This window comes from Vidua macroura (genome assembly GCF_024509145.1).
Source record: "Vidua macroura isolate BioBank_ID:100142 chromosome W unlocalized genomic scaffold, ASM2450914v1 whyW_random_scaffold_38, whole genome shotgun sequence".
Lineage (NCBI taxonomy): Eukaryota > Metazoa > Chordata > Aves > Passeriformes > Viduidae > Vidua > Vidua macroura.
This window is the reverse complement of record NW_026530535.1, coordinates 5,377,346-5,665,703: the sequence shown is the minus strand read 5'-3', so window position 1 is coordinate 5,665,703 and position 288,358 is coordinate 5,377,346. Positions and strand designations below refer to the sequence as shown.

General features: G+C 44.9%; 1 protein-coding gene across 1 annotated transcript; it reads left to right on the top strand.

Annotated features, from left to right (window-relative positions):
- Positions 1–52,570: 52,570 nt before the first annotated feature.
- On the top strand, positions 52,571–282,220 carry LOC128822735 (kinesin-like protein KIF2A). Its single transcript, XM_054004546.1, is given in 19 exon segments — positions 52,571–52,634; positions 99,874–99,968; positions 102,454–102,570; positions 111,476–111,530; positions 139,762–139,827; positions 140,456–140,556; positions 148,911–149,006; positions 154,116–154,170; positions 157,230–157,364; positions 157,367–157,382; positions 166,054–166,144; positions 166,285–166,348; positions 166,760–166,851; positions 167,144–167,286; positions 167,962–168,166; positions 182,868–182,978; positions 260,829–260,896; positions 262,361–262,472; positions 282,131–282,220. Coding segments are annotated over 19 exon segments (1,776 nt in total).
- Positions 282,221–288,358: the final 6,138 nt, after the last annotated feature.

Genomic DNA, 288,358 nt, shown 5'->3' with positions numbered 1-288,358 from the left:
CCTTGGAAAGTGACACTGGGAGACAATGAACTGAGACTAAAACTTGCTCGGGCAAAATGAGTATATTGCGGCCGTGGGTAGCTTGTAATTTCATTTACAGAATTGTTTTGTGTATAATTATAATTGGAGTCTCGGAATTAGAGAGTACCTCTATCCAAACCGATGCTTAATGGCCTTGGTCCCAGGCTTTTAATCAGTATACTGGATCCATGGGAGAACCTTCTGAGATAAAAGATTTAAACCTATCCACTGTAGTAATCCAAGGGAATCAGGTGTATGAGGAGCAAGAGTGGCAGGAATGGGAACTGTGGACACTTCAAGAGATCAGAGGAGAAGAAATTAGGGTAGGATGCTGGGTGATCAATGGGACCACTCATGAGAGACCAAATCAAATTAGTGTCTCAGCCTCTCCTGTATACAGGCACTGGGAGGTTTGTGATAGCCCAAGTAAATCAGATTGTTGGTGTAATTTCACAGTAATTCAGCCTGTAGAAGTGATTTGTCTGTGGGCTCATGATGAAGTCGGACTCTCATTTAAATTTAAAATAGATGTTATACTTGTTACAATGACAAAACCACATACAACTCACACCAGTACTCAAGCAGTTCAGACCCAAACCAAACTTAAACCTAAAGTATATGAAATAGACCCATATGTAGTGAGGAATATAGGTCAACAACAACTGTTGTTTAATCCAGAGTAGTCTCTCAAACCTGTTGAATTGCTAATGCAAATTAACATCTCAGAGATCCAGCCAACCTGCTCCTCTTTCTTAAGGACATCCTTTGAGGGCTGGACAACATGGTTACAAAGACAAGTACACCTCAGGAGCAGAATAAGAAGGGATCTAACTGAGATATTAGGGACAGTATTGGGAGTTTTAGATGGAATTGGTTCAGAAATACTGATGAACAAGCTGGCTACTGCAGCAGGTGGTCTAGCAAAATTGAAACAGTCCTTACAGTCATCTCTATTGGCATTAGGAACTAGCAAGTGGCAGATTTCAAAAGTACTGCCAAAGTAGGAGAAGGCCAGGGACCAAGACCACAAGTTAATAGTAGACGCACCTAGTACAGTTCAAGATAATGTGTCTTTAGCTTTCAGCTGTATACAAGCACGGTTATGGATGCAGGCAGCAGCAGCTTTGATCATACGGGAAGGGGATGAAGGTGATTGTCTGGGATAATGCGATTGATTTTGAAAGGAAGTTTCAATCCTGGTGGACTATGGTAAATTTTACCTATGATCCTGCTTCTAATGTGGCCACTGCCTTTGTGCTTACTATACGTAATGCCACTGTTTATGTGATCCACCCCATCATCGCACTAGGATTAAATAATGAAAAAACAGTGCTCTATCCCTCAGAACATAGAGTGTGGGCATGAAAGGTGAATGAAAAGTGGCAAACAGTAAACTTAGAATCTTGTGCTACTAGGAAACAACTAGGATTCATTTGTGAAAGCAATACTATTAATGCTCAAGATGTGTGTCTTGACACTGAACAAAGTATTTGTCACTTTGAGATTCATCCAGTCACTGATCAGAAAACTGTGCTTGTATATACTGGTAAAGGTTGTGTATGCTTGAGGACTGCTTCTGCTGTTGTAGAAATCAATAACAGCGATTTTATTTTGCCTGATAGAAATCATTCTAATTTTTGTATTTGTAATTTTGTTAAGATTATTGAGTGTGATTTTTCGTATTTAGCTCCAGTGACATCCCACCAACTGATTAAAACCAATTACACAATGTATCATAAACTATCATCTCCAATTAATTGAATACCAAGACCTATTAAAGATCTTGAAGAAAATCCAAAAAAGCAGAGAGAAAACCCTAATTACTGTCCACCATGATGCAAAAGAAATAACCAGAATTCTGCAAAGAATAAAACAGAATGCAGATCATCACTGGTGGGATGTAATCTTTGGATGGTCACCAACTGCAAATGGGATCTTTAATACGTTGTGTCACCCCATTGTAGTTTTATTGATATTAGTTGGGGTAAGTTTAGGGTTATCTTTTATATTGCTAATTTGGAATTGGAAAATACTACTGTCATGGTTTGACCCTGGCGCAATGCCAGTGCCCCCATGAAAATGCACCTTCCCCAACTGAATGCTGTGAGATGTGATCGGGAGCAGAGCAGAGCAGGCCCGAGCTTAAAAACAAAGGGGAAAACTTTATTATCCTACAACTACAATAAAAGCACCACATAGAATTCAGGATGAAAACCCTTCAAAACATTCCTCCTCCCCCCACCCAATTTCCAGCAAAACACAGTGAGACAAAACCCTGGATTCTTGATCATGTTACTACCCTTCATATAATCAATTCTTAGTTCATCAAGGGAGAGAGGAGTCTCTCCTGTGCCATAGGCCCCCAGGAAACACAACTGCAACCCTTCTGTGTTTCCATGTCACACATGGCAACCACCCGAAGAAAATCTGCCAGTGTGACACCCTCGTTTCCATGTCACAGTGCTCTCACCACCGTGCATGGATAGACTGCTCATAGTGCTCCTTTAAGGATGCTTTGCCAAGAACCAAAAGAAACAACAGTTCAGTTTCTCATTTTGGGACCACAGTCCCCCCCATTTTTCCTCCCCTGGGGCTGAGGGTCTCAAGAACAGAGATCTTCTTCCTGAAGACAGAGGGCATCACCACACCCTCCTCAGCTTTTCTCTGTTCACTCTGGCACTTGCAGTCGCTGAAGCAGGTTACTGCCACTTCCGCCCTCTCTTGGCTCCAACCATTGCATCCCCCTAAAAATGCAGTCTCTGTTGCAGGAGAAATTGGTTCAGTCTATGGCTATACAAGAAAAGTCCAGCCAAAAGCTACTCCATCATCTCCTCCCAACTAGGATTCTTTTCCCCGTCTTCTTCTAACATCTCAGGTCCCAGACTGTCTCTTTTCTCTTCCAAATCGAGGAGGAGTAATATTTCACAAAGCTTTCATTTCCCAGGAAAGGGTTATAAGTCTCGGACTCCCCGGACGGCTGAAATCTCAGCCCAGAACTCCAACTCCCACGGCTGGGCACCTTCCCCCCCCTTCTCCTTCTCCTCTGCCGGCATACTGCTGGCACATGATATCAAATTTCCAGGTGCTTTCAGGCTCTCCGTCTCTTTCCCTCTGGGCAGGGGGGAAGTAGGCATCTCAGTTTCTCTCCACCCTTCCGTCCGCAGGAGCCGGCCCGGTTCCAGTCCCTTCACACCCTGGCCTACCTCTCCCAGGCCGCATGGCTTCCCCTCCCCCACCCAGCCTGTGGCTGGGCAGGGGAGAGTCTGCACTCTCCAATGACCAGAACGAAAGAGAAGGTTCCCCTGGGAGTTCTTGCTTTTAACCCCCTGTGTTCTCAGAGGCATGTCCATGCCTTCAGTGGTCACTCCAAGTGCCAATATCCAAACCTGACCACTGATTGGTTTGACCCCATTTCCTGAGAAAATTCACTTCCATGTCAAACCATGACAACTACAGCGAGTATCTGTGTTAACCTCCTTATCAAATGTACATCGTAAAGCATTAAGGGGCACTTATTATTGTAGATATTTGCATTAAGTAAAAGAATTTACTTATTTTCTAGGAAAGGGGGGAATGAGAGAGAGTGGAAATTTAACAGGGTAGAAATCCATTTGGATTTAGGTGAAATGTGCCACTTTGAATTATTAGTAGCTTGCTAGCATAGGTAAAATATGCTGTTTAGTCTGGTAGCTCTGCTACACTCGTAAAAACTGCCTCAGGCGAGGAAAAAGAATGTGAATTTCCAAGCTGAAGAGATAAGAGAGGCCCCTTGAACTTTGAAACGAAGAAAAAAAAACTAAAGCTGAGTCTGCAAGAGACGGACAAAGTGACCAGAGAGTTCTCTGTACAAGGACTGTTCTCTGTACAAAAACTAATTGCAAGTTGTAGTGCTAAACCAGTAAAATGAATATGTGTGAACCTATTGTGAAACTCTATACATATGTACTAGTAAGGGAGAATAAAAAAAGATCGGGAGTTCTCAGGGGTGCGCATGTTCTTTAAAGAGAATGATCCCCACATGCATCCAGCACTGTAATAAACATACCGGCTTTACAACTTTTACAACTTGTGGAGTTAGTTTTTTTCCACAAATCAAACCCTCTCTGAATCCTGTTCCCCCTTAGACAGGGACTAAACTTTTTTGATGAAAATGTGTCTTGAAGAGCTGGTTTTGACCTTGGTTCCCAAGGAGAACCAAGATAGGCTAAGGGCATGTCTTGGTTTGAAAAGTCAGGTGTCTGCTAAGGAAGGCAGGAGCCTCCCTTGAAATGGAAAATGTAAACCTCCTCCCTCCGAATTACTATAATTTTGAAATTAAGGGGACTCTTAGGCAAAGATATGGGAGCAGGAATAACAGTTCTTTATTAGGGAAGAAAATAAAAATAAAATAAACATTGCAGTAATACAAAACAACACTGACATAGAATACAACCAGACACCCTGTTGATCAGGGTGTTGGTAGCAGTCTGATTAAATGGTGGCTGCAGTCCTCCTGGAGTGACAAATGTGGTTCCGTTGAAGCAATGATCCTGTAGAAGGGTGTAGTTTTCCTCTGAAGGTCCGGTGGTGGTGTAGATGGGCCTGGTCTTCCTCTGGGAATCCAGTGGAAAAGAAAGCTGCTCCTCTGGGAATCCAGTGGGAAAAGGCTGCCTGTGGTGTTCTAAATCTCAGATTATATCCAGGTAGGAATGCTTGGCTCCTCCCCCTGGGCAGAGCTTCTCACAATGGGATGATGTCATTTTATCAGTCATGCAGTGACACTCAATGGCCCATTAACAGAATATATTTCCCAGAGAGAGGGGGTTTTGGTTGTGGAAGAGATAAAGAAAACTGCCCCACCTCTAACAGATGGCAATAGAATACACATCCCCAGCCACATCTTGCATTTTCAACCTAAGACAGGGCGTTGTACCCCCAGCTTGGAGCTCTGGAATGTGTTTTGTCTTTCTGCCTATCAGGGCAGGGAAAAGTACTGGGGCTAGCTAGGAACTATAGATTTATACAAAACAGTCTACAGAGCTATGAATATATATGTGTAAAGAATATAGAGAATATATAAAAGAAAAAAGCAAAAATCAATTCAGCATCAGTGGTACCACAGAAAGAAATAGATTTGTTGGTTTACCCCAAAATACAATCAGAGACCGAAAGTTAATTAAGTTCCTTAAGGCTGATGTTAAAGAAAGCAGGTGGGATGCCACCCCATGGGGACAAGTTTTAGTCCCACCCCTGCTTCTTCGAGAAAGAGCACAGTGAGAGCATGAAGGTACCCATCAGGGAACAGAAAATCTTTTAAAACATCTGAGGAAGGTAGCAATAGGGAGAGAAATGACTGCTATTATACAATCTATAACAAGCAAGTGTGAAATCTGTTGTAGAAACAATCCTGAAATGAGCAAAAGAATTGTGTTAGGAATAACAAAGGCAGGGGATCTCCATGAAGATTACTGGCAAATAGATTTTTCTGAGTTACCAGGCAAAGAGGCATACAGGTATGTATTGGTATTCGTTGACACCTTCAGTGGATGGCTTGAGGCTTACCCCTGTCATAACAACACAGCAAAGGAGGTGGTGAAAGTTTTGTTCAATCATATAATTCCAAGGTTTGGGGTTCCTTTGGGGATGTCATCAGATAGGGGACCACACTGTTTCAACAGTGGTCAGGGAAGTTAGCAAGTTTATGGGAATTACTTGGGACCTGCACAAACCATACAGGCCCCAAACAAGTGGCAAAGTGTCACAGCATATGTCACAGCACATGCTTCAGTTGAGATGGCCACGATATACAGAGTACCACTATACAATTTTAGAAGGCTTTAAGCATTTGCCCATACAGAGTAACACCATACCACTTCAGAAGGCTTCAGGTGTCTGCCTAAAAATGCGGGTGTTGGAGTAGTGGTTGCTGCTGCCTAAAATCTGTCCCCCACAAGCCTCTCCTGTAGAAAAGCAAGTTGAGATAAACTTCAGGCAATGCAGTCAGACCCTCACTCAACATTCACCACAGCTGGCTCAGCAATAGAGGCAAGAAAGGCTCTTTTTGCAGGGTTTTATTGCAGTGAAGGATATCACATGTGGCTGAAGGGAACCCAGCGAGGTAAAAAAGAGGCTGACCACGTGGAGGAGACAGCTTAAGAAGGGGAAAGGGTGGGGGCAGAGCTAAGGGCTGGGCAGAGGGGTTTGGTCTCCAGGGAAAGGGGGGTGGCCACCAGGGATACCAATCCAGTGAGGGGACAGGGAAAGTTACACAGGGGAAGTTGCGGCACAGAAGTCCAAATGGGAGACTGTTTTTCTCCCCAGTGTGATAAATTGAGGCGAATAATTTGATTCAGCCTTTTTAAGGTCAATTAGAATTTTATTAATTACAGCAAGCAGTAGCAAGCAAAACAGCGCTGGGTGGGTAGGGGTCTCCAAGCCGCCCCTCCTGCAGTGTCCCACACTGCAGTGCCCCACACCCCACCCCCTTATTCAGTCTCTTTTATAGTTTCTTGGAGGTTTCTTCATTCGTGTCTCTTGCGATAGCGGTGGGCGTAGCTTGAGCATCCCTCTGCATCGTGTCTGCATTGTGTCGAGGCAGGTGATCGTTGGTTTCACAATCGGTTCCGGACAGTGATGGGCGTACCCGGAGCACTCCTACGTTGTCTAGTCCGGTGGCCGTTGCCTGGTGGTCGCTGATTTCATAATCAGCTCCGGCCATCCCCCAACATCCTTAGCCTGTGTCTGCAAGAGAAGCTAAGAAAAGCTCCCTATATGGTGATTAATTATACTTGTGATCTTGCGTTTTGCAATATGTCTATAGCCTTGCAATATGCCTGTAGCCTTGCGGTTTGTAGCAGTTGCTTCTTTATTGTCCTTTTTTAGCAAAACCCACAAGTTGCTGTTTCCCAACTTCACAGATGCTTCCCCTATCTCCTAACAAGCAAGCTAGTCCCTTATACTTTAATTTTATATTTCCTCCTTTAATATTCCAATTCTTTTGATGAACAAACAAGTTACCACAGTTTATCACAATCCCCCATTTTCTCTTTTACCATTTTGTTCATCTAATCACTTTGCTGCTTCGTAGGCTAGAAGTAAAGTGTCTTCTATTTCAGGACAGTTCTCTTTCAGCAGGATTCCATGAGTTCTAAAGAGTGAAGTCAGAGTAGCCATGCGTTGCAGCATCCTCCAATTCCATATGAGCGTTAAAATGGACATTATTAAACTTATAGCGACTAAAATTAGTAAAACTATAATGGGGTGACTTAAAGTGTTCATGATCCCAGTTGCAGTTGGTGACCATCTGTCATGGTTGGACACTGGCGCAATGCCAGCGTCCCCATGAAAATGCACCTTTTCTAAATAAATGCTGTGAGATGTTATCAGGAACAGAGCAGAGCAGGCCCAAGCTTAATAACAAAGAAAAAAAACTTTATTAAACTACTACTAATACAGAAAACACATAAACTAAATCCAGGATGAAGACCTTTTAAACCACCCCTCCTCCTCCCAATTCCAAAAACACCCAGCCATGAAACATCACCCGGGATTCTTGATCAAATTACCACCCTTCAGGTAATCTATACTCAAACTATCAAGGGAGAGAGAAGTCTCTCTTGTACCACAGACCCCCAGGAAACACAGCTGCCCCCCTGTGTTTCCCTGTCACACATGGCAACCGCCCGGAAAAAATCTGCCAGTGTGACACTCTCCATTCCATGTCACAGTGCTCTCACCACCGTGCATGGACAGACTGCTCATAGGGCTCCTTTAAGGATGCTTTGCCACAGACCCAAAGATACAACAGTTCAGTTTCTCATCCTGGGACTACAGTCCCCCCCATTTTCCCCTGGGGCCAAGGGGTCCAAAAACAGGACTCATCTTCTTCCCGAAGACAGAGGGTATCACCATTCCCTCTTCAGCTCTCTTCGTTTCTCGCCATTCTTGTGCTGTTCGAAGCTGAAACAGGTCTCCCTGGGTCACCACTGCATCCCCCTAAAATGCAGTCTCCATTGCAGGAGATTTTGGTTCAGTCCATGGCTAACAAGAAAAGTCCAGCCAAAGCTACTTCATCATCTCTTCCCACCTAAATATTTCTTCTTCTAACATCTCAGTTCCCGGACTATCTCTCTTCCACTACAAATCAAGGAGGAGTAATACTTTTAAAAAGCCCTCATTTCCTGGAAAGGGTTAAAAGTTCAGACTCCCTGGACGGCTGATATCTCAGTCCAGCGTTCCGCCTCCCACGCTGGGCATTCCCCCCCCTTCTCCTTCTCCTCTGCCGGCAGATTTCCAGGTGCCGCCAGGCTCTCTGTCTCTTTCCCTCTTGGCGGGGGGGGGGGGGGGGGTGCAAAGGCATCTCCACTTCTCTCCACCCTTCCGTCCACAGAAGCTGGCTTGGCTCCAGACCCCCACCCCTCGGCCTACCCGGACAAGGCCGCGTGGCTTCCCCTCCCCCACCCAGCCCAAGGCCGGGCAGGGGAGGTCTGCACTCTCTGACGACCGGAACCAAAAGAGAGAGTTCTCCTGGGAGTTCTTGCTTTTAACCCCCTGTGTTCTCAGAGGCGTGTCCATACTTTCAGTGGTCACTCCAGGTGCCAATATCCAAACCTGACCACTGATTGGTTTGACCCAACTTCCTGGAAAAAATTCACTTCCATGTCAAACCACGACACCATCCGAATAGTGCATCCCACCAGTTATGGCTTGCATCCTTTTTTACTCTTTGCAGGACTCTGTTTATTTCAGTTATGTCATGATGGACAGTTACGAGAGTTTTCTGCCCATTCTTGTGAATTTCTTCTATAATTTTGATTAGATCTTGGTGTTTCATTAATTGTTTAACCAGGGTTAAATTCATTCCAATGGGTGTGGGTGGTAATTTGTTGTATGTTGTGTAGTTTGATTTTATTAATTGGTGGGATACAACTGGTGCTGAGTAGTTAAAGTCGCACCCAGTAACTTCGATAAAGTTGCACATACAGAAATTGGAATGATTTCTAGTAAATAAGGAGACCTTGTTCTTATCAATTTCTATAACATCACACACAGTCCTTAAAGGCTTGGGACCACGGCCATTCAGCATGGTCCTGACTAGAAACACCACTAGGACAGAGCAATAGAAAACTAATAATTTGCCAATAAGGGTGGAGTCCTAGCCTTGTTTTTGTTTCGTATTATCCTGTTTTCCCCTTTTGGGCTTGCTGCTCCCTTGGTGTTTCGGAGGCACTTAAACTGGTCCTTTGAGGGATCCTAGTACTCGGCTGGCAATAGTTGGAGCATTTCAGCATTGTTCCACTTAGAGGGGGCTTGGCCTTTTCCTCTCTGCCTCGCTCGCCGACTCGGGTGCTTCGAGCCGCGAGGTAAACCATCTTCTCAGCAGCAGCGGTACTCGCCTGAGCGTCCCCTTTTCCGCTCCTGCCTAGCCTTGTACTGTTCCCAGTTCTTATCTTTGACCAGAGGTGGGTTGCAAGGAATCCCCTTCAGTTCCTTTCGACAACACCCTTTTATTATCTGAGCAGCAAATGGAGTGGGCTCGTTAGTATGAAAACAAAAAATACTCAGGGTATACTCCCTTGGTAAATATTTCCCATCACTCAGATCCAAAACTGACCCACCGATTTTCCAATTCTCCTATCCTTAGCACAGTTTCAGTTAGTTTTCGCTGAGTTTTATAGCACTCAGTACAAACCCCAATTGGTGGTCTTCCCCTCTGGCAATGGACCCACCACCGTTCTTGGCAAATTTTACATATAAAGCACACAAAAGGATAACAATCTCCACAACCTTCCTTATTACAAATCACTATATAGTCTTTAGCTAGTTTGTAATTGTATCCCTTTTGCTTCCCCTTATGGTTGATTTGGATAATGTCCACAGAGTTCATTAGTTTTTCTTAAGAGTCACTTTCAAGTTCCCAGGCTGGCTAGTCACTCTCCACTGGCTATTTGTGGCAACCGGGCCTTTCACTCGGCTGGCGTGAGTCCACCCCTTTTCGGCCGTCCTGACTGCCGTTTCTCTGATACTTGATCCCCTGGTTTTATCTTATGGATTGTGATATCCAGAGGTGGTCTCTGTGCCAACACTCCTTTCTTCCTCAATTCCTGCCTTCTGCTCATAATTTGGGTGATGTAGAATTTAATATGAGAATCTTTTAGGCAGGGGTGATCTGTGGGGGCTTCCATATCATAAGCCATTCCAAATAGCATTTCAAATGGGGAGATTCCCACATTAGTTCGGGGTTGAGTTCGAATGTTCAATAAGGCAAGAGGTAGGCACTTAACCCATGACATTTTTGTTTCCAGCATTAACTTTGTGAGTTGTTTTTTTATTTCTCCATTCATCCTTTCCACCCTCCCCGAGCTCTGTGGATGCCATGGGGTATGATATTTCCATTGAGTCCCCAAAGCTGTCAGGACATCTTTTGCAATTTTAGAGGTGAAATGGGGTCCCCGGTCCGAGTCTAAACACTCAATTAATCCATACCGGGGGCTAATTTGCTCTAATAATACTTTTGCCACAGTGTTCAAAGTAGCTCGGGCCGTAGGATAAGCTTCCACGTAATGGGTTAAGTGGTCTACCAGTACCAATAGATATTTATACCTCCCCACTTTTGGTAATTCTGTAAAATCTATTTGTATATGTGAAAAGGGTCGTTGTGCCAGTTCCCTTCCGCCCATTGGTCTTTCTCTTAATTGTTGCTTATTTATTCTTTGACAGGTTAAACATTGTTGGGTTACCTGTTTTGCAAGATTATAGACCCCTATGCACATATATTTAATTGCAAATTGGTCAACCAGGGCTTGAGTTCCCCAGTGGGTTTTCCTATGGATTGCTTGCAGGACCCTCATTGCCATTCCTTTTGGGAGTACCTCTCGCCCATCCAGTAGTATCCACTTGCCTCCCTCTTTTTCCTTCACCCCCATTTGGTTTAGTTTTTGTTTTTCCTGTACCGTGAAGGCTGACACATGGTTAATGGGTCCATGGAACCGGCAATGTTTCTCTTGGGGGGTCTTCACAGGCGCACTGTATCTAATCAATTCCGTATGCATCCCAACAAGCCCAACATGGTTCTTCCTCTAAGTCAGCTCCACAAGTGGAGCAATCTTCCCTTTGTGGTTTTAAACTCATTAGAGCTGCCTTTTTCGCCTCCTGGTCAGCTAAGTTATTTCCCCGTACTGAGTTTCCCATCCCCACTTGATGTCCTTTTACATGAACAATAGCTATACTTTCCGGACCTCTCAAGGCCTGGAGCACTTTCCGAATTAATTCCCCATGTATCAACCCCTTTCCCTGTGAATTGATAAGTCCCCTTTCTTCCCAAATTTTACCAAATGTATGAACCATCCCATAAGCATATTTTGAGTCAGTATAAATGGTCCCAACCTTTCCTTTTAGTAGTTCTAAAGCTCTGAGTACTGCATACAATTCACATGCTTGTGCTGACCAGCTGGGACTAAGAGGACCAGATTCTATTTTCTTAAGAATCTTCCCATCCACAATAGCATACCCAGATTTCCTTTTCCCTTCAAGGACCCGAGAGGACCCATCTACATAATATTGATATCCTTCTTCTAATTCCTCCTCTTAGAGATCTGGCCTTATTTTTGTTTGTTCCTCTATTTGCAAAAGACAATCATGAGTTAGTCCCACAACTGGATCCCCATATAGAAACTGAGCTGGATTTTGTAAGTTTGTGGTTTCAATACTTAACCTAGGAGAAGAAATTAGGATGCCTTCATACTTTAGGAGTCTGGCATCTGTTATCCATTTATCCGCTTTTTGTTGTAGTACTCCACGGATGTTATGAGGAGATAGAGCCTTCAGTTCACTCCCAAAAGTTATTTTTCCTGCTTCTTCTACCAAAAGGGCCGCAGCCACTATCGATTGCAGACAGGTAGGCCACCCTCGACTAACAGGGTCGAGAAGCTTTGAAAGATATGCCACTGTTTTCTTTCCTCCAGCCCATTCCTGGGCTAACACCCCGTATGCCACCCCTTCATTGACATTAATGAATAAAAAGAATGGTCTTTTTAGATCCGGGAGGCTGAGAACAGGGGCATTGACCAATTCAGTTATTTTTAATGCTTTTAACCGGGTCTCCTCCTCGGAGCTCCATTTTAATAGCCCGTCTGTTGTTAATTTTTCATACAGAAATTTAACTTTCCCACTAAAATTTTCAATCCATTGTCTGCAATACCCCAAAAGTCCCAGTAACTGTCGAACCTGCCTTTTAGTTTTTGGAGCTTCCAGGGAAAGTATTCCTTGGACTCTATCAGTATCCAATTTCTTAGTCCCCTGAGTCAGCCAGTGTCCGAGGTACTTAACTTCCTCTTCCACGAATTGTAATTTCGACTTTGAAACTTTGAGTCCCTTAAGGCTTAAATAATTTAGGAGTTTTATAGTTTCTTCCCTTACTCTTTCTTCTTCTTTTCCTGCAATTAATAAATCATCTACGTATTGTAGAAGCACAGTCCCCTCCCCCTGTGAATATTCTGCCAATATTTGTTCCAGAGCTTGCCCAAACAAATTTGGGGATTCGGTAAACCCCTGGGGAAGGACTGTCCACCTCAATTATTGTTTTCTATGTGTATCCGGGTCTTCCCATTTGAAAGCAAAATAATCTCTAGAGGTTTCCTTAAGGGGACAGGCCCAAAAAGCATCTTTAAGATCTATTACACTATACCACTGGTTTTCTGGGCCAAGTTGGCTTAAAATAGTATGTGGATTGGCTACGACCGGGAATCTTTCAACTGTTCTTTTATTGATTTCCCGCAAATCATGCACCAATCTGTAACTGCCATTCGGTTTCTTTACCGGCAGGATGGGGGTACTGAAAGGGGACATGCAGGGTTCTAAAAGTCCCTTTTCCAAAAGTCTCCTTATTTCTGTTTTTAGTCCTTCCCTCCCCTCCTTGGGTATGGGATATTGCTGAATCCTGACAGGGACTTCTGGGTTCCTGATAGTTACCTCAAAGGGTTCAATATTTAATTTCCCCACACTGTCGGGGGTATACCAAACTTCTGGGTTAATCTTTTTTTTTCTTCATCTTCAGCCCGGAGAGGATATAGTTTTACTGTTAGTTCTCCCTTTTTTGCCTCTATCCCTATCCCCAACTCGACCATCAAATCTCTCCCTAATAGATTATAATCTGCTTCTGGAACTAGTAAAAATGACCCAATTCCTAATTTAGAATCACTTTCTAAGAGTACATCCTTAATTACAGGTACTCCAAAGGGTTCCCCTTTGGCCCCAATAACCTGTACTATTTCAGGTGAAACCTTACACCCTTGGGGAAGGGTCTGAATGGTCGATCTTTCCGCTCCTGAGTCCACAAGGAACTCATATTCTTGTTGCTGGGGACCTATTTTTAGTTTTACCAGGGGCTCTGCTGTTTTCTTGGTCCCCAGCACATAGAGCCCCTGACCCCCCCTAATCTTCTTTGAACTGTTCCTCATCAGCAATCCTCTGCCGACACTCTCTCCTCATGTGTCCCTTCTTCCCACAATAGAAACAGACAATGCTCTCTCCACCTCTCGACTTCCCTTCAAACCGACTTCGCTGGGCGTCCGTCTGACCTCTGGACTGACCTCCAGTTCTTCTTTGGGGATTCCGTTGTCCCTCCCTTACTGCTGCCAACATGATTTTAGACTACTTTTTAAAACTCTCATCTTCTCTCCTAACATACACCTTTTGAGCCTCTCGCAACAACTCATCCAATCCTCTCGCTTGCCATCCTTCTAATTTCTCCAACTTCTTCCGAATGTCTACCCAAGAATTGACTACAAAACGCACCTTCAAAAGTGTCTCACCCTCTGGGGTATTTTAGCGGGGGTGGAGGTACTGGAGGAGGTGGTGGTGTATAGGGAGGAGGGATAACTGAGGGTATTTCCTCGTCCTGCATGCTTTTCTTTTTCCTTTTACTATTGAGAGCAAATAGCTTTGTTCTTGTCTCTCCCACTATCCAAAGAGCTGCATATTCGCTCTCCTCTTGTTTAAAGGGCTCTTTGGAGTTAACATATATATATTTAGAGCTTGACAGATCCAATCCTCAGACGACCCCAATACGTGCCAATATAGTTGGTCTCCCCTTATTTGCTTACCTCCCCAAATTTCCATACAATAATGAATCATTTTAACCTTATCTTTTCCTTTTCTAGAAGGAAAGGCATCCCAATACTTTACCATTAAGCCTAGCGGACTTTCCTCTGGGGATCTGAGGAAGTTTTACCGAGATTCTCCCACCCATGGGTTCAGCAGATTTACTTTTTCTCTGACCCATCTTCTAGAGTGCCTTCCCACACTCAACACAAACAATATGACAGTCGCTTCCCCCAATTTGTGGCCCACTCCGTCACCGGATATGGGAAACGCACTACTATGGGGTCCACACTCACTTGGGGAATCTGAGCTGCCAGTTCCCCTCTCACACACACGTTCGCATTCGCTACACTCCAGGACTCCCACCCCTGACCGAGCGGACCAGACTACTTACGTCTTTCTGGCGCCTCCGTTTCTCGACCGGGGCTTCGCCCTGTGTGTCTTCTGACTCACCTCACTCACCCCTAAACGACTCTTAATGACCCCGTTTCCGGGGTCGAGGCTTTGTCCCTTTCACACGCATTCCGGAGCCCGCTTGTACGGGGCCCACCGAGCACACACACTTATACCAAACTAGTAAGCCGAATCTTGGGGAAGTTTCTCCGGGGATCCCCTGCCCCAGGAACTTTGACGCAGTCCACCTCCACGTCTGGGTTAGGCCCGCTTGCTCTCCTCCTAACCCAGGAGCCTCCCCACCGAGGGTAACTCAACGCCGAGGGGGTGCAGCTCTCCCCCTCCTACGTCACTCAACCCTGGAAAAAAGAGGCCCACCACCCACCGGGGGCTACTTACGCTTCCTGCGTGTTCACTCTTCCGCGGTTCTTCGTGCACAAAGATTAACGGGGGTAACTTTGCTTACTACTGAGTTTTAGGTTCGTCGGTAAAGGCCCAAGGAGGAAGCCCCCCCCCTAGGGCCACTGCAAAAAGGCGGTGGGGCACCTCACCCTAGTGGGGCCTCCCTCCCGGGTTTCCTTTATCCGAGTCATGGCACCAAATTGTGATAAATTGAGGCGAATAATTTGATTCAGCCTTTTTAAGGTCAATTAGAATTTTATTAATTACAGCAAGCAGTAGCAAGCAAAACAGCGCTGGGTGGGTAGGGGTCTCCAAGCCGCCCCTCCTGCAGTGTCCCACACTGCAGTGCCCCATGCCCCACCCCCCTTATTCAGTCTCTTTTATAGTTTCTTGGAGGTTTCTTCATTCGTGTCTCTTGCGATAGCGGTGGGCGTAGCTTGAGCATCCCTCTGCATCGTGTCTGCATTGTGTCGAGGCAGGTGATCGTTGGTTTCACAATCGGTTCCGGACAGTGATGGGCATAGCCGGAGCACTCCTACGTTGTCTAGTCCGGTGGCCGTTGCCTGGTGGTCGCTGATTTCATAATCAGCTCCGGCCATCCCCCAACATCCTTAGCCTGTGTCTGCAAGAGAAGCTAAGAAAAGCTCCCTATATGGTGATTAATTATACTTGTGATCTTGCGTTTTGCAATATGTCTATAGCCTTGCAATATGCCTGTAGCCTTGCGGTTTGTAGCAGTTGCTTCTTTATTGTCCTTTTTTAGCAAAACCCCCAAGTTGCTGTTTCCCAACTTCACAGATGCTTCCCCTATCTCCTAACAAGCAAGCTAGTCCCTTATACTTTAATTTTATATTTCCTCCTTTAATATTCCAATTCTTTTGATGAACAAACAAGTTACCACAGTTTATCACACCAGGAGGACTGACTCTATGGTGAGTAGTTGCTGCTGTTGCCAGGGCCGAGGACTTAGGAATTGACTGAGGTGGGAGAGTTCATAGGATGCTACATCTGCCCATGCAGAGTAACACCATACCACTCCAGAAGGCTTCAGGTGTCTGCCCATATAGAGTAACACCATACCACTTTAGAAGGCTGCAAGCATCTGCCCTTCTTGTTCTTTAGCCCAACCTTTTATACCCTCATTGTTCATGCATTGCACCTGTGTGCCTTCTGTTCCCTTTCATGATTGGCCAGTACACCTCGGCACTCCATGTCTCATTGCTTTCAATACTGTTCACCTGCTTTTCACAGTTGTAGCCCATTAGGGATGAGGCTCGGCAGCAGCCCCATTCCCAATTACCACAAACTGTGTACCTACAGCAAAGTTGAACATATGAACGAAACCCTTAAAGCCCAGATTAGTAAGATCTGTCAAGAAACATCCATGACATGGGTTCAGGCCTTGCCTATAGCCTTACTGAGAATTTGCATACAACCAAAGCAGAGAGACAACATAAGTCCCTATGAAATATTATATGGCAGGCCGTATCAGATTCCACATATCCTGGGAGAAATTCATATGAAGGGTAGAAATGGTTTACAGAAGTACTTAATGACTTTAAGTTTCACTTTGCAGAAGCTCCAGAGATTCATTGTGTTATCCAGGCTGATAGGACTGGATGCACCTGCTCATCCTTTCCAGCCTGGAGGCTGGATCTATGTTAAATGGTGGGACAGTGATCCCTTGCAAGCTAAGTAGAAAGGACCATTCCAAGTTTTGCTGACCATCCTCACTACAGTCAAGGTTGCTGGCAAGGGACCATGGATCCATTACTCCAGAGTTAAGAAGGCTTCTGCTCCTGAAACCATTAGGAAAACAGAGACTGATGAGACTGATGCAAATCGGGATGATATGGTTTAAACTGTTCTTTTCAAGTCTGTTATCCGCACAATTGGTAACCATGACTCAGGGTTGGCCCCAAGATTTGCATGCAACTTTAGTCCAAAATGTATCTGAAGCTCTTAATAAGAACAACTGCTGGATTTGTACTCAATTGCCACCTATCTTCTCTCGCCAGCCATTCAGGCGCAGGGCGTGGCCTCCTCCAGCCATTGGAGGTGCCATTAAAAGAAAGCTCTAGGGGGCATGGTGACCCGGTGACCTGGAGCAGACAAACAGGGGTGTGGTGTGGAATGCCCCTGTTCCTAAGAGACAGGAATTTGATCTTACCCTTCTTGTGTTGCTAATAACTCTTCCCTTGACCCAAACCCTACCTCCACCCCTGCAATACCCTATAAAAACCCCACGACCCTGCCTTTGCCCTGTCTTTTCATCTACATCCTGCCCTTCCTCCCTGGGGATAACAAATGGATTCTCGAGCTTTCTGAAACAAGGACCCGTCTTGTTTGTTCCCATGCCCAGCGCCAGCAGCTGTACCCTCCCTGGACACGATGAACCCAGTTGCAATGCACTGCAACATAGTGGCACATCTTTGAGGGTGTGACACAGCAGTTTGCGCGTCAGTTCACGCAGGCAGAGAAAGCAGGCAGGGTTGCAGTCATCCTTCTGCTAGTGGGGTTTTTATTTTGTGTTAGGGTTTGATTGATTGGTTCGTTGGTTGGTTTACGGTTTTTTCAGCAATGGTCTCCAAATGATAAAAAAGCTATAGCTAGTAAAAGTGTACCAACCCAAACAGAACCCCCTCAAGAAGGATGTGTCTGTCTAGACCCCTTCCTGTATGGAGTGTTTGAGACTGTCAATGGTACCAGGGGACAGTGCAAAAGATGCCATGTGGTGTGAACAGGTGAATGATCACCTCTGCCTGGTGGCTGAGCTTAAGGACAAGGTAGAAAGACTAAGGAGTATTAGGGAAAGTGAAAGGGAAATAAACTGCTGGAGTTTCACTCTTCCATCCCTGAGAGAAGCCCACCAGGAGTCAGAGAACTCCCATGCCTTCTACCATCAGGAAAAAGGAGACCTAGTAGATGAAGGAGAGTGGAAATGGGTCCCTACTAGGGGAGTTAATAAATATTCCTCCCAATCCCCATCACCTAGCCAGATGCTACTTCAAAATAGGTATGAGGCCCTGGATCCAGAGGGTCAGCCAGACGACACTGAAGAAAATAATCTGCCTGGAGAGCCTTCCAATTGCACTTTGTATTTCAGATGAATCACTACCTCTAGCATTAAAAAGAAAAGAGTCATAGTAGGTGACTCCCTTCTGAGAGGAACAGAGGGTCCCATATGTCGACTGGACCCATCCCACAGGGAAGTCTGCTGCCTCCCTGGGGCACAGGTACGGGATATTACCAGGAGATTTCCTAGGCTGATTCAGCCCTCTGATTATTATCCACTGCTGATACTCCAGGCTGGCAGTGATGAGACTGAAAAGAAGAGCACCAGGGCAATTAAAAGGGACTTCAGGGATCTGGGTCAAGTGGTTGATAGGGCAGGAGCACAGGTGGTGCTCTGCTCAGTCCCTTTGGTGGCAGGGACAAATGATAAAAGGAACAGGAGAACCTGCATTATCAGCAAGTGGCTTAAGGGTTGGTGCCATAGGCAGAATTTTGTGTTCTTTGATCATGGAGCAACTTTTACGGCACCTAGACTGCTGGAGCCAGAAGGGCTCCATCTGTCTATTAAGGGCAAAAGGATTCTAGCCCATGAGTTGGCAGAACTCATTGCGAGGGCTTTAAACTAGGTTCAAAGGGGGAAAAGGATGCAACTAGGCTCTCCAGAAACAAGCCCAAAGGTAGTAAGCCAGAGCCAGGGGTGAAATCAGCAGCCCAGTTGAAGTGTATGTACACTAATGCATGCAGCATGGGTAACAAACAAGAGGAGCTGGAAGCCATGGTACAGCAAGAAAGCTATGATGTAGTCGCCATTACGGAAATGTGGTGGGATGACTTGCATAATTGGAGCACTGCAATGGATGGCTACAAGCTGTTCAGAAGAGACAGGAGAGGGAGAAGAGGTGGAGGGGTGGCTCTTTTTATTAGGGAGGCTCTCAATGCCATGGAATTTGAAACTAATGATGATAAAGTTGAGTGCCTATGGGTAAGAATCAGAGGGAAGGCCAACAAGGCCGACATCCTGGTGGGAGTCTGTTATAGACCACCCAAACAGGATGAAGAGGTGGATAACTTATTCTACAAGCAGCTGGAGGGTGTTTCAAGATCACCAGCCCTTGTTCTTGTAGATGACTTTAACCTGACAGATATCTGCTGCGAACTCAATACAGCAGAGAAGAGGCATTCTAGGAGGTTCTTAGAGTGTATGAAGGACAACTTCTTGTCACAGCTGGTGAGCGAGCCTACCAGGGGAGAGACTACACTAGACCTGCTGTTTGCAAACAGAGACAGGCTGGTGGGCGATGTGGTGGTTGGAGGCCGTCTGGGGCACAGTGATCATGAAATTATAGAGTTTTCAATATTTGGTGAAACAAGGAGGGGCATCAATAAAACTTCCACACTGGACTTCCGGATGGCAGACTTTGGCCTATTCAAGAGACTTCCTTGGGAAGCAGCCGTTAAAAACAAAGGAGTCCAGGAAGGGTGGGCGTGCTTCAAAACAGATCTTGAAGGCACAGGAACAGACTGTCACTATGTGCCAAAAGATGAGCCGATGAGGAAAATGATCAGCCTGGATGGGCAAGGAGTTTTTGAAGGAACTTAGGAATAAAAAGAGGATCTATCACCTTTGGAAGGAGGGACAGGTAACTCAGGAAATGCTTAAGGGAGTTGCTAGGAAAAAATTGAAGAGGCAAAAGCCCAGTTATAATTCAATCTGGCCACTTCTGTAAAGGACAATAAAAATATTCTTATAAATACATTAATGGCAAAAGGAAGGGCAAGGGCAACCTCCATTCTCTATTAGATGCAGGAGGGAATTTAGTAACTAAAACTGAGGAAAAGGCAGAGGTACTTAACACCTTCTTTGCCTCAATTTTCAACAGAAAGACAGGTTGTACTCAGGAAAACTGTCCTACTGGGTTGGTAGATGGTGTCAGGGAGCAGAATGGTCCTCCTATTATTCAGGGGGAAGCAGTCAGAGACCTGCTGAGCCACTTAGATGCTCACAGATCTATGGGACCAGATGAGATCCATCCTAGGGTGATGAGGGAGCTGGCAGATGAGCTTGAAAAGCCGCTCTCCATAATTTACTATCAGTCCTGGCTCACCAGGGAGGTCCCAGATGACTGGAAGCTGGCCAATGTGACACCCATCCACAAGAAGGGCAGGAAGGAGGATCTGGGAAACTACAGGTCAGTCAGCCTGACCTCAGTGCTAGGCAAGATTATGGAACAGATCATCTTGAGTGCCATCCCACGGCAACTACAGGATGGCCGGGGGATCAGACCCAGCCAGCATGAGTTTAGGAGGGGCAGGTCATGCCTGACAAACCTGATCTCCTTTTATGACCAGGTGACCCATCTGGTGGATGTGGGAAAGGTTGTGGATGTTGTCTACTTGAACTTCAGCAAGGCCTTTGACACTATCTCCCACAGCATACTTCTGGAAAAGCTGCAGCCCACAGCTTGGACAGGTGCAGTCTTTGCTGGGTTAAGAACTAGCTGAATGGCCAGGCCCAGAGAGTGGTGGTGAACGGTGCTACATCCAGTTGGCAGCCAGTCACTAGTGGTGTCCCCCAGGAATCGGTGCTGGGGCCAGTCCTGTTTAATATCTTCATTGATGATGTGTGTTGCAGCCTGAATAGCTGCTAGTAAAGTCCAGGGTAAAGAAGCAAAAAGGGCCTTTGCATGATATCCACAGATGTTTAATTCAGCCGCCCGGTAAGATGTTCAGGTCCAAGGCACACACATGTTGAGGGTCCAGGTTTCTCTCTCCCGAGGGGCCAGGGGTGACGCTGGTCTTGGGGCAGTACAAAGATAAGGGCCAATCAGGAAATAGGGAGGGAGTGGCTCAGGGACATAGAAACAGTACAAGGTGCGGCGTCGCACTCTTTCTCCTGGGTCCGAAGCAGTTCCGGTGCCCTTCGGCACCGCGCCCGCCCGGACTTCCGGGTCCGCCGCTTCTCTCCCGCGTGCCGCTGACGCTGGCACGCCGGTCGGGGTCTGCCGGGTTCAGTCGCCTGCGCGAGGGTCCAAGGCAAAGAGGGAAGGAATGTCCAAATCACCCACAAAGGAAGGCAGGAATGCTTTATTGTTGCTGAGAGCTGCGGTGGGGACCCTCCTGCCCGGATCTCCGGGACCCATGGGAAGATGAGGACAGGGTGAGGGGAACAGGACGGGGGCTGCCTTCCTCAGGCAGCGGGGCGGAGATGGCAGAGCTCTCCCCAGTGGGGGTGGGCAGGGTCGATGACTCAGCAGGGAGGACATGCAAAGGACTGGAGGGAACGCCCACTCGAGGGGGAACAATGTGTGAGGAAGTAATCTGACCTCCCAAGGGGGTGGCGCCCACGCCCACAGGGAGGCAGGTGTGGGTTGGGTTAAAGGTGGGGACACCGGGAACAAAGGACAGAAAGGGGTTGTGGGAAGAAGAAAGCCTGCCATGTGTCTGCCCTCCATCTTGGGAAGACAAAGGGATCGAGCACGTGGCCTCGGCCTCCTCAGGGAGACAATGGAAGGGGTTTAAAGAAACAAAGCAGTGTGGAGCAGCTCTAGAACCGGGATTTTCAGCAGGGAAAAAGGGATTGGAAAAGGAGTTTAGGGTCAGTTCCTCAGCGAAATGGCTAGTTTTGCTAAGGCAGGGGTGCCAGGGGAGCTTGGGGAAGCCAGGAGCACGGCCCACGCTTGTGGGGCTGCCCTGCACCTTAAAACAGCGGAGTACCCCCCCACCCCGCCCACCCGGGTTAGGGGAAGAAGGGGTAGGAAAGGAAGATGGGGAAACACGTTCAGGGGAAACAACATTTTTGTACTATGGCTCTTTCCCCTCCCTGCTCGCTTCTCGTGCGGATTCAGCTTTCCCCACTTCTGAAATCCGCATATAGAGGGTGGCAAAGGAATCTTTCACGGAGGGATCCCTGCGTTCGATCCCCTCCGCCAATTTCGCTCCCACCCGCTCCTAGAACTCTTTTTTGCAAGCGTCCCCCATGGTTACGCGTAGGAAGGAAAAGTACAGCCACCTTACAAACTGTTTAACCGAACTTTTGGGGTAAGGGCCCCTCACCAATAGAGTTCCCTTAAGTAGGGTATAAAATTCCTTCTGGTCGGCAGATAGCACGGTCCCCATGCTACTTCTACCAACCACCTCACCCCTGGTGCAGAAAAAGAGGAAAAAACCCAAAAAACCGCGAAAGACCCTGGCGGCCGCCGCTTCACGCTGCGTGCTGCGTGTCCGTACCCTCGGAAGCGCGGCAAAGCCCACCCAAGTGAAGGAGAGTATAGCCCGGGTACCCTCCCGTCGCCAAGTATTCACCAAACTGGGATCTCTGCAAACAAAAAGCTGGCACCAGGGTCCTCGGTCCCGGGAAGCTTCTTTCTTTGGCTCTTCATGGCCGTGAAGAGTTTCACTTCCCTTCCCACACAGGGGGCACTGCGTGCCTCCCTGTGGGTGGCGGAGAGTTCACTGACCTACTTTGGGGAGACTCCGCTCCCGTTTTCAGTCCAACATGAAGCACTGCTCTGGCACGGCTCTGTGGCTGCGCGGTGGCGCTCCGTGCAGGCCGCACATGCTCGGCTCGGCGGCAGCGATCGCTGATCAGCGGCGCAGCCCCGCACTGGCAGTGACAGCTCGCCGTGCGGCTCCCGGTGCTTCGCGCTGAGTCTCCACCTGCGCAGGGCGACTCCGCTGGCTCAGGCCCCACTGTGCGGCGTTGAACTCTTTCTCCCGGGTCCAGAGCAGCTCCGGCGCCCTCTGGCGCCACCCCCGCCCGGATTTTCGGGTCCACCGCTTCTCTCCTGCATGCCACTGGCACCAGCATGCTGGTCAGGGTCTGCTGGGTTCAGTCGCCCACACGAGAGTCCGAGGTAAAGAGGGAAGGAATGTCCAGATCACCCACAAAGGAAGGCAGGAATGGTTTATTGTTGCTGAGAGCTGCAGTGGGGGGTAGCGACCTGCGCTTCCCACTCCATGTGGGGGAAATGGCACCGGGACCCGTGAGGGAGCGGGATGATATAGGGGATGTGATAGGGAGGGCAGACGCCGCCTCCCCAATCCGTGCGGGTGCCGCGGTGATGACGTAGGACAGCGACCAACCAGCATACCGCAGGGGCAGACACCGAACCTCGGGCTAAGTGGGATCCTGGGGATGGGGCAGCGGACAGGGGGTTCCCGGGGCCGGATGGGGGAGTGGTCACAGGAGAAGCAGCGGGGGGAAATCCAACAGCAGTCAGCATGGGGCCAGAAACCGTGGCGGGGGGGGAAGACACGGGGGAAGCATGGGGGTACACAGGACTCGGCTAGCTATCACAAATAAGAACCCCTAAAACCCAATCCCAGGATGCAACAGCAAGGAGTCAGTGGGGTCTTAACAGCTTTTTGAGGGAAGGTTCTTTTATCTCCCTAATCTAGGGGATGCCCCCCAGGGTCTCCACAATGTGAATGAGAGTACTGAGTCCATCATCAGTAAATTTGCAGATGACACCATGCTGGGAGCATGTGTCAGTCTGCTGGAGGGTAGGAGGGTTTTGCAAAGGGACCTGGACAGGCTGGATAGATGGGCTGAGTCCAACAACATGAAATTTAACAAGTCCAAGTCCTGCACTTTGGCCACAATAACCCCCTGCAAAGTTATAGGCTGGGGATGGTGTGGCTGGACAGAGCCCAGGCAGAAGGGGACCTGGAGGGTACCAATCAACAGTTGACTGAACATGAGCCAGCAGTGTGCCCTGGTGGACAAGAAGGCCAATGATATCCTGGCCTGTATCAGGAATAGTGTGGCCAGCAGGACCAGGGAAGTCATTCTTCCCCTCTACTCGGCACTGGTGAGGCCATACCTTGAGTACTGTGTCCAGTTCTGGGCCCCTTAGTTTAGGAAGGACATTGAGATGCTTGAACGTGCCCAGAGGAGGGCAGCAAGGCTAGTGAAGGGCTTGGAACACAAGCCCTATGAAGAACAGCTGAGTGAGCTGGAGTTGTTTAGCCTGGAAAAAAAGAAGGGGAGACCTTATCACTCTCTACACTACCTGAAAGGTGGTTGTAGTGAGGTGGGGGTCGGTTTCTTCTCCCAGGCAATTACTGACAGAATGAGAAGAGACAGTGTTAAGCTGCACCAGGGGAAGTTTAGGTCAGACGTCAGAAAAAAATTCTTCACTGAAAGAGTGATAGGATGCTGGAATTGCCTGCCCAGGGAGGTGGTGTAGTCACCGTCCCTGGACGTGTTTAAAAAAAGACTGGACGTGGCACTCAGTGCCATGGTTTAGTTGCTGAGGAGGTGTTAGGTCATAGGTTGGACTTGATCTCAAAGGTCTTTTCCAACCTAGTTCATTCTGTGTGATTCTGTGATTCTATAGATGGGAGTAGTACCTAGCCACTTATTGGTGTTTTAATGAAAGCAAACCATTCCAAAAGGTAGGAACGAATCAATAAGACCCTCCTGCCTCCTATACCCCTTAGCTGCCTAATAGCTCACGGGAATTATACAGGTCCCTGTGCAATTGTAAATGCCACAGGAAAGGCCATTCTTCTTTCATATTGCCATAAGACCAAATTAATGGAAAGAATGAGCCCAAGAACTGGGAGGAAGATGGAATTGACATCATGGAGACTCATTCTACCACACAGGACAGGATGGTATTGGGTATGTGACAATAAGGCCTTCAAAATCCTGCCCGTAGATAGGCCTGTGCCCTTGGGGCTGTAATTCCAAACAGAACAATATTTGATCATATTGAAAATCTAAATGGGAGGATGAAAAGATCTATTAATCCCCTCCTTGAATGTTCCGCACTTTTCCATAGTGTAATCAGAGCTCCCATTCCCTCTTTGGGAATAGCCAAGCTGGAGGGGGCAGGCTTAAACATCTCAGCCGTTTTCGAACATATTGAATGGCAGACCACAGATGCAAATTTGGCCTTACAGAAAGAAGTCCATGGTCTGTCTCGTATGGTTTTCCAGAATTGAATGGCTCTCAATTTCCTCCTGGCCGCACAAGGAGGTGTATGTGTTATCATTAACACCACTTCTTGTTCTTATGTGGACCAGAGTGGAAGAATTATGAAGGATTTGGCTGAAATTTGGAAATAGACTCAAATTTTATGTAATATATGATTTAGAATAAATTCATGCTCAGGACTAAAAAATACAGCAACCTTTTTAATGGAACCAAGTGACGGGAAAGGGCACTATACACAGGATGAATTCCTGTCTCAAAAGATGGTTATTCTGAAAGATTATTCTATCTAGAAGATATGCCTTGAATGATAAGATGAATATTCATTACCAGAACAAGATATTTGAGGGGATTACTGTCTAACATGATTTCAGCAATCAGAGTATTCCGGGAAAACCTCTGTTTAGAAACACCAGAAGAAAAGAACATGCATGAATATGTGAAAAAGGACAAAAGGAAACAGGAGGACCCCCCCAGAATCCCGCTAAGCCTGGAAACAGTATAAAAAAGACCCTGTGAAATCAGTACCTTGTGAACTGCTAGGGTACGGTGCTGCATTAGTCTGGACCCAGTTCACCCAGCACCGATCGCCTGGCTCGGCGCTGATTTGGTTGTGACTTTTCCAATTTTACTTTAATTTAATAAATACCTTTACTTATTAAATTGACTGATTCATTTATAACATTTACATGAAGTAGCTCTCATAGTCATAACAGTCTTAGTTTAAGGTGTTCTTTCTGAGATCTACTTCATGTAAATGTTATAAATGAATCAGTTAATTGACTTTTGCCTTTTTAAAAAATATATTTTCTATATTATTTACACATATATTTGTAGCTCTGCAGCCTAAAATAGTATTCATAGCTAGCATTTTACCTACTCTATTAGACAGAAAGAGAAAATAAATTCCCTAGTGGCTCCAAGCCGGGATTCCAAGGTTAGATTCTCTGGAAAACCAAGGTTGAAACTAGCTCTCCAAGACACATTTTCATAAACAAAGTTTAGTTCCTATCTAAAGGGGGTGAATTCAAAGACGGTTGAACTGGGGGGGAATTACCTCACCTCTTATGTCTCTAATTGGGGATTTTTGTCAGATACGCTAATTTTCTAAACATAAAAAAAATTGTATACGTGCTATGCTACATGTGCATCTTTGGCGTTGTCTTGGTTTGAAAGACAGGTGTGTCAGAGACTGAAATAGTTTATGCCTCAAACATTGATATAAAAGAGTTTTCCCCATTGTAACAAAAACTGCATAAAGAAGCTATGTTGTAGGTAAAAATGATCAAGCCAAATTAATAATTAATAAAATAGATTTTTTTATTTTGTGACCGAGATTCGGTCTTAGCCACAATCAAAAGGACAGAGCCACAATCAAAAGGACAGTGCCGAGCCTGGGATTGGCGCTGGATGAACACTGATCCGACCTCTACCGCATAGGATCCCCTCTGTTCACAAATGCTGTCTCTGTCCAGTCAGTTTTTATACAGTTTTTTCTGCCTGAGGCAGAGGTTCTCTTATTCTTCTATTTGCTTCACATATTCATTGGGTCTCCTTTTCTCTGTGCTGAGCTGGACAAAACTGTTTCTGGAAAGCAATGAATGCTGATGTTGAGTTACCGGAACCTGGTACTGATATTGAGATACATGTTCCTGACAACTCTGACTATCTTGATCATAGATATCTCCCATGTATTCATCACTGGGTGTCTCCTGGATGGTCCAGGAAGGGGCCCATCTCCGCACAGAACCACGCTTTTTCGTTTGTAAATGAGGTCTTTCTGCTTGCTGCGGTCTGTGGTTTCGCAACCTTTCCCCGGCTGCGGCTTGTGGTTTAAAACTTTAAGAATTTTTCGTACAAGCACCATTTATTACATATATATATTTTACATAAGCACGAATTATTCTATAACATATATTACAATCCCACCCCTTCTATATAAACACATTAATTTGTGCTTATTTTTTTACAATTTTCTAACTAATTGTGAGCTTTTTGCCAAATCTGCACAGCTATTCTAGTTTCTAGATCCGATTTGTTTGGTGTTTTTAGGAGGAGAAGGGGACTCCCTTAGTCCTCTTCGGACTCTTCACTTTCATTCCATTCTCCTTGTGGTCCTCCCTGGTATATTCTATAAACAATCCCATCTTCCCTTATCCGTTCCTCAAACTTAGCCAGGGCTTCTGTTGCCTTACTGCTTACTTCTCCTTCTCCTTGTTTCATTACTTTAGACATTTTAGGGAGTTGACTCAATCCCTCAGGAGCACATTCCAGGTCTATAGGCATAGCTGCTACCTGCATACCCTGTACCACTGAATGTATTAACGTAATAAAACATGGTATTAGGCAGGGTAGAAATATAACCCCGGCTACTGAGCATAATATGAAAAACACTACCTTCTTCCACCAAGCTCCGTCAAACAATTGATTCCACCAAGATGCCTGGAGGATGGAATTCCATTTCTGGACCAGGACATGCGCTATCTTCTTAATCTCTGCCGCAAGGCCTTTGATGGTCTCCCCGTAATCATCAATTTCTATACAACACTCAGATTCATTAAACTTCCCGCAGTCTCCCCCCTCTTCAGCTAACAAGTAATCTAAAGCTATCCAATTTTGGTACACAAAGGCTCGCATTTGGGAGTGTTGTCTGGATAGTAGCTCAAGGCCGTCCGAAGTGTGATTTGATACGATCTCTACTAAAGCCTGGAAACTTATTAATCTGTTTAATAGATAGATTGGGATCCTATATCCCCAACTCCTGTCTTGGGCCCATGTGGCAGGGCCATAATATTCTATTATCCTCTCTGCAGGCCATTCTTTGCCCCATGTCTGGCTGCCGCCTGCAATAGGGAGTTTTTTCTTTATTTCTCTCTTTGTTCTATCTAGAGTTTCGTACAGGGGTGCTCCTAATAGACTACTTTCAGACCTGGGTAATGTAAAGAAAAGGGGCCGGATCATTCCTAAAGTGCACGATCCCTTCCACTTTCGGGGTAACTCGCTATATGCTTTTTTCCCACATATCCAATATATCCCATTAGGGGCCTTCCGTCTAATTTTTGTGTTCTCTGGTTCATTCCAGTAACCCTTCAGATTTTCCAGGGATTGGTAAGGGTTAGCTCCAGAGCCTTTGTTCCAACAAAGTTCAATTTTGTCACTCCATTCACAGTTTGTTCCCTTCTCGTGGCTCCAATACCCAGCAGGAGGTTCTGGTTGCCAGATCTTGCTTTTGTTACCTGAGTTTACTGCTAGGGTGGATATGCACGGGGTATATCCCACTATCTCAGTATATTCCTTTCCTTCTCTACTAATACAGATTGTTCCAATTATCCTTTGATCTAAAACCCATCCCTCAGGTCTCTGTATGGTTTTTGAAATTTGAGCATTGTCCCACTTTAGAAGTTGCTCTGGAGTTAAACTCTCACCTTTCCAAGGCCATTTTTCAGCTGACTTAAGCCCCCTGCAAATCCAACAATTTTACAATTCCAATTCAGTTGTTATTTCCTGTATCAGGTCTATCAATAAATTTCTATCTGGAGCAGGCAATTCCCAATCACTGTACTGTTTTTCCAGTTGGTCATATTGTTCACTCAAGGTCTTTAACCTCTTCTGTTTCATCCTCTTTTTTCTCATTCTCTTTTTAATAATTCTTGGGCCACAAATATTGATTTCATTTTCCCCCCGATCCACACTGTGCAGTTACACTGATTGTACGTAGGAAAAGGTACCTGTTCCGTGTTCCTCTTATACCTTTTATGGGTAGGTATCTCTGACTGCCCGTCCTTAGATTTCACTCTTTGGATATAACATACTGTTTTTCCATATCAAGGGCCATTTAAGGTACAGTACCCGCTTCTCTTACGACTGCTACAATCTTTTGGGGCTGGGTATGCTAAAGTTTCTCTCTCCTTGTCCCTCCAGAACAGTCTGTAAGCATCACCTGCACTCATTATCAGGACTCTGTTTCTCAGTGCTGGGCATATTTTCTAGGTGCAGACCAGTTGTCCTGCACAGGACTAGGCTCAGGCCCATCAGGATTCCCCATAGGTGTATTCCTCTGCCTTTGCTTATGCCCACTGGGTTGCCACCAGCGGAGAGGTAAACCATCTTCTCGGCAGCATACCCGGACCAAGCCGCATACCACCTTTTAAAAATGCCCCACCTAGATAGTTTGACTGCATCGACGCTGCAAGGTACTTTATTTACCCTCTGGCACTCAACTGTTAGGATTTGCGCTTTTGAGTCCAATTTTCCCCCTATCCCTTTTTTTAAACAAGTGATATCACTCTGGGGAGTCTAATTCTATTATGCCCAAAGCAGTAGCAAGCTCTAAGATACAGCTAGTCAGATACTGTTCTTCTTCCAGACACCTTGTACACAAGCCCTTAGGTCTATATCCCCTTTCACAATGCGCGACCCAGATCTCATGACAATATTCGCACTTGAAATGGACAAATGGATAGCATTCACAACCAGTTACAGTACAACTTATCTGGTTGCTCTCGGTCATTTAGTTGGCTGGCGCAATTTTATCTTTAGGTCTCCAGGGGTTGAGGTAACTTTCCACTCAGGTGTCTCTTCCTGGTGCTCGATCCTCTTCACCCAAGATGCGTGTGTCTAGCCTTTTTCCGCTGTCCGAATTGCTGTGTCTGTGGTTAAAAGGACAAGAAAAGGACCTTTCCAGTGAGGGGTGAGGGGACTTTCCTCCAGGCTTTTATAAGCATTTTATTTTCAGGTTGTATTTTATGTATAGCGAACCCTAAAGGGGTGCTCTGTGTTACTATCCCCTGCTTTCGCAATTCCTGTAGGTTTTTATTTATTGCTCTTAGATAGGGTTGTATTTGTCCATCTTCTATCTTAGGATGTCCTACTGGCATTCCATGTTCATCGGGCATTCTGTACAACATCCCAAAAGGTGATAGCCCTGTCTCAGAGTGAGACATGGTCCTGATATTTAGTAAAGCTAAGGGGAGACATTTCAGCCAGGACATCTTAGTTTCCAGCATCAGTTTTGATAATTGAGCTTTTAACGTCTGATTCATTCTCTCAACCTGTCCTGAGCTTTGAGGATGCCATGGGGTATGGTATTCCCATCGGATCCCTAAGGCCTCTGCTAGTTGTTTAATGATTTTTGAGGTGAAGTGTGTCCCTTGGTCCGAATCTGTGTAATTTACTATCCCATATCAGGGTACAATCTCCTCTAGTAGGATTTTTGACACTGTCTGGGCTGTAGCCCTAGTGCTTGGAAAGGCCTCTACCCAATGGGTTAGTTTATCAACGATTACCAATAAAAATTTATACCTCCCTACCTTGGGTAGTTCAATAAAATCCACCTGGATCCTTTCAAAAGGACGGTATGCTATTGGATGACTTCCCAATACTGCCTGTCGTGCCCTGGCCCAATTAACCTTCTGGCAGATCATGCATCCTTGCACCTCCTGCTTGCCTAATTCATAAATCCCCTTACATCCGAAGAACCTCAGGAACTGTTCTGCCAGGGCCTGGGCTCCCCAGTGAGTCTGCTGATGTAATCTCCTCAAAATTTTCTGAGTATAGTCCTTGGATAGTAGTTCCCTCCCATCTAGCAATTTCCACTTACTTTCTTCTAGCTTCACCCCTATTTTTCCGTATCCTTCAATTTCCTTCTGAGAAGGACGCGGGGGATACTGCCGGGTCTCTCTCCTCGACTTCTGGAGTACTTACCTTCAATAAAGCTGCACTTTTAGTCTCCTTGTCTGCCAAATTATTTCCTCTAATTCAAAACCGCATTCCTGCTTGGTGTCCTTTCACGCGTACAATCAAAATCGCCTCTGGCTCCCTGATAGCTTTCAAGATTTGTCTTATCATTTCCCCATGAACCAACCCTCATCCTTGAGTATTAATTATCCCTCTCTCTTCCCAAATTTTTCTGAAGGTGTGGACTACTCCAAATGCATATTTTGAATCTGTAAAAATTGTTCCTTTCTTTCCTTTTAATCTTCTTAAGGCCTTTAACACCGCATACAATTCACATGCCTGAGCTGACCAACTAGCACTCAGAGGTCCTGACTCTACTACTTCTCCCATCCTGCCATCTACAATTGCATATCCCGACTTCCTTTTTCCCTCTACAACTCTCGCTGACCCATCCACAAACCATTTCTCTCCTTCTAATTCCTCTTCCTCCAAATCCAGCCTTATTTTTGTCTGCAGTTCCACCACCTTGGCACAATCATGAGTAGGCTCCCCTGAGGTGTTCCCAAACAGGAATTGAGCTGGATTTTGTGCAGTAGTTGTTCATAATTCTAAATCAGGTGAGTGGATCAATATGGCCTCATACTTCAAGAGTCTAGCATCTGTGAGCCATTTGTCTTTCTGTTGTAATATGCTTCTTACACTATGAGGACTATAAACTACCAATGGGGCCCTAAAAGTTACTTTCTTGGCTTCTTCTACTAACAGTGCTACTGCCACAATTGCTTGTAAGCAAGTGGACCACCCCCTGCTCACGGGGTCCAAAAGCTTTGATACATATCCCACTGGTTTCTTAGCTCCTGCCCAGTCCTGTGTTAATACTCCATGGGCAGTATGACTACTGACATCCACAAATAACTGAAATGGTTTCTTCACATTGGGAAGGCTCAATACTGGAGTTGCCATAAGCGCTTCCTTTAACTCTTTGAATCCCTCCTCATCCTGTTCTGTCCACTTTAGCCTGTCAGTAGTGAGTTTCTCATACAGGAACTTAACCTTTTCACTATACCCCTCAATCCACTGCCTGCAATATTCTAGAAGTCCCAGAAGCTGTCTAATCTCTCTTTTCGTCCGTGGGGAGGGTAAAGCAACAATTCCTGCTATTCTTTCAGGGTCTAATTTCTTCTTCCCTTTTGTTAGCCAATGTCCTAGATATTTAACCTCAGGCTCAGTAAACTGCAGTTTTGACTTTGAGACCTTTAATCCTTTATCCCCTAAGAAATTTAGCAACGCTATGGTACTCGCTCTTACATCTTCCTCTCTTGGGCCAGCTATCAATAGGTCATCCACATATTGTAACAATTTAGTCCCTTCTCTTGGCACGAATTGACTTAATAATTGTTCAAGAGCCTGACCAAACAGATTTGGTGAATCTACAAACCCCTGAGGCAAAGATGTCCACCTAAATTGCTGCTTTCTGTTTGTGTCTGGGTCCTCCCATTGGAAAGCAAAATAGTCCCGGCTATCTTTAGCTAAGGGACAAGTCCAAAAAGCATCTTTCAAGTCTATCACACTATACCAGATATCTTCAGGAGAGATATTATTCAACAAGGTATAAGGATTCGAGACTGTAGGAAATAGCATTTTAGTCCTCCTATTCACAGCTCTCAGGTCTTGTACTAACCTATAACTACCATCAGTCTTTTGTACTGCCAAGATAGGAGTGTTATGCCTTGACATGCAAGGTTCCAAAGCCCCTTTTTTTATTAGTTCCTCTATCACAGGTTTCAATCCTCTCCTACCTTCCATAGGAATGGGATATTGTTTGATCCTAATAAGATCTTCTGGTCTCTCAATTTCAATATGGATTGGTTCCATCTCTATCCTTCCAGCTTCCCCTTTAGTATACCAGAGCTTAGTATCAATTTTATCCTCGTCCTCTGTAGTCAGTCTATATAGACTTACCTTAAGCTGGGATTCCTGCACGATTAGACTTACTTCCAGAGCTACCATTAAGTCTCTTCCTAGCAGATTATAATCTGCTTCCTCAACCAGTAGTATATTCCCTAAGCAAAACTTAGTTTCTGATTCTATTTCTACATTTTTAATAACAGGTACTTTGAAGGGTTCTCCCTTTGCTCCAATTACCATCATAGCATCCTTGCTTTTTGTGCATCCCCGTGGCAACCGCTGAACGGTACTCCGTTCAGCTCCTGAATCTACTAAGAATACCAGTTCTTGCTTTTGGGGTCCTATTTTTAGCTTTATCAAAGGCTCTCTGGATGTTCTGGACCCTAAATTAAAAAGTCCCTGACACCTCTAATCTTCCGGGAAGATTTTCTCATCTTTCATCCTCTTTTTGCACTCCCTCTTAAAATGCCCTTTCTTTTTGCAATAAAAGCACTCCGGGATATTTTTGTGACTGTTTGAATACTTCTTCTGAGAGGGGTTCTGTCTCCTCTGAGATTGGTAGTTCTGTGTTGATTTTGCAGGGTTTTGGGCCAGTTCCTGTTTCTGGGCTTCCCTAACCACTGCTACCAACACCTTTGCTTGTGATTTCTGCTTCTCTTCATCCCTCCTCATATAAACCCTCTGTGCTTTGCTAAGTAAGTCCTGCAATCCTTTCTCCTGCCAATTTTTGATTTTCTCAAGCTTCCTCCATATATCTTCCCATGATTTTGCTACAAATTGCATTTTTAACAGGATCCCCCCGATTGTGGAATCGAGATCCGTTCCTGAATACATTTGGAGACTTCTCAGCCTTTCTAGCCACTCAGAGGGTGTTTCATCGTTCCCCTGGCATTCCCCTAATACCTTGCTAATGTTCTGTCCCTTTGGTACCGCCTTCCACACGCCTTGTATTACCATATTCCTCAGTTCTATCATTTTCTGTCTGCCTTCCTCTGTCTGGGCGTTCCACATCAGTCTCTGGTCGGGCCATCTCTCTTCACCTCGCCCTCCCTGGGGATTTCTACGTTCCCAATCTCATATCGCGGCTTGCCTTATCATTTCTCATTCCTCACTGTTGAACAATGACCTCAGTATAGCAGTAATATCATTGTACGAGTAAATGCTAGTCCCCAGGAATTCATCCAATCTATCTGCTACTCCTAACGGATCGTCCAGCAGCCTTCCCATTTCTTTCTTAAAGGCTCTTACGTCCCCGGTATTAATCGGTATGTTTACAGTTGGCACTTCTCTTAAGGGGAGGAGATTATGCTTATCTTCCTCGCTCCCACTATCATCATGATTTATCTTTCTTGTTTTGTGCCGTGTCCTGCTAGCTGGGGGAGAACCGGTTTCCTTGGTGGGAAGGGTTTGTCCTCTGTTTTCTGCTACCTGTGGTGGGGGTGGTGGCTGGGAATACCCCAAAGCTTGCCCTGGTAAGAGCGGGACATCTGGAGGCTGTATGAGAAGTGGGGGTGTCTGTGCTTGTATGGTTCAGTGCAGAGGACCTGTGGGTGCCGACAAAGGGGCCGGAGCTTGCACAGGTCGAGATGGGGGGCTAGATACGGGGGCGGGAAGTTATCTAAAGGTTCCCATGCTTTGCTCTGGGTCACAGTAACCTTGTAAATTCTGATAGGGAATAACCCTGTACTAGCGTATTCCCATAATCTGGCATAGTCCCTTTCCTCTTCATCCCGCAAATTCTTACCATACATGTGGTCATGTAAAGCTTGGCAAGTCCATCTTTCGAAGGTGCCAAACACAGGCCAAACTAGATGTTTTCTGATTTCCGTGCCTCCCCATATCTCTACGTGTCATGATTGGACACTGGCGCAATGCCAGCGTCCCCATGAAAATGCACCTTTTCTAAATAAATGCTGTGAGATGTTATCAGGAACAGAGCAGAGCAGGCCCAAGCTTAATAACAAAGGAAAAAAAACTTTATTAAACTACTACTAATACAGAAAACACATAAACTAAATCCAGGATGAAGACCTTTTAAACCACCCCTCCTCCTCCCAATTCCAAAAACACCCAGCCATGAAACATCACCCGGGATTCTTGATCAAATTACCACCCTTCAGGTAATCTATACTTAAACTATCAAGGGAGAGAGAAGACTCTCTTGCACCACAGACCCCCCAGGAAACACAGCTGCCCCCCTGTGTTTCCCTGTCACACATGGCCACCGCCCGGAAAAAAAAATCTGCCAGTGTGACACTCTCCATTCCATGTCACAGTGTTCTCACAACCGTGCATGGACAGACTGCTCATAGGGCTCCTTTAAGGATGCTTTGCCACGGACCCAAAAATACAACAGTTCAGTTTCTCATCCTGGGACTACAGTCCCCCCCATTTTCCCCTGGGGCCAAGGGGTCCAAACAGGACTCATCTTCTTCCCGAAGACAGAGGGTATCACCATTCCCTCTTCAGCTTTCTTCGCTTCTCGCCATTCTTGTGCTGTTCGAAGCTGAAACAGGTCTCCCTGGGTCACCACTGCATCCCCCTAAAATGCAGTCTCTATTGCAGGAGATTTTGGTTCAGTCTATGGCTAACAAGAAAAGTCCAGCCAAAAGCTACTTCATCATCTCCTCCCACTTAAATATTTCTTCTTCTAACATCTCAAGTCCCGGACTATCTCTCTTCCACTACAAATCAAGGAGGAGTAATACTTTTAAAAAGCCCTCATTTCCTGGAAAGGGTTAAACGTTCAGACTCCTTGGACGGCTGATATCTCGGTCCGGTGTTCCACCGCCTCCCACGCTGGCCATCCCCCCCCCCCCCCCCCCGCCTTCTCCTTCTCCTCTGCCGGCAAATTTCCAGGTGCCGCCAGGCTCTCTGTCTCTTTCCCTCTTGGGGGGGGGGGGGGGGGGCAAAGGCATCTCCACTTCTCTCCACCCTTCCGTCCACAGGAGCTGGCTGGGTTCCAGACCCTCAGCCCCTCGGCCTACCTGGACAAGGCCGTGTGGCTTCCCCTCCCCCACCCAGCCCGTAGCTGGGCAGGGGAGCGTCTGCACTCTCTGACGACCGGAACCAAAAGAGAGAGTTCTCCTGGGAGTTCTTGCTTTTAACCCCCTGTGTTCTCAGAGGCGTGTCCATACTTTCAGTGGTCACTCCAGGTGCCAATATCCAAACCTGACCACTGATTGGTTTGACCCAACTTCCTGGAAAAAATTCACTTCCATGTCAAACCACGACACTACGCAATAATGAATCATTTCTTCTTAGATTTTCTTCTCCTTTTGGGACAATCCTCCCAATGTTCTAACATCCACCCCAACGGGCTGTCTCTCGGAATCTCGGGTAAACCGTTTTCTCGTTCCTTCATGGATTTCTCCTGAATTTTTCCCTGAGCTTTGCTTTTTCTCTGTCCCATCTTTCTTAAAAATGTAAAAAACTACTTCACTAGCATCTCCTTACCGTAACTCTGCGCTGAGTTCCACAAAGAATCCTTAAGAAAATTTTAACCAGTACCATACTTTTGCCTGATCTTTGTTCTGTATTACCAATCTACTAGCCCCACAGCGAACCGATCTGTGGGTTTTTTTGCTAGCAATGAGCTCTCTATTACCTCTCCTTTTCTTCCCTTCCTGGACTTACCAAGTCCTGGATCAAAAAGGTTTACCAGTTCCCAAACACCAGAGAATGTACCCTCCCTTTTTGATCCTCCCCGTGACCGACCCCTGAACTCCCCCAGTTTCAGTCTTGACGCGTGAAAATGAGTTTTACCATGTTGCGTTCGCTTCCCCCTTGACCAACCACTTTCCTCACTGGAGAGTGGAACTGCAATCTTGGGGTCCACACTTGCTCCGTGATAATATCACGTCTCACACACACGCTTGATCACACCTCACTCAACCACGCGATACTCACAGTCCTTTTTCCCGTGTGGGTTCTTTGTGCAAGTAGAATTTTATGAGTGAAGATAAAAAAAATGTGCCATGGCTCCGGAGACCCTTCCTCTGGGTCTGCCCGATTTGCCTGAGAGCTCTGGGCCCGTTTTTATCCCTTCTTTGATTGTGGGTCTGGCTTTTAGTTCAAGATCCGATTGCTTCCACGGGGTTTCCCAATCCCGTCAGGCCACTGAAATCAGCGGGGCGCTGCCTGAACGGTGGAGGAGGCCCCTGGACCTCTACATCAGATCACATCGGGGTCACCAAGACTGTTGTAGGTAAAAATGATCAAGCCGAATTAATAATTAATAAAATAGATTTTTTTTTATTTCGCGACCGAAATTTGGTCTTAGCCACAATCAAAAGGACAGTGCCGAGCCCGGGATCAGTACTGGGTGAACACTGATCCGACTTCTACCGCATCGGATCCCCTCTGTTCATGAATGCTGTTTCGGGTCGCCTTTTCTCTGTGCTGAGCTGGACAAAGCTGTTTCTGGGAAGCGATGAATGCTGATGTTGAGTTACGGGAACCTGGTATTGAGATGCGTGTTCCTGACGACTCTGACTATCTTGATCGTAGATATCTCCCATGTAGTCATTGCTGGGTGTCTCCTGGATGGTCCAGGAAAGGGCCCATCTCCGCACAGAGCCATGCTTTTTCATTTGTAAATGACATCTTTCTGCTTGCTGCCATCTGTGATTTTGCAACCTTTCCCCAGCTGCGGCTTTTGGTTTAAAACTTTAAGAATTTTTCGTACAAGCACCATTTATTACATATATATATTTTACATAAGCACGCATTATTCCATAACATATATTACAGCTACAACCAGAGAAGATGCCTCACTGGAACTTTGGACTGCAAATTAAGCCACCTAGATAACGCTATTGTTCAATCATCCCAGCCTAGGGAAAAACAAACAAGGCTGAGGGAGAGGAATGCATCCACAAGAAAGCCAAATGCAACAGAGATTCTTCCCTGGCTAAATTTGGGTTGGGGGAGACCACAGCCCACAGAAGCCAGGTTTACACACACTCTCTCTCGAAACGAGGTGGGCGGGAGGAGGTTTTGGGTGTAACCTCTGGTCAGAGGCAGTGAACACCCATCCTCCCCTACACAAACTGGCCCAGCTGTGGCATCTTGTTGGGGGTTGGATTTTCTTTTCTGTTGTTCCTTATCACTTGTGGAATTTCTTCACATTGAGTTGCTGACAGGAGCTGATTGCTGGGTGCTTGGGACAAGTGGGGAACTCTGGTTTTTTTGGGAGTTTTCCCTTGGGGAGGGGGCGGAGATGCCAGAGGATTTGGACTGGGGGAAGGGGCAGGGAGCAGCTGCTGGCCCTCTCTCAGTTTCGGAGAAGGACGGTCAGAGACACTGCTCTTGGGGAGGGGAGTTCCACTGCTGCTGCTGGACCTTGCCCACGGATGCTTCTTCTGCTGTGGAGTGAGCCTCTGCTCGTGAGAACAGCCACTGAACTGGGACCTTGTTGACACCTACCTCACTAAAGGAGAGACCTGCCACCATCTGCTCGGGTGCCTGGGATCCTGAGCTCAGCTCTCCCTGACCTGCTGGGAGCCCCTCACCCCTTGCCTGCTGAGACATCCTGCCCAGCTTGCTGCTTTCCGAGAGTACTGCTAGGGGCACCAGAACCGGCTGCCCCAGGGGTTTGTGAAGCAAAGCCTCTCTTCCACCCCTTCCCGTCTTCGGACAAAAGCCGCCATTGCCACGTGCTCCACGAGCCCGCGCCGGAGCGCCCCCTGCAGCCACGTGGGGATCACCGCACCTGCCCTGCCCACTGCAAGCCTGCCAGCGCCCCTGCCGGCTGTGACTGTAACTACACCAAAGCGGAAAGTGCCGCAGCCAAAAGGCTGTTACTGGGCTCCTGGTTCTGTTTGTTGTTAATGCCATAGTTTTTGTTGTTTATTATACACACTAGTAAAGAACTGTTATTCCTATTCCCATATCTTTGCCTGAGAGCCCCTTAATTTCACGATTCTAATAATTCAGAGGAAGGGGGTTTACATTCTCCATTCCACAGGAGGTTTTTTCTGCCTTCCCTAGCAGACACCTGTCTTGTAAACCAAGACACACTTCCAACCCCACAGACCACATCCATGGGACATTCATGTGAGAGGAAGCTGAAGGGTGTCGCTGTTGAGACTGAAACGCAGATGAAAAATCAAAACCCCACAATTCCTATAAAGATTTGTAGGGACAGTATGTTTATTACAGCGCTGGATGCATGTGGGGATCGTTCCCCTTCAAAGGACATGCATGCTTCTGAGAACTCCTGATCCCTTTTTATTCTTCTTCACTAGTTTACATCTGCATAGAATTTCACAATAGGTTCATGCATATTCATTCTGCTGATTTTGCGTTACACTTACAGCTAGTTACACTTGTAGCCAGTTTTTTTACCAGAAAGTACAGAAAGAACTCCTGGGTCACTCTGCCCTGTCTGCTTCAAGGTTCGAGGAGCTTCTCTTATCTCTTCAGCTTGGAAATTCACATTCTTTCTCCTCAGCTGGGGCAGTTTTACTAGTGCTGCAGAGCTACCAGACTAAACAGCATATTTTACCTATGCTAGCAAACTCAAAGCGGCACATTTCACCTAAATCCAAATGGATTTCTACAGTGTTAAATTTTCACTCTGTTTCAAGATAGTCACAACATGCAGAACACCATGCATTTCAGAAGGTGTCTGTTCATTTTAACTACATGCTGTCTTTTATACCTTTTCAGAAAGTTTATACTTATTCATTGGCCGCAACAAATCAACACAGTGCTCATTGGCACAGAGCGGTCTACACTACTGTTTTCAGCTAACGTCCAACTGCAGGCCCCCCTCGTTTATCTTTTCTTCTTCTCGGTTTCCATGTCAACGACCTTGATAGGATTCCTTTCAGGGGTAAACGCGACTCTTATTAACTTCTCCAACCAACTCTCTCTGGCTCACAGACAAGCTGTCAGCCCCTTCCACAATTGCCCCTTTTTGTATTTAAGCCACAAACACAGATGCTAAGGATTTTTGCACAGCCCTTTGCAAAAATCCGAGCCGATGGGGGAAACACAAAGGAATGATTACAGCCACCAGCAAAATTAAGAGTCCACCTTCTAACAATGCCTCAAGCCATTCAGCAATATCCCAACTTACAAGGAAACCACTCAACCATTCCCATCCTTCATTCACCTGCAAATGACCAACTCCCTCCTTCAACTCTAAAATGCTCTCATGAACTGACCCATTGTGATCTGACAAACCCATACAACACATGCCCTCAAAATCCTAACATCCATGACCATACAGCAACAGTAAAGACTATACCAACAAGGCACATAGAAAATGGATTTTCGGGTATTATTACAGGCCCCACAGTCCCTTAATGACACATTCATGGCAGAATGATACCTTCACTTTTAGTTAAATAAATTTTCCACTACACATAGCTACATTTTTGTGGCTAAAAGACCAAGTCATCTGTCCAGTCACCAATTAGAACTGAGTAGCATCCACTTAACTTTAGAACTGGCTGCTGCTATCATAATGGGCAGCTAACTTAGTTGTTTAAGGTGTGGAGTTTTAGCTACTAATTCAACATCCTTATGTAAAAGCAACACCTCTCCCCTAGGTACATTGAGTTCCTCTATTTTGGACCAAAAGTCCTATGTAAAGGGAGATGATACAAGACACATTGCTCAGTGCTGCCAACCTCTCTGTAGAGGAATGTGAAGAACTAAACTAAAGGTAACATCCACCAATTTAAATTTGGGTTTTCAGTGCAAGTCAATATTCCCATTTGCTTTGCCCTGAATTATCATCTTCACAACATATTCTTTGAGGGTCCATGCTTCAATCCACTTGGTCACCAGTATCACCCCACACATTCTGCTTCAGTTGTGAGACCATTCATCCTGTTCCTTCTAGTGTACTCCAAGTAAGGGTTAAGGCAGTGAGCAGAAACCCAATGAGGGCCATTCTCTGTCAAAACATAAGCATATCCCCTTCCCCAAGTTATTAATTCCACTGGACCAGCCCACACTCCAATAAGTAAATCCTTATCCCCTACCTTAATGTTTCTGTGAAAGTTCGGTTGTTTAGAATTCAAAGAAGAAAAATTATAAAATAAGGGAGATAATTGCGAATCAGGTAAAGGATGTAAAAAGTTTAACACATAAACAGCTTTATCTAATCTCACTTGAGGTGGTTCCTGTTGCATTTCCCCTTTTTGTTTTTGAACCTGACGCTTCAAAACACCATGAGCACGCTCAATAATTGCTTGACCTGTTGGGGTATGGGGAATACCAGTAGAATGTTCAATACCCCAGGCATGGAAAAACGTTTGCAGTTATTGTGAAACATATGCCAGGACATTATCTGTTTTTATATGTGATGAAACATCTAAAACAGAAAAAGCATAGCAAAAATGACGAATAGCATCCTGAGCTGTTTCACCTGCAAATGCTGATGCAACCATGGCATGAGAGAAGGTATCAATTGTAACATGAACATACTTTAAACAGCCAAATTCAGGCATTTTTTAAGATCAGTTTGCCATTCTTGCAAAGGGAGCAAACCTCTAGGGTTAGTACCATAATATTGTGAAGTATGAGTCATATGACAATCAGGACAAGAAGAAATAATTGATTTTGCTTCACTGTATGATAACTTAAATTGTTGCTGAAGCACCTGAGCACCTTGATGAAAGAGTTGATGAGACAAAACAGCTTACTGAAGCACGTTTGGTACAGTTTTGACTGCAGTAGCAGCCACAAGGGAATCCACATAGGCATTACTTTCAACAAAAGATCCAGGTAGAGATGTATGACTACGAATATGCATAATAAAATAGGAATGCTTCCAATTACAAATAACAGTCCATAATTTCAGCAACATGACAAATAATGGTTTCTCCTTTATATTATATAACACAGCTTGATCTAAATGTTTAACTAAATTAGCAACATAAACAGAATCAGTAACTATATTTACAGGATTAGGAAATAAAGGCCAAAAGTACAGCACAAAGTTCAACCAGCTGAGAAGACACTTGTTGAATCATCACTTCATATTCCCAATGATCATCCCTTTTCTGGGCCAAAGCTGCTTTTCCAATTTTCCCTGATCCATCTGTAAAAACTGTTGCACCTTCCAGTGGAACAGGAGAACAAATTTGTTTCCCTTGAAAAGGAATATCCCTAGTCAAAGTCAAAATAGGATGAGAAGGTAAATTATATGTTATCTGCCCTGTAAAATAAGATAGAGCAGATTGCAATTAATGATTATTTTGAAAACACCATTCAAAATACCATTGCTGTACAGGTATCAAAATAGTTACAGGATCATGGCCCGAGATTTCATGGCAACATCTACGACCCTTGATAATGATATCTGCAAAAAGCTCATAAAGTCCTGGAGCTGTTTTTCGGGATCTGAAAGATAAAAATATCCATTCTAAAGTATGCAATTTATCTTCCCAGTCATCATTCCATTGAGACAATATTCCACATGGTATTTCATGATCTTTTAAAATAAATAGTTGCACACCAACAGAAGTATCTATCCTGTTAACAAATTTGCATGTCAAAGCTAATTCAACTTCTTCCATGACCTTTTTTGCTGCAATAGTCAAATGTCTCTCATCAGTAGAGGAAGTAATCCCTGACAATAATTCAAACAAAGGTTGCATTTGATGATTAGTTATCCCCAAGTATGACCTGATCCAACCTATTGCACCAACCAATTTCTGTACATCAGTAACAGTTTTAACCTCAGTGTATAATTTTACAGGTTGGCGCACAATCTGAGTATTGGTTATTATCAACCCCAAATATTTCCAAGGCATTTGTTTCTGTACTTTCTCTGGGGCAATAACTAAACCAAAAGTTTTCAAATTTGTTACAGCATATTGTTCAAGATCTGACAATTGTTGTTTATTATCAGAAGCCAACAAGATATCATCCATGTAATGATAGCAACAGCAATTACTAAATTGCTCTTGCACCTTAGATAAGGCCTGTGCCACAAACTGTTGCATCCTGGGGTTCGGGTTTAGATTAGGGCTTTTAATTTATGTTAGATAGCCAAGTTCTGTAATCCCGCGCACCCCCCGTGTTTCCCCTCCCTGCGGTTGTTTGCTCCTAGCTGCGTGCTATTGGAGCTTATCCCAATCATTCCGGCAGACACTCCCCATCCTTGCCAGAGAGATCCCCGCCAATCTCCCTGATGCCACATCCCCACTAGCCCTGGGACCCAGGAACCGCCCCAGCGCCGTCTTGGTTGGTCGCTGTTGCTGGCGTCACCGCCACGGCAGCCGCCCCTATTGGACGGGAGGCCGTGGATCCTCTCGCCCCGCCCCTACATAAAATCCTACCCCGCCGGCACCCAAGCGCCATTTTCTCCCATGCGAGTGCCGGGAGCGGTTGCGTCTTTCCATCGACCAATAAACCGTTCCAGCCCAGCACGGAGTAAATGGACAAATTCCTTACTTCTTTGCTGGATCCCTAGCGCATGGTAACAGCGGCTGGCCAGCCCACGCGCCCGGGACACGGTAGCCGTGTCCGGGAACCAATGGCAGAAAACCCCGGCAGTACGTGGAAGCTACGCCACAGCCAGGCTCCCAAGAGCTGCGTGCAGCCAGGGAGAACAAAAGCAAACACCGCAACAAACCATTGACAAATAGTGGGAGAATTTCTCATTCCTTGAAGAAGAACTTTCCATTGATATCTTTTGTTAGGTTCAGCATGATTTAAAGAGGGCACAGTAAAAGCAAATTTTTCCTTATCTTGTTCCGCCAAGGGAATGGCAAAAAACCAATCTTTTAAATCAATGATAATTATTTCCCATCCCTGTGGAATCATTGTGGGTGTTGGAAGACCTGGTTGTAAAGCTCCCATTGTGGCTATTACAGCATTTATCTGCCGTAGATCATGCAAAAGTCTCCATTTTCCTGATTTCTTTTTTATCACAAAAACAGGGGTATTCCATGGGCTAAATGACTCCTCAATATGTCCAGCTTACAGCTGTTCTGCTACTAATGCTTGCAGGGCAGTAAGCTTTTCAATAGGAAGGGGCCACTGGTCAATCCAGACAGATTTATCTGTCAACCATATCAGGGTTACAACTGGATGCTTAAGGCCCTGCATCACAGTGGCCCCTATTAAAAATCCATAGTAATTTTAACACCCCATTGGGATAAACAATCTCATCCCCATAAATTATATGAGGCATTGGCAACATAAGGCCTGATGTTAGCTTGTTTGCCATCAGCATTTTTTACATTAATCACAATGGCAGACAGACCACCTGTAGTCGAGCCACCCAGTCCAATGAGTCCAAAACCTGCTTGAGTGAGAGGCCACGATTGAGGCCAAAAAAGTTGTGAAATTATAGTTACAACTGCTCCTGTATCAATCAAACCTTTTGTTGATATGGTCTCTGGATGATGTCCCTTGGCTGTAATGATGCATTCCTTTTCTGGGCGTTGATCTGTCACTTTTTGAGTCCAAAATACTTGAGGTGTTCCTGTAGGATCCAAAACCTCCTGTGCCAAGACTTCTGTTCACTGCATTTGGAACACAACTCACAAAGGGAACAAATTGAGCAATGCAAGTTCCTTTCTGAATAATAATAGGGGGTTCACTAACTGATACCATAGCATGAATTTGTCCCAAAGAATCAGCATCAATAATCCCTAAATGTACATTAATACCTTGAATAGTACTACTAGATCTCCCCACTAAAAAGTCACTCAGTCCCCGTCCTATGGAACCATAGGCATTGAGAGGCACTTTACATATTTATCTTGTTAACATAATTACTGTGTCAGCTGTGGGTATATCAATCCTTGCGGAGCCACTTGTGGACCCTGAGTATTGTTCACAAATGGATAGCTTTGCAGTGCCGGGGGACCTTGTGGTTCTCCTTGGGGTATTTGTGTCCCCACATGCCCCTTCGCATTCTTCTTCCCGTTTCCCTACAATTGCTGTCCATTTGCATGATATTTTGATCTGCATTGCTTAGTATAATGTCCAAATTTCCCACAATGGTTGCAATTCACTTTATTAGCTGGATTTATCTTAGATTTTACTTTTTGTTAATAATTTTCTGAGCATTGTGCCTTTAAATGCCCTTGTTGTTCACAATTAAAGCATTTTGGTGGAGGCTTTAGGATGACTGCCAGAGCAGCCATTTTGTGTTCGACTGTCCCGACCTTGGAGGAAGCAGTTACAATGTCAGCTAATGAGGGATCCCCAGGCAAGGTTTCAATAATTTTTCTACAATCTTCATTTGCATTATCTTTTGCTAATTGCTTGCATAAAATTTGCCATAAATTTTCATCATCCACTTGTTTCTCAATAGCTGCAGCAACCTTTTCCACAAATTGCAAAAAAGATTCCTTTATCCCTTGCTGTATAGTAACATATCTTTGTTTTGGAGCTGACATTTCCATTGTTTTTATTAAGGCACTCATACGTAGTTGTTGAGCCTATGCCAAAATTAGAGGGTCCCACCTTGCCTGTAAATCCAGGTTAGAAAAAGGTCCATTGCCTAACAAGGCGTCAACTCCTACAGTGTGACGAGGGTCCTGCTGCATTAATTGCATGTTATTTAAAGCTGTTTGTTCGGCTAATTGTCTCCAGGTATTTTGAAATACACTATATTGTACCGGCTGAAACAAAATTGTGGCAAGATGCATGATATCATAGGTAGCAAGCACATCAGCATTAATAACACAAATTAATTGCATTACTTCTGGAGAATTAATACCACATTTAGCCACCTTTGTTTGGAGGTCTTGCACGACCTTCCATGCAAAAACTTGATGACTATCACTTTTTCCTGAATTAGGAACCGCTTTGAAAACAGGAAAAGCCATGGGCTCATTACAAGCAATATTCACATTGACACTCTGCATTTCTGACATTTTTGGTGGACCTATTTTTTTAATAAATCCAAATCCCCCACTTCAACTGCCTTCTTTTTAACGTGGTCCCAAAATTGTAAAGGGTGTCAGGCAGTTACAGTCACTTGACAGGGGGGTAAAGTCCAGGGAGCAGCAGGCTTAGATCTGTTACGAGGTTTGCAACAGACAGATTCATGCACCGGTTCAAGTTTCCTTGTCACTGGCATCTCCTCATTCTCACTATAACTATCAGGTAAGGGAGGATACGGCGTTGATGGTATCATTTGTTCGTGCAGTTTGGAGAGGAGTGGAAGGGCAGACGGCTCAGTTTGCTGATCTTTTAAAGTAATTTCAGCTAACTGCCGTGCAGGAGTAGCATATTTCTACTTAGCACTTAATTCAACTAACTGCTGCGCAGAGGAGGGATACACAGACTTAACATTGATTTTTTGCTCCAACTGTCCTCCCACTCCCTGCTCTCTCCTGTCCTGCTCCATTCTTCACTCTTTTAAGGTCTCCTAAAGCAGTGTCCAGGTGGTAGTCAGCTCAGCAGCCATCCTGTCCCCCTTCAATACCACATCCCACAGTCTCTCCCCAACTTTTTTCCATGCTCTCACACTGAATGCCGTATGAAAATCAGTTTCAAAATCTTGCAACCTGGCCCACAATAGCATACTACGAAGAGCATAATCAGTAGTCTCAATATCTTTTCAACAAAGCCTTCCAAGTAGATAAAACAGTCTGTTCTTCACTGGATAGGTTATTCCCCATAATGTCCCCAGCGGCTCACCTGTATCCCAAGTGTCAAAATCAGTCTAGTCCGGACTGGCAGCATCTCCCCACTGCTCTCAAAAGCTACGCTGGGCCCCATCTCTGGCTGTGCCTCACCCCACAGCCCAATTGCATTCACGTTCAGTATCATCGGATGTCGCTGTTGAGACAGTCACAACACACAGAAGAACACCATGCATTTCAGAAGGCTTCTATCTGTTTATTTTAACAGCATACTGTCTTTAATACCATTTCAGAAAGTTTATATTAATTAATTAGCCGCAACAAATCAACACAGTGCTCATTGGCACAGAGCAGTCTACACTACTGTTTTCAGCTAACGTCCAACTGCAAGGCCCCTCTCATTTATCTTTTCTTCTTCTTGGTTTCCATGTCAACGACCTTGATAGAATTCCTTTCAGGGGTAAACGTGACTTATCAACTTCTTCTCCAACCAACTCTCTCTGACTCACAGACCAGCTGTCAGCCCCTTCCAGAGAGGGGGTGTCATAATCCATCAAAGACCCCCTATTGCTATTGTAAAAAGAAGGGGATTGCAAGAAGGGGGGAAGCTACCATCCACATGGTCAGCAGAGACTGCAGAATTGTATGCCTTAATAAGAGCCTGTGAATTGTGTCAAGGAAAAGTGGTAAATATATTTACAGACTCAAAGTGTGCATATGGGGTGGTACATGCATTTGGAAAACTGTGAGAGGAAAAAGGTTTGTTAACCTGCAGAGGAAAACATTGTCTCATGAAAACTTAAATACTCACCTCTTGGAGGTGGTGAATTGTTGCAGACAGGTAGAAAAATTATAAAAGAAAGGCCTCATAAAATCAGGCCTGCTCTGTTAAATCTATGGCTGGCCTGTCATTTCTTCTAAGTGCAACTAGTACTTTGCAAGTTCCCATATGAAAACAATCTTGGTATGAACAGTTTGTTAACATAACCTATTCTTGGATGAAAAATATGTGCACCTGCATAAACATTAGATCTGTTCCATGAGAACCTACAAAAGAAAAATGTAAACAACCTGAACCTTAGCATGTACACACAAATCACCTTCTGACCAATAAATGAAGTAGTAAGAAAACTACCAGCCTATAGATGTTGCACATGAGGTCTATGAAAACTGTATAAAATAAGTTATGTGAATAAAGATTCAGCTTTTTCCTGCATGAAGGAAATTGAGTCTCACCTGATTTATTCCGACAGTGAATTTAGCAAAAGAAGTGGCAATAATACACATTGGGGGACACCAGGCAGGGTACTCAGAGGAGACAATAGGTAATTGACTGGCAGATGAAGAGGCTCGGAAAGCAGCACTTTTGCCAGAAGTCTCTAAGATCTGCACTTTGCTTCCAGTGGCTCAGTGGCTGCCAGAGAAACCATCTTTTCCACCAGAGGAGTTGGAGATTGTTAAGAACAGTGGGGCAGAGGAAAGAGGGGATAACTGGTTTACAAAGAATGGGAAACAGTGGATACCAAAAGCTTTGGCCCTACAAATATTAAAACAACTCCATGAAGGGAGTCATTGGGGCTCTTGACGATTGGCAGAGTCCTTCCTCAAGATGCATGCTGCTTTGGGTCTTTTTGTTTTAGCAAAACAAGCTGTTGAGGGGTGCCTGGTTTGTGCTAATGTTAATAGCTGGACTACAAAAGAGATTACAAGGCGGGGGCGGGGGCAACCTTGGGCTGTAGATCCTTTGCAATGATGCCAGGTGGATTTTACTGAAATGCCCTGAGCGGGAAGGCTTAAATACCTTCTGGTAATAGTATGTCAGCTAACAGGGTGGCCAGAAGCATTCCTGACTATCAAAGCAGTGGCCCTTGAAGGGGGAATAACACACTTTGACTTTATGTTGTGGAAGGCTGAATAAATTGTTTTTATTAAGCTCAATTATATTACATCAATACTATACTATATTAGAACTATATCATACTAAAAAGATACTAAAGAAAAACCTGTTACTGTCTCCAGACAGTCAGGACACAGTTTTGACCTAATTGTCTAATCAATTCAAACAACCGTTACCGGTGTCTAATTAACAAATCACGCTTCAGTAAACAATCTCCATAACACATTCTACATGTGCTAAACAACAGGAGCAGTGAATAGAGATAAGAATTGTTTTCTTCTTTCTCTGAGCTTTCTCACTGCCTCTCACAGCTTCTCAGGAAAAATCCTGAGAGAGAGAATCATGTCTCTCTCTGTTCAGAGAATGTGAATACCACACCTGACCACTTCAGCAACTACTGAATCAGTTATTAAAGTATTTTTAGAACAAATAATTCCAAGATACAGGATTATGGAAGTAATGGACTCAGATAGAGGAACTCATTTTACAGGAAAGATCCTTCAAGGGGTTATGGCTGCTTTAGGAATACAATGGGACCTCCATACCCCCTGCCACCCCCAGAGCTCAGGCCGAGTAGAAAGAATGAATGGGGAAATAAAGAAACACCTTTTGATGCTGGTGATAGAAACTAAGATGCCATGGATATGGCTTTTGACATTAGCTTTGGCAAGAATAAGAGTCAAACCTAGAGGAGATATTCAATTATCTCCCTTTGAATTGATGTTTGGGATACTCACCTGTCACAGCACAGCTGGACTGCAGCTGGGAAAATAAATTTGGCCATAAATACGAAACCCAGTTTGGCTAGCCTAGTTTGATAAACAAGTCTCTGGATGAACAATGATACGATAGATTTGAACTCAAACAGAGACATCAGCCAACCCTGTTCCACCATGGATGCAAACACATCACTGCCCAGAGATCTGGGTGGTACAGGGATCCCAACCAATCAGCTATCCAGACCTGGGAAATTCAAACCCCCTATAAAAAGAAGTTCTGAACAATAAAACAGGCTGTTTGTTGGGGACCCTCGGTGAATTCATGTCATCTCTGTCTCCAACCAATGACCCACGTAACACTCACCCAGTTAATTCTAAACCTAGTGGGAAGTGGAGATGAGTGATGTGTATTTAAACCAGTATGTGGCCAGAATACCGTCTCTCGTGAAGTCTCTTTGACAGGAAGCTCAGCTGGCACAGACCCTGCCTTTGGACTTTGCTGTTAATAACATTCAGCCAGGAGATTGGGTCCTAATTAAGGAGTGGAAAGAAGCACCACTGGTGGCGAAGTGGCATGGACCATACCAGGTGCTACTGACCACAGAAACAGCCATCAAGACAGCTGAACATGGGTGGACCCATCATACCTGGGTCAAGGTCTCTAAAGCCCCAGAGATTTGGACTTTTCAGCTGGAAGAAAAATATGGGAAACCTCTAACTGCTAACTCTCTGCAGAGGTGGACCAGATCAGTAGCCCCAGATATTAGTGGGCTAATACGAACTGTCATTATCTACTTTATGCTGTTTCTCTGTATTTACTTGCCACACTTGGTGCAGGGACCAGACGTGGAAAAGTTGGGGAGGGGGAGTTCAAATGTTAATTTTTAAACCATTGTTGCATCCTGGATTTGGGTTCAGATTAGGGGTTCTGATCTTTGTTAAGTTTGCCGGTTCTGTGTACCCTCGTGCATCCCCCGGGTTTCCCCTCCCCCGCAGTAACTAGCTCCAGGCTGCCTGCCATTGGAGTTCCTCCCTGTCACTCTTGTAACCACTCCCTGCCAACTCTTGAGAATTCCGTGCTCATCACCCCATTCCCACAATCCCACTGGCCCCGAAGCCCCGTGTCCGCCCCCATCGTGTTCCCATCGGTCACTGTGGCACACGTCACTACCACGGCGTCTGTATTCATTGGGCAGGGATGGTTCCTGTTCTCCCTGTCCCACCCCTATATCATCCCGCTCCCCCCCAGCCTCAGGGCCGGATTCGTCCAAGCGAGGTTGGGAGTGGGCTGCGGCTTCTCCATCGCGGTTCTCGCAGCCAATAAAGCATCCAGCTGCCATGCGGATGGATTTGGATGAATTCCTGCCTCTTCGTTTCTTCCCTCGCGCCGACAGTAACACGCGGCCAGCCCACCCCGAAGCACAGCCGCAGAAGTGCCCGGAAGTAGCAGCAAGCACCGACCCCAGCGAGAAGCTGAGGCGCCCAAGCCGGGCGCTCGGGAGCCAACCGGGGCCGGGAAAAGTAACGCATAGCTGCTAACCATTCTGGGTGCTTAAAAAAATGTAATGATAACTATGGTTTGTAAAGATGAATTGAGAAATAAGAAGAGGAGGGGTTGATAGGAAAGATGTGTGCTAGTGTCTTTACAAACAATTCGATAGGTGAGGGTATGGGTGTTAACATCTTTGAAATGGGTCTTAATGTCTCTACCAACTTCAAGCCCCAGGTTTGTTACAGAACCCAGACAGTTTGACTTCTGAATTAGGCAAATGGGTTGGTACAAGCCTGAGTTTCTGAACTTTGGAGGAAAATGACAGGTTCAAGGGGGGAATATGCAGTAAGCGGTTCAGGAAGGCTGTACCTTCCTAGTACCTCAGCCAATGGGGAAAGGAAGAGAGCAACATGCAGCCAGGAGTTTAGGATAAAAGGAGGCTGTGTCCTCTGAGACCTCAAGAAAGACCCCAGGTGGTATGCTTTAGTGAACTTTCTCCCTTTATTCAAATAAAGGTGTAGGACTTCTCTGTCTCCTTTGTGGACACTTGTGACATTCACATTCTCTGGACAGAGAGACATAATTCTGTCTCTCAGGAGAAGCACAGAGAGAAGAAGAGAAAACAATCTTTATCTCTGCTCCTTTGTTTTCCCCATGTGGAATGTGGTATGGAGATTGTTTACCTGAAATGATTGCTTAATTGGATTCTGGTGAAGGTTGTTTGGGTTCAATGACCAATCGGATCCAGCTGTGTCTCGGACTCAGCAGAGAGTCACGAGTTTGTTACTTAGATAGGTAAGTAAGTATGTAGAATAGTATAGTATCTCTTTAAATAGTATCTTAATGTAATATAGTATAGTTTTAATAAAGCTATCCTTCAGCCTTCTGATCTGGAGCCAGACATCATAATTTCTTCCCTGAGCTGGGGATTGCCGCATTTTTACTATAGACACTGGCTTTTCACAGTGTGGATTTTCTGCACACAAGCAATTACTACAGAAAATTAAATGATCAAACAGTAGTTACAAACGTAATGCTGCTCAAAGTGACTAGGAAACTGTACAGGAAATGCAATTCTAAACCTGTTAGGGCTTCATTATGTTAGGTTCCTAACCCTCAAAAGAGAAACCCAAGGGAGAGTATTTAACAAAATGGCTTGCCTAAGGTACAGTAATCATTATAGGGAAACAAGGAAGATGAAATGAGTTTTGGGGTTTTAAAAAGTTGTATAAAAGCAATCATGAGGTGAAGATGGATGGATGCTGTTGACAGTGTGGACTTATTTGGACTGATGCTGGCAGTTTGGGGAGCAAGTGGAAAGCATGCTTCTAAGCTGCTTTACTTGGCACACAGGAGCCTTATGAGGTGACATTAGGCAGATAAAGATATTACATTAAAACTTGAAGGCAGCTGTGAAAAACACGTTCACTCTCCTGTGAAAATTTAAAAAGTTTAATAAAGGACAATAGGAGACAAAGACCATAGAGCAAAGTTTATAACAGCTGGGTGCATCTTGGCACTCAGCCAAGAGCACACCTCTTTGGGGATACCCCTTAAATACCTTTTCCATTACATCAGCCTGTTGCATATTCATAGACCCTTATGCATAGTAAACTTTTCCCCCAAACTAGTTTACACATTCCAAGAATTGTTTAGCATGGCTCCGCCTTGGGTCCGCCATTTTAGAGTATGCATATTACTTGGTTGTGGTTTTTAGTCCATTCTTATCACCTCCAGTTTTTGGGCCTTGGTCCACACTGTCTTCAGACGGTGAGTGCTGATAGTTGGCATATCTGTAGCAGGTATCCTCATCCTATGTTCATTGGATGTTATCCCATCCAAGCAGGCATTTTAACACAAGCATACTCATTTCACTACTATGTCTAAGCTTAATTAACAACAGAAATAAAAACTATATCTTTATAACAAAGTTACTTTAACATCACACATATAGAATCCATTTTAATATTTGCGAAAAGCCAATATTATAATATGTATCTATAACAGCAGCACAGTCACCATCTTGTGCCAAATAGGTGCACGTGTGTGTTTTTAAGTCAGGGACAGGGCCAAGAGGAGAGGCTCGCACAGGCGGCTCGCAGCTGGGACGAACATCTGGTCCAGGCTAAAGCGAGCAGGGAGGCAGCCCCTAGGGAGTAGGGGCGCCCATCTTGTGCCAGCCCCGCCCAGGTGCTGTGAAGGGCGGAGAGCAAACCGGGGCAGAGCTTCTACCCCCACCTTCTCCGTGAGCCGGGCCTGTCGTGATGCCGCGGCGAGCTGCACAGGCGCTGCAAGTACCAGTGTTTGTTATATCTGGCCGGCACCTTTACTCTTTCTCTCCGCCCCCTGCTTTCCGCCTGCCTGCCCTCTCGAAGCCGCCGCTGTCGCTGCTGTGCGCGCCCTCACTGCCCCCTGTGCGCTGTCCGGCAGCGCCTCCAATATCCCCGGCTGCCCCATGAAGCGATGGCAGCGGCCAACTTCAGCAAGGTTCATATAGGGATCTACGTGGAGATCAAGCGCAGCGACGGTCAGTGGGGCAGGGGCGGCGGGATGGGGCAGGGGCGGCGGGAAGGGAGCCAGTTTGAGGAAGTGGCCGAGTGCCGTTGCCCCGGTGCGTGGCACGGGGGAGGGTGCCCGCGGGGCCCATTGTGTGTGCGGGGCTGGGAAGTGGCTGGGCCTGGTGCGTGCTGAGGTTGTCAAGGGAGCGCTCGCGCTTGGTGGTGGAGGGCGGTTGCGTGGGGCGTGAGCGGTGGCGGCGGCTACCACTGGGTATGGGGAGGCTGCAGCAGGCCGGAGAGGCGATGGGGGGGGGGGGGGGGGGGGGCGCGGCTGTGGGTTCAGGTGTGATAAACTGTGGTAACTTGTTTGTTCATCAAAAGAATTAGAATATTAAAGGGGGAAATATAAAATTAAAGTATAAGGGACCAGCTTGCTTGTTAAGAGATAGGGGAAGCATCTGTGAAGTTGGGAAACAGGAAGCAACTGCTACAAACCGCAAGGCTATAGACATATTGCAAAACGCAAGACCACAAGTATGATTAATCATCATATAGGGAGCTTTTCTTAGCTTCTTTTGCAGACACAGGCTAAGGATGTTGGGGGATGGCTGGAGCTGATTGTGAAATCAGCGACCACCGGGCGGCGGCCACCGGAGTGGACGGCGTGGGAGTGCTCCGGGTACGCCCATCACTGTCCGGAACCGATTGTGAAACCAACGATCACCTGCCTCGACACAATGCGGACACGATGCATTGGGATGCTCAAGCTACGCCCACCGCTATCGCAAGAGACGCCAATGAAGAAACCTCCAAGAAACTATAAAAGAGACTGAATAAGGGGAGTGAGGTGTGGGGCACTGCAGTGTGGGACACTGCAGGAGGGGCAGTTAGGAGACCCCTACCCACCCAGCGCTGTTTTGCTTGCTACTGCTTGCTGTAATTAATAAAATTCTAATTGACCTTAAAAAGGCTGAATCAAATTATTCGCCTCAATTTATCACACAGGGGCTGAAATGGGGAGGAGAAGAGGGATGCAAGAGGGATGAAGCCGGGATGGAAGGGGCTCATGTGGTAGGAGAAAACGGGACAAGTTTGGGGTGAGCTATAAGATGTGCGGGGTCGTTGTGGATGGGGTTGAGGTGATATGGGGGAAAGAGGGGGGTGGGTGGGAGGAAAGCATGGGGAGGTTTTGGCGGGTGTTATAAATTGAGGCGAATAATTTGTTCAGCCTTTCGAGAGTCAATCAGAAATTTATTGATTACAGCAAGCAATGGCAAGCAAACAGCCCTGGGTGCAGCCGGGGAGTCAGTGCTCCGCTAACTGCTCACACCGTTTCCCCCTTCCCACAGTCTTTTTATACTCTTTTTCTTCCGTGTCCGCGGTATCTCTGGGTGTACTCTGCGCTTGCGCCCTCTGTTGCTAGGGGGTCTTGTTCTATTCTCTGGTGGTCATTTGAGGAAGGCTCCTCTCTTCTTCCTCGGTGAAAGTCCACGGCCCTGTAATGGTCTTTTCCATATAAGGTTATATGTTATATGCACCTAAGTTCTAGTTACACAATCAGCTTAAGTAATCAACATACTAGCTAGTTTCTGTCTGGCAGTTTTCTGTTATCTACACAAGGCTTCTCCTTTGGTTTTCTGTTATCTACACAAGGCTTCTCCTTTCTGTCTTGATGAACAAAGAGTCTTTTCTAACTTATCACAGTGGGTAGGTGGGAGGGGATGAGGTGATGGAAGGAGGAAAAGCTTTCAATGCAAAGTAACGACTTCTTGTTTGCTTTGGCGTTTGAGTGGTGTTCTGAAAAAATGACAGCAGTATGCTCTGACAGAAATGCCTTTAGATGCTTTCATCATTTGACAAAAAAAGCTTGGTATTATTGTTCCAGTTGTTCCTTATGATTAAAATACACAAAAAGTATTTTCTATTTATGCCCATGGGTTGTGTTTTCTCTGTTGGGGATCCAGTTTCTCATCTTGTGCAGTATCTCTTGATGGGAGGATGTATATTGCTGACTAAAAATACACATGAATAAAGGAAGCATGTGTGTTAGGTTTAGGGTACTAATTCATCATATTCGTCCGGAATGAGAACTGAAATAGGAAGTTCACTGAATCAATGACAAGTCATTTGTGACTTCAAGTCTTCACTTTGAGTGGGACTATGTAATCTGTTGTAGAGCTTGTCAGCAAAGAAAGCCGACTTGTTCTTTGCACTCCAGACTGCAATGCACAGAGGGGAAGGAATGCCTCTGTGAGATCTATGACACCTACTAAATAGGGGTGGGGTTCTGCTTGGATTTTCTTTTCTTTTCTTTTCTTTTCTTTTCTTTTCTTTTCTTTTCTTTTCTTTTCTTTTCTTTTCTTTTCTTTTCTTTTCTTTTCTTTTCTTTTCTTTTCTTTTCTTTTCTTTTCTTTTCTTTTCTTTTCTTTTCTTTTCTTTTCTTTTCTTTTCTTTTCTTTCTCCTGGATTCAGGAGCTTCCTAAAGAATAAGCAGATGTTTTTAAGGGAAGAAAGACCTGGAGGTCAAAGGCACTGAAGTTAGCATGGTCATAAGACAGGAAACGAGCATCCAACAAGCTTTATGCAGCTTGTCTACTCATGTCCCATACTGCAGTGCAGCCTTAGAATAAAATAATAGTCGGTGTTACCTGGACACTATATAAAACCTAAGCCCTTAATTTGTGCTTAATGGCTTGTATGTCATGTGAAAGATCTGATTGGTCTGGCAGTTATTTACGTAACTCCTGCAGATCTCTGTCTGAGGTTTCAGAAAACCTCACTGTAGCAACTTGTAAAACTTTTTCTGAGGCTTGTGTAAATGTTGCTGCTTGTTTTGTATACCTTTGGAAAATAAGGCATGAGAAAGCTTTGCTTCTTTCCCCTCCTTCCCCCCAGGTTCTGCTGTCCATAATGTCAGAAGTGAGGACAGTAACTCTTGAATCCTTATTTTCAGTATTGTTAATGGTTTATATATTTTGCTGTATCACTTACATATGTGATGCAGCACATTAAATATATTACACATCGATAATATAGTAGGGAGATGCCTTCACAGCAGTTGCTCAAACTATAGAATTTTGAGCATTTGTATTAATTTGGCCCTTGTGAGCAACCAGACTGCAGTGCCATACCAGAGTTAGTGAGTCCTGGTTATTATGAGGTTTGCTTGTTTTTCATTGGGACTGGAGGAAGAGATGCTCCATTATGACTCCAGCTACTCCTGTTCTGTCATTCTCTTTCCAGTAAACTGTAGGAGGAACTGTCCTAGGTATGTGGAAGAGGGAGCATTTTAAGAAATATATCAAAGGACAGACAGCACTAGATTGCATTTAGGTTGCATTGCCTTTCAGAACATAGGTTTCTGACCTGAACTGTGGTTGCACAGGCAATCGAGATTGATCTATCTGCTTCTGACAGGGGGAGGGTCTTGTTGCCTGTCAGATGTGTTGTTTCTACAAACTCTCCCATCCAGTGTGGCCAGTTGTCATGGTTTAACTCCAGCCAGCCACCAAGCCCCATGCAGCCACTCGCTCACTCTCCCCCCAGTAGGATCAGGGAGAGAATTGTAAGGGTAAAAGTGAGAGAACTCATGGGTTGAGATAAAGACAGTTTAATAGGAAAAGCAAAAGCCACACACACAAGCAAACCAAGGAATTATTTCACCACTTCCCATGAGCAGGCAGGTGTTCAGCCATCTCCAGGAAAGCAGGAATACATCACATGTAATGGTTATTTGGGAAGACAAATGCCATAAGTTCAAATATCTCCCTCCTCCTCCTTCTTTCCCTCATTGTATATACTGAGCATGATGTCATATGGTCTGGAGTATCCCTTTGGTCAGTTGGGGTCAGCTGTCTCAGCTGTCTCCTCTCAACCTCCCATGCACCCCCCAGCCCCTTCCCCAGCATGGCAGTACAAAAAGCAGCTAAGATCCTGGCTCTGTATAAGCCCTGCTCAGGAATAAAAAAAAACATTTATATTATCAACCCTGTGTTCAGCACAAGTCCAAAACATAGCCCCATACCAGCCACTGGGAAGAAAACCAACTCTACCCCAGCCAAAAGCAACAGAACAGTGTTTTTTCCCTCTGATTTAATACATTAATACATTTACTTGATGATTCGATTCACTAAACACAGTAGAAAACTTTTGAATGCATTAGTTTTCTACAGGATTACTGAGCTCAAATGACTTAGAGGGATCTGTGACCTCAATACTATCAGTGTGTAGGAAATGCATGGACAAGGTAAAGGTTAAAAGTATGATCTTGTTCAGTAACTGTGAGCTACCTGAGTCTTCTCTACCCAAAACTACATTCTAGGTAGAATCAGGGCTGTGTATTGTGCCAACTACCCTAGGATGAAAGCATGATTAAAACCATTTTAAAAACTTTTGGAGAAAATGGTGTGTTGGTCTGGGCTTTTTTTCACATTGCCTTATCTGTATGAAGTCCTTTTTTAAAGCAAAAATTGTTTTGAGATGTAAGTATAATAATTTTAAATTTTCTTATTTACCTGTTTATTTGCTGAATCCATGTGGTGGGTTCAGTGCTGGCCAAACACCAGTGCACCTACTAGAATATACTTACTCATTTCCTGCTGTGAGATAGGATTAGGAGGAAGGTACAGCAGGCTCAAAACTTTAAAAGGATATAAAGGAAACTTTATTAACAGTAAATAAAAGAAAGAATAATAAGAATCAGAATAAAACCTTTAGAACATTTCTCCTCCCCCCTACAACCTTTTCTTCCCACTAAAAATGTACAGAAACAATTCAGTCAGTTTACCACCTCTAAAATAGTGTTTCTTCAGTTCACTTAGGGAGAGGAGCTTCCCTTGCCATGCCATGGAGACTTCTTCACAAGAAACAGTTCTTTCGGGGCTTTTAATGTCCACGAATAGCAGCTTCCTGGGAATCTGCAATAGTGGAGTCCCTCCCATCTTTCACAGCTTTCCTACAGCTGTGTTTTATGGGCCATGTCAACTTATGGGGTACTATTTTAAGGATGAGCTGTTCAAGAGCAAAGGTTCTCTTTATCTATTTCTGAAATCATCTTCATCTCTGGGAACACAGATCTTCTTCTTTCCCTGGGGGCAAAGGGTCTTCATCACTCTTCTCTCTTTCTGTTCAAACATCTCATGGGATCACAGCTACTTCAACATCTGCTTGCTTTAGCATAGGTGGCTTTGCTCATATCTGTCGCTATTGCATAAGAAATGACACAGACTCATCAGAAGGCTGATTGGCATAACGCACACCATATATTTGGAACTGCTCCATTTTATAAGCTGTTCGGATCCAGGTAAATTTGATTGGTCATTCAGTTAATACATTTCACCTGATTAGCTAATTAACAAGATGCCCTTCTTATAAACAATCTTTGAGAAAAACAAGAAAACAGAGAGTAGGAAAACAACACCTGCAGGTTGTTTATAATAATAAGCTATCATTGTTTATCTTCAATTCCCTAAAGTTTCTCAGGCTGATTCTGGGAAAATTTATCTAGTTTTCTCGCTCTCTGACCAGGCTGTCACATCCACAATATCTACAATTTGAGCACTTTATCCCCCCATACTTTCAATGAATTACAGGGAAAAAGAGTCTGATGTATCAATTATATCTTCTCCATAGCCTTACATGAGAATTTTCAGCCCAGAACTTGAAGCATCTCCTCACCCCTCCCATCTAGGACTTGACTTCTTACTGACCTTCATGTCTCATGTTGTTCTCTATGTGTCTTCACTCTGTCCTTTTCTCTCACCCGAGGGAGGATTGAAGGTCTGCAAGTCTTATCTGTGCACTGAAAGAGTTAATATCTCACCTGGGGCCTGCAGATGATTACATGATCCCTGCTGGGCAGTGGCCGGAGCACTCACGGTGATGGATTTTCAGGCCACACTGGGGGCTGTGTCAGAATCTTAGGGGGCCCGGGCCAGAATGGTGGCAGCCGCTCTGGCTGCATGGCTGTTTTCTGGCCCCTGCTGAGTTCAATTCCAGCCATGGGGCTGCTTTCTGCATGGGCTGCAGAGCCACGACCGCGCTGGGGGGAGGGCCAGGATTTTAGCAGCCAGGCTTGACTCTGCAGCTGATGGACTCCCCTCCCCCTGCCTGGCAGCTGTTGGGGGCCTGGCCCTGTGGCAGGGCCCACCCGCCCCGGCCAAGATGGGAGCTGGGCCGGCCTTGTTACCTGTTCCTCAACCGGAAGGAAAAGAGAGCTTCCCAGTTTTTTTTCATCTTTAGCATGTGTATTCATAGAGGCGTGTCCAGCTTTCTCAGTGGTTTAACAGACTGTCAATTCTCAAAACTAATTACTGATTGGTTTTTTGTCAGACACAGAGGAAACTGCTAGCAGCTTCTCTTAGAGAGTCACTTCCATGTGCCTCCAATGCAAAACCAGCACAGTGATGACAAAGACCTATATGACTACCTGGAGAAATATCTCACTTTTTTCCCTCATAATTTCAGTCTTTTGCTGAAATAGGATACATTTCTTATGCACCGCAGCCCTTTAGTAGGCTGATTAGTATTTTTCCTGTATTTTTTAGTCAAATTGTGTTTCGTCCATTTCTTCTTCAGGCTGTTTCTCTTTTCTCTGTCTTTGCAGATCTGAAATATTACCTAGGACAGATAAATTAATTATATGTTTTCTCATTTGAAAAGCGGGGGAAAATACATTTCTGGTCTCACTCTGTCAGAATTAATGTAACAGGCATGAGGAAAAGGGATGTTCATGTATGTTCTGGTTTGAAAACAAAACCAGTGAGAGACTTCAAGTCAGAAATACAATTTATTAGGAAAAGTGAAAAAGAAAACAAAATACATGCAATAATACAAAAGAAAAACCACTGACAGAGTCAGAATACAACCTGACACCCTTTTTGGTCGGGGTGTTGGTAGCTGTCCAAATTGAAATGGCTGCAGTCCTCCTGGAAATCCAGTGGGAAAGCTTAAGTCTGGTGTCCCAAAAACCCAGATTATATCCAGTTAGGAATGCTTGGCTCCTCTCTCTGGGTGGAGCATCTCACAATGGGATGTTATAGTTCTTATCAGTCATGCAGTGACATTCAGTAGGCCATTATCAGCAGATGTCTCCTCGGAAGGAGAATTGGTTGTGAAAGGGATAAGGAAAACTGCCCACTTAACAGAAGACAACTGCCATACAGATGGCAAATGGAATACATCAGGCAAGATGTATTCAATCTGGGACAATGTAATTGGAAGAGTGATTAAAGATTTGACAGAACTTCCAGGAATGAAAGAATGGTGAATTTTTAGGTATTAACCTTCAAATAGTGTAAAAAAGAAAGATCATGAGCTTGTGCCCATTGTTTTTCATAATACAAGAACAGGAGAGCTGTCAGTGTTTGAAAGAGAAAACTTAAAACTGATACAGGAGAACAAACTAGGTACAGTTAGCACATGGAGCTTGTTACCAGAGGAGATGGAAGCTAGAAGCATAGCAGAATTTTAAGACGGATGTTGATGTGGATGGTAGGAATATCCAATTTTACACTAAAAAATAAAAAATAAACCCACCAGCAACTGTAAAAGGTGGTTTCTGTTTTCCCTGAGTCTGTAGTTTAAATAACCTCTAACTGATGGGAGGTAGAAAGAAATCTTGCATGTAGCTGAGTTTTTTGTAATTGTCTACTTAAGAATTTTCTTCACTTGTCTCTTAAGCAGCTGGAATTGATCACCGTCAAAGATGATCTAGTCCAAAAACCTACTGGCAGCTCCCTTCTTCTTAGACTTGCCCAAACATCATTGCAACTGTTTCAGCTTTAAACACGAACAAGACTAAATTTTTGTAATGTAATACCATTCAGGTTTGCGTAGTCACCCTATTTTACAAGCTCTCGAGGATAGATTTAAATGGTAATGTGCTTTTACTCTTTCCTTTTGTGATATACATCTATTCCTTCCTTGTTATTAAAATGTTTTGTTTTGGGTTTTTTTGTTACCACATTTAAATAATTTCACTCAATTACCTAATCCTTAAGTAAGCCTGTGTTGGTTTTGCATGGCCTGGTTTTTGGTAGCAGGAGGGCCATGGAGGTGGCTTCTATAAGAAGCTGCTAGAAGCTTCCACCATGTCCGGCAGAGCCAATCCCTGATGGCTCTGAAGATGGATATGCCACTGGCCAAGTCTGGGCCAATTAGAGATGATGATAATGCCTATGTGAAAACATACTTAAGAAGAAAATCAAAACAGAGTGGGGGTGCAGGTTTTTTTCCTAGCCACAGAAGAGGAGGAGGTAAGAACATGTGAGGGAAACAACATGGAGACACCAAAGTCAGTGAAGAAGGAGGGGGAGGAGGTACTCCAGGCACCAGAACCAAGATTCCCCTGCAGGCCGTGGTGAAGACCATGGTGAAGCAGGTTGTCCCCCTGCAGCCCATGGGGATCCACAGGGGATGCAGAGATCCACCCACAGCCCGTGGGGGAGGTGCCCATGCCAGAGCGGAGAGGCTGTGGTCTGGTGGAAGACAGTAGAAAGAGGGGACCCCTGATTCCAGGTTGGAGCAGCCTGTCCTTGGAGAGCTGCACCCTGTGTAATAGTGACCCACATCACAGCAGTTTTGGGAGGACTGTTTGCCCATGGGAGGGACTCACGTTGCAGCAGTTTTCGGAGGACTGCTGCTTGTGAGAGTGGACCCACATTGGAGAAGTTCATGGAGAACTGTCTCCCATGAGAAGGGACCCCACAGTGTAGCAGGGGAAAGACTCCTCTCCCTGAGCAGCAAAAGATCATCTTGGGTGACGAACTGACCAAACCCCCACACCCTGTCTCCTGTGCTGTTGGTGGGAAAGAGGGAAGGGTTGGGGGAAGAAAGGGTGTTTTTAAGGGCTTATTTTACTTCTTATTACCCTCCTCTGATTTTGTTAGTAATAAATTCACTTTGTACTTCTAAGTTCAGCCTGTTTTGCCCTTGGAGTGTTTTCCCAGTCCTTATCTCAACTCATGAACCCTTCGTTTAATTTTTTTTTCTCTCCTCTGCCCAGCTGTAGCAGGGGAGGGTGACTGAGCAGCTTTTCGTGGGTGCCTGGAATTTTGCCAGTGTCAAACCACAACAAAGACATATGGACACAATGTGTCTGTTCTTCCATAGTGGCCAGATCACATGCAGGGTTTCAAATTTACTTTTGCTGGTTGATCTAATGGACCCAACATTTAGGCCTACTTATCCAGTGTAGGTTCTCATATTGTTACATCCAGAGTTTCTGGGGATTGTTGGAAGAGGATTTGTTAAATTTTCTGTGTCCTTTTTCAAATAACTTTTTAAGTGTTTGGCTTTTGTTGCACAGTAAGTATATTTCCACTGTAACTCCCAGATTCTCAGGTATTTATGTAGGCCTTCTGTATTTTGTATAAATAGCTTTTGACAAGAGTTGAAGTCGTGATCTTCAGAGAATCTCATGTTTATTCCATAAGTGTGTTTAACACAGCATTACATACTGGCAATAATGTCTGTAGCTGTATATGGCTACTAGGACTACACAGTTTGTATTGTGTGTTTTTCCCTTTAGGGGAATCTATCCTTTATTTCTGTTCAGTGGATGAAATTATTGCTCTTTCCACCCACTCTCTATAATGGCCCGTTGCCTGTGTTTATTGTCCCAAAACAGGTTCTTTCACCTGGTGTGCAAGAGGCCAATCAACACACAAAGTCAAAGTATTTGATTTATTTACAGTTCTGAGCAGAAAGGGGTGCTGGGTGGCAAATCCACAAAGCCAGCACAGCAACTACCAAAACTTTTCACTATTTATACATTTAGCAAACAAAGGCATTAATGTTCATTGGCTACAAGTTACATAGTTCTCTTATTAATTAGTATTCTATCTTCTACTGGTTAATGGTTTTCTCACTTCCCATACTATTTAGTCTTCATGCTCAGTCTTTCTCTTCTTTTGAGCTGGTGGGTTTCTTGGTTTGGTGGTCCATGAGTCGGTGGTTGTGATCTGCCCCTACCAGAATTACCTTTTACCCAGTTGGAGCTGATTTCAGCACAGCTGCTGAGTTGACTTTATTAGTTTCTTCCTTATCTTGGGGGTTCTGCAGATGTCCCTGTGGCCCATAAATTCTGCATTCTTTGTACCCACTATCATAGTACATCCTTCTTCCCATGCTTTGTTAACCTCCCCCTGGAAGCTGCAATCATTGAAGCATGTCAAGCCCTAAACTTTAACAAGGAAATTCTACAGACAAGTAATTTGTCTTCCTAACACCTGGACATCAGGCTCACTTTTACTCATGTTTTCTTCTTATGGTTTTATGAGCTGAAGACTTTGCCGTGCTGCTGCTTGGCAGCATGGCAGCAAGCATGGCTTCCCATCTTGCTGAGGTGAGAAAAGGCATTAAATTGTTGGGAAGAGGTCATGCATAACAGAAGAGTAATGTTATTGCAAAAGTATCTATTTGCTCCAGAAGAGAAATTAGCCTTTTGAGTTCTTTTAATGCATCCACTTACTGTAGGACAATGTAGAGAAATGAGTGAACAGTATGAAGTATTTAGCATGTAAGCTCCTTTGCTCCTTTCCTGGAGCACAAAATCTGTAGCATTTTTTGTTGGCTTGACTTGTGGAATGTGCCATTGTGATTTTTTTTTTTTTTTTTGGTGCTTGAGAAATAAGTAACAGAATGGAGTACATTCACTTCATTATGGTGTTCTTGTTTAAGTTATTCTGTTGCAAACATTATAGAGTTTGATATTTTTTTAAAAACTTTTTTCCCATCTTATTTCTTATTGGGTCGTCTTGTCTTCCTCACCATACTGTATGGCTGGACTCTTGGGATCAGAAGGAGAATGCTGTGTTCAGCCCCTTGTGAACACTAAAATATGATATTCACTATAAATATCCACAGTATGTTTAGTCATAGAGGAAAAGAAATCAATTAGTTTTGCTAAATTAAAGGTTTATGTTAACTTTTCAGAATTGAGTTAAATTCCTAATGTAATACAAAAAGTAAGATACAGAAGTCCACAGTAAGGACTCCCAAGCAGTCTTAATTGTGTAGTGAGAATGTGTAGTTGTCCTGGTGTGCAGTTGGGCGGTTCTGGTTTCTGCATGATGAGCACTCGCATGTGAATCATTCTCCTCTCTTTTACACTCTGTTAATATTGTTGTTGTTACTGTTGTTACTGTTCGTTGTCTTATTGATGTTTCCAGTAAATTGTTCTTCTCTCAGCCTGTGCTCTTTACCTTTTGTACCTCCAATTCTCCTCTCCATTCTACCACAAGGGAAGAGGGGGGATTGAGCAAGTGGTGCATGGTCTGGGGTGTTTGATTTGAAACACTAAATGGGGGAATACCATTCCTAAACCATGACAGTAGTAAACAAAATACATGGTCAAGCATGATGGTGTTTATAATTTAAAGAGTTTTTAAGAAAACATTGACTGTTAATAATCAATTTCTCATAATGCCTCTGTAGCATAGTTAGAGGTATTTGTAAGCCTAGATGCACTCAGTGTGTATTTTTAAATGTAAGGTAGGTTTTTTGGAGCTGGAATAAATTTTCTGTTATTTCTGTTCATCTCTTTCAAAAACATGAACAAGCTTTTAGGTATATTAGCAATTCTTTTTGTTTGCTTGAAAGCTTATCTATGTTTTCCAGTTTTGCCACTTGTGTCTTTTCAGAAGTTAATGTTTCCTTGTATTTATTTTTATTTTTTGAGGAGGGAATAGTTGCAGTTTCTTCTAATATAATTTTGAAAATTTGCTTGCAGTTGTATATTCCAAACCCCTTAAGTTTTATTGTGACTTGATATTTGGGGTTTTATTTAAATTGTTCTCAATACTGAACTGAACATAGACATTAAAACAAATGTTCCTGGCTACAGTATTTGGACCAGTTTTTCCTGGGTTTTAGTAGAGATTTAGATACTTACTTAAGACTGTTAGACACTCATCACAATTAAGTTAGCTACAGTTAATTTTGACTATTGGTGTGATTCCACAGTTGTTTGCAATTAACTTAGGGCCACTTTTGTCTGTCTACTGCATCAGTGTTAGTTTTTAGTTAAATTTAGGGAACTAAACCTGTGATAATTCAGATGTAGATTGCCTTAAACTGATGTTAGTTATAGCTGTGAACCTGTTTATATTGTATACATACGGGCACATGCACTGTTTCTTCTTTTTTTGTCCTTATTCCTCTCCTTAAAATGTTCACAGCTGTTATAATGCTATTTGAGCACTATTTATTATTTTTCACTTGAAGAATTAAAAAGCTTTCTTGGTTTAAGAAAATTTTAAGAGGTGAACACTCTGAGTTACCTCCCCTTATAGCTTTAACCAATCTTTTTCCACTGATAAGGAGAAACGAATATGAGTAGATATAAGTGGGGGGAAAATAACAGTTTACTAAAAAAATGAAATAGCAACAGGCAAAAAATAAGAACAATAATCATTAGTTACTAAGTTGCTGAAATCTTGTGGACTCCCTGGCAGCAAAGAGAAATTCAAAATGGTGGAGTGACCTCTTCCCCAAGATGGCACACTCCGCAGGTGACTGCACAGTCCAGGAGACAAAAGGGAGATGGTGAACAAACCCTGCTTGACTCAATCTTTCCCCGGAACAAGAATAGAGGGAAGGTAGGAGCTTACAAAGCAGTTCTAGTGGCAGATGGGAATTGTTGACGTGTGTGAGGTCAGTGCTGTTGTTCTGTGCTGCTTCCTGCCACCCACTGGACTCTGCCAGTGTTCGTGCTGCTGTCTTGGGTCTCTGTTCTGATTGGGGGTGGAAGAAGCAAAAGATGGACTCTCAAGCACTGACAAGCAGTGGCCCGACCCTGGGCTGTGTCTGGCTTCATGCTGCCAAAGGTGTTGCAAATGTCACTCTAAAACAGTTTTTGATTGTGAAATGCAGTTTCTCAAGTTGATACTGTTGTGAGTCCAGAAACCTGTCCAAAACAACCCCCTCCTTTGGAGGCCAGAGAGAAACAAAATGAAACAACCACAAAGGGGAGCCTCTGCCTTGAGCAAGAGCTACAAAGCAAGAGAGAGCGTTGCTTGGGCAACTCTGACTTGTAAAAGCCTGGGGAACCCCCTGGCCCCTGCCCTGCCATTCTGTTTTCCAGATGCAGGGTCTTAAAGAGACTGTAACAATTCTGAGCACAGATAGATATGGAATACAATAACCTATTGGGTTATCCAGGACAAAAGCCTATAGCCTACTATAGTGTTCCAAATAGAGAGACAGGTGTTTGACATGATGTTCCTACAACTTTGACCTCTGTAAAGAGACACTTTGAATTCTATAATAAATGCTTAGCTATAAGACAGTACTGTGACTGATACCCTGGAAATGCATTTTCTGCATATCCCCAGAAAGTATCATGATAAACAAAGTTGTGGCTTAGAACATCCATAAGCCATTGATTTACTAGATAACTGTGAAGTACACCTGCTATGTTAAATGCTTTTTCCAAGTGGAACCACCGTTAGAGGCAGATTACAGGCCTAGATCTCCTTGTCTCGTGACACTCTTCTCTCTGCCTTGTAATTGCTCCTGGGAAACAAAGTAGCCATGAGTAGTGATAAATAACAGAGAATAAAAATTTTCAGTTCCGTTGAAGTTGCTAGATAGAGCTTAAAGACTAACTAACAAAAAAGGATAAAAGAATGTATACAGGATGATAATGTAGCTAGACCCAGTAAATAAGCAGATAAGGAAATAGTGGGGGTTTTGGCAAGTTATGTAACAAGAGGCAAAAGTGCATGCCCAAAGAAAAAGTTCAAGGAAAGTTCACCTGTAATGTTGAAGCATTCAGTGAGTATGGCCACCAAAGACCCCTTTAGATGACCCTCTGGGACCATAAAAAAACTTCCAGTAGGAGGCGGGTGCATGCAAATTAGTTCTAGAAAAAGTGATGTTTATGTATTAGCTAGGAAGTATGTAGTAATGAATATATATGATCATGATGGAATAAATACCCTGTTTTAAAGTCTCACGACACATTCAATTAGAGGAGAGATCCTCCGGGTGTGTCCAGTGCTGCAATAAAGAATGTCTTCTTTCTAATACTTCAAAATGTGTTTGAAAGTTTATTCTCTGGCCAATTTCAGTATCAGTAGCTCTCTGTGAGGGTGTTATGAAGATGACATTGCTATTTTTCTATTGAAAAGTGTTATGCAGAGTTAATTTTGCAGTCTTAGAATTTGGTCATTGCAAAGTATTTAAAACTAAATTTTATATCTGTTAGACAAAAGGCAATAAAGCTGTGTGAAAACCTACATTAAAATTAGCTTTCCCTGGAAAAGGGAATAATTTAATCAGTCTTATACTTTTGGTGGTTTTTTTTTTTTGGGGGAAAGACATTGAGGTTCTGGAGAATATCAAGAGAAGGGTAACAAAGCTGGTGAAGGGTCTAGAGAACAAGTTTTATGAGGAGCATCTGAAGGAGCTGGGGTTGTTCAACCTGGAGGAAAGGAGGCTTGGGGGGGAACCTTATTGCTCTCTACAACTCCCTGACAGGAGGTTGTATTGAGGTGGGGATTAGACTCTTCTCTCAGGTAACAAGTGACAGGACCAGAGGAAATGGCCTCAAATTGCACCAGGGGAGGTTTAGATTGGACTTTAGGAAGAATTTCTTCACTGAAAGGCTTGTAAAGCATTGGAAAAGACTGCTCAGGCAAGTAGTAGAGTCACTTGTGGAAATAGTTTAGTGGTGAAGATGGCAGTGCTAGGTTAATGGTTGGACTCAGTGATCCTAGAGGTCTTTTCCAACCTTAACAATTCTATGATTCTATTATTCCTTCTGCAATTACAACTATGTAAAACATAATTGCTGAATCTCAAGCAGTAACAAAGTGAGTTCAAGTAACAATAAGTCTTTGACTTTGGTTGCATTTTTATCGGTGGGTGGTCATGCTTTTCACATAGAGGAATGTTATTTGCTTTCACATTATCGGTAGTCCCATTGAAGCTTTGTCAAGTGCAAGTTTGAGTTTCTCATGGCTCCCATCAGACACTGAAAGTTCTTTAATCCTAGGTACTGGAAGTGTGAGTATTTTCAGTCTCATCTGTTAGTTACAGGATAGTATGTTAAGAGTTGCCTTCATTAGATGAACACACTGAATATGTATGTGAGTAGAGTGAGACAGAATATGAGCTTTGTTTAAAGCTTTCTCTTTAGAAGCAAAGTATGTAGAATAGTTGTTCCCTTGCAGAGTTTGGATCTAGAATTTTTGTTGCACAATGTTGCACATCTTGCAATCACTAAAATGTGCTACTTTCCCCTTGTGGCTGAACTGCATAAGGAGTTTGAGGTTGTCCTGGTTTAGGGCAAATTTGGGAGAAAACCTCCAAAAAGAGCCTTCCCCAGAAAGCAAACCCACACGGCCCCTCCCCCCAATCGATTTGGGAAGAATTTCCTCAGAGACAAGTGGAAAAAACTGTTTATTTAACAGGTAAAGCACTCCCCAGCACAAAAAATGAACAATACCAGATGACAAAACTCATTTGCTGCTCTGAAGAGATGACAAATTCAGAAAGTCTCTCCTGTGGGTGGTTGCTCTGTTATCAGTCCCTCCGGCGCTGGGAAAAGGCTGCTGCCCAGAGTAAGCCCCAGTAGGCTACAAAGTGCGAGCAAGCCTGTGTTCCAGCAGACTGTGGAGGAGTGAGTGCAGGCTGATAACAAAACTCTGTGCTTCTTCTTCTTCTTCCCGCCTTCGCTCTCAGAGCCCATCTTGAAGGCACAGAATATAATATCCAGCATAAACAGAACACACGATTGGGGATATGAGCATCATAACGTCACCCTAGGACAGGTGTATTCCCAGCTGATCTATGTGTGCTAGAGTTGCAGGCATACATAATGATAATCTCATACTCTAGGATGAAGGCAGTGAAAATGAATTAAGGTTGAAAAGCACATTTACACTTAGATTTTGGAAACTGCATGCACCATCTAAGAAGGATGTGAAGGTCCTTGAATGCATCCAGAGGAGGGCAGGAAAGCTGATGAAAGGGCTGGAAGGCATGTCCTATGAGGAGTGGCTGAGGACACTGAGTTTGTCTAGTTTGGAGAAAAGGAGGCTGAAAGGTGAACTCATGGCTCTCTATGGCTTCCTGAGGAGAAGAAGTAGAAAGGGAGGCGCTGAACTCTTTTCCCTGGGAATCCAGCAACAGGATGCATGGGAATGGTTCACAGCTGTGCCAGGGGAAGTTCAGACTGGACCTGAGGCAGCATTTCTTTACCAAGAGGGTGGTCAAACACTGAAACAGACTTCCTAGAGAGAGTGGTTGATGCCCCAAGCCTGTTGATGTTTAAGAGGCATTTAGACAATACCCTTAATAACGTGCTTTAACTTTTGGTCAGGCAGTTGGACTAGATGATTGTTGTAGGTCCCTTCCAACTGAAATAGTATTTTTTTATTCTAATACTCCAGGTTTCTGATTCAAATTTGGGTTATGTTTGCATGTTCTTCTATACTACATTTATGACTTGAACTTCCCAGGTCATCTTGACATTTTAATAGGATAGGAATTCAGGTAGTGATGAATGAGGTAAATATAAATCAGAACCTTGATGATTTTTATGTTGCAATAAGCTTTCATCAAACCATAGACAAAAACTCTGGTGGTAATTGATGGCTGTAATGGTCACAGTGACCAGGAAGTAGTTGAGTTTCAAATTGTTTTGATGCCTTGAGAGGCTACCTAGAACAGAGGCTAGACAGAGTTAAAGTAGGTATTTATTAAAAAGGCCTTCAAAGGATACACCTTGGGCAGTACAGGAGCCCAGACATGGCTACATCCAAGATGGACAACTGATCATGAGTTTTCACACACTTTTATAAGTTTTGGTCTATGGGCTACCCCAGACCAAGTCCCACAGGGTGACCCTCAGTTGGCTGGTCAACGGGTGCCTGGATAGTGTAATTAAAATCCCCACCAGGAAGACAGAAGGACTCTTGAGCTGCTGGAATCTGAGCGGGTTTATTGAGGATTGATTGAAGGAGTAGGGAGGCAGAAATAGGAGCAGGGAGACAACCACACTCAGGGAAAGCAGACTCCGAGAGCCCCGGGGAAGGAGGGGTCAGAGTATATAACTGGGGAGGGAAGGAGTGCCTAGGGTACAAATGATCCAATGGGAAGAGGGTGTAAGGGAGGAACAGGGATGGGGTAACATAAACTGGGCCAACGAGGGAAAAGGGAAGGAGTGATTTACAGAGGGAACCATTAGGAGCAACGAGAACGGGGAACTTTCCAGAACTTGGGGAGATGACAACCACAAACTGACAGGTGATGGGCATGTGCTCATTTGCATTGGGGGGCAGAGGACTCTGGGGAAATGTCTTATCCTAAATGACTGTAGTTTCCCATGGCATTCCCACACTGTCTTCCCCATGGGCACATCCCACATTGGTCCATTTACATATTGGCGTTAATTGCCCAATTACGGCTTCAGGTTATGAAGTCCCATCTTCCCAGATTGATCTCTTCAATTCACTGTTGTTTACACTTTTTGGGCCGGAAGCTGCAATGGTGTCCTTGGTTCTCAGGCTGGAAAAGGATTGTTTTGTCTAGCTAAACTGTGAAGAGAACTTGCTAACACTTTATATGAAGTTCAGAGTTATATACTAATGCAGTACAGAATCTGGAAAATATGAAAGCTAAAATTTAAGGCATCAGTTTGCCATAGGAGATAAAATGCCAACAAAACTTTGTCCCTGGATATGGGAAGAGCAGACTTCAGGCTGCTGAAGAAGCTAGTTGACTCAGTGAATGACGGAAAGGCTGTGGATGTTGTCTACCTGGACTTTGGTAAAGGCTTTGACACTGTTTCCCACAGCATTCTCCTGGAGAAACTGGCTGTTTATGACTTGGATGGTGTACTCTTCTCTGAGTAAAAAACTGTCTGGATGGCTGGGCCCAGAGAGTGGTGGTGAATGGAGTTAAATCCAGCTGGTGGCTGGTCACCAGTGGTGTTCCCCAGAGCTCAGTATTGGGGCCAGTCCTGTTCAATATCTTTATTGATGATCTGGATGAGGGGATCAAGGGCACCCTCAGCAAGTTTGCAGATGACACCAAGTTGGTGTTCCTCTGCTGGAAGGTAGAAAGGCTCTGCAGAGGGATCTGGACAGGCTGGATGATGGGCTGAGGACAATTGTATGAGGTTCAACAAAGTCAAGTGTTGGGTCCTGCACTTCTGTCACAACCACCTCCTGCAGCACTGCAGGCTGCGGGCAGAGTGGCTGGAAAGTGGCCCAGTGAAAAAAGGCCATGGGGATGCTGGTTGACAGTGGCTGAACATGAGCCAGCGTGTGCCCAGGTGGCCATGAAGGCCAATGGCATCCTGTCTTGTATCAGAAATAGTGTGGCCAGCAGGATCAGGGAAGTGATTGTCCCTCTGTACTTGGCACTGGTGAGGCTGCACCTCAAGTGCCGTGTCCAGTTCTGGGCCCTTCACTTCAGGAAAGACATTGAGGGGCTGGAGCATGTCCAGAGAAGGGCAACAGAGATAGGGAAAGGCCTGGAGCACAAGTCTGATGAGGAGGGAGGCTGAGGGAGCTGGGGATGTTCGGTCTGGAGAAAAGGAGGCTTGGGGGGACCTCTTCAGTCTCTACAACTATCTGAAAGGAGACTGTGGTGAGGTGGGGGTCCTTCTCCAAAACACCAAGTGATAGGACCAGAGGAAACAGCCTCAAGTTGTGCTAAGGGGTCAATGAATGATGGTCATTCTTTAAAAGCCATCTCTTAAACATGCAGGAGCAGGAAATTCCAAAGTGTCTAAAGTCAGGCAGGCGGGGCAGAAGGCTGTCTTGGCTGAGCACGCATCTTCTCCTAGAACTTAGGTGGATAAGGGAAGTGTATTGGAAGCAGGGACAGGTGACACATGAGGACTACAGAGATGCTGTTCACCATGGTGTGGACAAAGCCTGAATAGAGTTCAAGCTGGTCAGCACTGTGAGGGACAACAAAAATGAAAGGAAGATCAGAGATAGCATTGGCCTGTTATTTGATGAGATCAGTCACCTCACAAATGGGGATATAGACAAAGCAGAGACATTTAATGCCTCTGTCTTTAATATTGTTGTTGGGCCCTGGGAACCCCAGAGCCCTGTGTTGGAAAACCATACTGGGGGGATGATAAACTCCCAGCCAGCTCTGAACTTGTGTGGGATCTGCTGCTCCATCTAGATCTCTAGAAGTCTATTGGGCCCAATGGGACTCATCCCAGGGTACTGAAAGAGCTGGTCAATATTATCATGGGACCTATCTCCATTATTTTTCAACAGTCCTAGGAGTCTGGAGAGGTCCCAGTCAACTGGAAGCTGGCAAATGTTGCTGCAACTTTCAAGAAAGATAAGAAGGATGACCTTGATAATTACAGGCCTGTCAGTCTCACCTCAGTGCCTGGTAAAATTGTGGAGAGAGTTATTCTGGTGTTAGTGTTCAGGAACGCATAATCACGGAATATGATTATATGCAGGTGCTTTTATTTGAAGAGCTCTGGGAATCAGGGGTTCAATTCAGACCCAAATCTGACTCTGACATAGTTTTGGGCTGAACATGTTTTATATTCTATCGTTATATAACTACATATTAATTATTAAACTTATATTGGTCTATTGGATACATTGATCTCATCCAAGCATGGATTTCTCGTGATCTCCCTCAAACCCCCTGAACATAGTTCTCATGATTCTTGTTACGATTAAACAATAATTATATCTACTTACTAAGCAAGCATTACATCTAACAATCATATCATTTATCATATAATGATTACACACAGGTGCAGTTTCACATGATCTAGCAAAGACAAGGCCTACATTTTCCCAGGGTCTACTCTTAACATTTTCCCAGGGCCTACCAAGCTCAACTCCCCAAATTTCCCATGATTTTAGAAACCTTTTACTATCACTGGAAGTTATTGAAAAACACTTGAGAGACAATGCAGCCAGCACAGGTTCACGAGGGGAGAGTCTGTTTAGCCAACTTAATTTCCTTTTATGACAAGGTCACCCATCTAGTGGACCAAGGGAAACTAGTAGATGTGGTATTTTTGCAATTTTAGCAAAGCTTTTGATATTGTCTCTTATGGTATCCTTCTGCACAAAATGTCCAGCACACAGCTAGACATGTCCATAATACACTGTCTGAACAATTGGCTGACAAGTTGGACATGAAGGCTTATAGTAAATGGGGTTACATCAGGCTAGTGGCCAGTCACCAGTGGGGTTCCCACAGGCTCAATTTTAGGGCCAGTGCTCTTTAATGTTTTTGTAAATGGTTTGGATGCAGGAGTTAAATGTACAGTACGTTTGCTGATGATACTAAACTAAGAGGTGTTGTGGATTCCTGTCTTGGTTTGAAAGACATGTCTGCTAAGAAAGGCAGGAGCCTCCCTTGGAATAGAAAATATGGCCCCCTTCCCTTTGAATTGTTATAATTTTGAAATTAAGAGGCTTTCAGGCAAAGATAAGGGAAAAGGAATAGCAGTTTTTTACTAGAATGTGTAACAAGGCAAGCAAACAACAGTGACAGTGACAACAAACAGAACCAGAAACCCAGTAACAGCCTTCACGGTTGCAGGCACTTTCCCCCTTTGGTGGAGTTATGGTCACAGCTGGCAGGAGCGCTGGCAGGCTCCTGGTGGGCAGGGCAGGTGCGATGAATACCCTGCCGCTGCAGGGAGCACTCCGGTGTGAGTTCGGGGACCTCACAGTTCTGGCAGCTTGACAGAGACAGGAAGGGATGGAAAAACGGCTTGCTTTTACAAGGCCCCTCAGGGGCAGCCGATCCCAGTGCCCCAGCAGGACTCTCAGAAGCAGCAAGCTGGAGTGGAAGGACCTCCTGGCAGGCAGAAGGTGAAAAACTACAGTGTAGCACAAACCCGGAGCAATGACGGAGGTACGGTAGGGGTTGGGCAGTAGCAGTCTGGCTCCCGAATGCAGTAAAAGGCTCTTCAGGATGTTCTCACCAGCACTGGTTGGTCCTTCGGATCCGGGCTGCGCGGAGAGTGGGGGCAGCCCCTCGGCAGGAAACAAGGGCGGTCTCGGGTCCTGGCGGGGCACGCACTGGCTCTGAGCTACACGACGGCAGAGCAGCAAAAGAAGCCCAGCTGGCAAGCTCAGTCACGGTGCTGAAGCAAAAAACAAAACAAAACAAAAAGAAGCAGGCAAAACCCACAGAAACAGCAGGATCCCTGGTCAGAGATACCGGCCGCGTGTGTCCAGTCAAACTGCCCACCAGAAGAAACGACACTGCCTCTCGCTCTGCCCCCAACTCCCCTCGGAAACCCGGGCTCAGTTCCCATTCATCAGGACAGCTCTGGAGCCAGGGAGGATACGGGGTGGGGCGGGGACAGCCGCCACCCCTGGGCACAAAACAAAACAAATCAAAGACCCTAAAAATGGGATGGGATAATAAACTATCCCTGAGATAACTCCCTTGAGGTTAGAGAGGCCTTATAGAGAGATCTAGATAGACTAGAGAACTGGGCAATCACCAACCATATGGAAGTTAACAAGAGCAAGATTCTGCACCTGGGACAGGGTAATCCCGGTTATACATACAAATTGAGGGATGAGAAGCAGGAGACCAGCTCTGTGGAAAGATCTGGCCATTTCGGATGATGGCAAGTTGAATATGACTCAACAGTGTGCCTTGGCATCCAGGAGGGCCAACTGTGTCCTGGGGTGCATATGGCACAGAATTGCCATATAATTGTGATTATCCCATACTTCTCCGCACTGGTGCAGCCTCACCTTGAGTACTGTTTACTGTTATGGGCACCACTATACAAGAAGGACATCAAACTGTCAGAGTGTGTCCAGAGGAGGGCGACCAAGATGGTGAAAGGTCTCAAGGGCAAGACTTAAGAGGAGCAGCTGAAGTCACTTGGTTTGTTCAGGTTGGAAAGAGAATGATGAGCAGGGGACCTTGTCGCAGTCTGAAACTTCCTCAAGAGCAGTGGAGGGGAAGGTGTTGATCTCCCTCTGGTGACCAACAATAGGATATGAGGAAATGGAATTAAACTGCATAGGGGGAATTTCAGATTGGATATTAGGAAAAAGTTCTTCACTGAGAGAGTGGTTGATCACTAAAACAGACTCCCCAGAGAAGTGGTCATGGCACCAAACCTGTCAGAATTCAAGGAGCATCTGGATGATGCTCTTGGTCACATGGTTTAGTTTTAGGTAGTCCTGCAAGGAAGAAGGAGTTGGACTTGCTGATCCTTATGGGTCCCTTCCAGCTTGAGATATTCTATGATTTGAAGTAAAATAGTGCTCAAAGTTTACTTATTGATTTGAGCTTGAGCTTTTAGAACCTTATTAAGGGAAAAATACAGGCTTTAAACTTGCATGAAACTAAAGGCTTCTGACTTTTAACCAAGAGCAACAGTTTGCAGCTCTGTAATAAAGTAAGTAATGGTTAATATTATTACTAAATGTAATACTGAAAAGTAAGAGGAATTTAAAAAACCAAACAAAACAACAAATAAAAAAGCATCCCTCTTTGACAGCTTAAGTCATAAAAGGCAAATGGTACCAGTTCAAAACATCTTTAAAAGTGGCGGGTAGAATTTTTCTATGTGATGCAAAAGGTATTGGTTCTAGGCAGATCCTGTCAGCTTCAGAAAAAGCAGAGTTAATGATGAGAAGGAGGTAGGAGGTATCTTCCATTTATTCAAGCAGTGAACAAAATGAGAAAGGGGGAAGGGAGGGAGAAGACTGGCTAAGTCATTTCAGTCTTTCAGCAGAGAGTATTCACTACACTATTTCAATCTACCACACTCTTAAATCCTGTTGTAGAACAACTAAAAATATTTTGTAGTGGGTTAACCTTGGCTGGATGCCAAACACCCGCCATAGCCGGTCTATCACTCCTCTCTGCAGTTGGATAGGGGAGAGAAAATATAACAAAGGGTTCATGGATTGAGATAAGGACTTGGAGACATCACTCACCAAATACCATCATGGGCAAAACAGGCTTGAATTGGAGATATTAATTGAATTTATTGCTAACAAAATCAGAGCAGGACAATGAGAAGTAAAATAAATCCTTAAAAACACCTTCCCCCCACTCCTCTCTCCTTCCCAGCTCTACCTCCTACCCCAGCAGCACAGGGAGACAGGGAATGGGGGTTATGGTCAGTTCAGCACATGTTGTTTCTCTAACTGCTCAGGGAGAGGAGTCCTTTCTCTGCTCCACTGTGGGGTCCCTCTCACAGGAGACAGTTCTCTGCAAACTTCTCCAACGTGAGTCCATCCCATGGGCAACAGACCTCCCCAAACTGCTGCAGCATGGGTTGCTCTTCCACAGGGTGCTGTCCTTCAAGGACAGGCTGCTCCATCCAGCATGGCGCCTCTCTCCATGGGCCTTCCACGGATTCACAGCCTCCTCTCAGGCATCCCCCTGCTCCATAGTGGGTCTCCTCCATGGGCTGCAGGTGGATCTTTGCATCCCCATGGACCTCCATGGGCTGCAGGGGCACAGCTGCTTCACCATGGTCTTCACCATGGGCTGCATAGGAATCTCAGCTCCAGTGCCTGGAGCAGCTCCTCCCCCTCCTTCTCCACCGACCTTGGTGTCTGCAGAGTTGTTCCTCTCACATATTCTTACTCTGCTCTTCTCTTTCTGAAATTACAATTGCACAATATTTTTTTTTCTTTCTTCTTAAATATGTTATCAAGGAGATGTTACCACCATTTCTAATTGGCCCAGCCTTGACCAGTGGCACATCCATCTTTGGAGCCACCAGGGAATGGCTCTGTTGGACATGGAGGAAGCTTCTGGCAGCTTCTCACAGAAGCCACCCCTGTAGCCCTCCTGCTACCAAAGCTTGGCCATGCAAACCAAATACACAACCACTAAACCCCAATGCTGTTTGAAAAAGATACTTGGCTGGATCTCCCTTTGCTCATAATACCATAACTATATTGAAATTTGTACTGAACACAGAGGACTTTGAGCTGTAAAAATATATAACAAAGGATTCTGGAGAGGAAATTTCAGAAACAGTTTTAAAAGATTTTTAAAAAGCTGCCAGCAAAATTGTTTTAAAAGAGTCCAAGGAATTGCTGACTAAATGTACAAGAATAAGCCAAATTATGTTCAGTTTTATGGAATTTAAAAAATACATATAAGAAGACATAGAACCATTTCTATAATTTCTTTACAAGCTGTCAACTCATAGGAAAGATGTGAATGTCATTACCAGTGATTGAATGAAAACCTTCACTTATATAGTAGTACGAAAAGAAAAATGTGTTAAGATGACAGAAAATACTATCATGGCATGTCTTGTTCTTATTTGAATAAATTTGCAGCTCTAACTGCTAATCTTCCTTAAAACTCAAAGCGGCAGGGATTCATATAGGCGATAAAAGGGACCTGTGGGTATTGGAAAACCTCACAGGAATGTTTGAAATGGGTGATCCTTTTATGACCAGGTGACCCACCTGGTGGATGCAGGAAAGACTGTGGAAGTTGTCTATTTGGACTTCAGCAAGGCATTTGACACTGTCTTCCACAGTAAACTCCTGGAAAAGCTGGCAGCCCATGGCTTGGACAGGTGCACTCTTTGCTGGGTTGAGAACTGGCTGGATGGCTGGGCCCAGAGAGTGGTGGTGAACAGTGCGGCATCCAGCTGGTGGCTAGTCACCAGTGGTGTCCCTCAGGGATGAGTGCTGGGGCCAGTTCTGTTTAATATTTTTATTGATTTCATGGATGAGAGTATTGAGTCTTTCATTAGTAGATTTGCGGACGACACTAAGGTGGTAGCATGTGTCGATCTGTTGGAAGGTAGGAGGGCTCTGCAAAGAGACCTGGAACAGTTGGATATATGGGCAGAGTCCAGAAAGATTAAGTTTAATAAGTCCAAGTGCCGAATCCTACATTTTAGCCACAATAACCCCCTCCAAATCTCTAGACTGGGGATGGTGTGGCTGGACAGTACCCAGTCAGAAAGGGACCTGGGGGTACTGGTCAACAGCCAAACATGAGCGAGCAGTGTGCCCTGGTGGCCAAGAAGGCCAATGGCATCCTGGCCTGTATCAGGAATAGTGTGGCCAGCAGGACCAGGGAGGTCATTCTTCCCCTGTACTTGGCACTAGTGAGGCCACACCTTGAGTACTGTGTCCAGTTCTGGGCCCATCACTTTAGGAAGGATGTTGAGATGCTTGAGTGTGTCCAGAGGAGGGCAATGAGGTTGGTGAGGGGCTTGGAACACAAGCCCTATGAGAAACGACTGAGGGAGCTGGGGTTGTTTAGCCTGGAGAAAAGGAGACTCAGAGGTGACCTTATCACTCTCTGCAACTTCCTGAAAGGTGGCTGTAGTCAGGTGGGTGTTGGTCTCTTTATCCAGGCAGCAACTGACAGAATGAGAGGACACAGTCTTAAGCTGTGCCAAGGGAAATATAGGTTAGATATTAGGAAACAGTTTTTTACAGAAAGAATAATAAAATACTGGAATCATCTGCCCTGGGAGGTGGTGGAGTCACCATCCCTGGATGTGTTTAAAAAAAGACTGGACATGGCACTCAGTGCCATGGTTTAATCGAGGTGTTAGGGCATGGGTTGAACTCAATGATCTTGAAGGTCTCTTCCAACCTAGTGATTGTGTGATATTTTGTTTGGTCTTTCTTTATACTTTGGAAGAGAGGATGTCTTATGAATATATGACAAAATTAAGATTACTTTATGAAAAGTGAGTGAAAACTTTTGGGTTTCTCTCTATAAGACTTTTACTGAAGAGTGTGAAATTTCTTACAAAACTCATGAAGTGTTTCTGCCTTTTTGGAGGTTCCTCCCTCTCCTTAAAGTATGTTCACCACTTCCATAAAAAGTACCTCAGTGGATCAGGCCAATGATGCATCTTGCCCACCTGCAGTAGGAGAGGCTATCTAGGAAAAGCAGGTCAGCTTTGTTGCTGTTTGCAGTCTCATGCCTTTGGTTTCCCCCAGTATTCACAATTCTATTTAGGATATTAGAAGTACAACTCTTCCTACTCCTAATAAATATCTATTACCCATTTATGGATCTATTGTCTGTTGTAGTGGTTTTGGATTGCCAATTGGCGATTTCCCAGCCAATGCACCAATGAGTGTGGTGGGTTCAGTGCTGGCTAATCACCAGTGTACTTATTAGAATGTATTTACTCTTTTTTTTTTGTGATATCAGATTATGAGAAAGGCAAAGCAGGCTCAAACATTTAAAAGGGTATAAAGAAAACTTTATTAATAGTAATTAAAAGAAAGAGTAATAAGAATTAGAACAAAACTTTCAGGACACTTATCCTCCCCCTACAACTTTTTCTTTCCCACTGATAATGTAATGAAACAAAATCTAAAATTTTAGACAGTTTACCACCTCTAAAATAGTTTTTCTTTAGTTCACTTATGGAGAGAAGTTCTTCTTCTTAATATTATGGAGATTTCTCCACAAGAAAACAGTTCTCTTGTGGCTCTTTCCATGAATAACAGCCGCCCAGGGAAATCTGTAATCGTGGAATTGCTTCCATTTTCCACAAGCTTTTCCCACAGCTTTGTTTATGGGCTGTGTTAACTTATGGGGTACTATTTTAAAGATGAGCTGTTCAAAGGTAAAGGTTCTCATTATCTCTGAAATCATCTTCTTCCTGGGGGCACGGGATCTTTATCATTCTTCTCTCCTTCTCTGTTCAAACTTCTCATAGAATTACAGTTACTTTAATATCTGCTTACTTTAGTATGGAGGCCTTTGTTCAATATCTACAATTTGAACCCTTTCATCTCCCCATACCTTCATGTCTTATAGGGAAAAAGAGTTCTCCATATCTTTACAAGAGGATTTCAGCCTAAAACTAAAGGTATCTCCTCATCCCTCTCATCTGGGACTTGATTTCTTCTTCACTGACTTCAGTGTTTTCATGTTGCTCCTCTACACTGCATGCATTTTATTCCTTTCTCTCAGTCGAGGGAGGATTGAAGCACTGGAAGAGTTAATATCTCGCCTGGGGCCTGCAGATAGTCACCTGACCCCGCCCGGGTTCAGTCTTTGTGGCTGGAGCTGGGGGGGGGGGGGGGGGGGGAGGCGATGGCTTCTCCCCTCCCCTGCCCGGTGGTTGAGGGAGAATCTCAGTGGTGGTAGAATCTGGGCCGAGCTGAGCCAGCCCAGCCCAGGGCTGCTCCTGGGGGCTGGCATGCCCAGCTCGGCCCCGCTTACTAGTAGTAAGATGTTAGAAATCACAGCCATGGCCCGACTCAGGCTCTGCCTTGCAGCACCCCCCCTCTACCTGCCCGGCAGCCACTGGGGGGGGGGGGGGGGTCGGCCTGGTGGGCACCCCAGGAAGGTGGCCCAGGCCCATGGCAGGGACCACCCGACCAGGACCTGGCCCCTATTACCTCTTTGCCAACTGGAAAAGAAAGAAGTTCCCGGGTTTCTTTTAACATCTGTTTTTCACAGAGGTGTGTACAGCTTTCCAGTGGCTGGTAGCTTCGCATTACTTCCGTGAATTCCTCCCATGCAAAACCACCACATCTGTGAATTTATTGAATGCCTTTCTGACTGTTGGAAAATAAGGGAAGATTGGTGAGGAGGACAGTAAACACACTTAAGTTACTTGCAGCTGGGGTGTAGAAAAACACATATATCATACAAGCTATCATCTAGCCTTGTGTGTTTGACAAGTAGAACACCTGTGTTTAGATAATATATAGGCTTATGATAGACTTAGAAGCACCCCACTGGACATGCTTGAGATTCCTGCCTTGCTGTGGGAAAGATGAAAGCATAGTAGGAAGTTACACCTGCGTGAATGTTGTAGTTTGACCCCAGCTGACACTCACTCCCCGACCTCAAGAGAATCAGGAAAAAAGTAAAACTCATGGAGCTGAGATAAGAACAGTTTAATAACTGAAACAAAGTAAAATATAATAATGTTAGTAGTAGTAATTATAATAATAATAATGTAAATGAGAGAGAAAGAGGAATAATCATATGTCTTGGTTTGAAAAAGAAAGGTGTCTGCTAAGGAAGGCAGGAGCCTCGCCTGCAATGGGAAATGTAAACCCCCTCCCTCCAAATTGATATAATTTTGGAATTAAGGGGACTCTCAGGCGAAGTTATGGGAGCAGGAATAACAGTTCTTTATTAGGGAAGAAAATAAAAATAAAATAAACAGTGCAGTAATACAAAACAACACTGACAGAGTCAGAATGCGACCTGACACCCTGTTGGTCTGGGTGTTGGTAGCAGTCCGATTAAATGGTGGCTGCAGTCCTTCTGGAGTGACAGATGTAGTTCTATTGTAGCAGTGATCCTGTGTAGTCTTCCTCTGAAGATCCAGTGGTGGTGTAGATGGGCCTGGTCTTCCTCTGGGAATCCAGTGGAAAAGGCTGCTGCTCCTCTGGGAATCCAGTGGAAAAGGCTGTCCTGGTGTCCCAAAATCTCAGATTATATCCAGGACGGAATGCTTGGCTTCTCCCCCTGGGTGGAGCATCTCATAATGGGATGATGTAATTTGTATCAGTCATGCAGCGACACTCAATGGCCCATTAACAGCAGATGTCTACCCCGAGGGAGGATTGGTTTGTGGAAGAGATAAAGAAAACTGCCCAATTAACAGAAGATAACTGCCACACCTCTAAAAGATGGCAAATAGAATACACACATTACCTTGCAGTCTTGGACATTATCCACCCCTTATTCTATTTCCATCTCCATCACAATGAAGCCTTACACACAGTTCTCACTTAAGGCTAGTTTTCCCTGTGGTACATAATGGGATTCTCCATCTTTCTGCATTACCCACCAAGTGTAACCAGGTCCTTTAGCAAAAACAATCCCACAGATGGGTTTGTCTTTGCCTGAGGCAGGATTAATCAAAACAGTCTTTCCTAAAATACCTTTGATATGTACCACAGGGACTTCATCTCCATCCACTGTGTGCAAGGGTTCAGACTGGGCAGGACCAGCTCGATTGATGGACCCTCAGGTGTTGACCATCCAGGTGGCTTTTGCTAAGTTCATTTCCCAATGTCTAAAGGTTCCCCCGCCAAGTGCCTTCAGGGTAGTCGTAAGTAGTTCATTGCACCGTTCAACTTTCCCGGCAGCTGGTGCATTACAAGCAATATGATATATCCATTCAATACCATGTTCTTTGGCCCAGGTGTTTATAAGGATGTTCTTGAAATAGGTCCCTGTCCTAGACTGAGCACCAAGATGTTTCCTATTACCATCCGAGTAGCAGTTGCATCTGGACAGTTTTCCTTATCTCCTGTTAATAGGCCCATCAATGTCTTGCCACATGACTCAGAGATAACACTCTCCAGGAGCCAGTTCTGTTTAACAGGTGATTAAGGATACACATTGTGACTCAAAATAACATCAGCCCATTGTGAGATGCTCTGCCCAGGGGGAGAAGCTAGGCATTCCCACCTGGATAAATCCAGGAATTTCTAGACAGGAAGGCAGCCTTTCCACAGGTTTCCGAGAAGACACAGCAACCACCTCTGCCACTCCAAGAGGACTGCAGCCACTCCAATTTGGACTGCTACCAGCACACTGGCCAAAGCAGGTGTCAGGTTGTATTCTGACTTTGTCAGTGGTCTTCCTTTTGTATCATTGCATGTATTTTTGTCTTTTTTTTTTTTTTCCTTTTCCCAATAAATTGTATTTCTGACTTGGAGTCTCTCACTGGTTTTGCTTTCAAACCAGAACATATTTTTGGCGCCCAACGTAGGGCAAGAAGGTACTGAGAGAAGTCAGAATTACAATTTTGTATTGTAGAGGGTACCTATTCATTATGATGCTTAACATGCTTTTTTGGGTCTTATACCTAGCTCTCTATATTTTCCCGAACATGGGGAATTATCTGGCAGTTGTAATGCTCATGTGTAAACCAGGGTATGGTATGAGAATTGCTTTATTGATCTATTATGTCTATTGCATTATAACCTCCAAGGCACTGAACGTGATCTGGAATATGTTCTCAGTTCTGTTTGCTTGTCCTAATCTAGGCTGCTACATCTGGGGCCTTGGCAACCACACCCAGCCCCTGGAGGGAGGGGTAAAGATTGATTTTTTTCAACCTTTCAGGCTTGACACAGCAGTTTTTGAAAATGTTAAGTTCCCTCTGGATGCCAAGGACAGCATAATGTTGTTGTTAGTTCTGCTTTGTCTTCTCTGCACAGTCTGCAACATGCTTAGAAACAAAACACTACATAGTGTGATGCAGCAAAACATACATAGTATGGTGCAGCGTCTTCTTGAGGAAGAAGAAACAAGGAGCAAAGCAGCAGTGTCCGTGTCCGTACAAAATGCCACAACAGCATCCATGTCGATGCAGATTGTCACAGAGGAGGAAGGAAGCAAAAGCAAAACAACAGTGTCCGTGTCTACGCAGACTGTCACGGAGGAGGAAACCAAAAGCAAAGCAAGGGTGTCTATGTCTACACAGACCGACACAGAGGAGGAAGGAACCGAAAGCGCCATCAGCATCTCCACACAAACCATCACCAAACCAGAGCAGCCTGAACCAATAGTAGTTGCCCCCGTTCAGAAGAAGAAATCAAGGAGCAAATCAGTCCGCATAGTGACTGATGAGGACGCTGCAGGACCTTCGCACCCAGCGGAAGAGACAGAACCAGAGATCATCACTCGCTCTCTATCCCTAGGTGAGCTGCATGACCTGCAGAGGGAATTCACCCGCCAGACAAACGAGTCCATCCTGACCTGGCTGCTCCGCCTCTGGGATGCTGCAGCCAATGACACCATTCTGGATGGAAGCGAGGCCAGGCAACTGGGATCACTGTCCCGGGATGTGGTCATTGACCAGGGGATCGGGAGAACCCAAGAAACTCTCAGCCTCTGGCGGCGACTGCTTGCAAGTGTGAGGGACAGATACCTTTGTAAAGAAGACCTCCAGGTGCACCAAGGAAAATGGAACACCATGGAACAAGGTATCCGATGCCTGAGGGAATTGGCTGTGTTGGAAATAATTTTTTCAGAAGACGAGAGATTTCCTAAGAGTCCAGACGGTGTCCAGTGCACATCGCAAATGTGGTTGAGATTTGCACGGCTTGGACCAGAGATGTACTCCCGTTACCTGGCAACACTGCAGTGGAGGGAAGGCGAGGACAGGGTGAGCGTCTTAGCCAATAAATTAAGAATTTACAAGGATACTGTCACCGCCCCATTTCATACCCATGTCTCGTCTGTGGAAACAAGGTTGGCTGAGCAAGTCCGGGACTTGATTGAAGAGAGTCATCAGAAACTAAAAAAGGAACTTAAGGAAGAAGTCTACCATATTTCACCAGAACCAACAAGAGTCTCTGCCATTAGGAGCCAGCGTTCCCAAGCCAAGGAGAAAGGGTACACTCCACGAGGAAACCTCTGGTTTTTTCTTCAGGAGCATGGAGAAGACATGAAGAAGTGGGATGGAAAACCCACCTCTTCCTTAGCAGCCCGAGTACGTGAACTAAAAAGAACACCTAACACAAAAAGCTCATCTAGAGTCAATGCTGCTCCAGTCTCTCACACACAGAATTCCAGACAATATAGGAATGATGATATAACTGATCCTCTTGAAGGAACCTCAAGAACCTATTTACAGGAAGAGAGCAACGTGTACCATGACCAAGAATAGAGGGGCCCTGCCTCTAGCCAGGTAGAGGACAGGGACAATCGGATCTATTGGACTGTGTGGATTCGATGGCCTGGCACATCTGAACCACAAAAATATACAGCTTTGGTTGACACCAGTGCCCAATGTACCTTGATGCCATCAAGATATGTAGGAGCAGAATCCATTTCTATCTCTGGGGTAACAGGAGGATCCCAGCAGCTTACTGTATTGGAGGCTGAAGTGAGTTTAACTGGGAATGGGTGGCAGAAACACCCCATCGTGACTGGCCCAGAGGCCCCATGCATCCTTGGCATAGACTATCTCAGAAATTGATATTTCAAAGACCCAAAAGGGCATCATTGGGCTTTCAGAATAGCTGCTGTAGAGGCAGAAGACATCAGAAAGCTGAATACTTTACCCAGTCTCTCAGATGACCCCTCTGCTGTGGGACTGCTGAAAGTTGAAGAACAACATGTACCAATTGCCACAGCAACAGTACACCGTTGGCAGTATCGTACCAGCAGAGACTCTGTGATCCCCATCCATGAGATGATTTGTAAACTCGAGAGCCAAGGGGTGGTCAGCAAGGCCCATTCACCTTTCAACAGCCCTATATGGCCAGTGCGCAAGTCCAGTGGGGAATGGAGACTGACAGTGGATTACCGTGGCCTGAATGAGGTCACACCACCACTGAGCGCTGCCGTGCCAGACATGTTGGAGCTTCAGTACGAGCTGGAGTCCAAGGCAGCAAAGTGGTATGCGACCATCAATATTGCGAACGCCTTCTTCTCCATTCCTTTGGCAGCAGAATGCAGACCTCAGTTTGCCTTCACCTGGAAGGGAGTGCAGTACACCTGGAACCGACTGCCCCAGGGGTGGAAGCACAGTCCCACCATCTGCCATGGACTGATCCAGGCTGCACTGGAAAAGAATGAAGCTCCCGAACATCTACAGTATATTGATGACATCATTGTGTGGAGGAGCACAGCAGGGGAAGTCTTCGAAAAAGGAGAAAAAATTATCCAGATTCTGCTGAAAGCTGGTTTTGCCATTAAGCGAAGCAAGGTTAAGGGACCAGCTCAAGAAATTCAGTTTCTAGGAGTCAAGTGGCAAGATGGACATCCTCAGATCCTGAAAGAAGTAATCGACAAGATCACCGCTATGTCTCCACCTACCAACAAGAAGGAGACACAAGCTTTCCTAGGTGCCATAGGCTTTTGGAGGATGCACATTGCCGAGTATAGCCAGATTGTGAGCCCTCTCTACCTGCTCACCCGCAAGAAGAATGATTTCCAAGGGGGCCCTGAACAGCAACAAGCCTTCACCCAGATCAAGCAGGAAATCCCTCATGCGGTAGCCCTTGGCCCAGTCAGGACAGGACCAGAGGTAAAGAACGTGCTCTACTCTGCAGCCGGGAACCATGGTCTGTCCTGGAGCCTTTGGCAGAAGGTGCCTGGGGAGACTCGGGGTCGACCACTGGGATTCTGGAGCCGGAGCTACAAAGGCTCTGAAGCAAACTACACTCCCACAGAGAAGGAAATCTTGGCTGCCTATGAAGGAGTTCAAGCTGCCTCAGAAGTAATTGGCACTGAAACGCAGCTGCTTCTGGCACCCCAGCTACCAGTGCTGGGTTGGATGTTTAAAGGAAAGGTTCCTTCCACACATCATTCCACAGACACCACATGGAGTAAATAGATTGCCCTCATCACTCAGCGCGCCCGTATTGGAAATCCGAATCGCCCTGGAATTCTGGAAATTATAACAAACTGGCCTGAGGAGGAGACTTTTGGATTGTCTTCTGAAGAAGAGGAGCAAGTGGCACGTGCCGAGGAGGCCCCACCATATAATGAGCTACCGGAAACTGAAAGACAATATGCCCTTTTTACGGATGGTTCCTGCCGAATCATAGGCACTATTCAGAAATGGAAAGCTGCAGTGTGGAGCCCCACACGACAAGTGGCACAAGCTACTGAGGGACAAGGTGGATCGAGTCAGCTTGCAGACCTTAAAGCTGTCCAGCTGGCTTTGGATATTGCTGAACAAGAGAAGTGGCCGAGGCTCTATCTCTACACCGACTCATGGATGGTAGCTAATGCTCTGTGGGGATGGCTGAGTCACTGGAAAAAGGCCAACTGGCAGCGCAGAGGGAAACCCATCTGGGCCGCCGAGATATGGCAGGACATTGCCACCCGAGTAGAGAAGCTGACCGTGAATATTCGACACGTGGATGCACACATACCCAAGAGTCGGGCTACTGAAGAGCATCACAACAATGAACAGGTAGACCGAGCTGCCAAGGTGAAAATATCACAAGTAGACCTAGATTGGCAGCATAAGGGAGAATTATTCCTAGCTCGTTGGGTCCATGATGCTTCTGGTCATCAGGGGAGAGATGCAACATACCGATGGGCCCGTGACCGAGGGGTGGACCTTACTATGGACAACATCTCACAGGTCATGCACGACTGCGAGACCTGCGCCGCAATCAAACAGGTCAAGCGGATGAAGACTCTGTGGTATGGTGGGCGATGGCTGAAATACAGGAATGGGGAAGCCTGGCAAATTGACTATATCATGCTTCCCCAAACGTGCCAAGGCAAGAGCTATGTACTGACCATGGTGGAAGCAACCACAGGATGGTTGGAAACCTACCCTGTGCCTCATGCCACTGCCCGGAACACCATCTTAGGCCTAGAAAAGCAGGTCTTGTGGAGACACGGCACCCCTGAAAGAATTGAGTCGGACAATGGGACCCATTTCAAGAACAGCCTTATCAACACCTGGGCCAGAGAACATGGCATTGAGTGGATATATCATATCCCCTATCATGCACCAGCTGCCGGGAAAGTTGAACGATGCAATGGACTGCTTAAGACCACCCTGAAGGCATTCGGTGGGGGAAACTTCAGGAATTGGGAATTGAACTTGGCAAAAGATACCTGGATGGTCAACACCCGAGGGTCCATCAATCGAGCTGGTGCTGCCCAATCTGAACCCTTGCACACAGTGGATGGAGATAAAGTCCCTGTGGTACATATGAAAGGTATTTTAAGAAAGACTGTTTGGATTAATCCCACCCCAGGCAAAGACAAAGCCATCGGTGGGATTGTTTTTTGCTCAAGGACCTGATTATGCTTGGTGGGTAATGCAGAAGGATGGGGAAACCCGTTGTGTACCACAAGGAAACTTAGTCTTAAGTGAGGACTATGTGTAAGGTTTCATCATGATGCAGATGGAAATAGGAAAAGGGGTGGATAATGTCCAAGACTGAGCACCAAGATGTTTCCTATTACCATCCGAGTAGCAGTTGCATCTGGACAGTTTTCCTTATCTCCTGTTAATAGGCCCATCAATGTCTTGCCACATGACTCAGAGATAACACTCTCCAGGAGCCAGTTCTGTTTAACAGGTGATTAAGGATACACATTGTGACTCAAAATAACATCAGCCCATTGTGAGATGCTCTGCCCAGGGGGAGAAGCTAGGCATTCCCACCTGGATAAATCCAGGAATTTCTAGACAGGAAGGCAGCCTTTCCACAGGTTTCCGAGAAGACACAGCAACCACCTCTGCCACTCCAAGAGGACTGCAGCCACTCCAATTTGGACTGCTACCAGCACACTGGCCAAAGCAGGTGTCAGGTTGTATTCTGACTTTGTCAGTGGTCTTCCTTTTGTATGATTGCATGTATTTTTGTCTTTTTTTTTTTCCTTTTCCCAATAAATTGTATTTCTGACTTGGAGTCTCTCACTGGTTTTGCTTTCAAACCAGAACAGTCCCATTGTCCGACTCAATTCTCTCAGGGGTGCCATGTCTCCACAGGACTTGCTTTTCCAGGCCCAAGATGGTGTTCTGGGCAGTAGCATGAGGCACAGGGTAGGTCTCCAACCATCCAGTGGTGGCTTCCACCATGGTCAGCACATAGTGCTTGCCTTGGTGTGTCTGGGGCAGTGTGATGTAGTCAATCTGCCAAGCCTCCCCATACTTATATTTGGACCACTGCCCACCATACCATAGGAGATTCACCCTCTTGGCCTTGCTTGATCGCAGCACATGTCTCACAGTCATGGATAACCTGTGAAATACTGTCCATGGTTAAATCCACCCCTCAGTCTTGTGCCTAATTATAGGTGGCATCTCTGCCCTGATGACCTGAGGCATCATGGGCCCATCGACCTAGGAACAACTCCCCCTTATGTTGCCAATCTATCTTTGACACCTCTATCTTTTCTGCTTGATCTACCTGCTTGTTGTTTCAGTGTTCCTCATTAGCCCAGCCCTTAGGGACATGGGCATCTACATAATGGACTTGCACAGGTAGCTTTTCCACCCGAATAGCAATGTCTTTCTATTCATCAGCAGCCCAGATTGGCTTTCCTCTATGCTGCCAGTTGGTCTTTTTCCACCTTTCCAGCCCGTCCTAGATCATTGGCTACCATCCATGAATCAGTATAAAGGTAGAGCTTTGGCCACTTCTCTCTTTCAGCAATGTCCAGGGCTAGCTGAACAGCCTTGAGTTCAGCAAGTTGACTTGATCCACCTTCTCCTTCAGTAGCTTGTGCAACCTGTCGTGTGGGGCTCCATACAGCTGCTTTCCACTTCCGGTTCATCCCTACAATGTGACAGGAACCGTCAGTGAAAAGAGTGTAGCTTGTTTCCTCTGCTGGTAGTTGGTTATATGGTGGAGCTTCTTCAGCACGTGTCACTTGCTCTTGTTCCTCTTCATCAGTGAGACCAAAGTTTTCACCTTCCATCCAGTTCGTAATTATCTCCAAAATCCCAGGGCAATTCAGGTTTCCAATATGGGCGTGCTGCGTGATGAGAGCAATCCATTTTCTCCATGTGGCGTCGGTGGCATGGTGGGTAGTGGGTAGTGGGAACCTTTCCTTTGAACATCTACCCCAGCACCGGTAGTCGGGGTGTCAGGAGGAGTTGTGCTTCCATGCCAATCACCTCCGAGGTGGCTTGAACTCCTTCATAGGTGGCCAAGAATTCCTTCTCCGTGGGAGTGTAGTTGGCTTCGGACCCTCTGTAACTTCGGCTCCAGAATCCCAATGGTCAGCTTCAAGTCTCAGCAGGCACCTTCTGCCAAAGGCTCCAGGACAAGCCATTGTTCCCGGCTGCAGAGTAGAGCACATTCTTCACCTCTGGTCCCGTCCTGATTGGGCCAAGCACTACTGCATGAGCAACCTCCTGCTTGATCTGGGTGAAGGTTTGTTGCTGTTCAGGGCCCCAGTGGAAATCGTTCTTTTGGTGGGTGAGCAGGTAGAGAGGGCTCACAATCTGGCTATACTCGGGAATGTGCATTCTCCAAAAGCCTATGGCACCTAGGAAAGCTTGAGTTTCCTTCTTGTTGGTGGGTGGAGACATTGCTGTGATCTTGTTGATGACCTCAGTGGGAATCTGGCGCCATCCATCTTGCCACTTTACTCCCAGTAATTGGATCTCTCAGGCAGGTCCCTTGATTTTGTTCTTGATGGCGAAGCTGGCTTCTAGCAGAATCTGGATGATCCTCTCTCCTTTCTCAAATACTTCCATTGCTGTGTTCCCTCACACAATGATGTCATCGATATACTGCAGGTGTTCTGGAGCTTCAACCTTTTCCAGTGCAGCCTGGATCAGTCCATGGCAGATGGTGGGACTGTGTTTCCACCCCTGGGGCAGTCGGTTCCAGGTGTACTGCACGCCCCTCCAGGTGAAAGCAAACTGAGACTTGCATTCTATTGCCAGAAGAATAGAGAAAAACGCGTTAGCAATGTCAGTAGTGGCATGCCACTTTTCTGCCTTGGACTCCAGCTCATACTGGAGTTCCAGCATATCCGGCACAGCAGAGCTCAGAGAGCTCAGCGGTGGAGTCACTTCATTCAAACCACGATAGTCCACAGTCAATCTCCATTCTCTGTCAGACTTGCGCAAAGGCCAGATGGGACTGTGGAAGGGTGAGTGGGTTTTGCTGACCATCCCTTGGCTCTCCAGTTCACGGATCATTTTGTGGATAGGGATCACGGCATCCCAATTCTTTTGATACTGCCGGCGGTGCACTGTCGAGGTGGCAATTGGCACTCGTTGCTCTTCCACCTTCATGTGTCCTACTGCAGATGGGTTCTCTGATAGTCCAGGCAATGTGTTCAACTGCTTAATGTTCTCTGCCTCTACAGCAGCTATGCCTAAAGCCCATCTGAGTCCCTTTGGGTCTTTGTAATAGCCATTCCGGAGGAAGTCTATGCCTAGAATACATGGGGCCTCTGGGACGGTCACAACAGGATGTTTCTTCCACTCCTTCTCAGTCAGGCTCTCCTCGGCTTCTAATAGGGTCAGTTGCTGCCATCCCCTCGTCGCCCTGGCAATTGAAACAGGTTCTGCCCCCACATGTCCCGATGGTATCAGGGTACACTGCACACCAGTATCAACTAAGGCGTCATATTTTTGTGTCTCTGATGTGCCAGGCCATTGGATCCACGCCGTCCAGAAGATCCGGTTTTCCCATGCCTCTCCCTGGCTAGAGGCAGGGCCCCTCTCACCCTGGTTATTATTTCTTTCCTGGGCATATGTGCTTACCACAGGCATACATACTAGAGGTTCCTTCAAGGGGATCTGACAGATTATACGCGGCAGCTTGGTCATGGGAGGTTGAGGCTACCTTCACCTTACTGGAACTCCCTCGGTTAGTGTTTCCCTCCTTGAGTTGACACACCCATGCTGCCAGGACAGAAGCAGGTTTCCCATCCCACCTTCCCATGTCTTCCCCATGGTCACGCAGAAAGAACCATAGGTCAGCCCGTGGGGTGTACCCTCTCTCTCTAGCTGGGGGACATTGGGCTCTGACTTTGGGGCCTGTGACTTGCACTGGTGTGATACGGGAACTGTTCTTCCTCACCTCTTCCCTCACCACCTCCCTCATCTCCTCTTTGATTTCCTTGACCACGGGAGAGTCATGAGCCTACATCGGGCCATTGATCATACTCTCCTAATTTCTAAGCTTGTTGGCAAGAGAACCCCCTGCCTCTTGGTTGGTATCTGCATCAATTGTTGCAATGAAGGTGGTGTATTGAGATGGCCCTAGATTTGCCAGACTCCACAACATTTGCCCTGTGCACCTGACCTTGTCGGGGTCATTATCATGCTGTCCATTCCTTCCTTAAGGGTCTTCCTGCGCATTCTATGGTGGTGGTTCTGCATTCTCTCCCTGTGGACAAACCTCTCTGACACTCAATAAAAGCCGGTCCCAGAGGGAAAGGGACCCTGGCTCCCTTACAAAAATCTGATTCATACCTGAGTCCTGTATCAAGGGTCCCAAATTCCTTGCCTCACCACCATCCAGTTACACATCTGTACCTATAAGGTCCCAGACCCAAAGTAACCAGGTTGTATATGCTTCACATCACCGTCGTACAATGTCTTTGTGCAGATTACGGAGACTTTTGTACGTCAGGGACTTGGTGATGATTGCAACCGTTGGCTCCCCTGTGGGTTGTGAGGGCCCTCCATTCTTATCCTTGTCTGGGTGCTCTGATTTCATCTTAGACCTCCTTGTTTCTACAGGGGCAACTGCTGCTGGCTGTGACTGCCTTTGCGGTTCAGCTGGAACCTGGACGGTTGTAACATCTGTGGGTTCCACTGCTGCACCATCAGATTCTCCGTCTTTGAGGCAGGGGGAGGGCTTCTCACCAGCTGGGGAAACACACTCCTTCAGCATCTGGCCCATCTCACGTATCTCCTTCACCAGAACCCCCACCAAATCTGGGTGGTTCATTTCTGAGGTGGGCTGTGGGGCGGGGTCAGGCTCTCAGGCATCAGCATCCCTAGTCTCTGGGGTAGGTGTCAGGGGGTGGTTATCCAAGTTAATCTTCCCTTATTTCTGAATGCTAAATAAAACAGGCCTATCAGCAACACCACCATTGTATGATATCATTAGCATTTAGAGTGGATCTGAACCCTTCAAAAACTGGTGGGGCAGACCCAAAGAGATGGTTAAAGGGTTGGGAGAAAATTTCCCCTGATGTCATTCCCTCACAGTAGGTACCATTATTAAAGTAACCCCAAAAACATAGTTAGTGTGTGATAGTTCTGAATCCATGTGCCTCCTTTCCAGAGGAAGTTAAAGTTCCATGAATTCCTCACCTTATTCACCATAGAACAAATTGGATAACAGCCACAGTAGTCTTAGTTATAGGACCCATGTTTAGATAAGGGCCTGCAAATGGGAGAAATACAAACACGATCACGTGCCACCAAAACAAGGGTAAGCTGACCATGGTGTCACTTAACGAGGTTTCTATATCAGCACACAAAAATTAGATTACTCAAGAACTGTTATTCCTTTTTTGTTTCTATGACCGCGAGCCTCACGTTGGGCGCCAAAATCTGTCTTGGTTTGAAAAAGACAGATGTCTGCTAAGGAAGGCAGGAGCCTCGCCTGCAATGGGAAATGTAAACCCCCTCCCTCCAAATTGATATAATTTTAAAATTAAGGGGATCTCAGGCAAAGTTATGGGAGCAGGAATAACAGTTCTTTATTAGGGAAGAAAATAAAAATAAAATAAACAGTGCAGTAATACAAAACAACACTGACAGAGTCAGAATGCGGCCTGACAACCTGTGGGTCTGGGTGTTGGTAGCAATCCAATTAAATGGTGGCTGCAGTCCTTCTGGAGTGACAGATGTAGTTCTGTTCTAGCAGTGATCCTGTAGAAGGGTGTAGTCTTCCTCTGAAGATCCAGTGGTGGTGTAGATGGGCCTGGTCTTCCTCTGGGAATCCAGTGGAAAAGGCTGCTGCTCCTCTGGGAATCCAGTGGAAAAGGCTGTCCTGGTGTCCCAAAATCTCAGATTATATCCAGGACGGAATGCTTGGCTTCTCCCCCTGGGTGGAGCATCTCATAATGGGATGATGTAATTTGTATCAGTCATGCAGCGACACTCAATGGCCCATTAACAGCAGATGTCTACCCCGCGGGAGGATTGGTTTGTGGAAGAGATAAAGAAAACTGCCCAATTAACAGAAGATAACTGCCACACCTCTAAAAGATGGCAAATAGAATACACACATTACCTTGCAATCTAGGATATTATAGCATCACAGAATGGCCTGTGTTAGAAGGGACCATAAAGGTCATCTAGTTCCAACCTCCCAACCATAGGCAAGGATGGCACCCACTAGATCCGGTGACGGAGCCTTCCCCGGATGGGGGTGACTCCGGATGGTGGTAAAGTCTCTCCTCCAACCCGTGCCTTCAAAGAAAGACTCAGTAGTCTTCAGTCGTCCGGTCTCAAGGCAGTTTATTGCATGTTATCTCAAGGCACACAGACTCCCTGACATTGTCCCTGACTCTGTCTGTCCCCGTCTCTGGCTGTCCCCGTCTCCCCTCCCCGAGGGGCTGGTGCCATCTTTTATATCACACATTACGTATTAGGTGTTTATAGTTTTTCCCCAATGCCTACTACCTATGTTGAACAGTGACTTTCTACTCTAAACCAATCTGTGAGTGCCAACATCACCAAGAACATGGAGAATAGGAAGAAGAAAGAAGGAGGACAGGGCACGCCCAAATCCCTCCATCTTAGAACCTCTGACCCCCATGTACAAACCTCAGACCCCCCTGTACAAGGCCTAAAATCCCCCTGTACAGCACTCAATTTCTTACCTTTCACTTTGTGACTACTTCTATTATAATATCTAAACTTTTGTGATTTCTTGTTCTTCCTGCAAGGTTGGTAAATTGTTCCATGGGTCAAGCTCAAGACCACAGGGGTCCCTGGCCGCCTGCCAGGGTCTCAGAGGCTTCTGCCCTGGGCCCAGAACATCCAAGAGTGTCTGAGGGACACCTTGGGTTCCGACAATCCGGTGGCTCAGAGCCCCATCAAACCTGGCTGTTATAAATAGAGGCGAATAATTTGTTCAGCCTTTCAAGAGTCAATCAGAAATTTATTGATTACAGCAAGCGATGGCAAGCAAACAGCGCTGGGTGCAGCCGGGGAGTCCCCGCTCCGCAAAACGGCCCACACACTGGTTTCCCCCTTCCCACAGTCTTTTTATACTTTTTTTTTCCGGGGCCGCGGTATCTCTGGGTGTACTCTGCGCTTGCGCCCTCTGTTGCTAGGGGGTCGTCTTCTACTCTCTGTTGGTCGCCCGAGGGAAGCTCCTCTCTTCTTCCCCGGCGAAAGTCCACGGCCCTGCAATGGTCTTTTCTATATGCACCTAAGTTCTAATTACACAACCAGCTTAAGTAATCAACATACTAACTAGTTTCTGTCTGGCGGTTTTCTGTTATCTACACAAGGCTTCTCCTTTGATTCTCTGTTATCTACACAAGGCTTCTTCTTTCTGTCTTGATGAACAAAGAGTCTTTTCTAACTTATCACACTGGCCTTTAACACTTGCAGGGATGGGGCGTTCAGAGCTTCTCTGGGCAACTTGTGCCAGTGCCTCACTACCCTTCTCCTTAACATTTAATCTAAATCTCTCCTCTTTTAGTGTAAAACAATTCTCCCTTGTCCTATTGTTATGAACAGTTTCCAGGTGTTCCCCAGAGACGCAGGCAGGGCTTTCCTAGTTCCCATGGCAACACTAAAAGAAAACTACTAACTCTAGCTAAGTACCGATATTGAAATGCTAATTAGCTAATTGCTCTGTTTGTTTTCTCTAAACTACCTGGCCTCCCACCCCTCCACGCTGCCATTCTGGGACTAACATGCAAATAAAAACCCCTTAGGATCATGGGAGTATTTTTAGGAGATAAAAATGAATATAAATCAAAAACTGAACACAATAGAGGAGTCTAGACAAATGCCCTAGCTGAGGAAGAGGGAAACACATCCCCTGACTGGCTTTTAACTGTCACCATCACCTAAGAAAGAACAGATTATATTAGGCTCTGAGAAGCAGGGAGATAGAGACAGAGAGCCCTGGTGCTGCCACCACGGAAGGAGCGGGGACAGCTGTTGTTCTGGACTTCAGCAACAGACTCTGCACACCACGCCTCCTCATCCTCGGGCCACCGGTGTGCCACAAGGAAAGGAGAAAGGACAGCTGCTGCTTGGGACTCCAGTGACCGACTCTGCACGCCTCCTTCCTTTTGGCTGCCTGGGAAAGCTACGACCGCGGGGGCGAGCTCTGCGTCGAGCCCCCTGCCCAGCTGATATTTTTAATAAAGAGCTGAACATTAATAAAGGCATTAGCCCTGTTCATTTCACTATCACTTTGTGCTTGTGTAAAAAGTCGCTCTCCCTCTTCTTTTATAAGCCTTCCTTAAGTGTTGCTTTGTGCAGCATTAAAAACGTGCATTCAGAGGAGGGCAACGAGGCTGGTGAGGGGCTTGGAACACAAGCCCTATGAGGAACGACTGAGGGAGCTGCAGTTGTTTAGCCTGGAGAAAAGGAGACTCAGAGGTGACCTTATCACTCTCTGCAACTTCCTGAAAGGTGGCTGTAGTCAGGTGGGCGTTGGTCTCTTTCTCCAGGCAGCAACTGACAGAATGAGAGGACACAGTCTTAAGCTGTGCCAAGGGAAATTTAGGTTGGATATTTGGAAAAAGTTTTTTACAGAATGAGTAATAAAGTACTGGAATCGCCTGCCCGGGGAGGTGGTGGAGTCACCATCCCTGGATGTGTTTAAAAAAAGACTGGACATGGCACTCAGTGCCATGGTTTAATCGAGGTGTTAGGGCATGGGTTGAACTCGATGATCTTGAAGGTGTCTTCCAACCTAGTGATTCTGTGATTCTGTGAGGTAGGGCCAGGAGAAAGGCAAACCTGGCTCAAAATTTGAAAAGGGTATAAAGAAAAGTTTATTAACAGTAACTAAAAAAAGAGTAATAAGAATTAGAAGAAAACCTTCAGGACACTTCTCCTCCCCCCACAACCTTTTCTTTCCCAATGACAATGTAAAGAAACAAAACCTAAAATTTCAGTCAGTTTACCACCTCTAGAACAGTCTTTCTTCAGTTCACTTAGGGAGAGTAGTCCTTCTTGTTAATGTTATGGAGACTTCTCCACAAGAAAACAGTTCTCTTGTGGCTCCCTCCAGGAATAACAGACACCTGGGTAAATCTGCAATTGTGAAATCCCTCCCATTTTCCACAAGTTCTTTCCACAGCTGTGTTTATGGGCCATGTCAACTTTGGGGGTACTGTTTTAAAGATGAGCTGTTCAAAGGCACAGGTTCTCATTATCTATTTCTTAAATCATCTTCTTCCTGGGGGCACAGGATCTTTATCATTTTTCTCTCCTTCTCTGTTCAAACTTATCATAGGATCACAGCTACTTTAACATCTGCTTACTTTGGCATGGAGGCCTTTGCTTGATACCTACAATTTGAACACTTTCATCTCCCCATACCTTCATACATTATAGTGAAAAAGAGTCCTTCTCCACTTCTTTACAAGAGGATTTCAGCCTAAAACTAAAGGTATCACCTCACCCCTCTCATCTAGGACTTGATTTCTTCTTCACTGACTTCAGTGTTTTCATGTTGCTCCTCTACGTTGCATGCATTTTATTCCTTTCTCTCACTCGAGGGAGGATTGAAGCACTGGAAGAGTTAATATCTCGCCTGGGGCCAGCAGATGGTCACCTGACTCCATCTGGGCTTAGTAGCTTGCTACGGGAACTGTGGCTGGAGGGGGAAGATGGCTTCTCCTCTCCCCTACCCGGTGGTTGCAGGCGAATCTTAACATTGGTAGAATCTTGGCCGAGCTGAGCCAGCCCAGGGCTGCTCCTGGGGGCCGGTGGGCCCAGCTCGGCCCCGCTTAGTAGCAGGAAGTTATTAGAAATCGCAGCCATTTCCCGGCCCAGCATCAGCTCCACCGCCTCCCCTCCCCTGCCTGGCAGCCAATGCGGGGGTGGGTGCCCTGAGAAGGGGGCCTGGCCCTGCAGCAGGGGCCACCCTCTTGCCTCTTTGCCAACTGGAAAAGAAAGAGAAAGTTCCCTGTGTTTTTCACAGAGGCGTGTACTGCTTTCCAGTGGCTGGAAGATTTGCATCACTTCCACGAATGCCTCCCATGCAAAACCACCACACTGATAAAACCAGTCAAAGAGTCGTTTTGAATACTGAGACTTTGTCAAACCACTAGAAAGCTGAACACACCTCTGTAAACACAGATGTTAAAAACGAAAAATCCCGGGAATTTTCTCTTTCTCTTCGGGCCTGAGAGCAGGTAACAAGGCAAGCCTGGGCCCCCTGTCTTGGCTGGGCTGGGCCAGGTGGGCTCTGCTACGGGGCCGGGTGCCATTGGCTGCCGGGCAGGAGGAGGGGAGGCCGCAGGGCTGAGGCCAGGCCAGGCCGCGACTGTGGCTGCTAACATCTTGCCCCTACTAAGCCCTGCCCCACCGCCAGCCCAGACTAAGCCAGGGCTCGCCAGGCCCCTGGGAGCAGCCCTGGGCTGGGCCGGCTCGGCCAAGATTCTGCCGCCATTGAGGTTCGGCCGCAACCACCAAGCAGGGGGAGGAGCTGCCATTGGTCCCCGGCATGCTTCTGCTGTGTTCTAGCCTGGCTACTGAGATAGTTGCCTCCCCTCACCAGCGCGGCTGCCAAAGAAATCCTCTACTGTAAACAGCTCTGCCACTGCCCGACAGAAATCACATGACCTCTCACCAGGCCTGGGTGAGATATTAACTCTTGCAGTGCACAGATAAGACCTACAGGCATCAATCCTCCCTCGGGTGAGAGAAAAGGACAGAGTGAGAACATGTAGAGGAACAACATGAAGACACCAAGGTCTATGAAGAATGAGTCAAGTCCCAGATGGGAGGGATGAGGACATGCCTTGATCTTGGGGCTGAAATACTCTTGTAAAGCCATGGAGAAGATATAATTGATACATCAGACTCTTTTTCCCTGTAACCCATTGAAAAGTATGGGGGATGACACGTTCAAATTGTAGATATGAGCAAAGGCATCTATGCTAAAGCAAGCAGATGTTGAAGTAGCTGTAATCTCATGAGAAGCTTGAACAGAGACAGAGAGAAGAGTGATGAAGACCATCTGCCCCAGGAAAAGAAGAAGAAAACCTCTGTTCTCAGGGATGATCTCAGATATAGATAACAAGAACCCTTGCTCTTGAACAGCTCATCCTTAAAATAATACCCCATAAGTTGACATGGCCCATAAACACAGCTGTGGGAAAACCTGTGAAAAATGGGAGACTTCACGATTGCAGATTTTCCAGGCAGCTGCTATTCATGGAAATTAAAATCCACAAGAGAACTGTTTCTTGTGGAGAAGTCTCCATAAATTGACAAGAGGGACTCCTCTCCCTAAGTGAACTGAAGAAAGACTATTCTAGAAGTGATAAACTGACTGAATTTTTTCTGTACATTCTGAGTGGGAAAGAAAAGGTTGTAGGGGGGAGGAGAAGTGTTGTAAATGTTTTATTCTGATTCTTATTATTCTTTCTTTTAGTTACTGTTAATAAAGCTTTCTTTATACCCTTTTAAAGTTTTGAACCTGCTTTGCCTTCCTCCTAATCCTATCTCACGACAGGAAATGAGTAAGTATATTCTAGTGGGTGCACTGGCATGTTGCTAGCGCTAGACCCACCACATTTTCATGAATTGTTGGAGACCAAGAATGAACAAAGTTAGCAAAGGCTTTCTACTTATTCTATGAGACTTTTCTTGTCTGCTACAGTTTCTGTTTTTACTGTATCACCTGTGTTTCCCTCCCAAATGAGATGGAATAAGGGGTTGCTTGATTTTCTATGACTCATTAATGGAGGATGTTAGAGGAGCAGTCACATTGGACTCACGTTCTTTAGAAACTCCAGTACTTGGTACTCTTAGGGCAAAACACAGATGTGAAATCAATGTGACATGCACCTTTGTGTCAGTGGGGTGTTAGAAGAGCAGTCACATTGGTCTCATGTTCTTTAGAAACTCCAGTACTTGGTACTCTTAGGGAAAAAACACAGATGTGAAATCAATGTGACATAGACCTTTGTGTCAGTGCATGGCTGCTCTGCTCTTCCAATTGCTTCTTGCTAACTTGTATAGGAAATAAGATAAAGTATGATGAATGGCATTTAAAAAATGCAATACACTATGTATTTGAGAAGGAAAATCCTTATTCCTACTGAAACTTTACTGGTTCTTTTGTACTTTTTGGGGGCTTTCTGGCTTTGGATATTTCACTGAAGAAGTCAGCAATGGCACCTTAACTTCAGCTTAACAGTCTGTGTTAATAATTGTTTTTAAAATGATGATTTGTATTAAATCGCAAGCAATTTAATTTTAGTTGATTTACCAGCTGATTGAATACCCACAAGAAGTGGATATCAGAATACAGTTTCAGGGAACTTTCCTCCTATGTCAGGATGTTTAATTTTATATCAGCCTAGAAGGGAGACAAACAAGCCTTTGTGAAATGCACCTCAGGAAACATTCCCATCCAAGGGAGACTCAGAAAAGAGTCCAAGTGGTGTGGCTTTCACATGGTATTTTATTTACTTGCCACTTAGTTTTTTGTTCATTACGTTTTTCAGTTGTACACTGACTGTCGCATTAGAGCCTCTGGCTAGATCTAGCCCCTGACTAGATCAAATCTGAGCCATTTTACAGTGTGACCAGGAATCGTTTTTTATTTATCACTTTTTTCTTTATTTTAACCCCCTTTTATTTCTGCTTCTATCTGCATTTCTCAGAGCAGGGATTAAAATAACTTGTTGAAAATTTTCCCATCTGTTAATTCATCTTTTGTGTTTCCTTTCTAGGCCGAATTCACCAAGCTATGGTAACATCTCTAAATGAAAATAATGAAAGCGTAACTGTTGAATGGATTGAAAATGGAGATACTAAAGGCAAAGAGGTAAACCTAATTATTTTGGAACTTTTCTCTTTAAAAAATGTGTCATCTGCATGAATTATGCTTTGGAATTTGCACTGGAAATGGAGAAAAGATAAATCTTAATTTACATAACTGTTGCCTTTTTCAACCTAGAAATGAAACTCAAGATAATTTTAATATAGGAGGTAATATGAAAGTGTATCTTTATTTGGAGGCCTCCAGGGGCATTTATGGGGAATGTCCACAAAAGCCCATCCATACAAGGGGTGCATACAGTTTTATAGGTTTTGTAAATTAGCATAATTGACAAAAAAGCACCAATTAGGAGCACAAGTGGTGAGGCAATTCCCCCCTGGGTCAAGCCCCTTTTAAGTCTTCCCTCCCTCAGTACTAGCTGTACTTTGTTTATCGTGAAGAGTTGTTCTCAACCTTGGTAGCCAGGAAGAACCAAGATAGAATAGGGGCCTTGTACCCCTCGGGGCTTGGAGCTCTGGAATTTGTTTTCTTACTGCCTATGGAAAGGGCATGGAAAATTACTGGGAAAATGAGTCACTAATACAATAGGTTACAAATATACATGTAAAGAATACAGAGAATATATAAGGGGAAAAAAGGCAAAGACCAAAATGGCATCAGATGATTCCTTGTTTATAGACTGTTTTGAATGGGAGTTTTTAGGCAAATGCTGGTTTCTTTTGTATTAAATTTTACTTCCTGAGCTCTTTGTTATAGCTTTTATATAGTGCTTTTCATCTTTTGATTTTGAAACAGATTGCAAAGGCTGAACTTGTTACCCTTTTTGCAAGTAGAAAGATCAAATTTTCAAGAGGGACAATGACTTGCAATTCAGACAGGAAGCCAGTGGGAACTGGATTAAAAGTCTTTTTCTGTTTGTATTATTGAGGGATTAAACTTCTAGTCTGTTTGTTTGTTTTAGGCAATAATTTTCCAGCCCTGCTTTCTTTAAGAAACTGTGTCTGTCTCAGTTATGCTTTGCTGTCCCCTCTTCCTGTAAATTTTGGGCCATGTTAGCCAGTTTCAGCTGAGATTTGGAGAAGCAGCTCAGAAATAATTGCATTTCACCAGTTTTGTCAAAACATGGGAAAAAGGAAAAAAAAAGAGGTTGTGAGAATGTCCTGGTGATCTCATCAGCTGAACTCATCCTGCTAGACACAGAATCCATAGAGTAGTGAGGTCTTTGAAAGGTCCAGCCAGAGGAAGTAGCAGTCTATAAAGACCAAAGCTATTTAAGATTTTTAGGAAACCAAGTTTCAGTAGATCTGAAGCCAGTTATTTTTAAGTTCCCGTCTTATCCCCCTTTTGCAGCTTTTTGAATGAGGAACACTTACAAGGAAAAAAATAGCATCGTAAATTTGATGTGGTTTCAACTCTGCTTATTATTTCTTGGGTGGCTGTAGTTCATCTGTTTCTTTTGCACTGTCTGGGAAATTTCAAATAATTGAGATCTCTTTATGTTACAAAATGTCTTTCACATTCTGCAGGAACTGACAAATTACCACATTAATACTAGCAACTTCTGTTTTAATTTAATCACTTTACAGAATTATCAATACTTATTGATATCGCATCCCACTCCTAAGAGGAAGGGAACACCCAAGATTCATAGATGTCCGTGGTTGAAAATGGCAAAAGCTAGAAGGGTCTGAAAAAGCTTACAAAGTTTTATTATCAAATCATACACTTGGCGTGGAAATTGGTATAAGTTTTGCCCTTATTTTCTAGTAGTAAGAGAAATAGAAGAAAAGAAGGAATAGAGAGAAAGATCAGGTAGGAGAGGAAAGGACATCACCAGTCCTGGTTCGAGTGTTGATCCAGCTGATGGGGTGTTCAAGGTCCTGGAGGTACCACCCAGGCTTTGTGGGGGTATCTTTTTATAGATAAGTTTTCCCCACCTTGTGATTAGGTTTCTTGCTCTCCATGTCAATGAAGTAGCATGCACAGTCTGCTCTTCTAAGCCTTTCTGGAAATGGGTTGGGGGACTATGAGGATCTTTGGTGGTCTTGATCCTCCTCTATTGGATTGGCCTTCTGTCCACAGTTCATGCCCATTTCTTGATCCCACTTCTGCGCTTGCACTGTCCTTTATATTGTGAAGTCACCGTGAACCAGAACAGGGAAGTGGGCCACAGAAAGGTGCTGCCCTACCTTTGTATGCCCTTCCTCTCTAGACACACCCTGTTCTAACTTGCCCACTTGCACAGCTATCAGTGTTTGAGACATAGCAGTGCATTGACTCCTTCTTGTCCAGGCTTTGACAATTGGTTATTTTTACTCTCTTTTCTGAAGGGTGTTTTTTCAACTTACATGAAGACCAAAGCTTATACTGTTTTTAGTGAAAATAAATTAAGATCATTCAGGTTATAGAATTAACAAATTGTAGGGTAAAAGCACTAAATATATTTATTGTTTATTCTCAAAAATATCAGAATAGAGAGGGTAAATATTGTTCTAAGAATCATAAATGTATTTTATATTCTTTTACACAGATTGACTTGGAGAGCATATTTTCATTTAACCCAGATCTTGCATCTGATGAAGATATTGAACCTAGTCCAGAGACACCACCACCTACTTCAGCAGCTAAAGTAAACAAAATCATGAAGGTTGGTAATACCTATGCTGCATGTTCATATTAAACTTTCAGTACTCCTATACATGTTGTTATGCTTGAATTTTTAAATCTAACTTTTGTGTCTGTGGAGCTACTTGATAACTATGTTCCTTTCTTTTTCCTATGCTGAATAGGGGTTTCTAAGAATTTTATAGGAACAGGTTTGGCAGAAAGGGAGTTGGGGACTAATATTTATGTAACTAAATATATCTCAAGGAAAAATATAGAAAATGTTTTGGAAGTTGTTTTGAAACAGTATACATAGTTCAAACAGTCTTCACCCTGGGTTCCTATCAGAAGGATTTGGCAGCAGTCACTTATTTGTATTGCTGATGTCATGTTATTTTTATTCACTGGAAAGAAGCAGAGGTAGGGCTGCATAAGAATTCCCTTTTTGTTCCCTCTGATCATGGGGTGGGAATCCTACATGAACACAGGTAAAAGATGAAAGGCGCTCTTCTCCTCAGGACTAAATCCTGTTTATTATCGGGAGCCACTTCAGATCCAGGCAACACCTCAGGGAGTAACAGAGGCCGAGGTGTTTGATGGCGTCCGAGAGAGAGAAAGAGAGAGATCCAATGGGATACAGGTGAGGAGGAGAAGGGGAGGGGAGAACAGGTCAGGGAGAGCCCATCACACCTGAGGCTTGGCGGGGGGGAGGGGAAAGGCATGTGGAATAGACCAATGTGACATAGTGCAATATAAAAACTACTCAGTGCAAATTCCCAATCACTCAGTGCAAAACAACAACCAAATAACTATTTAGTGCATCACAACATCTCCCCCTTTTCTGTTAAATAAAATTAAAAGTGTTGGCTTATTCTGATACAGATTATGAATCTGTCCACCACTCATGATTTGCGGGCCTGTCAGTTTGCTTTAGGCCCACAAACTCTGTGCGGTTGACTTCTGAGGTAGTGGAGATTAAACCGTGGATAGCTTTGAAAAGTATGTGACGTAGGATTCTGAATGCTAATGTGATTAGAAAAAGAACAACAAAAAACAACAGAATTGTCTTAACTATTGAAGCCCACCACCCTGAGAGTCCCCAGTCCTTGAACAGTCCACTGAACTAGTCCTCAGATTCCTGCTTGACTTGTCCAATTAGGCTTTTTACTTCTCGGAGAGTTGCGTGGACGTTGGGTGCTTTCGATGTTAAGTTCAAGCAGCAAAGTCCTTTCTTGTTGGAGCGTTTGTGCTAGGGTCACCCAGATGTTCTGACATGGTTGTGGGACGATCTACACAGCTGTCAGACCACTCAGTGCTAACAGGATGACATCTTGGACAGGGCTCATCGTGAGGTTAGTGGGAGGTAATTTTCTTTTCTAAAAGGAAAAAACAAACATTTTAAAGCACATTAAAGGTTAGGGTTCTGTTGGAACTTAACCAGATCTTTCGAGAAGATTCTTCTTCCTCTTCTCGGCATCGTCTTCTTTTTGAGGCGATGGCTGCTTGCTTCTCATCCCCATCTGCTGGAGCTGGATTTTTGGGGACAAAAGGTTTTACCCACTTTTGGGGTATCCATTGCGGGCCTGTGGGGGTAGACACACATGCGTAGCCACGCCCCCAGGTAATGAGCTCATAAGGACCCTTGGTTTCCCAAGTTTCTGGGTCTCTAATGAGGAATGGTGGATGCTGTGACAATTTGAACTGATTATTGCTGTTAAAATGATGCACTACCGGAGGACTCTTATTTTCAAATGAACAATTTAGAAATATAATGGTGAACAGGGCTTTGCAGAGCTTTTGCTGTGGTGACATCCATGCTGTTGAACTGCTCTGCCTAGCTAGGACTTGCTTGAGTGTAAGGTGGGCACGTTCAATCACAGCTTGACCTGTGGGGGAGTGGGGAATGCCTGTCTTATGCTCCACTCCCCACTGCTGGACAAACTCTAGGAACTCCTTGGAGGCATACGCTGGGCTATTGCGGTCTGGAGTCCCGGGGGTCCGTCTGGCCCCCTGGGCAGCAGCCGCCGTAGGTGTCCCAGATAGCACTGTGCTGATGAGGCGCAGCCTGTCTGGGCCCTCCGGCTAGCTCCGAGCCACTGGCTACTTTAGCGAGCACTTGTGGAGTGATTTCAGCTCTAGTGATTTCAGCTCTTAGTGATTTCAGCTCTGTGCTCGCAAAGTGCCTCGGCAGATGCAGGGATGGAGAGAGGTGAAGGCTGTGTGGAGTTCTGTGGAGATGTCTTTATTGGCAACTTCTGCAAAGGGTTCCAGTGACAGCTCTTCCGCTGAACTGGGCAGAGGTGAGGGTTTAAGTAGGCTGCTAGGGAATTGGAAATCCTCCAATAGCTGGGGTCGAGGAGAATGCAACCTATAGCCTTACAGAGAGATAACAGGGGTCTGAGTGCGGAAGAGGGGCAGCTCTGGTCCACTCATCATGACTCTGCATTTCTTATCTTAGGCTAGTGACCGCCATGGAGGCCTTTCAGGGCCTCTGACTGTTACACTGGGCCGTTGTCGGTCTTAATCTCCCCAGGGATCCCCAACACTGAAAAGGCTTGCACTAGGTGTTGTTTGGCATGCACAGCCCTTTCTCCTGCGTGGGCAGAGGCATAAACTGCGCCGGAAAATGTGTCTATGCTTACATACACATATTTCAGGCGACCAAAATTGGGAATGTGTGTTATGTCTGTTTGCCACACTTCACAGCTCCCAAGGCCTTGGGGGTTAACCCCAACCCCCAGTGATGGCACTGCCTGGAGCTGGCAATTGGGACAGGTGGCCACAATGGCTCGAGCCTGACTCTGTGTGAGTTGGAACTGACAGATCAGACCTGGCACATTTTGATGGCATTGCTGGTGACTTAGCGTTGCCTGTTAGAAGATGTTCGGAGGGCGTGCCATTCTGCTGGGGCGGCAAGGGAATCTGCTTTGTGATTACCTTCTGCGATCTTGCCTGGCAAATCAGTATGTGACCTCACGTGCATCACATAGAATGGATGCTCTCACTGTGAAACTAAATAAATTAGTTTTGAGAGCAACCTGAAGAGATGCTCGTTCTCAATGTCTTTGAGAACTGCCTGCTCCGCCCTGGACACTACTCCCGCCATGTGGGCTGAATCGGTGACCAAATTAATTGGCTCTGAGAACTTCTCAAAGGCTCTCACAACTGCGGCCTGTTTGGCGACCTGGGGTGACCCCTCCACAAACTCAACATCAGCTTCCCAATGCTGAGTCTGGGGATTTCTCCAAGTCATCACCGACTTGTGGGATGCCCCGGACGTGTCAGTGCTCCAACATCTCTTTGGTCAACCTCTCAGGAGAGTTCCTTCCCTCCTTAGAAAGTTTGACCGGGAGGTGAATATAATGAAAGTCACAACCAGCCAGCTCACGCAGTCTCACCCTGGCCTTCCAGATCAGCTGAGCTATCAGCTCTTGTGGCTGTGTGATGGTTTTGGATCGCTGGTGGGAGAGGAAAACCCACTCTACGATTAAGAGTGGGTCCTTCTGCCCTTCGATCCATGGGAATATTAACCCGTGTAAGTGTGGTAATTTTCCAAAAACAATTAATTTGAAAGGCAGCTCGGTCTGGTAATGATGAGCCTTCCTCTCGGCCAATGCCTTTTGCACCTTTTGGATTGCAGTTTTTGCCTCGGGGGTCAGCTCCCTGGGAGAAGCCAGCTCTCTCTCCCCTTTCAATAAATTGAGAAGGGGACCTAGGTCCTCATTAGTGAGGCCTAGCAAGGGTCTGACCCAGTTCAAAAACCCACACAGGGAATGGAGATCTGCTAGGGTTTTGGGATCACTCTTGATTTCTAATTTTTGTGGAACAACGGTCCGCGCAGTGATCTCTAAGCCCAGGTATTTCCAAGGTGGCATCCTCTGAACCTTGTCTTCCTGCAGTTGGAATCCAGCAGAGGTTAAAACTTTAACCACTAGGTCAAGTGTGTCTTGGAATATTGTGTCATCAGGGGCACACACAAGCACATAATCCATGTAGTGTAGGATGATTGCCTCCCTTTTCTGGGCACACACTGGGGACAGCAATGAAGCCACGTACCACTGGCAGATGGAAGGACTGCATTTCATGCCCTGGGGCAATACTCTCCAGTGGTAGCGCTTCATTGGGGCTTCTCGATTGATGGTAGGAACTGAGAAGGCAAACCATGGTGCATCTTCTGGGTGTAGGGGAATATGGAAAAAACAGTCCTTGATGTCCAGGACAGCCAATTGCCAGTTTTGGGGAAGCATCGTTGGGGAGGGCATCCCTGGTTGGAGTGACCCTATGTCCTCAATTACCTTATTTATTTCTCTTAAATCATGGAGGAGCCGCCACTTATCCTTCCCTGGCTTTTTTATTACAAATACCGGGGAATTCCAGGGGCTGGTGGTCTCTTCAATGTGACCTTTTGCTAATTGGTCCTCTACGAGCTCCTCGAGTGCCTTCAGCTTTTCTTTGCTGAGTGGCCACTGATTTACCCAGACTGGATTATCATCCAGCCATGTTAACTTGTGGGCAGGGCGCTCCACAGTGGCCGCTTCTAAAAAATCCTGGGCTGTCTTAGGGATGACCAATTTGACCCCCCACTGGGACATGGGGTCTCTCCCCCACAAGGGAGCTTTGTAATCAGTGACAAACGGACGGACACTGGCCAATTTTCCATCCAGCCCCTCTATTTGCATGACGCTTTTTGATATCTTTGCCAATGTAACTCCTCCTACACCTTGGATTTTGCCAGCCACGGGTTGCAAATCCCAATGTGACGGCCACAACCTTTCAGGTATGATTGTCACATCTGCTCCCGTGTTAAGCAACCCTTCCACGTGGAGATGGTCTGCCCCATGCATTAGGGTGCATCCCATAATGGGTTTGTCCTTGCCAACCACTTCTGCCCAGTAGACGCCTGGTGATTTGTCATCTACTGGGATTTCTGCTGGAACTGGGATGGCCTGGGTGATGATTTGCCCCTTGGCCAAATAGAAGGGTGGCTGTGGAGAGCGCACCAGGAGAATGAGGTTGGCTATGTCCCCCTTGATAGTCATGGGAGCCACCTCAATCTCCACGGGTGTGTGTGCCGTGTCCCCAATAACAAAGTACTCACTGTCCAGTCCCGTGCGATCTTTTGTCAAGTCTTGTGCGTCCTCCGGCAGATCCACTCCAATGACTGTCCATCGGGTAGACCTGAAAACAAAGGCTTTGGTGGTTACAAGCTTGAAACGCTTGTGAGGCCGCCAAATTTTGCCATGCAAACATTTCTCTTGTTGTCCCGCACCCTGCCTCCCTTCCTCCCCCTTTTCTGTTTCGAGAGAGGTTTTCTTCATGGGGAAACTCGCTGCATTTATGTCATGGCACGGGGCGGGCTCACGCTCGTGTCCCAGTTTTTTTGTTTGATGGTCTTCTGTGGCTGGTTGTGGGGGCAGTTCTGGGCAAAATGTCCTGGCTTCCTGCAGTGAATGCAGATGACAGGTTGGGGCTGCTCCAGTGACATCTGTTGCCTCCTCACTCCTGGAGATACAGCTGCCACAGTCTCTGAGTTTGTTGACCTTGCCCACACCTCCTGTGCAGCAAAGAGTTCCGCCTTCTTAGCACACGCTTCGATCATCTCTGCCAGTGTAGGTGGAGGGTTGAGAGGCAGTCCCAGGAGCACCCTGCTGCAGACCTCATTGGCATTTTTCTGCGCCATCTCTTTAACTATCTCCATCTCTGCCATGGGGTCCTGCACTTGTCTCTCAACTTGTGCATGGAGCCCGTTGACAAACTGCAAGAAACTCTCAGAAGGAGACTGTTTAATGTTAAGGTAACTACCCCTAACATCAACAGTCGGCAACTAGTAAAAAGCCTTTTCTGCAGCCTTTGAGATCTTATCTAGGACAAATTTTGATAACACTCGAGCTTGGTCCTCAGGCTTAGCCCATTCCCCTTCACCGCATAGATGTTCATAAGTAATATTGTTATCTTCTAAATCTTTGGCACCTTGTGCGCCTTGCTTAAGTTCTACTAGGAGTCCCCTCAAAGATCTCTTCCAGGAGCTTTCCCATAGATCAAACTCTGTTGGGGTAAGCAGGCACCGGAAGAGATCTTGGAGGTCAGTTGGGACAAATTCAAGGGATGTAAAAGCAGATCTTAGCATGCCTCTAAAAATTTCACTATATCTTCCAAAATCTAATTGGGCTTTGCACATTTCTCGTTTCGTTTGGTAGGAGAAGGGCTGATAATTTCTGGGGACGCTTCTACTACCATTGTATTGGACAGGAGCGACTAAGGGAATTGCTTCCTCCCTCCGGTTTTGATCCCTGGGGTTTTGCCTTACGGCCCCACCCCCATGGGACCCGGTGGGGGGGGCACACCCCCCTTGGGGACTAGATGGGGAACCACCCCCCACCCCAGCCCCACCCTCTTGGGGACCAGGCAAGGGTCCACCCCCCACCCTACCCCCTTGGTAACTGGGCAGGGCCCCTCCCCCAGGCCCACCCTCTCAGGACCTGGGCAGGGGGGCATGGGAAACAGCGACAGGAAGGGGGGTGGAGCAACCGTGGGAACCAGGGATGGGGTTGGAGGATGACATCATGGAGGGTGGAGACATGGAGGGAGGAGGGGGATTGTCTGAGGGAAGGAAGGGGTTGTGGGACCGGAAGGGGCTGGGGGAGGAGACAGGTGGGCAAAAGGGATTGTGGGAAGAAGAAAGGTAGTCAGGAGGGGTCACCACATGGCCAGCGCCATTTTGGCCCCCGATCACGTGGTTGGAGGGGGGATCAGAACGCAAGACTGGGGAAGCTGCAACTGGGTTAAAGGGGGGCAGGAATGGTGCTCTGTCAGCCTGTGCACAACTGCCAGAGCCAGGGTGCTGAGTGGGAGGTGGGAGGCCAGGGAAACAGTGGCTGTGACAGGAACCCTGAGATTCTCGGGGTGCCTTGCACGTCCCTCTCAGTTTGTTATAGAGGCGAATAATTTGTTCAGCCTTTCAAGAGTCAATCAGAAATTTATTGATTACAGCAAGCGATGGCAAGCAAACAGCGCTGGGTGCAGCTGGGGAGTCCCCGCTCCGCCTACGGCTCACACACCATTTTCCCCCTTCCCGCAGTCTTTTTATACTCTCTTTCTTCCGTGTCTGCTGTATCTCTGGGTGTACTCTGCGCTTGCGCCCTCTGTTGCTAGGGGGTCGTCTTCTACTCTCTGGTGGTCATTTGACGAAGGCTCCTCTCTTCTTCCTTGGTGAAAGTCCATGGCCCTGTCTTTTCCACCTAAGTTCTAATTACATGGCCCTGTCTTTTCCACCTAAGTTCTAGTTACACAACCAGCTTAAGTAATCAACATATTAGCTAGTTTCTGTCTGGCAGTTTTCTGTTATCTACACAAGGCTTCTCCTTTGGCTCTCTGTTATCTTACACAAGGCTTCTCCTTTGATTTTCTGTTATCTACACAAGGCTTCTCCTTTCTGTCTTGATGAACAAAGAGTCTTCTCTAACTTATCACAAGTTCAGGGGCAGAGGGTTTGGGAGATGGGGTAGGGGAAGCCGCAGAAAAGGAGGCTTGTTGTGGTTGTCCTTTCACTTCCCTCTTTAGCACTTCTTTCCGAATCAAAAGGAACACAGGGAAAAATGGAGACACTGTCCTGTCTCCCTGTTCCACCTTAGCTGTTAACAATGTTCCACTTTTGTCCCAGGTTGAGACAGAATTCACATTTTCCTGGGTAAACTGAAGGAAATGAAAAGATATCCAGCGAACAAACTGTTTCAGAGCTCCTTTGGAAATTCTAACATTTCCACTACTTAGGGTATCTCTAACTTGGATATAAATGCCTCTCTGTGTTGCAGAAAAGTTTGTACCCATTTCTGATGTTAAATCCTTTCTGCACACTTATCTACCTTCCTTACACAAGCACAAACAGAAACTGAAGGTGCAACAATGTCCACAGCCAAACTAGGGAAGTGTCTGCAGTTTCCCCTCCCCCAGCTCTGAGGCAAGAGCGAAACCGTGTGCGTGCAAAAGCGCGGTTTTTAAAATGGCCACCAGCAGCTGCCGTGTTGTCCCGAGCCACATGGCTGCCGCGCCGGGCTGACCTGAGGACCAGCGCTGGTCTCCGCTGCTCGCAGGAGGAAAAAGCACAAGCCGTGGCTTTTCTGCCGCTGCCCGGGCTCCTGCCGTGCCGCGGAAAACCAACGCTCGGAGCCACGTGCCGCCCGGAGCCGCCTGGAGCCTGGGAGCCGCTCCACCGCTGCCGTGCCGACCTGCAAAAAACCACGTGCACACACAAACCCGTCCACCCGGGGCTAGCACCCTTCCCTCACACTGGGATGAAACCCCACCTCCCGGGAGTCACTCCGGGGTTCCCGCAGGTATACTCACCGCTCCTTGGGACCTGGGTTTGGCTGGAACTGCAAGAAAGTCCTCTGCCCAGGAACGACCCGTTCCTGGGCTAGAACGGGCTGCCGGTCCTTCCCTCGTGAGTCCGCGTCGTCCAAAAAGTGACAAGAACTCTCGAGGAAGCTGACTTGTCCAAAAGCTAATGAAATCCACGCATGGGTGGAATTCTAGCTGCAATGCGTGGGTCCCTGAAGCCCCACATTGGAGGGCCAGCATTAGGAATTCCATTTTTGTCCCCTCTGATCACAGGGTGGGAATCCTACATGGACACAGGTAAAAGATGAAAGGCGCTCTTCTCCTCAGGACTAAATCCTGTTTATTATCGGGAGCCACTTCAGATCCAGGAAACACCTCAGGGGGTAACAGAGGCCGAGGAGAGAGAGAGAGAGAGAGAGGCTTGGGGGGGGCAGGGGAAAGCTGTGTGGAATAGACCAATGTGACATAGTGCAATATGAAAACTACTCAGTGCATATTCCCAATCACCCAGTGCAAAACAACAACTAAATAACTATTTAGTGCATCACAACAGGGCTGCAGTTTACATTTTCAATGATAAGGTGATCAAATAACAGATCTTTCTTTTACAGAGTCGACGAACCATGGCACCTATTAAGAATGACACTCCTGCCAGAGATAACAGAGGTAAATATTATCTCCTTCCCTTGTCCAGGTTTGACACTGGCTAAGTGCCAGGCACCCACGAAAAATCATTTATTCATTCTCATTATTCTAGTTGAGCAGAGGAGGGGGAAAGAACAACTAAAGGGGTTCGTGAGTTGAGGTAAGGATTGGAAAGAAACACTTTAAGGGCAAAACAGGCTCAAAACTTGAAAGATATAAAGAAAAATTTATAAATACAATTAAAACAGGATAATAAGACTTAAACCTTTAGAACACTTCCCCCCCCACACCCTTTTTTCCTTCCCACTGACAGCACAGGGAGACAAAACATGGGGTTTTTAGTCAGTTTGTCACTTCTAAAAATCTTTCTTCAGTTTGCTTAGGGAGAGGAGTCTCTTCTGCTATGCTGTGGGGTCCTTCCCACGGGAAACAGTTCTTTGTGAACTTCTCCAATACCGTTCTAATTTTCACAAGTAGCAGTCCCACCCAAACCTGCTGCAATGCAAAACAGTCTTCCCACAACTGTTTTTTTACGGGTCATTTAGTTCATGGGGTATAGTTTTTAAGGATAAGCTGTTCTAGTATAAAATCAAGGGTCCTCTTCCTCTATCCCTGGAAGCAAGGGCCCTCTTTCTCTGTTCAAGTTTGTCACTAGGTTATAGCTTTTCAGCATCCACATGCTCCAATGTGAGCACCTTTTTCTCACAGGCTGTGGGTAGACTTCTACATCCCCCCATGCACTTCATGAATTACAGGGTAACAGTTTGTTTTATTATAGTCCTCACCACGGCTTGTAGAAGAATCTCAGCTCCGATGCTCGGAGCACCACCTTCCCCCCTCCCTTCTTTTCACTGACCTTAGTGTCACCATGTTGTTCTCCTCATGTGTCTTCACCTTTTCTTTTTCTCTGACTTGGGAAAAAATCAGTGTCTGTAGGTTTGTTTGTTCTCAAGTTCCCTCACTGCTAGCCACGTGGTCCCTGCTGGCACCACTCAGGCAGTACCAGCCACCGGCTCCATTCAGTGCCTTTTTTAATGCGGGGCACTGAAAAAAAGAAAAGCTACTGCTGCCACTCCTGCATTTCTGTCTGCAGCATGGCTGGTTAAAACCAGCTAAGCAAGTAAAGTTCATTGCGAGCCATGCTGAGAGAGCAGCAGCCACGTGGCACCACCCCAACCACGTTGCCCTGGCCGCGCGATTCCAACCGCACTGCCCCGGCCACATGGGTGCTCCCAGCACTGGTCTTGGCCACGTGACTGCTCATGGCACTGGGATGGCCCCCCCGCAGTGGAATGGCCTCGGCTGAGAAGGGCTCTGGCAGTCATGCCAGAAAGGGGCCCGACAGCCCCCTTGCCACCCTTCAGAGGGGAGGAAGAAAGAGAGATTGTTTGTGTTTTTTTCATTCTTAAATATGTCATCACAGATGTGTTACTAACTTCTCTAATTGGGCCAGCCAATATGTCCATCGTCAGAGCTTTCAGGGATTGGCTCTGCTGGACATAAAAGTTTCAAGGAACTTTTCTCTCAGAAGCAGCCTCTGTGTCTTCCTCCGCCCCCACTAAAAGCCAGGTTGTGTTAAACAAACACACCCTTTCAAGGAAGTAAAAAGATATGAGAACATTTTAATCTCCTGGTCATAAAACACTTCTTGATAGTTCTGCATTTCTAAGTCTAACCCTATGGGTGATTTGTGGAAAAAAAACCTCCACAACTTGTAAACGTTGTAAAGCCGGTATGATTTATTTCAGCACTGGACACATGCAGGATAGCTCCCCCAAAGGACATGCACACCCCTGAGAATTCCTGAGTCTATTTTATCCCTTAACCTGTTGCATATGCATAAAGTTTCACGATAGGTTCATGCATATTCATTTCCTAGCCCCATTTCATATTAAAACTGTCTTATCCGTTTTTATGAGCCTGCACAGTTCTCCAGTAACATTACTGTAATGTCACTGTGCCTGCAACCTAGCTTCAGTCTTCTTTCCAAGGTCGGTGGGGCCCCTCCTTATCTCTCTTCAGCTTGGAAGCTTGCATTTCTTTCTAAGTAACCTTGAATCTCCTTTGTTCTCTCTGCTGGCCTTTTGCGAGCACGGCAAGTTAGCAGACTAAATAAGTTTAGCAGGCTAAAGACTAAACAAGCTAAAACAGCACTCTTCAGCTAAATCCAAAATTGGTTTCTACCCCAAGTTAAATTTCTAACCCCCTGTTTCATTCCCCCCTTTTCTAGAAAATGAGTAAATTCTTTTACTTAATGCAAATCTCTATGATAATATGTATCCCTCAGTGCTTTACCATGTACATTTGACAAGGAGATTAACACCGCCACTCGCTGTAGTATTCTTCAATTCCAAATAAGTCTGGATAGAGGTATCTTCTAATTCTAGAATTTCAATTGCAATTACACACAAAACAATTCTCTTAATTATACTTGTGCAAATAAAATTATTAACTATTCCCAGCTGCAATATACTAATTTTATTCAAGTAAGTTTTAGTTTCAGTTCATTGTCTCCCAGCATCACTCTCCAAGGGGCTTCTGTTTCTGGGGCTTTCTTCAATCAAGAGTGGTGGATCCAGGCACCTTGCTCCTTGATCTTAATTGTGGTGAAAGTAGTAAGAAGCACCTGGAATGGCCCTTCCCACTGTGGTTCCAAAGTCTTTTCTGTAAGAGACTTAACATATACATAATCTGCAGACTGTATGTTATGTACTGGTCCATCTAGCCCCATGCCCTGAGTTCCAGCCCCATGTTTTTCAGTTTTCCTGAGCTGTTTAATTAATGCCACCATGTATGTGGCCAGTGTCGCCTCTCCAATGTGGGTAGACATTGGCATTCCCTTTTGCACTCCATATGGCCTCCCATAAAGCATTTCAAAGGGACACAACCTCTCTTTGGCTCTAGGTTTAGTCTGAATCCACAACAATGCCAGTGGAAGAGCCTTGGGCCAGGGTAAATTTACTTCCTGTCCCAGCCTTATAATTTGCTGCTTAATCAAGTGATTCATTTTTTTCACCTGGCCACTTGACTGGGGTGGTATGGGGTATGAAGTTCCCAATCTATGCCTAGGTGGCTGCTAATGTGCTGCACTATTTTAGAAATAAAATGTGATACTCTGTCTGAAGATATTGCGGCTGGAACTCCAAAGCGTGGTATTATTTCTCGTAATAGCACCTCGGTTACCTCCCGAACTTTGGCAGTCCTGGTGGGAAAGGCTTCTGGCCACCCTGAAAATGTATCTGCCAATACCAATAAATAGCGATACCCCCCTTTTCTTGGGAGTTCTTTAAAGTCAATTTGCCACTGCTGCCCAGGTCCATGGCCACTCACAATTTGGCCAAGTTTTGGTTTGGGGATATTCTTAGGGCATCAATTCCCCAGTGGGTTTTTCTGGTGTTCCTCCCTCACCAACGATCACAACAAATGAGAAGGAATAACTAGCTTCTTGTTAATAGTAGCCCACCCCTCTTTGTCATATATCCCTTCCTGATCTGGAATTAACTTTCTGTCTTTCTTGTATTCTGGCTTACCTTGAAGGGACATCTGGAATTAGGGCTCCCTCAGTGGGAATCTCACCTTTTGCCGCTTCTTTTGCCTCTCTGTCTGCCAGATCATTTCCTTCCTCCAATTCTGAGCTCACTTTCTGGTATGCCTTGATATGCATTCTCAAGTAGCTGGACAGCTTCTAACAGTTTTATTCTTTCTTGTGCATCCAAATCTGTCCGTGTGCATGTACAACCCCAAATGCATACCTTGAGTTTACCAATTCTCAGTCTTTTGTGCAGAGGGGTTTGTTGGTAGCGGTCCAGACTCTATTACCTCTCTGCATGTGGTGACAGCATATTCAGCATGTCTACTTCTGCTGATGACATAACTGCTCCCATCGGTGAACCAGGTCTCTGCATTATCGAGGGGGGGTATCCTTCAAATCTGGATGACTGGAGTATGTGGCCTCAATGGCTGCCAGGCAACCATGGATCACTGGTTCTCCTGTATCCCACTGAGAAAAGAAACTGGGTTCACAAAGTTAGTGACTACAATCTCTGCATCATCTTGTTCTACCATTATGGCTTGGTACTTCAGGAACTTTTGTGGGGAAAGCCAGTGTCCGCCTTTTACTTCCAGCATTGCAGACACTGTATGGGACCCTAGCAGAGCCATCTTCTGACCCAGGGTGTACTTGCATGCTTCTTTTCGGTCTTGCCTTAGAGTCCTTTGCCCAGCATTGACCTCACAACCCAGGTAGGTGACTGTTGGTTTCACTATCTGAGCCTTTTTCTGAGGTAGTCTATACCCTTGTAAAACCAAAAAGTTCAGGAGGCTTACTGTCTAATCCACACATGCCTCTTGGGTTTCGGTAGCTATCAGGAGGTCGTTTACATACTGCAGCAGCTGTCCTTCCTCTGATGGAGATTCCCAGGACTCTAGATCTCTTGCAGGTTGTTGTTCTCTGAATATCATGGGTCTGTTTTTTTTTTTTAACCTTGGGGCAATACCGTCCATGTGAGCTGAGTCTTAGACCCACTCTTGGGATTCTCCCAATCAAAGGCAAAATTTTCTGTCTGGCTTCATGGAGAGGTGTGACATTCACATTCTCTGGACAGAGAGACATAATTCTGTCTCTCAGGATTTCTTGGAGAAGCACAGAGATAAGAAGAGAAAACAATCTTTATCTCTGCTCCTTTGTTTTCCCCATGTGGAATGTGGTATAGAGATTGTTTACCTGAAGTGATTGCTTGATTGGATTCTAGTGAAGGTTGTTTGGGTTCAATGACCAATCAGATCCAGCTGTGTCTCGGACTCTCAGCAGAGAGTCACAAGTTTTGTTAGTTAGATAGGTAAGTAAGAAGTAAGTATGTAGAATAGTATAATATCTCTTTAAATAGTATCTTAATGTAATATAGTATAGTTTTAATAAAGCTATCCTTCAGCCTTCTGATCTGGAACCAGACATCATCATTTCTTCCCACATCTGGGGTTCGCCACACTTTTACTATAGAGAGGGAGGCAAAAGAAGGCATCCTTCAAATCTAAAATGGTAAACCAGGTTAGTTCAGGTGTCAAACATGTATGGGTTTGCCACCACCCAGTGCAGATCAGGCTTTTTAACGGGTAAAATGGGAGTATTAAAATTAGATTGACACTCTTAATAGTCCCTAGTGCAAAAAGTTCTCAATTACCAGCCTAATCCCTTTTCTATCTTCCTTTCTCAAAGGGCACTGCCTGACCCTAACTGGTTGTTTTCCTTCCTTAAGCTTAACTTGCACAGGAGGTGCATTCTTTGCCCTTCCTGGTGTGTTAGAGGCCCATACCCCAGGAAACACCTGATCCATTATTTTCTTGTTATTTTCATCCTTGTGAAAAATGCCAATCACTTGTTTAAAGATTTTTAAAGGTTTAATAGTAATAAAATAGTTATAAAAAACCAGTAATAAAAATTAGAGCAATAAGAATTTGGACAATCAGATTTAGGACAACAAAGGACAATAAAAAGCAAAGAATTACGGATGCCCAGATGCTTTCCTCAAGAAAAGCATGTCCGGTAACAAAGGAATAACCCTAAAAAGCCATAGCCCGTTGCATATTCATATATCTCATACATGATGCAAATATTCCTTTCAAACCAGGAATTTTTTCTGTTTTCTGTCAACTCTTCCCCTCATCCTGTAAATCAATCCTTTCAGCTCCGGGGTATCTGGAAGAAGTCTGCACGGTCCAATAAATAGGCCATAAATCCTTGTCTTGAGATTTTTTTGGTGTCCTGTTGCTGTTATCTCTATGTGAAGAATTTCTTGGTTATCTTATCCATTCCTTGAGCTGGTCACAAAAAGGAATATTACATAACATAGCTTCCATTTTAATATTATGCTATAGCCTAAAACTATATTTAACACACTACTTTAAAAGGATTAATACAGTACTACAAAATAACTTTCCAACATAACACATATAGTATTCAATTTAATATCTGCGAAGAGCCAATAATTTAATATGCATTTTTCACAATCCTCATTTTCAATTTTGGCCTCACTAATTGTTAACATTAAGCTTAGTATGTCTTACATATTGTTGATCCTTTACCTCCAAAATAATCTCCCCATTCTTAAATGTGATCTTTGCTTCCAGCTGCTCCAACAAATCCCTACCCAACAGTGCCTTTGGAGAGTTGGGCATATACAAAAACCTATGAATCCTCACTTGTTTTCCAAGTTTATATTTTGATGGTTTGCAAAAAATATGCTTTTTCAGATTGGCCAGTTGCCCCCTTACCATAACATAATAATCTGTTATAGGCATCAAGGCTTTATTTAACACTGAGTATGTTGCCCCCGTGTCTACTAAAAATTCCATTTTCTTAGTTCCCATTTTTCTACTTCATCCCAAATCTTTGCCTTAATTTAAAAGTCTTGAGGTATAAAAATAGGCTGAGCACACTCAGCTTTAGTTATTTCTGCTGGGTTTCTTAAATTACTTGAAACTCTCTTTTCTAATAATTCAAACACCCTATTACTTCTTTGCTTCTCACGACTGGTTGCTACTAAAATCCTTATAGCTCTCTGAGTAGCCTTTGTTTCCTTAGAATAATGCAAATGACAAAGTGCCTGTCTTGGTCTCCTCCACCTAAATGTCTGTCTGTACCACAGCTCTTCACACTGAATACAGTGGAAACAAATCCAGGGTTCACAAGGGCAGCCCTTCAGACAAGCAACTTCTACCAAACTCGGTCTCCTCTAATTTCTATTTCTATTCATAGGACACCTTAGCTACTTATTTCTCACTCACTCCACCTAAACTTTGCTTTACAAAATCTCAGTCTTTTCCAGTTCTCTTCCTGCACAATCCAATCTTCAATTAAAGCCTGTGCCTGTTACAGCAAAAACTCTGAAATGCCCATAAGTACAACCCCCCCCCCCCCCCCCATATCTGAAATTCATGAGAGTCAAGGCTAAGTTGCTGCAAGAGAGGAATTCCTGGAATTCCTTTAATTAATTTTGCCACAGTTAAACACAAATCACCATACTGCAGTTTTTCCTGCATAAAATGCTACACTTGTTGCAAACAAAATCCTAAAATCTCCATAAACACAGCTATACAGTCCCAAGAATCAAATTACCACAATGCGGGGGAAGAACCACACAGACCACACCCCCCCTCCCCCCATCCCAAATTCACGGCAATAAACTATAACAAGCCATCTCTATTACAGGTCTAACAGAGCAACTTTGCAAACTCCACAAGGAGAAGGATCACAAAGGCACTGTGTTACAACGTCCATCCCTTGCCTCCCAAGTCCTGCAGGCAAAGGATCGGTTAATACCCGAACACAAAGCATTGACGGGAGATTGGTTATACTCAAACACCAGGTGTCACAGGGAATACCATTCCCTGCAACTAGAAAGTTCACACACAAAAACTCATCGGGAAAGGGGGTATCTCTTAAAGTGCTGTCTTTTCTCAAGACAATACACAGCATACAACACTTCAGCATCCACCCACATCAGCTTCCTCTGGCCTTCAGACACTCTGGACACAATCAAAATAAAACACACTACGTGTCCTCACCCACACTTCTCTGCTTGCTCTGCTTGTCCCCAGCTGCCTCCTTGCGGGACACTATCTGCCCCCACAGCCTCCCCGCCAGTGCCCTGGGCCTCACTCGGCTGCCTCAGTCGTGGGTAGACTCTCTCCCCCACACCATGGGTACACTCACTTACTCGCTCCCTCTTTCATATAACCAAGCCCACAAAGCCACTCACACAATCACAAAAGCCCGCTAACATTAACCACAATGTCCAGACACCACAAGCACACAATCGCAGTAAGTATAATAGCAGCATTAAGGTCAAGATTCACTCGACTCACCCCAAGAGTCGCTAGCGGTTGCGCAATCAAACAGTGAACCCCTTCCCCAGCCACTCTATTGGCCAGTGGACCCTTCCCCCTGCTGCTCTATCGGCAAGCAGACCCTTCTCCCTCCCTGTGGCCACACTTGGCTGGTGGCTGCTTGCAAGCCCCAAACTTTTACTCACACAGGGACTGAGCTGCACGCCAAACGTCTCAGAGTGGCTAACCAACAGCCCTTTTGGCCAAGGCCTCTTTAAGATTGATACATGCCGTTTATCTCCGCACACCAGCAGGCTGTTGTCTGTTCCCGTAGGGGGCGAGCTAGGACACAGAACCCCTCCAGGGAAAGTCCCCCAGGGCACGCCAAGGAAGTCCACCTCCTCGCTCTGCCACTGTGGGGTACAGAGATGATCTCCTGGCTGGCTCTCACCACAAATGATTTGCGGAAAAAAAACTCCACAACTTGTAAAAGTTGTAAAGCCAGTATGATTTCAGTGCCGGACGCATGTAGGATAGCTCCCCCAAAGGACATGCACACCCCCGAGAATTCCCAAGTATATTTTATCCCTTAACCTGTTGCATATGCATAATGTGAAAAACGCCAATCACTTGTTTTTTAAAATTTTAAAAGTTTATTAGTAATAAAATAGTTATAGTAATAAAATTAGAGTAATAAAAATTTGGACAATGAGGATTAGGACACTACAAGACAATAAAAAGTGACGGGGCTCACCCCCAGATTGGGGTGACCCCGAGAGGTGGAAAAGTCTCTCCTCCAACCCGTGCCTTCAAAGAAAGACTCAGTAGTTTTCAATCGTCTGGTCTCAGGGTAGTTTATTGTATGTTATCTAAAAGATTTTCTTCCTGAACTGCTGCGGTCCATTCAGCATGTCAGGCAAAGGCACACACACACACACACTGACACTGTCTCTGACACCCTCTGACTGCCCAGCGGGCTGGTGCCATCTTTGATATCATACATTACGTGTTAAATGTTTATAGTTTTTCCCCAATGCCTATTACCTATATTGAATGGTGACTTTCTACTCTAAACCAATCTGTGAGTGCCAACATCACCATGAACATGGAGGATAGGAAGGAGAAAGAAGGAGGACAGGGCACGCCCAAATCCCTCCATTTTAGAACTTCTGACCCCCATGTACAAAACTCAGACCACTCTGTACAAGGCCTAAAACCCCCCTGTACAGCACTCAAAGATTCTTCCTTTCACTTTGTGACTACTTCTACTATAATATCTAAACTTTTGTGATTTCTTGTTCTTCCTGCAAGGTTGGTAAATTGTTCCATGGATCAGATTCAAAGCCACAGGGGTTTCCGGCTGCATGCCAGGGTCTCAAATGCTTCTGGCCTGGGCCCGGAACATCCAAGAGTGTCCGAGGGGCATTCTGGGTTCTGACAAAAAAGCAAAGAATTACGGATGTTTTTGGGGACTAAGTTGCCAAAAACATGCCTTGTGAACAAAAGAATAATCCTTAAAAGCAATAGCCTCTTGCATATTCATATATCTCATACATGATGCATAAATTCCTTGCAAATTAAGAATTTTTCTGGTTTTTGTCAACTTCTTCCCATTAATCCTGGTGGTTCCATAAAGATGGAGAGAAGGTGGAAGAATGTTTGTCTTTTCTGATAAGGAGGCCGTAACTCTTTAGATTTCCTGTCGCTGTTATCTCTGTGCAAAGAATTTCTTGATTATCTCATCTCTTTCTTGAGCTAGTTAAAAGGTATCTTACATTGCATAGTTTCTATTTTAACATTATGTTGTAACCTAAAACTATATTTAGCACACTACTTAAAAAGGATTAATACAGTATTACAAAATAACCCTCCATAATACATATAGTATTCAAATTAATATTTGCGAAGAGCCAATCATAAAATACGCATTTTTCACAATCCCCGCTCTTATTCTTTATAAATCATTTGGCTTGAGCAATATTTCTTATCCACTTCGATTCTTTAGACTATGTTGGTAATCAAATAAGACATGGGATTAAACAAGGAAGAAACATCAAAACAGTTGTAATACGTAAAAGGAAGAATCCTAATTTCTTCCACCATCCCATCCTCAATACATTACCCCACCAGTTAGTTTTTAACATTGTTTTCCCATTTTTGGATCGGTACCTGGGTTATTTTTTCTGATATCCTTTGTCTGTGTTTTTTTTTTTTTTTCCAGGATGACCTCCCCATTGTCATCTATTTTCAACAATTTGATATATTAAACTTTCCACAAGCACCCCCTTCTTTAGTCAATAAATAGTCTAAAGCCAAACTATTCTGATACACGACAGTTTTTTTTTGGTTTTGCTGGCTCGATATTAATTCCAATGCCTGAACAGCTTTGTTTGTTATCATTTCTATAACTGCTTGGAGTCCTATAATAGGATTCAGTATATAATTTGGGGTCAATACAGAGTTAGATTGCAGTGCTGGTATCACCTTTTTACCAAATGTTCGACTATATCTCTAAGATCAAATGTAAAACAAATCCATCTCTCTCCTTTCGGACATTCAATGCCCCATCTATTACCACTTTTTCCTAAGTTCCTTGTAATCTTGTATTTTTCCCCATTTTGCCTGCAGGTACTTAATTTGGATGGGTTATAACAGTGGCTGTTGACATGGGTGTGTGTAACAAAAAGGAACTTTGGTTTCTTTCCATGTAATACTTTCTGTAGCATTTGTGACACGATCTTGCTGGTATCTCGAAAGGTAAAAGACAACAAATGAGAGACAGAAACAGGAATAACAGAGGTCTGGTATGGCTTATACTCCCACCTCCCCCGCCTATGGAGTTGCTTCCCATAGCAGGTATATGTGATCTTCTCGGTGGCAAGTACAGTGGTCAATCCAGGCTTGCCCTCTGTTTCCCTTGTCACTCCTTTTTTACTAATTTTTTTAAGGCAAGTAATTTTCGACACTCCTTATAACTGTGGTTTCCCACTGTTCCTCAGGTATCTCTCAGTCAACAGGCACGGATAATTCCCATCCACAAAACAAAGTTTTTACTTCAGTTGTTTTGAGTTCTATCTGTATAGGGGATAGATTCAGTACTCAATACCTCTTGCAACAAGAACATAGATTTTGTGAACTACAATACCAATTATTCCCATAATTTAAACATTTACTTATAATCCAGCTAGCGTGTCCATTATTGGGATGGACTTTCTAGGCTTGGACCCCTGCTAAGTCTCGCCCAGACTCTTACTTGGACTTTTGCCCAACCTTCTTACTAGGCTTAGGAGGCTTGATCTCCCTGCTGAGGTAAGGTCGAACGTCCTGCCGAGCCTTACACTCAAACTCCGGCCAAGCCCCCCCTTGCCTGACCCTCCTAGTAGGCTTAGCTTGCTTGCCTTCCTGCCTTTCTGCTTACTTGGGTTCATGCCTGCTCTGCCAGGGACATCCTGCCCTGCCTTCCAGGGACATTCCTCTACCTGCTCTGCCGGGGACCTCTGGCCCCGCCTGCCAGGGACATCCCACCTGCCCTGGTGGGGACATTCCCCTTGCCCTGATTGCCAGGGACTTAATTTACCCCTAGGGGACCTCCACACACCCGGAGGAGGGCCTGCTTTGCTTCTAAGGAGAAGAAGCCTCAGTCATTCCTCTATTCCACTCGCTTCCGCCCGTTCCTAGCCGGCCCCTTCGCAGGAGTCTGGAAACGCGATACTAGCGGGTCCCTCTCACTTCAGGGGTCCGTGATGCCCGCCCCTGTCTCACTCACTCACTCGCTCATCTCCCGGGTTTTCTTACCGATCCGACGCGTTGCTTGTCTCACGCTGATCCTATGGTCCAGATGTAGCCAGCAACTCCCGAGGGTCCCTCAAAGCAGGTGGTCGAGCCGTCCAGCTGTCCGGGGGTCCTCTTCAGGCGTGGCTAATCCTGGACGAGCCCCCAACTGAAATGAACAGGGCTAATGCCATTATTAATGTTCAGCTCTTTATTGAAAAGATCAGCTGGGCAGGGGGCCCGACACGGAGCTCGCCCCTGCTGTTGTAGCTTTCCCAGGTAGCTGAAAGGGAAGGAGGCGTGCAGAGTCTGTCGCTGAAATCCAGAGCAGCAGCTGTCCCTTCTTCTTTCCTTGTGGCACACCGGTAGTCGAAGGGTGAGGAGGCGTGGCATGCAGAGTCTGTTGCTGAAGTCCAGAACAACAGCTGTCCCCTCTCCTTCCCTTGTGGCAGCACCAGGATTTCTGTCTTTCCGTCTCCACTTCCCACAGCCTATTCTAGTCTAGTCTTTTTTAGGTGAAGATGATGGGCAAAAGTCAATCAGGGGATGTGTTTCCCTCTTCTTCAGCTAAGGCATTTGTCTAGCCCCCTCTACTGTGTTTAGTTCTTTATTTTGGGGGTGTCTTTACCCCTAAAAATGCTCCCATGATCCCAAGGATTTTTTTATTTGCATTTTAGTCCCAGAATTTCAGCCCGCGGGGGGGGGGGGGGGGGGGGGGAGTTGGGAGGCCGGTTATCTCCAGGTAGTTTAGAGAAAACAAAGAGAGCAATTAGCTAATTAACATTTCCATCTTGGTACTCAGCTAGAGTTAGTAGTTGTTTCAGTGTTGCCATGGGAACTAGGAAGGCCCTGCCTGGGAGTATCAGGAACTTTGTTCATTACAAACAGGAACTGTGAAACTCTCTCCTTTTGCCCCTATTACTTTTACAGTATCTTTGCTCACACCATAATCTTTTGGTATATTTAACAGGCAGGTTCTTTTTGCCCCTATGTCTACCACAAATTCTAATTCTTCTTCTTGGGGACCCACTTTTAAAGTTATCACTGGCTCCAGATGGTATTTGTCCCCTAAAATATAGAGCTTATGACTTCTCTATTCCTCTTCTGTGCCCATCTCTCGGAAGATTTTCGGATCTTCTACCTGATTAGTACAATTTCTCTTCTAATGTCCTAAGTCTGTCTAACTATTCAGTTGGAGTTTCTTCATTCTCTCTTAAAAGATGTCCCTAAAAAGCCTTTTTTGTTTGTTTTTTGCATTTCGCCCTCGGGATGCCGTGTCTTTTATTCCCTTGATTATCACATTACGATAATTATTCCTGTGTTTCCTTCCCTCCTCATCATTTTGACCCCACTCAGGAGATGCTTCCTCTAGAGAGAGTTTCCCTGAACAGCTGTAGTTGTGGTTACCGAGGGAACTGAACGCAGTGCAGGAGGGCAATTTAGGGGACGGATCCGTGCCGAGGCTTAGTCCTCCAAGGCGCAGGTGGGGTCCACTGCCGGAAGCGCCAAAGGGGGATCTTCGGTGGAGACCGAGCCGCACATGGCTGATGGCAGCCGACTCGGCAGCTCTCGGCCGAGACAAAGCAGGCGGGGTGGCCCCAGCAGCAGCGGCGGAGCCCAGCGCAGCCAGCACGGGCAGGGCAGCCGGGGATGGGACGGCCGAGATCGATGGGACCCCCCCCGGCGCGGTCAGCGCTGCAACCCCAGACCACGCGGCAGGATGGACCCCCAGCATGGCCGGCGGAGCGGCCGTGGGCCAAGCGGCCAGAACCGGGGCAGACAAATTCACCATCAGGGCAGGAGCCGGGATGGGGGTGGGAATGGGCGGTGCAGCCCCAAGCGGCGAGACCGGGACTGGAACGGGAACCGGGACTGGTGGGGCAGCCGCAGGCGGTGGAGGGGCGAGTGGGAACGGAGGAGGCAACACTTGCAAAGGATCCCAATCTGTTTCTTTCCTCCCTTCCTCCTGTTCCCAGCCCTTTTCTTTCCCCTCTTTTTTCTTTTCTTCCATTGTCTCGGTGGTTTCTGATACTTTAAAGATTTTTATTCTCCCAAAATCTCCCATTCAGCATATGGAATATTCTTTCTTCTGGATTGAACGGTTCTTTTGAATTTGTAAATAAATTTTAGAGCCTAACAAATCTAAACATCTACTTGGATACTTTGAAATGGTCGAAGAGCTAACTCACAACCTCCTAATGTTGTTTTTCTCATCACATTTTTATTTATCCTTTGGCAAGTTATACATCTTTCAGTCACTTGCCTTGCTACTCCAAAAAAATCTTAATGCATCTGTGATAAGTTAGAAACGACTCTTTGTTCATCAAGACAGAAAGAAGAAGCCTTGTGTAGATAACAGAAAATCAAAGGAGAAGCCTCATGTAGATAACAGAAAACCGCCAGACAGAAACTAGTTAGTATGTTGATTACTTAAGCTGGGTGTGTAATTAGAACTTAGGTGCATATGGAAAAGACCATTACAGGGCCATGGACTTTCACCAAGGAAGAAGAGAGGAGCTTCCCTCAAACGACCAACAGAGAGTAGAAGACGACCCCCTAGCAACAGAGGGCGCAAGCGCAGAGTACACCCAGAGATACCGCGGCCCTGGAGAAAAAGAGTATAAAAAGACTGTGGGAAGGGGGAAACCGGGTGGGCCGTTTTGCGGAGCAGGGACTCCCCGGCTGCACCCAGCGCTGTTTGCTTGCCATCGCTTGCTGTAATCAATAAATTTCTGATTGACTCTTGAAAGGCTGAACAAATTATTCGCCTCTATTTATAACAATCTGGTGCCGTGACTCGGATAAGGGCTATCTGCTGGAAACTCCTCCCGGGGAGGCGCCCTCGGTGCTTTGGCAGCGAGCCCCGCTCAGGAGTCTCCCCTCTGGGACCCTTACCGACGAACCCAAATTCGGTGGCAAGCAAAGAATAGCCGGCAACCCCTTAATCTTTGTGCACGAAGTCCCGGGCGAAGACACAGGACTGTGTAAGTACCTTTCAGTGGTCCTTCGGGGCTACTGAGGTTGCTCCGTTCAAAGGGGATGGGGCCCGCTCGGTCAGGGTTGGGATCCTGGAGTGTGATGAATGAGACGTCTCTGTGAGACGACGTGAGTGTGGACCTCATAGTAGTGCGTTTCCCATACCCGGCGACAGGCTGGGCCACGAATAGAGGGAAGCGAAGAGGTGTGTGTGAGAAGGCACTCCGGAAGATGGGACAGAGGAAAAGCAAGCCCTCTGGTCCCATGGGTGGGGGAAACCCTGTAAAGCTTCCCCAGATTCCTCCAGATAGCCCATTAGGGCTAATGATTAAAAGTTGGGATTCCTTCCCCTCCAGGAAAGGAAAGGACAAGGTGAAAATGGTGTACTACTGCATAGAGGTTTGGGGAGGGAAACAAATGAGTGGACCATTTGTACTGGCCAGTGTTTGGCTCATTTGAGGATTGGATTTGTCAGGCTTTAAATATTTACGTGAATTCTAAAGAGCCCTCGAACTCAGAGGAGAGCGAGTACGCCTCCCTCTGGATAATGGGGGAAACTCGCACTAAGCTGTTTACACTTAGTACTAAGGAGAAAAAGAAAAGATTGAAAGAGGATACAGACCTACCCGATTCCACCCCTCCACCCTACATACCTCCTCCCCCTCCATCACCTCCTCTACCACCAGCTCCCCCTCCCCGTTCTCCTCCCCGGAACCTTTACCCTCCCCTGCCTCCACATTCACCACAACATCCTGACCCCTCTGCCCCGGCACAAAATGACTCAGCAAAAGATGACTCAGAGGAGGATGAGTTGAATGCTGAGCTCCAGGGGAATAACCAGCAGGTAACTAGAAGCCAGACTAGGAAAAGGCGGGAGGAATTGGGATTGTTCCCACTCTGAGAAGCAGGAATGGGGATGGTCCCTAACCCTAATGCAGGGCAACCGGGGCAACCAGCCCAAATCTTAGGAGTTGGATATGTGTCTGTACCCTTGAACTTGGGAGATGTGAGAGAGTTCAAAAAGGAAATGGGACATCTCTTAGAGGACCCCCTTGGAGTCGCCGAAAGGTTAGACCAATTTCTGGGTCCGAACGTTTATACTTGGGATAAGATGCAATCTATTTTAGGTATATTATTTACCTCTGAGGAAAGGAGGATGATTAGAGATGTAGGGATGAGAATATGGGATGATGAACACCAACAAGGGCCCCTCGCAGACACCAAGTGGCCTATGCAACTCCCTGACTGGAACAACCAGGATCCGCAACACAGAGCCCATATGGCAGATTTGCGGAACATTATAATACAAGGAATAAGAAGATCTGTCCCTCGAGGACAGAATATTCACAGGGCTTTTCGAGAACAGCAAAAAAAGGACGAAGACCCCACAGAATGGTTGGAAAGGTTGAGAAAAATCTTTCAGTTATATTCTGGAGTGGACCCTGATACCCCAGTAGGGGAGGCCTTGCTAAAAACACAGTTTGTAGCAAACTCATGGGTGGACATTCGGAAGAAGTTAGAAAAATTGGAGGATTGGCAAGGAAGAGGATTGGATGAATTATTGCGAGAGGCGCAGAAAGTTTATGTAAGGAGGGAGGATGAAACTCATAAAAAGCAAGTTAGGATGATGGTAGCGGCAGTTCGGGAAGGGCAGAAAACTGCCCCCTCTCCTTTACAGAAGGGGGCAGCCGTGCGGGGAAGTAAGCGAATTCCAAAGCGGACTGATGGGATTGATGAGAGGAAGGAGGAGAGAAGAATTGCCTGCTTTTACTGTGGGAGGAGGGGTCACATTAAGCGGGAATGCCGACAAAGGATAGCTGATGAAAAACAGTTTCAGGAAGACTAGGAGTGTCAGGGGCTCTATCTGCTGGGGACAAGAGAAAGAATGGAGCCCCTGGTAAAGCTAAAGATAGGTCCCCAGAAGCAAGAATACGAGTTCCTTGTGGACTCGGGGGCGGAAAGATCAACCGTCCAGACCCTTCCTCGGGGGTGTAAAATTTCATCTGACACGGTACAGGTAACTGGGGCAAAAGGGGAGCCTTTTGCAGTACCTGTGATAAAAGATGTCTTTTTGGAGACTGATTCTAAAGTGGGGGTGGGATCCTTTTTATTAGTTCCCGAGGCAGATTATAATCTACTCGGATGGGACTTGATGATTGAACTAGGAATAGGAGTGGAAGTAATAGAGGAGAAATTGAGCGTAAAACTGTGTCCCCTACGGGCCGCGGATGAAGCTGAAATCAATCCAGAAGTGTGGTACACCCCCGATACTGTAGGAAGATTGAATATCGACCTTTTTCAAGTAACCATCCGGGACCCTGAAATACCTGTGAGAATAAAACAATACCCTCTGTCTCAAGAAGGGAGACAAGGGTTAAAACCCGAAATTGAGAGACTCTTAAAATAAGCTCTCCTCGAACCATGCATGTCTCCTTTTAACACACCCATCTTACCTGTAAAGAAACCGAATGGTAGTTACAGGCTAGTTCATGACTTAAGAGAAATTAATAAAAGAACTGTTGAAAGATTTCCCGTAGTAGCTAACCCATATACACTTTTAAGTCAATTAGGCCCCGAAAATAAATGGTACAGTGTAATAGACTTAAAAGATGCTTTCTGGGCCTGCCCTCTTAAAGAAGCCTCCAGAGATTATTTTGCCTTTGAATGGGAAGACCCGGATACCCATCGAAAGCAACAATTAAGATGGACTGTCCTCCCTCAGGGATTTACAGAATCCCCTAATTTATTTGGACAAGCATTAGAGCAAATATTGGCAGATTATTCCTTAGGCGAAGGAACAGCTTTGGTACAGTATGTAGATGATTTGCTAATTGCAGGCAAGGAGGAGGAGATAGTAAGAGAAGAAAGCATAAAGCTACTAAACTTCCTGAGTTTGAAGGGACTTAAAGTTTCAAAGTCTAAGCTACAGTTTGTAGAGGAAGAAGTTAAATACTTGGGACATAAGTTAACCAAAGGAACTAAGAAATTGGATGCTGAAAGGGTCCAAGGTATACTCTCATTACAAGCCCCACAGAATAAGAGACAGATATGGCAGTTGTTAGGACTTTTTGGATACTGTCGACAGTGGATAGTGAACTTTAGTGGGAAAGTTAAATTCCTGTATGAAAAATTAACTCAAAAAGGATTACTCAAGTGGACACCTGAAGATGAGGACCGACTAAAGGCCCTAAAGGTTGAATTGGTAAATGCACCAGTCCTCAGTCTCCCTGACCTAAAAAGACCATTCTTCCTATTTATTGATGTGGAAGAGGGAACTGCATATGGGGTGCTGGCCCAGGACTGGGCCAGGAACAAAAAACCAGTGGCGTATCTCTCAAAACTTTTAGACCCTGTTAGTAGAGGGTGGCCCACCTGCTTACAAGTAATTGTAGCTGCTGCTCTCTTAGTAGAAGAAGCAGGGAAAATAACCTTTGGAAGTGAACTGCGGGTCTTATCTCCTCATAACATCCGGGGAGTTTTGCAACAAAAAGCTGAAAAATGGATAACAGATGCCAGGCTGCTTAAATATGAGGGCATCCTAATATCATCCCCTAAATTGACTATAGAAACTACCAGTTTACAAAATCCTGCTCAATTCCTATATGGGGAACCAACTACTGAGCTGGCACACGATTGCCTCCAACAAATTGCGGAACAAACCAAAATACGACCAGATTTGGAAGAGGAAGAACTAGCCTCAGGGGCCCGGTTATATGTGGATGGATCCTCCCGGGTTGTTGAGGGGAAACGGAAATCTGGATACGCTGTGGTGGATGGAAAAACCTTCAGGATAATAGAATCTGGCCCCCTTAGCCCTAGCTGGTCAGCACAAGCATGTGAATTATATGCAGTACTCAGAGCATTAGAATTGTTAAAAGAAAAATCCGGAACCATCTACACTGACTCTAAATATGCTTATGGGGTAGTACACACTTTTGGTAAAATTTGGGAAGAGAGAGGATTAATTAACTCACAAGGAAAGGGGTTAATACATGAGGAATTAATCCGACGAGTTTTGCAAGCTCTCAGATATCCGGAAAGGATAGCAGTAGTGCATGTCCGTGGCCATCAGACAGGAATAGGAGCCTCCATTAGGGGAAACAATTTAGCTGATCAAGAGGCCAAGAGAGCTGCGCTACTGACTTTAAAACATAAGATTGAGGTTACACAAAGGGAGGATTGCTCTGCTTGTGGGGATGATTCAGGAACAACACCGTGTTGGTCAGGTTGTAAAATGTTTGGAGATGATTCCATCAGAAGTGCTTGTGGTAACCCCCAAAAGAAACATTGCTAGTATCATGGCTCAAAGAAATATTTATTAACATTCACAGTACAAGAAAAAGAAAAATTAGACCAAATGGGAATACGGGAAAAGGACGAAGGCAAGTGGGTATTACCCGATGGTCGAGAAGTACTCCCGAAAGGAGTAGCCATGAGAATCCTGCAGGCTATACATGATAAAACCCATTGGGGCACTCAGGCCTTAGTCGATCAGTTTGCTATCAAATACATGTGTATAGGAATCTATACTCTGGCTAAACAGGTAACCCAACGCTGCCTGACCTGTCAAAAGGTAAGCAAGCAGCAACAAAGAGAGAGGCCAATGGGTGGGAGAGAGTTCGCACAAAGACCTTTCTCTCATATACAAGTGGACTTTACTGAACTACCCAAAATAGGGAGGTACAAGTACTTGTTGGTATTGATAGATCACTTGACACACTATGTAGAAGCATTCCCCACCGCCAGAGCAACGTCTCATGCGGTGGTTAAGATACTTTTGGAACAAATCATACCTAGATACAGGATGATAGAGATCCTAGATTCTGATAGGGGCCCCCACTTTACTTCAAAAATAGCAAAAGATGTTCTCACCGCCCTGGGGACCCAGTGGAAGTATCACACTCCATGGCACCTGCAAAGTTCTGGGAGAGTGGAGCGGATGAATGGGGAAATCAAGAAACAGCTAACTAAATTAATGCTAGAAACAAAGATGTCTTGGGTCAAGTGTTTGCCCTTGGCTCTATTAAATATCCGCACTCAACCCCGCACTGATGTGGGGATATCCCCTTTTGAAATGCTATTCGGAATGCCCTATGATATGGAGGCCCCTGTAGATCACCCTTGTTTGAAAGATTCTCAGACCAATACCTATATTGTGCAAATTATGAACAGAAGGAGAGAATTGAGGGAAAAGGGGCTGTTAACTCAGAGACCTCCATTAGACCTAGCAATACATAAGATTAAACCTAGAGATAGAGTACTCATTAAATCATGGAAAGAAAATTCTTTAACACCTCGTTGGGAAGGCCCCTTCGTTGTTTTGCTCACCACAGAGACTGCAATTCGGACCGCCGAGAAGGGATAGACCTACGCAAGCCGAGTTAAAGGACCGATCACTACGGCTGACCATTGGAGAGTAATGAGCCAACCCGGAAACCTGAAGGTCACCTTGAAGAAGAACTAACGGACTCAGTGTGGGTAATCCAAATAGACCAAGAGGGGGAACAGAAAGGGTACACTTACCCCTCGGCTGATGATTATAGAGTAGTATCTGAAGAAATACATGGTGATTATTATCCTTTTGTGTGCTTTGTTTGTAAAACTTGCCAAGAACGGTGGTGGGTCCATTGTTGCAAAGGAAAGCCACCTACTGGGATTTGCTCCAGCTACTGCAAGCTAGAGCGAGGATTAACAAGAATCATATTAGAGTTAGGAGAATTAGAGAATAAGTGGGTAAGGTTCAAATCAGAAGAGTGGTGGGAGGTTTACAGAAAAGGCGTTAACCCTGAGAATTTTTGTTTCCACCTGAATTAACCTGCCCCCTTTGTTGCCCATATTGTAAACTGGTGTTGTCGGAAAGAGCTGAAAGAAATCCTGTGTAACTCATCCCCGGTCAAGGATAAGAACTGGGAGCAGTATAAGGCTAGAAGGGGAAAAGGGAATGGATGCGCTGGAGAGTACCGCTGCTGCCGAGAAGATGGTAATCCCCGCGGCTTGAAGCACCCGAGTCGGCAGGCGAGGCAGAGGGGAAAGAACCAGGCTCTTCCCAATCCCAAGTGGAATAATACAGAAGTACTCCCGACTGGGTATTGATAATCTCCCCAAAGGTACCGACTCAAACACCCCAGGTAGACACAAAGGGCAACAAACTAAAAGGGGAATAGTAGGGAGTTATGAGTTAAATGCAAAAACAGGACTCCATCCTCCTTGGCAAGTTATCATTATTGTAACTCTGATTATGTTATTGCCAGGAGGATATTCTCAATTCTCACATCAACCCTTTAAGTGGATACTAACCCGAGTAGATAGGAAGGAAATCCAAACTCGGATATCATCCGGATCTCCTAGCTTTACACTGTCATTATGCACACTGGCCCCCATCGAACCATGTCTGAATAAAATAGGTTTCTATATGTGTCCAGCATCAAATCCAGGAAAGGGATATTGCAATTACCCTGGGGAATACTTCTGTGGGTATTGGGGCTGTGAAACAATAGCATCGGATTGGGAGAGATCAGTGGCTTACTGTTTCCTGGGGACCCTACGGCTGTAAAGCTCCACAGAAGGACTGGTCGGGCGGCATAGTCAATCAGGGGAATTGTCAATTTGTGTATCTGAATGTATCTAAACCATTAGATCCAGGATGGACAGTGGGACGGACGTGGGGTTTTCAGTACGTGGAACCCGGTAAGGACAGAGGCAACATGTTCACCATAAAGAAGGAGCCTATCTCACCAGATACCCGACCAGTAGGCCCTAACCCAGTAATAGCTAAAGATGGAGAGCCAAGCCATGTTGAAATAATCAATAATCAAAGTAACGCAGGAATGGAAAATTCAACTGTTGTCACCCAGACAATAGCACCCCCTAGCGAGGATTCTCGATTTAACACCCTTTGGAAGCTGGTGGAGGGAGCGTACCGGGTCTTGAATGTAACTAACCCCCGGCTTACAGAGCATTGTTGGCTCTGCTTTGATGTTAAACCCCCATTTTATGAAGCTATTGGAATATCAGAAAAGGCGAGACGTGCAAATGGCAGTAACCTCCCTTCATGTAATTGGAAAGATCCACGGGGGCAAGGAATCACATTGGCCTCAGTAACAGGGAAGGGGAGATGCATTGGCCAAGTGCCCCAGCACATGGAATTCCTGTGCGAAATAATAACTACAGCAAAATGAGAGGATAAGCCAGCCAAGTGGTTACTCCCTGCTAAAAACACAAAGTGGATCTGTGCAAAAGGAGGACTCCCACCCTGCATCTCCCTGGAAATTTTCAATGAGACCTCAGATTACTGCATACAAGTAGTCATAATCCCAAAAATTATCTATCACCCTCAAGACTATGTATATAACCTACAAACTACCCCAGCACACCATCTACAAAAACGAGAACCTTTTACTACACTTACAGTGGCTGCTTTAATGCTCATGGGGGGAGCAGGTGTAAGCACGGGAGTGGCCTCCTTAGTAAAAGAAACGAAAGAATTTCACTCTCTAAGGGTAGCAATAGACGAGGACTTAGAGCGAATAGAGCAATCGATATCAGCCTTAGAGAAATCAGTGAGATCTCTATCTGAAGTAGTTTTGCAAAACAGGAGAGGATTAGACCTCCTGCTCCTACAGCAAGGAGGGCTATGTGCAGCACTCAGAGAGGAGTGTTGTATCTATGCAGATCACACAGGGGTAGCCAGGGATACAATGACAAAACTAAGGGAAGGATTAGAAAAACGAAAAAGGGAAAGAGAAGCCCAACAAGGTTGGTATGAAACCTGGTTCAACAGTTCCCCGTGGCTGACTACCCTATTGTCCACAATGGCAGGGCCCCTAATTTTACTGATTTTGGGACTAACCTTTGGCCTGTGCATTTTTAATAGGATCATAGACCTAGTAAAGAGGAGATTGGAGGCTGCTCTCCTCATGTTAATAAGGGCCAAATATGAACCCGTACCGGAGGATCCTGAGACTAATGAAACCTTAGCCCTTAGCTTACAAGAACTAAAAAGGTTTGATGAACAAAATAAAGAAAAAGAAAAGGGGGGGATTGTGATAAGTTAGAAAAGACTCTTTGTTCATCAAGACAGAAAGAAGAAGCCTTGTGTAGATAACAGAAAATCAAAGGAGAAGCCTTGTGTAGATAACAGAGAATCAAAGGAGAAGCCTCATGTAGATAACAGAAAACCGCCAGACAGAAACTAGTTAGTATGTTGATTACTTAAGCTGGGTGTCTAATTAGAACTTAGGTGCATATGGAAAAGACCATTGCAGGGCCGTGGACTTTCGCCAGGGAAGAAGAGAGGAGCTTCCCTCGGGCGACCAACAGAGAGTAGAAGACGACCCCCTAGCAACAGAAGGCGCAAGCGCAGAGTACACCCAGAGATACCGCGGCCCCAGAAAAAAAAAGTATAAAAAGACTGTGGGAAGGGGGAAACCGGTGTGTGGGCCGTTTTGCGGAGCGGGGACTCCCCGGCTGCACACAGCGCTGTTTGCTTGCCATCGCTTGCTGTAATCAATAAATTTCTGATTGACTCTTGAAAGGCTGAACAAATTATTCGCCTCTATTTATAACACATGCATAGCTCCTTTCTTGTGTTTTACATATTCCAGTGCTCTTTTTAGAGCATCTAATTCACAAGTTTGAGTTTACCAGTTTAAGGTTAATTTCCCTTTTTCAATAGTTTGCATGTTTTTCCCATCAAGTTTGCATGTTTTTCCCATCATTTACTGCATACCCTGTATTTTCTCTTTGTACAGGGGTTTTGTATCTCTGTTTGCTAACATAACCCCCCAAAGGGCTATCTTGGGGTATCTCTGCTGGTACTCTTTTACTCCCTTTTTAGTCTTCTTTTTTTTTTTTTTCTGTACTCAACTTCCTGGTTTTCTGTCCCATTTTTCAAGATCTTATCTATTAATGTCCAGCCTCTGTTTCCCACTTTCTCTAACAACCTGAATACCACCTTCTTTCAACTACCCACACAAAAAAATCCTTTTGCTCACAATACTATTCAACACAATACACATCCCTCCAAGGAGATAAGGTGAAGCTCAAAATAAACAATCTACATTACATATACTTTCATTCATCTACATTTACTCACTTTTATTTCTCACTCACTCTCACACACATTCACACCCTCAGGCCTATTCTTTCATACTTCTCGACTTCTGCCTGGTTGAGTTTATTTTTCTATCTCACCCACCTGGACTGTGTAAGGTTTTATACAGACAGGCATGGGCATGGAGACCCTGGGAGCATACCTCGCAAACCTGGCATCCCCCAGGTGCTTTTTACCCCCCAGAACCTTAAGTACTGACACCCCTAAGTTTCCCACTGACTTAGGTTCAGCACTTCATACATTTCCCTTTATTTTATTGCACAGAGGAAGGAAACGTTAGCAAACCTCTTAGACTTACACAAAGGGATTTCTGTTGCCAGAGAATCACGGATTGTGTAAGCCCCCACCCTGACCCCTTCCACCTCCCCGAGGTTTGGCTATCCCTCTTCCCTAGAGATAGCCTCAGAGTCAGGGGTTCAGACCTCCGCACCTTGCCCGATCTGGACTCCCCCCCTGGGGGAATGGGTTACAGGACTACCCTGCACAGCCGCAGTGCTAAAAGGTCCTACGATACTGTGCCATCCTTGCTTTGGCATCAGCCTCTCTGGGCTGCAGTACCGCCAGGCCTCTGGGAAGTGCCTTGAATTTGGTTGCCTCTGGTTGTGGGACCCACCCTCACACCCACAAGACAACAAGGTACCTTTTACTTTCAATTCACCTATTACACTTTTAGGTGTTACTGGCCAGTCCCAGTGCTCTTGGATATCCCTCAGTCCGGCAGAATTTTTTGCTCCACCCTGGATGCTCTTGGGCACTCTTATCCCTCAATCCAGCAGAATTTTTAGGGGCCCCTTCCACACTATTTCTTTTTTTTTTTTTTTTTTATCTTTTTTTTTTTTTCCCAGTGGATTACGCCAGGAAAACCCTCGGCTTCTTCTCTCCACGGGGTTCCACTTCTTCCCTGAGACTCAGTCCCAGTTTCCCTGGGGGGGATTCTCTCACTCCTTTTTATGACTCACTTAGTCTCTTTACTGGCCTCTTTTGTCACGAAAAGTCGAAACTGCAGCATGGGAGACTTCCGCAATCACTTGGCAGGTCTGGGATAACCAGCCCGCCTCTCATTCACACACATTCACCCCCCCCCCCCTTATCCGCCCCGTCCAAAAAAATACTTACCTATTCTTTGTCCTTGGGTCATTGTTTTTCGTGTGCACTTTAGTCTTAGGGGCCAATTACCGCACTTTTAGGGAATCCTTTCCCTTTTCTTTGTTTTATTGTCTCCTTTTGCCCATCGGATCGTAACTAACCTGCATCGTAACCTGCGTCTGTCGGTCACACCAGGGGAACAGAGCGAGGCTGCCTAACAGGGCAGGACACGTCTTCCTCACCCTGATTCTCGTAAGGCACCGGCAGAGAGGTGTTAAGAACCATACTCTGCTACCATAATTGTGAAAAACACCAATCACTTGTTTTTTAAAATCTTAAAAGTTTATTAGTAATTGTGAAAAACGCCAATCACTTGGTTTTAAAAATTTTTAAAGTTTAATAATAATAAAATGGTTATAAAAATAGTAATACAATTAGAGTAATAAAAATTTAGAGTTAGGACAATTACAAGACAATAAAAAGCAAAGAATTACGGACGTCCGGATGCTCTCGGGCCCTTAAGCCACGACAAGCATACCTTGTGAACAAAGGAATAACCTTAAAAGCAATAGCCTGTTGCATATACAAAACACTTCATGATTATGCATATATTTTATTTAAAACAAGAAATTCGTCTGGTACTTCTCAAAAAGTTTCTGCTAATCCCCAGGCGCCTTCGAGTCTAAGTCAGGCTTGAAGAAGTTCGTTTCTATTGATAAGGAAAGCCATAAATTCCTCTCCTCGGGAAAATTTAGGTGTTTCTGTAATTGTTATCTTTGTGCGAAGAATTCCTTGATTATCTCATGTCTTTCTTGAGCTAGTTAAAAAGTATCTTACATAGTATAGTTTCTATTTTAACACTGTGTTATAACCTAAAAATACATTCAACACACTACTTGAGAGAATTATTACAGCATAACTTTCCAACATTACACATATAATATTCATTGTAACATTTGCGAAAAGCCAATCATAAAATATGCATTTTTCACAGTAATAAAATTAGAGTAATAAAAATTTGGACAATGAGGATTAGGACACTACGAGACAATAAAAAGCAAAGAATTACAGATGTCCGGATGTTTTTGGGCACTAAGCTGCCAAAAACATGCCTTGTGAACAAAGGAATAACCCTCAAAAGCAATAGCCTGTTGCATATTCATATATCTCATACATGATGCATAAATTCCTTGCAAATTAAGAATTTTTCTGGTTTTTGTCAACTTCTTCCCATTAATCCTGGTGGTTCCATAAAGACGGAGAGAAGGTGGAAGAATGTTTGTCTTTTCTGGTAAGGAGGCCGTAACTCTTTATGTGCCCTGTTGCTATTACCTCTGTGCGAAGACTTTCTTGATTATCTTATCCCTTTTCTTGAACTAGTAAAAAATATCTTACATCGCATAGTTTCTATTTTAACATTATGTTGTAACCTAAAACTATATTTAACACACTACTTAAAAAGGATTAATACAGTATTACAAAATAACCCTCCATAACACATATAGTATTCAATCTAATATTTGCGAAGAGCCAGTCATAAAATACGCATTTTTCACAGTAAAAAAATCACAATAGGTTCATGCATATTCATTTCCTACCCCCATTTAATATTAAAACTGTCTTATCAGTTTTTATGAGCCTGCGCAGTTCTCCAGTAACATCACTGTAATGTCACTGTGCCTGCAACCTAACTTCAGTCTTCTTTCCAAGGTCGGTGGGGCTCCTCCTTATCTCTCTTCAGCTTGGAAGCTTGCATTTCTTTCTAAGTAACCTTGAATCTCCTTTGTTCTCTCTGCTGGCCTTTTGCGAGCACAGCAAGTTAGCAGACTAAATAAGTTTAGCAGGCTAAAGACTAAACAAGCTAAAACAGCACTCTTCAGCTAAATCAAAAAGTGGTTTCTACCCCAAGTCAGGGTTATTTCTCACTTTACAGTTAATAGTGAAAAATCTATAAAAATACTCAAATATCACAAGAGGATAAGTGGACAGAGGACATCTAAACTACAATAACATAATTATACATCAATAAAGCTTCTCTTAATATTCACACAATATTCATCTCTTAATTGTGAGAGCCAATCATCTCATTATCTATCTATAACAGTTTCCATTTTCTCTCTTGCATTAAAGTTATCTCGTACTGATGATGGCAATGATTCTTTTTCCAAATGTTAATCTACCGTCATTAACTCAGGCTAGATTCCATTCCATCTGTTCATGCTTGTAAAACAATGGTTTTGTCCATCTTTTTATGTGTTCAGACTCCTCTGGTGGATGATTGGGATCACTTTCTGCCTTTTGCCTCTGGGGGTGTTAAATCAGAAATCTCATGAAAAGGGGAATTTTTTTTCAAACCAGTATGTTTTAAATTTGAGATATCTTCTTGATGGGCTTTCCTCACAGCCATATATGTCATCATTTGTAGTAAATGTATGTATGTTTTGTATGGAATAACCCTGTAGCTTGTATTTTAATCGGTCCTGTGCATCTTACTATTCACAGTTGGAGTAAGTATTTGTTCTTTGTTGGCCTTATAATTAAACTTTTCTCAGCACACTGTCTTTAGTGTAGTTAATTCATGCTATAAACTAGATCTCCTATCATATTTGGGGTGATCTGGAGGTTTGTTTTCTCTATCCCATTTGATACCTGTTTCCATAGTTTTCTTCATTTTGCAGTGTGCTGGTCTTCATTTGGAATGTCATCTCCAGTCTACTAATCAAAAGTGTTACCTTCACTTTTGTACTCTTCTCGCAGATCTTGTTAGGAACATGTACAGGAAAATGGCCATCTGAAGCAGAGCTGCTTGAAGCAACTCTGAAAAACAACTTAAAACATTCAGCTCTACCCAAGAGGCTTGCATGCATGCCACTCTCACTGCATTCACTGGGAACAGACATCACTCTGCATCATCAGAAATTAGAGTCCATTATCACATATCATAGAATCAATAAGTTTAGCTTTCCAGAATAGTGTCAAAAAGGCTTGTTTATTCCACTTATAGATTGAGCTGCACTTTGCTGCCTTTCCTTTCTCTATCACTCTACTCATCCACATGTTGTAGGTTCAATGGAGTGGGACTGTTTTGTAACATCTAGAGAATGTGCAAATGGGGAGTCCTTTTTTACTGGGTTTTTGTGTATAATTACAATATAAATAAAATTTTAACACTTAAAACTTCAAAACTGCATTTCTCCAAGTACATAATTAATTTTATGCACATAATAAGTTCTATTAATTATGATGCGGCATTGGTACATATTAATTATGTTGTGTTGGTGTATAACTCTAGGATAAAAAAAGATGCATACTGAATGTCTTTATTAATAGATTTTCTACATGTATGGCTCCCCTCCCCCCCCCCCCCCAATAAATTTTTGTGTCTTGAAAGGGGCCTCTTTTTATCTTGTCATAAAGCTTTCACTATCGGATAGAAATGTTACTCTTCCATATCTAGATGGCCTTTGTGCTTTTCATTTGCAGTGGTTGCTTTTGCACACACACGGCCTATTCAGCTTCCTGAACAGTCTTCCTTCTCACAACAGAATGGTAGTTTTTCAGATATATCTCCAGTTCAAGCTGCAAAAAAGGAATTTGGACCCCCTTGTATATAAACCATGTATCAAGGATTCATTCTGGGCATTACATGTACATTTTTTTTCAATTATGTTGTTGTCTATAAATGACAAATGTTCTATATATGCAGTTGCCTGTAGGCTTCCTCAAGAAGCTTTTTCAGAGTTCTGTGGCTAAAGAAATGTTCACTTTTGTCATAGCTGTTCTTTCTGTCAAATTTATTTTTTGTTTATCTCTTTTTAACTATGACAGTGTTTTTTTTTTTTTTTTCATTTACCTGGGCTTTCTTTTAATTCACACCAAGACATCACATGTATCCAAATATCATCACATGTCCAAATATTTTCTGAGGGTCATTGCTATATTTTTGGTTCTGTAATGATTGTCCCATTAGTATGCCTTTTTTGCATTCATTTATTATATACATTTTAGAAATTAAATTGCTGTAATTATTTTATCCTAATACTAATATGCTTGAAAAGATACTTGATATAAATGAATGCATTTTAATTATTCATAAATTAATAGAATTGAAATGTTATGGTATAAATACTAAATTCATGCAACATTGAAAATATTTTTCAATTATATTTTCTTTAAGCACGTAGAAAATCCAATTGTGTAAAAGAGGTTGAAAAACTGCAAGAGAAACGTGAAAAAAGAAGATTACAGCAGCAGGAACTTAGAGAAAAAAGAGCTCAGGTTAGTATTTTTAGCTCAGATGGAAAATGTATATCAGAAAAAGAAGTTGCTTGCAAAATTATGTGCTTTTTTCAGTCTTCAACAATTTTTATGAACTATAATAATCTTGAAATTAAATGCTTTCATCCTGTATGTGGTTTCAATAAGTATTTTGGTACATGATTGCATTGTTTTGATAACTATATTCAGTCAGTTTCCCCCCTCTTTTCTTTCCTACAGAAATAATTGCTTACAATTGCTTAGCATTCTATGTGTTATTTAAAAATGAGGTCCTGATGACAGCTATTGCTTAAGGAAAATATATTAATGAAAATAATACAATATTTGGCATTTAGATAGGGCTGTTATTCTACAGGAGACATTAATAGAATGATTAAGGTTGGAAAAGGCCTTTAAGATCAGCAAGTCTAACCATCAACCTAGCACCACTGTGTTCACCACTAAAACATGCCCCCAAGTGTCATATCTACATGTTTTTTGAACACTTCCAGGGATGGTGATTCTAACACTTCCCTGGGCAGCATGTTCCAATGCTTGACAACCCTTTCTGTGAAACAAATGTTTTGAGGCCATTTCCTCTTGACCTGTCACTTGTTACTTGGGAGAAGAGGCCAATGCTCACCTCACCACAACCTCCTGTCAGGGAATTATAGAGAGCAATAAAGTCCCCTGAGCCTTCTTTTCTGCACACTGAACTCCCCCCCCCCCCCCCCCCCCCCCCCAGCTCCCTCATCTGCTTCTCATCAGACTTTTGCTCTAGACCCTTCCCCATCTCTGTTGCCCTTCTCTGGACACACTCCAGCACCTCAATGTCTTTCTTGTTGTGAGGGACCTGAAACTGAACGCAGGATTCCAAGTGCAGCCTCACCAGTGCCCAGTAGAGGGGGATGGTCACTGCCCTGGTCCTCCTGGCCACACTATTGCTGAGACAAGCCAGGATGCCATTGGCCTTCTTGGCCACCTGGGCACATGCTGTCTCATGTTCAGTTGCTGTTGACCAGCACCCCCAGGTCCTTTTCACAGAATGGGTAAGGTTGGAAGGGACCACAATGGGGTCTTCTGGTCCAACCTCCCTGCTCAAACAGGGTTATCCCAGAGCACATTACATAGGATTTCATTCAGGTGGTTCTTGAATATTTCCAGTGAGGAAGACTCCACAACCGCTCTGGGAATCTGTTCCTGTGCACAGTCACCTGCACAGCAAAGAAGTTCTTCCTCATGTTCAGATGGAATTTCCTGGGCATCAGTTTATGCCCATTGTGTCTTGTCCTATTGCTTGGCACCACCGAGAAGAGCCTGACTCCAGCCTCTTGGCACCCACTCTTTAGATATTTATATACATTGATGAGGTCCCCTCTCAGTCATCTCTTTTTGAGGCTGAAGAGGCCAAACTATCTCAGTCTTTCATTGTAAAAGAGATTATCCAGATCCATGATCAACTTAGTAGTTCTCCGCTGGACCTGCTCCAGGATCTCCATGTCCCTCTTGTACTTAGGAGCCCAGAACTGGACACAGCACTCCAGATGTGGCCTCATTAGGGCTGATGGCAGCAAGCTCAGTGCTGTGGCTGGTACACCTAAAGGACTGGATGTCATCCAGAGGGACCTGGACAAGCTCAATAAGTGGGCACATGGGAATCTCATGAGGTTTAATAAGACCAAGTGCAAGGTGCTGCACCTGGGTTGGTGCAACCCCCAGTATCAATCCAGTCTTGGGGATGAACTGATTGAGAGCAGCCCTGATGAGAAGGACTTGGGGGGTGATGGTGGATGAGAGGTTAGACATGAGCTAACAATATGTGCTGGCAGCCCAGAAAGCCAACCATGTCCTGGGCTGCATCAGAAGCATGGCCAGCAGGTTGAGGGAGGTGATTCTGCCCCTCTGCTCTGGTGAGACTCTGGGGTCCCCAAGACAGGAAGGACATTGACCTGTTGGAGCAAGTCCAGAGGAGGTCACTAAGTTGATTAGGAGAATGGACCACCTCTCCTATGAGGAAAGGCTGAGACAATTGGGTTTGTTCAGCTTGGAGAGAAGTCTCTGGAATGACCTAATTGCAGCCTTCCAGTACCTGAAGGGTATGTACAAGAAAGATGGAGAGGGACTTTTTACAAGAGTATGAAGTGATAGAACAAGGGACAATGGTTTCAAACTGACAGTAGGTTTAGATTAGATATTAGGAAGAAATTCTTGACTGTGAGGGTGGTGAGGCACTGGAACAGGTTGCCCAGAAGACTTGTGGATGCCCCATCTCTCAAAGTGTTCAAGGCCAGGCTGGATGGAGCTCTGATCAACCTGGTCTAGTGAAAGGTGTCTCTATCTTTGTCAGAGGGGTTGGAACTAGATGATCTTTAAGGTTCCTTTCAACCCACGACATTTTATGATTCTTTGAGTAGAGAGGCAGGATCACCTCCCTTGACCTGATGGAAATGTTCTTCCCAATGCACCTCAGGATACCATTGACCTTCTTGGCCACAAGGGCACACTGCTGGCTCATGGATAGTGTGTTGTCCACTAGGACCCCCAGGTCCTTCTCCATAGAGCTGCTTTCCAGCAGGTCAGCCACAGCCTGTGCTGATGCCCGGGGTTATTCCTCCCCAGGTGCAGGACCCTGCCTTTGCCCTTGTTGAATTCCAGATGGTTCCTGTCTACCCATCTCTCCAACCTGTCAAGGTCCTTCTGAAGGGCTGCACAGCACTGTAGGGTATCGGCCACTCCTCCCAGCTTTGTGGCATCATTGAACTTGCTGAAGAGGCAAACAATACTTGGCCCAGTATTGAACCTTGTGGGACACCACCGATGATAGGCCTCCAACTGGACCCTGTGTCATTGATCATGACCCTCTGGGATCTACTGTTCAGCCATTTCTCAACCTACTTCACTGTCCCCTCATTCATTTCTCACTTCCTGAGTTTGCCTATGAGGATGTTGTGAAAGACAGTGTTGAAAGCCTTGCTGAAGTCCAGGTGGGCAAAATCCATTGCTCTCTCCTCATCTAACCAGGTAGTTGTTTCATCTTAGAAGGCAATCAGGCTGATCAAACATGATTTCCCTTTAGTGAATCCTTGCTGACTGCTTCTTATCACTTTCTTGTTCTCCATGTGGATAGAGATAGCCTACAGAATGAGGTACTCCATCACCTTTCCAGGGACTGAGGTGAGGCTGACTAGCCAGTAATTCCCTGGGTCCTCCTTCTTGCCCTTTTTGAAGACCAGGTTGACATTTGCTTTCTTCCAGTCCTCAGGCACCTCTCCTGATTTCCACAGCCTTTCAAAGATGATCATGAGTGGCCTCCCTATGATGTCTGCTAGTGCTTTCAGCACTTCTGGATGCATCCCCTCAGGGCCCACAGACTTTTGGATGTCCAGTTTGCTTAGGTGTTCTCTGACCCAATCCTCCTTGACCAAGGGAATGTCTTCCTCCCACCATTCCTTTACCCTGGTCTCCTGGGTCAGAGATCCCTGAGGGCTGGTCTTATTAGTGAAGACTGATGCAAAAAAGGCATTCAGTACCTCTGCCTTCTCTGTGTCCTCTGTTACCAGGGTCCTCTGTCCATTTAGGAATAGGCCCACATTATCCTTTGTTTTCCTTCTGTTATTGATATATTTGAAAAAGCCCTTTTTGTTATACTAGACATCTTTGGCCAGACTTAATTCCAGATGGGCCTTGGCCTTCCTCATCTCATTTCTACTTACTCTGACAACCTCTCTCTATTCATTCCAAGTGGCCTGACCCTGCTTCTACCTCCTGTGCATTTCCTGCTTTTGCATGAGTAATGACAGGAGTTCTTCATTCATCCAGGCAGATCTTTTGCCCCCTGTGTCCGATTTCTTGCTTGTCATCAGGATGCATTGTTCTTGAGCCTGGAGGAAGCAATCCTTGAATATCAACCAAATCTCTTGGACCCCTCTTCCCTGCAGGGTCTGTTTCCATGGGATTCGTCCAAGAAGATCCATGAAGAGGCTAAAGTTAGCTCTCCTGAAGTCCAGGGTTGTAATCTTACATGCTGCCCTGCTTCCTCCTTGCCCAATACTGAACTCCACAATCTCATGGTCACTAGAGCAAAGGCTGCCCCCAACCTTCACATCTCCAACAAGGCCTTCCCTGTTTGTTAGCATAACATTTCCACTAGGCAGCTTTCCAGCCACTCTTCCCTAAGCCTAACCCCTTGCTGCATGGGGTAATTACAGCATTATGATAAGTTGTTCTTTATGATCTTTGATGTTTTATAGATCTCTTTTAGACTCATGTTTGAACAGTGAAACAATGATTTTTTTTCTTTTTCCTTTATACCTGTCTATGCATTTATAAATTAACTTTGCATAATGCAAACAGTTTGCCAGTAAGTTGCTATAAATTTATGTGAAAGAAAGGAAGTTGTTAGTTTTATTGAGTTTATATGGCCAGGTTTTGGTAGCAGGGGGACTACAGGGATGACTTCTTAGAGAAGCTGTTAGAAGCTTCCTCCATGTCTGGCAGAGCCAACCCCTGGCAGCTCCAAGACAGATGGGCTGCTAGCCAAGGCTGGGCCAATTAGAAGTGGTGGTAACGCCTCTGTGATAACATATTTAAGAAGAAAGAAAAAAAAATGTATTGCGCAGTTGCACTTGGCAGCCAGAAAAGAGCAGGGTGAGAACATATGAGAGGAACAACTCTGCAGACACCAAGGTCAGTAGAGAAGGAGAGGGAGGAGCTGCTCTGAGCACTGGAGCTGAGATTCCTCTGCAGCCCGTGCTGAAGACCATGGTGAAGGAGGCTGTGCCCCTGCAGCCCATGGAGGTCCATGGGGATGAAGACGTCCACCTGCAGTCCATGGAGGAGATCCATGCTAGAGGAGGTGGATGCCTAGGGGGAGTCTGTGAACCCATGGGAAGCCTGTGTTGGAGCAGGCTCCTGGTAGGACTTGTGAGCCCGTGGGGGACCCACATTGTAGCAGCCTGCCCCTGAAGGACTGCACCCTGTAGAAGAGTGACCCATGCTGCAGCAAACTGGGGAGGACTGTTGCCAATGGGATGGACTCACGTTGCAGCAGTTCATGGAGAACCATTGCCCGTGAGGCGGACTCATGTTGGAGAAGTTAATGGAGAACTGTCTCCCATGGGAGGAAGCCCACGATGAAGCAGAGGAAGGACTCCTCTCCTTGAGCAGCCACAGAAACAAGATATGATTAACTGACCATAACCCCCATTCCCAGTCTCCCTGTGCCACTGGGGGAAGGAGGTTGATCTGGGAAGGAGGGAGGGGTGGGGGGAAGGTGTTTTTAAGGTCTTATTTTTCTTATTATTATTCTGCTCTGATTTTGTTAATAATAAATTCAATTACTATCTCTAATTCAAGCCTGTTTTGCCCATGATGGTATTTGATGAGTGATCTCTCTCAGTCCTTATCTCAACCCATGAACCCTTTGTTATATTTTCTTTCCCCTCTCCAGCTGTGAAGAGGAATAATAGAGCAGCTTTGGTGGGTGCCTGGGCATCCAGCCAGAGTCAACCCACTACATTAATCTTTTGAGAAAATCTATTAATATTAAATGACTTGCTGTCATAGAAGTGTAAAAGCTTTAGCAAAACTAGTAGCATAGTCTTGTTGGCAGCCTGTATGTGTATGTGTTAGTCTCTCCAAAGAGATACTCCTGTGGTGGGCTGACTCTGGGCAGATGCCAGGTGCCCACCAAAGCTGTTCTATCACTCCCCTCCTCAGCTGGACAGGGGAGGGAAAATATAACGAAAGGCTCATGGGTTGAGATAAGGGTAGGGAGAGATCACTCACTGATTACCATCATAGGCAAAACAGATTTGAGTTGGGGATATTAATTGAATTTATTACCACTCAGAGTAGGATAATGAGAAAGAAAACAAATCCTACAAACCCCTTCCCCTCTACCCTCCCTCAGTCCCAGTCTCAGCTTTATTTTTAATTCTCTACCTCCTTCCCCCAATGACACAGGGAGACAGGAACTGAGAGTTATGGTCAGTTCATCACATGTTGTTTCTGCTTCTGCTTCCTTCTCAGGGACAGGACTCCTTCCCCTTCTCCAGCATGGGGTTCCTCCTATGGGAGACAGTCCTCCTCAAACTTCTCCAACTGAAGTCCTTCCCACAGGCTACAGTCCTTCACAAACTGCTCCAGTGTGGGTCCCTTTACACAGGGTGCAGTCCTTCAAGGACAGGCTGCTCCAGCAGGCATCCCACACGGGGTCACAAGTCCTGTCAGTAAACCTGTTGCAGCATGGGCTTCTCTCTCCACAGGGCCACAGGTCCTGCCAGGAGCCGACTCCAATGTGGGCTTCAGACAGGGTCGCAGCCTCCTTTGGGCATCCACCTGCTCCATAGTGGGTCTTTTCCATGGACTGTGGGTGGACCTCTGCTCCCCGTGGATCTCCATGGGCTGCAGGGGCACAGATGTCTCACCATGGTCTTTGCCACAGGCTGCAGGTGAATCTCAACTCTGGCACCTGGAGCACCTCCTCCCCCTCCTTCTCCCCTGACCTTGGTGTCTGCAGAGTTGTTCCTCTCACATATTCTCACTCTGCTCTTCTCTGGCGCCAAGTACTTCCACGCAATAATTTTTTCCCTTTTAAAAATATTTATTACAGAGGCATTACCACCATTGCTGATGAGTTCAGCCATTGCTGGTGGCAAGTCCATCTTGGAGCTGGCTGTCATTGGCTCCGTTGGACATAGGGGAAGCTTTTTGCAGCTTCTCACAGAAGCAACCTCTGTAGCCCTCCCTCTACCTGAAACCTGGCCATGCAAACCAAATACAACTACCAATCTGCTAGTGACATGAGAAATACCATCACCAATTCAGGTAATTTACTTCATGGTTTAATGATTTTTCTAAGTTGACCTAAAATCACTTATTTTGAATTCTTGTTCTCTAATTTCCATTCACTGAAACAAATGCAAAGCATTACTATGGCTTTATGTGTGAAGAGCAAATAATTGGAGTAAATAATTTGTTTCATATTTTAAATTTTTTTGATGTGGTGCTACAGCTTAAATTTTCTTTTTATCACTTCTGTGACAACTCTTTTCATCCATCATTTGCATATTCTGTTGTGAAATGCATCAAAAATTAGCCAAGCACTGGCATCTGGTGGGCAAGACCTTTAAACAGAGTTTGAAGAATATTAGGCAAATACCTTTTCCATAATAAGCAATACCCCTTTCTGAATGTTAGAAGGAAATGTTTCAGCAGGAATACATTTATTATTGACTTACTATAAGTATTTTTAAGTTCACTGTAATCAGCGTGAACAACTTAAAGGTACAGTCAGCTTCTGATTACCAGGGCACAGTTTTGTCTGAAGTGTGGATCAGCTGTGTTACAGGTGTAGAGACATGAGCTGGCTCCATTTCAGCTTATTAAACCTAATGCAGTACTTTCTGAAAGTGCCTATCATCAGATATGATCCAGAAGGAGTTTTAGCTCTTTTGGAGGAAACCATGCAAAGTTTAATAAGGTCTGAGCACCAGAGCTGTCTATGCATGGCATCAGCAGCATGTTCTGAAATGAGGTAAAAACTGATAGTTGCAGGGAGAACTGACAGGAAGAACATTTGAGTGATTCTGCAGTGAACCAGCACAGCCCACAGTAGGCTCAGTAGCCCAGGCTTTGCAAGGTTTAGAGGGGCTCTGTGCATGGCCTCTTATATGTCCATTCACTCAGATACTCATGGTTCCAGGTATAGGGACAGGAGACCTTGTGCGCCTGAATATAGCCTTCTGTGTATCATTTGGATTGATTTTGCTTTTTGGGGGGGTCTAGGAGTGTTAGAACAGTTTCCAATGTATCCAAGTAACTGTAGGAGCTAATTCAGGACCAGCAAGTAGGATCAACCTCCTTTAACCAACTTGGATGTAGCAGGGTTGTATTTAGAGTGGCTGGGGCACCCGCACTGTACTCTGCAGTGTGTTTTGTACCTGTATAATAGAGTGTATCCATTTGTCTGTTGGACCAATTTATCTCAGATTAAGATGCATTGACTGTATATGCTATCTGTTGTGCAAGATGTTCAGCTGTGCTTCTTTAATGTGAAGATTCTGGCAAAAAGCAGTAGTCATTTCTTTGTTGAGTAGAATTTTAATAACTCCTCAATTCAAAAGTATTTTATAATACATGCCAACCAAATATATGAAATAGAAAGTATATAATTGTTTTGCTTTATGACCAGTAAATTGGCTACATCAGAATAGAAAAAGGCATTAAACTTGCAGTTGAGACATTTATGGTGTTTTGGATAAAAATTAACATTTCAGTTAATGTGTATTTTTTTACAAATAAATTTAGAAGGTATTGAAATTTGTTCATTTCAGGAAAAAATATATTAGAAATTCTGTTGCTTGTTTCCCTAGGATGTTGATGCTACAAATCCAAATTATGAAATTATGTGTATGATAAGAGATTTCAGGGGAAGTTTGGATTATAGACCACTGACAACTGCAGATCCTGTAAGTACACAAGCGATGTGGAAATTTTTTATCCTTCTGAATTTTGGTCTTTGTCTCCAATTTTTTTGATGTATGTACCTGGCCTTGAACACTTCCACAGAGGGAGCATCCACAAATTCTCTGGGCAATCTGTGTCTCACCACCCTTACAGTGACGCTGTTGAGCAGGACGGGAACAGAGAACTCCAGTATAGAAGGCAAAGAAAATGAATTGATTTATTTCAAATGTACCGCTCTATATATAGAGAACATCGTGAAGACTAATTTCATTGGTCTTAGAGTAAAAACATCTCACACCATTGGTGTGCAGTGAATGACGCACAGTGGCAGAACATATCTATAAACAATGTGAATAACAAGATAGATTAGAGAATTATTTACATTCTTTCCCAACTGCTTCCCAGGCTGTTGCCTGGTTAGAAAACCCTTTTCTCTTTCTCTCTGACTGAGATGAGAATATTCACATTACAGTAAAGAATTTCTTCCTAACATCTAATATAAATCTCTCCTATTTTAGTTTAAAATCATTTCCCCTCATCACTATACTCCTTGCTAAAGAGTCCCTCCTCATCTTTCCTGTGCGCCTCCTTTAGGTACTGGAAGGCTGCTATAAAGTTTCCCCAGAGCCATCTTTTCTCCAAGCTGAACACCCTCAGCTCTCCTAGCCTGTCTCCATAGCAGAGGTACTCCAGTCCCCGATCATCTTCATGGCCTCCTCTGGACTCACTCCAACAGGTCCACATCCTTATGCTGGAAGCCCCAGAGCTGGATGCAGTACTCCAGGTGGGGTCTGACAAGAGCAGAGTAGAAGGGAAGAATGACCTCTCGACCTGCTGGTCACACTGCTTTTGATACAGTTTAGAATGTGATTCACTTTCTGGGCTGTGAGCACACATTGCCAGCTCATATTCAGTTTCTCATCCACCAATACCTCCAAGTCCTTCTTGGCAGGCCTGCTCTCAATCTACTCATTGCCCAGCCAGTATCCATGTTTGGGATTGCCCTAACCCAGGTGCAGGACCTTGCACTTGGCCTTGTTGGACTTCATGAACTTCACATGGGCCCAACTCTGAAGCCTGTTCAGGTCCCTCTGGATGGTATTCCTTCCCTCCAGCATGTCAACCACACCACACAGATTGCTGTTGTCAGCAAAATTGCTGAGGGTGCATTCAATCCTACTGTCCTTGTCACCAACAAAGATGTTAAACAGTGCTGGTCCCAATACCAACGCCCGAGGAACACCACTCATCACTGGTCTCCACTTGGACATTGAGCCATTGACTGTAACTCTTTGAGTGCAACTGTCCAGCCAATTCCTTATCCACCAAGTAGTCCATCTGTCAAATCCATGTCTCTCCAGTTTAGAGACTACCATGTTGTGCAGGATAGTGTCAAATGCTTTACACTAGTCCAGGTAGATGACAACAGTCGCTCTTCCCTCATCCACCAATGTTGTAACCCTATTATAGAGGCCACCAAGTTTGTCAGGCACAGGATCCAGCAGAAGGCCACAAAGATGATGAGGGAACTGGAGCATCTCTCTTATGGGGAGAGACTGTGGGAGCTGGGCCTGTTTAGTCTAGAGAAGACTGAGTGAGGATCTGTCCTGGTTTAGGTCAAAATTTGGGAGGAAACCTCCAAATGGGGTCCCTCTAGAAAAGAAAATTCAAGCAGCCCCTCCCCCTACTGGTTCGGGAAAAGATTTCCTTGGAGAAAAGTAGAAAAAATTGTTTATTTAACAAGCAAAGTATTCACAAACATTAAAAATGAATAGTATTAAACAGTGGAACCTCTTGTTCTGAAGAGATGGCAAATTCAGAAAGTCCTTGTCATGGAGTGTAGCTTGGCTCTTTTAGTCTCTTATCAGTCCCTTCGGTGCTGGAAAATGCCGTGGCCCAGGCCCAGGCCCTGGTGGGCGGCAGGTGCAAGCTCCCGGTACTCTTCTGGGTTTTCAGTCCAAAGTAGGTTTGAACAGTTCCAAGAAAAAGAAAAAAATACAGTCCGGGGAACTTCTCTGCCTCAGCTAGCTAAAAACTAACTAAAAAGCAAAGGAGAGCTCTCTCCTGCTGTCCATTCGTGCTGCAGACAACACAGTCCAGGGGAAGGAATGTGGAGGAGTGAGTGCAGTTTCTGAAAACAAGCTGAGCACTTCTGCCCCTCCTTCACTCTCAGAACCAGTCTTAAAGGTGAAAAACTTAATATCCAGCATTAACAGAATAGACGATTGGGGATACAAGCATCATAAAGTCACCCCAAGACAGGATCTCATTAATGCATATAAATATCTCAAAGGCAGGTGCCGAGAGGATGGTGCCAGACTCTTTTCAGTGATACCCAGTGACAGGATGAGGAGCAATGCCCATAAACTAAAATGCAGAAGTTTCACCTCATCATAAAGAACTTTTTTACAGTGAGGGTGGCAAGGCACTGGAACAGGCTGCCCAGGGAGGGCATGGAGTCTCCCTCTCTGGAGACATTCAGAACCCACCTGGACATGTTCCTGTGTAACTTGCTCTGGGTGACCCTGCCTTAGCAGGGCACTGAGGTGACACTGATTGGTCTGTAGTTCCCTAGTCTTCTTTATTTCCCTTTTTGAACATTGGGGTTATGTTTCCCCTTTTCCAGCCATGGGAACTTCACCAGACTGCCATGATTTCTCAAATATGATGGATAGTGGCTTAGCCACTTGTCTTGGTTTGAAAGACACGTTTGCCAAAAAAGGCAGGAACCTCCCTTGGAATGGAAAATATGACCCCCTTCCCTCTTGAATTATTATAACTTTGAACTTAAGGGGCTTTCAGGCAAACATATAGGAAAAGGAATAACAGTTCTTTACTAGTATGTATAACAAGGCAAACAAACAACAACAATAGCAGCAACAACAATCAAAACCAGAAACCCAGTAACAGCCTTCTCTTGGCTGTCAAGCACTTTCCCCTTTGGTGCAGTTATGATCACAGACAGCAGGGGTGCTGGTGGCTCCTGGCTGGGCAGGTGAGGTGCGATAATTCTCTCGTGGCTGCAGGGGCTGCTGTGGCATGAGCTCAGCTGCCTCTCTTTCACCTGGTAATGGCAGGTGCAGCCAGCAGAAAAGATGGAAAAGGGCTTCCTTTGTAATAAATTGAGGCGAATAATTTGTTCAGCCTATCGAGAGTCAATCAGAAATTTATTGATTACAGCAAGCGATGGCAAGCAAACAGCGCTGGGTGCAGCTGGGGAGTCCCCGCTCCGCAAACGGCTCAAACCGTTTCCCCCTTCCCCCAGTCTTTTTATACTCTCTTCCTTCCGTGTCCGCTGTATCTCTGGGTGTACTCTGCGCTTGCGCCCTCTGTTGCTAGGGGGTCTTCTTTTACTCTCTGGTGGTCGTTTGAGGAAGGCTCCTCTCTTCTTCCTCTGTGAAAGTCCACGGCCCTGTAATGGTCTTTTCCATATAAGGTTATACGTTATATGCGCCTAAGCTCAAGTCCTGTTATCTACACAAGGTTTCCCCTTTGGATTCCTGTTATTTACACAAGGCTTCCCCTTTTTGTCTTGATGGACAAAGAGTCTTTTCTAACTTATCACACCTTGACAAACTCTCATGGAGGGGGGGGGTGGTGGGGGGGTGGTCAGTCCTGGTGCCCCTCCAGATAGCAAAATAAGCTGTAGCAGGAACCTTGGAAGCAGCAAGCTGGAACAGCAGGGATGAGCAGACCCTGGAGTGGCAAACAAAATGTAACAAAAACTCCACAGCTGTAGCAGAAGCCATGGGGTGTCTCAGCAGACACAGGGTGCTGGTTACAGTGTAGTGAAGAACCTGGAGCAGTGACAGAAAAAACGGTGGGGTTGGACAGTGGCAACCAGGCTCCCAAACGCAGCCAGGAGAGGCTCCTGCAGAGTGGGAGGGGCTCGGGATCATGAGTTTTCCCCTGAGGCACCCAAATAGATGGTGAGGGTCCTTTCCAGTCAGATCGGGTGTTAATAAGGTCCCAGTGCAATGGCTGAGAGCTCTTGCACCCTATGAAAAAAATGTCTTTTAAATATCTCCCAGCTCTCATTTGCTCCTTTACTTCTGAGAACAGTTTCCCAAGGGATCCCATATACTAGCACTGAAAGTTTGCCTTTCTGAAGTTTAGGGTCCTGATTCTGCTTTTCGAAATGAACAGGGCTAATACCTTTATTAATGTTCAGCTCTTTATTAAAAAGATCAGCTGGGCAGGGGGGCTGACACAGAGCTCGCCCCCCGCTGATATAGCTTTCCCAGGTAGCCGAAAGGGAAGGAGGCGTGCAGAGTCTGTCGCTGAAGTCCAGAACAACAGCTGTCCCCTCTCCTTTCCTTGTGGCAACACCAGGAAATTCCGTCTCTTCATCTTTGCTTCCCACACTCTACTCTAGTCTAGTCTTTTGTAGGTGATGGTGACAGGGCAAAAGTCGATTAGGGGATGTGTTTCCCTCTTCCTCAGCTAGGGCATTTGTCTCGCCCCCTCTACTGTGTTTAGTTTTTTTATTTATGGGTGTCTTTATCCCCTAAAAAACGCTCCCATGGTCCCAAGGGTTCTTATTTGCATTTTAGTCCCAGAATGGCAGCGTGGGTGGGGGGAGGCCGGTTATCTCCAGGTAGTTTAGAGAAAACAAACAGAGCAATTAGCTAATTAACATTTCAATATTGGTACTCAGCTAGAGCCAGCAGCCGTTCCAGTGTTGCCATGGGAACTAGGAAGGCCCTGCCTGGGAGTATCTTCGTCCCCCGGGGAACACCTGGAACTTTGTTCATTACACTTTTTGCCTCTTCTGTACCTCCCAAGACTGAGAATTCTACCTGGGCATGATCAAAGATATTGTGACAATTTCTGTCAATAGCATATCTACCCTGTTACACCTGGATTTAGCTTGCTATGTTCCAAGACATACCAGATACTCTGCAGGATCAGATCACTGTTTTATTAATGTATGGTTCTCCCTTTTGGGTTCTAGGTTACTGTGCAGACACAAGGGGATTTTACACATTCAGATGACTCACTATCTTGTAAATTTATATTTGTTTAAATTATATTGTTATTCAAGAATAGAAGTAAAATACTGTATAACTGGAATTGGGGTATATTTCACTGAAAGATTATTTCCTTTGTAGATTGATGAGCACAGGATATGTGTTTGTGTGCGAAAACGACCACTCAATAAAAAAGGTATGGCCATTTAAGATTTTGCAGAATTTTTTCTCTGAAAAGCTGCTTCTGATAGTAATATTATTTATATTAAAGAGATCTAAAAATACTGATCAAAGGCAAAACTCTGTTATACTGGACAATATGTGTGAGGTACCCAGAAAATTTATAAACTTATCATAATCTGAATAAAGATGGGGATAAAAGTAGTTAAACTGTCACCATTTTATGGAGTGTAATTTTTTTCCCAAGATCATCTAGGATGCATTTTGTTGATCTGGGAATTAATTCTACTGTAATTTCTTCAGTATTTTTATGTTATGTTCGGATCACCATTCTTTTAAAGTATCTTGAAGTGATCTTCTGATCAGTGAGCTACTCAATGAAAACTTTCCTACACTTTTTTGTTAGAGATGTATATTTGTACTTTCAAGCCTTGAATCAGACATTAAGGGTACAATTCGGGTGCCTGAATGTTGGTGTCTTCTGACATTTAAGGTGCTCAAGGGTGTCCAAGATATCCTTGCAGGGCTAGCAGATTATAGACAAACTGGAGACATGTACCTCCTGGAATTGCTGCTCAGGGCTGGGCAGGATACCTTAGGGCATATGAAATGGCACTAAACAATTATTTTTAGGTACTGGAATCACTCCTTAGTAACTTCTTTTCATGTATGATTTGCTTTACAACTTTTTTTCTTACTGCCTGGTGATCAGACTGGAGTCTATATCCCACCCCCCAAAAAAACCATTTAGGTTTTCAACTCCAGTTAAATCCCAGTCTTTCTATGAAGTTCTTTACTTTCATGGGAAATAAAGAACTGCAAATGCATCTGGATTGAAGCCTGTATGAATCCAACACTAAAGTAAGCTGATTTTCATTTTGAAAGATGTTTCTTTCCTCCTCTTTGGTTTTTTTTTAAGCTTAAGGACTCAAAGAACATCACTCTGACTCTGAAACAACACGGGATGCATTTATTATTTTTGTACTGTCAACTACACATTGAGTTATCTGGAGGATATCCAGAGGAACATGGGAGAATTGCATAGGAAAGGGAAAACATATATTGAAGTTAGTATATAGTTAGTTTGGTCTTATTTTTTCCTCTCCATGTTGCTGATTCCCCTCCTTTTTTTTTTTTTTTTTTTGTTTATTACTTTTACTGTTTTCTTATTCCCTGTATTTTTTTTAATTGATCTGAAAGGAATGCATAATCTCAAAAACTGATTGACTGAAACTATTTTTCACAACCTATGTCATAAGGGCATTCAATATACAAGTCTGGTAACAGTTCAATTTCTGTTTTAGCATTGGAGGTTATCTTTAATAAAATATAACTTAGAAATGTGATACATGGGGGGAATGTTACCTTCAACCTGCATTGAAGGTGGAGAAAGTGAAAATACAATAATTGACAGCAAGTTGGTATGAGGCATAAATTAGGTTTCAGAAGTGGGACTTGATTCTGTGCAAATATCTTGTATATTAGTGGTTTGGAGCTATTAAGAATACTTCTGATTTGTTGGTAGGAAGATGAGTGTCTACGTAAAAATGAGGTTCGCACTAAAGTTATTTTGCATTTTTAAGAATAAGCGATAGTAAAAAGGTATTAATGAAATAATCTATGCTGGGGAGGAACCATACAGATAATCTTGTACCCACCTAATGCAGTATTCTGGGAACATTCACTTTAATTTTGAAAGTTCATAAGAAACAATATTTCTCTTGTTACATTTAAAAATTATATAAAGAAATAGAAGACATTAGTGTGTAATACCCTGAAGAGAAAAATATAAATAGTTTTTCCTTTATTATTGCAATAACATGTCAAAAATATTCTCTTTCCCCTTTCATGTTCTGTATTTTGAAATGCTGTAAGGTGTTCAAATAATTTGCTAGAAATCAAGTGTATCAATCAATTTCAGGTAGTCTCACAAACACAGAATTGCCACCAAAATCTTTAGGTGTTCTCAGCACCAGTCATTTTGTGGATTAACTTTGCAGGACGTAGGTCTTCAGACTGGCATTTTAAGATTTTATTTCAGTGACATATATTTAAAACAATTGTTTAAGGGAAAACAGCTTTTGACTGCTTTGACTAAAGTTTTTTCTGAAAAAAATGTACCTTTTTGTAGATCTTTTCACCATTATTCCTTCTTTATTCTCTTTGATTGCTGCAGAATAATTACATTTTCTTTTATTGCAGTGCAGTTGAAAAATTGACTTGAATGCATGTTTCTGTTGGTGTGTAATGTCATGCAATAGTAACCATTTGATCAGCATTTTAACTGATGAAAAGATGTCTACCTGATTGTATAGAGCTACATCAAATTCTTTAACTGCATGCCTTAAGAAATTTTACATAGAAATGCAAGTAGGACACATCAGTGATCCTGACTGTACACAGAAAGGATCATTATTTTTGTGCATCTCATGGATCGCTGGATTCTCTGTTTTGCTGTTATATCTCATACAACAATTAGCAATAAACTGTAGTGCTATGTAGTAATTATAACCTGAGGACTCACTACTAAAATTGTATCTAGATGGCTTTTGTTCATTCCCAGTGAGAGGAAATAGCTTTAGCATGTTCAGCTTTTTCTGCTTACAAGATAATTTAAAGAAAACATTTAACTTTAGATAAATTCTATATTAAAGACTTGAGATTCCAGGAGGAATACAAAAATGAAACTATGTAGAATGAAAACAATTTTTTTTTCTTTTTGAAAGCTGTGAAGATATGTCTATAATTTAAGAGATTTAGGAAAAATAAAAAGACAGAATTTTAAAATGAAGCTATAATGATAGTGCTATCATTAATTATCTTAGTTTTTCTAATCAGCTTTGTACAACCTTTCTTTACCTTCTAGCACCTGGTAAGATAGGACAAATAGACTTGAAAAATGAAATCTCTTACTTAGTAGATTACTATCTAGGTATCAGAAGCCCAAGTCTACTGCAGTGTTGTTGCTTGGAGGAGCTCTGTTATCTGAGACATTATAAGAGTGTAAACAATGAAAATATGTAAAAAACAGTGATGTGTTGCTACTTAAATATATATATTTCATTTATTTTATAGAAACTTTAATGAAAGACCTTGATGTAATAACAATTCCTAGTAAAGATGTTGTGATGGTACATGAACCAAAACAAAAGGTGGATTTAACAAGGTACCTAGAAAACCAAACTTTTTGGTTTGATTATGCCTTTGATGACATGAAATGGTTTACAGGTATGTGTATATGGGGGTTTTTGGGAATCTTTTTTCTCACATATCTTTGATGTCAATAACTGTGGGCTTACCTTGGTCATGGACTTCTATTCTCTCTGTTATCAGATATGTATGTTGCTAACTCCATTCTTTTGACTGTTTACTTTTGGTTTAGCTCTGTTTATCCTGAATCCTGCTCTCAGTTCTCCTTCAAGACTTTTCCAGGCTCTAGTGTGTATTGCTTCCTCAGGAGGCAAACAAATCAGGAGAGGGTGGGAAAAGAGCACAGAGAGAGACCCCGTGGTATTTGGATCTTAATTTTCTCCTTTATTCTTCTGTTTCACTTCCACAGTTGAAACAGAATAATGCACACAACACTTTAAAAATTTTGTTTAGTAGTAACTGTTTACCTTGTACAAGTTGCTAAATGGATTAGATACAGGCAAGGTCAGACACCATAACAGGTCATAATCTTGGTATGTAGTCTAAATATTGTGAATATTTTTGCAAAGAATATTGATATTAGAAAGGAATTTGATTAAGATAATTTTCCTTATGCTTAGAAAGTGCTTCCCATAGCCTTAAGGAGTAGGGACAGAGAATTATCTTAAATCTTGGTTTTAATCCAACAATTAGGAAGTCAAAGTTGGCATCATATCCTGACTGATGTTAGATGTTAACATCTTGTCGGTGGATAAGAGATTTATTAAAAGGCCTTGAAAACGAAAACTTGTGTCATGTTTGATAGAAGTAAAAGGAGAAGTGTAGCAAAAGTAAAAACTTTTTAGTCTGTTAGGTTACACTAATGAAAAAACTTCTAAACAACAAAGCTGTGCCCTTGAAAATGTGTCTCTAATGATTGTCAACTGGTAGCATCTTTTTTTTCTTGATAGTAAAGAGCTGTTGGAGAGTGATCTAACTGGTGAGGTGTGCCTCTGTCACATGGAGATAACATCTTTACATAGAGGAGCAGTTGATCTTTGGCCTTTCCCAGACATCTGTTGTCTTGGCACTGCTCGAACTTCTCCTGGCTTGTAGCTGAGAGGTCACTTCCTGGCTCTCCCTGCCCACTTATTGGGTAGACAGTCAGTGTTGGGGAAGATGAAATAGCAAGGCCCTATAAATATGATGGCCTGGCAAAAGAATCAGAGAATACAGATATCGAGATGAAAACAAGGTTTGAAATACCAAACCTTAATCCCTGAGCATCTCGAAAACAATAATGCAGCCAAGCTGAAAACAATCCCCCCTTCTGATAGATCCTAAGGTCAAATGGAATGTTCTGTATCACCCCCCAATGTGTGGTTCATCCCATACCTGTAACCCTCCCCTGAAGTATCAGGTATCTGTAACCCCATTGGCCCAAGTCCTGTCCCAGCCCACCTTGAAGCCCCCTGATAAGGTGTGGCCGAGGGACCGGACGCTCTCTTTTGGACCCTCCTGCTGGGACGCCCACCTGGCACCCTCTCTCTCTCTCTCTCTCTCCCCCCGCGCTCTCCCTGGGCCTGCCACGAGTTGCGGCTAGCAACTCTAAGCAGGGCCCTTCATCCTTTACAATAAACCATATGCTCTAAAGACCGGGCTTCAGAGATCCTTCGTTACCACCCATCCAAACCGTCCTGGAGTCCAGCAGTCCCCTCAGATTGGCGCCCAACGAGGAAGACCGACCCCCACAGACCGGCAACCCCACGTGTCTGAAGACCTCTTCAGCTTTTCTACCTGTGGGAGACTTCTCCATGGATGGTAACTAAATAACCAGTTGTAGCCTCCTAATCGGTGTTGTGAGCACGGCGTATCGTTGCTGGGCAGCGTGAAAGCCGGAGCTCTATAACTTTGCTGAGGCAATCCTCGAGCACAGGGATTCGTTACAAGGTAGCGAGTACCTGCAGCTCTCGGAGGAATTCACCTGGCAATCCTCGAGCATAGGCAGCCGCTGCTGCGCGGCAGCTACCTAGAGCTCTCTGAGGAACCTCGCCGTGGCACCCTGCCACGTGCACCGAGCACAGGTGAGCACTGCTCTGCACTGCCCGCACTGAAGCTCTGAGTGGAGTCTGGAGGCCCTGAGCACGGAAAGACGTTCCTGAGCGACGCCTGAAACCGGAGCTCTGAGGGGGACCTCAAGCAGAGTCCTGAGCGCCGACTGGAGTGCCTGGCCAGCCCCCCACGTCGGAGTTCTGAGTGAGGACCCTGCCCCTGCGATATCGAGGTGAGCTACACTGGTGTAAAAATGGGACAATCCCACTCTGCCCCTGATCAGGATCTCTATAAGGAACTTAAGCATTCTTTACACTGCAGTAACAGTACTTTACCTAAGCAAGAGCTAAAAAACCTTTTAGAATGGACTCTAGTTAATTTCCCGAATGTGGACCGTTCAGCCGTCTTTACCAGAGACTTTTGGGACTCAGTTGGAAATAGACTCTTTAATGATATTTCACGCCAGGATTTGACTGGCATTCACCTCCTCCCGGCGTGCAGAGCCTTGGTTGAGCTGTTCGCTACACAGCAGAAGCCCGCGGCAGCCGCTCAGCCTGGCCATGCTGTCCCTGAAAATCCCCTCCATGCTGCCGCGAGTCCGCAGCGGGGCACACCCCCCGCCTCCCCCCCGCGCCACGCGGCTGCGGCGCCTGCGGCCCCTCCCCCCGCCCTCGTGATCGCGGTGCCCGTTGCCCCAGCCCCCCCACCGGACCCCGCGGCCCCTCCCCCCGCCCTCGTGATCGCGGCACCCGTTGCTCAAGCCCCCCCCACTGGACCCCACGGCCCCTCCCGCCGCTCCCTCCATCCCCGCACCCCCCCACTCCGCTCACCCCTGCCGCTCCGGTTGCCGCGGTTCGCCCCCCCTGCTCCAGAGCCGTCGTGTCGGGCCCCTCCCCCGCCTCCGCCCCAGTGAGCCCGCCCAGCAATGTGATTGCGGTAACACCCGCTGGTGGCACTGCACCGGCCCCGGCCCCCGCTTCCCCCGCAGCCCCGGCTGTACCCCCCCTCCCCCCCGCGAGTCCCGCCGCTCCCCCAGCCATGTGCTGTGCATCTGTGCCTGCCGCCATCACCGGCCTCCTGCAGAATCACGCGGCCACGTTTCTGCAAGCAGCGCAGGTTCCCCTCGCTGCCGCGGCGCTGGCGCTGCCTGACATCCCGCAGGCATCCGCCGCTTCTTTGCCGCCGGTGCCTTTTGCCGATTCCGGATCTACCGTGCTGACCACAACAGCGTCCTTTGTGCTGCGGGACGGAGCGGTCCAGCCCACCAAGCCGCCCCGTGCCTCCCGCGCTGTGGCTCCCCCACCGTTGTCACCGCCCCCCTCCGACATGCCCACTGCTGTGGTCCCGTGCCTCCCCAACCGCCCGGTCCCTGCCCCAGCCCAGCTTGCAAGCTGCCAGCGGCTGAGCTCCGCGGCACAGACGCCGGCTAGCCCTCCGCGCCCTGTCCCCGCTCCACGGCGATCCCTAGCCAGCCCTCCCGTTCCTGCCACCACTGCGGCTGCGCCGGGGACCGCGGCCACCGCCGGAATCGCGACAGCAGCCCAGCCCTCTGCCCCTGCACCCCCCAGCGCACCCCTGCTTGCGGCGCCGCTGCCGGCTCGGAACGCCGCGGCGCCGCCGCGGCCCGACCCGCCCCCATCGCGCAGTGGCGCTCCGGGGCTCCACGCCGCGGCGCTGCCACCCCCTGCGGGCGGCGATGCCCTGGCGTTCCCTTCTGTGGCCACAGACGCAGTCCCTGCTGCGCTCCCCGAGGCGGCCGCCATGATGCCTCACCATGCGGACCCCATGACCCGCCCCCCCGCATGCGCAGTCCCTGCGACCCTCAGAAGTCCTGCCTCACACCGCGACACCGCCGCCCCCCCACGCCGCCTCCGCCACGCCTTTGATCCAGCCTCCCGGTTCCCACACGCTCCATGCTGCAGTCTACCCCCAGCCGACATCACTGTGCCCTCCCACGCCAGCACCACCGCTCCCAATTCCAGCCGCAGGACACCAGCCCGCGCCGCCAGAACTTCCGGGATCACCGCATCTACAAGTGTCTCCGCCCACACCACCAGCCCAGCCGGAGTCTGCTACAGCCTCATCACAAGTAGCCCCCACTGCAGCGCGCCTCGCACAGCCTCTGGAAACCCCAACGCTACAGCCATCAGCAGCTCCTGCGCAGCCGCAGCCTCCAGCCGCCCTTCACCTGCCTCCATCGCCACTGGGTACCGTGCCTCCTCCCACCGCGTCCCTGCCACTGCCACCGCATCCTGCACCTGACCCAAGCAGGACTGGACTACAACCAAGCACACAAACCGTGCAACGAGAAGGGGGAGGGTTGAATGTGACAGCCACTTTGACAAATACAGGACACATAGACAACTGTATTGCATTTCCAAATGCCAACCCTCTTAATGCTGAAAAGTCATCAGCATCAATCACAAATTCAGAAAATCCCCAGAAAAGTTTTGATAATCTTCAACTGACAGACTGGCAAAAAATCACACATGACATTTGCAAAGAGGAAAGCCTAAACCCTATAGCACTGCCTGTGATATTCAGCCAGCAAGTCGGTGGTCCCAGAACTTGGACAGCTATCCCATCTCATGAGGTGAAAGAATTGCGAAAAGCAATAAAGGACAATGGTATCTCCTCTCCATATTTTAGACAACTGCTGAAAAGTACCCTGAAAGGACATACACTCACACCAAATGACTGTAAAAATCTTGCTGGTATAATTCTTACAGACTCACAGTATATACTATGGGAACTTAAATGGAAGAGACTGCTTACAGGGGTACTAAACACTTATAGACAATGTACTGATGTAGACCTTCGTGCCCTCACCCTGTCTAAGCTAATAGGTGACCCACCGGATGACCAGAATGAAAATCAAGTGAATTTACTCAGAATGGTGTTAGATGACATCAAAAAGATGGCTCGCAAAGCTTTTTTGCAAGTTCAGCCTGCAGGAACTTTTGAAAAAGCCTACAATCTAATTAGTCAAGAGTCATCTGAACCATTCACCTCATTTGTGGACCGGGTGATCCAAGCAGCAGAAAGACAATGCGGTGATGATATAGCCCGTCCAATAGTGATACGGGACATCATTGAAAATAATGCAAACGTGGAATGCAAGAGAGTCATCAAAGCCCTGGGAAAAGAAAGACCTACAGTGCCTGAAATGATTGATGCCTGCAGCAAAATTGGGAGCCCACAGCATGTAGCAACAGTTCGAGTAAATGAACTTGGAGAAACTCTGGGAGAGAAAATTGAAAGGGTTCTTACAGCACAGGTAGCGCAAGCAAAAGCACAGGCAGCACGAGCAGAAGCACGAGACCAAAAACTTACTGAAATCCTAACTGCCTTGCATCTAAGGTCCCAGCAAAGAACGTGAAGCCCGCTGACACCCTCACATCAGCCAGTACTTCCACAAGTACAAACCAATAAGCAAGCATCCAGACCTGAGCTGCGCAGAATCATCAGGAGGAAGTGATCTGCCAGGAACAGCTCAAGAAAAGAATGAAGTTTTATCGTTTGCACGCGTGCATGTTGCTTTTGTTCTTTTGTTTTAGTTCTTGTAGTGAAGCTTTACCTGTAAGTCAATCAAATACAAATGTCTGGGTTGCTTTAGCCAAGTCTTCAGGCTCTGATACCATCTGTCTATCCATCCTGGCTAGACAATTTGTTTGATGGTTGGAGCTTTGCACCCTGGCTAAAGGAACTCTGTAAAGTAGGCTTGATTATTCTGATAGTGATAATTGTAGTTTTAGTAGCAGTACCCTGTATACTTCAGTGTGTGCAGAACATAATGATTAAGACAGTATCTAACATCTTAGTTGTTCATCAGAACGGGGGAGATGTTGGGGAAGATGAAATAGCAAGGCCCTATAAATATGATGGCCTGGCAAAAGAATCAGAGAATACAGATATCGAGATGAAAACAAGGTTTGAAATACCAAACCTTAATCCCTGAGCATCTCGAAAACAATAATGCAGCCAAGCTGAAAACAATCCCCCCTTCTGATAGATCCTAAGGTCAAATGGAATGTTCTGTATCACCCCCCAATGTGTGGTTCATCCCATACCTGTAACCCTCCCCTGAAGTATCAGGTATCTGTAACCCCATTGGCCCAAGTCCTGTCCCAGCCCACCTTGAAGCCCCCTGATAAGGTGTGGCCGAGGGACCGGACGCTCTCTCTTGGACCCTCCGGCTGGGACGCCCACCTGGCACCCTCTCTCTCTCTCTCTCTCTCCCCCCCCTGCTCTCCCTGGGCCTGCCACGAGTTGCGGCTAGCAACTCTAAGCAGGGCCCTTCATCCTTTACAATAAACCATATGCTCTAAAGACCGGGCTTCAGAGATCCTTCGTTACCACCCATCCAAACCGTCCTGGAGTCCAGCAGTCCCGGCAAGTCAGTATCCCTTAGGACTTTCCAGCACAAGAGGGGGAGGAAAGTGACTCAGATTCAAGAATACTTGGCTAGAGATGCAGTGAAACAACACTGGAGGCTGGAGGAGAGAGAGAGAGGGAGAATGCTTTTACCTGATAACTTATTACCCCATTAGCAGGCCATCATGCCCATGGAAATCCCTTGGACACATATATCATGGCACATGTCATGGAACACCTGGCTGTTTCTAGTTGCTTCATTATGAGTGTTTGAGACATTTCTCAGAAGGGCTCAAAGGGGCCTACACCCCATGTCCTTCCTTTGTCTCAAGTTTTGCTTTTCTGTCTAGCCTTTTCCTTACAGCCTCTTGCAATAGTTTTCCTCCCCCTTAAGAACCAGTTCCTGTAATCTCCCTCCTTCATGTTGTCTTTGTGAGCATAGTGTTTCAATGTGAGGGATGTTTTTGACATACAATGTTATTATGCTTTTGTACTGAGTTTCTTCAGTAAAATTTTTATTACATGCATAATAAATTAATAGTAATATGGGAAAATATTGAAAGATGTTTGTATTCATACTGAAACAATAAATCTCTAGTCTGTATAGCAGTACAGACTTTTTTTTCCTCCCTCATATGGCACAATAATGATTATCACATGAAGGATAATCTACTTCAAGGACTCCTGTAGTAACACAATTGTGAAGAAGATAGGTGTCATGTTCTGCTCTAACCAGAACTACCAGGGTCACAATGGAGAAAAAAAAAAAAGTAGGACAAGTTACTTCAGTTTTCTTCAATATGCTAAAATTTCTCATATTTCTATACTGAAAAATGTTCTCAAGAAATGTACTACTCTTTATTTTCTTATTATTACTTTACTTAGGCTGTATTTTAAGTATTTTTGAATCCATGATCTGCAACACTGAGTTGCAAGGTTTTTTTTAGTATTAAAAAACTTAAATGACTTTTGAATTTTAAAGGAGAATCAGAGTTTATATTTCTGATAGCTCAAAATTGCAAATAAAGGTTCTACTAGAAGGAGAGTTTGACTGTTTTGACATGGTACTATTTGGAGTTGTATAATGCTTTACAAAAATTTTCTAGACATGTTTCTATTTTGCCTTATTTTAAAATACATATAATTAAGTCCATTTTTTATAAATCAGCAAAATAAATAATTTCAAATGCAATTAAGCAGAGATAATGGAATGTGCTTCTTAGGTGGATAGGTTTACTGAAACTGATTTGGGACAAAAGAAAAAGGTATATACTTGGAGGTATATACTTTTTTGAGGACAAAACAAAAGGTATATACTTGGAGGATGCAAAAAAGAAAGACTAAGGCTGATCAGGAATCATTTGGTGTATTTTTGATGAAAACTGATGATTGGATTAAACATAGATTTTTGCATAACTCTTGGTTGCTGAATGTCTTAATCTTACTCATATTATTTTTGTAAGTGACATGTTTGTTCCAAAGTGGAATGAAAGGAGGTTGTAACGCCTCAGTGTTTCTGTTAACAATCATTCTTGTTTCTGTCACTAAACATACATTATTTGTAAACACCTGGGAAAAGTTTAGAAAGAGAGACTCTTGCCTCCATCACTTGGTGGAGGTAACCACCATAAGGTTATCTTTTGCTTTTGGAGATTTTCATGAAGTAATGGTGATAAGGAGCTGAATTGGGAGCAATAGCTACATTTATTTAAGTAAAAATTAATTCTCTAAAATAGAAAAATTATATATTTGACACATCAAATAATGCTTAAGGGATAACTGGATTTTTCCATTCTGATGAGCCTGGGTAGATGTTTTATTGAGCCTTGTCTCAGTGTAACTATGTTCTCAAAATATTAAGACATGCAATGTGGTTTTGACCACTTGTATTCTGAACTTAATATTGGAAGCTAATTTAGGGAGCAAAAACTATAGTGGATTTTTTGTATTGGCAAAATCTAAGCATTTAACTGCTGCACTGTCCTACTTCTGCATCTTATAATTGTACCTTCTTTAGGGAGCTCCAAACTCCATGTAGCAAACTGTGCCATGTTGCAACACTAAAACAAGAAAATTCTTTTTCTTGGGGTTTGAAGAAAAATAAATTTTTTGTAAAATAAATGGGAAACACTTTGTAGCTTTTCTCTAATTGTTTAGGATATTTCAATGCCCTAGAGCTGGTAGCCTCTTTAGTTCAGGAATTAATGTGCAGATGTCCTTTGGCCTCTCAAAGTTCAGAACCAGTTTTGTCACTTCTGGCATTAAAATTTATAGTGTCTTTGTGGTAGTGTTGGTTTTTAAAAGTAATTAAATCTCTTAAATACTGTTGTTTTTTACATTTAAGGTTTACAGCTCGACCATTAGTAGAGACCATATTTGAAAGGGGAATGGCCACTTGCTTTGCATATGGACAAACAGGCAGTGGAAAAACCCATGTAAGTATTTCCTCTACATGTCGGCAATATACTTCTTTTTGTGTATTATACACTTCAATAAATTCTAATAAGTAACAAATATGTAAGTCACAGTTCTGTGATCTTTATCGTGTATTTTTGGTCTTTGTTTTTTAATTTAGACTATGGGTGGTGACTTTTCAGCAAAGAACCAAGATTGTTCTAAAGGAATATATGCACTTGCAGGTGAGACTTTATTGTTCTGTTGGCTTTTTGCAAATTAGCTGAGGTCAATACATTTCTACTTCCTGTTGTACAAACATAAGGGTCTACATATTTTGCATTGCAGTGGAGCTTTGGTAACATAAAAAGTAGTTTCTAGGTGTGTAGTTTTCACACGGTAAGGTAAATATTTACAGATAACTTAAGAAATGTAAGAAATATAAATGATGATTGAGTTTACAATTTTTGAGTCTTCTGCATCTTCCAACGTAATGTGGCAGTTTAAACTGCAGTGTTTCTTAATTGATTGACTTGATTGACTGTTACACTTGTAAAGTATGAGATGCTGTAAAATAGACTGCTATGTATTAATGAGTCTTCACTAAATGAAAATATATAACTACGTTTCTTTTTATTTTGTAAATGTATTCACAGCTAGAGATGTCTTTTTAATGCTAAAGAAGCCAAATTATAACAAGTTAGAACTTCAAGTATATGCAACATTTTTTGAGATCTATAGTGGTAAGGTAAGTACCTGATTTTTTTCTGAGGAAGGTGGAATTTCTCTTTCACAAACAAGATTGTGAGCTTGTCACATAAAAGATTTTTTCCATTTTGTACTAAAAGCTTTATTTCAAATAATTCTTTATACTTCCCTTCCAATCATAGGTTGGAAGGGATCACAGTGGGTCATCTGGTCCAAGCTCCCTGCTCAAGCAGGATTGTGCATGGAATGCTTTGCATATTTTGATATGACATTTGAAGCAAAAATGTCTTTTAAAGCTCCTCTTTAACTGTTATGTTCCCCTCCTCCACAAGGTTTTTGACTTGTTGAACAGGAAGACAAAATTAAGAGTGTTAGAAGATGGTAAACAGCAAGTCCAGGTGGTGGGATCACAGGAATGGTAAGTCAAATGTGTTGAAGATGTTCTTAAGCTTATTGAAATAGGCAACAGCTGCAGGTATCTCCCATAGCTTTCACCAATTTTTAATTGTAAATTAAAGAATTGCAACAATTTTTTTTTTGTCTCTTCATAGTGATGGCTTTTTAATATGCAGTGGTATTTTTGATAATGTTGGCTGCAAGTAAGGAACCTGCCTATCTTTTATATATAGTTTTGAGTTTTTCAGCCAGAGAGAAATATGAACTGATTTTTCTACAGGATGTGAATTGCATGCATTATATAACCAGTTTGCTGACGTAAACTCATATCATTTATAATCTGGAATACTGCTAGATTCTTCAGTTCTAAAAGGTCTTGATATGTAGTGACAAAAGTATAAAAGCTGGGGTTTTGTTAAGATCCAGCTTTATTGTTTTTAAAATTAGCCTTGTAATAGACTGCTGACTGATTAGATAAAAGTACCACATGCAGCATTTTGCGTATAAACTCTGATAGTCTGAAATCTTTGGAGATCTGTTTATTCTTGCTTTTAAGAGAGTAGTAAAATGCTACTAATCTTCCCTTTCTGTTTGAAGAATTGGAAAAATAGGTATAATTATACTGTGTGCATCAAATTATATGGGTAAACATAGGACTGTGCCCTGAAAAAACTAATGTTCTGAGGGTAATGTGTTTAACATATATGGTCCTTTGCCTGTTCATATGTCCTTCTTTTCTTTCCTTTTGTTAAAGGACATCCGGTCAGACATCTGCAAATGCACACTCATCTCGAAGCCATGCAGTGTTTCAGATTATTCTCAGAAGGAAAGGGAAATTGCATGGTAAATTTTCTCTGATTGATTTGGCTGGCAATGAAAGAGGAGCAGATACTTCTAGTGCAGATAGGCAGACTCGACTGGAAGGTGCGGAAATTAACAAGAGCCTTTTAGCACTCAAGGTAACTGAAATGTTTCCATTGCCTTTGAGTATGTGAAAGCCTTCCACATATAATAGCAATGACTACTGGAATTAGTGGTTCTGCAGGCTTTGCTTCTCTACATTGTTTACTGATGTGACATGTAAAATATAATCTTGTTTTTCCTTTAAATACCTGAAAAAACACTTGGTAATTACCAAGTAGAAACATTGCAGAAACATTGTGCTATTGATTTTCATGTACTTAAAAAAAAAAACAACAAACAAAATCTCCAGTAGTTGAATTTGAACACTTTTTTTTTAATATACACTTAATATGGGGGGAGAGATAACTTACTTTTTTACTCAAGGTCTGAAATACTAACTGGAAATATACTTACTGATCTCAGTTGTTTTTTTTTTTAATTAAGAAAATTTTTTTAAAAAATATACCTTTTGTAGTGGTTTAACCTCAGCTAGAAACTAAGTACCATGCAGCTGCTCACTCAATCCCCTCACCCCTTCCCCAGTGGGATGGGAAGGAGTATCTGAAATAAGGTAAAACCCATGGGTTTCGATAAGAACAGCTTAATAATTGAACTAAAGTAAAAGATAATAACAATAATAATAATTGTATTGAAAAGGAGAGAGAGAGACAGAGAGAAATAAACCCCAAGAGAAACAAGTGATGCACAATACAGTTCCTCGCCACGCTCACTGATGCCCAGCCCATCCCCCAGCAGCTATCAGCCCGTCCTGACCAACTTCCCCCAGTTTATATACTGTGAATATGGTATAGTATGGAATATCCCTTTGGCCAGTTCTGGTCAGCTGTCCTGGCCATGCTCCCTCACAGCTTCTTGGGCAGCTTCTCCCTGGCAAAGGCCCTTGACTCAAGGTAAGCACTGCTCAACAACAACCAAAACATTAGTGTGTTATCAGCATTATTCTCACACCGAATCCAAAACACAGCACTACAAGCTACTAAGAAGAAAATGAACTCTATATTAGCAAAACCAGGACAGTCTCCACCCCTTATTCCATACCATTTACATCATGCCAGGTCCCACACTTTCCAATACCCCATCACCTTTCCTATTTTTTGATAGATATACACACAGATATCATTCCCTTAGTCTATGGACCATCCCTGTAAAAGTCTGTTGAGTTCATTTAGTCCATGACCTTGGGCTTTGTCTGTCATAGCAGTCCTTCAGGACAGGAAAGACGGTGTGTGGTACTGGATTGTTGCAGTTGAAGCCAGATCAATCTTGGATAGTTATTAACATAATACAATTTAATTCATTGGTTATTCTTACCCAAAATCAAATCCCCTTGAGGCACACACCAGATTTGCCCATCCTCCCGCATTACCCACCAAGTGCACCCAGGTCCTTGAGCAAAAGCAGTCCCACGGATTAATTTACCTTTGCCTGAGGCAGGAATTACCCAGACTGTTTTCCCCAGCATATTTTTAATGTGCACAGGAATTCTATCCCCTTTTAAAGCACTTAACAGTTTTGATTGGGCAGGGCCAGCCTGATTGGCAGATCCTGTGTTGTTGACTAGGCAGATGGCCTTTGCTAAATGTATAGCCCAGTGTCTGAAGGTTCCACCACAAATTCCCCTCAATGTAGTCTTTAACAGTCCATTACATTGTTTGATCTTTACAGAGGCTTATATATTGGTGGTACCAATATCGAGAATGGGACATGCCCTGGCTTGTCTGGCCCTGCTGCTGGACCAAATAGCAGCAACTGTGGTGTTTCACCCCAGAGACACTTTTGGCTAGCTTGATGTTGCAGCTGGGCGCATAGAGACAAGTTCAGGCAAGCTGGAGCTCAGGTGGAGGTAGGATGGAGCTTCCTCTCGCAGAGGTCTGCTCCTCAGGTTTCCCGCTGCTGGAGAAGCTTTAAGGCTATGGTGAAGGAAAGGAGTCGGTTCTGATGGAGGGTTTAATCCAGAGCTTTTATTCTGGCCCGCAGGCCTCTGAATGTAGCAACAGCTCCAAGCAGAACTCCCCTGCAGGCCTCTGAATCCAGTCACTGCTCCATCAGAACTCTCCGACCACGTGGTTCCCCTCTCTTTTACCTGTGGGAGGGGAGGGGGGAAGGGATAGGGAGCCCACCAACCAGGTATGGGAGAGGAGGTCTCTGGGGACAAAGGACACCTGGATGGCCCAATGCCCCCTGGGGGTGGAGGGCATCTTTTGAATCTGCCCAATCACTCGACGCCCTTTCTGGAATTCCAGGAGTGACAGACAGTGCTGGCAGGGGTCAGGGTGGGGAAAGGAGGAGTCATTGACACACCTGGGAGGACACCTTCAGGAGAGGAACCAGGGTTCAGGGGTAAACCATGAAATCACACCGCAACAGAGGCTGGTGCATAATAGGGAATATGATACACCTACTCAGTTCCATGTTCTTTGGCACAAGCGTCTATGAGGTTGTTTCAAAAATGGCTTCCATTGTCAGATTCTGTGCATCTGAGGTTATATCACTGACTCGATTCTTTCTGGAGTACCATGTCACCATAAGACTTCCTTTCCAAGGCCCAGGATACCGTTCCAGGCAGTGCCATGGGGCACAGGGTGTGTTTCCAGCTGTCCGTCCGGTGGTTGTTTCCACCACTGTAAGCACAGAGTGCTTGCTGTTACGGGTTTGGGGGAGTGTGATATGGTCAATCTGCCAAGCCTCCCCATACTTATATTTCAGCCATTGTCCCCCATACCACAAAGGGTTTACCTGCTTGGCCCTGCTTAATTGCAGCACATTTCACATTCCAGGATAACCTGCGCGATAGTGTCCATGGTTAAGTCCACCCCTCAATCACGAGCCCACCTAGATATTGCATCTCTTCCTTGATGTCCCAAGGTGTCATGGACCCAGTAAGCCAGAAATAATTCACCCTTATGTTGCCAATCCAAATCCACCTGACCCACTTCAATTCTAGCAGCCTGATTCACCTGCTGGTTATTCTGATGTTATTCAGTGGCCCAACTCTTGGGTTCACAAGCATCCACATGATGTTTATCTCTGAACTGCCAGTTTATCTGCTTTCATTGCTGCAACCACTCCCACAGGGCATTTGCCACTAGCCATGAATCAGTATAAAGTATTGGCCATTTATCTCGTTCAGCAATGTCTAAGGCCAACTGGATGGCTTTCACCTCTTCAAACTGACTCAATTCACCTTCTCCTTCAGCAGTTTTTGTGACTTGTAATAGGGGACTCCATACAGCTGCTTTCCATCTCCAATACTTTCCCACAAAACAGCAGGACCCATCAGTAAACAAGTCATATTACTTCTCATGTTCTGGGACTTCATTATACAGTGGGGTCTCTTCAGCACATCACCTTCTCCTCTAGTGACATTCTGAAATCTTTGCCTTCTGGCCAGTTCATGATCATTTCCAAGATTCCTAGATGACTGGGGTTTCCTATCAGAGCTCATCGTGTGATCAGTGTGACCCACTTACTCCATGTAGCATCTGTTTCATGATGTGCAGAGGAGACCCTGCCTTTGAACATCCAACCCAACACTGGTAACCAGGGTGCCAGGAGGAACTGGGCTTCAGTGCCAATCACCTCAGAAGCAACTTGAACCCCTTCATAAGCTGCCAGTATGTCCTTTTCAGTTGAAGTATAGCAGACTTCTGATTCTCTGGATGTCCGACTCCAAAAACCTAGAGGTCGACCTCAAGTCTCCCCTGGTGCTTTCTGCCAGAGATTCCAGGTAGGACCATTCTCCCCAGCTGCAGTATAGAGCACATTTTTTACATCTTGCTCTATTTGGACTGGCTCAAGGGCTGCAGCATGAACTGTCTCCTGTTTGATTTGTTTAAAAGCTTGTTGTTGCTAAGGACCTCATTTGAAATAATTTTTCTTCCAGGTCACTTCATAGCAAGTGCTGACAATCAGACTGTAATTTTGAATGTGCATTCCCCAGAATCCCACAACACCTAAGAAAGTTTGTTTCTTTCTTACTAGTTGGTGGAGACATTGCTACTGACAACATTTATCTTGTCATTTTATTCCTAAAACCTGAATCTCCTGTGCAGGTCCATTGACCTTACTTTGTTTAATAGTAAAACCATCCTTCAGAAGGATTTGAACTATTTTCTTCCCTCTCAGAACTTCTGCTATATTGCCCCACACAGTGTTATCATCAATATATTGCAGGAGTTCTGGAGCTTCAGTACAGTCTGGATCAGTTCATGGCAGATGGTTAGACTGTTTCCACCAGTTGATTCCAGGTGTACTGGATGCCCCTCCAAGTCAAAGCAAACTGTGGCCTGTACTCTGTTGCCAGAGGGATTGAGAAAAACACATTAACGTTATCAATTGTGGCAGTGCTGGGCTGCCTTTGACTCCAGTTCCTATTGAAGTTCCAACATGTTCAGTATGGCAGCACTCAGTGATAGTGTGACTTCATTCAGTCCACGACAATCTACTGTTAATCTCCATTCTCTGTTAGCCTTTCACACTGGCCATATGGGGCTATTAAAGGGTGAGTGGGTCCTGCTGATCGCTCCTTGGCTCTCCAATTGACAAATCAGTTTATGGATTGAAATCAGGGAGTCTCGGTTGGTGCAATATTGCTGGTGGTGCACTATTGTGGTAGCAATTGGCAACTGCTGTTCTTCAACTTTCAGCAACCCCACAGCAGAAGGGTCCTCCAAGAGACCAGGCAAGGTAGACAACTGTTTAACTTCCTCCGTCTTCAAGACAGCTATATCAAAAGCCCACCCTTGAAATAACCTCTCCTGAGATAGTCTGTGGCAAGGATGCAGAGAGCCTCTGGGCCAGTCTCAATTGAGTGTTTTTACCACTCATTCCCAGTCAGGCTAAGATCAGCCTCCAGTACAGTCAGTTCTTGGAATCCCCCTGTCACTCCAGAAATACAGATGGATTCTGCCCCTGTATAGCCTGATGGCATTAGAGTACACTGTGCACCAGTGTCTACGAAAGCCTTGTACTCCTGTGGGGCTGCTGTGCCAGACCACCAGATTCACATTATCCAGTAAACCTGGTTAGCCCTTTCTTCCACCTGGCTGGAGGCAGGGTCCTTCTAGTCCTGGTCATAGGATTCTCCACTTGTAGAAATGGATTAGAATTCCGTTCCATAGAATCAGAAGTAAAATCAGCCCTTCTATTCTGCCTGGGAAACTGCCACTGGAGACTGGAACAGTAACTTTCCTGGAAGAACCCCCATTTCTGATTGTTTTTCCCTGCAATTCATATACCTGTGCCTCTAGGGTCAAGGTAGGTTTTCCATCCCACTTCCTCATGTCCTTTCCTTGGTCCTGCAAGTAAAACCACAGGGTACCCTGTAGTGTGTATTTTCTATATCCTCCCTTTTGAGAAAAAGAACTCTTACTGTTAATAGCTGAGATGCAGGTCCACACAGGTGGGGAGTAGGACCTCTTTTTGTTGATGAAACTCCTAGAACAATTTTTTATATGTCTGGGAGAGTTTTTCCACAGCCACAAGGGAGTAGCCTCAGTGCCTGTCGCTGGAGTTGGAGTAGCTGTTGGGCCTGTCGTTTTGTTGTCAGATCCAGAGACTTTCTTTTTTCCCTGAGGGTACTGAGCAGTGTTGAACAGGGCTTGATAGGCCTGGGCCAGGTTCCAGCATGTTGCAATGATTTGTGTCTCTCTGGAATTACTAAGGTGACAGCATACTTTTTCCAAATCTTTTACTAGTTTTTCCATATTCTGCACTTGTTTAGGGGTGAGGTTCAAAAACATTGGAGGTGCCCACTGTCCTAGGCACTTGCCCATACTATCCCACACACCCTGCTGCTCATAACTATACAGCCTTGAGGCAGATCTCTAGGTGATGTTCTTAAATAGATGTTTAAACAAAACCTGAACCACATCCAACAACATGCTGGTTCCTAGCAAAAGGGCCAGGTTGGTTTCAAGATTGTTCAAAGGATATTAAAAATCTTTAAAATTCCTGAGTGCTAGTAGTAATCAAGGAAGGAAGGAAGGAAGGAAGGAAGGAAGGAAGGAAGGAAGGAATTCTCCTCCATAGGTTGGCTCTTCAAGGAGAAAAGACAAAAGGTGTAATTATTCAAAGGTCCCAATAGATGACTCCTGAAGTACAGAGGTGACTGCAGTGCTGAGTACACATACCAGCTATGCTATCCTATCATAAGCCAATACTGCAAAGTGCAACAAAATGATAACTTTAGCCCAAGCCCCATGGAGGATAAACATCACCACAGGGAACACATGCAGGAAGTAAGGTATTTCATACCACAACCCTGAGAACAAGTGCAACAATTCTGAAAGCAAATAAATCAACATTGTAACCGGTGGCAATTAAACCAGAACAATGAATGCCCATAACAAATTTGTTTTAACACACGCTGGTCAGATCTGTCATTATCTTAACTCTTTGTACCCCATGTTGGGCACCAAAAGCAACTGCTGTGGTTTAACTCCAGTTGGCAACTAAGAACCATGCAGCTGTTCGCTCATTCCCCACTTCCCATCCAGTGGGATGGGGAGAAGAATCAGGAAAATAAAGTAAAACTTGTGAGTTGAGATAAAAACAGCTTAATAATTGAAACAAAGTAAAAAATACTACTACTGCTACTAATAATACTAATGAAAAGGGGAGAGATAGAGAATAATGAAACCCAAAAATGACAAGTAATGCACAATACAATTGCTCACCACCTGCTGACTGAGGTTCAACCTGTCCCCAAGCAGTGATCGGCCTCCCCCCTTCCAGGTAACTCCCAGTTTATATACTGGGAATGACACTGTATGGTATGGAATATTCTTTGGTCAGTTCAGATTAGCTGTCCCAGCTGTGCTCCCTCCCAGCTTCCCTGGCAGCACATGAGACACTGAAAGGCCCTTGACTCAGTGTGTTATCAGCACTATTCTTATACTGAATCCGAAACACAGCACTATGCCAGCTACTAGGAACAAAATTAATTATATCTCAAATGAAACCAGAACACCATTATGACAGATTTATTTACCACTGTTAATTAATTAACTGAAGAAGAAAACAACACAACAGTACTACATCCAGAAAGAATTAACAAATAAACTATAATAACCCTTTGTCCTGGTTTAGGGCAAATTTTGGAGGAAACCTCCGAATGGGGTCCCTCTAAAAAGCAAATTCAAGTGGCCCCTCCCCCAGCCAGTTTGGGAAAAGATTTCCTTGGAGAAAAGTGGAAAAAACCCCTTTTTATTTAACAGGCAAAGCACTCCCTAGCACAAAGAAATGAACAACACCAGATGACAAAACTCTTTCACCTCTCTGAAGACATGACAAATTCAGAAAGTCTCTCCTGGGAGTGGTTGCTCTCTTATCGGTCCCTCCAGCGCTGGGAATGGCTGCTGCAGGCCACAAAGTGCAAACTCTCAGTGTTTTCCAGGTCCCAGTCCGGAGCAGGTTCAAATGGTTCCAAGAAAAGGGAAAGAAAGACAGTCCAGGGAAAAATTCGGACTGCCTAGCTCAGCTAACTAACAAGCAAAAAGCAAAAGCAAGCAGAAGCAGGAGCAAGAGCAAAGAGCAAGAGCAAAGGCGAAAGCAAAAGCAGCACTATGTACTGCGCCGTTTGTGTCCAGCAGACCGTGGGGGAGTGAGAAGGCTGATAACAAAACAAAACTTTGCTTTTCAGAGCCAGTCTTGAAGGCACAGAACATAATATCCAGCATAAACAGAACAGACAACTGGGGATACAAGCATCATAACATCACCCTAGGACAGTCCCGGGTCCTGGTGGGCCACAGGTGTGAGCTCCCAGTGGTTTTCTGGGTTTCCAGTCCAGAGCAGGTTTGAACAGTTCCAAGAAAAGGAAAAGCCACAGTCTGGGGAACTTGTCTGCCTCAGCTAGCAAAAAAAACTAACTCAAAGCAAAGGAGAGCTCTTTCCCACTGTCCATACTGCAGAAAACACAGTCTGTGTGAAGGAATGGGGGGGGGGGGAGCAAGTGCTGTTTTGAAAACAAACTGCACCCCTCTTTTTTTCCCCCCATTCGTTCTCAGAACCAGTCTCAAAGGTGCAGAACAACATCCAGCATAAACAGACAATTGGGGATACAAGCATCATAAAGTAACCCCAGGGCGCCCTTAAAAGTAGGAATCCATTTATCATAGAATCATGGACTCATTTAAGTTGGAAAATACCTTTAAGATCATCAAGTCCAGTCATTAACCCAGAACTTCCAAGCCCACCACTAACCCATGTTCCCAAGTGCCACATTTACATTTCCTTTAAATCCCTCCAGGAATGATGACTCCACCCCTGCCCTGATCCCCCTGTGCCAAGGCTTGACAGTACTTTCGATGAAGTCTTTCTCTCCCAAAGAAATTTATCCCAATACTGATAGATTTTGCCTAAATGAGGATTTGAGGACTCTTGTGTCATTACAATATTTTACAGAAAAAACATCTGAAACTCTGCTCCTTTTTGAGTTTTTTGAGTGGTCTTTATAGCAAATCATCTGATACAATTGTGAGACACTGGACTATGACTCTAAACACTCGCCCTTGTGGAGGTGACAGTGGTTTGTTGAGGCCACTTTTGCATGCCCTGAGGAGGAGGTGAGTTTTTCATTGTGCAATGACAAACCTCTGGTCCAAATAAGGCAGAGGAGGTGAACTTATCACCACCAGAGGCTACAAACTGGGCTTTGAGGCTGATAAGAAGGAGAGCCTGTGGAGACAGGATGGTGCTTTTTATCATGCCAATTTATCCTCCCTTAAACACACACACCCTCTCCAGGGAAGGTCACATTTACACATGAACCTACTGACATGAGAGGCAGCTGTCATGTCTTAGGAGGAGTCATAAACCATCAAAGACCTCCAAAGCTCCCCCAGACTCATTTCTGAGGCCTTCCACAAAAGGACTGCACATGATGAAAAGACAGTGTAAAACTACCCCCGCCCTCCCCCCGAGGAGGTGCTTGGGCATTCCCATCTGAACCTAAGCATATATTTAATCCACTGGACTTTGTATTTTGTGGGCTTTTTTCCCCCACCCCCAACAGATCAAGACCTTCGATCATCACTTTGACTAACAGCAACAATCAAGTCTTGTTGTACATCCAGGGATGGTGTTTATGTATCTTTCTACTCTTACCCTTTCTCTCTTTCTTCCATTCTTTTCCCTTATACATTTTTTCAAGAGAGTGATATATTTATGCTTTTATATTGGCATATCACTAGAGATAATGATAACCAAAACAGCAACATACTGTTGCCTAATATCAAGAGAAAAACTTGCAACAGTGTTAAAATAGTAAAATTAAAAGCAGATCTTTATTTGGAAGCTTCCAGGTGTCCCGATAATCATGGGCACACCCAGCACTGGATTTCTACAATTTTTATAAGTTGAACAAATTAGCATATGTAACTAATATTGTCCAATTAGAAGAGCACTTAGGTAATTTTTCCCCAGGTATTGCCCCATTGGAATTGGTCCAGGGTCTTCTTTACACCATTACTTCTTGTGTCTTCTCAGATTCTGGTTGGAAAACAAAATATCCTTGTCAGGCTTCTCTTCTTGAAAATAAGACTAAACAGTACTTCATGAATGTGTTAGAAGGTTAGCCTATTATTCTAAAATCTAAGAGAAAGGGTAGGAAAAATACTAGTAGCTATTTGCTTATGTAATAGAAGTCTACAGAGCTATGAATATATGAAAAATATGTAAAAGGCAAAAAGCTTTAGATACCAATACCTGCTTTCCATTGTAACCAAATTGTTATAAAATAAACCATACACATATATATTTACAAACACTGATCATTCAATGTTGTTTCACACAAATACACCCCAAGGGGTCTATTAACAAGAACCTGGGTTACCCTCGCCATTGCAGATTGATGCTGGCTAAACGCCAGTGCATTCATGAAAAATCATTCACTCATTCTCCTCGGCTATAGTTGAGAAGAGGAGAGGGAAAAAAAAAGAAATTAAAAGGCTCATGGGGTGAGATAAGGATTAGGAGAAAACACTCTAAGGGCAAAACAGGCTTAAAACTTGAAAGACAGAAAGAAAAATTTATTAACAGAATTTAAAAAGAGGATAATGAGAACTAAAATAAACCTTTAGAACACTTCCCCGCCTTCTTTCCTTCCTACCGACAGCGCAGGGAGACAAAACATAGGGTTTTTAGTCAATATGTCACTTCTAAAGAATCTTTCTTCAATTCACTTAGGGAGAGGAGTTTCTTTTGCTATGCCATGGGGTCTTTCTTACAGGAAAGAGTTTTCTGTGAACTTTTCCAACCTGGTTTTAATTTTCACAAGTAGCAGTCCTGCCCAAACCTGCTGCAACATGAGTCCCTCTCACGGGCAAAACAGTCTTCCTACAACTGTTTTTTCTTGGGCCATTAGTTCACGGGGTACAGTTTTTAAGGATGAGATGTTCTAGTATAAAAGCAAGGGTCTTCTTCCTCTATCTCTGGAAGCAAGGGTTCTCTCTCTCTCTCTGTTTAAACCTCTCACCAGATCACAGCTTCTCAGCATCCACACACTCCAGCATGAGTACCTTGTTCTCACGGGCTGCATGTGAATTCTGCAACCCCCCTCATGCACTTCATGAATTACAGGGAAACAGTCTGTTGTATTATAGTCCTCACCACGGCTTGCAGAAGAATTTCAGCTCCTCATGTGGGGCACCAAAAAAGAAAAGCTGCCACTGCCGCCTCTGCCCCTCTGTCCGCAGCATAGCTTGCTAAAAGCAAATAAAGTTAATTGTGAGCCATGCTGAGATGGGAGTGGCCGCGTGGCGCCACATCGACTGTGCAGTCCCGGCCATGTGGCCCCTCCTGGACTGGGGTGGCAGCAGCCGCTCCTAGCCCTGGGCACTCCCGGCCTCATCGTCGGGGCTGTTTTTGGCCCCAGGATGGCCCCCTCCAGCAGCATGAACCCGGCAGCCATGTCGGGAAAGGGCCCCAGCCGCTCCGCCAGGAATGTGCCTGGTGGGCTCGCCAGGAAGGAGCTCGACTGCCCCGTCACCACTCCTCAGAGGCGAGGAAGAAAGAGAGCTTCCCATGGTTTTTCTTCTTTTAAATATGCCATTGTAGAGGCGTTACAAGCTTTCCTAATTGGCTTAGCAGTGTGCCTATTCTCAGAGCCAGCCAGTGACTGGTTTTGCCAGGCACGGAGGAAGCTTTTAGTAGCTCCTCATGGAAAATCACTTCCATGGAAGGCTTCTTCCCTCTTCACCAAAAATCAAGCCATGCAAAAAACCACCACACTCGCCTTCAGGGGTGGGTCATAACAACAAATGCTTCGTGAACACTGTCAGGCTGAGTGCTGTGACCACTTCCTTGGAGAGCCTATTCCAGTGTCCAATCATCCTCTGGGTGAAGAACCTTTTTTCTAATATCCAACCTAAACCTTCCCTGACACAACATCAGGCCATTCCCTCGGGTCCTGTCATTGGACACCAGAGAGAAGAGATCAGTGTCTGCCCTTCTTCTTCCCCTCATTAGGAAGTTGTAGACTGCAATGAGGTCCCCCTCACTCTCCTCTTTTCCAGGCTGAACAGACCAAGGGTCCTCAGCCACTTCTCATACAGCTTCCCCTCAAAGACCTTTACCACCTTTGTTGCCTTCCTTTAAATATGTGAAAAACAGAATTCACTGCTTAGAATTTTTAAAAGTTTAATAATAGTAGTATAAAAAAGGACAATACATCCAGCGTTGGGGTGGTCCTGGCCAACAGCCAAAGAACACACCGGTGTATACAGACAATGTTATCTTTATACTGTTACTACAATGCTGAGATACATGCACATTCATGTATGTCATGCATTATTCAAACATTCTTGTGAACTTTCTGATGTTTTGGGAACTCCTTTGTTTGACTTCTTCACACTCCAGATTAACTGCATGTCTTAGTTTGGAAATGGGGGTGTGTATTCTATTCCTATTGGTTAGAGATGGGGCAGTTATCTTCTGTTAATTGGGCAGTTTTCTGGGGGAGATATCTTCTGTTAATGGGACATTGAATCTCACTGCATGACTGATAAAATTACATCATCCGATTGTGAGAAGTTCCACCCAGAGGGAGGAGCCAAGCATTCCTAACTGGATATAATCAGAGAATTGGAAGACCACAGGCAGTCTTCCCCACTGGATTCCCAGAGGAAGACCAGGTCCATCTACACCACCACTGGATCTTCAGAGGAAGACTACATCCTTCTACAGGATCACTGCTTCAACAGAACCACATCTGTCACTCCAGGAGGACTGCAGCCACCATTTCAATTGGACTGCTACCAACACTCTGACCCACAGGTTGTCAGGTCATATTCTGACTCTGTCAGTGTTGTTTTGTATTACTGCATTGTTTATTTTATTTTTTATTTTCTTCCCTAATAAAGGACTGTTATTCCTGCTCCCATATCTTTGCCTGAGAGCCCCTTAATTTTAAAATTACATTTTCCATTTCAGGGGAGGCTCCTGCCTTCCTTAGCAGACATCTGTCTTTTCAAACCAAGACACTACATGAAATTCTGTGTGTCAGGTCAATATATTTTATTTCTTCTTGTGTCTCCATCCTGCTGTTTCACATCCTCTGATGAGGATTCGGTATGTCCTCCTTAAATTTAACATGGTATTCTGTAATTGTCCTGCGGTGCTCTGGTTTGTGTCACAGTTATCTTATTTTGGACAGGTTGTTCAGTGGATGGCCTTACACTGTTTTTAGTTACACAAAAGCCTTTTTTTACATCTTATGTTTTGCTAAGGTCTATAACACAGTACATTCATCACACTATTATTTCCATAAGTGATACACAGATATTATATTCATTACACTACTATTTCTATGAGAATACATGATAGATTATATTATATTAACAAGCAGCTAAAAAGAGTTATAATTTATACTATTTCTAAATTCCTTTAATCACTAACAACATGCATAAGCTAATACATAAATGCTAAAGCCAATATTATCTGGTCATTTTTTACAAACACCGTCTAATAGTTTAATATCCTTCTTATATTGTACTGCCCCAAACTGCTCACAATATTCAAGGTGAGGACTTGAAATCATTGCAGTTTTTCATATATCATTCAAGAAGACATCAAGAAAGCTATGAAATATTATTTAAATAGTAAAATGCTTTTATTATTTGCTTTATAATGCTCGAAACACATTCAGTCTAAATAGGGACATTTTTATTCTGAGCCCATTTAGTTGTTTTATGCTGTTTCACTGTTGCAATGCTTTCTTGGATTATCATCCCAGAGTTTATAGCCTGGCTTTTGGAAGAAACTGTTTCTAGGAAATTTCAGTAGGCCACAAGGATATGGATGCAGCTCAAGAATTAGCTGAACTGCTGTAGAACTATTCAGGTATTCATTCCATCTGCTAGTCTTGCTAAAAGCAAAGGTATAATATGAAAAGATTTTGATGTACAGTTGTTTGAAGAAGTTCTGTGTGTAAACATGTTAAAGCTGTACCATGAAAGCCCTGAATCTTAAGAGATGCCTGTACACAGAGTATTAAGGCAAAGCCAGAAACTTGAATTAATGATCCAAATATGACTACAGCAAAACAAATTTAAATTTGAACTTTCTTTCTGTAAGAAGCAATTTATTAGCTAATGTTAGAACTCTGAGTGGGCAGAAGTGATGTCTTGATTAGTGCGATCTTAGTTTGTGCTATTGTACTTAGTTGCTGCTGTAACTTCTATAGTAATTTCTTAATATTCTGTACAGTATTTCTCTCTGGAGCTCTTCAACCAATTACAGATATTAGTTTAGCCCCATACCATTCTTGTGACTGAAAGGGGAGGTAAATGTTATCCTTGTTCTCATGAAGAATGTTCGTAAACAGGGAGTGGCTTACAATTTCAAGCGTTTTCCAATATTGAGTACATCAATACAGAGCTTACACTTACTAGGTTTGTGACCTGTGGAAGGTTTCAGAAAATTTGGGTGTCACACTATGACACTAAATAACTCACACATGGACACCAGATGCAAAAGAGGGAAGAAAAGAACCAAAATAGAGATTTTATTTTCTGACTCCACAATATATAGGATTTCAAAAGTGACAGTGGATTGGAGGGTGAAATTACCACCTCTCCAACCACACTGGTCAAACCAACAGTCCATCAATTCTCTCCACCCACAAAGAAGAATGCAAAACAATCATTATTTACATGAACAATGTGAGAAGATTCAGTAGAAATATGTAAACATCAGAAGGCATAGAAAACATTTAGAAGAGCTTTAAAACTCTCAAAAGAACAGGGCAACATTTGGGCACCAGTGTTTTCTTCTGAGCTGTAAGGAAAGTGAGTGGTGAAGCCAGAATCAAAGCTACTGCTTTTAACTGATAGAGTTAATGTGAGTCATGGTCCACGCTGCTTGCTGGCAGAGGCTGTAGATCATTCAGGCTTTTGCAGATCATAATCAGAAATAGTTGTTAGTCTGGAGATTTAACATCAACAATTATTTTTTTGTTCTTGTTGAGTACAATATATGTAAACGTTTTAGATGAGATTCAGAAAGTACTTAGGCTCTTAAGTCCTTTTCAAGTTCCAACCTCTCTACTGAGCTTAATGAGAGATGAAAGCCTAACACTTCTTGAATTCAATTTTACATAACTTCAGCAACATAACTAAGGCATATATTTTCTGATTTTGAATTGCATTTGTATTATGCATTTTTCTTTAATGGGGATTGTATACATATGAGGTTTTACTCTGATTTTATTAAATATAAATATGTTTGTTCTTTCAGGAGTGCATTAGAGCCTTAGGCCGAAATAAACCTCATACGCCATTCAGAGCAAGTAAACTTACTCAGGTGCTAAGAGATTCATTCATAGGAGAAAACTCTCGTACCTGTATGGTAAGTTTCTTTAGTTAACTGTATGCTTTAACAATTAATTGAGATTATACATTAACTGAGACTATATTTGAAGTTAGTCTTTCAGCAGAGGCATTTCAGATAACTTTCTCTCGTCTCACTTTTTACTGACCTTTCTAATTGCTTGTTTTAGATTTCTAGCTAGACAAGCTAGAAGCACTTTAGGTTGAGGGCTTTTTGTTTGTTTTTAATAATGTCTTAATTGTAATATTGTTTTTTGAATCAGAATTTTGGAAAAGGTGATGTACACTGGAAGTATAGTGGTAAGTTATGATCTTTAAATGACAAAGGCAAATTTAAAATTGGTATCAATGGTATCAGAATACACTCTAGGCTGTTAAGGGGAGTAGTTGGGACAGATGAGATGAATAGTTGTGTACTGTATAAAAGTGCATTTGCATCAATCTGAAAAAACAGAATTCTTCTGTCAGATGGGGGAAAGAACAGATAAAAGCACAGATATCCAATGGTTATATTTGTGCATCCTTAATATTTCTCCTTATGGGAATGTAAATTCTCTGCAGTGGAGACTGACTGTTAAGCTTGTTTGCTATGGTGGGTTGATCTTGGCTGGCTTTCAGGTGCCCACCAAACCACTATATCATTCATCTCTTCAGCAGAACGGGGGGGGGGGAATAAGATGGAAGTCATGGGTCAAGATAAAGGCAGTTTAATAAAGCAAAAGCAAAGGCTGAATGTGGAAAAAAAGGAAAACCAAAGAGTTTTATTATCTATTTCCCATCAGCACACAATGTCCAGCCACGTCCTGGGAGGCAGGGCTTCAGCATGTGTAGCAGTTGCTCTGGAAGACAAATGTCATAAAAATGAATGTCCCCCTTCCTCCTCCTTTTTCTTAGCTTTTACATCTGAGCAGACATCATATGGTATGGAATATCCTTTGGGTCAGCTGGCCTGGCTATGTTCCCTCCTAGGATCTTGCCCACACCCAGCCTACAGGCCTTTGAGGGTGAGGGGGCAGAATGTTGAGACAGCACTGACGCTGTGGCAGCATTGCTCAGCAGTAGCCAAAACACTGGTGTGTTCTCAACACCTTTCCAGCTCCCAATGCAAAGCACAGCACTGGGAGGGCTGCTATGGGAGAATGAACTCCAGCTCAGCCAGACCCAATATATTTGTGTTGGTTACTTTCCACAGGCTCCTTGGAATTAGTCTAGAGGTGACAGAAATCTTCAGATCACAACACAAAAACCATGGTGTTAGGGGAGTCTAGTATTCTCTTTGGATGTTAGGTATGGTTCTAATATGAAATTGGTGGTAAAATAGCATTTTTGACTAATCTTTTTTCTTTGGTTTTTCTAATGAAAACACGGAATTGTTTTCTTTCCACTGGGACAACTTCATAAATCATATTCAAGATCAGAAAGCTAAACTGTGCATCTCTAGGCAATGTATCCTCACTGCTGAAGAAGTTCTGGAAAGGAAGTAACATTTTTGAATGTTTTGTGATGTTCTCACCATCACCTTTACCACTCCTTAAAGTGCTAACAAGCTGTCTTCATTTTGGTGAAGCTTTTTTATTTAATTATTACTCTTCTCATAGAGTTAACATAACATTTTTCCTGTTTAAATGCATGAAAATGCCATTGAGAATAATACATGATGTATGGGTGTTTAATTTTTGGTAAAGCTTCCATTCCTTCCTTTTATATTCAATATAGTTCTAAATTAGAAAAAAAAAATCTCCTCTGAAAGTGAGCGAAATTATGCTTGAATTATTTATGTTATTCACATAACTGCAGTCACTTTAAAATTAAGAATAAGAAAACTCTTTCATGATGAGACACTGCTTTCAAACTCATTCTTCCTGTTACTATTCCATGTAGTTTCTCAGTATTAGGACCACTTGTAACATTCTGGGTTTGATGTTTGCACGTAATTTTTATCCAGAATTTAATCAGCAATGTTTTCTCTTAAGACAGTGATGTAGGAAGAGTAGCACTTGTGTGGTTATGACTTACTCTGAATTACAGTTAAAAGGAAGGAGAGAAAGAAAAGAAACCTACAGTGCGTCTTTACGGTTGCTTGAATTCAGTTCTTGCATTTACAGCACTTGTTCCTGTGATAACTAGATGAATGCAGAAACAATCTGCCTGTCTAGAGATCTGACAGGTTTTTGAACAACATACATTGAATTAAGGGAGGTGTAGGAGATACCTTAGCCTGGAATTACCTCCAGTCCTCCCCAGTTCCCTGGAAAGAGGAGATTTGCACTCCAGTGGCCAAGTGGTGAGAAGAGTGGACAATGATCTGCAGCTTCTGGGTCTTCCTTTGCCTTTTTTATCAAGAAAATGCATTCAGCCTTCCAGTGTGATATTTGCATTTGGTTCTTTGGCAGAGGGCCTAGTTTTAAAGCATGTTCACATTTAGGTTTTATATGATAGACTGGCAAAATTCTACTGATTAAATATACAGGTAAAGAAAAAGGCATATCATTATAGTTTATAATAGCTAAAGTTGAATAGTATTTTATTAAATTAAAAGAGTACTTATCCTGCAGGTACACTGACTGCTTGTTTGCAGCAGAGCTAATAACTGGGGTGCTTCAAACTTCTAAAAATGAATGCAAATATAGTTTAATAATGAGTAGCTTCATTTCATGTTTCTGCAGTTGACTGTAGAGATCTCTGCTATGTTCCCTACAAGTGTTTATGTGAAGTAAATTAAAGCATAGAAGAAATTACGAGGAATAATTCTGTTGTGGTGGTTTGACCTTGGCGAGCCGCCAGGTGCCCACCAAAGTTGTTCTATCACTGCCCTCCTGAGCTGGATAAGAGAAAGAAACTATAATTAAAGGCTCATGGGTTGAGATAAGGATGGGGAGAGGTCATAGATTTTCCCGGGTTGAAAGGGACCTTAAAGAGCTGCCCAGGCAGAAAGGGACCTGGGGGTACTGGTCGACAGCCAGCTGAACATGAGCCATCAGTGTGCTCTGGCAGCCAAGAAGGCCAACGGCATCCTGGCCTGTATCAAGAGTAGTGTGGCCAGCAGGAGCAGGGAGGTCATCCTTCCCCTATACTTGGCACTGGTGAGGCTGCACCTTGAGTGCTGTGTCCAGTTTTGGGCCCCTCAGTTTAGGAAGGACGTTGAGACACTCAAGCACATCCAGAGGAGGGTAACGAGGCTGGTGAAGGGCTTAGAACACAAGCCCTATGAGGAATGACTGAGGGAGCTGGGGTTGTTTAGCCTGGAGAAAAGGAGACTCAGGGGTGACCTTATCACTCTCTACAACTTCCTGAAAGGTGGTTGTAGTCAGGTGGGGGTTGGTCTCTTTCACCAGGCAGCAACTGACAGAACCAGAGGACACAGTCTCAAGCTGTGTCAAGGGAAATATAGGTTGGATATTAGGAAGTTTTTTACAGAAAGGGTGATAAAGTTCTGGAATGGTCTGCCTGGGGAGGTGGTGGAGTCAGCATCCCTGGATGTGTTTAAGAAAAGACTGGATGTGGGACTCAGTGTCATGGTTTCGTTGAGGTGTTAGGGCATGGGTTGGACTCGATGATCTTTAAGGTCTTTTCCAACCTAGTCATTCTGTGAATTCTGTGAATTCCTGTGATCATCAAGTTCCAACCCCACTGCCATGGGCAGGAACACCTTTCACTAGACCAGGTTGCTCAGAGGTCCAGCCAACCTAGCCTTTGTCAGGAAAATTATTCCATGATGTCAGAGGTTTATGTTCAAAAAAGAGACAGAGGAGTCCTGTAATTTTATTCAAATAAAGGGAAAGGCCATGGGGCATTTTCCATGGGGCCTTTCAAATTGCTAGAGGACGCAGCCTCCTTTTTATCCTAATTTCCTGGCCGCATTTCCCTGTCTTTTCCCCCATTGGCTGAGGTACTTGAGAGGTACAGACTTCCTGCATCACCTAATACAGACCCCCTTCTAATGTGTACCTCTGCCTTTTTCTTTTTCCTTGTGTCTCTGTTCTTTTTCTCTAAATCCAGGGATTTAACACAGTCCTGAGTAACAGCCTGTGTCAATTAGTGGAATTCCTATGGAATTTATGGTTCCACCCATTGCTTCGTTCACCTCTCAGTATCTAGCCTTATCTACCAGCAGGCCCACAGTTTGTAAAGACACCTCCTTCTCATTCCTGTCAGCACTGTCTGGGGCAGCTCCAGCCCTGCAGTGTCAGCCTCCCTGCTCCCTTTCAGCCCGGTGGACCCAGCTGGTTTTAGCTATTTCACTACTATGTCTAAGCTTAATTAACAGCAGAAATAAAAACTGTATCTTTATAACAAAGTTACTTTAACATTGCTCATATAAAATCCATTTTAACATTTGCAAAAAGCCAATATTATAGTATGTATCTATAACATTCAGAGACAGCTCTTCACACTCAACCCACCTCTGGATGTACAGGGAAACCCCTCCTCCTTAACTTCCTCCCCTGTCTCTTCTGAACAGCCTGTATGTTGCTGTTGAGTCAGGGACGGGAACAAAAGACTCCAGTCTTCAGAAGGTGAAAAGAAGGCGTTTAATGGAGAATCGCGCCTGGCTAAGCTAAGACTTGATTGGTCTTAGAGTAAAAACCTCTCACGCTATTGGTGAACTAAGAATAGTACACGCTGGAAAATCATATCTATAAACAACATGTGCAGAAAGAGACATAATAATTGTTTTAATTCTTTCTCTGAGCTTTCTCACAGCTTCTCACAGCTTTCTCACAGCTTCTCACAGCTTCCCAGGAAAACCCTGGGAGAGCCATGTCTCTCTCTCTGTTCAGAGGATATGTGATTACCACACCTGTAGCCATCAATAGTTGCACTCCAGTCATGGGATTCGTCCCACCAAGTTTCAATAATGGCAATGTCTCAGTTTGAGAAAATTTAAAGGAGAGCACTCTGAAATGAGTTGTTTCCCTTTATAGGCTCAAACAATCCCTTTCCACAAATAAGGAACAAATACAAGTAAATAAGTTAAAAAAATAAGTTTACTAACAAGCGGAACACCAACAGGCAAAGAATAACAGTAAATGTGAGAAATTATGTTCACTTTTAAAATTTTAAAGGTTTATTAAACCTTATCAAAAATACAACAGAAGACTGAATAAGGAAAATTTACAGCGCTGGGAGTAAAGGACTCAACCGCCATGTGCTCATCCACAAAATGAATGCTTTGCTTTTTATACCTCTAGCCCCTCTCAAAGTCTTGTCAGTCGACTCCTTCTTCGCTGTCCAGTGGTGGAGATCACTTTCTTACATCTTGATTGGAGGTCAGGTGTTGCCATAGTAACAAGCCGACCCTCCCAAATGCCCTGACTACCCAGGCCATACCGTGATAACAATGCAAGGCGGGGGGGAAACATAGCTATACATCTACAAAACTTCTCTTAACATATACATAATATTCACCCCTTAATTGTGAGAGTCAACTATCACATTGCTCATCCATAACAGCAAATAACTGCTAGATACCAAACTGCTAAAAACTCACACCCCCATCCCTACAGGAACAAAGAGAGACATTAAATGCCCTTGGCACTCAGCAGGGATGACCTCAGGCTTGTAGGACAAAGGGATAAGATGGTGTCAGATCCCTCTCAGAAAGGCAGGAGCTTCACAGAGCAATTCCAGTAGCAGACAAAGCAGACGAAGGTCTGATGACTTGCCTGGGGTCAACTCTTTCCCCATGGTGAAGCACAACAGAGCAGGCATGGCAAAGTTAAGAAGCTGGGCTGGGGCCACTCAGTGTTTTCACTCCCTCGCTTAGTGCTATTGATGGTGACCTGGGACAGAGTGAGGTCCATCGCTCTGCTCCTGCCAGTGCGATGCCCCTGACTGTGGACAGGCAGTTGCGGAATTCACCCTAAGGCAGCAACAGTCAGGAAACAACAGCAAATAACCACCAGATACAAAGTGCTCAATCCCGCTGACTCCCCAAAACAGAGACCCAAAAAAATTGCTCCCCACAACTCCAAAATGCTGCCCGGGATTTTGACTATGCTGGTGAAAGGACAAAGGGAAAAATCATGTCAGTCTTTTCCCAACCGCCCCCTCCTCCATTGTCTTATCCCTTGCTCTGCTTATCTCCTGACATCTGGAGCTCCGACTGGAGTTCTTTGGGCCCAGGGGCTGGAAACTCACAGAGGCAGGGACAGTCAAGACCAAGCAGCTGGGCTCGACCCTCTTGGCTGGCTGCAGCTAAACGGTGGCTTGAACTGTGGTGGGCGTGATTTATTAAAATATGAATATTGATCTAATATCGATATCGATATCTAACTGAGATGGACAAAAACTCTAACAGTTTAAAATTAGAAAGTGTATGTTTATTATAACAGCAGAGCAGCACGTGGGATAACTCTCTAATGCACACTGCAAAAATCACAGGTATTCCAAAGCTCTTTTATTTACAGAAGTCTTGAATACACAAAATATGAATGTATATTCATATCCCTGTCACTTCCTCTGCTCCGCTTCGTATGCTAATTGGCAAAAAAGCTATTAAGCATGCATAGTTTTGTTCCCTGAAATGAGTCAGGGGTCCATTTTGGGGAGGAGTCTCCAAAATGAGGAAGTAAAATAAGTCTTCCTCGTTCTGACCTTTCTACCTTTTCAATGCATATGTGACAAATGAATCCTTGTAGTTTTCCTGTGTTCAATGGATTCCTCAATTATGGGAAGTCTGCAACTGTTTTCATGTCCCTGAAGTCTGTTTATCACATTCTATTTTTCATGATAAGCACAGCTACCTAAACATAAAGTTGACAAGCAATGAGTTACTAGATCCTGGATATCTTATCTAAGATCTGGCTACTGTTAACTATGAACAAAGCCTATCTGCTTCCGCTAACTCAGCAACATCTAATTTAACTATCATCTTAACTTTCCTAAAATTCTTAATTCTTCAGAATTAATCTCATTCCCCACTTCTTCTTTGAAATGAGTAAATTCCTTTACTCAGTATACAGAGTCTTCCTCATCTACGATGTACAGCTAGTGTCTCTCAAGACTAAGCTTTATGCCTTTGATAGTGATGTTAAGGCTGCTACTCATCGTAGCATCTTCTAATTTTAAACAAGTATTATAACAGATAACACTAAACTTATCCTAACTAAAATAAGCAACACAATTATAGGGTGTACTAAGGCATTCAGTATACCGGTTGTTGTCGGTGACTACCTAAAAAGCGCATCCTACCAATGATGAGACAAATGTTCCTCAACCCTTTTAAAAACCCCTTTGATGGTCTCTGTGTCATGGTGTATCATAATTAATGCCTTTTTTTCTCTATCTCTAATTTCTTTTAAGATTTCTCTTAATTCGGGATGTTTCAGCAACTGGGCAACTAAAGTCAAATTCATTCTTATGGGCACGGGCAGTATCTTCTGCACAGTGACTAGGTTGGCCTTTAAGTATTGATGTGATATTACGGGTGCCTGATAGGAAAAATCACATCCCTTAATTCTAACAAAATTGCAAATACACAAATTGAATTGAGTCTCATTCACAATTTGGTTGTCTATCTTTATGATGGGGCATGCTGTCCTAAGACAGACACAACCTTGTCCTGTATACACAAGGGTTCTGGTTTGAAAGCAAAACCAGTGAGAGACTCCAAGTCAGAAATACAATTTATTGGGAAAAGGGAAAAGAAACAAAATGCATGCAGTAATACAAAAGGAAGACCACTGACAAAGTCAGAATACAACCTGACACCCCTTTGGCCAGCGTGTTGGTAGCAGTCCAAATTGGAGTGGCTGCAGTCCTCTTGGAGTGGCAGATGTGCTTTCTGTTGGAGCAGTGGTCCTGTAGAAAAGGTGTAGTGGAAATCCCAGCTGTGTCCTCTTGGAAACCTTTGGGAAGGCTGCCTGCCTGTCTGAAAATCTCAGAATATATCTAGGTGGGAATGCTTAGCTCCTCCCCCCTGGGCAGAGCATCTCACAATGGGCTGATGTCATTCTGAGTCATGCGGTGGGTCCTTAATCAGCTGTTAAACAGAAACGGCTTTTGGAGGGAGTTATCTCTGAGTCATGTGGCAAGACATTGATGGGCCCATTAACAGGAGATAAGGAAAACTGCCCAGAAGATAACTGCTACACAGATGGCAATAGAAAACATCCTGCTTCTCAATCTCGGACAACAAGCGAAAGTTGTCTGATTGCCTGAATGCATTTCAAAGTGACAGATACTTTGGTCTGTATCTAAACAAGTGTCTTTGTCACCTTATAATGTCCTTTCACATATGTATCTTAGTTGTCTCTTTTCAGTATAGGGCTCTAGATTAATGGTTTGCCACTTTCTTTTAATTTCTCGTGCTCACCCCCTGTGTTCAGAGGGGTACAATACAGTTCTTTCGTGGTTTAATCTTAAGGGGACTATCGGATGTATAAGGTCCACTGAGGCATTGTGTATAGTTAGAATAAATGCTGTCACCATACAAGTCACAGGGTTATAGGTGAAATTGACCAGCACCCACTAAGACTGAAGTTCTCTCTCCATATTAGAGGCATTGTCCCAGACAATTTTACGAATTTCAGCAGAGAATGTTCTCTCTCTACTTTCTCTGATAACTGTAGTAGCCACCGATTGCATGTACAGTTGTGCTTGAGTACACTCTAGAGCTAGCGAGATGTTTTCACTAGCTGTGCCTAGTGCATTAATTATTACCTCATGATCGCGTTCTTCTGTGTTTTCTTATTCTGGCAGAATTTTGGCTAATTTCTAATGATTGTTGCCCAGTGCTAGTAGAGAGGATTGCAAAGGTTGTTGTAATTTGACTAAGTTGTTCTCTACTGTGGTTAATGTATTCATCAGCACTTCTGAATCTATTGTGTTCAACACTCCCAAATCCTGTCTCTAGCAACCCAGTGAGATCTTTCTTATTCTTAAAATAGGGAGGCATACTTTTCTGAAGCTAAGCAGTCCAGTCCATAAAGGGGTTCCTGAGAAATGGGGCACATTCTGGCTGAATGTGAGAGGCATTTACTTGTACTCCCATTTCTACTCATTTTAAATACTACTTTGGGTTTACTATCAGCCTCTGAACTCCTGTCTTCTTAATAGCATATGGCCCAATTTTACTAACTACAGGAGTTATTTGTTCTTCTACTTCTGAAGTAGTTGGTATCTGGGTGATCACAGCCTTTCCTGGCACTGGTGGAGTAATCTTGGTCTGGTTCTTATGGACCACAGTACATACTTGAGTGATGTTGAAGTCAATGTCATACCCTTTTACTGCACACCTTTTTATTTTGAGTCTAAACTCAGGACATTTACTGAAGCATTTGTCACAGCATTCAGGACTAATCTGGATGAGTCTTATGGGTGGATGGTAAGCCTCATGGAACCTATTCTGTATGAATGTATACTTACATCCCCAAATATCTATTCTTTCTCACAAGCTTGCATTTGTGGCTTTTAGTATCTTGTTTAAAGCCTTACGAGAGTAAGGATTATAAGCTCTTCCTTGGCACTGGTATATCTCAGTCACATTATACCTATGTGGTATTGCGTTGATTCTTGTTATGGCTAAGGTAATTGCTACAATAGTTATAACTTTCCACATAATGTCTACAATAAGTCCATTTATTCGTTGTTCTGAGTGAGCTTCAGCTTCAGTTTTTTATTGCCTGGTGTGACTTTCTAAATTCATTCTGGGGTTTTCTTCACTCAGGAGTGATGGATCTAGGCTTTCTGTTCTTTGATCTTGACTGCAGTGAAGATAGTGAGGAGCACCTGGAATGGTCTCACTGCAGTTCTAAGGTCTTTTCTGCAAAAGACTTAATGTACACATAATCTTCAGGCTGTACATCATGTACTGGTCCATCTAGCTTTCTGTTTTGAGCTCCAGGCACATATTTCTCAATTTCTCTAAGTTGTTTATTTAGAGCCACTATATATCTGTGTGGGGTTTCTTCCCCTACTTGAATGGGTGTTGTTCCCTCTTGAACCGCATACGGCCTCCCATAAAATATTTCAAAAGGGCTTAGTTTCTCTTTTGCCCTTGGTTTTGTCGGAATCCGCAATAATGTCAAAGGGAGAGCTTGGGGCCAGGGCAAATTTGCTTCTTGCCCCAATCTCACAATTTGTTGTTTAATAAGATGGTTCATCTTTTCCACCTGGCCACTAGATTGAGGGTGGTATGGAGTATGCAACTCCCAGTCTATTCCCAGGTGGTGACTTATTTGCTGCACAATTTTTGAAATAAAGTGTGGCCCCCTATCTGAGGATATGGTGGCTGGAACTCCAAATCGTGGTATTATCTCTTGCAACACTGCTTTGGTCACTTCTCGGGTCTTAGCTGTCTTGGCAGGAAAGGCTTTTGGCCATCCTGAAAAGGTATCAGTTAACACCAATAGGTAATGGTACCCTCCCTTCCTGGGCAGTTCTGTAAAATCAATATGCTATTGTTGCCTAGGTCCACAACCTTTCTTAATTTCTCTCACTTTAGGCTTTGGGGTATTTTTAGGGTTAGTTCAGAGGCAAAGGCTACACTGACAAGTTACTTGTATTACTGTGCCCTGCAATTTCTTAGCCATGATTCTTTCTTTCAAATGGTTATACAGAGCATCTATTCTCTAGTGTGTTTTCTTATGTTCTTTCTGTACTAATGACCACAATAAATAGGAGGGTACAAGTTTTCCTTCTTCTGTTACAGCTCATCCCTCTTGGTTATAACTTGCCTTTTCTACCTTAATAAGTTTCTTATCTTTCTTATTGTATATTGGCTTACCTTCATTAGAAATTTTTCCATCTGGAATCAATGCTGCTTCTACTGTTTCATCAGGTATCTCACTTTTGGTTGCGTCTTTTGCCTCCCTATCTGCCAGCATGTTTCCCTCTTCTAGTTCAGAGCTCACTTTTTGGTGCGCTTTGATGTGCATGATAGCTACCTTCCTGGGTAGCTGTACTGCATCTAATAGTCTCAGTATCTCTTGGGCATGTTTAATGCTCTTCCCTTGCGAGTTCAACAGTCTTCTCTCTTTCTAAATGGCTCTGTGTGTATGAACCACCCTAAATGTATATCTTGAGTCCATGTAGATGTTAATTTCTTTTCCTTTTGCCAGCTCTAGGGCCTGAATTAAGGTGACTATTTCAGCTTTTTGTGCAGAGGTACTTGTTGGTAATGGTCCAGATTCTATTACCTCTCTGTGGTAACTGCATACCCAGTATGCCTTTTTCTACTGATGATGTAGCTGCTTCCATCTGTAAACCAGGTTTCGGCATTCTCAAGCGGGGTATCCTTCAGATCCGGATGACTAGAGTAGGTGGCTTTGATGGTCTCTAGGCAGTCGTGGATTACCGGTTCTCTAATACTCTTACTGAGGAAGGAAGCTGGGTTCACAATGTTAGTTACCAAAATTTTAACAACATTTTGTTCTACCAGTATGGCTTGGTACTTCAGAAATCTCTGTGGGGAGAGCCAATGTCCCCCTTTCGCTTCCAGGACTGTAGACACTGTGTGGGATACTAGCACAGTCATCTTTTGGCCTAAGGTAAATTTGCATGCTTCTTGAATATTCACTGCCACTGCTGCAACGGCTCTGAGGCACCCTGGCCATTCTTTAGCTGCTGTATCCAGCTGTTTGGAGAGGTAGGCAACTACCCTCAGATACGGGCCCAGGTTTTGTGCTAGTATTCCCAAAGCAATTCCTTGCTTCTCGTGAGAAAACAAAAAGAATGGCTTACTCACGTCTGGAAGTCTCAAGGCTGGTGCTGACATGAGGGCCTTCTTTAGCTGGTCGAAGGATCGAGTTGCTTCTTTTGTCCATTGGAGATCCCTGCTCCCTTCCGTGATCAAGGCATACAGAGGTTTAACAAGTAACTCATAAATCCATAGTCTGCACCACCCTGTCATGCCTAGAAATGTTCTCAGTTCTTTCGCTGTCTGAGTCTTTGGGATCTGGCATATTGCCTCCTTGCGATCTTGTCCTAAGGTCTTTTGTTTAGTACTCACTTTATAGCCTAGGTAAATAACTGTCTGCTTTACCATTTGAGCCTTCTTTTGGGATACTTGGTACCCTTGCAGGCCCAGAAAGTTTAGGAGGCATGCTTCCTGAGTCTGGGTGGCTATTAGGAGGTCATCTACATACTGAAGGAGCTGTCCTTCTCCTGGAGGAGGTTCCCAGGACTCCAAATCCTTTGCAAGCTGCTCTTCGAATATAGTGGGCGAGTTCTTGTACCTCTGCAGTAATACGCACTATGTGAGCTGAGTTCTACGTCCAGATTTAGGGCTTTCTGTGAGAGACGGTCCAAAGTTTCCTTCATTTGCCTCACGACCATCACAAGGACCCTGAAGACCCCTGACAGGAGTTCTGGCCTGGCCGAGGTGGATGTGGACGCTTGCCAAGTGACTGTTAGCAGGTGCACTCACTGTGCTTCTACAGAACGTTGCATTTGAACAGGTTGTGACAAGCGGTGGCTTGTACCTGCATACCTGCACCTGCTTCACAGACCAACGGGCTCGACACAATGGCCCATCAATCTTACCCACCTTCTGGCCAGATGCCACTCGCTTTGGCTAAAGACTATATAAACTGCAACTTTTTGGGAATACTTCGGTGCACCCCCACGGACGACGGCGAATCTATGTGGCTGGATCACTGAGGATCTCATCTCGACAGTGGTAGCTATACTCCCCTTCCCCTCTTTTTTCTTTATTCTTTATTTCCTTTTTCTGTCCCCTCTATTGTATTTGCTGTTGGTACCTAAATAAAGGTGTTTTTGTTGTGATTAAACTGATGGTGCCCTGCCATTTGCCTTTTTGCACTTTTGGGATCGGTTAACGAACAATCACGACACAATCGTGATCGTGACACTTTCCTACTCAAATGTAAAAATTTTCTGGCTGGCTTCCTGGAGAGGTAGGCAAAAGAAAGCATCCTTTAAATCTAGAACAGTAAACTAGGTTAATTCAGGTGTTAAACGGGTTAATAGGGTATAAGGGTTGGAAACTACTGGGTATAAGTCTTCAGTTACCTTGTTAACAGCTTTTAAGTCTTGTACTAACTTGTATGACCCATCGGGCTCTTTTACTGGCAAAATAGGAGTATTAAATTCAGATTGACAGTCTCTCAGCAGTCCTATCTGCAAAAAGTTTTCAATAATCGGACTAATCTCTTCTCTAGCTTCCTTCTTAAGGGGGTATTGTTTAATCTTTACCGGCTGTCCTCTCTCTTTGAGCTTGACTTGCACTGGTAGTGCATTCTTAGCTTTTCCTAGTATATTAGAAGCCTACCTCTAGGAAATACCTGATCCATTAATTTTTAAAGTTTTCCTCTTTATTTGCAACTTCAATTTCTTTGGTTATTAACATTAAACTTAACAATTCTACATATTGTTGGTCTTTTACTTCCAAACTAATTTCTCCATTTTTGAATATTATTCTTGCTTCCAGCTGCTCTAGCAGATCCCTGCCCAAAAGTGCAGATGGAGTATTAGGCATGTATAAGAATTGATTAATTCTTCACTGTTTCTCTAATTTATACTTCAGTAGTTTACAAAAATAAGCTCTTTCAGATTGGCCAGTTGCTCCCTTTACTATAACATAGTCATTGGTTACAGGTATTAGGGCCTTATTCAGCACTGAAAATGTTGTCTTTGTGTCTATTAGAAATTTCACTTCTTTTTCTTTGTTCCCCAGTTTAACTGTAACCAGAGGGTCCCCTAGGGTAGGACCCTCCGGTCCTCCTCAGTTCTCCTTTACGTGAGCAACCGCCTTTTCTCCTTTCCGATCGCCTTTTCTTTGTTCATGCCCTCTTCTTAATTCTAGGCACTGGTTTTTCCAGTGACCAAATTTCTTCTAAAATGCACATTGATCTTTTCCCAGTCGGGGTGGTCCTTGTTTCTGTGGATCTTGCCTATGTTTTCTTTTTTCTCCCTCTCTTACTACTGCTACTAATTTTTTCATCCCCTGTTTATATCCTTTTTCCCGATTACTAAAAGCTCTCCACACCTTATCTAATAAAGTCTCTAAGTTCCGGCTGTTTGGGCCCTGGATCTTCTGGAGTTTTTGCCTGATGTCTCCTGTAGATTGACCTAAAAATAAATTTATCAATTGCTGTGTCCCTTCTTCAGATCCAGGATCTAAGGTGGTGTGTTGGCGCATGGCATCTCGCAGGTGATCTAAAAATTCAGAAGGTGTTTGAGAGGGGCCCTGTTTGATAGCATATAAGGCTGACTAGTTTATGGTTTTAGGGATTGCTCTTTCTAGCCCTTTTACTATCAGTTCCTGGTATCTTCTTAGCTGCTCTAACCCTTCATCATCATTAGGATTCCAGCTTGGGTCTTGAAGGGGAAATGCATTTTAATATCTTCCTGTGTTGTCCTACAATCATCCTCAGCTAAATCCCCAGCTACTTTCAAAACTAATTGCTTCTCTGTCTCTGTTAGAGCATCTAGCAATAGCTGGAGGTCCGCCCAATCAGGGGAATGCTGCTTAATCATAAACTTTATTTTTTTAGCAATCCCTTTTGGATCACTTCAGTAGCCTTTTGTAATCTTTGCTTAGGCCTCTAAATCCATTCTAGAAAAGGGAACCTTAATCAGTTTTGTTCCTCCATCAGGGGTCATTGCTTCCCTCAGAGGTGCTTGTATGACTTCTCTGCTTTGTTTTCGAGTCCTTAATGCTATAGGCTCTTGTGGGGGAAGCTTGGGAGCTGGTGGGGGAGGTTCAGGTTCATCCCACTCACTGTCACTGCTAGGCAGTGGTGGATAAAATTTGGGTGGCTCTCTAGGTTCAGGAGTTGGTAGAGAAACTCCTGCTTCAATTGCTGTCCTCCTGAAGGAAGATGAAGCTCGAGATGAAGTGGGAGAGGTTGGAGTCGATAGTGGCTCTGAGTCTACTTCCTCCACCACCCTCCTTCTCTCCTGTCTTTTAGGGAGTGGTTTAAGTAAGTCTGTTGTTTCTTGTTCTAGGATCTCTGCTTGGTATACCTCGTCAGGATGTGTGCACCTCTGATTTATTGAGCATGCACTACAACACTGTTTGGGCTTTGTTTTATTGGCTTTGTTATCCTTTTCTAAAGCCAATACTGACGGGTCAGAAAGTGGCCTTATTCTACAATCTCTTTGCCACTCAGGGTGATTCATAAGAGTGAAAAACATATCAGCATAAGCCACTTCCTGCCACTTTTGTTCACGGCGTAGGAAGAGCATTATCTGTAATAATGTTTCATAGTCCAGTGTACCACTTGCTGGCCATTTTACACCCTCATCAAATCTCTATAGCCGCCACCACTGTGTATAGAACCTGACAAGTTCCCTCTTGGTTTCTGCTCCACCATAGCTCACCTGCTCTTTCCAATGTGTTAAAATACATCCCAGAGGGCTGCTTTTAGGAATTTCTTGGCTTTCACTTGCTCCCATCCTTAAAATTCCTCTGGTACAAAGATATACTGGGCACACTCTAAAGATTTCCACTGGCTTCTGTGAGGCTCCCCTTTTCTACTAAAACTCAGTTTTAAACACTAATATCTAACCCAGAACTTTAACAGTCTTGCCGTAGGGACGGCAGATTCAGGCAAAGACACAGCACAAATCTTTTCACAAGAGGGGAAAAAAGGGGGGGAGACTTCCGACCCCACACCATCCCTTGCTGCTCTGTGGTTAGGAATTACTAAAGCGGAGTTATAACACCACTTCACCCACCAACAATCTTAAATTTCACAAACAACCAAGTATTTTCCTTCACAGTCAAAACAAACACCCACAATCAGAACTTTTTAGGGGTTGAGCGGGGTTAGAAAGACACAGTCCAAGGCTGCAAAACCTGAATCCCTTCGCCAGTTGCCAAGGAGATGCCAGGTGTAGTTTCAAGCCCCTTCCACTCGCTCGCTCCTCTCACACACAAAATAAACAGATCATTCAGCCACAACTGTTTTTCCCCCTTAACAACACACTGGTTAAAATCCCGCTATCCGTTACACAGTCAGAACTCACACAACACCTTTGTGGCATGCGCTCCAAATACAGTATGAGAGCTCCAAATCCTTCCACTTTCCCGGACGCAAATACAAGTATCCCTCCGCTTATCAGGAGGGGATTTCAAAGTTCTTTTACTACTTTAAGCATACACAAACTTAAAGTATTGACTCTACACTAATAGCACACTCCAAAAGCATACAAATCAAGGTCCTTACAATGTAAACCCACATAAACCACAACACACACGGTGCACCAATAATTTTACTGCCTGAACACACACAAATTCACAAAACAAAGATCCATCCTTTCTCCATCTGACGTGCTGGACCCCACAATTACGGTCTCTTGCGACACGGTCTGGGACCGCTCACCACCCAGAACTCACAAAACACAATTCCCCAAGCCGCTTTTAAACCACAAATTAAACCGGAGTCACAACTGCTCCACAACAAGACCAATGACCCTGCCGCCGCTGTCCCCGCCTCAGGACACAAAGACACCTGATCCCGTTACTGGCTCCCACCTGAAACACAAACAGCTACTAATACCAAACTCTGTGGAACTTACAAAACTTACTCAGGCATCTACTTTGCAAAAGGACGTCTTCTTATGTCTTACAATCTGCCTCTATTCAAAGGTACCTCTTTCCAATATTAAACATACCTTTTGTCTGTAGTTTTGACAGATCCTGGTCTTTCCCCGGGGTGTCAACGGGTTTAGAGGAGCCGTCTTCCCAGAAAATTCTGGGTGGGCCCAGAGGGGTCCCAGATCCCGAGGACCCCTCGGTCAGAGAGAGCAGTCCTGCCACGGTCGCCAAAAATGATTTACTAAAATATGAATATCGATCTAATATTGATATCTAACTGAGACGGACAAAAACTATCTAACAGTTTAAAGTTAGAAAGTGTATGTTTATTACAACGGCCGGGCAGGACATGGGATAACTCCCTAATGTGCACTGCAAAAAGCACAGGTATTACAAAGCCCTTTTATTTACAGAAGTCTTGAATACACAAAATATGAATGCATATTCATATCTGATTCATATCTGTCACTTCCTCTGCTTCGCTTCGTATGCTAATTGACAAAAAAGGCTATTAAGCATGCATAGTTTTGTTCCCTGAAATGAGTCGGGGGTCCATTTTGGGAAGGGGCCTCCAAAATGAGGAAGTAAAATAAGTCTTCCTCGTTCTGACCTTTCTACCTTTTCAATGCATATGTGACAAATGAATCCTTGTAGTTTTCCTGTGTTCAATGGATTCCTCAAGAATAGTGTCATGGTTTGACAGGGAAGTGAAATTTTTCAGGAAGTTGGGGTCAAACCAATCAGTGGTCAGGGGTGGATATTGGCACTTGGAGTGACAACTAAAGGCATGGACACACCTCTGAGAACACAGGGAGTTAAAAGCAGAGATCTCCCAGGGGGACTTTCTCTTTGGTTCCAGTCAGAGTGCAGTGCAGACCTCCCCTGCCCAGCCACGGGCTGGGTGGGAGAGGGGAAGCCATGCAGCCTGACAGAGGTAGGCCAGGGTGTGAAGGGACTGGAACCAAGCCCCCCCCGCCCCCCCCCCCCCACTGGACGGAAGGGTGAAGAGAAACTGAGATGCCTTTGTTTTCCCCTGCCAGAGGGAAAGAGACAGAGAGCCTGAAGGCACCTGAAATTTGCCGGCAGAGGAGAAGGAGAAGCGGGGGGAAGGTGCCCAGCCATGGGAGTTGGAGTTCTGGGCAGAGATTTCAGCCATCCGGGGAGTCTGAGACTTTTAACCCTTTACTGAGAAATGAAAGCTTTGCAAAATGTTACTCCTCGCAATTTGAAAGAGAAGAGAGACAGTCTGGGACCTGAGATGTTAGAAGAAGAAATTTTTAGGTGGGAGGAGATGACGGAGTAGCTTTTGGCTGGACTTTTCTTGTTAGCCATAGACTGAACCAATTCCTCCTGCAACAGACACTGCATTTTTAGGGGGGTGTAATGGTGAGCCAAGAGACCTGCTTCAGCGACTACCAGCACAGGAATGGAGTGAACAGAGAAAAGCTGAGGAGGGTGTGGTGATGCCCGCTGTCTTCAGGAAGAAGATGATCTCTGTTCTTGAGACCCTCAGCCCCAGGGGAGGAAGAAAATGGGGGGGACTACAGTCCCAAAATGGAAAGCTGAACTGTTGTTTCTTTTGGTCCTTGGCAAAGCATCCTTAAAAGAGCCCTATGAGCAGTCTGTCCATGCACAATGGTGAGAGCACTGTGACATGGAAAGGAGAGTGTCACACTGGCAGATTTTCTCCGGGCGGTTGCCATGTGTGACATGGAAACACAGAAGGGTGGCAATTATGTTTCCTGGGGGGGGGGGGGGGGGGGTCTATGGTGCAAGAGAGACTCCTCTCTCCCTTGATGGACTGAGTATTGATTATCTGAAGGGTGGCAACTTGATCAGGAATCCCAGGTGGTGTCTCACTGTGTTTTGGTGGAAATTGGGTGGGGGGAGGAGGAGTGTTCTGGAAGGTTTTCATTCTGGATTTAGTGTGTGTGTCTTTTATAGTAGTAGTAGCTCAATAAAGTTTTTTCCCTTTGTTATTAAGCTTGAGCCTGCTCTGCTCTGCTCCTGATCGCATCTCACAGCATTTTTCTGGGGAGGGTGCATTTTCATGGGGGCGCTGGCATTGGGCCAGCGTCAAACCATGACATATGGGAAGTCTGCAACTGTTTTCGTGTCCCTGAAATCTGTTTATCACATTTTGTTTTTCATGATAAGCACAGCTACCTAAACATAAAGTTGACAAGCAATGAGTTACTACATCCTGGATATCTTATCTAAGATCCAGCTACCGTTAACTATGAACAAAGCCTATCTATCTGCTTCCACTAACTCAGCAACATCTAATTTAACTATCAGCTTAACTTTCCTAAAATTCTTGATTCTTCAAAATTAATGTCTCAGGCATCGCTGCCCTATTTTCTCGGAGGTGCCTCCAGCTTCCCAAAATGACGAGGAGGAGGAGAGACCTAGACTGCAGCTGGAATGGAAGGCTTTTGCTGCTGTTTTCTCCCAGTGTGGTGCTGCCAACTCCCTGAACCTCCAGAGGGCAACAGATGAGCCTGAGGCTGCAACTGGCCTTGCTGCTGCTTCCTTTGTGCGATATCTCTGACCCCATACCATGAGAGGGAGAGAGACTGCTTGGGCAGCTTTTTAAAAAAGTGCACGCTAAAGCAAATTCCTTCCCCCCTCTTCCCCTCCACACACATGGTCCCTCGTTGTAAAGACTTAAAGATGCAGTAAAAATTTTTGGGCCAGGATGATCTGCGATACCTTACCATTATGAAACACCCCTGTGAAGAATGCCATTTAATTTTGTTAAAATTTTAGAAGTTTAATAGTAATGAAAATAGTAATGAAAATTAGGACAATAAGAGACAATAAAAAGCAAAGAATTATGGATGTCCGGGTGCCTGGCACTCCACCAAAAAGCACACCTTTCAAACAAAGGATTAGCCCTAAAAAGCAATAGCCTATTGTATATTCATATATCTCATACATTATTCAAACATTCCTTTCAAACTAGGGTGTTTCTGCTTAATTTTAGCTTCCTCCCGTCATTTTGTAAATCACCCTTCTTGGTTCCTTGAAGTCTGAGCTTTCCCGATTAGGAGACAATAATTCTTCTCTTGAGATCTTGGTGTCTGTTGCTGTTATCTCTATCCAGATAGGATAATGCGAAGAATTTCTTGATTATCTTTTCCATTCCTTGAGCTAGTTACAAAAAGTATCTTACATCACATAGTTTCTATTTTAATATTATGCTGTAGCCTAAAAACTATATTTACCACACTACTTAAAAGAGATTAATACAGTATAACTTTCCAACATAACACATATAGTATTCATTTTAATATCTGTGAAGAGCCAATCATATAATATGCATTTTTCACAATCCTCCCTCTTTCTTTTTTATAAATCATTTGGCTTGAGCAATATTCCTTGTTTTCTAGCCTTCATTATTTGCTTTTTTTTTTTTTTCACAAATCAATCTTGCTTCTTTGAAGGGGTCTTCTATATTATTTTGTTGCCTTAACACTATAATCTTTTGCACCGTTTTAGGTGTAGTCAACTTTTGGTCCATGGGCATTGTCACCATTTGCATGCCTTGGACAACACTGGCGATGAGCTGAATGAAACAGGGGATCAAACAAGGAAGAAAAACTAGCTATAGCGCAAAAAAGGAAGAAGCCTAACTTCTTCCACCATTCTATTCCCAATACATTACCCCAATAGTTAGTTTTTAACATTGTTTCCCAACTTTGGACCGGTACATGGGTTATTTTTCTGATATCTTTTGGTTTTTCCAGGATGACATCCCTGTTGTCATCTATTTTCACCAATCTGATATATTAAACTTTCTACAAACACCCCCTTCTTTAGCCAATAAATAGTCTAAAGCCAACCTATTCCGATACACTAGCTGTCACCAGGGTTCTCAGTCCCGGGAAGCTTCCTTCCTTCGGCAGTCCATGGCCGTGAAAGGTTTCACTTCCCCTCCCATGCAGGGAAAAGCATCCGCGTGCTCCCTTGTGGGGGGCAGAGGGTCCACTGACTTACTTTGGGGAGACTCTGCTCCCGTTTTCAGTCTGGCACGAATCACTGCCCTGTGGCAGTGGCAGCACAGCTCCCGGTGCTCCGCGGTGGTTCTCTGCCTGCGGCGGCAGCGGCTTTGCTGACCCTGGCCCCACATTGGGCGCCATTTTGTGGCATTCTGCTGTCTCTCCCGGCTCCAGAGCAGCCGCCGTGCCCGGCGGGGCATCGCGTCTCCTCCGGTCCCGGTCCCGCCACTATTCCTGGGCGCCGCGCTCTCCGGGATGGCGGTTCAGCTGTTTCTACTGCCGCGCATGAGGGACCTCGATAAAGGGGGTGAAGGAAGGACCAAATTCCACGCAGCAGGAGCTGAGAGCATTTTAGTGGTGTGTTCCCAGCTTCTGTGTTGGGGAATATGGCCACACGGCCCTGGCTGCATGGGGCTTTTATGGGGGGTGGAGCGGGGGGTGTCACGTGGTCTGGGGAAGCCAATAGGGGCACAGCAGGAATGGCACCGGAACCCAGGGCGGTCCCGGGGCGGTCCCGGGGTGTGGCGTGGCCCGAGGGAGCCAATAGGGGCACAGCAAGGGTGGCATTGGGGCCCATGGCGGTCCCGGAGCTGCGGGGGTGTGGTGTGGAAGGCAGGAGCCAATGGGGAGGTGGCAGGGGTGGTGCCGGGGGTCCGGGGCTGTCTCAGGGCTGCAGCGGTGTGGTATGGCCCGGGGGGGGGGGCACTGGGCATGCGGCATGGGCTGGCACCAGGGCCGGGGTGACCCCGGCCGCAGGGGAGGGGTAACAGCAGGAAAGGACCCACAGGAAGGGACAGGGGGGATGGGAGCCGGGCCCGCATGGTAAGGCAACCCGGGAACTGGCTACCGCAGGGGGGAAAACCCAGGGGATACACAGGGGAAAAGGCAGGAGATACATGGGGGTACACAGAATCTGCTAACACACATCAGAACCCTGATCTAAACCCAAAGTCTGGGATGCAACAACACTACAGTTTTTGTTTGGCTTTGCTGACTTGATATTAATTCCAATGCTTGAGCAGCTTTGTTTGTTATTATCTCTGTAACTGCTTGGAGTCTTATAATAGGATTCAGCATATAATTTGGGGCTAATACAGAGTTAGATTGTTGTGCTGGTTTTCCCTTTTTGTTTACTAGTTGTTCTTTTACCGAATCTTGGACTATATCCCTAAGGTCAAATATGAAACACATCTATCTCTCTCCTTTTGGACATTCAATTCCCAGTCTATTACCACTTTTTCTTAAGTTTCTTGCAATCTAATATTTTTCCCCATTTTGCCTACAGGTACTTAATTTGGATGGGTTATAATAGTGACTGTTGACATGGATGTGTGTAATAAAAGAGGAACTTTGGTTTCTTTCTATATAAAGCTTTCAATAACACTTGTGACATGACTTTGTCGGTATCCCAAAAGGGAAAAGACAAAAAATTAGTTACAGAAAAAGGAATAAGAGAGGTCCAGTATGGTTTATACTAACCACCTCCCATGCCTATGGGGTTGCAACCTACAGCAGGTGTATATGATCTTGGTGGCAAGTACAGAGGCCAATCTGGTCTTGCCTTCTGTTTCCTTGTCACTTTCTCTTAGCTAATTTCCAGGCAAATCGCCTTTGACAGCTCTTAACTGTAGTTTCCCACTCTTCCTCAGATATTTCCCACTCAACAGGCACTAGTAATTCTCATCCACAGAGTAAAGTTACTATTTCAGCTTTTCTCAGTTCCACTGGGACAGAGAGTAGATTTGATACTCGACACTTCATACAATGAGAGCGCCTTTTTTGCAAACTACAATACCATTTTTTTTTCACAATTTAAACATTTACATTTAACCCAGCTAGCATGTTCATTATTAGGATGAATCAGGCAGGGTATATAATGTGACACTGATGGAAGTTGTAATTCTTCTTCTTTGTATAAGTCACAGGCTAAGGCTAGAATATGAGGATTCTCTGACTGAAACGTCTTGATCGTCTTGTTTGAAGTGGCAGTTGTCTTCCCCAAGGGGTATATTGGAGGTGTCTCAGAACTTGTCCAGGTGATACTTGAAACCACTGATTTAAGCTTGGTCTTATTTCCCAATTAGGTGTGATTCTTTGTACATTTCCTAGATCATTTGAGTCTTCCCAGTTCATTACCACCCAGTTACTGTTTAAGAGTCAATTTGGTATCACCTGGTTTAGATGTCATCATCCACTCTTTAGGTTCTTCCACAGGTCCTTTGATTTGGCTGGCGTTGGTCCACTGTCATTCCTTGGTCCAGATCGCAGCCTCACTTGTCAGCAATACCTGAAAAGGACCTTCCCATTATGGGGTTAAAGATTGTTCTTTCCATATTTTTACTAGCACCCACTCCCCTGGATGAATATTATGGATTTTAAAGTCTAAAGGTGTGGTTTGAGGGATTATCCTTTTTAACTGAAAGCTTTCAAGAGTTTTTGCAATGGTGTAGACATATCTTTTAACACTCATTTCCCCTACTTCATAGGTAGCAATTTCATGTCGGGTGGTCAGAAAAGGTAGCCCAAATATCATCTCATAAGGTGACACTCCCAGATCGGACCTGGGTTGTGTTCGGATCCTCAATAAGGCTAAAGGTAAGCATTGTGCCCATGATATTTGGGTTTCAACTATTAATTTAGTCAAAGTTCTCTTTAAAGTCTGGTTCATCCTCTCTATCCAGCCCGAACTCTGTGGATGCCATGGGGTGTGTAACTCCCATTTTATCCCCAAGGCTTGAGTTACTTGTAACACTTTTGACATAAAATGTGTTCCTTTGTCTGAGTCCATCCTCTTAACTATTCCATATCTGGGAATAATTTGTTCCAAAAAGGTTTTACATACCACGTTGGTTGTGGCCTTGACAGTGGGAATTGCTTCCACCCAATGAGTTAGATGGTCTGCCATTACTAATAAACACTTCCATCTCTGTACTTGACGAAGTTCAGTAAAATCTACTTGGATACTTTGAAATGGTCGAAGAGCTAACTCACAACCTCCTAATGTTGTTTTTCTCATTACCTTTTTATTTATCCTTTGGCAAGTTATACATCTTTCAGTTACTTGTTTTGCTAATCCAAAAATCCTAATACACCGATAGTTCCTTAAAAAAATTAACACACAAAGCCTGGGTACCCCAATGGGTTTTCTGATGCATGTCTTCTAATATTTTCTTAGTAAGTGGTTTATTAAGTAATTGTCTTTTATCAGGAAGTTTCCATTTCCCAGATTCATCTTGGTCTCCTCCTACTTTGCTTAATTCTTTTTCCTTGGCTTCACTAAACTTTGGAATTTCCAATTTTTCCTTGTTTGGGGTTAAAATTAACATAACCCTTTTGACTCCATTTCTGCTGCATCTTTAGCTTCTTGATCTGCCAAATTATTTCCTCTTATTTCTGAGGTCATTCCCTTTTAGTATCCCTTAATATGTACTACAACTACATCTTGAGGTAACTTTAATGCCTCTAAAACCTCTAAAATGAGTCCATGTATCAATCCCTTTCCTTTTGAATTAAGTAATCCTCTTACTTCCTAATTTTTTCTAAAGGTCTGTACTACCCCAAAGGCATACCTTGAATCAGTATATATAGTTTCTTTCTTGTGTGCTAAATATTCCAGTGGTCTTTTTAGAGCATGTAATTCACAAGTTTGAGCTGACCAGTTTAAGGCTAATTTCCCTTTTTCAATAGTTTGCATGTTTTTCCCATCAACTAATGCATACCCTGACATTCTTTTTCCTTGTAGACATCTGAAGGAACCATCCACATATATCGTTTCACCTTCTGAAAGGGCTTATTCTTCAAGATCTTCCCAAACTTTAGTTTGATATTGGATAATTTCTAAACAATTATGTATTAGGTTACTTACTGGTTCTCCATATAAGAATTGAGATGGATTTAAACTTCTGTTTACTTCTAGTGTCAAGTCATCACTGTCTATCAAAATTGCTTCATATTTTAGCATTCTGGAGTCTGTCAACTATTTTTCAGCCTTCTGGTTTAACACATTTCGAACTGCATGAGGTGTACACACAACTAGTTTACTTCCAAAAGTAAGCTTACGACTTTCTTCTACCAGGATTGTAGTAGCTGCTATAGCTTGAATACATACTGGCCAGCCATGGCTCACTGTGTCCAACATCTTTGATAAATAAGCTACTGGTCTCTTTACTCTTCCTCACTCTTGAACCAGAACTCTATGAGCTACCCCATTATCCACATTTACGTACAGATGAAAGGGTTTTTCTAATGAGGTGTCCTGGTTCAGGGCAAATTTGGGAGAGAACCCCCAAAGGGGTTCCTCTAGGAAGTAGATTCAATCGGTTCGGGAAAAATACCTCCTTGGAGAAAAGTGGAAAAAAATTTATTAAACAAGAAAAACGAAACAATATTAAACAATAAAACTTCTTGCCGCTCCAAAAGAGAGACAAACTCAGAAAAGTTCCCTCCCTGGGCTGCAGCTCTGCTAACTCAGTCTCTTATCAGTCCCTCCAGCGCTGGAAATGCCGTGGTCCAGGCTAGGCCCGGTGGGCCACAGGTGCAAGCTGCCGCTGCTCTTCTGGGTGTTCAGTCCAGAGCAGGTTTGAGCAGGTCCAAAGAAAAGGAAAAGCCACAGTCCAGGGAACTTCTTCGCCTCAGCTAGCTAAAACTAACTAAAAGCAAAGGAGAGCTCTGTCTCGCTGTCTGTCCATCTGCAGACAACGCAGTCCAGAAGCAGGAATGCGGAGTGCTGTTTCTGAAAAGAAACTGCGCGCTTCTTCTTGCTCCCCTTCACTCCTGGAACAAGTCTTAAAGGTGCAAAACTTACTATTCAGTATAAACAGAACAGATGATTGGGGATAAAAGCATCATATAGTCAACCCAGGAGACGAAGGTAAGCTTAAAGCTGGTACTGAGGCCAGATTTAACTTCAACTCTTCTAATTTAACATCATCTTCCTTGGTCTACTTTAAATCATCTCCCTCTGTGAATTGTCTATACAAAAATTTTACTGCCTATGTGTACCCATCAATCCATAATCTACAATATCCTAATAATCCGAGTAGTTTTCTGATTTCCCTCTTTGGAGACGAAGGGGGAAGAGATAAAATTCCTGCAATTCTCTTGGGGTTGATCTTCTGGCTACCCTTACTTATTAAGTGTCTAAGACATTTTACTTCTGGTTCTACAAAATGCAGTTTCCTTTTTGATACCCTTAATCCTTTCTCCTCAAGAAAATTCAAAAGTTTTATAGTAGCTTCTCTAACCTTAACTTCAGCTTCCCTGGATAATAAAAGATCATCCACATATTGGATAATTTGTATTCCAGGAGGAGTGGGGAAAGCTTGTAGTATTGTTTCTAAAGCTTGCTCAAATAAGTCTGGAGATTCAGTAAACCCCTGTGGTAATTTTATCCATCTTAGTTGCTGCTTTGTCCCAGTTTTTGGATCCTCTTATTTAAAGGCGAAGATATTTCGGCTTTCCTCGGCTAGTGGACAAGCCCAAAAAGCATCTTTAAGATCTACTACACTAAACCACTGCTGCTGGGGTGGGACCTTACTTAGAAGAGTGTAAGGATTTGGTACCACTGGGTAGCAGGTCCAAGTTCTTTTGTTAACCTCTCGTAAATCTTGTACCAATCTATAGTTCCCATCAGGCTTCTTTACTGGGAGAATAGGGGTATTATGAGAAGACATACAAGGTTCTAATGTCCCATCCTTTATTAGTTCTTCTATTACTGACTTCAAAACTTCCCGTCCTTCAAAGGATATAGGATACTGACATACACGTATGGGACAACCTTCTCTCTCAATCGTGACCCTTATGGGGTCAATATCTAATCCTCCGCTATTTCCTTCCCCAGCCCAATGTTCTTTGTTAATTTTATCCTTATCCTCTAGGCCGAGTTTTAAAACTCTAGCTGTCATTTTCCCTTCTTCTGGTAAAACCCCTATTCCTAGTTTCACTTGTAAGTCTCTTCCCAATAAGTTGCTACTTGCCCCAGGGACCAATAAGACATCTCCCATCCAAATTCTAGTTTCTCCCTCAATTACCACATCCTTAATGACAGGAACTGTACAACTCTCTCATTTTGCCCCTGTTACCTTTACAGTGTCTTTACTTACACTATAACCTTTTGGAATATTTAATAGGCAGGTTCTTTCCGCCCCTGTGTCTACCACAAATTCTAATTTTTCTTCTTGGGGACCCACTTTTAAAGTTATCACAGGCTCCAGATGGTATTTGTCCCCCAGAAAATAGTGCCTGTGACTTCCCTATTCCTCCTCTGGGCCTATCTCTGGGAAGATTTTCAGATCTTTTTTCTGATCAGGGCAATTTTTTCTATAATGTCCTTTGACCCCACAGTAAAAACAGATATTTCTAGAATGCTCCTGAGATTTGGTTTGTACTGGGGTTCTGTTTTCCTTTCCCCTGTCTCTATGACCATCATGTCCAGGAGTGGTGCCTGGGGGTTTTAGATTCCTCTGGAAATTACTTTCTCGCATAGTGGTTATCATAATTTTTGCTTTCCCTTTAGCTTTTTCTTCATCTCTCCGGACATAAATCTTTTGAGCCTCCTGTAATAAATCATCTAGTTATCTATTGTGCCATTCTTCCATTTTTTTAGTTTTTTTCTAATATCTGGCCAGGTATTAGTGACAAAATTAATTCTTAACAGAGCTTGTCCCACCATAGTCTCAGGGTCTGTTCTGGAATATTGTTTCATATTTCTCGTAAGTCTGTCTAATCATTCAGTTGGAGTTTCTTCTTTCCTCTGCTGTCCCTCAAAAGCCTTTTTAGCATTTTGCTTTTGGGGTGCTGCCTCTTTTATTCCTTTGATTATCAAATTACTGTAATCATTCATGTGTTTCCTTCCCTCCTTATCATTTTGACCCTAATTAGGAGGTGCTATTGGCATTTTCTGATCTCCTGGGGGGCCCTGCTGGTTTTCCCTTCCCTAAATTTTTATTGCAGCAGCCCTGATCATTTCCCTCTCCTCCTGAGAAAAAAAACTATTTTCATTATAGATTGCATCTCTTCCCAAGTAAAAATGTTCGGACCTAAGAATTTATCTAATTGCTCAGCTGTGCCTATGGGATCTTCTAGCAATCCTTTAATTTCCTTTTGAAGATTTCTGACTTCAGAAGAAGTCAAAGGGGTGTTTACAAACCCCGTTCCCCCCCCCCCCCATTGAAACTTCTCATAGTGGGAATAAAGTAATCTCTTTATCCCACTCTTTTTGTTCTTTATCCTTTATAACCTTTCTCCCTTGTGTGAAAAACGCCAATCTCTTGGTTTTTAAAATTTTTAAAGTTTAATAATAATAAAATGGTTATAAAAATAGTAATACAATTAGAGTAATAAAAATTTAGAGTTAGGACAATTACAAGACAATAAAAAGCAAAGAATTACGGACGTCTGGATGCTCTCGGGCACTTAAGCCACGACAAGCATGCCTTGTGAACAAAGGAATAACCTTAAAAGCAATAGCCTGTTGCATATACAAAACACTTCATGATTATGCATATATTTTATTTTAAACAAGAAATTCGTCTGGTACTTGTCAAAAAGTTTCTGCTAATCCCCAGGCGCCTTGGAGTCTCAGTCAGGCTTGAAGAAGTTCATTTCTGTTGATAAGGAAAGCCATAAATTCCTCTCCTCTGGAAAATTTAGGGGTTTCTGTAATTGTTATCTCTGTGTGAAGAATTCTTTGATTATCTTCTCCTTTCCTAAAAAAATATCTCACACACATAGTTTCTATTTTAACTACTAATGCTTAATTTTGATTACAAAACTACATTTACTATATTATTAAAATGCTAATACAGCATAACTTTCAGCATAATACATATAGTAAATATCTGCGTAGAGCCACATAACATGCATTTTTCACACTTGTTTTGAGGGAAGGTTAGGGGAGGGCTGTCTTTTAACTGGGTTTCTTGTGTTTCGATAAGGTGCTTCTTCTGGAACAGCAGGAGGTGTCGTTACCAAGGGATCGGGACCCAGGGCAGGGACGGATGGAAGTGTCGAAGGAAGGGGGATGAGGGGAGGGATCCGCGTCGAGGCTTGGTCTTCCAAGGGGAGGGTGTAGGCGGGGTCTGCTGCCAGAACCGCTGAAGGAGGGGGGTCTTCCGATGGAAACCAAACCGGAGCGTGGATGGCCTGCACATGGTTCATGGCGGCTGGGTCGGCAGCTCCCAGCGCAGCCGGCGTAGACAAAGTAGGCGGGGCGGGGGCGGCAGCAGTGGTGGCGCCCTGTGCAGTCGGCATGGGCAGAGCAGCCGGGGCTGGGGCAGTGGGAACGGCCGCGGGAGGAGCAACTGGGGATGGAGCGTCCCGAACAAACGGGACCGCCGACGCAGCTGGCGCGGCGACCGCAGACCATGCAGCAGGCGGGATCCCCGGCACAGCCGATGGAGAGACCGCTGGCCAGGCGGCTGGGATTGGGACAGACAAATTCACCAGCGGGGCCGGAGTCGGCACAGGGGCTGGATCGAGTGGTGCAGCCGCAAGCAGCAGGGCCGGGCCTGGGACGGGGCTGGGGCAAGTGGTGCAGCCGCGAACAGTGGGGGAACAAGCAGGAATGGAGGAGGCAATACTTGTAATGGATGCCAATCTTTTTATTTCTTTTTTTTTCCTCTTGTTCCCAGCCCTTTTCTTTCCTCTTTTTCTTTTCTTGCTTTATCTTGGAGGTTTCTGATATTTTAATGATTTTTGTTCTCTTAAAATCTCCCATCCAGCATGCGGTATATTCTCTTTCTTCTGGATTAAACGGTTCTTTTGAATTTACAAATAAATTCAGAGCCTGACAAATATAAACTTCAAAAGAGCCATATCTAGGTCAATAAACGTGGTCAGATCTAATTTCCTTCTTTGCCTATTCTATCATACAAAATTGGATCATCTTTACCTTGTTCTTTGTCCTTGTACAAGGATTTATATCCCAGTTGAAATGAACAGGGCTAATGCCTTTATTAATGTTCAGCTCTTTATTAAAAAGATCAGCTGGGCAGGGGGCTTGACGCAGAGCTCGCCCCCGCGGTTGTAGCTTTCCCAGGCAGCCGGAAGGAAGGCGGCGTGCAGAGTCAGTCACTGGAGTCCCGAGCAGCAGCTGTCCTTTCTCCTTTCCTTGTGGCACACCAGTGGCCCGAGGATGAGGAGGCGTGGTGTGCAGAGTCTGTTGCTGAAGTCCAGAACAACAGCTGTCCCCGCTCCTTCTGTGGTGGCAGCACCAGGGCTCTCTGTCTCTCTATCACCCTGCTTCTCAGAGCCTAATATAGCCTGTTCCTTCTTAGGTGATGGCGACAGTTAAAAGTCAATCAGGGGATGTGTTTCCCTCTTCCTCAGCTAGGGCATTTGCCTAGACTCCTCTACTGTGTTCAGTTTTTGATTTATATTCTTTTTTTCCCTCCTAAAAATACTCCCATGATCCTAAGGGGTTTTTATTTGCATGTTAGTCTCAGAGTGGCAGCGTGGAGGGGTGGGAGGCCAGTTGTCCCCAGGTAGTTTAGAAAACAAACAGAGCAATTAGCTAATTAGCATTTCAATATCAGTACCTAGCTAGAGTTAGTAGTTTTCTTTTAGTGTTGCCATGGGAACTAGGAAAGCCCTGCCCGCGTCTCTGGGGAACACCTGGAAACTGTTCATAACAAATCCCTCCTCTATTTCTTTGATCGGGCTTAAGCCTGCATCAACTTACAGTCTTTGGCTTTTGAGGGCTAACTTCTTTTGGCATTTGTATGCTTTCACTCAGGCCTGAGGGTAATTCTAGTGTTCTTTAGAAACCAAGTTGTAACTCCTTTGGCTAAAGGACACTTAGTCTTATTAAACAATTACCAAGTACTTAAACCTTTTCTATGGTACTTTAACTCAGAAACAGTTATTATCACCTTACTGTATATCAGTCTCTAGCAAGTCTTCCTTAAAGTTAATTTTAGGTCCTCTGGTTTCTTAATTACTGTCCATGCACAAGAGGAGGCGGGTGGCACTGTTGGGTCTGGTCCGGCGTCCGGGGGTGGCACTGGTCCTTTGACTCTGGTGACGTGGGTCCAGCCTTTTTCTTGGGTCTGCACCGCAGTGTGTGTGGTGAGTAGTACCTGGAAAGGTCCTTCGAATTTGGGGGTTAATGGAGTAGTAGTGTTCCAGGACTTTATCAACACCCAATCCCCAGGACTGATGTTGTGCACATTGGTGTATAGAGGGGAGGTTTGGGGGAGATACCCCTTCTCCCTGAGGCCTTCTAGGGATTTTCCTATGACCTCTAAATATTTCTGGGTTGCTGCCTCCCCTTCCAGATAATCTGCTGTACTGAAAGGGGTGATTAAAAAAGGGAGTCCAAACATCATTTCATACGGAGAGACCCCCATGTCGGACCGAGGTCTGGTTCTGATGCGCAAGAGAGCGAGAGGTAAACACCTGAGCCAATTCATTTTTGTTTCTTCAATTAATTTAGTTAACACATTTTTAAGGGTTCTATTCATCCTTTCTACTCTTCCAGAGCTCTGAGGATGCCATGGGGTGTGCAATCTCCACCTTATCCCCAGGGCTTTTGTTACTTGATGCAAAGTTTGAGCGACAAAATGTGGACCTCGGTCCGAGTCAATGTTATTGACCAGGCCGTATCGTGGTATGATGTTTTCTAGGATTATTCTTGCAACTTCCTGCGCAGTTTCTTTTCTGGTTGGGAAGGCCTCCACCCAGTGAGTGAGATGATCTACGATCACTAGTAAATGTTTGTGCCCCTGCACAGAGGGCATTTCAGTGAAATCTACTTGTATGTTTTGAAAAGGTCTCAAAGCAATTTTTCCGCCCCCACACACAATTTTTCTCATTACCTTTTGGTCAATTTTCAGGCAAATTGCACACCCTCTTGTGACTGCCTTCGCCAGATCATAAACTCCAAGGCATAAATTTTCCCGTAAAAAGTGGTCGCACAAACCTTGGATTCCCCAGTGGGTCAATTCGTGTAACTCTACTAGCACTCTTCGAGCTAGGGCTTTATTTAGGAACCTACGCCCATCAGGAGTTAACCATTCTCCTTGTTTCCCTTGATGTAATTCTAGTTCTTTTATTGTTTTTAATTCTTTTTCACTGAACCTCGGCTCTTCTTCTTTTCTTTCTCTACTTGGTCCTACTTCTATTTTAAAAGCTTTTACTGGGTTTCTTGGGTCTAAGGCTGCTTCTTTAGCGATCTGACCTGCTAATCGATTTCCCTTTTCTTCACGGGTGTGTCCTTTCTGATGTCCCTTTATATGCACCACAGCTATCTCTGCGGGCTTTTGTAAGGATTCTAATACTAGTTTTATCAGTTTCTCATGTACTAGGTTCTTCCCTTTGGAGTTTAAGTAGCCACGTTCCTCCCAAATTTTTCCGAAGGTATGGATGATCCCAAACGCATATTGCGAGTCTGTGTAAATAGTTCCTTGATCTCCCTTTAACAGGTCTAATCCTCTTTTCAAAGCATAGACTTCACAACACTGGGCTGACCAGTTCGAGGGCAGTTTCCCTTTTTCCATGACTTTCATGTCTTCCCCATCTATGACAGCATATCCTGAGGCTCTTTTCCCTCCTACTACTCTTGAGGACCCATCTATAAAAAGGGATCTCCCGTATGGCAAGGGTACATCTTCTAAATCCTCTCTCACTTTGGTCTGTAGATTTATGAGTTCAACACAATCATGTTCTAGATCTGCTAGGGGTTCTCCGGTAAGAAATTGTGCAGGGTTTAGACATTTGCAGGTGACTAACTCTAAGTCCCCTGTGTTCATTAAGATGATCTCATACCTCAATATTCTAGAGTCAGTCAACCACTGCTGAGCTTTTTGGCTTAGCACTGTTTTGAGATCGTGGGGGGTGTGGACTTTAATTTTCCCTTGCAGAGTCAATTTTTGGGCTTCTTCTATCAGGATAGCTGCAGCTGCAATTACTTGTAGGCAAGTTGGCCATCCTCTGGCTACTGGGTCTAATAGTTTTGAGAGGTAGGCTATTGGTTTTTTTTGTCTTCCCCATTCCTGGGTTAATACCCCATATGCAATTCCCCCTTCTGTACTCAGAAACAGGTTAAACTCTTTCTTAAGGTCAGGCAGGCTTAGAACAGGTGCTGAGGATAGTTTATCTTTCAAGCCTCGTAGTTGTTCCTCATCCTCTTCTGTCCACTTTACAGGCTCAGAGTCTACTAATTTATCATAAAGGAACTTCACGCTTTTGGTGTATTGATCTAACCACAGTTTACAATAACCAAACAGGCCTAGTAGCTTCCTTACATCTCTCTTAGTCTTGGGAGCTGGGATAGACAGGATACCTGAGATTCTCTCAGGACTTAGTTTCTTATACCCTCCTCCAATTATGTGACCTAGGTAAGTCACTTCAGATTCTACAAATTGTAGTTTTTCTTGGGATACTTTTAGACCGTTTTCTCCCAGGAAATTTAGGAGTCGAACACTAGTGGTTTTGACCCGGTCTCGCTCATTTCCAGATACTAATAAGTCATCTACATACTGTAAGATCTGAGTGTTTTCTTCAGGGGTGAACTGCCCTAGTAGTTCCTCTAGTGCTTGCCCAAAGAGGTTTGGGGATTCTGTAAACCCCTGTGGGAGGCGTGTCCATCTTAGCTGTTGCTTTCTCCTTCTGTCAGGATCTTCCCACTCAAATGCAAACCAGTCACGACATTCCTCTGCCAGCGGGCATGCCCAGAAGGCATCTTTCAAATCTGTAACTGTGAACCAGGCATGTTCCCTTGGAATTTGGCTTAAAAGGGTGTAGGGGTTGGATACTACAGGGTGTCTGGTAATAGTCTTCTTGTTTACTTCCCTTAAGTCTTGAACTAGCCTGTATTTCCCCTCTGCTTTTCTTACAGCTAGTATAGGAGTGTTATGGGGGGACATGCAGGATTCTAGAATACCTTGCTCTAATAGTCGTTCGATCACTGGGGCTAATCCTCTCCTGCCCTCGGGGGATATTGGGTATTGCTTGACTCGGATAGGGGGTGTATCTTTTTGCATTTCTATTTTTATTGGCGTGATGTTCAAGTATCCACACTTACTTTCTTCTGCCCATACTCTGGGGTCTATTTTCTCTATGTCTCTCTGGGTCAGCCTCATGACCTGGACTACCATCCTCCCATCTCTCGGGATGATCCCTACCCCCAGTTGAACTTGCAAGTCTCTTCCCAAGAGGTTACTTCCTAAATTGGGCAGATAGATAAAGTCTGCCAAACATTGTCTTGAATTCCCCTTGATTTCTATATTCTCAACTATAGATGCTTTAAATGGTCTTCCCTCTGCCCCTAAAACCTCACAGACCTTCTTCCCAATGGTGATTCCTACTGGTAACTTGTTTATACTGGACTTATCTGCCCCTGTGTCAACTAAGAACTCAAATTCTTCATAGTGGGGACCCACCTCAAAGTTTACCAAGGGCTCTTCTTGATGGTTCATTGGGTCCCTTAACTTATAGAGCCCCTGACACCCCTAGTAATCTCCCCTTGAAATCTCTTCTAAGACTTCTTGTTCTCTATGCATTACCTCATCAAACTGAAACTTCTTACAATTCCTTTTAAGGTGTCCTATCTCGCCACAGTAATAGCACCTCCTGTTGCTTTGTGAGGCCTCAGGTTTCCTGAACTCATTAAAGTTCTTATTTGCTCCATATGATGGTGTTGGTTGGTCTCTAATTTTTGGTAATGGCCCTGGTCTATTCTCACTGGACTTAGACGGCAGTGCTGGTGATCTGTCTGCTCTTATACTTTCTCGAGCAACCGCAACCATAATTCTAGCCTTAGTTTTGGCCTTTTCTTCTTCCCTCCTTAGATAAACTCTCAGGGCTTCTTTGAGCAGCTCATTCATATTCTTTTCTTGCCAGTCCTCCATCTTTTCTAGCTTCCGTCTAATATCGGGCCAGGATTTGGTGACAAACTGGACCTTCAAGAGGACTTGGCCCTCTGGGCTATCTGGGTCTATATTTGAATATAACTGGAAATTTCGTTTTAGTCGGTTAAGCCACATTGCTGGCGTCTCATCCTTCTCCTGTGTACTATCAAAGGCCAATTTCGTGTTGCTTCCCCTAGGGATAGACTCTTTGATCCCTCTTATCATGAGTGACCTATAGTCTCTCATGTTTTGCCTTCCTTCTTCCTGGTTGGGATTCCAGTTGGGGTCTACTAAGGGTATCTTTTGGTCCCCTGGGGGCCCCAATCTATTTTCTCTTTCCCATATCTTCACCCCTGCTGTTCGGATTATCCGGATCTCTTCTGGAGAGAACAGAATGCTTAGAATAGAGTTAAGCTCTCCCCAGGTATAAATATTCAGCCCTAGAAATTGGTCTAACTGGTTAGATATTCCAACGGGGTCTTCTACTAAATTTCCTAGCTCTTTCTTAAATCCCCGGACTTCGGAAGCTGTCAGAGGTGCATCTACAAACCCAACTCCTCCAGCTACTCCACCCATAGGGACTTCCCGAAGGGGAAAGAGCCTTTCTACCCGTGGTGCTTTGGATTGGGTGTTACAATATGGCCCTCCTTCTAAGGCCCCAGGTAGGGAGGTAGTAGTTGAGGCAGGCGCACTAGGCAAGGGAGCTCCCGTTGGAGAAGGGGAAGAGGGAACTGGGGAGGTGGTTGAAATAGAGGGGGGAAAACTGGGGAAAGGAATAATAGGAGGGGCCAAAGGATTAACTGGGAAAACTTCTGGGGAGGTAACAGGAGCAGAAGGGGGTAGGTAATCAAGGGGGTCCCATCTTTTTCTTTTTCTAGTCTCTTCTTCTCCATTTTCTTTGTCTTCTTCTCTATGTCTTTGTAACTTGCATATGCTCACAGTCTCATTATTTATAGAATTCTCCAGCCAGCAAGCTGCATAAGATAGTTGTTCTATATCAAGGTCCTCTCGGGTTTTTAGGTGTTGGTTTAGCTGATTACACATCCACTGATCTTGGGTTCCATACCATGGCCATTCTCCCTGTAATTCTAACTTCGGCCATACTTCTATACTGTAATGTATCATCTTACTCTTGTTTAGACCCTTCGTGGCTTCCAGAGAATCCCATTGGTCTAACAATTGCCCTAAGGGGCTGTTAGGGGGAATCCTCTTGGCTTTTTATTTGGAAGGATCTGCTCCTTTACTATAACCTCTTCCCATTTTCAGGCCTCAGAAAGAAAGGGAAAGAAAATACTTTAAATGGTGTATCTATGTAAAATGGAATATACTAACAGGCAATTAAAGCTCCATTCCCACAACTTAGTATTTTGAATCCCTTGCCTGAATTTAGTCTCTTTTAACTAAACCACGACTACCTTCTGGACACTTTACATTGTTTCTTGGTTAGGACAATCACTAGTCACATTCACATCTATTGTCCTCTGTTCTCTTGCTCTTCAGCCTAAGTTTTGGACTTCTTGTTGGACTTTCTAGGCTTCTACCCCTGATAAGTCTCGCCCCAACTCTTACTTGGTCTTTTGCCTAACCTTCTTACTAGTCTTAGGAAGCTTGGTCTCCCTGCCGAGGTAAGGTCGAACGTCCTGCCGAGCCTTACACTCGAAGTCCGGCCAAGCCCCCTTGCCTGACTCTCCTACTAGGCTTGGGAAGCTTGGTCTCCCTGCCGAGGTAAGGTCAAACGTCCTGCCGAGCCTTACACTCGAACTCCGGCCAAGTCCCCTTGCCTGACTCTTCTACTAGGCTTGGCTTGCTTGCCTTCCTAACTTTCTGCTTACTCGGGTTTGTGCCTGCTCTGACATGGACATCCTGCCCTGCCTTCCAGGGACATTCCCCTATCTGCTCTGACGGGGACCTCCATCCATGCCTGCCATGGACATCCTACCTGCCCTGTTATCCTGTCCTGCCTGCTGGGGACATGCCCTCTGCCTGGCGGGACTTGCTGCTCCTGCTTGCTAGGACATCCCACCTGCCCTGTTGTCCTGTCCTTCCTGGCAGGGACATGCCTTTTGCCTGTTGGGGACATGCTCTCTGTCTGCCAGGTATGTGCCCTCTGCCTGCCAGGTACATGTCACTCCTGCCTGCTAGGACACCCTGCCCTACCTGCCAGGGACATCCCACCTGCCGTCCTATCCCATCCTGCCGGCGCCGGGGACATGTAACTCTAGGACCTACATATCCCACCTGCCCTGCTGGGGATATTCCCCTTGCCCTGATTGCCAGGGACTTACTTTGCCCATAGGGCACCTCCACACGCTCGGAGGAGGGCCTGCTTTACTTCTAAGGAGACGCCTCAGTTGCTCCTCTGTTCCACTCGCTTCCCCCCATTCCCTGCCGGCCCCTTCGCAGGAGTCCGGAAACGCAGTACTAGCGGGTCCCTCTTGCTTCGGGGGTCCGAGCTGCCGGCCCCCGGCTCACTCACTCACTCATTCGCTCGTCTCCTGGTTTTTCTTACCAATCCGACGCGCCTCTGCGTTGCTTGTCTCACGCTGATCATAGGGTGCGAAGGTAGCCAGCAACTCCCGAGGGTCCCTCAAAGCAGGTGGTCCAGCTGTCCAGGGGTCCTCTTCGGGCGTGGCTCTCCTGGACGAGCCCCCAAATTGAAATGAACAGGGCTAATGCCTTTATTAATGTTCAGCTCTTTATTAAAAAGATCAGCTGGGCAGGGGGCTCGACGCAGAGCTCGCCCCCGCGGTCGTAGCTTTCCCAGGCAGCCGGAAGGAAGGCAGCGTGCAGAGTCAGTCACTGGAGTCCCGAGCAGCAGCTGTCCTTTCTCCTTTCCTTGTGGCACACCGGTGGCCAGAGGATGAGGAGGCGTGGTGTGCAGAGTCTGTTGCTGAAGTCCAGAACAACAGCTGTCCCCGCTCCTTCCGTGGTGGCAGCACCAGGGCTCTCTGTCTCTCTATCACCCTGCTTCTCAGAGCCTAATATAGCCTGTTCCTTCTTAGGTGATGGCGACAGTTAAAAGTCAATCAGGGGATGTGTTTCCCTCTTCCTCAGCTAGGGCATTTGCCTAGACTCCTCTACTGTGTTCAGTTTTTGATTTATATTCTTTTTTTCTCTCCTAAAAATACTCCCATGATCCTAAGGGGTTTCTATTTGCATGTTAGTCTCAGAGTGGCAGCGTGGAGGGGTGGGAGGCCGGTTGTCCCCAGGTAGTTTAGAAAACAAACAGAGCAATTAGCTAATTAGCATTTCAATATCGGTACCTAGCTAGAGTTAGTAGTTTTCTTTTAGTGTTGCCATGGGAACTAGGAAAGCCCTGCCCGCGTCTCTGGGGAACACCTGGAAACTGTTCATAACACCAGTTAGCTAATGTAACTCCCAGAGGACTATCTTGGGGTATCTCTGCTTGATTTCTCCTCTCTCGGGAATCCTATAGGTCAGGGTGACCCCAAGAGAGATCCAAAAGAGTCTTTGCTTCCCTAGCCCGAACGCAGCCGAAGAAGGAGTCTGGAATGCTTCCGATTGTGTTTTCAAGGTTGTTTATTTCTTCTTATCTATAATATTTTCTCTCTGACCTGCCGAGCTCTGGCTAGCAAGGAGGTCATAACATTCTGCGTGCCCTCTCAGGCAGTGTTTACCTTTTATATCAAAAGTTACGTATACTATGTTTACAATTTATTACCAATACCTAACATTTATGTTGGACAGTGTGTCCTTACCTTAAACCAGGAGAAGTGTTGCTATCACACTGAGACATGGAGGACCAGAAGAACAAGAAGAAGGTCAGGACATGCCCAGATTCCTCCATCTTGTCCCCCCTTGAACCCCATTCTAAAAATCCCAAAATTCTACTTTTCCACCCTGTGTTAGTTCAAATATCACACTACTAAAACCCTTGTGATTTGTAATTCCTCATCTAGAGTTGGCAGCTTTTTCACAGGCTAAAATCGAAGCCACAGATGTTTTTGACTTCTTGCCAGGGTCTCTGAGACCCCTGCCAGGGTCTCAAGGCAGCCAGAGCAGCCAGAGGGATGTTCTGGACTCCAACACCCTTTTATTCCCTTTTTTTTTCCCTGTACCCAACTTACTGGATTTCTGTCCCATTTTTCAAGACCTTATCTATTCGTCCCCTGCCTCTGTTTCCCACTTTTTCTAACAATTTGAATACCACCTTCTTCCCACAACACAAAAACCCCCTTCTCTCACAATACAATTCAATACAATACACCTCCCTCCAAGGAGATAAAGCGAAGCTAAAAATAAACAATCTACATTACTGAAGCGATACGCGGAATAAATAGAGTCCACAACCTGATGTAGTTATGAAGTAGGTATGTATTTCAGCGCCCGGCACAAGTGAGATAGCTCTCCAAAACCTTGTGCCCCGAGCCTTGGTCTGACCCACATCTTTTTTCACAAAGGTGTTCCATATGCAGTACATTACACAACTTTTCCATGCATATTCAACCCCTGGCCCTGCCTGTCCTCGCCTCTCATGCTAAATAGGTCCACAACCTTCTGGGCATACGTGGTTTGCTGTGATGGTCGCACAGGTGGTCTCTCGGTGGTCTCTGAGGCTGAAGATTTTGGTCTTCCTCATGATTGAACTTTTGAACTTTTCTCCTTTGTGCATGCGCTTTTTGTCCTTTGGTGCTTATCTGAGTACGTCTGTCAGTCTTGATAAGCTTGGAGACAGAGGAGCCCCTTTATCTGGGTTCTTTGCATCTCCTGGTCTCCTCCGGTATTGTTCTTTATGCAAGAAGCTTCAGAAATTTGCATTTTCCTATGCCCTTTGTACCATGGCAGAGGTTTCTTAAGTAAAAGGTTAAAATTCAACACATAATTCTACAAGCTAAAATTTAAATTCTTAATTCATTTTGTTAACTCAAGTGAACTCCAAAAATCTCCATTTCAGTCCCCATTTTTCTTAAAGTATAGTAAATTCTTTTACTACAGGGCTCCTGGTCTAAATTCTGACCTACCATCATGACAGTTCTCCTTCAGTAAGATTCCATGAGTTCTAGAGAGTGAAGTCAGAATGGCCACACATTTTAACATCCTCCAATTCCACATGAGTGTTAAAAGAGACATCATTAAACTTATAGTAACTAAAATTAATAAAACTGTAATGGTGTGACATAAAGTATTCATGACCCCAGTTGCAGTTGGTGACCATCCAAATCGTGCATCCCACCAGTTGTGACTTGTGTCTTGTTTTACTCTTTGCAGGACTCTGTTTATTTTGGTTATGTCATGATGGGCAGTTACCAGAGTTCTCTGCCCATTCTTTTGAATCTCTTTTACAATTTTGATTAGATCTTGATGTTTCATTAATTGTTTTACCAGGGTTAAATTCATTCCAATGGGTGTGAGTGGTAACTTGTTCTATGTTGTGTAGTTTGATTTTATTAACTGGTTAGATATGACTGGTGCTGAATATACAAAGTCGCACCCGGTAACCTTAATAAAGTTGCAAATACAAAAATTGGAATGATTCTTAATAGATAAGGGTACCTTGCTCTTATCAATTTCTATGAAATCACACACAGTCCTTAAACACACCTATATATGTCCTTAAACATCACCTATATACACTAGTACAGTTTGTTGGTTGGTGTCTGGGTGGATCTCAAAGTGGCAAATGCCTTGGTCAGTGTCAAGGCATACGTCTTGAGCACTAATCAAATTAGTCTCACAGATGAATCCCTATTGTTCCTGAGCAATGCAAGGCTCTAAGTTAACAGTTTGTCATTTCCCTTGGATTTTCCAAGCCCATACCCTGTGTTCTGAGGGGTATAATACTGACTTTTCATGACTTAACCCTAAGGCAACAATGGGGTGAATAGCGTGAACTGTGGCATTACGTATAGTGAGCACAAAGGCAGTAGCTGTGTTAGTGGTGGGATTATATGTAAAATTTACCATGGTCCACCAAGATTGGAAGTCTCTCTCAAAGTCTGTAGCATTGTCCCAGACAACCTTTCATACTTCAGTTGGAAACACCCCTTCACCTCCTTCTCTTATGATTAAAGCAGCTGTTGACTGTATCCATAATTGTGTTTGTATACAGCTAAGGGCTAAAGATATGTTATCCTGTGCCCCCTTTAATGCATCTACTAGTAAGCTGTGGTCTTGATCTTCAATTTCTCTCCATCTTGGCAGCACCCTTAAGACTTGCCACTGACTATTTCCCAATGCCAATAGAGATGATTGTAAAGGCTGTTTTAATTTTATCAGATATCTAGTTGCTGCAGCTAATTTGTTCATTAATATTTCTGAGTCAATCCTATTCAAAACCCCTAACCTGGTCCCTAACATCCCGGTTAAATCCCTTTGCATTCTGTCTCTGAAGTGTACTTGTTTTTGCAGCCATTTTGTCCATCCCTTGAAGGATGACCTTAGGAAGGGGGAGCAAGCTGGCTGAACCGTCGAGATATTAGTTTGCATTAACAGTTCGACACGTTTAAGGGACCATTCTGGGTTAAATAACAGTTTTTGCTTACCCATATTCCTAATAACATATGGGCTGATTTAATAAACCTTAGGTTCAAGCTTAAATGGCGTATTTGGGGTTTGTGCTTGAGTGCTGGGTTGGGTTGTAACGGGCTTGGCTATAGCGCTTATTGTAAATTTGAAAGATAGACCAATAGTGTTGCGAGCCCAGAGGCAAACCACATTGACAGTTTGTCTTAATGTGAAGTTGTACCAACAGTCTAATTCATTTGGATGATTGCAAATCTTCTGGTGCTTATTCACACTGATTTGGGTCGCTTTACTATGGGTAGTCCCATTAATCATTCTACACCCTATCTTAATTACCTGCCCTATGGTCCCTTGAAGTGACCACAACCTCTGTTTCTGCCACTCCTGCTTTTTATGTATCTGGTTACTGCGCATGACCAGAGTTGTTAGATTTAAACCTTTTAGATCGGAAGGTTTCCCCATGGATCCAGTGTATTGAGTAAAGGCTTGGGACCAAGGCCATTCAGCATTGCTCTGGCTAGGAGTACTTTCTAATTTTTGGATTACAACTATGATTGTAAACAACACTTCAGCAAAAATCCCCACCCACCTGTGGTGGTGCGTGGCTACACAAAATGAGCAGACAAGCTTTGCGAATCGGAAGTTGGAGTTTCTGTTTCGTAAATATGAAGTTGGGGTTTCGATTCTGTATTTTTATGTGTATTTACCCTTCCCCCTGAAGCTATTCCCATTGGATTTCACCTGTGATGTATTCAGTTTAGACTCTGTTTCTATTGGATTTACCTTATCTCTTGTATTCCCTATAAATACAGTAACCCAACCCCAGCGCGCGGTCACTTGTTCGTGCGGCGTTCGAGCAAATACAACCTACTTCGGACAACACACAAGTGTCCAATCTCTTGAGTCTCTTTATCTCGGTCTTAGTCACGCTGGCAAAACCATTCTGTCCACATCGGAACAACGAACCACAAGGTGGTTGTTGCTCACAAACACGGACGCTCCCGGAAGCCGCTGGTCGGCGCCCGGGAAACAGAAGCCGTGTGGAAACAGGAACCAAAGAGAAAGCAACACCCACCATGATACATTCATTTTGTCCAGGTAAGTTTCAGTTTCAGTTCACTGTAACCCGGTGTTATTCTCCAAGTGGCTTCTGGAGCTTTCTTAACACGGCTGTGGTGGATCTAAGCGTTTTGTTCCTTAATCTTGATTGCAGTGAAGGTAGTAAGGAGCACTTGGTACGGTCCCTCCCATTGTGGTTCCAGGGCCTTCTCTGTAAGAGACTTACCATATACATAGTCTCCAGGTTGTTCGTCATGTACTACTGCATCGAGCCCTGTACCCCAAGTTCCAGCCACATATTTTTCAATTGCTCTAAGTTGTTTATTTAGAGCTAACATATAGGAGGTTAGTGATACGTCCTGGGTAGACATTCCCTTCTGCACCCCATATGGTCTCCCATAGAGCAATTCAAAGGGACTCAGCTTTTCCTTAGTCCTGGGTTTGGTTCGAATCTGCAGTAGTGCTAATGGAAGGGATTGAGGCCATGGCAAATTAGCCTCTTGTCTCAATCGTACAATTTATTGTTTGATCAAATGATTCATTTTCTCTACCTGACCACTTGATTGTGGGTTATATGGGGTGTGAAGTTCCCAGTCTATGCCCAAGTATTGGCTAACCTGTTGCACCAATTTTGCGATAAAATGTGGTCCTCTATCTGAGGAGATTGTGGCCGGGACTCCAAAGCGTGGTATGATTTCTTGTACCAATACCTTAGTTACCTCCCAAGCTTTAGAAGTCCTGGTGGGGGATGCTTCTGGCCATCCTGAAAAGGTATCTGTTAGCACTAGTAAAAACTTATGCCCCCCTTTTCTTGGCAATTCTGTGAAATTGATCTGCCATTGCTGCCCAGGCCCATGACCCTTCCCAATCTGGCCAAGATTTGGTTTGGGAATATTCTTGGGGTTGGTCTGGAGGCAAAGGTCACATTGTGGAGTCACTTGGGTGATAGTGGCTCATAAATGTCTAGTTATGATCCTTTCATTTAGATATTTATATAGGGCATCAATTACCCAATGTGTTTTCTGGTGTTCCTCCCTTATTAGGGACCATAATAAATAGGAGGGTATAACTAATTTTCTTTCTATGGTGGCCCATCCCTCTTGGTTATAGTCTCTTTTTTGCTCATTGAACAATTTTTCGTCTAAATTGTTGTATTTTGGCTTACCTTTGAGGGAAATTTGCCCATCTGCAATCAGGGCCGCCTCAGTTATTACCTCAATTTTTGCTGCTTCTTTTGCTTCCCTATCCGCCAGCTCGTTTCCTTCTTCTAATTCTGAGTTTATCTTCTGATGTGCTTTAATGTGCATGATTGCTACTTTCTCTGGCAACTGGACTGCTTCCAGAAGTCGCAGTATTTCTAATGCGTGTTTAATGTTTTTCCTTTGACAGTTCAGCAGTCCTCTCTCTTTCCAAATGGCTCCGTGAGCATGCACTACTCCAAATGCATACTGTGAGTCCATATATATGTTTATTTCTTTCCGTTTTGCCAATTCTAAGGCCCAAGTTAGAGCAACTATCTCAGCCTTTTGTGCAGAGGTATTCATTGGCAGGGGCCCAAATTCTATTACCTCCTTGCAGGTAGTAATTGCGTACCTGGCGTGTTGTTTTCCACTGATGATATAACTGCTTCCATCAGTAAACCAGATTTCTGCATTTTCGAGAGGGATGTCCTTCAAGTCAGCGCGACTGGAATAGGTGGCCTCGATGGTCTCCAGGCAGCCATGTTCCACTGGTTCCCCTTGGTTTCCACTGAGGAAGGAGGCTGGATTGACAACATTAGTCACCACTATCTCCACATCATCTTGCTCTACCATAATAGCTTGGTATCTCAGGAACCATTGTGGGGAAAGCCAATGCCTGCCTTTCATCTCTAGCACTGCAGACACCGTGTGAGATACTAGCACAGTCATTTTCTGGCCCAGGGTGAATTTACATGCCTCTTGGATGTTCAGTACGACTGCTGCAACAGCTCTGAGGCATCCAGGCCACCCTTTAGCTGCTGCATCCAATTACTTAGAGAAGCAAGCAACTGCTCTCCGGTACGGGCTGAGGTCCTGTGCTAATATTCTCAAGGAGACTCCTTGCTTCTCATGGGAGAACAAAAGGAAAAGCTTACTCACGTCTGGCAATCCCAGAGCTGGAGCTGACATGAGGGCTTTTTTTCAGTTGTTTGAAAGCCTGCATAGCTTCCTTTGTCCATTGGATGTCCCTGCTTTCAGTTGCAATCAGTTCATATAAGGGCTTAACAAACAGTCCGTAATTATAGATCCATAACCTGCACCACCCCGTCATCCCCAGGAACATTCGTAGTTCTTTTGCAGTCTGAGGTTTTGGGGTCTGGCATATTGCCTCCTTCCGGCTTTGGCCCAGGGTACATTGTCCAGCACTGACTTCATAACCCAGATAAGTTATTTTCTGTTTTACTACTTGGGCCTTTTTCTTTGATACCCGGTACCCTTGGAGCCCCAGAAAGTTCAAGAGGCTTACCGTCCAGGCCATGCACGCTTCCCTTGTCCATGTGGCTATGAGGATATCATCTACGCACTGTAGCAGCTTCCCTTCCTCTGGAGGGGCTTCCCAGGTCTCTTAATTCCTTTGCAAGTTGTTCTCCAAACAAAGTGGGCGAGTTTTTAAATCCTTGTGGGAGTCTGGTCCATGTAAGTTGAGTTCTTCGCCTGCTTTTAGGACTTTCCCATTCAAATGCAAAAATTTTCTGGCTAGCTTCGTGGATAGGAAGGCAAAAGAAGGGGTCTTTTAAATCTAAAACAGTAAACCAAGTTAGTTTGGGTGTTAAGCAAGTTAATAATGTGTAGGGATTGGCCACCACAGGATACAGATCCTCAGTTACTTTGTTCATGGCTCACAGATCCTGTACTAACCGGTATGACCCATCAGGTTTGCAAACTGGTAGGATAGGGGTATTAAAATCAGATTGACATTCTTTTAATAATCCTAGACGCAAAAAGTTCTCAATTACTGGGCTAATTCCTTCCTTATCCTCCCTCCTCAAGGAATACTGTTTAACCCTGACAGGTTGCTTTTCCTCTTTTAGCCTGATCTGTATAGGGGGAGCATTTTTCACTCTCCCTGGTACATCAGAGGCCCATACCCCAGGGAATACCTGATTCATTATCTCTTCATTAATTTCAGTGACTTTGCTAATGGTTAATATCAAACTCAATATTTCTACATACTTTTGATCATTTACCTCCAGAGTAATTTCCCCATTTTTAAATGTAATAGTTGCCTGTAGTTGTCCCAGCAAATCTCTGCCTAAAAGTGGCTCTGGGGAGTTGGACATATATAGAAATTTGTGGATCCCCCACTGCTTTTCCAGTTTGTATTTTAGCGGCCTAAAGAAAAATGCGTTTTCAGTTTCGCCAGTCACTCCTGTAACTATAGCATAATCATCTCCTACGGGCATCAAGGCTGTATTTAGAACGGAGTACGTTGCCCCAGTGTAGCAGTCAGAGGCCCTGTGAGGCCTCCCTGGCGGTCGCTTGCTTAAGATAAGAAATGCCTAGTCATGATGACTGAACCAAAGAAGCCCCTCTTCCGCACTCGGACCCTTGTTATCTCTCTGTAAGACTATAGGTCATATTCGCCCTGACCCTAGCCATTGGACAATTTCCAACACCCCTGTACCGTATATAAACCCCCATTTCTGCCCAGTTCGGCAGAAGAGCCGTCACTGGAACCCTTCGCAGGGGTTGCCAATAAAGACACCGCTGTGGAACTTCAAACAGCCTTCTCCTCTCTCTTCCCTGCGTCTGCCGAGGCACTTAGCAACCAAAGAGCTGAAATCACTTAAGAGCTGAATTCACCAAACAGCTGATCTCACTTAAGAGCTGCTCGCTAAGATTGCCTGCCGCTGGGAGCTAGCCTGAGGGACCTGGAGAGGTTGTGCCTATGAGCCCTGCGCTATCCGGGACACCTACGGCTGCCCGGGGTCAGACTGATCCCTGGGGACCCCAGGCCGCATTACATGGCGCCCAAGCTGGATACTGGCATCTTGGCATTCCAGAGAGCCGCATTCCTTGTGAATAGTCAATGCCTCTGCCCGCTACAACCCCCTGAAGGTAACTTCTCCATTATAGAAGAAGTTATCTGAAGAGGTGTCCAATGAACCTGCATATCGCAATCTGGGACGAGGTCCTCAGGAGTTGGACGGCAGACCACCCACCCAGCAGTTCCTTGACCCACATTCGGCTGAAGAAGTGTAAGTTTAAAACAGCCTTTTTGCGCGCTTTTACCTTGGGTCCCTTTTTGGGTTTTTCTTTTTCTTTTTTTTTCTTCTTTTTTACTGCTGAGGGGAAAAAGGGAACTATACTGTAATGGGATCAAAATCTAGTAAATTAAAATGATCCCAGAATGAAAGAGACTTATATTTACAAATCCTAGAAATCCTATCTGCTAACAGCTTCTCTTTCTCTAAAGGCAATCTTTCCAAAACTAACTTGAAAAAATTTATAAAATGGATTATTTCCCCGTTTCCAGACACTAACACACACGCTATCGGTTTAGATTCTTTTTGGGACACAGTAGGGACAAGAATATACGCCCTCCAAACTAATGAAGACTTTTCTGTAACTCGGTTTTTACCTCTTTTTCATTCCATCACTAAAGCAGTCAAAAAGATTAATATAAAGAGCCCAACTTCTGCTGACAGCATTCCATCCTTGTTATAAACTGAGGCAAATAATTTGTTCAGCCTTTCGAGAGTCAATCAGAAATTTATTGGTTACAGCAAGCAATGGCAAGCAAACAGTGCTGGGTGCAGCTGGGGAGTCAGCGCTCCGCCAACAGCTCACACCGTTTCCCCCTTCCCACAGTCTTTTATACTCTTTCTTCTTCCGTGTCCGTGGTATTTCTGGGTGTACTCTGCGCTTGCGCCCTCTGTTGCTAGGGGGTCTTCTTCTACTCTCTGGTGGTCGTTTGAGGAAGGCTCCTCTCTTCCTCCTCGGTGAAAGTTCACGGCCCTGTAATGATCTTTTCCATATAAGGTTAGTTATATGCGCCTAAGTTCTAGTTGCACAATTAGCTTAAGTAATCAACATACTATCTAGTTTCTGTCTTGTGGATTTCTGTTATCTACACAAGTCTTCTCCTTTCTGTCTTGCAGTTTCCTAAATGATGAACAAAGAGTCCTTTCCAACTTATCACAGTGCCCCCCTTTTCTTTTTATTTATTTTGTTCATCAAACCTTTTTAGTTCTTGTAAGCTAAGGGCTAAGGTTTCATTAGTCTCAGGATCCTCCGGTATGGGTTCATATTTGGCCCTTATCAACATGAGGGCCTTTACTATGTCTATGATCCTATTAAAAATACACGGGCCAAAGGTTAGTCCCAAAACCAACAAAATTAGGAGCCCTGCAATTGTGCACAATAGGGTAGTTAGCCACGGGGAACTGTTGAACTAGGTTTCATACCAACATTGTTGGGCTTCGCTTTCCCTTTTTTCAAGGCACAGAGTACGATTAGTCCCACAATTTGCCAACAAGGGTGGGGTCTCGGCCGCACTAAACCAAATTTTTTATGTCTCATTTCCCTTTTCTGGATTCGTTGCCCTCTAGGTGCTTTAGGGACGACTGAGCCATCCTGCGGAGGGAGATCAGTATTCAGTTGGCAGTAATTGGAGCATTTCAGCATTATTCTACTCGGGGGTGGGGGGGCCTGGTTCTTTCCCCTCTGCCTCGCCCGCCGACTCGGGTGCTTCGAGCCGCGGGGTAGACCATCTTCTCGGCAGCAGCGGTACTCGCCAGTGCACCCAAGCCTTTGCCCCCACCTAACTTTATACTGCTCCCAGTTTTTATCCTTTACTGGGACTGAGTCGCATGGAACCCTCTTTATTTCTGTCCAGCAGCACCTCTTTGTAATCTGGGCAACGAAGGGAGTGGACTCACTAGGGTGGAAACAAAAATTTTCCGGATGTACTCCTCTGGAATAAACCTCCCACCACGTCCCAGTCTCAAATCGTACCCACTCCCCTGCCAATTCCCCTAATTTTAGCACTACCTCTGTTAGTTCCCTCTCAGTTTGATAACACCCTTTACAAATTCCGGTAGGTGGTCTCCCGTTCTGGCAATGGACCCACCACCGTTCTTGGCAAATTTTACAAATAAAGCATACAAAAGGGTAACATTCACAGTCTGTTCTTTCGCAAACAACCGTATAATCACTAACAAGGGGGTAGGTATATCCTTTTTGGTCTCCTATATGGTTAGTCTGTACTACCGGTACTGAGTCCATTAGTTCCTCTTCAGAGTGACCTTTGTATCTCCCGGCTGACTTGTGATTTTCCAGTGATCTTCCAAAGTGATTGGTCCTTTTACTCAGCTTGCATGAGTCCACCCTTTTTCGGCAGTTCGTATCGCAGTTTCTGTAGTAAGCAAGACAACATATGGGCCTTCCCAACAAGGTGTTAAAGAGTTTTCTTTCCATGATTTAATAAGTACTTTATCCCCAGGCTTAATTTTATGCATTGCCAAGTCCAGGGGTGGTCTCTGAACTAGAAGTCCTTTTTCCCTCAATTCCTTCCTTCTATTCATAATTTGTATAAGGTAATTGTTGATCTGTGAGTTATCTATACAAGGATGGTCAACAGGAGCTTCCAAATCATATGGCATACCATATAACATTTCAAAGGGGGAGATTCCCACATCAGTTCGGGGTTGTGTATGAATATTTAGCAAGGCTAGGGGCAAGCATTTTACCCAAGACATTTTGGTTTCCATCATCAACTTAGTTAATTGCTTCTTAATTTCCCCATTCATTCGTTCTACTCTTCCCAAACTTTGTGGGTGCCAGGGGGTGTGGTACTTCCACTGAGTGCCTAAGGCTGTAAAGACCTCCCTTGCTACTTTAGATGCAAAATGGGGGTCTCGATCTGAATCTATTATTTCTATTAGTCCATACCTGGGGATTATCTCCTCCAAGAGTAGTCTTACTACTGCCTGCGTGGTGGCCCTTGCTGTGGGAAACGCTTCCACATAATGAGTCAAATGATCTACCATCACTAGCAGGTATTTATATCTCCCCACTTTAGGTAGCTCTGTAAAATCCACTTGTATGTGTGAAAAAGGTCTTCAAGCTAGTTCCCTTCCGCCCATCACCCTCTCTCTTTGCTGTTGTTTGTTTACCCTTTGGCATGTTAAACATTGCTGTGTTACCTGTTTAGCTAAGTTGCATATCCCTATACACATGTATTTAATGGCAAACTGATCAATTAATGCCTGAGCTCCCCAATGAGTTTTATTATGTATTGCTTGCAATATCCTTAAGGCCGTTGCTTTAGAGAGCACCTCTCGGCCATCGGGTAAAACCCATTTGCCTTCCTCTTTTTCCCGCACTCCCATTTGATCCAATCTTTCTTTTTCTTGTGTGGTGAATGTTAAGATATATTTTACACCATGAAACCAACAATGCTTTTTCTTAGGATTTCCGCAGGCGCATCGTATGGAATCTACTCCATACGTTTTCCAACATGACCAGCAAGGTGCTGTCTCTAGATCTTCTCCACAAGTGGTACAGTCTTCCCTCCGCATAATCACTGGTTTGTATGTTAGCGTCAGCAATGCTGCTCTTTTCGCCTCTTGATCAGCTAGGTTGTTTCCTCTTACTATAGTTCCTATCCCTGCCTGATGCCCTCGCACATGTACCACTGCTATTTTCTTCGGGTATCGTAGGGCTCACAAAATTTCCTTTATTAATTCTTCGTGAATCAGTCCTTTTCCTTGGGAGTTCATTAACCCTCTTTCCTCCCAAATTTTCCCAAAGGTGTGCACTATCCCATAAGCATACTTAGAGTCAGTATAAACGGTTCCTTCCTTCCCTTTCAATAGTTCTAATCCTCTAAGTACTGCATATAACTCACATGCCTGAGCAGACCAGCTAGGGCTTAGGGGACCAGATTCAACTACCTTCAAGGTTTTTCCATCTACTATAGCATACCCAGACTTTCGTTTCCCTTCTACAACCCAGGATGACCCATCTACAAATAATCAGTCTCCGAGCTCTAATTCTTCTTCTTCTAGATCTGGTCGGGTCTTTGTTTGCTCCTCTATTTGTTGGAGGCAATCATGGGCAAGCTCAGAGGTTGGCTCCCCATACAAAAATTGGGCAGGGTTTTGCAAATTTGTGGTTTCTATGGGTAATTTAGGAGACGATATCAAAATACCTTCATACTTTAAAAGTCTAGCATCTGTAATCCATTTCTCTGCCTTCTGCTATAATACTCCTCTTATGTTATGGGGTGACATAACTCGTAGTTCTCCCCCAAAGGTAATCTTGCCTGTTTCTTCCACCAAAAGAGCTGCTGCTACTACTACTTGTAGGCAGGTAGGCCAACCCCGGCTAACGGGATCGAGGAGTTTGGATAAATATGTCATGGGTTTCTTACTTCCAGCCCAGTCTTGGGCCAAAGCCCCATGTGCTGTCCCTTCACTTACATCAACAAATAAATAAAAGGGTCTCTTGAGGTCTGGAAGACTGAGGACAGGAGCATTCACTAGTTTGGTCTTAAGGACCTTCAGTCGTTCCTCATCCTCTGGGGACCACTTTAATAATCCGTCTTTGGTTAGTTTGTCATAAAGAAATTTAACCTTTCCACTGAAATTCTCTATCCATTGTCTACAGTATCCCAAAAGTCCCAATAATTGCCTTACTTGTCTTTTTGTCCAGGGAGCTTGAAGTGAAAGTATTCCCTGGACTCTTTCAGGATCCAATTTTTTGTTCCCTTAGTCAATCTGTGTCCTAGATATTTCACCTCCTCTTCTACAAATTGTAATTTAGATTTTGATACTTTTAGTCCTCTTAGTCTAAGGAAATTTAGCAATTTTATACTTTCTTGCCTTACTCCTTCTTCTTCCTTTCCTGCAATTAATAAATCATCTACATATTGTATTAGAGTTGTCTCTTCCTCCAGTGTATAATCTTTTAGGATCTGTTCCAAGGCCTGTCCAAACAAATTAGGGGATTTAGTAAACCCTTGGGGGAGCACAGTCCACCTCAATTGCTGCTTCCTATGTGTGTCCGAGTCTTCCCATTCAAAAGCAAAATTATCTCTATAATTTTTTTTTAAGGGGACAAGCCCAGAAAGCATCTTTCAAATCTATTACACTATACCATTGATTCTCACGTCCCAATTGACTTAAAAGTGTGTAGGGGTTGGCAACCACAGGAAATCTCTCAATGGTTCTCTTATTTATCTCCCTCAGATCATGTACCAACCTGTAGCTGCCATCCAGTTTCTTTACCGGTAAAATGGGGGTGTTAAAAGGGGACATACATGGTTCAAGCAATCCTTGCCTTAAGAGCCTGTCTATTTCCGGTTTCAATCCTCGTCTCCCTTCATTGGATAGAGGATACTGTTTGACCCTTACGGGAACCTCAGGGTTCTTAATGGTTACTTCAAAGGGTTCAATTTCCAATCTTCCCACCGTGTCAGGGGTATACCAAACTTCAGGGTTTATCTTTGCTTCATCCACAGCTCGTAAGGGGCACAATTTAACACTTAACCTATTTTATATTATATCTACTCCAGTTCCTAATTCTACCATTAAATCTCAACCCAAGAGATTATAGTCTGCTTCTGGAACTAGAAGGAATGATCCCACCCCTACTTTAGAATGGGTTTCAAGAAAAACATCTTTTATTACAGGTACTCCAAAAGGTTCCCCTTTGGCCCCGACTACCTGTATTGTTTTGGATGATACTTTACACCCCCGGGGAAGGGTTTGGACAGTCGACCTTCCTGCCCCCGAGTCCACAAGGAACTCATACTCTTGTTGCTGGGGACCTAGTTTAACCTTTACCAGGGGCTCCGTTCTCTCCCGTGTCCCCAGCAAATAAAGCCCCTGACACCCCTAGTCTTCACGAAACTGTTTTTCATCAGCCATCCTTTGTCGACATTCCCGCTTCATATGACCCCTCGTCCCGCCTTTTTCCTAGTCTGGCTTCTAGTTACCTGCTGGTTATTCCCCTGGAGCTCAACATTCAACTCATCCCCCTCCGAGTCATCTTGTACCAGGGCAGAGGGTTCAGGATGTTGTGGTGAATGTGGAGGTAGGGGTGTGTAAAGGTTCCAGGGAGGAGAACGGCGGGGGGGGGGAAAGTGTTGGAGGAGGTGGTGGAGGAGGAGGAGGTATGTAGGGTGGAGGGGTGGAATTTGATAAGTCTGTATCCTCTTTCGATCTTTTCTTCTTCTCCCTAGTAATAAGTGCAAACAACGTAGTGCGAGTTTCCCCCACTATCCAGAGGGAGGCATACACACTTTCCTCTAAGTTCAAGGGCTCTTAAGAATTCACATAAATATTTAAAGCCTGACATATCCAATCCTCAAGTGAGCCAAACACTGGCCAATACACATGGTCCCCTCTTATTTGTTTCCCTCCCCAAACCTCCATGCAGTAGTGCACCATTTTCACCTTGTCCTTTCCTTTCCTGGAGGGGAAGGCATCCCAATTTTTAATCATTAGTCCTAATGGGCTATATTTGGGGAAGCTTTACAGGGGTTCCCCCACCCATGGGACCAGAGAGCTTGCTTTTCCTCTGTCCCATTTTCTGGAGCGCCTTCTTACACACACCTCCACGCTTCCCTCAATTCGTGGCCCAGCCCGTCGCCGGGTGTGGGAAACGCACTACTATGAGGTCCACACTCACGTTGTCTCCCAGAGACGTCTCACTCATCACACTCCAGGATCCCAACCGAGCGGCCCACGTTCCCTTTAAACGGGGCAAACTCAGTAGCCCCGAAGGACTACTGAAAGGTACTTACACAGTCCTGTGTCTTCGCCTGGGACTTAGTGCACAAAGATTAAGGGGTTGCCGGCTATTCTTTGCTTGCCACCGAATTTGGGTTCGTCAGTAAGGGTCCCAGAGGGAAGACTCCTGAGTGGGGCTTGCTGCCAAGGCAGCGAGGGCGCCTCCCCGGGAGGAGCTTCCAACGGATAGCCCTTATCCGAGTCACGGCATCAGATTGCTATAAATTGTGAAAAACACTAATCACTTGGTTTTTAAAATTTTTAAAGTTTAATAATAATAAAATGGTTATAAAAATAGTAATACAATTAGAGTAATAAAAATTTAGAGTTAGGACAATTACAAGACAATAAAAAGCAAAGAATTACGGACGTCCGGATGCTCTCGGGCCCTTAAGCCACGACAAGCATGCCTTGTGAACAAAGAAATAACCTTAAATGCAATAGCCTGTTGCATATACAAAACACTTCATGATTATTCATATATTTTATTTTAAACAAGAAATTTGTCTGGTACTTGTCAAAAAGTTTCTGTTAATTCCCAGGCGCCTTCGAGTCTAAGTCAGGCTTGAAGAAGTTCATTTCTGTTGGTAAGGAAAGCCATAAATTCCTCTCCTCTGGAAAATTTAGGGGTTTCTGTAATTGTTATTTTTGTGCGAAGGATTTCTTGATTATCTCATCTCTTTCTTGAGCTAGTTAAAAAGTATCTTACATAGTATAGTTTCTATTTTAACATTGTGTTATAACCTAAAAATACATTCAACACACTACTTGAGAGAATTATTACAGCATAACTTTCCAACATTACACATATAATATTCATTGTAACTATTGCAAAAAGCCAATCATAAAATATGCATTTTTCACAATCCCTCCTCTTATTCTTTATAAATCATTTGGCTTGAGCAATATTTCTTATCCACTTGCATTCTTTGGACTCTGTTGGTAATTAAATAAAACATGGGATTAAACAAGGAAGAAACATCAAAACAGTTGTAACACATAAAAGGAAGAATCTTAATCCACCATCCCATTCTCAATACATTACCCCACCAGTTAGTTTTTGACCTTGTTTTCCTATTTTTGGACTGATACCTGGGTTATAATTTTTTTATGATATTCTTTGTTTTTCCCAGGATGACCTCCCTATTGTCATCTATTTTCAACAATCTGATATATTAAACTTTCTACAAACACCCTCTTCGACAGCCAATAAATAGTCTAAAGCCAACCTATTCTGATACACTACAGTTTTTGTTTGGCTTTGCTGACTCGATATTAATTCCAATGCCTGAGCGGCTTTGTTTGTTATCATCTTTATAACTACTTGGAGTCCCATAATACGATTCAGTATATAATTTGGGGTCAATATAGAGCTAGGTTGCTCTGCTGGTATCACCTTTTTTTTTTTTTTTACTAATTGCCTTTTTACTGAATCTTGGACTATATCTCTGAGATCAAATGTAAAACAAATCCATCTCGTTCTTTTTGGACATTCAATGCCCCATCTATTACCACTTTTTCCTAACTTCTTTGTAATCCAGTATTTTTCCCCATTTTGCCTGCAGGTACTTAATTTGGATGGGTTATAACAGTGGCTGTTGACATAGGTGTGTGTAACAAAAAGGAACTTTGGTTTCTTCCCATGTAATACTTTGTGTAGCATTTGTGACACGATCTTGCTGGTATCTCGAAAGGTAAAAGACAACAAATGAGAGATAGAAACAGGAATAACAGAGGTCTGGTATGGCTTATACCCCCACCTCTCCTGCCTATGGAGTTGCTTCCCATAGCAGGTATGTGTGATCTTCTCGGTGGCGAGTACAGTGGTCCATCCAGGCTTGCCCTCTGTTTCCCTTGTCACTCCTTTTGACTAATTTTTTTTTTTTTTTTTAGACAAGTCCTTTTTTGACACTCCTTAACTGTGGTTTCCCACCGTTCCTCAGGTATCTCTCAGTCAATAGGCACTGATAATTTCCATCCACAAAACAAAGTTATTACTTCAGTTGTTTTGAGTTCTATCTGTATAGGGGATAGATTCAGTACTCAATACCTCTTGCAACGAGAACATAGATTTTGTGAGCTCTAATACCAATTATTCCCATAATTTGAACATTTACTTATAACCCAGCTAGCGTGTCCAGTAATGGGATGAATCAAATAAAGTATACAGTATAGTACTAACACTAATTTCCCTTCTTCCCTGTACAAGTCCCAGGCTAAGGCCAGAATATAAGAACTCTTTGATTAAAATAGTCTTGATCTTCCTGTTTGAAGTGGCAGTATTCCTCTCCCAAGGAGGTGTCGGAGACGTCTTAGGGCTTATTCATGCAGTGCTTAAAACCAGTGATGTAAGCTTTGCCTTATTTCTCAGTTAGGTGTTATTCTTTGTACCTTCCTTGTATCATTTGGGTCTTCCCAAACCGTTACCACCCAGTCCCAGTTGAAAGTCAGTTTGGTATCACCCGGTTTAGATGTGATAGTCCATTCTTCAAGTTTCTTCACAAGTCTTTTGATTTTGCTGGCATGAATTCACCCTCTTTCTGTGATTCGGATTCCTGCTTTAGTAGTACCTGGAAAGGACTTCTTAATAACACAGTGTTAAAAGAAAGACAGTACTGCATTAACTTTTACCATTAGTTTTCTTCAAAACTTTTTGGGTTTAACTAAAACTGTTTTTCTACAGCTGCTTCTTGTATCTAGCTGTGTTAATAGCTGCAGAGGCCAATTAAACACTAGGCCAATTCTAACACAAGATGTATCACATCTCTTGCTTTTTACTTTTTGAGTGACATTTAACTGTTCTAGCCTTACAGACTCATTCTTTAGAACAAAAGCCTCCTCTTCTTAACAACAACAACAAAAAAACAAAAAGAAAAACTCTTGTCAAAAAAGCCTACATTGTGAGGTTTTGGAGTGCCAACTATTTTTGCTTTAATCTTTGTCTCTTCTTTTTCACAGCTTTGCGTTTAACTCTGTTCTTGGCCTCTCCCCCTACCTTGTTGTCACTCTATCTAGCGGGGGAGAACTTAAAGACAGCCACAGGCATGGTGACTTTGGGGGCTTATTTCACTATCTCTTTCTCTCCCTTTCTCTCCCTTTCTCTCTCTTTCTCTCTCTTTCTTGACTTACGTGCCGGGGCAGAGGCTGCTATCCTGGACTCATGACCTTGGCAGGCTGGGAGCTGCCCCTGGCAGCTCCGCCACTGAGCCAGCCCACTCCTGGGCGGCAAACCCACACAACCCATGCCCAGCCCCGCTACTGGGCCGGCGAGCGTCTCTGGCAACTCCTCACTCTCTGGGACCCTGGCACAACCCAGCCAGCCCCAAACCCCAGTGGCACCTCATGCTGTGCCACTTCTACCGGGTGGGCCAAACACTGGGAGTTGCTGCGCTGGGTAATCTCCATGAATCTGCTCCTGCCGCAGCCCCTGAGAGCAGCCAAACACTTTTCAACTTCGACAACTCTAAACCTGGAGTCCCCAGGTGTTTTTGGCATTCTATTTCCTTAGTCTACATATCATTGAATAACTTTCTAACAACCATGTGTTAAGACACTTCTCTGCCCTTTATGCAGAGATTGCATTCAAACACTTGTCCTCTTCTAGCACTAAGACATCATCACTCCACATTCTAACATCTGCATTCCAACATCTACATTCTAACATCACTCTACATTCCAACATCCCGGACAGGTGAGTCTGCCAATCACCCCTCCCTCTTTTTCAACTTCTTCTGCAAGCATGCAATTCACAGCACCCTCCACCAAGGCTACTAGCCACTCACAGCTGACACAGTGCCAAAACTAAAGACTTGCTTTGCTATCACCATATTTTTTTATTCACAAGCTTGAAAAGGTGGCAGGAACAAGGTAAACTACAACTTACTTCCAAAGTGACCTTGCCTGCACCAAAAATTTTGAGGCAATGCTAGTTAGTGCAATGCAATTTGCAACCAGAGTTTTTCCATTCACAGATTTCTAGCCACAGCTCTCAAGAAATACCTCACTACCTCCATTTTACTGAAACAGAGGAATTCAAGGAACTCCATCAGTAACAGGCAAAAGAAATGGTCAAACATTAGAACAAGCACCTCTTCTATCACCAATTGCTCAGGACACTATGAACTCACCCCTGCGCAGAAACACTAGTTCTGATGACACCCATGCATCAACATCCCAGGGCCTCTGAGGTAAAAAGGTACTGTGGCACTAAATTCAATGGATTGAAAACATCCCTCCATAAGGCATGGAGTGGAGTAATAAAGCTAAGGTTTGATTTGGGAAGGGCATCTGAGGACACAGAGCATGAGTTTTACAAATCCATATTTTGAAGAGGGAATGGACAAAATATGAGTACAGTGGGGGGACAGCAAGTAAGGAATTTGTCTCTGCAATACCCTCCCTTTGCTAGGAAACACTGTCCAAAGAGGTTCCTGTGGTACAAACAATAACTGGATGGGAAGAGGCACTCTTGAATTTCATAATAGGAAACAGCACCTGAGCACTGCAGTGGTGAAGCACCTTGCCTGCAAACTCACCAGAGGCAAGCGACTGCTGCCACGCTGCAGGGCTACCTGCAGCACAGAGGGAATTATGGCCAAGCCCTCCCTGTAGGCCTGGATAAACCACACAAGGAACCCACAACTTCCTCACAGCTCTCCAACTCACTCAAGAAATAAAACTACAGCAAGCATAGATCTCCCCCCACTATCTTTTTTATGTGTGTGTCACACACCCACAGTAATGCTGAAAGTAACAAATTAACAGCTTACATTAGAAGATACTGAAACCTTTTCTTCATCTAGCTTTGTAGGTTCCCTTTAATATATGTAGCCACCTCCAATTCTGGGTAAAAAAATGAGCCTTATTTTTCAGAAGGGCTATGCATGCACAACTCTAGCCGCTGTTCCAGGTGCACTGCAAGTAATCAGTACTTCTAGAAAAACTAACAAACAAACAAAACAAAAAGTAAAAAAGCAAAAACACCTTTGGGTACCTGAAAAAGGATGGCTGGAAGGAAAAATGTTTCTCATTGACCTACTAATCAGCTGGTGTTACTTTTAGTTTAACTTTACACACTGAGAACCACTTGATTGAATAACCTGGCCTCGACTTAAAATAAATTAAGACTAGGTTTTGCTATGTCACAGCTGTAAACTAGTTTTTCAATCTTAGAGTACAGCAAGTTATGTATTTGAAGATGAAAAATCACAATGCAAATTGGAATAAATAGTTTAAACTACTTGTATACAGCAAAGGGAAAAGAATTAGCTGAATCAACAGCTCCATGAAGATGTCTGCTCCATATGAAGCATCCTCCCCTATTTCTTTCTCCGGCCCAAACTTCCTTGTTAATTTTTCTTTATCTTCTTGACTTAATTTTAAAACTCTGGCTGTCATCTTCCCATCTTCTGGGATAACCCCTATTCTTAATTTTACTTGTAAATCTCATCCTAATAAGTTGCTACCCTCCCCTGGGACTAATAAGACATCCCTTATTTAAAATTTAGTTTCTCCCTCAATTTCCACATCTTTGATGACAGGAACAGCGAAACTCTCTCCTTTTGCTCCTGTTACTTTTACAGTATCTTTACTTACACTATAACCTTTTGGTATATTTAACAAACAGGTTCTTTCTACTCCTGTATCTACCACAAATTCCAATTCTTCTTCTTGGGGACCTATTTTTAAAGTTATCACAGGCTCCAGATGGTATTTGTCCCCTAGAAAATAGAGCCTTTGACCCCCCTATTCTTCCTCTGTGTTCATCTCTTTGAAGATTTTCAGATCTTTTGCCCGTTTAGGGCAGTCCCTCTTATAATGTCCTTCGCCCTTACAGTAAAAACAGACATTCCTGGAATGCTCCTGAGGTTTGGTTTGTATTGGGGTTTTATTCTTTTCTGTTCCCCTGTCTCTACGACCGTCATATTTAGGAGTAGTGCCTGTGTGTTTTTGATTTTTCTTGTAATTGTTTTCTCTCATGGTGACTGCCATAATTTTTGCCTTCAGTTTAGCTTTTTCTTCATCCCTTCGGACATAAACTTTCTGAGCTTCCTTCAATAAGTCCTCTAATGGTTTATCATGCCAATCCTCAATTTTTTCTAATTTCTTTCTAATACCTGGCCAAGCATTTGTAACAAAGTTAATTCTTAACAAAGCTTTTCCCACATCAGCTTCAGGATCTATTCTGGCTTCTTTCCCCTGTTGTGTCTCAAAAGCCTTTTTAGCATTTTGCCCTCGAGCTGCTGCCGCTTTTATTCCCTTGATTATCGAATTACGATACTCATTCATATGTTTTCTCCCCTCCTCATTGTTTTGACCCCACTCAGGAGGTGCAGTGGGCATTTTCTCCTCTCCAGGAGGCCCCTGTGGATTTTCTTTATTCTAGGTTTTTATGCCTGCAATTCTGATAAATTTCCCTTTCCTCCTGAGAAAATAGTATCTTTAGTATAGACTGCATTTCTTCCCAGGTATAAATGTTTGGACCTAAAAATTGGTCAAGTTGTTCAGCTGTGCCTATGGGGCCCTCCAGAATCCCTTTGATTTCCTTTTTAAAATTCCTGACCTCAGAAGAAGTCAGGGGAGCATTCACAAATCCAGTCCCACCCCCTCCCATCGGGACCTCTCTCAGTGGAAATAGACCAATTTCTTTACCCCTGTCTTTTTCTCTAGCCTTATTTTCGTGTGGTGAGGAAGAATCAGAAGTAAGTTGTCTCTTAACTGTACTTCTAGTATTTTTATAAGGAGCATCTTCTAGGGACAGGGAGTTCCTTTGAGCCGGAGCTGCGGTTTCTAAGGGAACGGAACTCCGAGCAGGGAGGGGGGTGTGAGAAGGGCATACTATCGAGACTTGGTCCTCCAGAGGCGGGGCATGGGCGGGGCTTGCTGCTGGAACTGCTGAAGGGGGGAGCATTTCTGGGGGGTGCCGGGCGGTAGCGCGGTCAGCCTCCACGTGGCTAATGGCGGCAGAGCCAGCCGCTCCCAGCAGAGGCAAGGCAGCGGCGGCAGCACTCAGCGTAGCCGGAATGGGCAAAGCCGCTGGGGATGGGGCCGAGAAAACCGCTGCGGGAGAAGCGGCCAAAGACGGGATGGCCGGGACCGACGGGAGCCCGCCAGGCGCGGCTAGCGGACCAGCCGCGGACCAGTCGGGCAGGATGGGGGCGGGGGCCGGTCGGGCAGCCGCGAGCAGCGAGGCGGGGGCCGGTACCGAAGCGGCGGGCGGCGAAAGAGAGAGCGGGGGGCGCTGCTGCGGGCAGCGTGGCGGGAGTCTGCAGAGCCGCCGCCGTGGGCAGCGAACTTGCGCCTGGGACGGAAACCGGGGCAGGAACACGCGGCAAGCCAGGACCCGGGGTAGGCGCTGGGACCGGGAGAGGCACCGACACCGGGGCCGGCGGAGCTGGAGGGAGCAGCTCGCTGGGACTTGAAACCGGCGCTGGGGCCGCAGGTGGTGCAGGCGCGAATGGGAAGGTGTGATAAATTGAGGCGAATAATTTGATTCAGCCTTTTTAAGGTCAATTAGAATTTTATTAATTACAGCAAGCAGTAGCAAGCAAAAACAGCGCTGGGTGGGTAGGGATCTCCAAGCCGCCCCTCCTGCAGTGTCCCACACTGCAGTGCCCCACACCCCACCCCCTTATTCAGTCTCTTTTATAGTTTCTTGGAGGTTTCTTCATTCGTGTCTCTTGCGATAGCGGTGGGCGTAGCTTGAGCATCCCAATGCATCGTGTCCGCATTGTGTCGAGGCAGGTGATCGTTGATTTCACAATCGGTTCCGGACAGTGATGGGCGTACCCGGAGCACTCCTACGTTGTCTAGTCCGGTGGCCGTTGCCTGGTGGTCGCTGATTTCATAATCAGCTCCGGCCATCCCCCAACATCCTTAGCCTGTGTCTGCAAGAGAAGCTAAGAAAAGCTCCCTATATGGTGATTAATTATACTTGTGATCTTGCGTTTTGCAATATGTCTATAGCCTTGCAATATGCCTGTAGCCTTGCGGTTTGTAGCAGTTGCTTCTTTATTGTCCTTTTTTAGCAAAACCCCCAAGTTGCTGTTTCCCAACTTCACAGATGCTTCCCCTATCTCCTAACAAGCAAGCTAGTCCCTCATACTTTAATTTCATATTTCCTCCTTTAATATTCCAATTCTCTTGATGAACAAACAAGTTACCACAGTTTATCACAAAGGGAGGGAGTAAAACTTGTAAAGGATCCCATTCTTTTTCTTTTCCGCTTTTTTCCTCTTGCTCCCCTCCCTTTTCTTTCCCTTTTTTCTTTTCTTGTTTTGTTTCGGGGATTTCTGATACCTTAAAGATTTTTATTTTCCTAAAATCCCCTGTCCAACATGTGGCATATTCTCTTTCTTCTGGATTAAACGGTTCCTTTGAGTTTACAAATACATTTAGAGCCTGACAAATCCATCTTTCAAAAGAACCATATCTAGGCCACTAAACGTGGTCCGATCTTATTTCCTTTGTTGGCCATTCAAGTATACAAAATTGTATCATCTTTGTCCTTTTTTCTTGTACAAGGGTTTTTTTCCCAGTTGGCTAACATAACTCCCAGGGGACTATCCTGGGGTATCTCTGTTAATAATTTCTTACTCCTTTTTTTCTCTCCTCTATTCTTTCCCCACCCACCCCCCCCCCAAGGGGTCCTACTCTTTCCCTGAGACCCAGTCCCGGTTTCCCCGTGGGGGATTCTCTCACTCTTTTTATCACTCGCGTCGTCTCTTTACTTGGCCGCTTTTCTCGCGAAAAGGACAGAAACGCAGCATGGGAGACTACCGCTCTCGATTAGCAGGTCTGGGATAACCAGCCCGCCTCTCATTCACACACATTCATCCCCCCCTTTATCCACCCCGTCCCAACAAATACTTACCTATCCTTTGTCCTTGGTCTTTGTTCTTCGTGTACACTTAGTCTTAGGGGCTAATTACCGCGGTTTTTAGGGAATCTCTTCCATTTTCTTTGTTTTATTGTCCCCTTTTGTCCATCGGATCCTAACCTGCGTCTGTCGGTCACACCAGGGGAACACAGTGAGGCTGCCTAACAGGGCAGGACGTGTCTCCCTCACTCTGACTCTCCTAAGGCACCGGCAGAGAGGTGTTAAGAACCATCCTCTGCTACCATAATTGTGAAAAACGCCAATCACTTGGTTTTTAAAATTTTTAAAGTTTAATAATAATAAAATGGTTATAAAAATAGTAATACAATTAGAGTAATAAAAATTTAGAGTTAGGACAATTACAAGACAATAAAAAGCAAAGAATTACGGACGTCCGGATGCTCTCGGGCACTTAAGCCACGACAAGCATACCTTGTGAACAAAGGAATAACCTTAAAAGCAATAGCCTGTTGCATATACAAAACACTTCATGATTATGCATATATTTTATTTTAAACAAGAAATTCGTCTGGTACTTGTCAAAAAGTTTCTGCTAATCCCCAGGCGCCTTGGAGTCTCAGTCAGGCTTGAAGAAGTTCATTTCTGTTGATAAGGAAAGCCATAAATTCCTCTCCTCTGGAAAATTTAGGGGTTTCTGTAATTGTTATCTTTGTGCGAAGAATTCCTTGATTATCTCATCTCTTTCTTGAGCTAGTTAAAAAGTATCTTACATAGTATAGTTTCTATTTTAACATTGTGTTATAACCTAAAAATACATTCAACACACTACTTGAGAGAATTAATACAGCATAACTTTCCAACATTACACATATAATATTCATTGTAACTATTGCGAAAATCCAGTCTTAAAATATGCATTTTTCACAAAATTGAGGCGAATAATTTGTTCAGCCTTTCGAGAGTCAATCAGAAATTTATTGGTTGCAGCACCAATGGCAAGCAAACAGCGCTGGGTGCAGCCGAGGCGTCAGCGCTCTGCCAACGGCTCACACCGTTTCCCCTTTCCCACGGTCTTTTATACTCTTTCTTCTTCCGTGTCCGTGGTATTTCTGGGTGTACTCTGCGCTTGCGCCCTCTGTTGCTAGGGGGTCTTCTTCTACTCTTTGGTGGTCGTTTGAGGAAGGCTACTCTCTTCCTCCTCGGTGAAAGTTCACGGCCCTGTAATGATCTTTTCCATATAAGGTTAGTTATATGCGCCTAAGTTCTAGTTGCACAATTAGCTTAAGTAATCAACATACTATCTAGTTTCTGTCTTTCGATTTTCTGTTATCTACACAAGGCTTCTCCTTTCTGTCTTGCGGTTTCCTTAATGATGAACAAAGAGTCCTTTCCAGCTTATCACAATCCTTATCTCACTCACCAGACACTGTCTCTTCAAATGCTAATTTTCCAGGTAACATTCCTCTCTCAGCCTCTGAATCCTATTCTCCACATTCCCTGGGTCCTAATGCCTGCCCTGGGACCGCTCTACCCCTTCCTGAGACGGGGAACACAGAAATCGCGCCGCAACTACCCACCCTCCCCGTGCCCGCGGGGTCCGCGGAGCCCACCCATCCCTCGGCTCCCCCCCGGATGCAGCAAGCGCGGATTCCGCTCCCCCGGTTGCTCCAACACCTCCGCGCTGCCCGCCGCGACTCCCCCCACCCCTGCAGCCGTGCCTCTCACCCCCGCCGCGACCCTCTCCACCCCCATTACCATCCCTGCCTGCCTGCCCGCCGCAGCCCCGGCGAACCTCTCTGCACCTCCCGTCGTGCTCGTGGCAGCAGCAGCTCCCCCCAACCCCACCGCCTCCTCTCCCCCGCTTTTTCCTTGCCCTCATTCCCAAGCGCCGTGTTATAACTTTAGAGTGATAATAATTGACCAAAGTGACAATTGGATCAGGCTAATTTATTAAACCAGGCGACAGCAAGCAAAAAAAACAGCACTGGGCGGCCGGGGAGTCCTTACTCGCCATCGGCTCGCAATTTTCCTTTACAGTCCTTAGGTTTTTATTGCTTCTCTGTTTCCGGCGGACGTATCGGTTCTGAGTTGCTCTGCATCTGCGCAGCCTGTTGCTAGGGGTTCTGAGGTACTCTGCGTCTGCGCAGCCTGTTGCTAGGGGGTTGTCGTTCTGCCCTCCGGTGGTCGCTGGGAAGAAGGTTCTCCTCTTCCTCGGATTTTATGGTGCCCTGAGAATTAACTTTACATATATGGTTACACAAATCTGCTTAAGCAAGCGATATCGGCATAGTTCTGCAACTGGCCTTGTTAGGCCAGATGCCTCCGGTTTCCTGTCTGCCTGGGAATCTTCTGTACCCTTTGTGCTTTTTTTCCTCTGTCACGATCTGCTTGTTGCGGGGTGTCGTGATGGTTCTTTTCACCGACCCCAAAAGTGCAAAAAGGCAAACAGCAGGGGACTGTCAGTTAATCACAACAAATGAACTTTTATTAGGGGCCAGAACAGTAAATGTGATAGTGGGGGATCAGAAAGGAGATAAAAGGATAGAGAGAGAGAGAACAGGGGGATGGGAATAGCTACCAACACAGGCGAGATCCTCAGTGGTCCGGACGATGGAGATCCGTCTGTCGTGTCGGGGAAGTCTTCGAAGTTCTGGTCAACTCAGGGGTCCAGTTATAGTCCACAGAGGAAAAAGGGGGGAACATGCAGGACAATGAGAGTCTATTGTGATTGCTGCGGGGGAACAGGTGAGTCCACTGAAACCACCAAGGCAGGACAAACACAATGAAGAATAAGTCCATTGGAATCACTGAAGAACAGGTCATGTCATTAGTGGTTTCCCCACTCCCTGTGGTAGGGGTCTCAGTCTCAGTCCTTAGGAGGAGGGTTTTCGATCCCTGTCCATCAGTCACAGTGGTAACGAGGCAGATGAGGGGTCTTCAGTGAGAGACCACTAGAGTCACCCCAAAAATTCATTCGGCTTAAATGGTGGAGAGTGGGTGAATATGCAGTAGGCCGTTCCTTGCTGGGTCCATGCCAGGTCCTTGCCAACTGCTTGCCCAGTTCTTGCCAGGCCTTGTTCGGAACAGCTAAGGTAACAGTACAGCAGTTGCACCTGCACTGCCGCTCCCTCCAAGCCAGAACTGTAGTGGGGGGAAGGGGTTTCTCCTCGTGGCAATCAGTAGGCAGATGTGGGGGCTTCAGATGGCCTCTTTCATCCTCCTCTTTTTTTCCTTTTTTTTTTCCAATTCGATGAACAAAATTAACACACTACACGCCGCAACCACCCACCCACCCTCAGCGTCCCCCGAACGGCACCTCCGAGACCCCCCACGGTGGCACCTCGCTTCTCCACGCGCCTCAGTCCTGTGCAGGCTGTGCCACACGTGGCGCTGCCATTGCTCCTCCACTGCTGCCTCCCTCTAGCCCAGCCCAGCCAGCTGCCCCCTCACACTCTCTCAAGTCCCCTACAACCCTGTAAACTCTCACTCCAACATGCCCAAAAAAGCATAGTACACCTCCTGCTCACTCTCACTCCTCATCTGAGGACAGTGAGTCTGATTCTGATATAGAGGACATTGACCCATGGGCTCTAATTAAAATGGAAGCGATTCGGGCAGGGGATTGGGAACTAGATCAGAGAATTTCTGCCTTCCCAGCAATTTATATAAAGGGGAAAAGAGATGGGCCCACAACTAGAATAACGTGGGAACCTAACACAGGTAAAGAACTGGTACAACTACGAAATATAGCCAAAGAACATGGTTGAAGTTCACATATTTTCAGAAATTTCCTGGAGGCTCTTTTTTCAGCACACGTTTTGGTACCTCACAATCTTAAAAACATTGCCCACTGCCTTCTTTCCCTGGCAGAATATATGCTATGGGAAAGGCATTGGAAAAGACAATTAAAAACATTATCAGACACTTATGCTCAAGATGCAAATAGGCCAGATTTTACAGTCAAACAGCTGGCTGGAGAAGGGGATTTACAGAAACCTTCTGACCAAGCTAACACCTTACCTAAGGCAGCACTACAAGACTTGGCTATTGCAGCAAAAACCTCATTGCTTCTTACCCCAGATGACTCTATTCCTACCCAACGCTTCTCTAGTATTAAACAAGGAATAGATGAAAGCTTTATCAAGTTTGTAGACAGAATTAAAGATGCTCTGGAAAAACAGATAGAGAGCACAGAGGCAAGAAAAGAACTGTTGTGCAAGCTTGCCTTGTTGAATGCAAACGAAGAATGTAAAACAATTTTGAGGGCCCTACCTTGGGATACAGAACCCACCATAGAGCAAATGGTGGAAAGCTGTACACGTCATCTGTCCACTGAAAACACAGTGGCCCAAGCAGTTGCTAAGGGTATTGCAGAAGGAGTTTCTGGTGCATTTGCAGTAGTAACTTCCAAAGACCAAGGCCGCTGCTATTACTGTGGGGAATTTGGACATTTCATGAAGGACTGTCCAGACAGGTCACCTACCTGAAACCCCCGTAACACCTACCAAAGACCCCAGAATCAGCAGTGCTACCAGCAGCGTTTAGGAAACTTCCAGCAGAGCGCGGCCAGGCCCCGCGCAAAGACAACAAATCAAAAGCCGCCCAGATCCAGTCATGCGTCATCCCAGGAGATTCCAGGCCACATGGAGAGGATCCAACCCATGGAGCAATACAGATGGGAACACGGCTCCAGCTGGTTACTGCTTTGTCCATTGACTTTAATAATAAGGAGGTTTATCTTGTTCACACAGGCAAGCATGGGCCAAAAGGTGGTCCTGTTGACATTTTAATTATAGGGGACACTCTCCATGGCCCAGAGGAAATCTTGGTCATTCCAGAGGTACAAACAGTGCACCCGGGACAAGAAATGTCTGTCCAGCTGTGCTGCACGGACTTACCATTTTTCCTTTCAAAGGGAACTCCGATCGCATAAGCCTTTCTACTCCCAAAGAATCACAGGGAACAGCTTCCTCTCAACCCTACAGCAATGTGGGCACAAGTTGTGGGACCAAGTAAGCCTACCATCGAGTGTGGTCTATCCTACAGAGGAGAAAAGATCCACCTACCAGGGATGCTGGACACCGGTGCGGACGTGACCATCCTCGCTTGCTCAGAATGGCCAGCACACTGGGAACTACAACTGGTAGCAGGCATGATTTCAGGGATCGGTGGAGCCACAGTGTCCATGCGAAGCAAGCACAACACCCTCATCAAGGGGCCTGAAGGGAAGTTGGCAACCATCCGCCCATTTGTGGTAAGAGCCCCCATCACCCTTTGGGGCAGGGACGTTCTATCCCAATGGGGAGCTTCCCTACATATTCCCAGTCAGGATTTCTGACTGGGGCCACTGAGGAGCGCGCACTACCAGATACCCCTTGGCTCACCTGGAAATGCCAAGACCCAATCTGGATCGACCAGTGGCCCCTCTCTAAAGTAAAACTGCGCGCACTACAAGCCCTTGTAGAAGAACAGCTTGCCAAAGGTCACATTGTTGAGACCACCATCCCTTGGAATTCTCCAGTCTTTGTACTGCAAAAACCTGGGACGGACAGGTGGAGGCTCCTCCAGGTCCTTCACAAAATCAATGCGGTCGTTGAGGACATGCTCCCCCTCCAGCCTGGCCTGCCTTCACCATCAATGCTACCTTGAGACTGGACACTTGCCATCATAGACATTAAAGACTGTTTCTTCAGCATTCTGCTGCACCCCCAGGATGCTCCACGGTTCGCTTTTTCCATTCCCTCTCTTAACAGAGAGGCTCCACTCAAAAGATACCATTGGTTGTATCTCCCCCAAGGCCTAAAAGTCTCACCTACTATATGCCAGTGGTATGTTGCTCACATCCTGTCTCCTGTTCGGAACCTATTTCCAGATGCAATAATCTACCACTATATGGATGATATCCTGGTCTGTGCATCAGAAAAAACTTACTTAGAAAAAGTAGTTAAAAGGACAATCAAAACCATTGAAAAGGCAGGATTTGAGATCCATGAGGGCAAAATACAGTACACCAACCCATGGACTTATCTTGGATTCCTGATCCGGGAAAGGACCATCGTACCCCAGCAGCTCGCCATCCGAGATAACCCAAAAACCTTGAGAGACTTACACAGTCTGTGCGGATCCATCAACTGGGTACGTCCCCTGCTAGGAATTACAACAGAAGATGTTCTCCCCGTTCAACCTTCTCCATGGCAATGAAGGCCTAGACTCTCCATGCACTCTCACAACAGAAGCCCGAGACACCATCACCAAAATCCAAGAAGCCCTCTCTTCACGCCAAGCCCATTGCTTCAAACCCAACCTAACTTTCCAGTTCGTCATTCTCAGAAAAGCGCCCCGATTCTATGGACTGATTTTCCAATGGGATCTTCAACTCCGAGACCCTTTATTGATACTGGAATGGATCTTTACAAACAACCAACCTTCGAAGACAATTACCACCTTCCAGGAAATCATAGGACATTTAATAAAAAAATCCAGAACTCGTCTCCGCTCTCTTGCGGGGTGTGAGTTCACATGCATATACTTGCCACTGACCACTGGGGACCTGAAGCATTTGCTCCAGACCAATGAAAATCTCCAATTCGCTCTAGACAGCTATACAGGCCAAATTTCCATCCATATCCCTGAACATAAACTTTTTAATGCAGTCTTTAATCTGACCCCAAAATTAATCCAAAGTAAAACACCTCTCAAAGCTCTAAGAATTTTTACAGACAGCTCAGGGTCATCCCACAAGTCTGTAATGACTTGGAAGGACCCTAAGACCCAAAAATGGGAATCTGACATCCAAATAGTGGAGGGATCTCCACAGATTGCAGAGTTAGCAGCTGTTGTCAGAGCCTTTGAGAAATTCAAAGACGAACCCTTTAATCTGGTCACCGATTCTGCATATGTTGCAGGTATAGCTATGAGAGCAGAACACCCTCTACTCAAAGAGGTTTCCAATCCAAAGTTACACCAATTGATTTTGGCATTAACACGCTTAATCTCTCACAGAAAGCAAACTTACCATATAATGCATATGAGGTCACACACCAATCTCCCAGGTTTCATCACAGAAGGAAACAGGAAAGCAGATATATTGGCCATGGCAATAGAAACTGCTAACGTCCCTGACATCTTTGCCCAGACAAAGTTGTCACACGCATTCTACCGTCAAAATGTACCTGCCCTTATCAGAATGTTTAAGCTCTCAAAAGATCAAGCAAAAGCTATTGTCGCCACATGTCCAAACTGTCAAAATTACCAGATCCCATTGATGAGGACAGGAGTCAATCCCCGAGGCCTGAACAGCTGCCAGCTGTGGCAGACAGATGTAACTCACTTCACACCTTTTGGAAGGTCAAAATACGTGCACGTATCGGTCAATATGTTTTCTGGAGCAATGTTTGCATCAGCTCATCCAGGAGAAACTACACAGCACACCATAAAGCACTTCCTCCTTGCATTTGCTGCCCTGGGAGTACCAAAACAAATCAAAACAGACAATGGACCTGCTATACCTCTCATAAGTTAAAAGAGTTCTTCAGTGAATGGGGAATAAAACACAAGAAAGGCATACCAGCAAATCCCACAGGACAATCAATCGTGGAAAGGACACATCAAACCCTCAAAAGAGTCCTCAATCAGCAGCGAAGAGAAACAAAAATCATATCTCCAGTTGAAAGACTTTGCAAGCTCTCTACATCATCAGCTTCCTAAATTGTACAACATCAGATCCTGACCCCCCAATACTTCACCACTTCGCAATACTGCCCAAGCAAAGCTCACTGAGAAACCACCAGTGCTAGTGAAGGACCCAGAAACACATCAAATATCTGGGCCTTTCCAGCTGATTACTTGGGTTAGAGGGTATGCATGTGTTCTACTACCATCTAGTCCAAGATGGTACCCAGGAAAAAACATAAAACCATACCTAGGCACTGCAAACACTACTCCCACAAACAGTGACAAGAATTCTCCGGAGTCAAATACAAGACCTTCTCAAAACCAGACGAGTTCTGCCTGGAGACGAAGATGTCACCGAATGTCCACATACTGAAGGAAAAACCATCCCATTACGCGACAGCAGACAAAACAGGAAGTGGAACAACATTCTGCTGTTGCAGTCAAGCCATAAGCCAGACACAGCCTGAACACAAATTGTTCTCTGAATTGCATGTTATTACCCCTTGTTTACCCTAAAAAACCCTATTGCTTCCCTTTCTTAACTCTTACCAAAAACCCCTAACCTTATACCCACTCCCCCATCCTTAGCTTATAGGAGAAAAAAAAAAAAAAAAAAAAAAAAGGGGGGAGGGAAGGAAACGAAGAAAGGAACAAGGGACAAAACCCTCTCCTCCCACCATAAAGATAACAAATGTTGCTTATATTCCCTATCAGAAGCCCCATCCTTGTCCAAAGATGAAAATTATCTCCGTTGGTGCTGTCCTCACTGCTGCCTGGATGCTCCTCACCGTACCGTGTGCCTTCAGCTGGATCAGCCCACAGCCTAGCCATAATGTTTTGGTAACCCTAGCAAAAACATTAAAACAGGATAACATGTGCTTATCCATGGGAAGCCTTGATAACCCACTTTCCACATGTTTGGTAGGGATTCCATTTGTAGTAGATGACTGGCCTGTCTATAATTCAGAGCTCCTCTGCACCACAGGTATGAGACCCAACATGGTAGATACTTGGGACGAGTGGTCAAAAAATGTTGCCCAATGCTCAAGAGGAACCCCAAGAATTGGACCTGTTGGGGTCCTCCAAGGCAACATACTGTGTCAAATTTTACTTTAGACGTCCAAAGAACAATTGGCCAGAAATTGACAAGACAAAAAACACATACAGAAAGGATGTATCACCCATTAACAAAGCCTATAACTATCTGGATTGGTGCAATTACACCACTCGGGTGATCTCTGTATACTCTCTCCACCCCAAAGTATTACCCAACGGAACGTTTCTCATCTGTGGTGACTGAGTATGGGCTGGGATCCCCTCATGGCTCCAGGGAGGTCCCTGTAGCCTTGGAAAACTTTCCACCCTCACTCCAAATATCACCTTGTTACATAACTGGAAAAAAGAAAGCGAATTAAAATGCCACAAAAGATCCTACACGGAATTTGAAGAAAATTGCAATCCCAAATTATATGTTTGGAACAAACCAAAAAAGATTGCAGTCTCCCTATTCCTACCCTGGGTAGCTGCAGCTAAAGCCCTTGGTGAAATAAATCACTTAGGGTGCTAGCTCAGTAAGCAAACCAACGCTACCTCTGCCACCCTAAGTGATCTTTTAAAGGAAGAAGAAACCACGAGACATGCATCACTTGAAAATCGAGCAGCAGTCGACTTCCTACTGCTAGCCCACAGACATGGCTGCCAAGACTTTGAAGGGATCTGTTGCTTCAATCTCTCTTCACGCTCGGAATCCATCCACGCAAACATCCAGAAAATGAAGGAACCTGTGAAGGACTTAAAAGTAGAAAACAACCCAGACTGGGTCAATGACCTTTTCAGTCAGTGGGGATTAACAGGATGGGTTCCATCTTTGGTTAAGGGAATTTTGTGCATTTTCATTGTAATTGTCATTGTATTAGCTATGTTCTCATGCCTTGTCCATTGTTTTAAAAGAACTATTGGGCACGCCTTTTTACTAAATACAGAAAGTGGAGTTGTAGCTGTCAGAGGCCCTGTGAGGCCTCCCTGGCGGTCACTTGCTTAAGATAAGAAATGCCTAGTCATGATGACTGGACCAAAGAAGCCCCTCTTCCGCACTCAGACCCTTGTTATCTCTCTGTAAGACTATAGGTCATATTCGCCCTGACCCTAGCCATTGGACAATTTCCAACACCCCTGTACCGTATATAAACCCCCATTTCTGCCCAGTTCGGCAGAAGAGCCGTCACTGGAACCCTTCGCAGGAGCTGCCAATAAAGACACCGCTGTGGAACTTCAAACAGCCTTCTCCTCTCTCTTCCCTGCGTCTGCCGAGGCACTTAGCAACCAAAGAGCTGAAATCACCTAAGAGCTGAATTCACCAAACAGCTGATCTCACTTAAGAGCTGCTCGCTAAGATTGCCTGCGGCTGGGAGCTAGCCTGAGGGACCTGGAGAGGTTGTGCCTATAAGCCCTGCGCTATCCGGGACACCTACGGCTGCCCGGGGTCGGACGGACCCTTGGGGCCCCAGGCCACATTACCCCAGTATTGACTAGGAATTTTACTTATTTTTCCATTTCCCCCAGCTTCAGATTTACAACCAGAGGGCCTGCTGGGGTAGTCTCCTCCCGTCCCCCCTAATCCTCCTGCACATGGGCAACCACCCCCCTCCTTTGATTCCCTTGACCATTTGGTTTCTGTTCTGGACAATCCCTCTTCCAATGGCCTTGTTTCTTACAGTTTGCACATTGATTTCTGCTTAATCGAGGAGGGCTTTGCCTGGATGGTCCCTGCCCACTTTCACATTTTTCTCTCCGCTCCTCCTGCACTATTGCTATTTTCATTCCTCGTTTATACCCCTCTTCCCTGTTGCTAAAGACCCTCCAAGCCTCCCCCAATAAAGTTTCTAAATTCTGTGCATCTTCTTCTCGTATTTTTTGGAGTTTGCACCTAATATCCCCCATGGACTGTCCCAAAAATAGATTAATTAGTTGTTGTATCCCCACATCAGATGCAGGGTCCAGTGGTGTATAGCATCGCATTGCGTTTCTCAGGTAGTCTAGGAACTCTGTGGGGGATTCCGAGGGTCCCTGTTTACTATCATATAAAGCTGACCAATTGATAGTTTTAGGCATTGCTCTTTCCTCTCCCAATATAATCCAGTCCTGATACTTCTTTAGCCTCTGCCTTTCTTCTGGTTGATTCAGGTTCCAGCCTGGGTCCTGAAGTAGAAAATGTTCCCTTAGATCCACTTGTTGTCTAAAGTGGTATGCTACCAGGTCCCCTGCTGTTTTTAAAACCAACTGTTTTTCTGTTTTAGTGAATGCGTCTAATAACAACTGAATATCACCCCAGTCTGGACTGTGCTGCTTCATGATGTATCGTAGACGTGTAGCAGTGTTTACGAGGTCATTACGGTAATCTCCCGCAATCCTTTCCCATGCTTCCAAATCAAGGGTGGAGAAGGGCCTGGTATTACTGTCTCCTGTAAAGGGGCCTGCAGAATTTGTCCTCTGGTTCGGGATGCAATTGGGCTGCTTGGAGGGGTTGAAGTGAGTGTCTTCTCCAAAGAAGGAGAAGTAGTAGGAGTAGAAGGAGTATGAGGAATAGGAGGAATAGGTGGGATAGGAGGTGTAGGTGGGATAGGTGGAATAGATGGAATAGGAGGTGTAGGTGGAGTAGGTGGTGCTAATGTCCCTCCCAAGTCTCCACCCCTTCCCCCCTGCCCTCCCAAGTGAGGGCTAAATAGGTTGCCTAGATCTTGTTCCTCTAGTGCTGTGCGATAAATCTGTCCTGGTGCACCTCTGTCTTATGCTAGAGGCCAAGCAGCACCATTTAAGTTCTCCCATTTTGCTTCTGTTTTCTTTTCCAAGAGCCAGAACGAGAGGGTCAGAGGGGGCCCTGATGCCACAGTCCCTTTGCCAATCAGGGTTATTTCGGAGGGAGAAAAACATATCACAATAAGGAACCTCCTCCCATTTCCCTTCCCTCTGTAGAAATAACATTAGCTGTAACAAGGTATTATATTCCAATGTACCTGTAGGAGGCCATCTTGCCCCCTCCTCTAGGAGATATAATGGCCACCAATGGGAGCAATATTTGATTAAACTTTTTTTATTTTCCATGCCCCCTTCGCCTGCTATTTCTTTCCAGTGTGCTAAGACACATCCTAGTGGGCTGGCCTTGGGTACTTCCTTACTCTGTTTTGCTCCCATTATATCTTTTAGAGCAAACTTAATTTATTCAGGTCTGAGTGTTCAAATATAAGTCACAGATCAAAAAAAAACTTTTTTGTGATAAAAAATTTAATAACTTCAAATTAAAATAATAATGAAAATTTATAGTTAATCAAATAACCAAAATGAAATATTAATAGCCAAATTAATAATCAATAATACTTTATTTATTTACCTTTAATATTAAAATATTAATATATTGATTAATAGATCATAATTAACCGTTAACTTTTATTAAGTTGTTGTTTGCCCAGTCCCACACAAATTTACGAACTCCTAAGGGTTCAATCCAAACCACTGGGGAGGAAAGAAGAGAAAAAAAAATTCCTTAGTTCTTCTTTTTAATACTAAGGCTGTGCCACTCCTTTATCCTTTCCCAATCTTCTTCAAACACGTCCCAGGTTTCAGGGACTATGTGGCTTTTCCCACAGATTAAATTCACTATTTCACACCTTGCTTGTTCAACCCCTGGGTTATAGTATCTTGGTAATTCAGGGGTGCATACACGACACGTGGATCTCCGTCTATATGAAATACAATACCACCTTCTCTGACAGTTTAAACATCGGAGGAGAACCCAAGCTGTGTGCCAGTCTGGCTTCCAGCAAAAGGTTGTCAATCTGCACACAAAACAGGGAATCACACCTTCCAGACCCCACTTCAAGGGGTTTCTAAGCGCCTGTTCAACTGGCAGTTGTTCCCAGTCAAAGGCTAGATAGCAACTTGTTGAACTTTGGTATATCCCTCCCAAGAACACTCTGTCTCGCCCTCCATCCTCTCGTTCTATGACTACCCAGTCCCCTGATGGATGAAGAGACTGACTTGGTTCAAGCTGAAACCATCTGTGTAGAGCCTGTCTCGTAGGCTGGGCTCTCACGGCCCGGGCTTGAAGTTCTGCAGCCACTGTGGGGAAATCACCTCTCACTTGTAGCAAGAACCAAGCAGCAAACCCCGTAATGCAAAGGATCTCCCAGTGACAGCTTTTAACACTGAAGGGCAGTGCTATCGCACAACAAACACTTAACTCTTAGCCCAGCCGGGCTTACTGGCTACTTTTAGCTGGTTCCTGTCCCTTACCAACCAGCAATGCTTGTAAGTGGTGCTTGCAAGTCCCAACTTGTGCCACGCTCCTGCCAGCTGCGCTATCAGCGGCGTTCAAAGCAACCCCACAAACTGCAGCTTGTGCTCACGCGCCCACCGGCTGCGCTATCAGCCAGCTATGCCTAGAGCACTTTTGCAAGCCCGTGCCACACATATGCTGTCTGGTCTATCAGGCAATGTTGGCTGGGAGCTGCCCCGCGCCTGTTCTTTCTAGCACTGCCACACCACGTCTGCACTTCTTAGCAACGCTGCACCAAGCGCCACACTGCGTCTACGCTCCTTAGCAACGCCACTGCCGTGCCTGCACTTTCCAGCACCATAGCTGCCGCGCCTGCGCCTCCCAGCAACGCCGATCAGCATGTTTCAGTTTTACTCACACCCACACACACACAAGCACGCACATCCAGACATAACAGACACACCACACCGAAATCGGGATTTCTCCCTCCCCGAGCTGCTCTATCAGCTGGTCTCACCCCCGGCAGGCGATTTGCTTGCAAGCCCCCTGGGCAAAACTACGCGCAAAGACGTCTTGATGCGACTTATAAGGTGCCAACCTTAAAAAAAGAAATTAATACATACCACTTCCGTCCACAGTAACGGGCTGTGGTCTGCTCCCCGCAGTGTACAGCCAAGGCACAGAGTCCCTCTGGGGAAGATCCTCGCAGCGCCCAAGGGCGTCTGCCCCCAACTGGACCTGCGGGTGAGCAGAGCTGTCCCTTCGTGGTCGCCAAATGAAGCGATACGCGGAATAGACTCCACAACCTGATGTAGTTATGAAGTAGGTATGTATGTCAGCGCCTGGCACAAGTGAGATAGCACTCCAAAACCTTGTGCCCCGAGCCTCGGTCTGACCCACATCTTTATTCACAAAGGTGTTCCATATGCAATACATTACACAACTTTTCCATGCATATTCAACCCCTGGCCCCACCTGTCCTCGCCTCTCATGCTAAATAGGTCCACAACCTTCTGGGCATACATGGTTTGCTGTGGTGGTCGCACGGGGGTCTCTTGGTGGTTTCTGAGGCTGAAGATTGTGGTCTTGCTCATGATTGAACTTTTGAACTTTTCTCCTTTGCGCATGCGCTTTTTGTCCTTTGGTGCTTATCTGAGTACGTCTGTCAGTCTTGATAAGCTTGGAGACAGAGGAGCCCCTTTATCTGGGTTCTTTGCATCTCCTGGTCTCCTCCAGTATTGTTCTTTATGCAAGAAGCTTCAGAAATTTGCATTTTCCTATGCCCTTTGTACCATGGCAGAGGTTTCTTAAGTAAAAGGTTAAAATTCAACACATAATTCTACAAGCTAAAATTTAAATGCTTAATTCATTTTGTTAACTCAAGTGAACTCCAAAAATCTCCATATCATTACATATACTTTCATTCATCTACATTTGCTCACTTTTATTTCTCACTCACTCTCACACACAGCAAGACAACAGTAAGGTACCTTTTATATTCAAATCACTTATTAAAATCTCAGATGGTATTGGCCATTTCGAGGTGCTCTTGGATCCCACACCCCTGAGTCTCTAGTGTGTCTACTCTCAACCTAGCAGCTTTTAAGCCTAGATGTTCTTGAGTTTGATACTCTCAGCCTAGCAGCTTTTAAGCCTAGATGCTCTTGAGTTTGGCACTCCTGAGTCTCTTGTGTGGTTTAGACCCTCAACCTGGCAAAATTTCTTGGGCCCCCTCCCTTTTGTTCCATTTCCTAGTGGATTGTGCTAGGAAACTTCTCTGCTCCCTTCCTTCGAGGGTTCCAACCCCTCCCTGGGACCCAATCCCAGTCATCCTGGGGGTCTCTCTCACTCTTTTAATTCACTTCATTTCCTCCTTGGCTGCATTTCTCATGAAATAACGGAACCGTTGCACTCAGAAACCCCACAACACTTCGAGGTCTGGAGTAGCCGGCCCACGTCTCATTCACACATCTCACAACCCCTCTCCCCATATCTGCCCCCCCCAAAAGTTCTTATAATCTTTTTTCCTTTCCGGGTCTTCATGTACACAAGTCTTAGGGGACCAATTACCGCAGTTTTAGGGAGTCTTTTCCCTTTTCTTTGTGTTATTGTCTCTTTTTGTCCACCGGGTAGGAACCTGTGTCTGCCAATCATGCCAGAAGAAACAGAGCAAGGCTGCCAAACTTGACAAGGTGCGCCTCTATCACTCGGAATCCTCTGAGGTTTCAGGAGCAAGGTGTTAGATCTCAGTGGGACCTCCATTTGTGAAAAACGCCATTTACTTTTGTTAAAATTTTAGAAGTTTAATAGTAATGAAAATAGTAATGAAAATTAGGACAATAAGAGACAATAAAAAGCAAAGAATTACGGACGTCCGGGTGCCTGGCACTCCGCCAAAAAGCACACCTTGCTAACAAAGGATTACCCCTAAAAAGCAATAGCCTATTGCACATTCATATATCTCATACATGATTCAAACATTCCTTTCAAACTAGGGTGTTTCTGCTTAAGTTTAGCTCTCCCCCCCCCATCTTGTAAATCAACCTTCTTGGTTCCTCGAAGTCTGAGCTTTCCCGATAAGGAGACAATAATTCTTCTCTTGGGATCTTGGTGTCTGTTGCTGTTATCTCTATCCAGATAGGATAATGCGAAGAATTTCTTGGTTATCTTTTCCATTCCTTGAGCTAGTTACTAAAAGTATATTATATCACATAATTTCTATTTTAATATTATGCTATAGCCTAAAAACTATATTTACCACACTACTTAAAAGAGATTAATACAGCACTACTTAAAAGAGATTAGTACAGCATAACTTTCCAACATAACACATATAGTATTCATTTTAATATTTGTGAAAAGCCAATATTATAATATGTATCTATAACACAGTCAAAACCCAGAGAAATTAATTGGTTCAATGTTCATTGGTCCCAAGGTACACAGTTCTTAATATTTGGTTTCTTATCAGTTATGGATTTCCCTGCCTCTGATGCTAATTTGGTCCTCATTCCTTGGTTCTTTTATCAGTCTTTTATGGACCAGGTGTCTCTGACCATGCCAGGGGTGATGTTTGGAGTTTATGGTCGTTAATGGTCATAATGGTCGTTAATGGTTGTGATGTTTTTTGTATCTTCTGTGCTACTCCCAGTCTCTTGGGATGTTAAGCTAATCACGCCTTGAGTGATGAAACAGTCCTTTGAAAAGAAACTTCAATTATTTTCCCCTGGGGCAAAGGCGAACAAGACTGACTAAAGTTACCAAAAAATTTTAAACTTTGTATAATTTCCGACATTAGGAGAGATGTACATAGTAGACAGTTTTTGTAGAATATCTCAAATCAAATTGGAAATAAAAAATTAATTTAAATTCATCTACCGTTTCATCTGTACAAAGTGATTTATTAATGCATGGCTTGTTTTCTCCAGATTGCTACAATTTCTCCAGGGATAGCATCATGTGAAAACACTCTAAATACATTGAGATATGCAAATAGGTATGGAAAATGTTATTGCTTATAGATATATATGCTGTTGGTCACTGATATTTGGAATATTCTTGTTCCATGATGTGTAATTATTTTAACTACTTGAATAATTTTAGTGTACTTGCATTTCTTCATAAGATTCAACCCAAAATACTGATTATTGACTCAGGCTCACATTTAATTAAATTTGTAACTTTTTGCAACCATTACAAGAGAATCAATAGAAACTGCATTGAAGCCATTATCCAGAAATTGATATAGTGGGGATTGGAAGGAATCTGGTAGATGCCTCTCTTAGTTTTGTCCCTGCTCTGGAGATATCACCTCTGGTATTAGGGGTAGGCAGTTTTCATTATGATTCCCTGGGGTGTTAGCTGAAATACCTTTCTGCAATGTGATTTTTCATCCCCTTGGTGGAATTTCATTCAGTTGCCAGCATGTTTCTTTTATATATATGATATATCACATCATATATATATCTATCTCAACTAACGTATTCTTATGAAAATTCGGCAGTTGCTGTGTCCTAAATTTCATATTGGCCAACTTCAGGCAAATATCTGAGACCCCTAAATACAGTCAGCTAATCCAACAGTGACATAATCAGTGGAGAAGTTACTGCCTCCAGAGCCTGATGCATCATCTGAGACCTGTACTGCTCTCTGAAAGTGTTTGTCTCTTCAGTCAGTGTGAAAGGAGCCTTCCACAGCTGCAGTTCGATGGTTAATGTTTGGGGAAATGGGGTCCTGCATGTTATGAACAGTTTCCAGGTGTTCCCCAGAGACGCGGGCAGGGCCTTCCTAGTTCCCATGGCAACACTAAAAGAAAACTACTAACTCTAGCTAAGTACCGATATTGAAATGCTAATTAGCTAATTGCTCTGTTTGTTTTCTCTAAACTACCTGGAGATAACTGGCCTCCCACCCTTCCACACTGCCACTCTGGGACTAACATGCAAATAAAAACCCCTTAGGATCATGGGAGTATTTTTAGGAGATAAAAATGAATATAAATCAAAAACTGAACACAATAGAGGAGTCTAGACAAATGCCCTAGCTGAGGAAGAGGGAAACACATCCCCTGATTGACTTTTAACTGTCGCCAGCACCTAAGAAGGAACAGGCTATATTAGGCTCTGAGAAGCAGGGTGATAGAGAGACAGAGAGCCCTGGTGCTGCCACCACGGAAGGAGCGGGGACAGCTGTTGTTCTGGACTTCAGCAACAGACTCTGCACGCCACGCCTCCTCATCCTCGGGCCACCGGTGTGCCACAAGGAAAGGAGAAAGGACAGCTGCTGCTCGGGACTCCAGTGACTGACTCTGCACGACTCCTTCCTTTCGGCTGCCTGGGAAAGCTACGACCGCGGGGGTGAGCTCTGTGTCGAGCCCCCTGCCCAGCTGATCTTTTTAATAAAGAGCTGAACATTAATAAAGGCATTAGCCCTGTTCATTTCAATTTGGGGGCTCGTCCAGGATAGCCACGCCTGAAGATGACCACCTGCTTCGAGGAACCCTCGGGAGTCGCTGGCTACCTTTGGACCCTAGGATCAGCGTGAGACAAGCAATGCAGAGGAACGTCGGATTGGTAAGAAAAACCAGGAGACGAGCGAATGAGTGAGTGAGTGAGACGGGGGCCGGCAGCTCGGACCCCCGAAGTGAGAGGGACCCGCTAGTACCGCGTTTCCAGACTCCTGCGAAGGGGCCGGCCGGGAACGGGGACAGTGAGTGGAATAGAGGAGCGACTGAGGCGTCTCCTTAGAAGTAAAGCAGGCCCTCCTCTGAGCGTGTGGAGGTGCCCTATGGGCAAAGTAAGTCCCTGGCAATCAGGGCAAGGGGAATATCCCCAGCAGGGCAGGTGGGATGTGGAGGTCCTAGAGGACATGTCCCCGGCGCCGGCAGGATGGGATAGGATGGCAGGTGGGATGTCCCAGGCAGGTAGGGCGGGGTGTCCGAGCAGGCAGGAGTGGCATGTACCAGGAAGGAAGAGGGCACATACCTGGCAGACAGAGAGCATGTCCCCGACAGGCAAAACGCATGTCCCTGCCAGGCAGGACAAGACAACACGGCAGGTGGGATGTCCAAGCAGGCATGGATGGAGGTCCCCGTCAGAGCACATAGGGGAATGGCCCTGGAAGGCAGGGCAGGATGTCCCCATCAGAGCAGGCAATAACCCAAGTAAGCAGAAAGGCAGGAAGGCAAGCAAGGTAAGCCTAGTAGGAGAGTCAGGCAAGGGGGCTTGGCCGGAGTTCGAGTGTAAGGCTCGGCAGGACGTTCGACCTTACCTCGGCAGGGAGACCAAGCTTCCCAAGCCTAGTAGGAGAGTCAGGCAAGGGGGTTTGGCGAGAGTTCGAGTGTAAGGCTCGGCAGGACGTTCGACCTTACCTCGGCAGGGAGACCAAGCTTCCCAAGCCTAGTAGGAGAGTCAGGCAAGGGGGCTTGGCCGGAGTTCCAGTGTAAGGCTCGGCAGGACATTCGACCTTACCTCGGCAGGGAGACCAAGCTTCCCAAGCCTAGTAGGAGAGTCAAGCAAGGGGGCTTGGCCGGAGTTCGAGTGTAAGGCTCGGCAGGACGTTCGACCTTACCTCGGCAGAGAGACCAAGCTTCCCAAGCCTAGTAGGAGAGTCAGGCAAGGGGGCTTGGCCGGAGTTTGAGTGTAAGGCTCAGCAGGACGTTCGACCTTACCTCAGCAGGGAGACCAAGCTTCCCAAGCCTAGTAGGGTCAGACAAGGGGGCTTGGCTGGAGTTCGAGTGTAAGGCTCGGCAGGACGTTAGACCTTACCTCGGCAGGGAGACCAAGCTTCCCAAGCCTAGTAGGAGAGTCAGGCAAGGGGGCTTGGCCGGAGTTCGAGTGTAAGGCTCGGCAGGACGTTCGACCTTACCTCGGCAGGGAGACCAAGCTTCCCAAGCCTAGTAGGAGAGTCAGGCAAGGGGGCTTGGCCGGAGTTCGAGTGTAAGGCTCGGCAGGACGTTCGACCTTACCTCGGCAGGGAGACCAAGCTTCCCAAGCCTAGTAGGAGAGTCAGGCAAGGGGGCTTGGCCGGAGTTCGAGTGTAAGGCTCGGCAGGACGTTCGACCTTACCACGGCAGGGAGACCAAGCTTCCAAAGCCTAGTAGGAGAGTCAGGCAAGGGGGCTTGGCCGGAGATCGAGTGTAAGGCTCGGCAGGACGTTCGACCTTACCTCGGCAGGGAGACCAAGCTTCCCAAGCCTAGTAGGAGAGTCAGGCAAGGGGGCTTGGCCGGAGTTCGAGTGTAAGGCTCGGCAGGACGTTCGACCTTACCTCGGCAGGGAGACCAAGCTTCCCAAGCCTAGTAGGAGAGTCAGGCAAGGGGGCTTGGCCGGAGTTCGAGTGTAAGGCTCGGCAGGACGTTCGACCCTACCTCGGCAGGGAGACCAAGCTTCCCAAGCCTAGTAGGAGAGTCAGGCAAGGGGGCTTGGCCGGAGTTCGAGTGTAAGGCTCGGCAGGACGTTCAACCTTACCTCAGCAGGGAGACCAAGCTTCCCAAGACTAGTAGGGTCAGGCAAGGGGGCTTGGCTGGAGTTCGAGTGTAAGGCTCAGCAGGACGTTCGACCTTACCTCGGCAGGGAGACCAAGCTTCCGAAGCCTAGTAAGAACGTTAGGCAAAAGGCCAAGTAAGATTTTGGGCCGGACTTAGCAGGGGCACAAGCCTACAAAGACCATCAAGAAGTTCAAAACTTAGGCCAAAGCGAAAAAGAACGGAAGACAATAGATGCGAGTGTGTCTAGGGATTGTCCTGGCCAAGAGACAATGTAAAGTGCCTAGAGGGTATGACCAAGAGTGGGAATTTAGTTAAAAGAGATTAAGTTTAGTCAAGTGATTCAAAATACGAAGTTGGGAGAGGCCAGATGAGCTTTAGCTGCCTTTCAGTATATTCCATTTTAGATAGAAGCACCATTTAAGGTATATATGTTTTTGTTTTTGAGGCCTGAAAATGGGAAGAGGTTATAGTAAAGGAGCAAATCCTTCCAAAGCAAAGAGAATTCCCCCTAACAGCCCCTTGAGGCAACTGTTAAACTAATGGGATTCTCGGGAGACCATGAAGGGTCTAGACAAGAGTAAGATGATACATTACAGTATAGAAGTATGGCCGAAGTTAGAATTACATGGACAGTGGCCGTGGTATGGAACCCAAGATCAGTGGATGTGTAATCAGTTAAACCAACACCAAACAAAAACAAAAAAACAAACAAACAAACAAACAAAAAAAAAAAAACGAGAGGACCTTGATACAGAAAAACTATCTTATGCAGCTTGCTGGATGGAGAATTCTATAAATAATGAGACTGAGAATATGCAAGTTTCAAAGAAATAGAGAGGAAGACAAAGAGAATAGAGAGGGGGAGACTAGAAAAATAAAGGAGTGGGACCCCCTCGATTGCCTGTCCCCTTCTGCTCTTGTTACTTCCCCAACAGTTTCCCCAGTTGGTCCTTCAGCCCCTCCTATTGAGTCCCTGATTCCTTTCCCCCGTTTTCCCACCTCTGTTTCATCGTCCCTTCCCTTAGTTTCCTCAACCATCTCCCCAACTCCCTCTTCCCCTTCTCCAGCTGGAGTTTCCTTGCCTCCTCCCACTTGGGAGCTGAGGCCACCCTTGCCCAGGGTTGGTTCACCACCTGGCATGCCCCCTGGCCTCCAGTGTCTGTCTCCACTACTATTTCCCTGCCTGGTGCCTTAGAAAAAGGGCCATATTGTAGCACCCGATCCGAAGCACCAAGGGTGGAGGGGCTCTTTCCCCTTAGAGGGGTTCCTATGGGTAGAGCAGCTGGGGGAGTTGGGTTTGTGGATGCACCTTTGGCAGCTTCCGAAGTCAGGGGATTTGGGAAAGAGCTAAGAAATTTAGTGTAACACCCCGTTGGAATATCTAGCCAGATGGACCAATTTCTAGGGCTGAGTATTTGTATCTGGGGAGATCTGAGCTATTCTAAGCATTCTGTTCTTTCTGAGAAAGGTCCAGATGATCTGAGCGGCAGGGGTGAAGATATGGGAAAGAGAGGTTGGATTGGGGCCCCCAGGGAACCAGGGGATGCCCTTGGTGGACCCCAACTGGAGTCCCAGCCAACAAGAAGGTAGGCAAAACATGAGAGACTATAGGTCCCTCATGATAAGAGGGATCAAAGAGTATCCATAGGGGAAGCAACACGAAAGTGGCCTTTGATGGTACTCAGGAGAAGGATGAGACCGCGGCAATTTGGCTTAACCAACTCAAACAAAATTTCCAGTTATATTAAAATATAGACCCAGATAGCCCAGAGGGTCAAGTCCTCTTAAAGGTCTAGTTTGTCACCAAATCCTGACCCGATATCAGACAAAAAACTAGAAAAGATAGAGGACTGGCAAGAAAAGAACATGAATGAGTTGCTCAAAGAAGCCCTAAGAATGTATTTAAGTGGGAAAAAAAAAAAAAAAAAAAAAGCCAATAGCCTAGCTCTCAAAACTACTTGACCCAGTAGCCAGAGGGTGGCCAACTTGCCTGCAAGTAATCGCAGCAGCAGCAGCTATCCTGATACAAGAAGCCCAAAAATTGATCCTGCAAGGGAAAATTAAAGTACAAACATATACTAGTGATCGTAGATCACCTCACTCACTGGGTGGAGGCTTTCCCAACCAAAAAGGAAACTGTGCAGGAAGTTGCAAGAATAATCTTAGAAAACATCATACCACGATATGGGCTAGTCAATAACATTGACTTGGACCAAGGTCCACATTTTGTCGCTCAAACTTTACATCAAGTAACAAAAGCCCTGGGGATAAGGTGGAGATTGCACACCCCATGGCATCCTCAAAGCTCTAGAAGAGTGGAAAGGATGAATAGAACTCTTAAAAATGTGTTAACTAAATTAATTGAAGAAACAAAGATGAATTGGCTCAGGTGTTTACCTCTCGCTCTCTTGTGCATCAGGACCAGACCTTGGGGTCTCTCCCTATAAAATAATGTTTGGACTCCCTTTTTTTTTTTTTTTTTTAATCACCCCTTTCAGTACAGCAGATTATCTGGAAGGGGAGGCAGCAACTCAGAAATATTTCGAGGTCATAGGAAAATCCCTAGAAGGCCTCCGAAAGAAGGGGTATCTCTCCCAAACTTCCCCTCTGGAGGCCAATGCCCACACCAGTCCTGGGGATTGGGTGTTGATAAAGTCCTGGTACACTACCACTCCATTAACCCCCAAATTCGAAGGACCTTTCCAGGTACTACTCACCACACACACTGCAGTACAGACCCAAGAAAAAGGCTGGACCCACGTCACCAGAGTTAAAGGACCAGTGCCACCCCCAGACGCCAGACCAGACCCAACAGTGTCACCTGCCTCCTCTTGTGCATGGACAGTAATTAAGAAACCAGAGGACTTAAAATTAACTTTAAAGAAGACTTGCTAGAGGCTGATATACAGTAAGGTGTTAATAACTGTTTCTGAGTTAAAGTACCGTAGAAAAGGTTTAAGTACTTGGTAATTGTTTAATAAGACTAAGTGTCCTTTAGCCAAAGGAGTTACCTAAAAACTTGGTTTCTAAAGAACACTAGAATTACCCTCAGGCCTGAGTAAAAGCATAGAAATGCCAAAAGAAGGTAGCCCTCAAAAGCCAAGGACTGTAAGTTGATGCGGGCTTAAACCCGATCAAAGAAATAGAGGAGGGATTTGTTATGAACAGTTTCCAGGTGTTCCCCAGAGACGTGGGCAGGGCTTTCCTAGTTCCCATGGCAACACTAAAAGAAAACTGCTAACTCTAGCTAAGTACCGATATTGAAATGCTAATTAGCTAATTGCTCTGTTTGTTTTCTCTAAACTACCTGGCCTCCCACCCCTCCACGCTGCCATTCTGGGACTAACATGCAAATAAAAACCCCTTAGGATCATGGGAGTATTTTTAGGAGATAAAAATGAATATAAATCAAAAACTGAACACAATAGAGGAGTCTAGACAAATGCCCTAGCTGAGGAAGAGGGAAACACATCCCCTGACTGGCTTTTAACCGTCACCATCACCTAAGAAAGAACAGACTATATTAGGCTCTGAGAAGCCGGGAGATAGAGACAGAGAGCCCTGGTGCTGCCACCACGGAAGGAGCGGGGACAGCTGTTGTTCTGGACTTCAGCAACAGACTCTGCACACCACGCCTCCTCATCCTCTGGCCACCGGTGTGCCACAAGGAAAGGAGAAAGGACAGCTGCTGCTCGGGACTCCAGTGACCGACTCTGCACGCCTCCTTCCTTTCGGCTGCCTGGGAAAGCTACGACCGCGGGGGCGAGCTCTGCGTCGAGCCCCCTGCCCAGCTGATCTTTTTAATAAAGAGCTGAACATTAATAAAGGCATTAGCCCTGTTCATTTCAGTTAAGTTTCACTACATTTAAGTCTAAGTACTCTTAAGTTACATTTTGTCACTTTGGTATTCTGTTAAAATTAAGTTTATTATTCCTTGCTATCAGAGTTCATTTATTCCAAGTTTAAGCGTTGTTTAATATAACTTATTCTAAGTTTTGTTATAAGTCATTTGTCTAAACTGTAAGATATGTAGTTAATTTTCTTAGAGAGATGAGACAGCTCCAATTAAAACAGCTGAGATGAGACGCTGACAAACACCTGTTCATGAGTGGAAGAAGATGCAGTTTGTTATATCATCAATTTCATTGAAAGTTCTATTCTTCATTACAGTCTCTGCTGTTTTTGTCTTCTATAGGTAATACTGATAAATAGCAACTGTTATTAATATTACATGAATGTTTAAAAAATATTGTCTTAACTTCCTCAAACACTTACTGCTGATATATTGATTGTATAATGTGGATCTACTGATTTTTGTGATAAGCATTATTTATAAGATATTGTTATAGTATTTACAGCTAGCTTTCATATGCTTTACCATCTCTTTGTGTGATCACCTATAAGACGTGTCATTTCAGGATCCTATTTTTTTTTTTTTTTGTTGTCTGGCTGCTTATGTATCTCTTAGACCAGGTTAGCTCTCTGGCTAGTCCTTGCACTAACTCTATGGTTTGACCCAATGCTGTCTCATAATTTTAAGTATTTTTCAGAGTTCTAAGAAAAGATATTTGAACTTCATTGAAAGCCTTCTCCAGACTGCTAGTCTTGTGGCTTTCCTCAGTTATTATTACAGAAGCACTCCAGTAGAGAGTCCAGCTGCAACATTAATTCCTGAAGGGAACTTCAGAGGTATCCAATTACTAGATGATTTGATTAGTCTTTAACCCTAAGGCCTTTACTCATAACTGCTATTCTTAAGAGCCTTGTTTGAAAATGTGTTAAGAGGTATCCACCAATTAGCGCTTAGGCTATGGCCAGGCCCTGGCTCTACCTGGATGGGATGTTTGACAGCAAAGCCAGATGTTTTCTGTATCAAAATAATATTCAAGTTGCTTTAGCTTGACAATTTGACTTTATTAATATGACAGCTGAATCTATTTTTAAAGTAAGGTTGGAGAATTGTTATCTGGACATGATTATCCAATCTTCCATTGATTTGAGGTTTATCAGCTGTTGCAGACTCTGGGATGACAGTTCAGTGTTATAGTGCTTAATAATTATATAATTTCACATGTGTTATTGATTGTGTATATTATTTGAATAATTTCTAATTGCTGCCAGTTTCTTCTTCATTCATGCCTTGTTTTGCTCTGATGTTTCTTCATATTTATGACTAAAGGATGTTAGTAATGAGAACTTATGTCGTTAGCTTACATGTCTCTATAGAACTTTGCAAAACAGAATTCATCAATATTTTGTTTCTCATATCAGGGTTTGCTTGTATCTCAGCAGGTACAGGACCCAGGTGGATTTCAACAAAGAATGTGAAACCATATCACGCAAGAAAACACACTGACCACTGTACGAGCAAAGAAGAAAGCACACAGATGTGAATTACGCAGAGATGACTATTCTTTCCTGCAATCTCTTGCCCTCATTGCAAAGACTGTGAACTCTGATTTTTATATTAGTGTAAAGAGTGTAGACAGGGTACTGTGAGGTTTTTAGGCAAGAGCATAGTGTAATCTGTGCTATACTTTCGCCTTCCTATTCTCAGAGAAGGATACAGGAAGGAATTGACAAAAGAATCAGAAAATGTCCAAATTTTAAAAATTGAATGTGCACTAAATACTTCTGTGCCATATTGTTAAGTAATGCTTGAATAAGATTGGGAAATGACAAAATTTGCCCAAAAATTAAAACTTAAGAAAAGAACCTCTTGCCTAAAAATAATTTTAGTGAAACATGAAGTTTAATCAAATATTAAGTTTGTATTTTGCTTTGCTTACTTTTGGTAGTGTAGCTTTGCCAGTTAGCCAGTCTAGAACAAATGTTTGGGTGACTTTAGCTAATGTTTCAGGTTTAGATACTTTGTGCTTATTTACTACTACTCCAGAAAATCCATTCTCTACTTGCTTAGTCAGTGTACCAGTAGAAAACAAGCTTGGGACATGATTGTGACAATCACATAGAGTTTTGAGGCGCTCCAGCACGAATAATAGCATCAATCCTTACTCCAGGTGTTGCTGCTGCTCAAGCTTTGGTTATGCTTAATAAGTTGGGATGCTGGACAGCCAAACAACTAAACATAACTTCAGCTATTTTAAATCAGATGCTCACTGATATAGATATTATTAGACACATCACACTGCAAAATAGAGCCACTATAGATTTTTTGCGATTAGCACAAGGACACGGGTGTGAGGATTTTGAAGGAATGTGTTGTATTAACCTCTCCGACCATTCTGCATCAATTCACAAAAAACTCAAGCAATTACAAGATAACATGAAGAAATTGACTGTGAATGACTGGGATTTGGATGAATCGTTTGAGGGATGGAGAATAACTGGATGGTTGAAAGATATCATAAAGGGAGCTTTGTTAATACTATTAGTCATTATTATACTGCTTTGTATTATTCCATGCATAATAAAATTGGTGACCCACTTAGTGGAAAATACAGTAAAAAGGATTTGGCTGGTGCAAGAAGAAGGGGGAATTGTAGCCATGAACTTAAACAGCTTAGGCCACAGTCAGCTCCAGACAAACCGTTTTTAGTTATTCTTATTGGAGCCCTCTGGAATTCGTCAAGGTTAGTGTCATAGGTTGATAAGGAAGTGAGTTTTCTCAGGAAGTTGGAGTCAAACCAATCAGTAGTCAGATTTAAATATTGACACCTAGTGTGACTACTGAAGACATCAGACACACCTCTGAGAACACAGGGGGTTAAAAGCAGAGAACTCCCAGGGGAACACTCTCTTTTGTTCCAGTCAGTGAAGAGTTCAGACCTCCCCTGCCCAACCACAGGCTGGGTGGGGGAGGGGAAGCCATGCATCCTAGGAAACGTAGGCCAGGGGGTGAAGGGACTGGAACCGGGCTGGCCCCTGCGGGCGGAAGGGTGGAGAAAAACTGAGATGTCTTTGTTCCCCCTGTTATGTGTATTTTGGATAATTCGTGCTTATGAGAAATAGACGTATGAAATATGTTATGTTGGTAAGAAATATTCTTATAAGGTTTCTTAAGCACACAAGCTGGAGACGGGGAGATTGCTTCATGGTATTTCGAAACCACAGCTGGCAGCAGAGAGAGAAGGACCTAATTTGCAAGTGAATGAATGTGGCTGGCTTGGAGATGGGTCCTTCTCCAAGGTGATCCGAGGAACCGAGGAACTGCCCAAGCGATGAATACTCGATAAATATCTAAGATTAAGATAGCCAGAGCCATCAGGAAGACACATCTCAATGCTGAATTCCAGTAACTCGATGATTCGATGATTCGCATACATCGCTTCCAGGACACAGTTTTGTCCAGCTCAAGGCAAAGAAAAGAAACTACATGAATATGTGAACCTCTGAAAAGAAGAAAAGAAATCCCGCCTCAGGCAGAATAGATGGTATAAGAACTGCTCGGACAGAACAGTCTGGGTGAGCAGAATAGATCCGATGCTGTAGAGGTTGGACCTGTGCTCACCCAGCACCGATCCCCGGGCTCGGCACTGTTTTTTTTATTGTGGCTATCTACGACCGAATCTTGGTCACTAAATAAAAATCTATTTTATTAATTATTAATTCGGCTTGATCATTTTTACCTATAACACCCCCCCCCCCCCCGGAAGGAGCGAGAAAGACAGAGAGCCTGTACCACCTAGAAATTTGATATCATGTGCCAGCAGTATGTCGGCAGAGGAGAAAGAGAAGGGGGGTGGGGGGAAGGTGCCCAGCCGTGGGAGTTCTGGGCAGCCGAGATTTCAGTTGTCCTGGGAGCCCAAGACTTTTAACCCCTTCTTAGACAAAAAAAGTTTTGTGAAACATTAATCCTCCTTAATCTGAAAGAGAAGAGAGACGGCCTGGGACCTGTGATGTTAGAAGAAGAAATCCTAAGAAGAGATGATAGAGTGGCCTTGGCTGGACTTTTCTTATATAACCATAGACTGAACCAATTTCTCCTGCAACACAGAGACTGCATTTTTAAATAGATACAATAACTTAAGCCAAGAGGCTAGCCTGCTTCAGTGAGTGACATCATGTACAAGAGTAAAGCGAGCAGAAAAAGATGAAGAAGGTGTGGCAGTGCCTTCTGTCTTCAGTGAAGAAGATCTCTGTTCTCAAGACCTTCGGCTCCATGGGAGAAGATAGGGAGGGACTGTTGTCCCAAAATAAGACACTGTTATTCTTTTAGTCCTTAACAAAACATCCTTAAAAGAACCCTATGAGCAGTTTCAGTCCATGCACAGTAGTGAGAGCACTATACATAGAAAGAGGATGTCATGGTAGCAGATTTTGTCCGAGCAGTGCCATGTGTTACATAGAAACATAAAAAGTTACAATTGTGTTTCCTGGGGGAGTCTATGATACAAGAAAGACTCCTCTCTCCCTTAATAAACTAAAAATTAATTATCTGAGGAGTAGTAACTTAATCAAGAACCCAAGGTTTTGTCTCACTGTGTTTTGTTAAAAATTAAGTGAAGAATGTTTTAAAAAATTTTCATTCTGAATTCTGTGTGTTCCTTTTATTATAGTTGTACGTTAATAAAGTTCTTTTCTTTATTTTTAAGCTTAAACCTGCTCTACTCTGTTTCTAGTCACATCTCACAGCAGTCATTTAAGAAAAATATATTTTCATGAGTACACTAGCATTGCGCCAGCGCCAACCCATGACATCTTCTATGACATAAATTATGCTAAATTAAGAAAAAAGAGGCTGAGAAACAAAATGCCAAGACCACAAGAACTAGAAAAAGGAGGGCCTTGAAGCACTGGACTGTAACCAATCATATATCCTCAAAAGTGCATGCAGAGTGCGTGGACAAGATAGAGGCACCAATCAAGAAATGCGTGATCACATGTACAGTAGTATTAGAATGTATACATAGAGCATAATGTAAACAATAAAGGGGCTTCTGCTTAATCACATTGATTAGTTGTCCAGGAGTCCTGTTGTCTCCCAGCCTCCCTGAAGCAGGATGGCCGTTGCTGGCAAAGAGCCCACTGCTTGCTGAGGGCATAGGCTTCCATCTGGCAAGGCAAGGCTTGGACTGGTATGTGGCTGTGCAGGCAAAATGCCTGTGCCTCTCAAGGGGCAAGATCAGAGAGCCCCTTTTCTGTAAAAGTACATGATCTTGTTCTCTTGGGACAGCTTTTTGTCACTTCTGTCTTCCCCTTGGGACAGGCCCAGGACACTGTAGACTTCCTCTAGGGACAGATCTTAGTTGATGTAGTCTTTCCACTCTTCCTCCTCCTTGGCAAAGGCTCCGTGGTCTTTGGCACTAACAGGACTGATACCTCCAACTGTCCCTGCCCACTGCCTGCTGTGAACATGGGCTTCCAAAAAGCAAGGTGAAGGACTGGGTGAGCAGCAGGGGCTGTGCGGTGCAGCTGCCCAGCTCTCTGCTCTTGCACCTGTCATCTGCACACTGAAGGCCAGAGAAGCTGTTGTTGCTGCTGCCTCTTGTGCCTCAGCAGCAAGAGGTGCATGGTGCTCCACTTCCTCAGGAGCTCTGGCCAGAGTTGGCTCAGAGGCTGTGGCACCCACTGGGGCAAGAGATGCTCAGGTCACTAGTTGTCTCTCCTGTGTCCTGGCTTGTAAAATAAGCATATATTCTATTTGCCATCTGTTGGGCAGTTTTCTTATCTTTTCCAAGAACAATGTCTCCCTCCGGAGAGATATCTTCTGTTAATGTGCCATTGAATGGCTCACTGCATGACTGATAAAGTTACATCATCCCATTGTAAGATGCTCCACCCAGAGGGAGGAGCCAAGCATCCCTACCTGCATAAAATCAGCATTTCTTGAGACAGCAACTCAGCCTCAGCCTCTTCACTGGATTCCCAGAGGAAGACCAGGCCTATCTACTCTATCACCAGACCTTTAGAGAAAACTACACCCTTCTACTGGATCATCGCTTCAACAGCATTTCATCTGCCACTCCAGGAGCAGGAGGAGCAGCCACCATTTAACTGGACTATCACTAACACCCTGACTCATCAGGGTGTCAGGTTTCTGACTCTATCAGTAGTTTTGTTTGTACTAATTACTTTTTTTTTTGTTGTTGTTTTTTTCCTAGTAAAGAACTGTTATTCCCATATCTTTGCCTGAGAGCCTTTTTATTTTGAAATTGTGGTAATTTGGAGGGAGGGGGTTTACCTTTTTCATTTCATGGGAGGCCCTTGCCTTCCTCCACAGACTCCTGTCTTTTCAAATGAAGACATCCTGCTACCTCTGTGACCATGCTGCTGAGACAGCTAGGCCTCCTTGGGGTAGCAGTGTGAGGGTCGTCATTGTTCACTGGGCCCAAGGAGTTGTCCCAAGTGCTGTAGCTGACATCATCTTCCACTTAGGACAGCTCTTGGTCTTTCCTGTCTTGTCAATGTGTCTTGGTTTGAAAAAGACAGGAGTCTGCTAAGGAAGGCAGGTGCCTCCCCTGAACTGGAAAATGTAAACCCCCTCCCTCCGAACTGCTATAATTTTGAAATTAAGGGGGGCTCTCAGGCAAAGACATGGGAGCAGGAATATCAGTTCTTTATTAGGGAAGAAAATAAAAATAAAATAAACAATGCAGTAGTACAAAACAACACTGACAGATTCAGAATACGACCTGACACCCTGTTGGTCAGGGTGTTGGTAGCAGTCGAATTGAAATGGTGGCTGCAGTCCTCCTGGAGTGGCAGATGTGGTTCTGTTGAAGCAGTGATTCTGTAGAAGGGTGTAGTCTTCCTTTGAAGATCCAGTGGTGGTGTAGATGGGCCTGGTCTTCCTCTGGGAATCCAGTGGAAAAGGCAGCTGCTCTTCTGAGAATCCAGTGGAAAAGGCTGTCCTGATATCCCAAAATCTCAGATTATATTCAGGATGGAATACTTGGCTCCTCCCCCTGGGTGGACCATCTCACAATGGGATGGTGTAATTTTTTATCAGTCATGCAGTGACACTCAATGGCCCATTTGAAATGCGGTGAAAAATCAAGACCCCACAATTCCAATAAAGATTTGTAGGGACGGTATGTTTATTACAGCGCTGGGCCCATGTGGGGATTGTTCCCCTTCAAAGGACATGCGCACTCCTGAGGATTCCTGATCCTTTTTTATTACCCCTTACTAATTTACATATGCATAGAGTTTCACAATAGGTTCATGCATATTTATTCTGCTGATTTCACGTTACAACTTACAATTAGTCCTTGTACAGAGAACTCTCTAATCCCTTCGTCCATCTCTTGCAGACTTAGCTTTGTTTTTTTTTTTCTTCGTTTCAGAGTTCAAGTGGCCCCTCTTATCTCTTCAGCTTGGAGATTTGTATTCTTTCTCCTTGGCTGAGGCAGTTTTACAAGCACAGCAGAGTATAGCAGACTAAACAGCATATTTTACCCATGTTAGCAAGCTACTACGCGGCACATTTCACCTAAATCCAAATAGATTTCTACTCCATTAAATTTCTACTCTATTTCACATTAACAGCAGATGTCTCCCTGGAGGGAGGATTGGTTTGTGGAAGAGATAAAGAAAACTGCCCAGTTAACAGAAGGTAACTGCCACACCTCTAACAGATGAGAACAGAATACACACATAACCTTGCAATCTAGGACACGAGACATGTTTTTTTCATTGTCATCTTCCCATTGGGAGAGCTTTGTCATTGCTGTCTTCCCCTTGGGACAGCTCTTGGTCTTTCCCCTATTCCTGTTGGGACATTGTCTTTCCTGTGGGAGATCTCTTTTGTCATTGTCATTTTCCTACTGGGACATGCCTTTGTCATAGTGATCTTCATCTTGGGACATGTCTTTGTTGTCTTCCTGCTGGGTAAATTTTTTGTCATTGTCCTATTCCCTTTTGGACAGGTCTTTGTCTCTCCTGTATTCGCCTTGGGACATCTCTGGCATTCCCATCTTCCCCTTGGGACATGTCTGTTGTATTCCCATTATGACAGCTCTTTATCACTGTAATCTTCTCACTGGGCCAACTTTTCATCTCGTCTATTCACCTTGAGACAGATCTTTTTCATTGTTGTCGTCCCTTTCAGCCAGTTCTTAGCATCTTGTTTTCATTTTAGGACAGCTCTTTGTCCTTGATGTCTTCCCTTGGCACAGCTCTTGCTATCCATCATCTTCTCACTATTTCTACTTCTCAGATAAGGCAGCATGATTGTTTGGAAAATTTGGTTCCAGAAGCTCTAGCACGCTCTGATTACTCATGATTTTTTCAAAATCCTGGAAAATTTGTCTGGCTTTCCTGAGCAGGGACAGTCTATGCTCTGCACAGGATGGGCTTCTCATCTTCACCCCCTGTGAAGGCTCTATCTTGGACACAACGCTCAGATCCTTTGCAGTCTTGTGGTGCACCAGCAGAGACCTGCTGCTGAGGTTGTATTTAACGATGCTGCTCTGTCCAGTGCCGTGTCTCTGCATCTCTGCCCAGGGAAGCTGATGTAACATGCTGTGTGCCCAGTCTCACCATTCTGCTGTGTCTCTGGCTCCCCATGTAGTTCTTGTGAGGAGTGTCATGCATAGGGATCTGGTTCTTGTCCTTTGCACTTGCAACATAGGCTTTGTGGTGGTGTGGTGCAGCCCTCAAGCTCTGAACATCTGTGGCTGTGCCCTGCTGACTGTGGATGCCCTGATCAATGGGGACAAGTAGGTGGCTGTTGCTGGCCATGGTGATGGCTGTTCTCCTGCCCCTGGCAGAAGCAGTCAGCTGCTGGCTTCTGATGGCAGAGGAGGCAGCTTGGGTGTCCAGGAGTGCTGCTGCCTGTATTGCTGGCAGATGGGCTGTCTTTTCCTGTGTCACTCTGGTGTGGACAAGGCAGTGACACACTGTGCACCAGGCTGTTCATCTGCAAGAGAAGCTAAGGAGAGAGGCTGCCTGACTGCAGCCCTTGCTCCTGCCTCTTGCCTGCCTGTCAGCAGTTCCTGGGGGTGGGAAGATGTTCAGTCCTATCTCCCTCAGTTTCCATACATCAGTGTGATGTTCCCAGTGTCCTGTGAGCTCTCTGGGCAGGGAAACCCTGACACCCTGCCCCCATAGAGAGATGAAACCTGTCTCTGGCTGTCTTGCAGTGCTGCCTACATCTGCCTGTGGTTCACCTGCATCTGCCTCAGGTCCACCTGTGCCGCTCTCGTATTAGGGACAGCTGAATGAGGCAACACAGACGCCAAGGTCTCAGGAGGCAAAATGCAAAGTTTATTAGACATCATATTATTTTATAGACTGTTCCGAGAAAGCTGGACCTGATTGTTCCTCAGTCAACACCTCTCACATCTTTGGCTAATTAGGAACAACACCCTTCTTGTAAACATCTTACAAGTAAACAAGTTCAAAACACCAGCTGCAAAGATTAAAGATTATTTAAATTCTTTCTCTGAGCTTTCTCAAGCTCCCCCAGAACAAGGCCTGGGAAAGTTTATCTGACTTTCTCTCTGACCAGACTGTTAGCATCCACACACCTGTGGGAAAGTGGAAGCATAGGATGGAGGTGGCTGCCTTGGCCAGAGGCAGAGCTCCGAGACAGCTTCATGATGCCAAGTCTGTACAAAGATACAGAAGCCAGTTTTTAATCTTGTCTGTGTAGCGATTGAGAATAACAGATCACCACTTTATCATCAAGCAGGATCATCTTTATTAAACACACTTGAGTATTTATATGCTTCTTCTGTGTACAAGTTTTAGGATCAATTACACAGCCAGACAGTAGGAGACAGAAAGTAACCACACAAAATAAGGAAGAGTAGAGCCAATGTTTCTAGCTCTTATAATTCATCCCACACACATTCACAGCCCAGTTTTCAGGGCTGTGCATCAAATCACAGGTATTTATAGCTGTACTTGATCCTTTGGTATGCACTTTGTCATGGGAGAACAGCTGTTAATCAAGGTCAGGATGGCCCAAGCAGGCCACTGCTTCTACAATCAGTCAGTTATTTAAAAGGTGGAAAATGTGATAGGAAAAGGACAGGAAACATGAGGTAAAAAAGAGAGGGAAATGTGAAGGAAGAAAAGGGCAGGAAACAGGAGGAGAAAAGTGTGAGAAACATGAGGAAAGAAAAAGGCCTAGAAAATGTAGGGGGAAAATGTTGGGACATGAGGAGAAAATTGTGAGAAACATAGGGGAAAATTGTGGGGAATATGAAGAGAAAAAGTCAGGAAATATGAGTGAAAAAGGGGCATGAAACGTGAACCTCCCACTCCAGGTCCCATCACCAGCTCTGGACCCCACTGCAGCCTCAGACCCTCCAGCTATCACTCAGCCTTGGATGTTGCCAGCATCCACCATCAGTCCCGGACCTGCCCAGCTTCTGTCACCCAGCCCTGGACCCTGCTGCTTCTTTCAGCTCTTTTCAGCTCCCATCAGGGCCCAGTCAGCTCCCATCACTCAGCTCTGGACCCTGCAAGCACCCAGGCCTGAGCCCTTGGCTCCCAGGCACTCCAAATGTCCCAGCATCCTCAGCGCCAGAAACCTCACGCATGCAGTGTTCTGAATCGTGCCTCAGTCTTCATGGGTAGAATGATGCCCAACTCCACAGTCCATGGAGTGGCATCTAATGCACCCCACACTGCATCAATTGAGGGAGAAACCTCAGACACATCCACTACTCAACCTAGGCACACCCCTAGTCCAGCACTCCTGCCACCCACCAAGTCCTATACCCACCCCGAGACCGCCACAATGCCCATTTTGGGACACTCCCCATGCTCTTCCCTGCCTGCTCCTTCTGAACTTTAGTCCTTCCCCATAGCAGCTAAACAGATTTCGGGTGACAGCTGCTGGGGGGTGGTACTGGGGGGATACCCACCACCCTGGCTGAGCTCCCGTTGGTTGATGATGAACTGCTGTGGAGTCGCACTACTGAAAATGAAGGTAAACAAGGGAATGGCCTTGATGGGGTCAGAGACATGAGGACATGGTGATGCCAGGGGACACACTGAGCCTGAAAGTCATTGCTACCTCCCCCATATGTCCCCTTGCTCTCATATGGCTCTCCTGGCCCCCTATGTCCCTCCAAACTCAGCTGGCACCCCACATTTCAGCCCCATACAGACTTTCAAGCCTCTTATAGCCACTGTCAGCCCCGTAGGGTCCCCCATGTACTCCATCAGATCTCCCTCCAGCCCACTGCAACCCCTGATGCCATCCATCCCCATGTGGTGCCTGTGACATGCAGAATCACAAAATATTCTGAGTTGGAAGGAATCTACAGAGGATTGGTGTGTCAGTACCATAACTGAGGAAGCTTACACTAGTATGCTAGTAAGATTGGGAATGAAAGGATCTCTTCATGCTCTTCCTTACTAGCTACTGAGTCTGCTGACTATTGGCTGCTCTCAGATGATCAGAGAGGAGTCCTTTCTGCTTGCCCCACTGCCTGTCCTGCCTGGATGAACTGCTGTGCCAACTGGCATGCCATGCCCTCACTGCCATTCCATGCCATGCCCTGGGTTACACACTCCTGTTTGCTTCACTTCAGGTCACTCAGACTTCCTAGAGCTGTTTAAATCTCCCTCGGATGCTCCTTGCACCGGCCCCTCCTCATCTGGTGCCTGTTGAAGTCTGCCAAGTCCTGGTAATGCTGGGAGCTGATGCTCAGGTGTTCCTGAGCTCAGAAACACCCCTATTCAGCTCAAAGACACACCAAGATACATGTGCCCATCACCCAGGCGTCCTGCTCTTCTTCCGTTTCTTCATGCCTCAGAACAGGGCTTGTAGCCATGATTGTGACATTCCAGAAAGTTCTCTGGGGTGAGGCCTCCCAATGGCTAGGGGCCCTGTTCCTCACCCAGGGGTCCTGCCCTTCTGCCCCCAATTCCATGTCCCCAAGGGGATCCACCTATTGTAAAATGCAGGCGAACCCAGTGGGAAGAAATTATGATGTCCAAATCCAGTTCAGAAGGCTGAATGATTTCTTTATTATAACTATGCTATAATACATTAATATACTATATAAAGGAAGATACTAAAACTACAAACCTACTTGTTCTAACTACCATATCTAACTGCGGCGTGGGTTTTCGCTCTCCCCGGCTGCACGCAGCTCTTGGGAGCCCAGCTGTGGCGTAGCTTCCACGTGCTGCTGGGGTTTGCTGCCGCAGGTTCCCGGACACGGCTCCGTGTCTCGGGCGCGTGGGCTGGCCAGCCTCTGTTACCGTGCGCTAGGGATCCGGTAAAGAGGTAAGGAATTTGTCCATTTACTCCGTGCTTGGCAGGAACAGTTTATTGAACACGTGGCACGGTTCAATGGAAGGACGCAACCGCTCCCGTCACTCGCATGGGAGAAAATGGCGCCTGGGTGCCGGCGGGATAGGATTTTATGGAGGGGCGGGGCGAGAGGATCCACGGCCTGCTGCCCAATAGGGGCGGCTGCCGTGGCGGTGACGCCAGCAACAGCGACCAACCAGAGAACCCCGCAGGGGCAGGCACCGAGCCTCGGGCTGAGCGGGATCGTGTGGCTTGGGGTGGCAGGCACGGGGTTTCCCGGGGCCGGACGAGGGGGTGGTTACAGGAGCAGCAGAGGGGGAAGATCTGGCAGCAGGCAGCATGGGGCCAGAAACCGCAGGGGGGGAACAACACAGGGGAAACGCAGGATTACAGAACTTGACTTATTTTAACATAAATTAAAAACCCTAATCTAAACCCAAACTCCAGGATGCAACATCTCCCCGCTTAATAAAATATAAAAAGAAAGCAGTGGTGTTGATTCAGTCTCTCAAGCGGTGGCCTCTTCTCCTAGCTTCTTCTGCTGCTGCAACTGCGGTGACTGCTACGCAGGTGGAGAGGGCCTGGAGATGGTGCTGGGGCTGGTTCTTCTCAGGGTGTTTAGGGATAGGGAAACTAGGAAACAACTTTATTACAAACACAGGAACTGGGGGTATAACTGGGCTGAGGTAGTTGTAAGGGAAGCATTGGTTAGGGAGAGGTAGAATCTTTTCCTTCCTTGTGGCGTCTGCGATTGGATGCAACCCCTAGGTTGGTGGGATCACAGGTTGCATCCACTGGCACCGTATCACTCCGACTCACTGACTGCTCTGCTGTGTAGGGTTTAACATGCCTCCTGGGGATCCACCTGATTCCTGAAGGCGTAGACACGCAGGCGTATCCCCGTCCCCAAGTCAAAAGTGGAAATGGACCCTGGATTTCTTTAGAGTCTGGATCCCTCACTAACACTGGAGGCAGCTCCTCTAGCTGGAGCTCCTGATGTTGTTTGAAATGTCTCAGGGCTGGCGGTTCTGGTCTGTCAAAGGAACAGTTCAGGAAATTGATGGTAAACAATGCTTTGCAGAGCCTCTCATGCGGTGACAGCACTCACACATCCTTTTGCTGCTTTTTGAGGACTTGCTTTAGCGTCTGGTGGGTTTCTCTCGATTATGGCCTGGCCGGTGGGGGAGTGGGGAATCCCGGTCTTATGCTGAACCCCCCAGTCTTGCAGGAAGCTGCGAAACACCTTGGAAGTATAGGCTGGACCATTGTCTGTTTTAATCGTGGTTGGGACCCCTAAGGTGGCAAAGGCCTGGACAAGATGTTTCCTGACGTCTGTGGCCCTTTCCCCTATGTGTGCTGAAGCAAAAACTGCCCCCGAGAAGGTGTCCACAGTTACATGGACATTCTTGAGCTTACCAAACTCAGGGACCTTGGTGACATCCATTTGCCACACCTCAAAACTGCGGAGACCTCTGGGATTCACACCTGCTCCCAGTGTTGGTAAAGCTGCCTCCTGACAGTTGGGGCATGAGGCCACAATTTCCCTGGCTTGGTCACGCCGCAGATTAAACTGGCGTACCAGCCCTGGGGCATTCTGATGGAACTGCTGATGGCTCAGCTTAGCCTGCTCGACTATGCTCGGCTGGCCTCCTAGGTATACAGGGGCTGCCAAGGCGTCTGCTCTGCGGTTTCCCTCGGCAATAAAGCCTGGGAGATCCGTGTGTGATCTCACATGTACCACATAAAAGGGATGCTCACGGTTATAAACCAGGTGTACTAATTTTGAGAGCAACCCAAAGATGACCTGATTTGGCACCTCTTTTACAACTGCATGTTCAGCTCTAGACACTGCTCCAGCTACGCATGCCGAATCTGTTACCAAATTAAACGGTTGTTCAAACCTCTCAAAAGCTCTCACCACAGCATCCAACTCAGCCACCTGTGGGGAACCTTCTACTACCTTAATATCTGATTCCCACACCTGAGTCTCTGGGTCCCTCCAAGTCACCACTGACTTGTGGGACTTCCCTGACCCGTCCGTGAATACTGTTAGTGCTCGGAGGGGTTTTTTGCTCTGTAATTCTTTGGGTAACAATTTGAATTCAGTATTGAACAAATAATGGCCAGGATGTCCGATCTTAATTTGGCCTGAGAAGCTGTCTAGAGCGAACTGTAAGTTCTCATTCTGCCTTAGCAGGTGTTCAAAAGCCTCTTTGGTCATCCTCCCCATGGATGTTTTGATGGGGAGATGGATACATGTAAAGTCACAGCCAGCTAGTACTTGCAGACGAGCCCTGGCCCGTATTATGAGCTGCGCCATCAGCTCCTGTGGCCTGGTGATACTCTTGGACTGCCTGTAGCCAAGGAACACCCACTCTATTATTAAGAGGGGGTCCTGTTGACCCTTGTCCCACTGAAATATCACACCATACAAATGGGGCAACTCACCCAAGACGATGAATCGGAAAGGCAGCCCTGGTTGGCAACGGTGGGCCTGCCTGCTCATGATGGCTTTCTGGACCTTCTCGAGTGCTGCTCTGGCCTCTCGGGTCAGGACTCTCGGGGAACCTAAACCCTCATCCCCCTCCCTTTCTGCTAACAAATCAAAGAGGGGGGATAATTCCCCCGTAGTGAGTCCTAGCCATGGCCTGATCCAATTTAATGACCCGCACAGGCGCTGGAGATCATTCAGCGTCTTGGGGTTATCATTTATCTGTATCTGTTGGGGTCTGATCGTTCGGTTGTTAATTTCCAAGCCCAGATACTTCCAGGGTGGCAGCAACTGTACCTTTTCTTTCTGTAACTCAAATCCGGCCACCGACAAGGCCCTAACAGTGTCCTCCAGTGCTACTTGCAGGATCTCCCTGTCAGGGGCACAAATCAGCACATCATCCATGTAATGATAGAAAATACAGGATGTCCACTTGGCACGCATTGGGGATAGAACCCTAGCGACATACCACTGGCATATAGTAGGGGAACATTTAAAACCCTGTGGTAGTACCGTCCAGTGGTAGCGCTTCATTGGGGCTTCTCTGTTGATGGAAGGCACAGAGAATGCGAAATGGGGAGCATCATCCGGATGGAGTGGGATTTGGAAGAAACAATCTTTAATGTCAATTACAGCCAAATTGTAATTCTGGGGTAGCATAGATGGAGATGGCATACCCGGTTGGAGGGAGCCCATATCTTGCACTGCCTCATTAATTTTTCTCAAATCGTGGAGGAGTCGCCACTTGTCTCTCCCCGTTTTTTTTATTACAAACACAGGAGAGTTCCAGGGGCTGTTTGTTTCTACAAGGTGTCCTTTTTCTAACTCTTCGTTAACTAATTTTGTGAGCGCCTGCAGCTTTTGCTTACTCAGCAGCCATTGCTCCACCCAGATGGGCTTATCTGTGAGCCATGTTACTTTCTGTGTGGGGCGCTCTTCAGTGGCCGCACCAAAAAATGCTGGGGGACCGGAAATTCCAATTTGGCTCCCCACTGCGACATGGCATCCCTCCCCCATAATGTAAATTTGCAGTCGATCACGAACGGACGCACTGAGGCCAGCAGCCCATTCGGACCCTGAATTTGGAAAATGTTTTTGGATTGTCTTGCCGGCTGTGGCCCGCCTAGTCCTAAGACTGGTGTGGCCACGCTTTGCAGCTCCCAGTGTGACGGCCACTTTTGTGGTGGGATGACTGTCACGTCTGCCCCTGTGCCAACATCCCCTGTAGGTGTACAGATCGCCCCTCGCATTTGAGTTTGCACCATATGAGGGGTTTTTCCTCTCCCAACTTCCCAGCATAAAACACAGAGAGCTCCAGGTCATTGCACAGAGCACGAGGAATGGGAATTGCTTGTGCAATTACCTGGCCCTTAGGCAGGAAGGGGGGGGGGTGGACACAGCGTGCTGCGAGATAGAAGAGCCTCGGATTGAGGGTGGAGATTACCGGAGGGACTTCTGTCTCCAGTGGAGTGCTCTTTGTGTCCCCAACAACGAGGTACCTGCAATTTAAGAGATCTTCCATTTTCCTGGTCTCACAGCAGCAGATGTGCGATAGAAGCTCTGCATCTGCTATGAAAAACTGCCAGTCCTGGGAACGAAAATGAACAGAGTTAGTGAGTCAGAGTCGATAAGGCTCCCGGTTGTCACTAGTTGAGAGGCAGCCGCTTACTGATGGTACTAGATGGTGCATTGCGGCTCCTCTTGCAGCACCGCGACTTGCCTCATTTTTGTCTGAACGTGCAGCAAGTGCGCGTTCATGGGTCAGTTTTTTTGGACCGCGGGGTTCCCATCCCCCCTCCCCCCTCCCACAACCCTGGGTAGCGCAGTCCCTAGAAGTGGGCATTGAGCCTGGAAGTGTCCCTCCTGATGGCAATGGTAACACTGGCGTGTGGATGGAAGTCGCTTCAGTGCTGGGTTCCTCGAAGGAGCAGCGGCCGAGGCAACTTGCTTGTCCTTTTTCTTTGGGGCCTCCTCCTCTTCCATCAGGTGCGCCTTCAGTGTGCATTCCTCGATGATCTGGCTGAGGGTTGGCGGTGGTGAGGCCGGCATTGACATGATGACTCTTTTGCACATGGCGTTGGCATTCATGTGCACCACTTCTAGGATCATTCCTTCCCGGCGTTCAGGTACTTCTATGCGTCTCTCCACGGCTGCCCGGACCCGATCTACAAAATCTAACATAGGCTCCCCCACGGCTTGCTTGACTGCCGTGTAGGGTATCCCCGGATCCCTGGCGGGCATGCCCAGGAACGCACGCTCTGCTGCACTCCTGGACATGTCCAACACTGCTGTGGGAATTCCCCGAGCTTGCAGTCGCCCCTCACTCCATTCTCCCTCGCCCACAAGATGGTCTAGGGTGATTTGCTCTTCTGCGAAATGCAGGCCATAAGGCCCCTCATGGATTTCGGGAAGCAGGTCTGCCGCTAGCCTTTTCCACCTCCTCTCCCACAGGTCATATTCAGAAGGGAGAAGCAGGCAGTTGAATAGAAGCTTAAGGTCAGCCGGCACTACAGTTTTAGATGTTAAAGTGGCTTTTAGAATCCCTTTAAAAAAAGGACTCTTTCTGCCAAATTTTTGCAATGTCTTGCAGACCTCTTTGACTGAATCGTAGGAGAGGGGTGTCCACGCAGGGTTTTCCCCTCCCCTTGTGTAGGGGACTGGAGTGTGGATCGACTGCTCGACCTCATGGACCGGGCTCCGTTGCACCCCCCCTCCTCCCCGTCCCCCTCCTCCCCCCACCCCAGGTCTCCGAGGAGCGGGAGGATGCGGGGGCGGAGCGCGAGGGAGAGGACACACAGGGTGGGGAGAATCCTCCTCCTCGGAAGGTGGGAAGGAGGCTACTGAGCCCTCCCGGCTGGGAGAGGGCGGGGCTGCTGATGCGGCAGGTAGGACATGCAAGGAGGGAACGCCTACGCCTACCCGAGGAGGGACAGGGGGAGGGGTGGTAACCTGATGCCTTGAGTGGGCAGTGCCTGCGCCCACTGGGAAGCAGGAGAGGGTGGGGTCATAGGGAACAAAGGGAAGAAAGGGATTATGGGAAGGGGAAGCCTTGCCGTGTGGCCGCCCTCCATCTTGGGAAGACAAAGAGATCGGCCACGAGGCATCGGCCTCCTCAGGGGGACAAAGAAAGGGGTTTAAAGAAACAGAACTGCGCGGGGTAGCGCCGAAACTGGGATTTTCAACTGGGAAAAAGGGATTGGAAGGAGGGTTTAGGGTCGTGGCCTCAGCAAATCGACCGATCTCGCTAAGGCGGGGACGCTGGGGTGGCTTGGGGGAGCCAGGAGCACGGTCCACATTTGTGGAGCTGCCCTGCGTCTCAGATCGATGGGGTGCCCCCCCTCGCCCACCCGGGTTAGGGGAAGAAGGGGTAGGAGAAGGGGATGGGGAAACAGATTCAGAGGGAGTAACAGATTTTCTGGATGGTTCTTTCCTTTCCCCAACCAAGTTTCGCGTGGGGTCTGATTTTACTACATCTGAGATCAACAAATGGAATTTAGGGAAGCAGTCTTCTATGGAGGGATCCCTACCGATCCCCTCTGCTAGCCTTTTTCCCACTTGGTCCCAAAATTCTGTTTTGCGCGCGTCCTCGGTAGACAGACGGGGGAAAGCAAGGAACAGCCACTGGACAAATTTCTTCACTAAATTTTTTGGGTAGGGGCCCTTCACCGCAAGGATTTCCTTAACTTGGGAATAAAATTCCTTTTGTTGGGCAGATAGCATGGTCCCCATGCTTCTTCCACCCAAACCACCTCACCACTGGGGCAGTAAAAAAGAAAAAAAAGCAAAAAAACGCAGGCGACTCCAGCGGCTGCCGTTCGTGCTGCGCGCCGCACGTCCCAACCTCGGGAACACGGCCAGCCCTCCCCGTATTAGCTGGACACATTTCCATGACTAATACTTACCAGACTGAAGTCTCTGCAAAGGAAAGCTGCCACCAGGGTCCGGGAGTCCCGAGAAGTGTCCTTTCTGCTGCCCTCTTGGCTGTGAAAGTTTGCACTTCCTGTCCCACGCAGGGCACACTGTCTGGTCCCCCGTGGGCGACGGACACTTCACTGACGTACTTTGGAGAGCCCCTGCTCTCGGTTTCCGTCCGGCACAGAGCGGTGATCTGGCGCGGACCGCTGCCCGCTCTGGCTTGGCGGCGGCGCTCCCCCCTTGGCGGCGGCGCGGCCCCTGGCCGGCGGCGGCAGCTCCTGGCGCTGCTCCTGGAGCTCCGCGGTGAACCTCCGTCCACGCGATCAGCTGAGCGCTGGCCTCGGCCCCGTGTTCGGGCGCCAATTGCGGCGTGGGTTTTCACTCTCCCCGGCTGCACGCAGCTCTTGGGAGCCCGGCTGTGGCGTAGCTTCCACGTGCTGCCGGGGTTTGCTGCCGCGGGTTCCCAGACACGGCTCCGTGTCTCGGGCGCGTGGGCTGGCCAGCCTCTGTTACCGTGCGCTAGGGATCCGGTAAAGAGGTAAGGAATTTGTCCATTTACTCCGTGCTTGGCAGGAACGGTTTATTGAACACGTGGCACGGTTCAATGGAAGGACGCAACCGCTCCCATCACTCGCATGGGAGAAAATGGCGCCTGGGTGCCGGCGGGATAGGATTTTATGGAGGGGCGGGGCGAGAGGATCCACGGCCTGCCGCCCAATAGGGGCGGCTGCTGTGGCGGTGACGCCAGCAACAGCGATCAACCAGAGAACCCCGCAGGGGTGGGCACCGAGCCTCGGGCTGAGTGGGATCGTGTGGCTTGGGGTGGCAGGCACGGGGTTTCCCGGGGCCGGACGAGGGGGTGGTTACAGGAGCGGCAGAGGGGGAAGATCTGGCAGCAGGCAGCATGGGGCCAGAAACCACGGGGGGGAACAACACGGGGGAAACGCGGGATTACAGAACTTGACTTATTTTAACATAAATTAAAAACCCTAATCTAAACCCAAACTCCAGGATGCAACATCTAACTAACAACTGGTGACCTTCTCATGCTAGTCCAGACACAGATGGATTTGATTGGCCATCAGGCTCAAACAATTCTCACCAGAATCCAATCAAGCAATCACCCCAGGTAAACAATTCTCCAAACACATTCCACATGGGAAAAACAAGGAGCAGAAATAGAAATTGTTTTCTCTTTCTTTGTCTCTGTGCACCTCTATGAAAAATCCTGAGAAACAGAGAAATCTGCTTGCCACATATCACCCTTTTTTGTATAAATAAATAAAATAAAATACCGCATTTGCAATTCTTCTGCAGGGCCCTTGCAAAAGAGAGAGAAAACACATCTCAAGAGGTTCCCTTATCAATTTGCTAGTTATCAATCAG